Source organism: Paroedura picta, chromosome 5 (genome assembly GCF_049243985.1).
Source record: "Paroedura picta isolate Pp20150507F chromosome 5, Ppicta_v3.0, whole genome shotgun sequence".
NCBI classification, from domain to species: domain Eukaryota; kingdom Metazoa; phylum Chordata; class Lepidosauria; order Squamata; family Gekkonidae; genus Paroedura; species Paroedura picta.
The window spans coordinates 90,740,142-91,028,499 of NC_135373.1; the positions used below are offsets into that span (position 1 = coordinate 90,740,142).

At 41.0% G+C, this 288,358-nt stretch overlaps 5 protein-coding genes across 21 annotated transcripts in view; 2 read left to right on the forward strand and 3 right to left on the reverse strand.

The window, feature by feature from the left end:
- Positions 1 to 18,156: 18,156 nt before the first annotated feature.
- On the reverse strand, positions 18,157 to 46,759 carry C5H12orf50 (chromosome 5 C12orf50 homolog). Of its 7 annotated transcripts, none has more exons than XR_013231237.1 (14): positions 46,676 to 46,759; positions 43,339 to 43,405; positions 37,281 to 37,400; positions 35,795 to 35,918; positions 32,272 to 32,430; positions 31,440 to 31,517; positions 31,230 to 31,343; positions 28,047 to 28,157; positions 26,799 to 26,906; positions 25,043 to 25,150; positions 24,675 to 24,878; positions 21,887 to 21,976; positions 21,618 to 21,714; positions 18,157 to 18,398 (listed from the first exon to the last, which is right to left on the reverse strand). XR_013231237.1 is itself a non-coding variant. In XM_077338989.1 (13 exons), the coding sequence occupies exons 3-13, from the start codon at positions 37,290 to 37,292 to the stop codon at positions 19,274 to 19,276; spliced, it is 1,131 nt and encodes a 376-aa protein (XP_077195104.1). In that variant the 5' UTR covers positions 37,293 to 37,400; positions 43,339 to 43,405; positions 46,676 to 46,759; the 3' UTR covers positions 18,500 to 19,273. The 7 variants fall into 7 exon arrangements, 4 of the variants coding, with proteins under 4 accessions (XP_077195105.1, XP_077195104.1, XP_077195102.1 ...); XR_013231236.1 differs by having other exon boundaries at positions 18,157 to 18,478; XR_013231235.1 differs by lacking the exon at positions 18,157 to 18,398 and adding an exon at positions 18,502 to 19,299.
- Positions 45,652 to 53,160, forward strand: RLIG1 (RNA 5'-phosphate and 3'-OH ligase 1). 2 transcript variants are annotated; one of them, XM_077338991.1, is made up of 7 exons: positions 45,653 to 45,850; positions 47,612 to 47,729; positions 48,901 to 48,996; positions 49,427 to 49,543; positions 50,592 to 50,789; positions 51,200 to 51,369; positions 51,700 to 53,160. In XM_077338991.1, the coding sequence occupies exons 1-7, from the start codon at positions 45,761 to 45,763 to the stop codon at positions 51,886 to 51,888; spliced, it is 978 nt and encodes a 325-aa protein (XP_077195106.1). In that variant the 5' UTR covers positions 45,653 to 45,760; the 3' UTR covers positions 51,889 to 53,160. The 2 variants fall into 2 exon arrangements, with proteins under 2 accessions (XP_077195107.1, XP_077195106.1); XM_077338992.1 differs by lacking the exon at positions 49,427 to 49,543 and having other exon boundaries at positions 45,652 to 45,850.
- CEP290 (centrosomal protein 290) lies at positions 49,411 to 124,732 on the reverse strand. Of its 4 annotated transcripts, none has more exons than XM_077338980.1 (55): positions 124,379 to 124,732; positions 120,906 to 121,020; positions 120,723 to 120,800; positions 119,704 to 119,773; positions 118,054 to 118,100; positions 116,070 to 116,213; positions 114,550 to 114,603; positions 112,306 to 112,458; positions 111,261 to 111,443; positions 110,309 to 110,398; positions 110,102 to 110,224; positions 108,405 to 108,425; positions 108,183 to 108,306; positions 106,956 to 107,128; positions 106,451 to 106,613; positions 104,902 to 105,002; positions 104,738 to 104,825; positions 104,270 to 104,382; positions 103,005 to 103,226; positions 102,292 to 102,376; positions 98,962 to 99,104; positions 96,441 to 96,605; positions 95,803 to 95,952; positions 95,021 to 95,136; positions 93,132 to 93,234; positions 91,011 to 91,241; positions 89,539 to 89,712; positions 87,497 to 87,608; positions 86,052 to 86,257; positions 84,493 to 84,644; positions 83,631 to 83,742; positions 83,063 to 83,518; positions 82,394 to 82,558; positions 81,775 to 81,882; positions 81,543 to 81,677; positions 80,041 to 80,307; positions 79,257 to 79,364; positions 77,816 to 78,015; positions 76,592 to 76,805; positions 75,610 to 75,747; positions 73,897 to 74,118; positions 72,637 to 72,753; positions 71,468 to 71,613; positions 70,319 to 70,474; positions 69,272 to 69,395; positions 65,647 to 65,781; positions 64,532 to 64,618; positions 62,704 to 62,868; positions 61,994 to 62,116; positions 61,635 to 61,807; positions 56,930 to 57,071; positions 55,395 to 55,468; positions 55,211 to 55,311; positions 54,430 to 54,518; positions 49,411 to 53,629 (listed from the first exon to the last, which is right to left on the reverse strand). In XM_077338980.1, exons 2-55 carry the CDS (start codon positions 121,005 to 121,007, stop codon positions 53,441 to 53,443), a joined length of 7,632 nt encoding a protein of 2,543 aa, XP_077195095.1. In that variant the 5' UTR covers positions 121,008 to 121,020; positions 124,379 to 124,732; the 3' UTR covers positions 49,411 to 53,440. The 4 variants fall into 4 exon arrangements, with proteins under 4 accessions (XP_077195095.1, XP_077195094.1, XP_077195096.1 ...); XM_077338979.1 differs by having other exon boundaries at positions 120,906 to 121,096; XM_077338981.1 differs by lacking the exon at positions 108,405 to 108,425 and having other exon boundaries at positions 120,906 to 121,096.
- Positions 124,733 to 124,774: 42 nt separating this feature from the next.
- TMTC3 (transmembrane O-mannosyltransferase targeting cadherins 3) lies at positions 124,775 to 161,416 on the forward strand. 3 transcript variants are annotated; one of them, XM_077338984.1, is made up of 16 exons: positions 124,822 to 124,924; positions 126,311 to 126,477; positions 128,644 to 128,762; positions 130,780 to 130,995; positions 132,816 to 133,034; positions 134,589 to 134,688; positions 136,017 to 136,132; positions 138,563 to 138,735; positions 139,335 to 139,587; positions 144,222 to 144,370; positions 149,827 to 149,947; positions 150,544 to 150,655; positions 152,670 to 152,773; positions 153,471 to 153,640; positions 156,550 to 156,776; positions 158,615 to 161,416. In XM_077338984.1, the coding sequence occupies exons 3-16, from the start codon at positions 128,760 to 128,762 to the stop codon at positions 159,433 to 159,435; spliced, it is 2,784 nt and encodes a 927-aa protein (XP_077195099.1). In that variant the 5' UTR covers positions 124,822 to 124,924; positions 126,311 to 126,477; positions 128,644 to 128,759; the 3' UTR covers positions 159,436 to 161,416. The 3 variants fall into 3 exon arrangements, with proteins under 3 accessions (XP_077195098.1, XP_077195099.1, XP_077195100.1); XM_077338983.1 differs by lacking the exon at positions 126,311 to 126,477 and having other exon boundaries at positions 124,775 to 124,924; XM_077338985.1 differs by lacking the exons at positions 124,822 to 124,924; positions 126,311 to 126,477 and adding an exon at positions 125,070 to 125,093.
- Positions 161,417 to 224,620: 63,204 nt separating this feature from the next.
- The window catches only part of KITLG (KIT ligand), a 76,762-nt gene continuing 13,024 nt past the window's right edge, over positions 224,621 to 288,358 (reverse strand). The window contains exons 1-11 of one of the 5 annotated variants that reach the window (XM_077338994.1): positions 287,748 to 287,780; positions 264,254 to 264,367; positions 254,693 to 254,755; positions 254,256 to 254,306; positions 246,335 to 246,511; positions 245,514 to 245,676; positions 244,911 to 244,994; positions 237,108 to 237,217; positions 233,587 to 233,663; positions 231,436 to 231,515; positions 224,621 to 230,628 (exon numbers count right to left, since the gene is read on the reverse strand). In XM_077338994.1, coding sequence (XP_077195109.1) covers positions 231,476 to 231,515; positions 233,587 to 233,663; positions 237,108 to 237,217; positions 244,911 to 244,994; positions 245,514 to 245,676; positions 246,335 to 246,511; positions 254,256 to 254,306; positions 254,693 to 254,755; positions 264,254 to 264,367; positions 287,748 to 287,765 — 897 coding nt within the window. In that variant the 5' untranslated portion in view covers positions 287,766 to 287,780 and the 3' untranslated portion in view covers positions 224,621 to 230,628; positions 231,436 to 231,475. Of the gene's footprint in view, positions 230,633 to 231,435; positions 231,516 to 233,586; positions 233,664 to 237,107; positions 237,218 to 244,910; positions 244,995 to 245,513; positions 245,677 to 246,334; positions 246,512 to 254,255; positions 254,307 to 254,692; positions 254,756 to 264,253; positions 264,368 to 287,747; positions 287,781 to 288,358 lie in introns of those variants that run through there. The other 4 variants (XM_077338993.1, XM_077338995.1, XM_077338997.1 and 1 more) reach the window with 4 other exon arrangements.

A 288,358-nucleotide genomic window follows, 5' to 3' on the forward strand; every position in this document is an offset into this window, starting at 1 on the left:
GAGGGGAATTTGGGAGAATATTTCTGTCATTCTCCCTCTGGCCAGCAGCCCAAGAGGTGTTCGTGGGAATCAGGAGTAACCTGTTTGGTTTCCTGAAGACTCAGCAATGCTGATTCCTTCCTGCCCCACAGCCCTCTAAAGGCCAGGGCCCAGTGCTACTTCTACAAAATAAGAGGTACAGAAGCTCTGCCAGAATAACCATGCTGGACAGGCCTTTAATGGTTCTTCAGGTAATTGCTGGAGCACAACCGTTGTACCAAACCACAACTGGTCACTTCAGAAGGCAAAACATGACCAAAGCTTTTTTTAAAAAAATTACATTATAAGCTAGAAAGAAAAAAACACATTGATGACAGTAAAATGCCAACTGTACGAGACAGTATGTATTTTTGTTCTAAAGCAAATTCAAAAGTGTATAAATTCTTCACATTGTGTAAATAAGCAGAACCTTTGTCTTCCCCCCCCCTTCCTGGGAGAAAAATGATGTAGAACATGCTAAAAACAATTGCACAATGTCAAGTGTGTTAGTAGGAGGAAATTGCAATGCGAAAAATGTAGGAGTAATGTTTGCAAGAAACCAAACGGTGTAACTGCCAGTTCCTGACATTTCAGGCTCTTAGCATTAATTCTCAAGAGCATCTTCTGAATATGTTATGAGGTAATAATTCACATTTAGCTGAAACTAGAAGTATTACACCAACAAAGTTCTCCGTGAGTTTAATACTGAGACTTGTAACTTTTCTTCTTTTGGCGTTGATATGCGTTAGACATAAAAGCAAAGCTCGTACATAATGAAACTAATGTCATTGCCATACATCTCATATGAATTCTTCTTTATTAATCATCCGAAAAGAAGTAGAACATCAGGTGAGAGTCTCTGAAAGTACTTTTCTTAATCATTTCAAAGTGTCACAACATTTTCTTTTCAGCAAGAGTTGGAAAAGTGTATATACCAAAGAATTAAAGGATTATTCTGAAATCCTGTTTTATTTCTAGTCCAAAGTATGCAGAAAATTATAAGTTTAGTGATATTAAACAAAGAGAAACTAAAGTAGACCTACCAGATATACGGAATCCACAAACTAGAGACTGAAATCAGGAAGCACAAAAGTTCGCCAAAATCTCAACAATACATTTTAAATAATAAGCTGCGTTAATACTGAAGCTACTTTTAAAAAATGCCAGTGGTACTCTCAGAGCTAAACTTTGGATTGGAGATCTGGGACCCTCTACTCATAAGTTCAGTAGGCCCTCCTACTGAAAGCAAGGGATAGCTTCACATTCAGTGCAACTGGAAACAGAGTACAGTTGTTAATAGGCTTAGAAGGGTATAACTCCAGCATCTAATATTATCTAATTATGACACTATTTTATAGCTTGATCCTGTAGGTTGCTGTAATGTTGCAATTGCATTGTGTACAAACAGCTACTGGGCACAGTTCCTGCTCAACAAGTTTTAGTTTATCATTCTTGTACAATACCATTAATGCTATACAGAATACAGTAATTACAGCTTCCTTACATTGGAATTGGACAAAGAAGAAAAGTAACAGGCCAAAATATTTCTGCATCTATGACACAACAACGGTGACATGGTTAGACCCAATTGCTGGGTTATTTCCCTCATAATTATCACACAGTCATTTTCATGGGTTAAAATCAGGATTAGCTTGCTTCATACCGCTTGTGATTTGTTGTCACAGTGTAAAAGGAGTATGTTTTAGCAGTCAGTAAGAACACTTCCTTGTAAGCCATTAGTATCCATTGTGTGATGAGGTAGATAAAATTTTAAAATGCTCAAAATGAGATTTAACAATATATAGACCCTAAAAGGGTAGTATTGTTAACATTAAGACTAAGAAAGGTTTACATAACAAGTCTGAATTGCATCTCTTATTCAATTTTCTCATGCAGATAGTAGGTTCCTGATATACTTAGAAATGCATGGTTTCATAGGTATTGATCTCTGTAGTCTTTACTACCCTGGATAAAAATAATAGAATTCATCCTAGTGCGAGATAGTCATTGTGAATGTTAAGCACATTTTGTGAGACTCACGCCAAGATAAAGATTCCTTCCAGGGTTCCTCCTTGCACCACCCAAGCCAATCCCAAATGTTGTATTAGAACAAACAACATAATGTGACCAATTTGACTGAATGCTGAACAGGGGGTGGGAGTTAGAACTCGGATTACATTGCCATCTTTAATGTTTTAATGTTAGTATTTATATATTAAGGAGTTTTAAGGGTATTATATCTTATTGTTTTATGGTAAACTGCCATGAGACTATGGATAAGCAGTGGTATATAAATTCAAAGATAAACAAACAAACAAATAAATTCTATGGATTGTAGGAGTCTAAGCACAATGAATAGTATCTACCAATGGGTCTGTACAGGGGGCTGAGTTTTAAAATGCAAGGTTAGTGTAGAGCACCTGCTGCTTTAAGGATAAAATAGTCTTGCTTAGACGAGAAACAACTTTTTAAAGAAAGAGGAATGATAGGGAGTCCTAGCTAACTGTTGTTCTGAATTCATTCTGTCTATTCGGAAGGCAAACAGGGAGGAAGTGTGCTCAAGGGAGCAGAAATTCTCCAACTGAACCCATGTCATGGAGGAGATTATTTGAAAAATTTCTTAATCTGTGATAAATACATGTCTCTGATGCCCTCTGTAGGATTTTCTATATGTTCTGCTGAATCATGCACACTACAGATCTTACATATTCCAATATGAGCTACGGAGTTGCTTCCTATAACTCATGCTTTTAAAATTATTCCTAGATTTACCTCAGAAAAATGGTCTTTGGGTTCAAATGAAAATACTGTATATCATGCCATATGGTGATATGGGATCATCATTTAAAAGTCTATCTGAATCCAACATTCTTTTTTTGTATATTGCTTGCTTCCTTCTCGGTCTTTGTTTGGATATAGCTTGCTTCCTTGCAGAAAATGGCACACAGCTTTGAGTGGTATCTATTTAAAACATCTCCCACAGAGCTATCAAGAAACATCTTGAGAAACTACAGCCCTTGGAACTCTCAGTCTGTTAGTAAGGTGTTAGCACTACGTGATAGATCTTGGACTTTCTGAAGAGAAATGTGAAACTCTTAAACAAGCTGTGAAACTCTTAAACCACTTAGAGGAATGCAGTAATTTCTCTAAGATATTTATATTAGCTAGGCTACTGCCTTTTGATTTAAAAAAAATCAAAACTATGTATAATATGTATAACTAGGGACTAAGCCCATTGTAGACTGAATACAATGGGCGCTAGCAGGGTCTCGTGCTTGTCGGGGGGTGCTGGCAGGGGCCCGTGGAAGCGGACGTGTAAGCCAGGATCGCGGCGTGCTGCCCAATTAGGCAGAAAGGGAGAGGCGAGGGAGCTTACCGTCCAGAGGGGCCATTTTTGAGGACGGGGTGCGGCTCCGCGGCGCCATTCTGCTTGCGTTGGCAAGCAGGGTGTGGGCTCCCGTGGTGGCTGGTCGTTGGGCCTCGGTATTTTGGCGACAAAGTTGGGGCGACTGGTCAACGGGGCGAACTGCGATCGGGCGGCAGCTCTTTGGTGCGTTGGTGTTTGGCGCGGCCATGTTGGAGCGTGGGCGGTGGCTCCGCAGCGTCGTCATAATGGAAGTGGCCAGCAACAGGAAGTGGCGTGGGTTCCTGCAGCGGCTGGTCGGCGGGCTCGTCATGTCGTTAGCGAAGTGCGAGGGCGGGCGGCGGGTCATCATCGTGCTGTTTTTAATCGCGCAGTTTGAGGAGGGTGCCCCCCCCCGCACTCAGAGGTGGCCTGGCTGTGTTGCTGGATATCGGAGTGTGACCAGCGGCTCGTTGGCGGGAGCCGCTGGCGGCGGGAGGCGAGTGCAGCCATCGGCTTGGCGGCTCGACGTTGATGTTGGAGGAGGTGAGTGCGGCCAGCAGCTCGGCGGCGGCCTGCAGGGCTCCGCAGTGGTGTTGGAGGAGGCGGTGGGAGGCAAGTGCAGCCATCAGCTCGGCGGCGGTTTGGGGGGCTCGGCGTTGATGTTTGAGGAGGTGGTAGGAGACGAGTGCGGCCAGCGGCTCGGCGGCGGGCGGCGGGGTTCAGCGTTGATGTTGGAGTAGGTAGCGGGAGGCGCTTTGCGCCTCCCGCCACGTCAGGCCGCCGGCAAAGGAGCAACTGTGAGCCACGCTGCGCGCGGCTCGCAGTTGCTCAGGGCTGGGAATTGGAGGGACCAATCAGCAGGCGCTTTGCGCCTGCTGATTAGTTCCTCCGATTGTCTGTCCGGAGGAAGGGTCCAATCCGGACCCTTCCTCATCCCGGACACATCCCGCCCCAGAACCCCTTACCCTTTTATTTAGTCCGTGGCGCCCGTGGCGCCACGGGCGGTGTTAAGATATTGTTGATAAGAACACAGTCCAAGCCAATTAAAAAATTGACCATTTTCAGTAAATATAGTCTTTTTTTTTTTTTTACAATGAGGGTTTGAATATTAAATGGCAAAGTATACAGTTGAAGAATAACATCAAAAAAAAAGAGGATAGATTCAAATGGGTAGCCATGTTGGTCTGAAGTAGCACAATAAAATCAGAGTCCAATAGTATTTGGTTGTGTGACACAGTCTACTGATGTAACAGAATTGATTTTTGCTATATATTCCCTGTCATGTAAGGAGTTCATATTCTGACGAAGAGTGCTTGCACTCGAAAGCTCATGCCCTGAATAGATCTTTGTTGGTCTTAAAGGTGCTACTGGACTCTGATTTTATTGAGCAAAAAAAGGTCCACTCTGATTTTAACAACCACCACCAATTCTTTGAACATTAGTAGAATTGGTATTACTGTTGCTAGGACCAGGTTCAGGGTCTGCTAGGGCAACTGCTGAGGTCTGAGAGCCTTGGAGAAGCCCACCATTATTCCCTGACTGCTGCAGAAGAGGAGTAGGAGTAAGAGCCCGCCCTTTTTTGATCTGGAGCAGAGGCAGGATTGTGTCTCTCTATGGTACCCATTCATCCTGCAAGGCTGTAAGTGAATTAAATAAGTGGCGATGGGAGCCAAAAGAAGAAATAGACATCACTGCCACACGGTTGTCTACCCTCTTTCATTGCCATTACCACTGGTTTTCTAGCAGAGCAAGCTGCAGTGGCACCAAGCAGAAAAAGCTGTCCCCACCTGTTTTCTGTCTGAATGAGGAGAGGAAGACTGGGATGGACAAGGTTGAGGTAATGCTGGTGTACCAAGGCCATTCTGGGAGGGTGACATATAAATTCAATAAATAATAATATCATCTCACAGAGAGTATTTAACACAGTGCACCCCAAAACAAGGAGTGACCCTGCCTGATACATATAAAGAAAAAAGGAAAGCAATAAGGAAAAACAACAGATGTCAGTAATTCTACAGGCATGCTATATATTGATGGCATATATTGATGCTATATATTGATGGCATAAAGCTTGGTGATCATATTGCAATTGATACAAAATGCGGCTGCATGGGATCTCACTAGGTCATCTTGAAGGGCCCATGTCCAACTGTTGCTGAGGCAGCTGCATTGGTTGCCTGTTAGCTTCCAGATCAAATTCAAGGTTTTGTTTTTGACCTTTAAGGCTATAGCCCATTATGCACGGCCGCCAAAACGGCGATTTCGGGTCACATGGAAAACGCGGAGGGGGAAGACGCGAAGCACACCAGTTATGCACGGGATGGGGCGCAATGGCGGCAAAACCCAGAGTAACCGATTATGCAAGCGGCGACCCCGGCGCAGCTTCTGGTTGCGCCCCTGTCACCCGGAAGCTGCGCTTTCTTCCGCGTTTTGCTAACGCGGCTTTTTCGGCGGCATGCACCGAAGCTGCGGCTGGTTGCAGCGGGCACCGTGCGTTATCAGTGATTTTAGTCACCGCCCTTCCACCCTGAATGTGCATTATTCCCCCCATGCATAATGGGTCCGAATGCAGCCTGGGTCCTTCCTATCTGTGGGACCGCTTATCTCCTTATGTTCCCTGCAGAGTTCTTTGATTTATGGGTATTAATTTGCTGTCCTGGGCCCTCAGGAAGTACACCTGGCCTTGACCAGGTCCAGGGCTTTTTCAGTCCTGGCTCCTACCTGGTGGAACAAGCTCCCAGAAAAGCTGAGGGCCCTGAAGGAGCTCTGTAGATTCTGCAGGGCCTGCAAGATGGAGGTCTTCCACCAGGCATTTGGTTGAGTCCAGCTTGGAGACTGGGGTAATAAGATTGGGTCCTCCCCCTTCTAGTTGAAACTGGCTCCTTCCCTTGGGCCAACGTCACCTGGTGACATCTATTGGAATATCAACTGTGAACAGAAGGGCTGAGGTATTGAGGGGTTAGATATTGTTGCCACCATCTGTTATACTGTTATAGTGTTTGTTGTATGGGGATTGTATTTTACAATTTTAGGTTTTTAATGTAAACCGGCTGGTCCAAGAGTAATGGTTTATAAGTCCAATTATAATTTTTAAAAGTATAATTAGGGTATAATGCAGCAAAGAAAAGTTCCCAACTTTTAAAAGAAATCTAGAGACCTTAAAAAATATCCTGGAACAGAAAACAGGACCAAACTGGGGGGGAAATGTTTAACAATGGATTTGCATAATAAATATCCATCTAACATTGGAAATATTTGCTTCAGTTTAGTTTGAGGGATGTTTCTCACATATTATCCAAGGGGACTGCCAGCTAATTGTCATGTACAATCACAGCCTCTACCCCTCCCATATCATTTTAGGTTGAGAAAATGGCCTGGGACAGGAGCTACCACCATCTTTACTGTGGTTCTGGCAATAATCATGGACCTATGGCACTTTTTGAGGGAGTTATCTACAAGAACCAGTAGCTCCTGTACAGTTGCCAGTCCCTGTGGCAAACACATTATAAACGTCATGTCTAGACCATCCAGAAAAGCATTAAGAAGCCAGACATTTCAGAAATCAGTACAAACTCTAATCCTGGCCCTTAAGCATTCAGAATGTATCACTGCTGAATAATGAGGTCACTTTCAAGGATTCAAATAATAATTTCAATAAGCTGTTTGACGAAATACTTCTGCATTGCAGTCAGGCCTAAAAGATGATACAAGTCAATATTTATTGAACATACGGTATCTGTAGTATAGTCAGGAGTTCCCACAGTTATCCAGAAACTAAGTCATTCAGCAGTGGTTTATCACTGTCATGACCCTAGAGAGAGGATGGCATAGTGGCACCTTCTAATCTGGCAAACTGGGTTTGATTCCCCACTCCCCCACATGCAGCCAGCTGGGTGACCTTGGACCCATCTCCACCCTGATAGTGCTCCTCTGACCAAGCAGTCCTATCAGAGATCTCTCAGCCTCACCTACCTCACAGAGTGTCTGTTGTGGGTAGAAGAAGGGAAGGCGATTGCAAGCCACTTTGAGACTTCTTCCGCAGTGAAAAGCAAGATATAAACACCAACTGTTCTTTTTCTTCTTCTCCTTGGAGGTTTCTCATCCAAATACTAATCAAGGCCAACCCTACTTAGCTTCTGAGATCTGATGAGATTGGACATGCCTGGACTATCCAAGTCAGGGTTTGAAGTCAATATAAAAAATTAACATAGAATAATGGATATTGTTTTATCATCTAAATTAATGTCAAAAATATGAATTTGGCCAGATGGGAAGGTATAATTAAAGAAGTGGTAAGTTTGCAGTAGTGAGTTCTACTTTTTTATTTTATCTTAATATGGATTAAATATTTATAGAGAATAACATTGAATTGGTATCTGTGGATGCCCAAAAGACTGTGTTTATCTCCAGTGCAAGGAACCTTCCAAACCAGCAGAAGAGTCACTGACAGCAGGGAAGGTGCCACACTCCAGAAGAAAGTGTCATTGTTGGGGAAATTAGTCCATGGGATCCAGCCCAACAGTTTTTATATGACAGAAACACCCATCCATGAATCATAAACATTTCATTGCATTTGAAAATCATTTATAAATCCAAAATATGTGTGCATACCAGCAGATGTCTACTCATATCTCCTCAAATTCACCCTCTTACCAGTTACTTCTTTTTAAACAAATTCAAGTGGGTAGCCATATTGGTCTGAAGCAACAGAACAAAGTTTGAATCCAGAAGCCCTTTTAAGACCACCAGTTTAATTATGGATATAAGCTTTTGTGTGCATACTTCTGAAATCTTAAAGGTGCTCCTGTACTCAAACTTTGCTTCATTTTAAACATGACGCCTTTCCACAACTTTTTATGAATTACCTTCCTATGTCTCCTCCCAATACCTCTATCAACAGATACATTGAAAATCATCCTCAACTAACCTGTCAGTGAAATGTGCATCTATTATATGAGATTGTCTCAACTGTTATTTGAAACCCCACAACCAGAAGCACTATTTGACCTAATATATTTTTCAGTTATGACACCTTATTTGTGCACAGAACTTGGAACTTTTACTCAAGTAAGGCTTCAGTTTGATACGCATTAAACAGAATGCCAATCCGATTTCAATACTAGTTACATCTGAAATAGATTAATATATTGGTGGTGGTGGTGGTGGTGGTGCAAAGTGCCATCAAGCTGCAGCTGACTTATGGTGACCCTGCAGAGTTTTCAGGGCAAGGGATATTTGGAGGTGGTTTGCGATCCTGGATGTCCTTGGAGGCCTCCCATCTAAGTAACCAGGGCTGATCCTGCTGAGCTTCTGAGATCTGACTAGATCAGGCTAGCCTGGGTTATCCAGATCAGGGCATTAAAACATTACAGTTGATTTTCGATCTTAATGTATATTGGCTGTTGCTTTGTTTACAGCAGTAGAACCATTCAGGATCCTGTCAAAGGAATGAACTGATGAATGACACACACATGACACTGGCAGTGGCAGCTTGTGTGACACTCTAGATCAGAATTCTGACTTTCATAAGGAGTAGAGCACATCCCTCCCCCCCCCTCCAGTGGAAATGCTTTCACGCAGTGTTAATTCTGAGAAAAGACTGCAGTTCACACACACACCATGTGGCTGTTTTAAGCCCCAATATTTCCTTTATTTTGAGCCTCTTGTGGTGCAGAGTGGTAAGAGCAGAAATGCTATCTGAAACTCTGCCCATGAGACTGAGAGTTCAATCCCAGCAGCCAGCTCAAGGTTGACTCAGCCTTCCATCCTTCCAAGGTCGGTGAAATGAGTACCCAGCTTGCTGGGGGGTAAACGGCAATGACTGGGGAAGGCACTGCCAAAGCACCCCATATTGAGTCTGCCATGAAAACGCTGGAGGGCGTCACCCCAAGGGTCAGACATGACTTGGTGCTTGCACAAGGGATACCTTTACCTTTTATTTCCATTATTTAGGTACCGTATTTGCCGGCGTATAAGACGACCCCCCAAAATTTCCACTCAAAATACAGTACTATGGGACACTATGGGCAGCTATGTCTATCCCAACTGAAGTGCACCCGGCATATACGACGACCCCCCCACTTGGAGGCATGTTTTTCAGGGGGGGAAGGTAGTCTTATACGCCAGCAAATACTGTATTTAGATATTTATACTCTGCTTTTCTCACCTCCTCCTTTTTTCACCACAGCAACAACCCTGTGAGTAAGAAGAGAGAGAATGACTGACCAAAGGTAACTCACTGGGCTTTTGTGACAGAATGGGGCTTAGAAACAGAATCTTTGGGTAGCAGAACTGGGAGAGATCTACTTGAATGCTCTAGATACCAGTTCTGGTCCTGGTAGCCCAGGCTAACCCAATCTAATTAGAGTTCAGACGCTAAGCAGGCTCCCTACTTGGATGGGAGACATCCAAGGAATACCAGGATTGGGACATGGAGGCAGGCAGTGGCAAACCACCTCTGAACATCTCTTGCCTTCAAACCCCTACAGGATCACCGTAAGTCAGCCGTGACTTACCAACAAGAAGAACAACAATCAGTTTTGACTAATCTGAGTAAGACTAGTATGATTTAGTGCCTAATTCTGGATCAAATTAAATCAGCTGTTGCGTACTGAAGGTTTTTAATGTTTCAGACCTCTGGATCAAACAGGATGGAAAACTGAATTAATATTCTAGTTCAGGCAAGCATGTGAAGTCAGCTAATGATGATGTTTCAGAGTAAGGCGTTGACAAATTAAATGGTGTTGCCTAGCCTGACAGCACAAAAACAAAATAATAGAATACGCATGGGAGAAACGACTGAGATCCATGGAGAAGCCCCACTTCAAAACAACACAACATAACCAAGGGCAAAGGAGACAAGAGAACAAAGATGTGCTCAGCTTTTGAGGATGTATATTCTGCTGCAGTTTCAGCACAGGTCATGCTGAGAGCTTCTCTAACACGCTAAATCAAAACAGCAGGGTATCTGTGGCCTCAAGGTAAGAAATATTAAACATCTGCTAGCTTTTAGACTTGAAACACTGCCATAGCCTTATCGGAGGGGGATTTCTTGCCATTACTCCTCTGTAAAACTTACTCTTGCTGCTATGTAGAGATAAAGGTGTTGGCATCTTGACACAAACTGCCACTTCCGAGCAGTAAATGATTGCAGGGCTCTGAGATCTATCTCCACTGACATCCTGCACAGGTAGGCTGCTCCAGATTCTGTTAATAGCTATGGCATATCTTTTGGGAAAGAAGCACCTGCATATATCACTGGCCTTCAGCCAAAATGGGAGTAACACTAGATAACCTATGATGTTGTCATATACAAATAGATCATCCTTTGCATGCAAGGAACAGTGATAAAAGCACTAAACTCCTACATAGACAGGTCTTTTCCATTCACATAAGTGAAGGGAACATATTGTGCACACAGAGTTAACCAATCTAACAGGAAAAGGGGGGGATGTGCTCCTGCAAGAACCTCACTGTTCCTTAGAGGTCATCTAGATCTCTGGGTCTGTAAGAGATGTTTCAGTTTTTCATTACATAAAATGTGCTGGGAATTTTGCAGTGAGTTTTTAAATGGGCTGCTGCAGTGTGGGATCATGTTTTGGACTGGGTCACAGAAATGGGTGTGGGGATGGAATGTAATCTTTCTACTTCTGCATGGGATTGTTAACTGAAATCCCTCTAGCCTCTGCATGGGTGGGATATGGGGAAATCTTATTGAGTCTAAAGGAAAGGGAAGAACCAATATCTCAGGAAAAAAACAATCAATAAAATGCCTGCCCATTTTTGTCTTACTAGCTAAGAATGATATGGAGGTGGCAGCTGCTGAGTTTTGATGGGTAAAACCATGCAGGTGGAAAAGTTAAAATCCTTTCTTTGCACAACATCCCTGCAATAGCTAACTTGGAATTCCATTTTAGTATTGCAGGGAAAATTTGATCCTGGATCTTCCAGCATCTTTCCCAACCCCATTATTCGGGGTTCTTCCCCAACACCATTATTAGGGGGTACCAATAACAATTCAAGATTGTTAGAAAGACATGACACCAAACATGCTTGATTTAACTGCGTCTTACTATCATATCTGTGTTGAGAATTTCTTGGTTTAATATAAATAATACAATGGGTTATGTTTAATTTTAAAACGTTCATTTTATCATTATGAAAGTAGTTTGATTCCATGAAATGCTACTGTTTGTCGATTTACAAACTTAATGTACTTAAGGGGGAAATATGCTGAAGTGTATATATTTTTAATTATACATGTAATGTATAGAGCACTTCCAACCTAGCCAAATTACTTTTAAAATCTTCATCAAAATAATTTAATGAGCAAAATGGGAAATTGGTACTGTAGTCTAACGTTTCATTTTCTTCCAAGACTTGGCAAACTTTAAAACAGTCTTTTAAAAAGACACAATGTGCCCCGTATTGCAAAAATGACCAGGTAACAAGCTGTTTTTCTAAATTATAATCAAAGATACTTTATTTGATATGGTTGCATACTGTGTGCATGCACATGTACATATAAAGTCTAAATAATAAATGCCTCCTATTCTTCATTATCAAGATATCGCATGGGGAAGATTTCCTATTCTGTATGTGTTCTAACACTGCCCTCTAGTGATTATTCTCCAGCGAAAGTTTTGCAGTAGCAATTTTTTTTCAATTGCGTTTGTCTGCAATCAAATATTTCTATGTAATGAAAACTTTTTTTCTTCATAATAACTCAATAATTACTTTAAATAGATTGTTTCTTCTAATAGCCAGCTTGATAGTCTTATGCCTAGCAGTAGGTGAGGAAAATGGAGTTGAGCACAGTATAGGTAGGGTTTCTGCATGAGTAAAATAAGTTGAAAAACTGTTTACACACACACACACACACACACACACGAACACCCATAACTGTATGTGCAATTAATGCAATCCCCTCTAGGAGTTATAGACTTTTGTGAGCAAGTGAGCATCAATTAAAGGATAAAGTGAGAAAAAGAGAGTCCGGGGGAAAGAAACAGAATTGGTGTACTCAACCATGTAGCAGCTTAGCATCCTTCCTTGCACATGCTTCCATAGAGCATTTGTATGAATCAACTTCATACAAATATGGCGGCTTCCTAGAGCAGTGATGGATGTTACCACCAACTCTATGAGTGAGTTACTTGCACAGACAGCCGGTCCTGTTTCCTGTACGTCTCTACCCTGGCAGCTCACACGCCACTGGTGACAATATTTTAAAGTGTCCCAAATAGCTATGATATTTTGAACATCTTGGCAATCCTCATTATTCAAGAGCCATATTATTCTAGGGGGGGGGTTTGCTCCTTTGTCCTTTCATCTGCCTTTAGTTTCTATAAACTGGAGTTAGCTATCTCATTATAACTCACCATTTAAACCAATCTCAGGAGTTCGAGGAAAGAATGATAGGAATTTTCTCCCCTATTGCAGTTACCAGTTTTGAGTACTCTTCTGATATTTTATCATTTTTATAATGCTTTGGACATTGCTCAAATCCCTCACCAATGTCTTCTGATTGTCCACCATCACTTTGTAGTATCTCAGATTTGACCACAGAGATCAGACCATGATAAGACAGTCCCTTGGGATCTGAAGGAAGACTAGATGCACTGGGAAGGTTCTTGGTGGACCATAGCCAGGAAGGCAAATGGTTGCTGAAAGACAAGTCAACTGTGTCCCTTGCAGGCAGGTCTAAATCTGTTGCTGCGGTTGCCACCACCTGGTTCCACAGCTCTGCCAACACCGTATGAGCCAATTGGCTCAGCTTAGTCCAGGGTTGTTTTAACATCCCAATATGCTACTGCTTTTGAACCAGCTACTGTAGTGATGCCAATTAACAGCAGCTTGGACTTGCAGATAGTAGCAGGAGGCAATGCGTGGCTCCATACAATACAAAGTTTATCTGCTGGCTACTGCAGATCAAGGTACTACTAAAGGTCTAAGAGCAGGCTAAGCTTTTTCTTTTGGGTAAGTGGCCAACTTGTAGTCACAATTCCCAGCTCATTTATACTTTGCTCATCAAATGCCAAATGATTTCTTCCCTTCCATCATAAAGTCAGCCATTGAGAAAACTGTTTGGGGCTGGGTAATCCTACAGAGCAGCAGCAAAGCTGTAAAGAGGCCTGTATAATGACCTCCTATATCTCTATTCCACAGGCTAAAACTCTTCTGGCAATGTGAAGAGAACTCATTCTTCTGTTAGCCACAATTAACCTTTACAGTGAATAATAGGTCCCAGCTAGTAAGTCAACACTTTTTACATATGGAATCTTAATATTCAAGTTATCACCATGCAATAGTTCTTACACTGAATTTCAATGATGCTGAGCAGTTAGGAATTGTAAGATTCCACACTTTCTGCCTGAAAAACCCCTAGGAATATTTTTTTCCAGTAATAGGAACTATGCATGAGACCTCTTTGAATTAAATTTTAAATTGCTTTGGGCTGTCTAGATGTGAGATATGGCTACAGAGTAATGTGGCCTAGAAATCTGAACCTGCAGCATTCAAATAGAAAGGGAAGAAAACTGTTTCAACATTTGACTTCCATATCTGAATATTAGAAAACGTTCTTTTCTGTTTCCTTGGACTCAGGGCTGTCAGAGTCTGGGTTTGGAGTTCTTTTATGTAGACCAAACTGTTTGTATAACTTTTTATATAAAGTATAAGCAAGTTAGAATACAAAGTTTGTAAAGGTCTCTGTTACCAGAGGTTGTAAGTGCAGTCTAAGAGAATAGGCATTTCCAAGTACAAATGGGACCAGGGCTTATGTTTCCAGAGACTTTTAAAAGCAACAGAGATGGGGAAATTAATGGTAGAATCTTATTCCTGTAGGACTGCTCATAAACTCACTTTTATCAGTAGAGCTTGTTGTTGTTGTTGTTGTGACTCATTCAGTTGTGTCCTACTCTTGGTTATCCCATACAACAGCTGTTGCCATGATCCCTGATCCTGCCCCACCTTCCTCAGCCATGCTATGTTCTGGCTGATGTCCATCTTGATCACGTCTAACCACCATGTTCTTTGTTGGCCTGGTTTCCTTTTTCCACTGACCAATCCTAGCAAAATTGCTTTCTCCATTGAGTTGGATTGCATGATACGGCCAAAGTACATGAGCCAGAGTTTTGTGATTTTGCCTACTAATGATATATCAGATTTTATGCATTGTACTATTTCCTTGTTTGTGACTTTTGCTGTCCATGGAACCCACAGAAGCCTTTTCCAACACCAGAGTTCAAATGAATTGATTCTTCTCTTGTCTGATGTTTTCATTGTCCAACTTTCACAGCCATAAGTGGCTATTGAAAATATGATATATCTAACTAACCTACATTTGGTTATCAGGCTTATGTCCTTGCTTTAACATATTTGGTCCAAGCTCATCATTGCTAAGTGACCCAGAGCAATTTGACATTTCATTTCCATACAGCAATCACCACTCACATCAATTTGTGAGTGATCCACAAAAAATTAATTCCTGAATGCATTTGATCTCTTTACCATCAGTTGTTATTATGATATATCACTAGTCATTATTTTTGTCTTTGTAGTGTTTAAGGACAGATTTCTTAATTACTTCATTGGGCTTTGTAGCCAGCTGTTCTAGACCTTCCTTAGTTTCTGACAGGAGGGTAGAGTCATCAGCATTATCAAAGATTATTTATATTCCTTCCTCCAATCTTAATTCCAGTGTTTGATTGAGTTCAATCTCTCTCATAATTATCTCAACATACAAATTAAACAGGAAGGGGAAAAGAATACAACCTTGGCACACTCCTTTCTCTATTTTGAACCAGCCAATGTTACCAAATGGTATATGGACAATAGCTTCTTGGTCTGCGTAGAGTAACTGCATGAGTTTGATCTAATGCATTGGCACCCCCACATTTTGCAGGGCTTCCCCACAATATCCACACAATCAAAAGCATTGAGTCAATAAAGCAGATGTAGCCTTCCTTCTGATATTCCCAAGACATTTCCAAAATCCAGCACAAGTTTGCTATGTCATCATGAGTGCCACGCCCCCATCTGGTAATTCTTTTTCAATGGTTGTTGCGATGCGTTGTTGTATGATTTTGAGCAGGATCTTACTAGAAATTAGGGTTATTGTATGGTAATTGGAGTCACCCTTTTTGGGTAGTGGAATGAACACAGATTCTTTCCATTCCTCTGGCCAGTTATTAGTTCCCCAGATTTTCTGACACAAAGCTGTAATTGTTTTGATTGGTACACATCTCAGCAGTTCCACCATTACAGTGTTAATGCCTGGGGCCTTGTTGTTTGGCACTCGACTCAAGGCTCATTCAACTTCCTCCTCAAGAATGGCCAGTTCAAACTCTATCTCTATTTTTTTCTTTTTTCTTTTAAAGAGAGCACAGTGCTATTAAAAACCAATTGGTATATAAATGTTTTTGAAATGTTAGGTGGCACTATTGAACGAACCTGTACAATACTGGAACTTTACAAGCAAAAGGGAGAAAACCAAGTGAAGCAAGTGGCATTTTAGATGAGGAGATGAGGAGAGGCTGATTCTGTGAAGGCTTAAGGAGGTGGCAGGTTACAGTGGATTAGCAATAGGGTTGTGAGTGTCCTTCACAGTGCAGGAGGTTGGACTAGATAATCCAGGAGTTCCCTTCCAACTCTATGATTCTATCATTCTATGTGTGGATCCTATGCATATGCAGAGATCGATTTTACCCTTGATTACAGTGTGGTATGCCTATAAAGGTGGACTCATTTAAATCACTTGTTTTGTAAACAATGGGAAGCTCCATGTGACTTTATATACCTTCTAAGCATGAAAAGCCACAGTGGAAGACAGAATTCTACTTGATTTACAGTAAATCATAACAGGGATATAAAAGATCCAACATTGGGAGATCACTACTATCTTACTCTGTCCAGTACCTTTAGAACTACACTCTTAAAAGGGATTGGACAGTTCACCCATACAACAATTATCAAACTGCCCATGTAAACAATGCAAAAAAAAAAGATAAGATAAAGGACATTTTTCATCCCAGAGCTGACTGGTTGCATATCTGGGTCTCAAAAGTTGAGCTGAACAATAAAAATAATGTAAAACTTGTTGGTTGTTTATTATGGTGCACAATTAAAAACAGAGTAAAAACTTCTTAAAAACTATACCGAACTAACAGCACATAGAACCAAGGACCAAACGTGTATCGACCTTTCCGGGTCTTCCTCAGTGGTCAAGATTATGATAATACACTCTATATAGAAATGTACCTATATAGAACTCTCTATAATATATAGCTCAATGGTTGAGTGGGATCTGTAATGTGTAAATTTTATCCTTTTTGGAGACAAATTCCTAAAGTCACCACTCTTCGCTATCATTAAGTTCAGTACTCAGAGTGTAATCTCATGTGCGTCAGAAGAAGCTATAAGATTTTATAAGCATATCTGGGACTTCAGACACAAACATCCACAGAGGCTCAACTCCATTGCTGAACCAAGTTCTATGTGTGGGTAAGCAAGGGAGAGGGCTTCACTAGGTAAGAGAAATCATGCCTTAAAGCAGAAGCTTGAACTTCCTCTACCTCTCTCCCACCCAAGCCACTCTCCAAAAAAGAGATGGGGATGCTGAGTATTTATTTATTTATTGTATGACATGTGGAGTGTAGTCAGGAGATCCAAGGATGTCTGGCAGCTAGGCAAGGGACATTCAGAGGTGGTTTGCTGTTGTTTGCCTCTGCATTATGACCACTAATCCCATCCAAATATTTGCCAGAGTTGACTCTACTTAGCATCCAACATCTGATGGAATCAAGCTTGCCTGCACTGTCCAGGTCAGGAGGTGCTGAGTACTGAAATGCCACCCACTTCCCCTCTCCTTTCTGCAATGAGTGGAAATGCGTACTGATTTAACAACTTCTTCTTACCCAAAAGTAGTACACAGAGAGGACACAGGTGAAAACATATTACTGTATATACTCGCATATAAGCCGAGTTTTCCAGCCCTTTTTTTAAGCTGAAAAGGTCCCCCTTGGCTTATATGAGGTTATAAAAAAACAACGGCTTTCAGACAAGACAGGAGGGTGGGAGACATGTATACTTGCCTGAAGAAGCAGAGGCAGGAACAGCAGAGACGCAGCAAGCCTGGGAGAGAAAGAGCAGTCTCTGCCTCCCCCCCTCACTGGAAGTAATGCTGCTTTGGAGACCTGACACCATGATCCCACCTTTGATAGAGTGGGTTCACCTGACTTTGTTAAGAGACCTAAGAGTTATACTAGACTCAATATTACTGCTAGAAAAGCAAATGTATGCAGCTGCAACAAACACTTTTTTCTGATTTAGTTTATTCTGGAAGATGATCCCCTTCCTTGACTTGGCTGGTTTGGTCACCCATACCCATGCCATAGTAACACTGAGACAAGTCAACAGTATTCTATATAAGTCACCCACTGCAGCTCAGTTTTATTACTGGGAGCTAGAAGAAGCATGCATACTCCACCCATTTTGAAATCACACCACCGGCACCCCATCAGTTACCAAACTCAGTTCAAGGTACTTGCTAAAACATACAAAGCTCTTCATAGCCTCAGACCCTCATAAGTGCAAGAGTGCCTCTCTGCCTTATGTCCAGCCATGAGAAATTCAGTTGTTTTAGCAGGACTTTCTGCAGGGGCCAGCCTACAAATGGGCAAGATCAAAAACTGCTCTGTAGTGGCCCCCAACCTGTGGAATTGCCTGCCTCATGATGTCAGGAATCTCCCATGCTCCTGGGACTTCACAAATGATATAACACAGAATTGCTCAGGAGGGTACTTTAATAAAGGAGATGATAACTGGTTCAGCAAAATACAATGTACTTATGTAATACCGTGTTCTATTCTTCTGCTTGATATTAAACATGTCATATTCAGTACCTATGCTTTGCTCAGACAACAGCTCCATTTCAAATTTCTGTAATACAGATAACATTGTTTGTTGGGTGTATTATTCTGGTGGTTGCATTGATTCACACTGTGTAATCATCCTTGAGTCTCAATGGGAAAGACTATAAATAACAGATAAATAAAGGATTTTACCATCACTAATAACAGAATTCCTAGCAAGACCTCAGTACTCTCAAAACATCTGCAAATGGAAAACAGAAACAGCCTTTTAGAGGATTTCATGGTCATTTTGCTTCAGATACCAAAATGTAAACTATAAACTTAAAGAGAGCAAACGACTGAAGATTTCATTTTACAGTTTGCTAAAAAGAGGCAAAATTGGTAGCACCTCCATACTATTACTCTGTCAGAATGACTGCATGAATCAATCCTAATATTTTACTGGAATCACTGCACTTCCTTCCCCCAATATTACTGCCAGTAATGTCATATTGATCACAAAAACCTTGAATAAGCTTTGTCAGACATGCAGATTCAGACACTGTACTCCCAGAATGAAGAAAAGCACTGGCATGTGCAGACATCAGTGTATGACAACCCTCCAGTTTAATTCATAACTGGAAAATGAATTTCTCTTTCACAATATAGCAGGAGATCAGAATTACCATGTCTGAAATCTTATTAGTACTATGCTCTGAAGTGGCTGGAAGGGGGTTTTCTAAAAATGTTTTATTAAAAAAAGATTATATCCAGTCTTTATAGCACTATTAAGTATTTGAAACAGTCAAACTTTTAAGCAATATTGAACTTCATTAGGAAATGAACTCATTCAGAAACATATGCCTCATTTACATATTTTAATGTATATGTTTTAGCAGCTCTGTGCATTCCACAATTTATTCTTATCAGCTCTGGCTCTCCAGGTTAATATAACCATGGTCTTTGAATTAGCATTTCCCCCTCTTTTGATGGTAAGCTGTAAGAAGACCATCATATCACGTCTTTCCTTATCTTCCCTCTCCTTCAAACCTCCTTTTTATCTGCTTCCATTTCTTCTAGGCTCTGAAATTAACACACATAAGAGTTTGAAAGTTTGATGTAAATGTAATTGGCACACAAAATGTGAGAACTACTATCTGAAGACATTGCACATTATGCTTCCATTGTTAATCAGTGACTTTGATTATGACAACTGAAAGGCATTAACAATGACAGGAAGAGATTTGGGCTGCATCCAACCTCCCAAAATGCTTCCTCCATGCTACAGCTTCTGGCTGTTCTACTCCTGCTTCTTTAGCACTGTCTTTAGCTACAAGAAGACACTGAGTGCTGGGCCTGCCTTAGGCCTCTTGTCAACTGGGGCAGGGTCAGCTGGGACAAAGCAGAGGACATAACTCTTCCCTCTGATCCAGTGTGGTCCTGGCAAACCCACACCTAGCCAGCTCACAAGAAAAGGGTAGGGCTGAAGATGACAGCAGTACTAGACCACCAGGCACAGGCCCACCGTTCCCCTCGGTAGCCTTGACCATCCTCTGACCCTCTTCACCTTTGCTGACTACAACATATGATTCTGATGGTGGCAGAAAAGCAGATAATCAAGGAGTTCCATGCTATGCTTCCTTAGTTAAACCAATTACATTGATGACAATTTAAAGCCAGAAATACCAGTAAGAGTAGTTCTATTAAACTTACTGGAGCAGCACTAGAATAAGCGAATGGGACCTTATGTGATTCAGCAAGATTTGTGCACCCACTTATAAGCCATTAAGCTCTGGCAACAATAATTAGTTTTGAAAGTAGGGTTTAAAGAAGGGCAGGAACAGCAATAGTTACTACTAATTACAGCTAAGGATGGTAACTAATTATGGCTGCCAGAGCTTAATGGTTTACAAGGTAGCACACTAATCTTGCTGAATCCTGTTGGTACCATCTGGAATAATAAGACTACTCGAAAATAAAGAGGTTGTTGCTTCCCAAAGTGAATGGGATTTCACCAAGGCTGGATATATATAGTACCCATTTCTAAGGACATTTACTTTCAACTGAGTCCCATTGTTTTCAGGGAATCTTATTTCCAAATAAGCATCCTTGAATACGTCCTATACCAGTTTTACTATTTGAGTATGTGAATCCAAATCTTATGTATGTTAGGCTCACTGAGAAGTAGCACTTGTTGCTGAACAGACTTCATAAGTTTTCTATTTTCTGCCACTTGTAGACACTGATCAGAAAACTCTTTGAAACACTATTTAGTACAGAAACTACCCAATATCTACTGAAATGTACTATTACAGAAGAGCATGCTGAATAATGCTGTTTGGTTAACTGTAATGAACTTTGAATGAAGCTGAGGAGTGCTTTAATATTGCCAGAGTAGTGTGGAGAGTAACTATGGTTGGCATCAGCACACCTTGACCTGGGGCAGGTGCCACGGCCCAAGGCAGCTGCAATGGCCCACTGCCAGTGACCCATCTGCCCACATGCCTCCCATACTCCCCACCCTTCCTCCATCTGTTTGCTTGCAACCCTAACTCTCATCTATATGATTTTGTAAAGTAGCCCTGGTTCACACAGAGGAAGCATGACAAAGTGCCATTAATCAGAATATGTATTCCATTGTGCATGGCTGTTGAAAACTCTTATTTCAAGAGAGAAACCTGTTGGTTAACCAAAATGTTATTTTATTACATGCTGAGTTAAACAGTTTCCCAAACAGATTATATGCTCATCCTCCAATTAAAAAAGTGAAATCTGGCAATGCTTGTAGCCATAAAAAATTAGGCTCGGAGAATGGGGTCACACGCAGAACTGAAAAAAAAATCAGACGGGACTTCCCTGAGAAATCCGTGAAAAAGGCCAGTGAAGAAAAAAAACCCTGGACTAGTTAGGAAATTATCACATTTCTTTTTTTTGTCAGTCTGGGGTGTTGGCTCAGCTGATCTGACGACTACAAGCCATCAAACAGCCATGTACATTGTGATCATCCTCTGACAGATATAACAGATCTGTGAATTGCAGGGTAAATGTGGCACCAAATTGGGGGAGGTGGGGAAAGTGCTCAAAATGCCAAATACTATACAAAACATATGGAATGGCATTCTAGAAGCCAAAAGTGACGCTTCCCAGGGGCCAAACAGAAAAGAGTGGGAAAGTGCATGGGCCCAGTGGAATGATGATGTATGATGGAGACATCACTTCAAACCATCAGAAGTAGCAGATGGAGAGAATTCTTCCATTGCCTGGTTTTGACTTTCATGCAGCAGAGATGAAAACTGATAACATTCTACGCAGGCAACATTTGAGTGGGCAGAAAAAGAATTTTGGATCTACTTCCATGTTCACATATTACATGTCAGCGAAGACTCAAAAAGAGCCCTTACCTTGATCCAGTCTGTCTAAGTAAGGAAAGATGCTGGAACAAAATCTATTTGCAAGTAGATCTCAGGTCTGAGGGTTTTGCTCCTTATCTAGAGCAGTCTGGGGGACAAAAGCATCAACTCTAGCATTTCCTATGTTCTCCCCTCCAACCCATCAACAATATACAAAACAAAAATGGACACAATAACAAATTACCTCTGTGAGATCTTCATTATATTCAACAATGTTTTGTTGAAAACAATGTAATATAATTAGTAATATAACATTATACCTGAATGCATTTTTTCAGCTTTAGTGTATACTTTAGTGTGCGGGCTCCTTTTTCTCCAAGCTAGTGAATTATATGCCGATGTGCATCTCTCTGTAAAGAAAAATACAGCTTGCTTTACATTTTCATCTGTACTTCTCCTTCTGACACGCTAGTTAAAAAAAGAAAACATACATGCTGTCAGCTATGGTACTACCTGACATTATAGGAACTGCAAATCGCTTTGAAAAATATCTTAACCCCAGAGGAAAATATAATCATTAGATGTAAAAAATGAGCTGCAATGCTCAAACACACTATGCCATCTGGGCAAAATTATGCAAAAAGCAGATGGAGCAACAAGACAAGGGGAAAATAAATCTGTTGGGTTGACGGAAATTATTAGAAAATGGTTATATATCTGCAGGATTAATCCTTTGAAGTGAAAATATGCATTAAAATGGTGGTGGTGAAAAGTGCTTCAAGTCACAGCTAATTTACAGAGAGCCCTCATGGGGTTTTCAGGGCAAGAGACATCCAGAGGTGGATTGCCATTGCCTGCCTCTGCAATGCAACCTCCACTTCTCTGGTGAGCTCCCATCCAAAGACTAAACTGTGCTGATCCTGCTTATCTTCAGAGGTCTGATGAGTTTTGGCAAGCTTGGGGGCATGCAGGTCAGGGTATGTATTAAAATAAACAAATTGTTTTTACAAAATTAGAACTGCACATTTGTTTAATAAAGTATAACCCTGCAAAACACACTTTTAAACAATATTTATGGGTTTTTTTCTTTAAAATCCTGCCAAACATAGCTAACATGATGTACAATGGGGAAAGTACTATTTTTTTCAGAAGATGATGGTTCCTAAAACTTTATTGCTGTTTCAGTGGAAATAAATGATTTGTCTATGTTTTCTTGCTTCAAATGTATACGGTTGGTCCTAGACAACCTTTTTTTGCTATACTTGAGGTATGGATTCTTTTACATTAACAATGTTTCTGAGAGTCCTGAAACACCAGACACGGAGATCAACATGATATCACGACACAGATGTCATATAGGCAAATACAGCTGCTTCTCTTTAAAGCCATCACAGGACACTAAAAGCGTGGAATGGACAGATCTAATCTCCAGTGGCAGCCCACTGGAGAGTGTTGGAACAACAACTGAAAATCCTTTAAAATAGATCACCTTCGATCAAATTTCTCTCATTGAGGGTAAAAAGAGAGGGATCAGAACTCATGATGTGTTTTATGGCCTGATTACAAGGCTCCCACTATCTACCCTGCCTTGGCATCAGACAAACCTCTATGCCATTAAATATTCCATTCTCTCCTATTTTCTACTGGCTCCCTTGATTTGTATCTCTACTTTAATCTTTGGGGTTTGCCCACCTTGTATAATAAATCAGCTCAGGTCTACTGGATCTTACCACTATTGACAATTCCCGAGTCTTGACCCTGAGCTTGGCTTAGCCCTAATGCCTTTCTCTATCCAGGCATTCTTTTGTCTGCCAGTTGGGCCTGACTTTACTCCTGTAAGTACTGACTTGCTTTAGAAAAATGAGGTAAAGTACATGACATTAGCAAACTTAATCATTACCAACAACTCCTGCAAAAGATGACTGAAGCACATTCATGTATCGTCTATAGTGCTTTGTACATGTGGGTAAAAACAGAGCATGACCAGAACAAGATCACATAAACCAGACTGGTACACCAAGACTTTAGATGAGGGTAGAAGAAAATTACAAATACAGTCACAAGGATCATTGCCACAGATAACGCTTGTTCCTAGGTAAGTTCCAATAAGACTGTGCCTAGTACAAACCATAGAGTCTACCTAAAAACATATTGTTGAAGCTTGGTGTAGTGGCTAGAAGTGTGGACTACTAATCTGGCATGCTGGGTTCGATTCTGCGCTCCCCCACATGCAACCAGCTGGGTGACTTTGGGCTCGCCACGGCACTGATAAAGCTGTTCTGACCGAGCAGTGATATCAGGGCTCTCTCAGCCTCACCCACCCCACAGGGTGTCTGTTGTGGGGAGAGGAAAGGGAAGGTGACTGTAAGCTGCTTTGAGCCTCCTTTGGGTAGAGAAAAGCGGCATATTAGAACCAACTCTTCTTCTTCAATAATATCAGGGCTCTCTCAGCCTTACCTCCCTCACAAGGTGTCTGTTGTGGGGAGAGAAAAGGGAAGGCAACTGTAAGCTACTCTGAGACTCCACAGGTAGAGAAAAGTGGCATATAAGAACCAACCTCCTTCCCCTCCTCCTCCTCATATGTAGCAAATGTACTATTGAATTGCTTAAATATTTTAGGGACAGGGTTACCCTGATTAGGCTGTCTGGCAGTAAGTTTCTTTACTTAATCATACAAACTTAACTGCAAACAATAAAGCACGTTAAAACAGAACTTACATTTTTTTTTGTAAAATGCGACGATGGCATGGATCCAACCTTATGCCAATTTTAAGGAGCAATTCTGTTTTAAAAGAGCCACTTTAATAAGACTGCTTCAGAGTTTGTTAAGTGGAGTGGTAGGATGGGGTAGGAGTCACCCCACTGTTCTAGTGCATTCTTCACATTTTAATTTCATGTAATAGTACGTAATGTCATTGGATTAGCTCTACCAACTCCTTTCTATTAAAGTAAATACCCTTGTTCTGAGGCAAGCAGCATGAGTCTGCTGAAGAAAGGCTTCCCCCATTAGAACTGGGCTTTTCACTTATTGGGAGTCATAGGATCAAGCACAGTAATAAGTTTGCACATCCCATATCAGGGTGAAACCAAAATAAACTAGGTGCATACCTGCAGGTAGATTCATCTTGGACTCCTTGGTGACACCAGCTTTATCACAGGCAAGATTTGGTGACCTTCCAGTCACTGCAGAACTCAAGGAAATGCTTCTCCCACTGGTTCTCTGAGAAGGAACATAAGAAGTATTCTCAGCACTCTTGCTTTGATCATTTTGATGGCAATTCCCTTTACCTTTAGGGTTTGAAGTATGTGTTGCTGCAAGAAATAATATAAGAATCAACATTATCCCCAGACTTAGATACTCAGTGCTCAACACATATGGGAATGAACAAGGTACAATTACTATGGCTTTTCTCTTAATAGATTGCCTCTGATGATAAACCACACCCAGAACTCATTAAAAATGTTTCTCAAAATACCTTTTCCAATTAATGGGGCAGACAGACTTTTGGGTTCTTCAGACATCCATTTCTTTTTCCTCACTCCTTTAAAATGATGCTTCTTTATCCCTTCTGCATGACTTGTAGCTAAAGAAAACAAAGCAAGCCATCTATTTAATTCTAAGAGAATAGTTAAGGACTTTTGACCTGTTTTTAATTTTTCTTCCTCATATTGTTTTCCTGATCTACTTCCTCCCTTCCACAAAGCTACTTTTGGTAATTGTGTGAGAAAATAAGGGTTTCCAAGCCATCTACTAGCAATTACAGTAGCTTTAGTAAAATGAATTGGATCCAACCAGGTTTTCTGCTGAAGAATAAGGGAGGGGATATGCAATTGCGTCTGCATTAGGGGAAAGAATTAGGTGAAATGGTGTGACTAAGTTGTCTGGACCTGATTTAAACTGGGAAATATAGAAAGGATCAAAACTTCCTCACTGCTGTAAACGGGGACCACTGCTGTGAAGAAATCCCCCCCCCCAACAGCCTCTAAGTAAAAGGACAAATGTCAGGAGATCTAATGTAGTTCTGCTGAGTAATGATTACTTTGGCCCTAATTTGCAAGGTTTCTCATGTCACTTAATTTGGTCACCTGTTCTACATCTTTCCTCCTAGTATGGGTGAGCACGCAAACCAGCTCAGAGATATCACACAACATAAAGATGCTCCAGCTGCTGAGTCCCAATACTTTGCCAAACCGAAGCCACTGGAAACAGCAACTTATCCAAGCAACAAAGGGACATTTCAATTCCATACATAACATATTAAAGAAAGGTAGAATCTCCTGATCTTTACACAACTGGAACCTAGTGCATAAGACAGGATGTTCCTGTCAATGTCTGATTCCCTTTTGCACCCTTTCCACTTGCAGAGCTGCACAAGGTATTTTTGAATGACTGAACTTGAGGGAATACTATGCTGTCAAACACAGCAACTTAAGTTGATATAAAAGTCCTTTGGGGATTAGTTGTGGTGACCAATGGCACCATGTCAAACATCCAACTGATGACTTCATGCATTTAAATGTGCTATGAAAGGGGCCTGCTATGTAATACAGAATTCAGCTGACAAGTTGCTCAGTGCACCAAGCCTTTACTGGGCTTTTGGGAAACTAAAATGATTCACTATTGTATCACAGGACAGTAAAAATGATCAGTGTAATTAACTGGCTGACCCTGCTGTGTCAAAACAAGCTTATGCGGATAACAAAAAGTGCATAATATGCTGTGGCTCAGTATTAACTTAGAAATTTTTTTTTAAGTGTGTGGGTCACCAGATCCAGGTTGGGAAACTCCTGGAGATTTGGGGATGGAGCCTGGGGAGGACAGGAGACCTCAGTGGGGTACAGTGCCATAGAGTTCACCCTTCAAAGCATCCATTTTCTCCAGGGAAACTGAGCTCTGTAGGCTAGAGAGGACTTGCAATTCCAGGGATCCCCAAGTCCCACTTGGAGGATGGCATCCCTAGTTAGATCCCATCTGAAATTGTCATACATGGAAGGATGCTGGTGCATGGAAACGTAACTTTCCTGCCATAGGGTTCACAGCCACAGCCCAATATGCTGTTCCTGAGGGGTGGAGGATACCTAGGAAGAGCATAAGGGGAAATTTGGAGGACTTCTATGGGACAGAGGGATCAGCAAAAACCCTCTCCCCCTTGCAAGCACAGGTCTTTTTTAATGGAATCCAACACATATTTTCCATTTTTTATTTTTTAAAAGACAAGAAATCAACAGCACCTTTAATGCTTGAACACTTCAGCATAGTGAATCCCTTTTCTCCATTGAATACTTTACTTTGTATCCCTCCTACAAATATACTTCTTTGTGACAGATAGCAATCACCTCCTGCAGAGAGACATAAAACATCACAATGACAATAACAAAGGGAGTGTTCCAAATCTTTATGCCCAGATGCATGCTTTTAGCATATTTGCTCATGATCGCAAAGAGGAATGGACTTTTAAAAATGCAGAAGAACCAAAATTATTTGAACGAGCAAATTCCAATGGTCCCATCCTATGAATCTCTACACATGGTGACATTGCATAATGCTGGAATTCTTGTCTTGTAGTCACAGTGGAACACTGCCCTTTTAAAAGGTACTCATCTAGAACTCTATGGTCATTTTAACCTATATGATTGGATCAAAATCTGCCAAAATGTTACAGCTTAAGAACAAAGGAATAAGCAACATTTCCTCTAGCAAAGAGGAAGTTCCATGTCCATCTGCTTTCTTTTCTACTGCATTCTGTTGTGGACAAATGCCTCACCTCCATACACTGAGCTGTCATGGAGTTGATGTCACCAAGTACACTGTGGGCAATTCCATATCCACAGGGTGGCAAGGAGCCAAAGTGCTTTCAGTGATTTATTAAGGAAGACTTAAGTGCCTATGTATCTTGAATTAGTTTTTGTAGGTAAAGAAATGTTCTCAAACAATAGATATTATTATTATTTCCCAGTAAAAAGTGAGACTACCTGCAGCTTTAAGAGGCTTTCCCCTCTGTGATTTCCACTGTTGTAATAAGGACAGGGATTTTTTTTCCACATTCCATCCCACTTCATCTCAATTACCTGTATCTGCATAGCTACCCTGAAATTCCTTGATGGCCTCCCATCCAAATATTAATCACGGCCAATCCTGCTTAACTTCCAAGATATGACAAGATTGGTTGGGTCATCCATGTCATTTTTGCATTGTTTTATAAGCCATGTTAAAGCTCATGCTTTATTCATCTTTGTACCATATTTTACTATGTTTTAATTTACACAGTCCTAATTATTGGAGGTTCCATTCTTATTGGAGGTTCCATTCTGTTGACTGCAAAGATTTACACTGCATAATCTGCCTTCAGACTCAGTAGCTATAAATAACATAAACAAATTAATTAAAGATGGTTCAGTTTGCATTTTTAACAACATAGTGCATGCTGTATTTACACAGATATTCATTATTAAAAATTTTAATGGTGCAAATATCTTTACCTCCATTTTCAAAGGCACTAATATTGGATCTAGAGTTACTGTCTAGTGATGCCATAATCTCGGTTTGTCTTTCTATAATATTAAACTTTGATGGAACTGCAACACCATCACCTAGGAGGACAAGAGATAAAATTCATTAACTTATTAAACCTTTGGGAGTTTTTCCAACGTCTATTACCATGATACCAGGAAATACATAAAATTATCCTTCAGTCACAGACTCAACACAAGGTATCATGCAAATGATTAGTCTATCACCCTCAACACCCCCACTACCTCTGTAATATGGAAGTGGGCTTTTAATACTTTATAAAGTTATTACAAGCACTGCTGAAATAATTCATGTGAAAATTACTCTATAAATGATAAATATTTAAATTCCTGAGCTTCATTTCAAATTCCCATTAATAAATTTAGTAGGATTATCAGATATTTCCCCCCTTCACAGGTCCTACAAAATTCATGGGGGAAACCCTGGGGCCAAACATGCTGACTGGGTAGATTTAAAAGTAGTTCTGTAAGTCTGTTTTCCATCTTTCCATCTTGTATCCTGTAATATAAACAAAGGAACCAGTGCAGAGGTAGGGAACTTTAATTCCCCACCTCAGGACATTTTCCCAACAAAAATCACAATTTCCCAAGCTGCTTTTATCTATAAAATTGAAATCTTCTGGAAATATATTATCTACCTCCTTGGTCAAAATATTTCATTTTCTCTACAATAATTATTATTACCCACTATTTTTATTCCAAATAAGTCATTTCACTGTAGCAGATTCAACTAATTACCCATCAGATTTGACTATGTTGCTCCAAAGACAATCACAATGACTTACTCATAGGTTGCCTGAATACTAGACATTTGGCATGAAATTGCCATGATTTGTTCAGTCTGTTTCAACAGCAACATACATATAAAGTTATTGGCAACTCATAGGTCTGTCAGCTCCATCACTGGGCAATTCCTGGAAGATTTGGTGCTGGGGAAGGCTGAGTTTAGGGAGGGCGCTCAACAGGGATATGATGCTGTACACACCCTTGAAAGCTATGTTTTTACCCAGTGATTATTCCCTATGATCTAGAGATTCCAAGAAAACTCCAGGATATACCTGGAGATTGGCAATCCTAGCAATTTGTGACATTCTGAAACAAAACGAAACATGTAAAGCAAATGAAAAGATGTAACACAAATGGAGTACCAGAGATTCTAGTGGGGTTTCAAAGGTTATTGCCCTTTTGCATTTTCTTCCTTTCATTTTGCTACCAGCTTCTTTACCATTTTACTGCTTTTTCTTCTATGGCCAGCCATGACATTTATGAATCAACTGTTAATTATCAGTTCTTGTTTGGGGAGGAGAGAAGAATTAAGTACTGCTTTTCACATAGCAGGCAAAGTCATACTCTTGTTTCTTTTTGTGATTGCTTCAGCACTTCTATTAGAAAATTACAAACACAAGAACATTTTAGCTTTATCTGCAAAGTGAAAAACAGTTCTGAATTTCCCCCCTCCCTCATCCAAATATGAAATGCTATTTAACAACGGACTCATTAATGCTGCAGTCAGCTGTAGAGATAAAACACAAAATAATTCATTAGAAATCTCAGTAGCAATCCCTGTACCCTTTACAAGCTAAAGTGAAATCACCAATGAAGTATACAAGTAGTTTTAACAAAATCAGGTTAACAGATCATTACCCTTGCATTTCTCTGCTCAAAACCTTTCAAAGGACTCAAACATGACAAAGATTGTGTATCTCCCTATGACCATTTACGCACTGGAGGTTTCATGCCAGGCTGCAGGCTGGAGTTTTAGTCGTGGCAGGTTGCCCCACCTCTTCCTGCTCCCACATGGAGGAGCATTTGGCCTGGTGCACCTCATCTGCCCCCGATTTGTGCTCCTGCATGGGAGCTGGGGCAGTGAAGTGCATAAACGGTCATTATCTCTAAAATGCAAACTTGGATTCATGTAGTCTCAGATTGTCTCAGCATCATGTGGGCAAGAAAGAATTCTAATTCTTCAACTTCTATTAGCATTATTAGCATTAGCACTATTAGCATTTCAAAAGAGAAAAAAAGTTGGGCCATTCAAAAATACAGTTTGCCCTTGAAAACAGGGAGACTGCTCATGGAAACTCAATGCAGGTCGAAGGCTTATGTCTCCCCCTTCCGTACATGGCCAGGGGCACATTGAGGCTTCAGGGGCCTGCAATTTAGACTTTGTAGACAACAAAGGAAATGAGTGATCTTTGGCTCATTTCTTTTTACTCAAAGTGGCAGATTAGTGATAAGATGCCATGGTTGTGGAAGTCACGAATCCACAAATGATTTACAACACTTGTCTATGCCTGGGAGCCAGTAGAGATCAAAAGGCTCTTAATCATGTCAACAGGAATGGAGACATTAATGAGCCAGAGCCTCCCATCAGATACGCAAACTATATTCATTTGATTTTAGAGTGTGCACACACAAGGGTACAATCAGAAGAAGAGAGTTAGTACTAAGAGGAGACAAAAAGTCCAGCATACCAAAACACAGGTGTGTTACATAAGATTGCAAACTCAAAAAAAAGAAAAGAAAATTACAGTGGGGATGAACTGGCAAAGGGGAATGATATACATGAAGCTTTAAGAAAGGTCATTTCTGCAATAAGCTAACAACTTCCAGTCTTTACTGAGCTCAAGCTTGACAGTATCATTGCCAAGTCAGCAGTTTCACACTGGAGTCTCCCTTTGAAATATTTCTGTTTAAGTAAGGCTCGCTTCAAAGGTAACACTTCATGCACCTCTGGCTCATGAAACTTTATAAAAACCAAAGAGGGGGGGCTAGAACTGAAACCATAAAAACCCAACTGGTAACAGTTAGGACCTACAAAGGTTGACTGCCTGTATTATGATTAAAATTATATTACTTTTATTATGCACAATTTTTAAAAACAACTTTAGGAATTAAAAACATATATCCAGCCCATAGGCTATTGCAAACCAATATGCTATGCACTATGTGAACCAATAGACTGATGCGGGAAAATGCTTAAGAGTTCCATTCATGGAACTTGCAGCATCACTTTAGGTTTGACCCACAAAAAGTTCCACACAGCCATATTTTTGAAACAAATATTAGGTACTTGTTAACAAAAAGAAAAGAAGTTGAAGCTACTAAAATGAAAAGCTTTAAAGTCCTTACCTTCTTGTAAATCTCTTCCGGTTTCCATGGGTTTCAAGAGCTCATTCTCCAGCACTGAAGGTACATTTTTTGACAAACGGTTTTCCTGAGAAGTTTGAATTCTGTAGTATTCTCCTGAGCCATCACCACAAAGAAGAAGAAAAATATATTACCTTAATGATATGAATGTTGTGGGCTATTAAAGGAAAGAATCAATATTGAGATTCATACCAGATTTATAACACATCTCCTTTATTGCCTTTTCTTCCTCTATATCTTCTGGAGTCTTAGATAATAAGTATGACGCATCTGCAGGAAATATTTGTTAATTACAAATTAAATGTTACAATTTATCATTTTACTTATAATTATTTCATTTTAATGGCTTTTAACTAAACTTCATTGTTCTACTATATGTTTTTAAATGATGTGCACCGCCTTGAGTTGGCTCGCTGGAATGGGTGGCATATCAATTAAATTAAGAAAGAAAGCTTTTTCTTAGTAAACATTTCTTTCTACACCCCAAAATTTATGCAAATTATAACAGAATTATCCCTGGCGACAACTGTCTCTGGTGACAGTAATTTATAATTGTTAAGAAACAGACAGACAGTGCAGTCCTATGTGTGCATACTCAAAAGTACATTCCATTCCATACGTTTAGACTTATTCCCTAGAAAGTATGCTTAGAACTGTAGCCCGAGAATCCCAGTGTTCTTACAGACACACTGGCAGGAACTGAATGCAACTTTTCTGTAGTCCCTTTAGAGCCAGTATGTTTAAAACAAATTTAAAAAGAGTCACTGCAATGTCGAAATGCTTCTATAGAGCTTTGGGAGTGAGATTATCTTGCACATTCTGTTTCCTTCACTTCTTCCAGGTGTTTCTCTTCCTGTAAAATGGGAGATTGACTCATTATTTTCCCACTGAAGATAGACCCTCTCAGTCAAGGTTTTGTGCTTTGGAAAGTACCCAACTTTAACTTAACTGATGCCAACCCTGAATTAACTTAACTGCTAGAATTGTTATTTTTGCAAATACTAATATCTGGCAAACTATTTACATTTCTCTTCCTGTTCTTCCTCTTCTTCATCCTCAAGATTGATGATAATAATCAGTGGTGGATGAATAGGTCTTAATATGCTTTCTTGACTTTTTGTAGAATCTTGGTTTGGGGCAGGATGCAAAATTCCTTCCTGAACTTCCCTTTGTAATGTTGGATCTGTAGGAAAGAATTTTAAATTCAGTATAACCTTGTTGCTATATAAGTATACTATCTATACTATCTTAACACCGCCCACAGCGCCGCAGGCGCCATGGACTAAATAATGCCGTAAGGGCTGGGTGGGAGGAGTTAGGGCGGGCTGTGTCCGGGATGAGGAAGAGTGCCGATTGGCCCCTCCTCCGGACTGACAATCGAAGGGCCCAATCAGCAGGCGCAAAGCGCCTGCCGATTGGGCCCTCTGAATGGCCCGCTGCCGCCAAGGTGCGCGGTTCGCAGCTGCTCCCTTGCCGGCGGCCTGACGCATCGGGAGGCGCAAGGGAGCCCCGCACTGGCCCGCTCGAACTCAAAAATGGCCGCCAACAACAAGAACCCGCCGAGGAACCACCGCCGCGCACAGCACCAGGGAGCCGCCGCACAAAGCCATGGCCTCCCTTCTCCTCTCCTTTCCCGGGCCACTGCCGAGACAAGGACGCTACGCCGACGCTGCCCGCCCTCGAAAATGCCTCCTGTTTCAGGTACGCTTCCTTCCCTCACGCTGCCCTCGCCTGTCCCTCCCTCTGCCCCCGCCTGTATTTTTTATACAATGGGCTTTTTTCCTAGTCTATGTATAACCCTGAAGTTCACAACTCACAAAAGGCAAAGGACTAGCTTTAGACACTGTGTTGGTAGAAAGTGTTGTCAAATAACAGCTGGCTTATGACAACCCTGTACAGCAGGGGTAGTCAACCTGCGGTCCTCCAGATGTCCATGGACTACAATTCCCATGAGCAGATGCTGGCAGGGGCTCATAGGAATTGTACTCCATGGACATCTGGAGGACCACAGGTTGACTACCCCTGCTGTAGAGTGTTCAAGGCAAGAGATGTTTAGAGGTAGGTTGTCATTGCCTGCCTCCATGTTACAACTTCATTTAAATACTAAACAGGCTGACCCTGCTTAGCTTTTGAGCTGACAAGCTGTGGCTAGCCCAGGCTATCAGGGTCAGGGCTGTAGACACGACATGCTATAGATTTATTTTCATAGACTCATAGAGTTGGAAGTGGCCCTACAGGCCATCTAGTCGAACCCCCTGCTCAATGCAGGATCAGCCTAAGGCAATCATACTAAGTATCTACCCACTCTCTGCTCAACGGCTGCCACTGAGGAAGAGCTCATCACCTCCTTAGGCAGCCTATTCCACTGTAATTACTATCACTGTTATATTTTTAACATTATTATTTATCATCTGAATAGTTCCTGACTACATTCTGAAAAAAATCAAAAATATAAATAAAGATACATGCATAAATACTACAGTCTTCGATACAGTGTAATATTGATTTCCATACATAAAAGCCATTTGTATTTTCTATTTTTAACAAAAAGTTAACTTGCTCATATTAAATGTTTCAATCCACTCCTTTTGACTTGGTTCAGATATTTTATTCCAATAATGTGCTAAAACTAAGCAGGCCGCTGTGACTGCATTTGAAACAAATCTTTTTAACCTGCTTGGAATCTTCCTGGTATACAGGAAGCTTTAAGCATATACTTACTGAGACAATTTTTTCAACAACCATTTACCAATATTAACAATCACAAATGTATCTCCACCACTTATGGGGAAAAGTAGCATTTTGGGTCTCACAACACAAACATTTTCCATTAGTTGTTCTATAAATTTTGTGCCAAATTTATTAGTAAATGCTATTGATTGGTCATTTTGTAAAGTTTTCACAAATGGTAAGTGTTGTGAAATAGTGGCCTTAAATCCCATTCATGAAACTTTGGTTCAGACTTCGGCCCTGCAAAATCTTTAGAGGGCCGCATGAGAAAGAGTTTGTTTCTCTTAGCATAAGAATGTAGTGCCAAATAGTTGCACCTGTGCCCTTGGAAAGCCTAACACTGTCCACCCATACTGATAAGACAATTGGCTTCAGTTGTTCCCAATTAGCTTGTTATGAGAATGGGCCTTGAGTTAGATGAGTCAGCACTACATCATCTGTTTCAGGATTTGACATTGGTTAATTGATTAATTGTTACTTTGGTTTTGATCAGTTTCTGTGCCCCACATGGGAATAAGCCATAAAGGTTTTCTATTGTAACATCTAATTTTGGGGATTTTTGCTTTGTTCAGGTTTTGGCCTATTCATATTTTAATCTGTTCCAGTTCTGTTCAGATTTGGGAAAAACTTTGTCTATAACTTCGTGAACCTGCAACTTGTCTTATGGACTTTGAAACTCTGTCTTATCATCTTGTCATTCTTGTGAGTATCTTGTCTTAGCTAGAAATATTGTACAACATTTTTATTATCTCACTGCTGTTATACAATTTATATCTATGCACCTTAATAAATATCAATTAATTTTTAAAACCTTTTGTTTTGATTTTGGAACAAGCTAAGTCGAAGCCTAGCCTTCCTGACTCGTACTATACTACCAACTAATTTATTATTATTATTATTATTATTATTATTATTATTATTATTATTATTATTATTATTATTATTATTATTATTATTATTTTGATTTATATCCCGCCACTCCCAAATGGCTCATGGCGGGTTACAGTGTCTTAAAACCCCATTAAAACTCCCATTAAAAGACTTTAAAATGTCACAGCATGGCGGCACAATAATAAGATCCCCTTCCTACCCCCCTTCCTAAAAAAAGGGGGGTGGAGGAGAAGGAGGTCAACGGTGTTCAAGAAGAAGCCCGGGGGCGAGCAGTCGATATACCACAGCAGCCTTTTGTACTAAGCCTTTTGATTTGTACTAAGCCTTTTGATTTGTGGAACTTGTCTCTGGATGGGGTCAGACTCCCTGGTAAACCCCTGACAGGCTTCAAGACTGCTTCTGGGTCTTGGATGTCTAGGGGCCCATTCAGAGGTGGTGACAGTACTACCGAACAAAGAGATTGGACTATCTCCTTGGTTTTGTAACTGTTTTGACTCTTCTCATGGGGCACCTCTTGAAGTCTGTGGACTTGGCCTCGGGGTACTGGGGTGTGACCACAGTAAGACATACAGAAAACGTGGAGGCAATACTAAATATAAATTATATTCCAAAATATTTAACAATTTCCTCCAAATTTTCCACAGGTTTATTCTAATCATAAATGATAAATTCTATATAGTAACTTGTCTCCAGCAAACATCATTTTTTCAGAAGTCATCGTATTTGTTGATATTCTCCTTTCTTAGTTGAGAATTTAAAAAAAAAACTTTCCTTTTCAAATATTGATAAACTGTGATTATACAATTCCCTCTCCCATAGAGTCTCATATAAAATCACTACGTTATTTACCATGAGCTGATCATACCTCACACAACATGGAACATGTTTAGCATTTCTGTTTCAAGGCCCCAAATATTTTTACTCACCACTACTAGGTGGCAAAAAAAGCCCATTGATGTTGCGAGGTTTCCTGTGGTGGAAGACACAACTGATCCTCACACAGCCTAAAGGCTGTGTTTCCCAGAAACACGAGATGCTGTTGTATTTCTGCTGCAAAAAAACAACAACACAAATTATTTCATACTTAAGAACTGAACATTGAAATTCTTATATCCAGAGAAGGAGAAATACAGAAGACTTTGACTTATATTTTGCAACAACATACACCAGACATCTGCACTGTCAGAGATCCACGTAAATTGAGATTTAAATATTTATGATAATCAATTAAATATAATTGTTAAAATAATTCCATAAAACCCTTTTGACTGATTGAAAAGGAGTCTGATTAACCAGGCAGCCAATTTAAATGTCTGTTAGTACAAATACTTATAAAAACTTTATATGGAAAGTGCCATTGTGCCATTGTAGAAGGCGCATTCACCCTTCTTTTTAATGTAAAGCAAATGAATGCTTCTTCCAATAACACTTTCCATTTGTATACATCTATAAACAAAAAGGTGTGCTTTTTACTTCAGAAGTACAGCTTTTATTCCCATCCTAATTTAATTATTACATGGCATTGATACCCACTGTGGGAACCTAGACCAAGATTCCATCTCAGCTCCCTACTTCACATGACTCAAACCAAACCCAACAATGATATATGAGAACAAGTCAAATGACTGGCCTAGTTTTGTCCCCTTAGAACGATCAACCACCCACTCCTGGGATGACAGTTCTATATTCATCTTGGAAAAAGCCCCACTGGACACAACAGGACTTCGCTACAAGCCACAGAATTATGCTACAGAACTCATGCAATTAAATGATTAACATTTCTCTAAACAGCTGACAGCTCTTTAAAAAAGCAAAATTGTTTGGGCTGGTTTTCTCAACCTGGTTAAGCAGCACAGGCTGACCTGGTTGACCACCCAGCTACAAATATGGCACCAAGATCATGCTGTCTTTCTGGGTGATCATTGGAAGGATAGTATTTCTCCCTAGTTCCCTTTAAGTGAATCTTGCTTTTATTGTCTGGATTTCTGAATCCCTTTTAAACCAATAAAACTTTGGCCACAAAACTTAGTAAGTCTCAAGATACTTCTGCTAAGTTTTCTTCTTTGTATTATATGTCTATAAATCATTTCTCATTATCAGTATAAAAATGAGGCATTTCATTATTATGCCATAAAGTTCAGGGTTATAAGAATGAAAGTTGAATTAAAGTACAGACAAAATTTCCCTTAGCATTCATTGCAATCATGCAGTTTTTGATGCCAGCTAGAAGGTATTAACCTGTCTTATCTTCAGCTGATATTGTGTGTGAATATTGCCAAAACTTGTATCTGGGTGTCTTTGCATATGACACTATCAACATTTGAAATTAGGATGTCACAAAACCAGATGTGAAAGACAACAATAGTTATAACAGCTCTACTTCAAGAAAGGACAGTTCAAAGAGTTTTCTACCTGTATTTCCATATGTCTAAATTTGCAAATCTGATGGGAACATCTTCCCTCTCTCCATAATGAGCACACAGCGTCACTGCCAACGGCTTTTTCACAGTGACGAAATCGGCACTTTGATCCCTGAATGGGGGAAAGAAAAAGATCTGGAGATTCAGTCATATACTATTTTGTATATTTAATTTACTGCTCATAGTCTGTTAAAATTAATTTTAGAATAGGGTCCATTTGTCATTGCAATGTTATACTGGTAGCATACATTAAATGATCCATGAATTACTATTATCAGACTACTATTAATGAAACTTTTATGGAAAATCCCCTAAAGAATGGAACCTACAAGGGTGACCTTGCAGACAAACTACTGTAAAGCAACAAACTCATTAATAACAAAAGATTAATTCTATAGTGTTCCAATACAACTTTCATACAACTGAGCAAAACAGAACTTTTGTCTTAGACCTGATGGATATGCCTAGAGAATCACAGAATCATAGAGTTGGAAGGGGCCATACAGGCCATCTAGTTCAACCCTTTTTTTTGCCTTTTTTACCACTGCAGAAGGGGACGAAGAAGAAGGGGATGACAGAGAATGAGGTGGCTGGATGGAGTCACTGAAGCAGTAGGTGCAAACTTAAATGGACTCCGGGGAATGGTAGAGGACAGGAAGGCCTGGAGGATCATTGTCCATGGGGTCGCGATGGGTCGGACACGACTTCGCACATAACAACAACAACAAAATAAAGTCAAAACCACTGCATCACACTGCCTGCTCATAGGGAACCAAAAGTAAAAGGATTCAGATGTCTTTATACTAATGCCCGAAGCATGGGCAATAAAAAGGAAGAGCTGGAACTTCTCATGCTGATGGAAAGGTATTCTTAGAGCCTATTAGAGGAGAGCGACGAAGATGATCTGGGGCCAAGGGACCAAGCCCTATGAAGATAGGTTGAGGGACTTGGGAATGTTCAGCCTGGAGAAAAGGAGGTTGAGAGGGGACATGATAGCCCTCTTTAAGTATTTGAAAGGTTGTCACTTGGAGGAGGGCAGGATGCTGTTTCTGTTGGCTGCAGAGGAGAGGACACGCAGTAATGGGTTTAAACTTCAAGTACAACGATATAGGCTAGATATCAGGAAAAAAATTTTCACAGTCAGAGTAGTTCAGCAGTGGAATAGGCTGCCTAAAGAGGTGGTGAACTCCCCCCTCACTGGCAGTCTTCAAGCAAAGGTTGGATACACTCTTTTCTTGGATGCTTTAGGATGATTAGGGCTAATCCTGCATTGAGCAGGGGGTTGGACTAGATGGCCTGTATGGCCCCTTCCAACTCTATGATTCTATGATTCTAACCCCCTGCTCAATGCAGGATCAGCCCAAAGCATCCTAAAGTATCCAAGAAAAGTGTGTATCCAACCTTTGCTTGAAGACTGCCAGTGAGGGGAAGCTCACCACCTCCTTAGGCAGCCTATTCCACTGCTGAACTACTCTGACTGTAAAATTTTTCTTCCTGATATCTAGCCTATATCGTTGTACTTGTAGTTTAAACCCATTACTGCGTGTTCTTTCCTCTGCAGCCAATGGGAACAACATCCTGCCCTCCTCCAAATGACAACCTTTCAAATACTTAAAGAGGGCTATCATGTCCCCTCTCAACCTCCTTTTCTCCAGGCTGAACATTTCCAAGTCCCTCAACCTATCTTCATAGGGCTTGGTCCCTTGGCCCCAGATCATCCTCGTCGCTCTCCTCTGTACCCTTTCAATTTTATCTACGTCCTTCTTGAAGTGAGGCCTCCAGAACTGCACACAGTACTCCAGGTGTGGTCTGACCAGTGCCGTATACAATGGGACTATGACATCTTGTGATTTTGATGTGATGCCCCTGTTGATACAGCCCAAAATGGCATTCGCCTTTTTTACCGCTGCATCACACTGCCTGCTCATGTTTAGTTTACAATCCACAAGTATTGTAATACAATACAAAGAGGATACAATACAAGAGGATACAAACCACATTCATTAGCATCAACTGGAGACTCCTCCCTCAAAAAATGCCTGCAATGAAATATGGATTTTGTCAACCTATTACCAATCTTCAGTCATTATTGCATAAAAGTAAACTTTTTACAGCCCTGACCTCACTGGTCAAGAAGATAAGCAGGGCTTTGGATAGGAGACCACCAGGAAGCCTTACTTAGGCAAATCACCTGTGTTCATCTTTTGCCCTGAAAACCCCAGTGGGTCTCATAAACCTATAGCAACGTGAAGGGACTTTACACACACAGAGACAAGCATCACATGAAGCAAAAGTATATCTTCTTTTCAAAGAGATGGGAAAGCACAGTGAAAGCTGGAGGCTAACTGCCTAACTCTAGTGAGATACTACAAAAGGCTCCATGATATAAGGATCTTTGTTGTTGTTACCTGTCGCTCCCCTGAGGCTCACGGCGGGTTAGAAATCCAATAATAATAATAATAATAATAATAATAAGAAGAAGAAGAAGAATAAGAAGAATAAGAAGAATAAGAAGAATAAGAAGAATAAGAAGAATAAGAAGAAGAAGAAGAAGAAGAAGAAGAAGAAGAAGAAGAAGAAGAATGTTGGAATGTTCCATAACACCCTTCCTGGAATATGCCCTAATTAAGAGAGGCAGATTATGATATATTTGTTTCCAACTTGGTTTGTGCCATTGCTGGGGGAAGATTACCTTCCAGGGAACTTCATGCTCCTGTAGGGGTGTCGATTTGCTTCCACTATGCTCTCGTTGTACTTTTTTTTATAAAAAAGCAAATATTGAAAATATACCATAATATTCCTGTATCTTATCCAAAGGAAGCAAAATCCTGCAGCTGCTTATTGTCGGGGGTAATGAGAAGTGTGCAACAATATAATATATGCAGTCTATTATAATATGAGCCATTTTTCACTTTATACAGGTGAAATAAGTGGAAATAACACTAATTCCCAGTTTTTGCCATTGCCATTGCCTCTGTTTGTATCCCGCAAACTTTAGAAGGGTTTTAGTGCAACCCTAAGAACTATCAACAAGGTAGAACATTCCCTTTTGTTCTAAGTACAGGTGTTTTCATGTTCTAAATTCTATTTCCTCTCTAAGGGTAGTCTCAGTTATATTCCAAAAGCAATTTATATTGATTGTAAAACAGATAGTACCTTCTCCAGGTTTGTTGAAGTGCTCACAAATCGAAAGTGGTTGCTAGACAGTGTGCAAATCCAAACTTCCAGAATTTCTTTCATTGTTACCTTGGTTCTTATGACATCATCACAAAGGACATCATACAACCCCTCAAACTATGAATGCTCAGTTATTTTCACTGCTACAGCTATCTCCACATAGTCTGCTAATCCCATTGTACAGCTGAATATATATCAATTTAAGTAAATATGTTTTCTTGCAGGACATATCTTTTCCCATAATTATCTTAAGCACAGTGGTGGGACTGAGATCGAGTGAGAACATCAAGATCCACCCATTCCAATTGCTTGATTGCCTGGCACAGGACTCTGAAATACATCCAGTACCTGTGCAGCATTGCTGTTGATTAAAACTGCAGTTTATTGGAGTATTTTTATTATTTATTTATTTGATTTATTATTTTACTGACGCATTTCCTAGGAACCTGTGGCATACACAGAATAAAACATTAAAATACAATAAAACCCCATAAAACCCCAATTTACAATAAAACAAGCAAGTGGACAAATCAATAATCTCTCCCATCCCATCTCGATCAGACGGTTCAGACGGAAGTCGAGTCTTCTTCCACTAGGAGTGAGTGGCTGCAGGTATAGTAGACTCTAGTAGACTTTGATAGATTTTGGGAAAGGGTCCTTGATGGAAATACCGGGGGTCTACCCTGGCCTCAACCAAACATCTGGTAGAAAAGCTCCGTCTTACAGGCCTGCAGAAAGCTGACAATTCCAACAGGGCCCTCAGCTCTTCCGAGAACTCGTTCCACCAGGTTGGGGCCAGGACTGAAAAGGCCCTGGCTGGGATCGAGACCAGGCGAACATCCCAGGGGTCCGGGACAATCAGTAAATTAACAGTTGCAGAGCTGAGGGCCCAGCGGGGGCATAAGCAACCAAGTGGTCCAGCAGGTAAGTAGGACCCAAGCAGCGTATGGCCTTAAAGGTTAATACCAAAACATTGAACTTGTCCCAGAAACAGACTGGTAACCAAATATTTGTAGTGTTCATAATTCAAAATATATTGATTTTATTTCTTAGATTTTTTTATACCGCCTTCCCGTAGGGCTCATGGCAGTTTATATGGAATGTCTGGGGGTATTACAGAGAACATCATAGATATAAGTGACAGTCAGCATAACATCGGCTTCTTTGGAGCCAGGGATCACTAGCTAGTTGACTGTGGCAGAGTGTAGTGCTCTTTTGAGGCTAAAGGCAGAGAGATGGTATCTCAGGTACACTGGGCCCTACCTGTGTATGGCCTTGAAGGTAATTACCAAAACCTTAAGCCTAATCTGAAATTCATAGAATCATAGAATCATAGAGTTGGAAGGGGCCATACAGGCCATCTAGTCCAACCCCCTGCTCAATGCAGGATCAGCCCTAACCATCCTAAAGCATCCAAGAAAAGTGTGTATCCAGTCTTTGCTTGAAGACTGCCAGTGAGGGGGGAGTTCACCACCTTAGGCAGCCTATTCCACTGCTGAACTACTCTGTGAAATTTTTTTTCCTGATATCTAGCCTATATCGTTGTACTTGAAGTTTAAACCCATTACTGCATGTCCTCTCCTCTGCAGCCAACAGAAACAGCATTCTGCCCTCCTCCAAGTGACAACCTTTCAAATACTTAAAGAGGGCTATCGTGTCCCTTTCTCAACCTCCTTTTCTCCAGGCTGAACATTCCCAAGTCCCTCGACCTATCTTCATAAAGCTTGGTCCCTTGGCCCCAGATCATCTCCGTCACTCTCCTCTGTACCCTTTCAATTTTATCAATTGGGAGCCAGCTGAGTTGTTGCCATACTGGCCAGATATGGGATCTCACAGTGTATTATTGAGGATCCTGGCCACAGCATTCTGGATCAATTGCAGTTTCCGGATCAAGGCTAAGGGTAGGTCTGCATAGGGCGTGTTGCAGAAGTCAAGTCTAGAGGTGCTAGTAGTTTGGCTTGGTATAGGTGATAGAAAGCCTGCTGCAGAGGGAGAGGGAAGTGTCGAGGATCACACCGAGGTTTCTGGCAGAGCGGGCTACTGCTAGTTGCACTTCATCCAGTCTTGGCAAACCCGCTTCCTTGCTTGGTCCCTTCCTACCCAGCCACAGGACCTCCATCTTTGAAGGGTTGAGCTTCAGACGGCTCTGCTTGAGCCACCTCATCACTGCTTCCAGGCATCTGGCTACAGATTCTGGGGGAGAGTCAGGGTAGTCATCCAGCAGGAGGAAGAGCTGCATGTCATCTGCATATTGGTGGCAACCCAGCCCAAGCATCTGCATCAGCTGAGCAAGAGGGCGCATGAAGATGTTAAATAAAATAGGAGAGAGTTCTGCTCCCTGTGGAACTACTGTGACATGTTTGCTAAATACTGTGAGGATTAAACCCCTTGCATCTGATTGACCAGAGTATTCTTGTGACTGACAGCATTCATGCTTGAGGTACCACTGCTTTTCCTTGCATGAATTTCAAAAGCTGCCCCATTGGAATATGTTTGTATGCTCATATAAGTTGTGGATGATTGACATCAGAGGTGTACCACTCAGAAACTTCTCCCCAGTCAATGACCAATGTGGCTTTCCAGGGTTTGGAAGATGAGTGCCTCCTATATCACATTTGTACATCAGTGGATTAATACAGCTGCTAAAGAATTTCTGACTGAGCCACTTGCTTTGAACTAATGCTGCAAAAATCTTGCACTTCCTATCTGAAGGGGTTTTTTTGTGCCCATATCATGTCTTCTCTTTACATTTAAAGAAAAAAACTTAGATTATTACAAAGATGCTATGAAAACCTAACTACATTAAAGGCTGCCCTGCACAACATGGTATCAAACTGTGCCTATTCAAATTGCTAATATGACCTCATATTTACCCTAATAGATCTTGTAATTCAGTGGCACCAGATGTTCCTTCCACAAATGAAACCAGGAAGATGTCACCTGAAAGAAGAGATTATTTGAATGTTTTTAATCTTTGGGGGGTATTTTATGGCAATTCTACATGATTTAATAACAAAAAGAAATTCAGGTATATAACAATATAATTCAGTCTAGGACAGATGAAAAAGTGTAATTTTATTTTATATGGATGGATGGATAAGAAGTTCATAGTAAAAGAGCCATGAAATAAATCATAGCTGTTATTAACTTATACATTTCTCTACAATCCTAACATCTAGATTTCATCATTCTTCCAAACAAGGGTGATCACTGAAAAGGTATCCGATGCCTCACAGAAACTTCAGAGGCACTCTGCCACTGCAGTGTATTCATGCTGTATACAATATGACACCAATTCTGATACAACATACCGTATTTGCCGGCATATAAAACGACTGGGCGTATAAGATGACCCCCCCAACATTTCCACTCAAAATATAGAGTTTGTTACATTACATTACAGTACTATGGGCCAATATGAGCAGCTATGTCTATCCCAACTGAAGTGCACCCGGCGTATAGGACGACCCCCCCCCACTTGGAGGCATGTTTTTCAGGGGGGGGGAAGTAATATGCCAGCAAATACTGTAAGTTAGTGGGCACTGCTGTACAGGTGCTTTGTAGGTTAAAAACTCAGGGAAATAAATTATTTGGAAATTATTGTGAACATTTTCTTCATAGGAATATGGAGAAAAGACAATGTATGTTTACAAAACTTTATTGGTGAGAACATGGTCACTTACAGACAGCCTGAGACTTTGAGCTCATTCACATACCTACGCCCATCTTCATTTGATGATCAATCACTCAGCAGTCAAGACTGCCATATTGGAAACAACTGCCTAAAAGCCACAGTGAAATGCTTCCATATGGTAGGATGGCTCCATATAGGGAATATACTGCTATAAGTGGCTCTTAATGCAGGTAGATGGCATTATGGGATTCTTCAGGCATTGGCATCAAGATTTAAGTCTGTATGGCCTACCAAACCTATACAAGCACCTTTCAAATATTACAGTCCCTACAATGAGGCTGTAGGGACAAACAATCTAACTATTGTTCAGCCATTTTCATGCCTAAAAGTCAGCTGTATTTCCAATGTGACTCCATGGCAGGCTTTTAACCATTTTGAATCTAGCACTCCTACATGAAATCCATTTATGAATAAGCATACCCAGAGTTGTCTGCTCTGGACTGACAAATACCTAGAGACTTTGGGATAGAGCCAAGAGTGGGCAGAATTTGGGGTGAGGAGAGTCCTAGTGGAACATACTGCTATGAGTCCACCCTCCAAAGCAGCCATTTTCTCTGAAGGAACATTTTTTTAAAAACAATCTGACTACTGTCATTTTAACAGAAATGATATGAGGCAGAAATGAGCAGCCAAACAGCCAGGAAATGGTTCTGTTAGGGTGGTTGCATATTAAAGGGTGGGGGATGTTTAAAATAATTAAGACATATAACAAATATTGGGAGGATGTTGCCTGGCAACCAGGGTTTTATATAACTGAATAGGTTTAAGAGGCCACTGCAGGCTGTATAGATTGTTAAAGAAATTAACTAAAACATGGCCTGAAATTTCAGTAACAGCTGCTACTTTCTATCTATATTTGTATCCTCTTGCTATGTGGCCACACCTCCTGTAGTACAAGTGTCTGGTCCACAGGAAATATGTTGCTCATACACGTTGAACTTCATATGCTGTTAGGGGCACTAAAAGGCCACTTGGTTTCCTTATGTATTATACATCAGTGCAGCCATTTGTTGCTTGCTCTACCATGTACATAAATACAAGGTAAACATGTCAAATACGATGCAGTTTATGTAAATATATATTATAGTTGAAGAAGCAAAAACAAGTATGCTTCACTTTATAGCGGGAGCTGTGGCACGTTCTCTCGTGCTCACGTTTATTGGGTGTTTTTTTTTTTCTCTTGCAGTTCAGCCTGCGTCTCCTCCTTCTTTCTGCTGAGTTACTAAACCTTACAGCTTGCACTCTGAAGACTATTGTGTTGTACTCGGGGCCTGCAGCGAGTTATTGTCTTTTCGCAAAACCTTCTTGCAGTAAATGTATTGCAAATAAACTCCAAAGCATGGATGGGATTATTTCCTGAATTCTGCCAGTTATTTCTGTGTCCAGAAAGCACAATTTGTGAGCAGCCTTAAACCCCCCAGATCCCACCTCGTCCCAACTACGCCGCGGCAGTCGCGCGCGCGCCTCTCGGCCTGTCGCGAACTACATTTCCCAGCGCTCCTTTCAGCCGGGCCTGCCGCGGCCGCTGCTGCGCTGCGAAGGAGCCGGAGCTGAGAAGTGCCGTTGGCGGCTGGCGGCTGCCTGTTTGCGTGGCCGGGGCCATGAGTCGCTTGGGCTCGGTCCAGCAGAAGGTGCCTTGCCTCTTTGTGACCCAGGTGAAGGAGGAGCCCTCGGCCAAGCGGGAGCGCCAGGTACTGCCTGCAGAGAGGGAGGACTCTCGAGGGGGGGGGGGGCTCCAGGCAAGAGCCGAGGCCGCTTGGGAACTCCTCCGCCTGGCAGCCTGCATGCCGACTGCCGCCTCCCGCTCTTCTGCTCCTGGAGACCCTTCTCCGGCCGCACTTTGGGATGCCTCTGCAGGCAAGACCCTGGGACGTCGGGCGCTTGCGCAGCCGGGGCTAATCGGCATGTGTGCTGCGCACGGTTATCATTCCGCGAGAGTAGCCATGGCTGGTTTGTGCCCCCTTCTCCGCGGGGGGGAAGCGAAGAGGCCGAGGGAGATTAGTTGGCCAGGAGATTCCTCTCCCAGCAAACCTGCCGGACAGAAGCTAGAAGGGATTGCATAATGGGCATTCTAGGACTCCCTTCAAAGTCCCGGCCTTACCTAAAACATCCGAGGGCCGCCTCACACTACAGGGGAGAATTAAAAAAAAAAAAGTTACAGCTGCTGCTTTAGAATGTTAGGATGCAATATTTGGATGTTCTGGACCCCCCCCCCCCCCAATGTGGATACTGTGCCTTTCTCATGCCTATCCAAGAACAGACCAGTGTCCCAAAGTGGAGTAGCTAGAGATTCTTTCCCCCCACAAGAACTATATCTTCAATCTTCAAACACCATACATAATAGCTAATTCAGTTAAACAGTCCTCAGAAGTGACCTTAACTGTAAAATATAATAGCTAACTTTTTAAACATTCCCTTTGTACATTTAGCATGTCATCAACCAAGAGTTTTGAATGAGGACTTGTTTTTCAGTGTGACCATCATTAACATTATCCCTGTGGTACATAAGTTCTTACCATTTTGGTGATGTGGCTTCTAATTTCAAACTGAATCTTGAAAGCAACTGTTGTTTCCTTGATAAATGATGCATGGAATCTTTGTTGCCATGGATGTGTCATCTTTAAAGATTCTAAGCTGGAGTATTTCAAGGAGGAGGAGTATACACTGACTTCTTTCTGAAAGCAACTTAAAAACTACACTAAGTTAATTGGGCAGTTTTATTTTCCTGGCTTGTCAAATAGACGCCCAGAGTTGTATTAGACCCTGAACTACCAGGGTAGGTCAAAAAGTATTGCTACAAAAACCTTTATTAATCAAAACTATCAAAATGTGAAACTATTGTTTCTTGACATATCCTTCATCTAGGTCTTTATACTTCTGAAGATCTTGCTGCTTCCCTAAAGAATGTTATGCTCTTCACTTTACACCATGTCAAACAGCAGTTTTGGCATCTTCGAGGGTCTCAAATCATGTTCATTTTAAATGTTGTTTAGGTTTTGGGAACAAGAAGTCTTAAGGGGCAAGACCAGGGCTATAGGGTGGATGGTGTAAGGATTCCCAATGAACTTCTCGTAGTATAGCCCTTGCTACTTCTGAAGAATGAGCAGATACTTTGTAGTGATGGGTAAAACTTCCTTAATGCAACGTCCCTGGCCTTTATATCACCAATAGTTTTCGGTTTTCTTGAAAGATCTTCAAAATAAGCCCCAGTGATCACTCTTTGTCCTTTGAGAAAAAAGTTTTGTTTAGAATAAACTATTTGAAATGTTTTGTTTGGAGTAAGCCCATGCATGTATGAGCTGAAACCTTAGTAGTAATACTTTCTGACTTATCCTGGGTATTACTTGAAGGCAAAGATTGCTTTGCCTCTCCTTGGTAATTTTACTCTTGAGTATTTCTAATACTTGCCCTGACTATATTGGCAAAATGGTTTATGACTCTCTTCTTCTCAGCCTTTTAAGGTGTTGGCCACTGAAACAATTACTGAGAAGGCATTAGATGCAGGTATATACAATGCAATTCCAACTGAAAAGGTGGATGGAACTTGCTGTTACGTAACTCTGTATAAAGGTAATATCAAAGAGCTTTCTTATTGTATTCATAAGACATACATAATTCAAGATACACCAAATGCTACTTCCTCTGAGGCTTTCAGGATGGGAGTCAGGGCTCTAGCCAGGTCACAAAAGAGGCTACGATAGGAAGAATGTACCGGTAAGGGTTCCAGTTTAACCAGCAAGGAAATATGACATGAGAAGTTTCATTTGTCCTTGGGCTGTACTCATAATTTGAGATAAGGTCCAAATGCTCTTCTGTAGAACCAAGTGGGCAGTGTTATAGTTGAGTTATTGTTGATGTGGAACACACATGCAGATCTTTAGAGGTTTTGGGGACCAACTTTTTCTCAAAGATATGGAAATTTCATTAAGCGGGTAAAAAAATGTGGGCTGATAACAACATACCAACCTGGCATTAGATTAGCATTTAGGAGACTCAGGTTTGAATCACTAAATGGCCTTGAGCCTGTGTGGTATAGTAGTCAGAATATCAGACTAGGACCTGGGAAACCAATGTTTGAATCCTCACTCGTCAATGGAAGCTTGCTGGGGAACCATAGGCAGGTCACACACCACTGGTTTAGCCTACCTCAATTTAACTGCAGTTCATTGTACTTTGTACATCCTACAGTTTCATGATGTTTAAAAGATAACATTACAAAACAAAATCAATAGCAACTATTAACCGAGTCAATTCTTAATGCTGAGATGGAACCAGTCTTGGCATAGGGATTAACCCTTGGGAGTAGGGATTGCTTCCCGGCATCTCACCAGTTTTAAATCAATAAAAGAGCCCATCCTGTTTTCCCATGACTGCTAAATTTTCTCAGGAGTCTTTGAGGAGGTACCTTGTCCCTCTATGTGCCTAACACTTCTGGTCTTTGATTAGTTTCTACAAATTTGCCAGAGATAGATGATAGGCTGACTGGCCTGTAATTTCCTGGTTCCCCTCTGGATCCCACTTTAAAAATTGGTGTCACATTTGCTACTCTCCAGTCTTTTGGTATGGTGGCAGGCTGTTGACTGACACAAAGTCCTTCTTGACTTCAGGGAATACTTGACAAGCAGATCTCAGGTATTCAATTGTCAGTGTTTGACTGCTCAGTCCCAGGCAGGAGATGTTCAAAGGTCCATCAAGTAGGTTTTTCGCACCATAACGTATGTTTCTTGTTTTATTACCTTAGGACAACCATATCTTTGGGCTCGCTTGGATAGAAAACCCAACAAGCCAGCCGAAAAGAGGTTTAAACGGTTCCTGTACTCAGTAGACAACTCAAAAGGTTAGTGGCAATTCTTATGATTATCTTTTGGAAAGCAGAGGTTGGCAATGAAGGGATGGTGAAGGCTGCTGGCCAAAGTAATCATCCCTAATATTTCCCTTGCACTTTTCTTTCCACTCAGTTCTTACATGTATTTTTTCCACAATTTGTCATGGTCAGAAATACCTATTTGAGGGAATTAGAAAAAGAGAGTAGCTGTCTCTTGATTCTGTTTATGTGTGACTGGTGAAGGGGTAGAATTTCTAGATAACTTCAGCTCCTGCCTTGCCGCAACAGCAGCTGGCAGGGGGAAGTGCCTCCTCCCTGCCCCCTTTTAAAGCAGTTTTAGTGTTAATATAACTAAAGAAAACCACATCAATAACTGTTTAGAATTTCATCATAGTAACAAAATTGTTTCAGTTACAAAAAGCACTATTTGACATTCTTTAAGGATTTATTTGGGATACTGAAGAAGACTTCAAGCCAGTCCCTGAATGCTGGATTCCAGCAAAAGCAATAGATCACTACAATGGGAAGCCTTTTCCTGATGAAAATGGACATATTCCAGGTAGACAAAATGCAAATGGATGTCAAGGTTCATTCTGAACATTATTTTTAGTCATTTAGAGCAGTGGTCCCCAACCCCCAGTCCGGGAGCCGGTACCGGTCCGTGGATCAGTCGGTACCAGGCCGCGGCTCCTCCTTGTCCTCCTCCCCAGCTGCTGCCTTGGGGGCTGCCCTGCCACTCTGCTACGGGCTCACCTTTGGTGCTCTCCAGAAGCCACCATGGCTGGAGCTCCCCCTCAGCATGGCACTGTGCAGCTGCTGCTGGTAGCACCCCCCAGCGGGCAGCAGGAAGTCAGGGGTGCTGGTGGGAAAGCAAGTGGAGCAGGGGCTCAGATGGAGGCAGCGACATCCCTCGGCAAAAGACTACCCCCCCCCCGGGGCCTCAGTAAAATTGTCAAGCGTTGACCGGTCCCCGGTGATAAAAAGGTTGGGGACCACTGATTTAGAGTTCTCACATGCATCTTGATTACTAAAATACATCCATTTTGACATTCAGCTGCAATTAATCAAGAAGTAAGTCAGTAATAACAAGTGATGCATGCATATATTTCCTGTCTAAAGAACTTTATTCCATCTGTATTGTCTACTTCCACAATATTAGATAGGCTGAGATGATTTTATCCAAATTTGGTCCCCTTGATCACACCAAACTGGAATAATTTAAGAATACTTTGTCTCCTCCTCTCCTTTTAAATGCAAAAATCTTGGGGTCCTGCACATCTCTATTGCCAATTAGCACGCTGATTCGAATCATAAAGTTGGAAGGGACCTCACAATGCAGGACCTCACAACTATCTGCCCACCCACAGTGACCCCACTTTCCTGTCCAAGTGTTCTGCTCCACCAAAAAATCTCCAGAATCCAGCTTGATCCGGAGGAAACTATTATTTAAAAAAGAAATCAGTACTAATTTGATTTTCCTGATACAATTAGCTGTATATTATTCTTTTTATATAAAGCATTTCTCAGAAACCTGCTAAAAGTAATGACAGGGTGAGAAAATTAGTTATTATAAAAATTTTATTAAAACATTTTTTGTCATCTTACAGGCTGGGTGCCCGTGGAAAAAAACAGCAAACAATATTGCTGGCATACTTCTGTTGTCGACTATGAATTTGACCTAGGTCTTGTGCTGAAACATCACCCTAAGGAATCTGGGCTGCTGGAAATACGTCCTGTACCATTATCTGATCTTTCAGAGCAAACACTGGAACTTATTGGGACAAATGTTAATGCAAACCCATATGGTAAGTATGTTGTGTGTTCAGCACCTCAAATATATTTTAAAATAAGGCTTTGGCAGGCATTAATATGTGCAGCAATGCAGAATTAGTGCTAAGATGGCACATAGTACAATATAAATTAAGATTTTTGTGAAGCTCTGGCAGATATCACATGTACTGATGTCACAGAGATGAGGAGAAATCTTTGGCCATCATTGAATGAGTTACAGGTTCTTGGCAAGGGCAGAACTGATAGAACAGGAAAGGAAAAGAATCACTGGTCTGTGAAAACAGAAGTCAAGGAATTGAGGTGCAGTAATTGAGGCGGGGGACGACGACTACAATAAAGGCAGGGCTTGAAGACAGGTTCAGTGAAATAAAGTTTCTGTCATAGAGTAAAAGCTAGTTATATTTGTTAAACAATATTTTAATAGGTTTAGGAAGCAAGAAACATCCTGTGCACCTCCTTGTACCACATGGAGCATTTCAGATAAAAACACCCCCTGCACTAAATCACAATGACCTGCTCTCTTGGTTCAATGGATGCAATGAAGGGAAAATTGAAGGAATCGTATGGCATTGCAGCAATGGACATTTAATCAAGGTAATTTTGAACCTAGTCACAACTGTTTCAAGTGCAATACCCCCAAAAGGCCAAGATGTTTATTAAGAACAACTGCAACTGAGTTTACTGTTTTTCTTTCCCCAAAAGATTAGACATTTGCTTGATTGTTTAGAAGAAAGAGCTAAAGTGTACAAACTATGCAATCGAGGAATTTTAATTTCTCGCTTTCTACAAATCCTTTTTAGAATCAAAATGTTTAAAATGATGATGCTTAAGTAAGAAATTGATGCTCTTAATGTATATGGGTTCTAGCTATATGATCCAGCACTTAATGCTGATAAGTTAATGATGTTTTTCTTCTCTTTATAGCTCCATCGGCATCATCTAGGCTTGACTTGGCCAATTGTGGACCCTCATTTGACTTCTCAACCAGTTGTTGTTGCTTTTAGTGGGCCCAACCATGACTATAATTTTGAATCCAAGACACTTTTTAATTACTTTTCAAAGCTGGATGGTCAAAGATTCAGTAGTCTCAGAGATATAGCATGGGATTTGTGACAAGTTTTTTTTTTGAAAATATCATTTTTATTACTGTCCATTTAAAGCAACAGGTCAGATTGTGTCCAAATGTAAATAGTATTTAATGTCTTCAAGGCCTTGTGTAAATATAACTAATATCACTGTTCATACAAAAGAAGAGCCATAAAGGAAAATCTGAACTATGTATCTTGGGCATCTGTTATAGTCTCAAACAGTTAAGCATCTGAGACACCTCATTAAAGCAGCAAGGGGCAGGTACTTGGAATATCATGGTTATTAATTGCTGCAGAGTTAGTTTTCAATAATTGCAATAATTGGTGTAGAATATTGATAAATCTGTATAGGAAGATAACATTTGGAATTGATAGAACTAGAATTTCTTCTCATTGTGTAACTTAAAATGATCAAACTACTGTTTACTAGCCTGTTATGATGCCTAAATCTCCCTAGCACTGAACAGGGTTTATACTAGCTGATGCTTTTGATGGCAGGAGTATTTTTTTTTACTTAAGTTAGTGTTACTGTGTACACTTGTGGGCAGCTTCTTGTGCCAAAAGTTGTACTCTGACAAATACTAAAATCTAAAGCACTTGGGTAGTACATCTATTGGGACAGGTACATAATAGATGTAGCAGTTGGTATTCTTGTATATTTTGCATGAGAAGGTATGATTTGGAAAGGACAGGTTCCTTTACTGGGTATCTGCAGTTATACACACGCCTTTAAACTACGAACTTCTACAACTGAAGGTTAGTAGCCATAGATTGGTGATCCTCTGTTAACAGTGCTCCATGAGAGAAAGGTTTTGCCCTTGGAGGAGCACAATCATAAGATCCACTGCCAGAGATTATTAGAATACAACCTGTAATTCAAGAAGCTACCCCTGAGGTGTAACATTTTAAAATATTTACTTAAGAAATTCTGCATTTCTGTAGAAGTATGTTTGTTTTAACACAGGATGCAACTTGCTTATTTGTTTTAATAATTTCTCAGGGGAGGGGGAGTGCTTCACTAATTTTGGGATAATGCAATTAAAATTTGGTCTTAATCACAAATTCCAAAAAAAAAAAGAATGAAGTAAAGTTCTTTGGTAAGTTAAGAGCTTATTAAAACTTTATAATAATGTAGCTAATAGCCTCAATTTAAAATATTTGAGACTAGGCAAATAAGCATTCACCAACTGTTTACATAACACAATAATGATGAACATTAAAAAATCTTAAACTGTATTATGTGCAATACAACAATGGAGTATCTATAAAATGTAATAAAATAATTTAGCAACAATAAGACATGTAACTACATGTTGTCAGATTTACAATAGTACAGACTTTTTATTTCGTTCCCCTCCCACTTTGCCTGAAAACAAGAAATGGCTCACATTCATCGCAGGGATAGTTGAAGGAGGTTACCTAGAGGCTCACAGTGGGAATAAGCGTCACATTTTTGTCACTCTTGAGAAAATATCCAGCTTGACTCCGAGTTTTTGTGCTCTGAGTTCTGGGCCAAGATGCATCTCCAGTCAGACAGCATTCTCTGGCTACCTCAAGTAGATACCTACCTTTCTGATTCAGTCAATAGAAACTCTGGCTGGAATATCTATTTGAACACCAAACTGGTCAGAAAGAGTTTTCAGTTTTTCTTCCAGAATGATATTTTTTTTAACTTCTTCATTGTAGTTATATTTTAAATCCTCAATTTCCTCAAAAAAAGATGGGTCAAAATTATCCAATTCATTTTTTAGCTTCCTGATTTCTTCCTAATGAGGAAAAAGTACCATTTTTACACATTTGTCAACAATTTCATCTCAAAGTATATGGAATGTTCATGTTCTCTTTTAACTTATTTGTTTAAAAGGAAGGTGGTCAATATAATTAATACTTTTAAGTTCCATTGTTTTGAATGGATAATTTATGAATATATTCAGTTCTTCCCACTGAATTATATGGAACCTAAAAGTACTTACATTTGGCTGGAGTGTGGGCAAAGTGCATGGATAAAATTCACCTTTGTGTACGTCTGGCATCTAGCTGAACTACTGGATTTCACTGTTCACAAGTTTCCATCAGTGAGCTCCTTGGTGTCATGACGAAGGGACCACTGACTCTTGAAAGCAATATGGCTACCTTCTGAAACTTATCTTCCTTGGGTTACAACTCTAAGGTTTATGGCTTTAGAACCTGATATTTTTCTAAAATAGTGATTAGTCTCCATGCTTGCCAACTAGCAACATGTGGAACAAGAGCAATAGGGAACTGTGGCAAAGGGGGAAACGACCTTTCCCTCTCTCCCGCAGGCACCTTGCTCTTTTGCCTGCATCTCATCATCTTGCATAGCCTCTTCATGGTTTTGGGTGATTATTGCAAACTGATTTGCTGTCCAGACTCAGTGTGTAATGCATCAATTTTATTTTTAATGATTTTTGTACAAGTCTGGGATTTCCCCTGGGCTTCCAGAACTGTGAAATTGTAGCTGAGACTAGACCTGTTTCCCACATTTTTAAAGATCTGCTTAGGGGTCAGCCTTGATAATCAGATCCAAGGATATTACAATACTAACCTTAAGGCACTGTTGTTCCATATCTGAAGCTTTTAGCTGTATCTTGAGGTCTGCTACTTCAGATTTTAATTTGTAATTTTCATCTTCCTCTGGATATTAAAAGAGAGGGCTTTAGCACAAAGGACTAACATCCATGTAGATTAAGAAATTTCATTGTTTTTAGATAGTAACTGAGTGGTGTGTGTGCCTTTTATTCAAAGTTGTAAGTAAGCCAGGAATAGAATGTGCAGGTTAAACTTAGCTTGGTGAGGAAAATACAGTCAGTTTACACAAATAATGAAGACAGATTCTGAACTGCAGTGCCAGAATGCAATACTGTACAATATTGCACTACTTAAGTGCTCTATGACAACTGCTTGTGTTTCTGTCTCACTATTACGTAGATATTTTTAGCAGAAATCTAAGCTGAAGTTCTTTATCTAGCATAGGAACACAAACTCAGTAGTGAACAATCAAAGTTATCAGTGTCTTTCAGTATTCAACTTAGTTATGTTTCCACTCTCATCGACCCTGAGATATTTCATTGCATTTAGTGATGATAATGAAATTGGCAAAGTTTCCAATACAAATGCAATAAAGGAAACCAATTTCACTGGTCCATCCAGTTGTTTAAAACCTTCTAAGACTCTTTTTCCAAGCATCAACCTTGTCAAGAAAAAGTGAGATTTATCAAAGTTTGGGCAAGGGAGATGCACATCACCCAATGGGCTCAATAATAAAAGTAACGCGGTTCAACAGCAAGTAAGATTTGATCTGTCCCATGAAATACATAAAGTATTACCAGCTGCAGAGCTATCTTTCTTAACTTCAGTTTGATTTTGGTAAAGCTCCAACTGGTGAGCTAGTTCTGCCTTTTCCTTTTCCAAATGATTATTGGTTATCCTGCAACAACATAAAACAGGTCACTAGATATTTTTTAAAATCAGTTATGGGGAAGAAATGAGGTTATATTTTTTGTGCCTTACCTAAGAAGCTGAAGTTCTCTGGCAAGTCCTTGTTCTGTTTTGACACCCTCAGGAAAGTTTTGGAGAAGTTCAATCTTTACATAAAAAGCACAATATACATTGCATCTTGTTAGAAGGGAGATATTTCCCATGACTGGCTTGGTGTAACTTTAATGACAAAAGGATAGATTCAAATGGGTAAACGTGTTGGTCTGAAGTAGCACAATAAAATCAGAGTCCAGTAGCACCTTTAAGACCAACAAAGATTTGTTCAAGGTGTGAGCTTTCGAGTGCAAGCACTCTTCCTCAGACTAAGAACCCCCTACATGACAGTGGGAATATATAGCAAAAATTAATTCTGTTACTAACCTATAACATGTAGGAGGTTCTTACTCTGAGGAAGAGTGCTTGCACTCGAAAGTTCACGCCTTGAAAAAATCTTTGTTGGTCTTTACCGGACTCTGATTTTAATGACAAAAACTAATGATGAATATACATAGTGTTGCTTTATATTGAACCAGACCCCTTGTCTACTCAAACTGGCAGTGGCGCTCCAGGATTTCAGGCAGAGATCTTCCACATCACTGCCATATTCTTTTAGCTGGAGATTCTAGCGACTGAACCAAGGATCTGCATGCCAAGCAACAGCTTTACTATTGTGCCATGGCCTCTCCATTGATGGTTAAGCAAACATTTCTTCCAATGGCAGCCATCAAAGAGATGACATGTGAAGCTGTGAAATATAATTTCCCATTAAGATTGTACTTGAATTTTATATCCTTTATATACCCTTAGTCCCCTTGTTGTCATATACTTAACTTCATTTTATTAACACTGTTAAATAAAGCTTAGTTCCAGAGGGAATTATTTCAAAGCATCTGGGAGAACCTACGTTCAATTATGAATGCAGTAAGAAGTTGACTGGTTCTCCCTCTCTTGGTTGTAGTTTAAGAATCAAAACATCTGAAGTCATATGGTTATAAAGTGAAGAACCTGCAAGAATTTCTAGGGATTACTTTCCCCCATATCCCCTTTCCCAGACTATTTCTTCTTTCTTCTTGATAGCCTCCATATCCTCTTCCATTTCCCTGCTTTCCTTCTTCCCCTCCCATTCTACAGCTTCATTAGTACCCTACCTTCTCAGCAGAGAAAGCAGCTCACATCATTCTTTCCATTTTATCTTCACAACCATCCCATGAAGGAGAATGACTGGCCCAAGATCATACAGCAAATATCTATGGCACAGTGAGGATTTGAACCTGGATCTGGAGTCCTCCCCTTCTTGCATTTCTTCAGAAAGCTAGAATATGAAGTCTTTGATTGAGGAAAAGCTCTGCTGGAAACAGCCTACTGAGCACTGTCCCTAAATGAGGCTCACTGTTGGCTCCCACAAACTCAATGGGACCAGAATTTGCTGCTACCTCAAGTAAAGACCACTCTCTAAGCTGGGGGAAACACCAGTGTTAAGATATTCTAACAAAGGACCATTATACATTAAGAAATCTGTCAATAATATACACTTAATTAAATGGTTAGAAAAGGAAAGTTGCACTCACTTGCGCTTTTAAGTCTTGAATATAGTTTTCTGTTTTTTCTTCACTATCTGTTGCTTTCCGAAGTGCATGTTTAAGTTCACTAATGGTTTGATTTTTTTTAGCAATATCAGCATCCATTTCCTTCATCTTATTTTCATACATTCTGAAAAATTAAGATCCACTCAGCAATAATGATTCCAGACCCAAAATCTTGAACTGAAATGCTAAGCAAGTACTGCAAAAAAATCAACACTATAACAGAATCTTTATAACACTAAAACAAGCAAAAACAAAAATAAGACATAGGCCTACAATTGACACAATGCATAAGTCCTATCACAGAAATCTGTTTGTGATAGAAACTGAATGTACTAGCGGCCATATCTATTTTTTCTGGGGAAACTGACAACAGAAAGGCCTGAAAGTGGGAGTGGACACAAATACATCTGGAAGTAGGGTAGTTGCACAGCCATCTGTTGGTAAATATACTATTTACAAGTGGGAGCCTATCCCCACCCCCTGAGCCTGAAGCAGCCCTAGGGATCTCCAGCAGCTGCCAGCAGGTCTGGCCTAGCTCCTAAGCTGCTTTGTTATTGCTGCAGCCCGAGTTCTCTGGCAGCTTCTGCCTGGGTCAGTGTGGATTCTGGGCCACTTCATCACAACCGCAGCTCCTGGGCTCTCTGGTAGCTGCTGCCTGGCCCAGCTTCCAGGCTGTTTCACTGCTGCTGTGGCCCCTAGGCTCTCTGGCAGCCACCATAGAATGGCGTAGAATGTAGAAATTGGGATAGAATGATACTGTGATCTATGGCTGAAGCCTATTTGCTCTATGTTTATCAGTGATTCAAAGTATAGCCAATAAGTTAACTTCTAATACAAGCAGGAAGCATATAGTTTACTAATTATAGGTAGCAAACTAATAGGCCTATAATTACTTGCATGCATTGAATGACCCTTCTCAAACTAAAGGAACAATGAGAGCACACTTCCTTGTTTCAGGTACTTTAACCACCAGATTAATTCTAGAGAGTGCTGTGACAAACCCAAGGTCACCCAGCTGGCTGCATGTGGGGGAGCAGGGAATCAAATCTGGCTCACCAGATTAGAAGCCGCCGCTCTTAACCAGTACGCCGAGCTGGCTCTAACACCATTGTTTTTAGAGTTTTCAATTTTCCAATCTTTCATTTGATTCATGTTTCTTCTTTTGATCACTGATCTAAAAATCTAGTAGTTTTAGCAACATGCCAGAGTCACTCTCTGAAGGGACACATCTGAGACATTGCTGAAAAGTCCATTTGACATCCTTGTACTCTTTATCAAACCACTGTTGTCTCTTTGTTAAGATGGCATACAACGATATAGGCTAGATTACAACGATATAGGCTAGATATCAGGAAAAAGTTTTTCTCAGTCAGAGTCGTTCAGCAGTGGAATAGGCTGCCTAAGGAGGTGGTGAGTGCCCCCTCACTGGAAGACTTCAAACAAAGGTTGGATACACACTTTTCTTGGATGCTTTAGGATGCTTAGGGCTAATCCTGCGTTGAGCAGGGGGTTGGACTAGATGGCCTGTATGGCCCCTTCCAACTCTATGATTCTATGATTCTATGGCAGAACTGATGGTACACTGCCTTGTACAAGTAAAAACATCTCTAATAATTCTATGAGCCCCTCCAGCTATATAGCATTAATACTATATTATTATTATACTAGATTTAAAGCCCGTTGTGCTCGTAAATACAACGGGCGCTAGAAAGGGTTGATGGGACAGTGTTTTGTGTGTGGGCTTGTGTGAGGTACAGTGTAGGGTTTTTGGCAGAATGGGTGGGAGAGGGTCAGATAAGTATAGAGGAAGTAGAGGGGAATGTGGAGTAGTGGTTTGTGATGGAGGGAGGAAATAGTTTGTTGTGTAGAAAAGGTAGTGAATGGATGTATGGTCCAGAGGAGGGTGGGAGGGGGTAACGTGTACGGAGTTAGGTGGGCTTATTTGAAGGTGGTATGATGATGTGGGGGTTTTTGTATTGTTTTTCTTTGCAGTGGCATTGTCCAGTCATGCTGGAGGGAGTGGTTTGGGTGGGGGTCCTAGAAGAGCAGGGTTGGAGGGTGATACCAGCAAAGTTCTTTGGAGGCATGAGAGTGTAATAAGAAAAAAGAACGAAATAAAGAGAAATGGGTTGAAGTGTGGTTTTTAATCTGGGAGGGGGACATGATGGCAAAGTGGGGATTTTATCCGGAATATATGCAACCCATGCAGGTGTGATAGACCAGGACAAATTTAGAGTCCAGTGGCACCGTTAAGATCCCCGCACAAAGAATAATATTCTGAAAGGATACATAGGGATACTTAGATGGCCAAGTGGGTCTGTAACCCATGTTGGTCTGAAGCAGCACAACAAATCTAGAGTCCAGTGGCACCTTAATGCCACCTTCCCCCCTCCGAACACAGAAGCATCTGTATTGTTGAAGGAAACATAGATATACTCAGAGATCAAAGTGGATTTCATCCTGTTGAGGGTGTCATCGAGCCGGCCAGATGAAAAAGAAAGCAAGCAGATCCAGAAATCAAGCAGTTCCTGCATGTATGTGACTGAAGTTGGTCTGAAGCAGCGGAACAAATTTCAGTGGCACTGGGAAGAACTCTCGACAAAGACAAAGGCAACTGTATAATAAAAGTAAACAGGGATATTTGGACTCCAAAGTGATTGTAATCCTGTGGAGGGTCTGACAGAGCTGGCCAGGTGGAGAAGGCATGAAGTCTCCTGTGAATGATTTGGTGAGAGGTAGAAAGATGGAAATCAGATTTCCTGGGACTGATGAAGGAGGGTGTGTGTGTGAGCACTGAAGGTAGGATCAGGGTGGAGAACTTGATGACAGAGTGGGGAATTTAGCCAGGATGTCTGCGACCCATGTTGGTCTCAAGAAGCAGAAGAGGGTGGGGAGAAGACTGTGAGAGGAAGGAAAACATAGAGATGGGAAGGAAGTAAGAAAGGGAAAGAAAAAGAAAGTGAAAGGTAGAAAAAGAGAGGCAAATACAGAGAGAAATAGAGGGAAAGACAAAGAGAGTATCACAGAGGAAGAGAGAGATTGTAAGAGATAGAAAGGATGTGCCAACCCCCCCCCACCGCGGCTGCAGGGATCGAGAAGGGGCGGGGAGAGTTGGAGAGACGGCAGTTCTCGAGGCAGGCGTAAAGTGTTGGTGTGAGGGCTGGGTGGGGGAGGAGGGGGAGGCCCCGCAGGCAGTTCCCAGTGGCTGGAGAAGGCTAACTCTGTCGCTGTCTGCTGCTTTCTGTGTCTTGGAACCTTTGCCTCTCTGTTCCTCTTGGTGTTATGTCACAGAGTTTGTCACTCACTCAACATCTTTGCCCCTCTTTCCACAGGGGACAATAACAACTAATCTCTAACGCTTTCTGTCTCCAGGTCCTCTGTATGACCTCTTTGTGTGACTGCCTATCTTTGTTTTGAGAAGCAGGTAGGGGTGGGGGTGGGGGTGGGCGGGTCAGGAGGCCCCTCACGCCTCCCAAGTAGTTAAAACTCCAGCCATCTGCAAGCACTCCGGTGAGGGACTTCAAAATGCAGCCTCCCAACTGGCTTCCTCACTGTCAGGCCAGGGAAAGGAGGCTCTTCCCCCGGCCCCCTCACCTAATTCTTGAGGGCGAAGGCTCTTCCCCCGGCCCACTCACCTTCTTCTTGACAGCGAAGGCTCTTCCCCCGGCCCCCTCACCTCTTAGACTGACACTCGGAGGGGGCAATCAGGAGGCCGGGGGCGAGAGAAGGTCGGCTTGACCCCCCACCCTCCGCAAATCGCGGCTCCTGATTGGCCCCGCCGAGTTTTTATCCCGGACAGGGCCTGCCCTAACTCCTCCCCAACAGCCCTTACTCTTTTATTTAGTCTGTGGCACCCGCGGCGCCACGGGCGGTTTACAGATAAGATCCTCTTGTGGCACAGAGTGGTAAGGCAGCAACATGCTGTCTGAAGCTCTGACTATGAGGCTGGGAGTTCGATCCCAGCAGCCGGCTCAAGGTTGACTCAGCCTTCCATCCTTCCAAGGTCAATAAAATGAGTACCCAGCTTGCTGGGGGGTAAATGATAATGACTAGGGAAGGCACTGGCAAAACTACCCCGTATTGAGTCGGCCATGAAAACGCTAGAGGGCATCACCCCAAGGGTCAGACATGACCCGATGCTTGCACAGAGGATACCTTTACATTATTATTATTATTATTATTATTATTATTATTATTATTATTATTATTATTATTATTATTATTATTATTATTATTATTATTATTATTATTATTATTATTAATTTTATTTATTACCCGCCTCCCCCTAAAGGCTCGAGGTGGGTTACAAAATTCGGCTAACCCCCCCCCAATATCCCATTAAAACTGATAAAAACCAACCATATATTAATACAACAATACAATAATACAATATGCTGTCGAATAAGCAATTTAAGAAGGCATATTTAAGAAGGCATATCTATTTCAAAACAAAAATCTTTTTGCATTCGTAAGAACCCAACTGCATTAAAAATAATAAATTATAGATTTCTATATCCGTACCTTTATCAATATCACTGCTTTCCTATCAGCAGAATAGCTATGCCAGTCAAATAACTGTCTGCTGACTTGATCACCTGTGTTTGGAATGTAGGTGAAGTACCTGTCTCCTCCCACTTCCATAGGGCTCATGTGCTGGCATAGGGCATAGCTACTTTTCAGCTCCTACCTTGTGATGACAATGGATTTCCATCCCTTGCTGTCAGCTCCCTCAAGTTGTGGGTTTCTGCTCTCAGCCAAGCTTAACTTTCTTACTGTCTCCTCCAGTTTTACAGTCAATTTCTCATTCATTATCGCAAGACTGTTCTTTGCAATTCGTAGTTTCTCTCCATTCTCCACTTCCTATGGAAAATTTTTATAAAAATGAGTAGTTGCATAGATGAAATTCCTTGCGGAATGGGGGTTAAATAAGCAATTTAAGAGGGCATATTTAAGAAGGCATATCTATTTCAAGACAAAAATATTTTTGCATTCATAAAAACCCAAACTGCATTAAAAATCATAAATTATAGATTTCTATATCCGCACCTTTTTCAGCTCTTTCCTTATTCTCTCATTTTCTGCAATGATTTTTTCTGTGCCTTTAGTCTTCAACTCATAGCGCATACTCAGTTCACCTCCAAAATTAAGTTTCAGTTTTTCCAATTCAGACTTAATTTTTTCACAGGTTAAAAACAAAAAGGAATAGTGGTTATCTTGTTGATAGTGTGAAAATATGCGAATTACAGTGACCATTTAAGTACATTGCAAAGCTCACAGTGATTTTTCTTCAAGTGTTATGCATACATTACTACGTATATAGCAGTACATTGTAATGTCTTTAGAATGAGAAATAAATATTTGCATGGATTGGAAAGGGGATTTCCTTCAGTGCCTTCATCATTCACCACTGTTGCTGGGAAGGATGAGGAACCACAGATTCTCAGACTGCCTGGGTAAAGACCCTTGAGGTCTAAAACATCTGCTGCTACCCAGCATTGCCTGCAGGGTGACACATTTTGCAGATGGTTGTGTTACTAGGAGCACTGCAGAGACCTTAAAACAGAAACAATTGTAGCAAGAGGCTGGAGAGACATTATAGCATAGCTGCCCAATTTACTGAGTAGAGATTTTTAAAAATTATATGCCACCTTGGAGGCCAATTGTCAGAAAGAATTCTACATTTATAGCCTGATATTAAGGCAAATAATATTTATGGCTATGGAAATCTAGTTTTGGGCTTTTATTTTTTCTGTTACCTTTAAACACTCATTTTCTTGTTCAAGGCTGGTGATTTTCTCACTGGAGACCACTCCTGGTGCTTTTTTTAGCTCTTCATTTTCTCTCTGGACCCTCTCAACAACCTTTTTCATCAAACCAATTGTTTTCTCTAACTCTGGAACCGTTTTGCCACTTCTTCCAGACTTTATTTAAAAAAAACCACATTAAAAATTCATTTCACGGAAGCCCCATTTCATTGCACAAACTAAACAAACCTAGTAGGACAACTATTTCTAATAGCCAAGACAGACTTCTGAATTTTCTTTCCTTCAGCTGTTATCATTTCTACTAAATGGGGAGATCATATTGCTTACAAGCTACTGATATGCTACAAACCACCTTCTTATATATGGTCACAAAATGGCACATTATCACCATAAACAAAGAGAGCACAGGACGGAAAATAACAACTAATAGCCTATTTGGATTACATGGCCCACTAGTCTAATTCCAACACAATTTTTTTCAGTGAATTGTCAGACATCCCTGAAAAGCTATCAAGCTTAGCAAGATAGAAACAGCTTCCAACTGCTTATTTTTACAGCATATCTGTAATTAACTGATACACCCAGGGACCAGGTTCTATACTAACAAGACTATACTACTATTTGCTTGGTGGAATACTACAGATGATGGAGTTAAAGATGTTGGTATATTAGTCTATGGTAAACATTTTGTACTAGTTACAAGAACCAAGTCCATCCCCAGAGGCTTCCCCAGCATGAGCCTTAATCCACAAACTTTCTCACTTATGAACCTCTGCCAATTTTATCTAAGCTACTAAAAGACCATTGTGCTTTTCTCTGTATGGAATGAATGCCCAAAGAGTAATAGCCATGAAACTGACCTACAGTAGTCAGGAGAGAGCAGTAAGCAGTATGTAACAGGGAACTTGTCTTGAATCATGGCAAGCTTCTAATATGTAGTGGGTCACCCTCTGCTAATGACAGCTGCAGGAGAACTCTCAAGGAGAACAAGAAAAGCCTTAAGAAGGTTTCCTTCATGAACCCCAGCTATTCATTCCATAAGCCAATGTGAATGACTGAACTGATGAAATCCATCAAAGCTTCTTACTGTCCATACTACAGGAGAATAAAGCTAACTCCAGCCATCGTATACATACTAAGATATTTATTATATTTCTAACCTGCCACTGTCCGTGGATTTGAGGCGGGTTACAAGTAATATAAACCCATAAAACCCTTGCCGCATAATCTTTACCATAGAATAAACATAACCCATATGGCAACATAACCCCATAGCAACTTCCCCACCCAGGAGCCATCCACCTCAGGGGGATTGCTCAAAATCAATGCTTAGCCTCATAGATCTTATTCTTGGCCTCAACCAAAGACCTGGTTGGAGAGTTGTGTTTTACAGGCCCTGTGGAACTGTGATAGCTCCATTAAGGCCCTCAGCTCTCCTGGGAGCTGCTTCCACCAGGTCAGGGTCAGGACTGAAAAGGCCCTGGCCCGGGTCAAGGGTAAACATCATGGCCAGCAGGGGTTTTGATTACATAAATAGCAAAAGTCCTTCCCTACAATGTATAGGAAATTGATTTGAAAAATCATTGGTACTTTGAAAACAGGGGAACTGCTATTCCAAATGTAAATAGCAACTACTGGCTATGCAGAATCTTTTGGGTAAGCCCAAAGATGCTGGCTGCAGACAGGCTTACTATCTAATAGAATTTGTGCATATTCTCTGTCTCTCTCTCTCTCTGTACATATCCAAAAGCTTCAAGGTGAACAGCCACATATTGCCGCAGCCTTGTCCTCAAGACATCTTCCCCACTGTAATACTCACCCCTCTGACACTGCCTAACTTCCGCTCAGCTTCTGCCTTGTCTCTCTTGAGAAGCTCACACATTTCTTTTAAGTCAGCAACTTGATCCTAAATAGTGAAAATAATTGACCTTATTCAGGTGAAAAATGTCTTCTCAGAATGACATTTTTTAACAACAAAATGAAAATCAAGATCAGGTACATATAGAGGAAGAGATAAAATGTAATCACTACTGCCACAGTGACACCAATGCAAAGGTGTTCTCATGCAGCAGAGAGTCATGTGTCTATTGCCAAACCACCCTTAGCAATCCCCAGCTTGCCACTTACAGACATCCCGTACAATTTCACGCTCAGTGAAGCGTCGTATCATCTTTGTCAGCTGCCACAATCTATCACATTCATATCCCTTAATCACTGTTACAAGTCTTTAATTCAATATTATCATATTCTGTATAGAGTGCTCATGTTGTATGTAGTACTATCAAAGAAAGTATCTACTAAATATACGAGGCTACTGTTGTTCAGGGTTCACAGTTTACAAGGAGCACCCTCACACTGACAACTAGTTTTTTGGAAAAGTGGGAGAATGGTTATAGATGCTGTTGCTAATACTTGTCAATAATACATTTTAATATACAGACAAGTGCTTAAGTCCAGTCCATATAACGAACAGACTTGTACATGCAAATGACAGAATGACTCAGGCAGGCACCCAAATACACACTGGAATAGGGAAACTGTCTGATAGCACTGCATTTATTGGCAGTGGGATATACAGAATATCCAAATGTCTTATCAGCATTTAGATAGGGATCCATGTTTGGATGTGCATGAGAATATATCCATTCAATGTTACTCTCTCTCTGAGTCACTTTTACAAGGAAATCTCCCCTCCCCCCCAATCCACTATAAAGAAAGATGACACATAATTTCTAATTCAAAGCAGAAAGATTAATTAATATTTTGGAATATTTGCTACATTCATACTTGGGAGATTTTTTTAAAAAATTGTATTTGCCTTTGAAATGGATCCACTACCTTCTGCTAAAAAAGACAATTCCTACAGCAGAACGTCTCATTCTAGTGGTAGAAAGGCTCCTTACTTGTCACAGCCCATTAACTACCAAAATATACCTTTAATCTTGGCAAGTCTTTATTGGCTTGTTCTAGCTGGAATCGTAGTTCCATGTTTTCAGAAGACAATCTTATATTCTCCTTTTGAAGCTCTTGTTCTTTTTGGCATAGATCATCAGACCCCAATCCTGAAGTCTTAGTAAGGACAGAAGAAATATGGTGAAATTACCATATCAAAACGTAAAATGTTAATATTTTACCAAAGTTAGCATGAAAAAAAAATCAACCTTTAAGCATTGTGAAACCCAACACTTTCTTTTTTACAAATAAGAGTCTACTTTTGCCTGCACAATCTCAAGAAATTCAGTTGGAACCTAACTGAACTGGACAACAGCAAAGGACAACAGGGAATCACCCTGCTTGAGTACATTAAGAAAATGCTTCAAGAACCAAAGACAGAACCATGAATTTACGAGTGTGAGCAAACAGACAACTCAGGGGAGTAAAAATTATACACACTATTATTTGCAAGTAGGCAACTGATATTGTGATAAACTTAAAAAAAACCCAAACAGCAAAATGCTCTTACAATCAACTATAAAAGATAGTGGCTAGCTACCTACACTGATTCAAGTGCCTTTTCGTGGGCAGGGGAGGAGAGATAATTTGTAGTGATTCCCCCCACCCCCAATCCCCCAATGCACTGAAAAACCACTACTTTGTTCCTTATGTTGCTCATGAAGACAATCTGACCCTCAAGAGCAGAATTTTAGGTGGCTACAGGAGGGGACAGATTAGAAGTCCTATTCCATGAGCTTCACATCACTCAAGGTACATTGGATATGAGCCACTAAAATATAAGCTGGAACATTTATCTCTAAGACACAGTCCTACACTTTAATACTTATTGTAATATATCTGGAATAATGTGTTGCACTAATGTACTATATAAGCAAAAAGGATTGGGAAGTTACTAAACAGATCTTGTAGGTTGGTAGGCTGTATTAGGAAATGACAGGGTAACAACAGCACTACGGAATCACCAGGTTACCAGTCAGGATTAGCTACACAAAGGAATACTGAAAAGCAGGGGATGGAGGTGCTGGTGGCAAACCTGTGGAACTTCACAAAGCTCTGTGACAGATCCAGCTCTCTCTTGATCTATCTGAGGGCCCTCATGTGCCTCTTCTACCACCATCTCACTGGCCTTTTTTTCAGTTTCTGTTTCAGATTCAGGGTGCGGAACAGCATCCGCTTCGGAGTCAGACTGAGCACAGCTCTTCCTATCGTGACAAGATTCAGGTCTGCTTCCTCCTTCTGTGTCATCCTGCTTTTCTTCCTTGTCTATTTCACATTCATGGTCAGGATTCTTTTCTTCACGTTCTTGGGCCCTTTCTTTTTCAGCATTCTCTTCAGTCGAGTTCATTTTCAAAGAGCTGCTCTTCTTGCCTTCTGATTCTGCCTCTAAATCATTCGGCTCGCCCCCAGTTTCAAATGGCTCTTTGGGAACTACAGCAACATCTTCAGCAACCTGATGGGATTCCTCAGCAGTGTATTTTCCCTCATCGACTTCATCAACGGTTGTGCTCATCGTACTAACAGAAGCATGACGACGCAATTTGGCCTTACTTAGTGGACTTTTCTCAGGTGGAAAGTTCAAACATTTTTGCTTAGTGAGTCTGTAAGCAGTCAAGGCAGTATTAGCAACTGCAACTGTGTCACCTGGAGAACTCTAGGTACAGGTGGAAGGTAGCATGAAAGAAAAGCAGTCGATTGGAATGGAGAAAAAAAGGGGTAAAACCTTTACACGTTAATAGACAGTTTTAATGGGGATCAAACAGATTTGTGGATCAGTGGCTACTAGCCATGGCACCTAAAGGGAATATCCATATTTGCAGGCTTACTGCCTATGAACATCAGTGCCAGGAAGCAACATCAAGGAAAGGCCTCAGCCTCCATGCCCAGTTGATAAACCTCCAGAGGAAATTGTTGAGACAGGATGCTAGACTAGATGGAAAACTGGGCTGATCCAGCACGGCTCTTATGTTCTTATAATAGGACCTCACTCACAAATTATAAGCTTGAACTAAAAAAAGAAATTCCATAATCAGGATGACATACATTTCTGATCCTTACTGATTAGAAAAAACAAACTCATTCCAGGTTCACAAACTCATTCCTCAAGTTCACCTTCACTTCCCTCACTGGTCTTTAAACGCAGAAAGCTCCTACATTCAAAGCTTAAAAATTAAATTCTGTTTCTAACACCAGTCAATCCAGTTGAACATTTTGTTTCCAATGATATCTGGTCAGTTTCTTCTGCTAAACTGATAAGCAAGGCATCAAGGTAGTAGCTCTCTTTCATAATTTCTCCTTAGCTTCTATTATGTGGAGGTATACTGCTCCAGAGCCAGAACAGTTCACAACGGTTCACAAAGGTGTCCTCCATTAATTTGTCTATTTCTTATATTTTACTATCACATATGTTATGAAGAAGAAGAAAAGTTGGTTCTTATATGCCGCTTTTCTTTACCCAAAGGAGTCTCAAAGTGGCTTACAGTCACCTTTCCTTTCCTCTCCCCACAACGGACACCCTGTGAGGTAGGTGAGGCTGAGAGAGCCCTGATATTACTGCTCGGTCAGAACAGCTTTATCAGTGTCGTGGTGAGCCCAAGGTCACCCAGGTGGCTGCATGTGAGGGAGTGCAGAATCGAATCTGGCATGCCAGATTAGAAGTCCGCACTCCTAACCACTATACCAAACTGGCTTATCAACCATCATTGTGTCCTGCAGCCACAAATTCCACAAATGGCAATATATGTAAAATAATATGGTCTACCCTCAAACTACTAGCGCATAATTTTACTGAGTGAAGTTCTAGAATTTTCAGAATGGAAGAATAATTCATCTCTATTTTCTCCAAACATTATTTTTAAATAACCCATGCTCCTCCTCAGTTATATCTTGAGAAATACATTTAAAAGTCCAAAATTCTTATAGTTCCTTTGGTAGTAATTCACACCACTGAATTTGATTTTTGGGTGATACTAATTTAATGTATCTGGTTTCAGCAATTATTTTATCAAATTCAAATGTTACTTTCACTTTATAATCTGTACCAAAGATAAAACTAAAATACTACTTTGTGTAATCAATCACTTTTCAGACCAAATTTTCCCTTTTCTATCTGAGATAAGATTGGAAATCAGTTTATGGTTTGTATACTTCCTCCCCACTTACTCAAGACACATAGTGTCTGGTGGACAATACCATCAAGTAGGAGCCACCTTGCTTTCAAAGCAAGAGATAAACAGAGGTGGTTTGCTGTTGCTTGTCTCTGATTAGCAACCTGGGAGTTCCTTGGTAGTCTCCTAAACAAGAACTATCCAGGTTCTCCTTAGTTTCTGAGATCTGATGAGATCAGGATAGCCTGGGCCATCCTGAAGAGGGCAGTGGGGTAATACCATGTCTATTTGAACATTAAATCTTTTTATTATAAAACCATAGCTAATGAAATATTGGGGGCCCAAACTAAGAAAATGAAGCATCTACACAGATAGCAGACTTGACAGCCAAATGACAGTAAGAAAAAGAAACAAGAGTGTGTACAACAGATTTCACATTATGCACGTGGATGTAAAATTTGGCTGCACAATTCAGCTGCAATAAAAATAATGTAACTTACTGAAGGCCTTGAAATAGTCTCTCTAGAAAATTGTCTCTCCAAAACATGAAGTTTTTCTTGCAGGTATCGGTTTTTTAAGTGTAAGTCTTCCACAACAGAATCACGAGGTACAGCATATTGTGTCCTACACAGAGGAGTACATAAATGTTATTATTGAAGAAGTGTCAAAGTTGATATTAAAGGAGATTGTGGATTTACTTTAATTAAGTGGAGGGGGAGAGTGACACAGAGAGGGGGAGAAGCAGTTCTACAGTTTCTTTAACCTGCTTAAGAATCAGGAACAGTAAGTGCATACTGACTTTAAGGGTAGCCACATAATTTAATTTAATTTAATATCATGCAATATTGCTCTGTATGTCACCCAGAATAATCAAACAATACAGTACTCAGGCATATTGACACCTTAATCCTTTTACATTAAATATTGTAGTTGATGAAAGATTACTTTTAGGGGCAGTATACATAAAGAAAAGTCTAGAAAATGTTTGACAATTTAGGTACTGTCAGCTGTACATTAGTAAACAGTGTCCCCAACCTGTTAACCAAATATAACGTGGGGCAGAAGACAACCATTCAGTTCACAGTTGTAACTGAACTGACAAACTTAAGCTTCTATTGATACTAAGTATACCTTATCTTAAAACCTAATGTAGGAATGTGACATTGCCCACTTTGTTCAGTAACAAGAGTGTGTCTTAAGAGTCCTTGTATCTTATTATATATATCCACCCAATAAAAAGCATCCCCTTTTTGGAAGACATCCTCATGTCTCAATAAAGCCTCAGCAGCTCTTCAGTCCAATCTAAATCAATTCAAATTAATAAGACGGGGTTAATTCTGCATAGGGTCTAACTGTATCCAAAACGGCCCAATATTGTGATTTTTACACCATGCTACTATTTGTTCCCCAAAACTGTTCAGCATCCAAGGAAAAAATTTTCTCCTTGAAAATAATCTTACATTTTATAACACATTAGAGAATGGCGGAGGGAGGTAAGCAAATAGAAAGCACTTAAGGTTCAGCAGCCTTCTGAAAATAATTCTTACTTCAGGTGACTGATCTCATTCTCCAAAGCTGTATTTCGTTTCTGGAGCTCTTCCAGCTCTCTCTCTGACTCTGAAGCCCGTACTCCCATGACATGATCAACAGTCACACCGCTGCTCTTGAGTTTCTTCTGAAGCGCAATTTTTTCTTTATCAGCCCTGAAAAACATCATTGGTCTTCATCCATTTCAAAATTCATTTGCTTGCTTAGCAGTACTTTCATGAAGACACTGCTAACACTCACTTTGCTGCATAATAATCCTCTATACAGAAAGAAGAAAGCTCTTCCATGAATACCTCACAGTATGGTGCTCAGATCATAATGCCAACAAACATGAAGTTATGGAGATGCCATTTGCAGCCAGAGAGTGCACTTTGCAACGTTCTGGCAACTATGTGTATCTTACTTCACAAAAGGAGAATGTAGCTATTTTGCACAGTATTTCATTCCATCATTATCTCTACTATGGCACTGAAACTGTTGCAATGGCAGGGCAGGACACTACACCGACACCTGAATTCTATCAGCTCCGTAACAGATGTTATATCAAATGCTGTCTAGAGGGTCTTGCCCTCCCCCCCCCCCCCCTAGTTCCAAGAAAGAGGAGTCCAAGCAGTGCTCAAAGTCATTGGTCGGTCAGACAGCCATGAGAGAGGCAGTTCATTGAGGCTCCTCTTCTGCAATGGGAAACCACGGCAGATGAAGAGAAAAATTTTGCAGTGTCAGAGGCAGCCCTAGGACAGTAGGGCTACTTTCAGAGTTTTGGGAAGGCACCTAACATGTGAGGTCACGTGAAGGGATTCTGCTAAGAGAATCTTGGGGAAACTTTGACTACCAATCACACCCTACCTGAAAGAAACCAATGATGATTGATGAGACAAGCCCTCCGAAGATGCCCAATAGGAAGGGACTTCAAAGTGGCAAGGGAGCTCATCCAGTTAAATACTAGGGTTGGATTCTCTGAAGCTCTGTCATAGATATCACACACAATTTCTGGTGTTTCACTGATGAGGAGCTGTGTTTTATAAAAAGTGTATTAACGTATCAAAAACAAACTCTAACTCAGGGTTGCTTTCCACTGCCTAGAACACTTGCAAAAAAACAAATACATACAGAGCTGCAGAACATTATGCTAATTAAAATCAAATTACTTTGAGAAGAGTTCCTTTACTGTGTTTAACTGTTTGGTTATAGATTCTATTTCTTTCTCCTTTTCTTTTAACTTATTCTTCATCCCTTCCATTTTAGTTTGCCATTTTTTACTCTCTTCCCATCGTATGATTTCCTCCTTTGAACTCTGAAAAACACAGAAGAGCAATGTTTTCTCACAGTCTAGAATAAAAGGTAACTAGACAACCATCTTTACTCAAGCCTACTTTGCCATTATTTTCTTTACAATTTATATATTTGGTTGCATTCCCTATTTTGCTCACAGGTATGTGAGCTGCCTGCCTGTAGAAGACAGGGCTACCAAGTACTAGGACAGTATATATAGAGAAGAGAGATGGGTGAACAAATGGTATGAAGAAGGAGAAAGAGGAAAATGGGTAACAAAGATGAGGAACAGACCTATGATGGTACAGAAAAACAAACAAGTGTACTCTGTGGGATAAAGGGACAGAGAAGGGAAAGCTAACTGATAGAGGACAAAACAGTTTAGAGAAAGCTGAGCTGCTACAGTGGGGTAAGATTCAGATGAGTAGCTGTGTTGGTCTGAAGCAACAGAACAAAATTAGAGTCAAGTGGCACCTTTAAGACCAATACAGTTTGACGCAAGGCATAAGATTTTGTGTGCATCTGGTCACAACAGCGTGCCACAAATATGCTACATCTGCATAAGATAGTCACATATAAACCAAGCTTGTTATTCCCATTTGGTCCTTGCCTCCGTTAAGCACCGTTTAGTATGCTTATACTGATTTGCTGCTCATCTCTATATGTATGAACTGGTAAATTCCATTTCAATGTATCTGAAGAAGTGCGCACGCACACAAAAGCTTATACCTTGAACAAAACTTTGTTGCTCTTCAAGGTGCCACTGGACTAAAATTTTTTAAGGTGAGGTAAGATAAACTAGCAGTGCAGTCCTGCTGATTTAAAAATTCAAAAAGTAATACACAGAATTATCTGAGTTATAAACATCTGCCAATCATGGCACTACACCATTGATTTAGCTGTTTCTTTCCCTGCAAACAAAAAGGCTGAAAAACAAAACTGGAAATAAAAAGGCTCAACTGAAATGCTCTGGGAAAAACACGACAGCTAAAGAAACAAAAATAACACTGACTAAACCCATTCTAATTGTGTGCCTCATATATACTTTGTCTTCTTGTGGAGTTTTATTAGCCGAGTTCTCACTCTTCTTTTCTAGCTCATTTTCCAGCTTTTTAATTTTCTTTTGAAGTTCATCTATTAGAGTTTGCTCATCAGCTTTACCCTGGAAAAAAGTATATATGAATGATTAACCCAGAACTTCAATACAGCTAACAGAACACCCAACTGGGTGTGTAATAAAAGCAGCAGCATTTACTAGATTATGCTTCTATTGATGCAGGCATGGATGCTCTAAAGACAATCTAAATGTATGAGTAAAAGTCAACATAATCAAGTTGGAGGTAGTGCTTACCCTAGTGACCTTAAAGAAAGGCTAGGGTTTCCCCGCACATGTCCCATCAAGGGTAAAAAAAGATGTCTTAAATTCAAATGCAAGTTACAATTATGTGCAATAAAATATTTTGTGTATAGCTTTTTTGAGAGGGATACATTAAGGGTCATCTTTGTTTCAGGTTATTCAGTGACAAATGGGTATTGAGATAAAATAAACATGTCGCCATAACAACTGAAAATCTGGTTCTTCAAGGAGATTAACACTTGGTTCCAACAGATATTCCCACCGATACTTGAAAAACTGACATTGTTTCTAAACAAGTCACTGGACCTGAGTATACATGTAGGCACTCCTCTCCCATCATGTGTCAACTCAAAGGACGCCAGACCATTTGGCTCTGTGCAGAGGCCTGGTTTCTGTCCAGGCAACCAAGGTGAGCCCCTAAGGTGCTGAACATGCTGCTGTTGATGATCCCAGGGTTGATCCCAGGGTTTCTTGCCTATGCCCTTCCCTCCTTTGTTTGCCAATATATGAGTAGTTTCACAGGCAGATATTCAAATCTTTTGGTCCTCAAGTCCAAAAAGTTGTTTGTCCCTTATGTAGACAGTACTGTGGATCGACATTAGGATTGCCAGGAAGACCAACCACCAGCAATCCGGATTACATGCCAATGCTCTCTTGGCCAGTGGGAGAAAAACCAACTGCCATCTATACAATGGTGTTCATCACTGCTTGTGAGGGGAATGAGAAGTCCCGTCGCACCATTCGAGAAATTGCTGGGAGTGCTATAGTTCTATCACAGAATGTTCTGTAATTCCTAGAGTGGTGACGTAATGCCCTTGTGCCAATAAATATAACTAATGGTGCACCCATTTCCCTGCCCCCCAGACTGCCCAATCAGCAGTGAATGATTGACTACTGTGCAAATCAATCAACCAACCCAAAGAGTTCCACTGTACATATGCCACTTACCTGAACTGCATTGCTTATCCTTTTAACCCGTTTTCTCAGTTCTTCATTTTCCTTTTCTATTTCCTCTTTCTCCCTTAGAACTTTCGTAAGGGCTTTCACTTTTTTCTGAAGCTCCTGGTTTAAATCATCCATATCATCTAGTAACGAGTTTTCTTTATTTCTACTTATCCTAAGGGAATCTTTCAGTTTTGAAAGCTGATCGTTTAAATCCTCTATTTGACTCTACAGAAAGAAATGAAAGAACCACATGTTGGACTGCTGAGAAAATGAATTACTATGGCAATATAAAATTATTTGTTTCTGTAGAAAGCAATGGCTATTGCATCCCATAGCCACCATCACTGGTACTGACCACTCTACAGAGAAGACCAGAACTGCTTAAGCTTCTGGCAAAAAAGGCCCAGTAGTGGCTATTCCCTTACCACTGCACACATGCAGGCATGCATGCACAACACTCAGTTGTGCCAATGAATCCAAACTTCTGGATTAAGTATATGAAGGCACTTTGTATAAAGGTCAGTCTATGTGCTACAAATGCCATAAAATAAGCTTCACATATTATTAAATTCTTCGTTACAGTGTCTAAAACTTGTTCACATGAAATCTTGTGCCAACAGATATGCAAGTGAGTCATACAGTGACTCTGGCAAAATGGCTACTGAGGTCTTTTTAGAGCTCTAGCACAAGCAACAATGTGGTACTTGGTCCAACCTCATCATCTGCAAGGCTGAGCTTTTCAGCAGACTCTGGCAACTAACAATAAGCAATAATGAACAGGAATAAATATTAATAACTAGTAAAATCTCCTATTTAAAAAAGGCACAGCAGTCGATAGGTTGCTTGAGGAGGGGAAATTGGGGAGACCAGGAGGCCAACAATGGAAGGCACTCGCCATCAACCGTAAGCCCAGCAAAACAACTCAGTTTTACAGGCCCTGCAGAACTGTAATAAGTCCCGTATAGCCCAAATCTCACTGGCAGTGTTCCACCAGGTTGGTAAAAGGCATATTTGTTCAGGAACAGCAACGACCAGGTTTGCTGTTTGAGAGCATAAAGCTCTAACAGGGGTATATTAGGAGAGATGTTCTTGCAGATACATTCATCCCAGACTGTTAAGGGCGTTAAGAGGTCAAGACTCAGACCTTGAACGTGATCCAGTCCTCCATTGGAAGCCAGTGCAGCTGGCACTGCACTAGTCATATGTGTGCTCAATAAGAAGGTCTTGGACAAGGGTTTTATTTGCAAACATTTGTACCCAACTTTCGTTGATTTAACTTCCTTCTATACAACTCCACTGATAGACCATTTATGCACTGGGAACTTCACTGCCCCAGCTTCCATGCAGAACACAAATCAGGGGTGGATGAAATGCACCGGGCCAAATGCTCCTCCCATGTGAGTGCAGGAAGAGGTGGGGCAACCTGCCAAGACTAAAACTCCAGCCTGCAGCCCAGCATAAAACCTCCAGTGCATAAACGGTCAGAGTGGACTTTGTACGGAGTTCTACATGCATCCAAAGGAAGGGCACAGAGACCTATAAGCAGTAGTGCCTGGACTGTTGCACCTGAAGCTTTAACACGCAAGCAATTGTTTTAAGAGTGGCATTGGGCAGGGAAGGGGAAGGAATTCATTAAATAATTTCTGTAACTTTCACAGTGACATATAATCCCTATTATCTTTAATTTTTACAGGCAACATGATGCTTCCTCCTCACCCTCAGTTCCTTCGTTTGCTTATCCACAATCTGCTGAACATTCATGTGTGCTTCTTTTTGCGATGCTACGGAAATAATCTGCTGCTCTGCAGCTGCCGTCATTTCTGCTCGGAGCTCCAGGAGTGCTTTACTTAAAGCCTGCAAAGGTTTACAAATATCAAAAAAATATATAAACTTTATTTAGAATCATTAAAAAAGATATGTCTACAACAGCCCATTGAAAGTCACCACAAATCTATGGTTTGATCCCACAGCCTCAGTAGTCCACTAATGATGGCGCTTTCCTCCAGTACAAATGGCCTTCAGTAGATCAAAGAGGTTCTTTGCTAGTGGAGGCCTCCTTGCCTCAGAGGGATGCGTTGTGAGCAGAATTGCTCCATGGGATCTGTGATATGAATTGCATGATAATGTAAAAAGCCACACTCTGAAGGGATTCAACTAACTGATTGTAGTCAAAGGCCAAACCATGCCTTAAAAAGAGTAACCATAATGTAACCATGTAGTCTTTCCATTTAAAAGAGTACCCATATATATTCTCCCCCTCTCCAGGTAACATCTAAAAGGTAAAGTAAAGGTAAAGGTATCCCCAGTGCAAGCACGGGGTCATGTCTGACCCTTGGGGTGACGCCCTCTAGCGTTTTCATGGCAGACTCAATACGGGATGGTTTGCCAGTGCCTTCCCCAGTCATTACCCTAGTTTTTTTTTTTTTTTTAATGTCACAACATACTATGGCCAGCTGTGGAAACACAGGATGTTACAACTTGAGTTAGATTATTAAAGACAGGAATGATCTGGATATGCAGCAGCTGTACAGACAGGGTAAACATTCTACTCTAAACATTCTACTCAGATAGACTATGCAATGTTTATAAATAAAAAGCACAGGTCCCATTTTGCAGGCTCACAAAATCAGAAAGCACTAATGATTTGGACAGTTAGCCAATTTATGCCTAAATTAATTTTTCTGCATTGAGGACTCACTTTCTGCTGTTTCTCTTTTAAGGCTAGCTGATTCTTCAACCGTTCCACTAGATTTTTCATCGTAGTTGTGGGGGCTCTGTTATTTGCCTCTTGCTGGACCTCCAGCTCAGCTTTTACATTCATTAATTCTTTCTCCATCTGGGACAATGCAGTCCTTAGTTCGGCCACCTCATCTTTCAATTGTTTCACTTCAGCGGCATGCCTCTCCTCGAGCCTAGCATGGAAAAATAATAATGACGCCCACTGGTTAACTGAGCCAACTCAAAAGGAACCTAACAAGACTGAAAATACTGCATCTTTTTTTGTAACAATTATAAACTTTGCCAAGGGCAGCCTCAATCAGCAACGTGCTTCCTCAAGATGGCTTCCTTGACAACAGTACTGAGACTTGAATTGGGTAATTTACAAGCACCTCTGCCCTGCCCGGGGCCTTGGAGCACAGAAGTGATGCTGGACTTTTGCAGGACACTTTTGCAGAATGCAGTTTCCACAAAGCAGGCCTCAGATGCCCTGGTCAAGAGTGAAATCCAATGCTTACAAAGGCGAGGCCACAGCACTTGCAGGTGAAGCTGGGATGATAGGGTGAGGCAGCTGGCAATAGTCTGATACCTCACTGAGCACACAAGCTGAAACAGTGTGGAAGCATGAGAAAGCATGCAGACGGGGCAGGCAGGATAATTTTCTTCTTTTTAAAATTCAAAGTGAATTAAAACTTCTACCGGCCCAGTTGTCTGAACATAATTTTGATCAAGGATATGCAGAGCCAAATTGACAAAAGCCAATATACACAAACTATAACAAAAACCCTGTTATAAGCAAAGGATGCAATCCCCATTATACTTATTCTGGAGCAGCCCAGGTGACGTCAGCATGACTACTCTGGAGTAAATAGACTGAATTGCAACTAGAGCATTTAATTCCAAAAATAATAATACATTCTATAAAAACACAGTCCCCTTTTCCAAAGTGTCTGTAAAAAATAATATTCTTGAAAACAAAACCTAAGTTTTGGATGGAATGGTAATAAGTATACAGGATATTTAAACTGAATTTTTTTCAGTTAAAATTTAAACATTTATTAGCCAACTCTGACAAATATATTTTGTGCTTTTTCCTTCAAATCTCTGAATACTAAATTTGGACTATAATGTATTAAAGATTTAAGACCATAAGCATGACTACCATTTACTTCTAACCTGAACTGTAACCTTTGTCTACACTTACTGGGCTCTGACATTTTCAAACTCCTTGATTTTTGCTATGGTAATTTGTTTTTGCTTCTGTAAATCAGAGGATGTTTTCTTTAATCTGCTGAGCAGAGAAGTGAGAGAGCTGTCTTGTTCTGCTACAGTTTGTTCCATCTCTGCCAGACGAATTAAATGCTTATTTGTTGGCACAACTAAAGAAGGCTTCTTTACCAGCTCCTGTGGAACAAAATACAGCATGAAGAAAATAAATCTTTCATGATTTCTTTATCGGATAACACATTCTACCTATATCTTAGATCAAGTTCCTACCTAGCATACATTTTAGAAAGGGTTCCTACATTATTTAGAGCACAATTCAGCCAAAGCTGGGCATCTTTTATGTACCTTCGATTTCAGGAAGGGGTGTATAATGTTCTCCAACAAAACTACCAAGAAGTACAGCTGCCCAGTTAGCTAAAAAAGTACTTCAAATGGTGGCCAATTTTACTTTACTATGCTAAAAGAAATAAAATAAATAAGAAGCAGATCTGGTATTCTATAGGATTTTTTCTCATTGTCTAAAGGCATAATATGTGCACACATGGATCCTATGCTTCTGACCTCCCTATCCTGCTATAGCCTTCCATTGTGCTGCCTTGGGGGTGTCAGTGATCCCCAAAGCAGTACAAGGAGACAATAGGGAATCAATAGAATCTTGCTCTCACACACATACTTCTATAAGGGCTTACATCAAGGAATTAGAGAAGTAGGCTCCTAGCCATGGTGTATCCACTCTGATTTTCTCACTTAGCTTCTTATATACTTCTCAGTTAATAAAACTAACACACACGCTCAGAACTGCTATCATGGACTAGACGAGTGGTTCTATCTCAATCAACCCCGCAAGGCTGTTGTGTAGATGGCGCCCCCCCCCCAGCCAAGCTGCTTGTCCTGCTGAGACCCCTGCAAAAGAGTTGTTCGACCCCCAAAGGTGTCCCGACCCCCAGGTTGAGAACCACTGGACTAGACGAAGAAAAGGGTTTTATAAGAACACTTGCTAAAGATGATCTCTCTCCATAAATGATAAATAAAAAATAAATCTTTATTTTTCTATCCCATCATTCCCATAAGGCTAGCCTATGTCCTTCTCATTATAGTAGCTCACCTAGAATATTACACTTGTTTATCATCCATCCCACTTACTATTTGTGTAAGCATTATTTTCATAACCCTATTGCATTCTGAGTTAATAAAACATTACCCAGTGCAACCTCTGCTCATATGGAAATTAAGTTATGTGAGGGCAGAACCTTGAGACCTAAACAGACAGAACCTTGAGACCTAAACAGACCTTTGAGTCACATACAAAGGGCTACATAAAAATCTGTGAAAGCTACAGTGAAACAATTAAATCATCATGGATCATCTCCCTGTTCTCACTTTTTTCTTGCCTTCGCTTCCTGTTTAAATATACTTACCAGAGCAGTTTTCTTGAATTTATTAAAGGCATTTTCACTATGGAAATCTAACTTTTGGTGCAGCACTCTGAGGTCTTCTTCACGTTTCTTTGCAATTTCTTCTTGTTCCTAAATAGTAGAAAATGCACATCCAATGTTATTACCACATACAGTGTTCAAGTTATTGGGCATTGTGCTCCTGTACAGAGGCCCCTGTTTCCTACCTCTTCCCGTGTGAATGCACAAACTCTTGTGCAGGATGAGCAAGGAAGCAAGTGGAAAATGAGCATCCAATGCTCATGCTATGTCCTGGTGTGGCTTTACGCACTGGGGACAACATCTGATTGGAAGCAAATACCGTGAGTGGGTAAGGTGGGGGGGGGGGGAGACCATGCATAAGTGGAAGTGCTATTCACTTAACCTCATTTGCTTGGACTCTTTGACTCCAAAAGCCTTTGTGTATATAGTCTATCATTTCTGCTCCCAAATGTAAGTCTATTTCAGTAATTACAAAAAGCTAAAAACTAAGCTCAAGAATAATAGTCTACTTTTTCACCTGGGACCCACTATTCACACGTAACTTCAACATGGGATCTACTGTTTCTTTTTAAACCCTCTATTTCTCTCCTTAGGAAATGAAACAAGGGTTATTTGCTTCCAGGCCAGAAACACAAATGCTGCCCTCCTTTGGAAGTGGCAGTTTATACACAGAGCAGCTCCACATGAATACTGTCTAGCTGTACATTCCAGGTTTTCAAAGCCTGTGAATGGAGGTCCACCACAGGAGAATATAAAAGAAAAATACCTCTCTTGCTTTGGCCAAAAGGTGCTGGTACTTTTTCAAGACTTCCTCTTTTTGATTTAATCTCGCTTGCATATTCACAATTGTTTGATGTGCAATTTTCAAGGCACGGGGATAAGCGGGGTCATCTTCGTTTCTATCCAGCTCAGCTATTATCTTCTCTCTCTCAGAAGTTGCTGGCAATCGAAGTCTTAGTTCGTTTATGACCTTGTCTCTAGACAAGATATTTTGCTCTGCTTTCCACAAAGCAGTTTCCTTTTCTTTCAGTTTCTGCAGCAAAGAAAATATATCTAACAGAATACCTCTTAGCAAAATATTGTACAATGCTATTTCAAAACACTGTATCAATTATTTCTTAGATGCATTATTAAATAGAACAAAACAAGATACCAGGCTTGGTAATGCATGCATGGGGGGGGGGGGGGGATTTAGCTAATTTGCATGAACAGCTTCTATTATTTAAAAGGTTTGAACAGAATACTTAAAATGCTTTGGTTTATATTTATAAATTTAATTTATACCCTGAACCTTCTCTCCACAGGGGACTCAGGCCTGCTTTACACTTAATGGAATCCCTGATCAGAAATCGTGGGGGGGGGGGGGGGGGGCGACAATATTTTAAAAACTTTGTGATCCTCATTTCATACTATAGTAGAATTTGGGCATGTGGAGAAGCTGCATTGAATTTTTCTGACCCAGTGAGAAAGGCATCTAACTGAATCATTACTATAGGAAAGTGCAACTAACCATGGCAGCAAACTATCAAAAATGAGGTCCCTGATTAATATTCTTTGCCTTTGGTCACAATCATCATTAAAAATTTTCATTTATTGTTGCATTGTAACATCAGGAGCCATTCTGTAATATCATCTGTTTGACTACTGAGGAAAGCCAATGGGCCAAAACGCATATGGTCAGGGGTTATATAATGGTCATTTTTGGTTGTCTTAACTGAGGCTATCACCAGGGCCAATAACTGTTTTTAAAATCTACTTTGTACTAAAAGCATGCATTTTTTTATACATGTTTATAATTTGACTAGTAGAATTATTGGGACAATACATTCAGATTTTCTTAACTTTTTGATTCTTAATTAAGTTTGGAATAATTTCTACACCCCCCTTCCCCCCCCCCCCCCCCCAGTTCTTGGTATTCCAGTTTTATTGGACTGACTATTCTACTACTTTAAATTTAATATGTTTGTAATAACTAGTTCCATTATTTGTTATGGGCATTAAAAACAAATTCTGTATTTTACCACCTATGTTTAATGAGCAAGATTCTCATTTTTCCTGTTTACACTCTTTCATTTAAAAAGAAAGGACCTTAGTAATGAAACACAGTAGTGATTCTAAAGTTCTTTCTTGTCCTCATGAAGAAAATGCTTTAAAGAACAGCAATACTGGGGAGGTATTTCCATTGGTACGGAAGGAGGCTGGTCTAAAGAGTGATAACCTTTTAATTTAACTAGTCCATAAATCACTGAAAGAATATGATCCAATTACCTCTTCTAAGGATTTGTAGGTTGCTTGCATTTCCAGGATTGTTCTAACATGTTCTCTACTTTTTCTTAGAGCTTGGTCAAGTTGATGTGAAAGTGGCAAGTCAGGATCTGGAACTGATCCCATAGCTTCTTCGAACTGCAGAATAAACAGAATGCAGGAAATCTAGCTGACTCTGTAATGACTGTGATCAGTCTAAATCTAAATCCAATTCAAATAAAGTCAGCATAGATACCTTCTGAGCAGTACTTAAGATATCATTTTGCTGTCGTTCATATCTGTCTAGCTGCCGTTCTAATTCTACTTCTCTTTGATCCCAGGCCATCTGGCGCTCTTCATGGAACTGTAAGATTTTTGGACATATTAAATATTTATTATTTATTATTATTATTTATTTGTATTTATTACCTGCCTCCCCCTAGAGGCTCGAGGCAGGTTACAATCAAGTAAAATCCAAAAACCTACTAAAAACCAATAAAACTAATACAGGAATATAAAAACCTATAAAGCCAAGAAGTTGCGGCGAAAAACTCTTCCTGAGCTTAAAACCCAACTCATCTAAAAAGGGAGGTGGAGGGGTGCTGGTGGGACTCGCTAACAGCATTCTGTGAGGGGGAGAGCCCAGATCTTCCTTGCTGCCTGACCTCAGCCATAAACCTGGCGGAAGAGCTCTGTTTTGCAGGCCCTGCAGAAGTTCTCGCAGGGCCCGCAACTCTTCCAGGAGCTCATTCCATCAGGTTGGGGCCAGGACCAAAATAAAATTTCTGATAGTTATACCTGAAGTTACCTTATTTAAAAATCAATCCATTTAGATAATTAAATGCAAAAAGAGAGCACCATATGCTTTTCAGTACCTTGTTTTGCTGTACTATTTCTTCTTCCAGGTTGCTGATTGTGCGTTCATATTCAGAAATGACATTGCTCAAATATTTCTTCTCCTCCTTTTGCTTGGCTAATTCACGGTTCAATTTGAGCTCCTGAAGACGAAGCTCTTCAATTCTCATATGCCACTCAACTACCTGATAACACAGGACAACAGATAAAATCATGACAATGATTCTTTAAAAAACAAGCAGAACTGATTCCAGCTGACTATATGAATGAGTGCCAACTGTCGCAGCAAAAAATGCTAATGCAATTTTAGAGATTTACTGGCTCACTGTTTAATCCGAGCTTTGGTTGGCCACAGCCTATTGATCTGATACAGTGAAATCACAACAGGCAAACATTCATGGGAGATTAAGTTAGTCTGAGATGCAACAAAGCAAAATGGAAGTACTAGGATTTAGGGATGCAAAACTTGTTTTGCAAACCCTGAAAATAACGGTATTACGGAAGCCAAAGTTCAGTGCTTTATGCATCATCAGCCAACATGCAAAATGACTAGAGAGGCCCTAGAGCTTCTCAGGCCTCTGCCACCTGGATGAGTCATGGCATTAAAAAAAGCTCACCCACTGAGAGATGGATCGTGGAAAACTGCATATAAAACAATGCCGAAAATTGTATTTTAAGTTCTCCCAAACCTTTTGTGCTCCTCTGGTGTCTTTTAACGTAGCTATGAGTTCTTCTAAGCCTTTTAATTTCATCTCCAACTCCAGGGTTTTGTTCTCTGAATTTCGGCACTCTTGGTCAGCATGCTGAATGTCATCCATCATTTTAAGTTTGTCATTCTGAAGCTGGATCATAGTTTTGGAGAATTTCTCTTGTTGAGCTAAAGGCAAAGCACCACTAAACTGCCTCCGCAGAGACTGAATAGTCTGCCGTAAGTGTTTGGCTCTGTTTCTCCCTTCTAGCCGTGCATAATATAATGCTTGTTCTTTGTCATCCAATTTCTGCTCTAGGCGTAGATTAGCAATCTCCATCTTCTGAAGTTTTGATGTATTGGCTTCTAACTTGGCCATGGCTGTGGCCTCACTAATCTGAAGGGCTACAATATGCTGATGCAGTTTTGCAATGAGTGCTTTTTCATCTGATTGTGCCTGTATGCCAAATAAAGAATACAAGAAATTTTTATTCATAGCACATGTACACTTGGGGGCATTATTTTTGGTTACTATCCCTTATGCCCATGGTTAACAGAAATATCCAGACCTGGAAGTCCAAAATTTGCATTCTAAGGGATTGCACTTCTTTCTCTCTGGATTGCTGGCGATTCTCCAAAGAATCAACTTGCATCTTGGCAATGTCAGAAAGTTCTCTTAGCCTAAGAAAACATAACAGATTTTCAAGTTACAAAATAAAAATAGCTCTGAACTCATTGTCAGGTTGGCACAATGCCGTATTCTTCAGGGCACAGGGTTAGGTCCTTTACAAATAACCTCCGAATACGTCATTGCACAAATACTATAATCACTTTCTCTAAAGCATGAAAGAAGCCAAGGGGGGAAAAAGGAGCTATATGTCAAAAGTAATCTGCTGCACTTCATTAACTATGGTACATGAAGAAGAATATACTGCCAAGTCACAACCAAATCATGGTAACGCCTTCCAGAAGGAACGTCAGGCAAGAGATCAGCAGATGTTGTTTATTACTGACTTCTGCCATGTAGCAACCCCAGGCTCCCTCAACAGTCTTCCATCTAAGTACTAAGGCTGACCCTGCTTAGCTTCCAAGCTCTGACAAGGTCAGACAAAGCTGCTAAATCTGGATATTAACTATGTTTTTGGATGCTGGGGAGTTTCCCTCCCTCCAGGCAGTACAGAAGTATCTGCCCAGCACTGCACCATTGGTTCTCCAGTCTGCAAGTTTTCTACTGCACACACACACACAGAACCCATGGAGTCTTGCAGTGAAGACACACCAATCCTGAGCTTTCTAGCTGATGTCCTTTATAAAGTCTATATCTCTGGCATTACATTTTATGGCACACATGGCCCAGCCCAACCAAGTCACAATTATGGCAGATCCAGCCCTTCTAACAAATGAAGTTGAAAACTCTGCTCTAGAACTTACTTTGATACTTCGATCTTGAGCTCTGTTTCATTCTTCTCAAGCTCCATAATTCGACGTCTGTCTGCCTCACTCACTGCTTTACTCACACTGGTTGACAGTTCATCTCGCAAGGACTGTTCCACCTTCTGGGCTTCAAGGTTGATCTTTGTAAGCTGAGAGATAAGACAAATTCACTTGGAAATGACAGCTAATATTCAGCTAACATATATCTTGTTAATCAGGTAACTTTGCAGTATCAAGTGTTTGCAAACAGGAGTAGGAGGGCACTTGGGGCTACGACACCAGCTTTTGGTTTATCCCTTAAATGCTACCCAGCTTATTAGAGGAAAAACCATTCCAGGTGTACTAGCATAGTACAGGGCAATCTCTATAAACTGGTCAATAAAACCTTCTGAAATCAGAAAGAGGTAGAGTATAAACACAGAGAGTGCATCAGATTCAAAGGGCACATGCATGTAAGAAATCAATGTATTTCCATTTAAAATGCATGCAAGTGGGTGCTTGTTCTGGTATTCTAAAAACATGTAATTTCAACTCATATGCACTCATCATATCTAACATACTGTGCACATAAGCCTGAAGACAAAAGTTTCATTAAAAGCCCCCAATTCTATATTTTTTTTAGAAAGGGGTCACAAATAGTTGCACTTAGAGATCAATCAAAGCCCAATTTTAATTTCAAAGGACACTGCCAATGGGGATGCAGTTTCAACTGAAAGTGCAGGTAGCAGAAGTTACAATGTTTCCCCAAGGCCATAGGAAAGTCCATTCCAATCTCTACCAGGATAGCGTCAGCAAGGCCCATGTTGGCAAGCAGCAGAGGGCTGTCCAATTAATAAGAACAGATATTTCAAACAGCAACAAGTGCAAAATATTATGGAACTGGCAGATGGTCATTCAAAGTCCCTAATTGTACCTTCTTCCTCCATGACATCTCACAAGCACTGTGATCTCTCTAAAAGCATATTCCACGACAGTTACACTGCATTGCAATAATAAAATAAACTTATATCCCAACAGATGTGGAACAATTTAAACAAAGTTTGTAGATAGTCCTTATTACAATGAAGACATTTTCACAAATGAGTGAACAATCTTCTGAGTTCTCCAGAATGCTTCATCAGGCTAGACATTTGGTACAAAAATAAAATGCAAACTAATTAAGGGAAACCAACATCCAAAGTCAGCTTTTCTCAGCCTTGTTACTGTTGAGAAGCCCCTGAAACACTCTTCAGACTACGAAAAACCCCAGAAGTAGTGTGATCATGCAGAATATGGTTGGGATGCCAAGCTGTGTACACACCCACCCAGGGCCCCTCCCCATTCCACCCCCTCCAGTCCCATCACTGGCCATTTTGGGTGGGGAAAACCTGGTTGACATAACCATAAATGGTCATTATCCAATAAATGTTTAACAAATTTTTAAAAATACATTTAAAATTAATTAACTCCTGCCCTTTTAGGAAACCCTTCAACGGCCATCAAGAAACCCCAGGTTTCATGAAATCCTGGTTGAGAAAGCCTGACTAAAGGTGTATTTTCATCTGGCAGCAACCAACCTCAGCAAACTTTGTCTCAAGTTCGAAGTTGCGTTCTTCTACTTGCTTTAACGTGCTCCGTAACTGTTCATACATGCGCTGAGAATGTGCAGCCCTCTGCCTCTCATTCAGTTCTTTCATTTCCAGCATAGTGATTTTCTTAGAAATAGAAATGATCTCACTGTTGGTTATAGCTTTGGTAGCCTTGTCTGCAGGACCATCGCCTCCTGAAGTTAACAATTACATGAGGCACTATTTAATCTCTTTGCATTCTCTTTGAATTCAAGCAAACTCTTTGAATTCAAGCAAACATTACAGAATAAAGGCCAAACTTGTATACATTGGTATGTCTTGTCTTCTGGCAGGAACTTAATTTTAAACTAACCTTACTCCCACCAAATACCATCAAAAATTAAGTGCAGACTAATCATTGCTCCTAGTTCTGGTAGAACCATGGCAAGTTCAGCTGTTATCACCAAAGAAGTTCCCAGTTTCACTACAGTTCTTGTCCAACTCTTGCAGAAAGAAGACAGGATATTGCATTTATGCAGTAAAACCTAATCCACTCCAGTGATTCTTCTTGCAGGGATGAGGCGTTAATTAAAACAATAGATGCCTTATAAGTACAGATGTCTTTAGAGATGAACTCTTTTAATTTTATCAGTGCCTTTTAAACAATTTAGCCAAGTGCATCGATGCTCTTATCAATTTCCTGATCACTATAAGGCTCTTATCAATTTCCTGATCACTTAGTTCCTTTACTGTTAGATTGTTAGCACATTTTAAAGGAAACACCACAAGAAGCAACACTAGCATGCAGTCGCTATGACAGACACTTTTTGTGGAAAATCAAGCCACTTTGCTTGCTTCTTTTCTTTTAGAGTGTCAGGAGTAGCTTAGAAGACCCCTGGCCAATTACCTTCTTCCCCAAAGAACTTTCAGTGTGGCGAAAGGAAGAAAGTACCTTTGAGACACAGAGGTGAAATTCAGAATGATGTCAGTGCACAATAAAACTGTTTGGCTGGCACTATACTGATGATTCACAGAAACAGTCTCCTGTAGCATCCCCATATCCAAGCCAGGACCAACTGCTGGACTAGGAAAGTGAGACCGAGACTGTACAGAAACCCTGACTGCCAGGACCGCCAACGAAAACAAGCAGCAAGTGTACAGTCAAGGATGATCAGCTCCTAAAAATACTTTAGTATGAAACAATCGTGTGGCTCTTCAGTTACAGGAAGTCTTATTTAAAACAAACAGTAAAATTAGTCTCATCTCTCCCTGTAACAATCCATCTCATTTACTTTTAACTTCACAAAAAGAAAAAAAAGAGGTTGCAACTTTCTTCATGTTTAAAAAGACATTCCAGTTACTAAAACAGTTAGCTGAACAGACTAAAATTGCAGTTCTTATTATCATAATAGTAATCTGCCTGCCCATAATGTACATAATCATAATATACTTGCCCAGTTTCATTGCTTGTTCCCAAGCCTGTTCAACTGTGTGCAGTTTCTCTTTTGTAATTTCCAGTTCTTTATTTAAAGAGTCTATCTGTTCTTTTAACGATGCATTTTCATGCTACATGATAAAATGTGCAAACAGGTTATAGGACTTATTTCAACATACTGAATTAAAATACAGCTTAACATGAACAGGGAGAAACCATCTTCTGGTATCCAGTGTGACGTTGCAGTTAGGCTAGGACTGACTTGGCACACTCAGGTTCCAATTCCTAGTCTGTCATAAAGCCCATGAGTTGCTCTTGGGTTTAAATCATAGGACAGGTGTGGGGTACAATGTGTTGAAGGAAAAGAAACAAGTGTGCCACCCTCAGCTCCTTGGAGAACAGACAAGATTCCAATGTATAGACAGACAGATATCCCACTGTATTTATAGAAAACCAATAAGTGTAGTATAGCAGCTAAGATCAGGACACATCTGGTTCAAATCTCATCCATGGCATTCACTAGATGGTGCCAAGCTGTTCTTCGTCTCAGCCCCTTTCCCCCTTGCAATACATACATTATAGTAACCTTACAGGGGTGTTGTAAATTAAGGAAGAACATCAGAAATCTTTGCATCACCCAGCTACCCCACAATATCCCTCTCACCAAGAGAAACACAACTACAAAAATCATACCAGTATATTTTGCCTATTGACTACTTGAAGAAGTTTATTATTCACTGCCCTCACTTCTGAACTTTCAGATTCATAAGTAAAAGACAGGATAGAAACTTTCTCTAGGTCAAAACAATGAAAATATCTGATGCATCCAGAGTTTATGGGCTGGGTCCAACAGAAGGGTTTACGATAGGAGTCGAAGGATGGTTCAGTGGTAGAGTATCTGCTCAGAACCCATAAGGTATTATGCATACAACGGGCTTACCAGCTTCTGCTAGTATATAAATAAATCTTCATTAATGTCAAATCTGTGACAGCTATTCTCAAAACAATGGAAACAACAACCTGGAGAGGACTTTTCTGTATATCCAATACCTACATATGGCTATCTTTATTGGTCATAATTTTGAAGGGGGGGGGTTGATTTTAAAATGAGATTTTAGCACATGTTTTAAATTGCTAGCTTCCTTGGTGGCCCTTGAAAGGCAAGGCATAAATAAATTTTAAAAATAGATCTTTTGTTTCTTGTCAATAACTAGATACAAACATTAATCCACACAGAGCTACTACGCCTGCTTGATGTAATGGTCAAGAGCAGTAGTCTTTAATCTGGAGAGCTAGGTTTAATTCCCCCTCTCCTCCTCCACCTGCAGCCAGCTGGTTGACCTTGAGCCACTCACAGGGCACTCAGGGCTCTCTCAGTCTCACTTACCCTCACAAGGTATCTGTGCAAGGTGAGGAAAGGTAAATGATTAGAAGCTGGTTTCATACTTCCTTGGGCAGTAAAAAAACAGGGTACAAAAAAAAAACAGCTCTTCTTCAAAGTAGAACAGCACCTACTGCCCCAAGATTCCACTCAAAGGATCACCCACATGTCTCTTTCTTCTAGCATTAAAGAACCAGTAATGCATATAGGACAGTACTATGAAGCCGGTACATATGTCACTCTCTGTTTCTACTATACAAGAACTAGTTTCTATAACACTAATCAGTGGGAAACAGAAAGGTTAAAAAAAAAAAGAGAGTCTTCTTTCAAGCCTGACATTGCCAAGGAGCAGAGTGTGCTGCTAGAGCAGAAAAGTGAAGCTACGGGTAGGGTTGTGCGATTCGGCCGCCGAAGCGGCCGTTCCGTCCGGGCGCAGCCAGCGCCGCGCCGCAGGGGGGGAGGGCGGTGCCGGCAGCGGCGTGACAGCGGGCGCAACCACGCAGGCGCGGAACTCCGCGCCTGCGTGGTTGCGCCCGCTGTCACGCCGCTGCCGGCACCGCCCTCCCCCCCCCCCGCGGCGCGGCGCTGGCTGCGTCCGGACGGAACGGCCGCTTTGGCGGCCAAATCGCACAACCCTAGTTATCACCCCAGAGTCACACTAAGACTACAAGTAAAATTACCTCCAAGTGATCCATATTACTTGTTCTTTGAACAAGCAAGTTGTCTTTCTGCAGCATATCCCTGTATTTAGAAGTTAATTCATTATATTGCTTATTAGCCATTTCTAGATCATCCAATGGCACACTATTATCCAGAGCTTTCTGCAAGGCTGCTATTTTGAAGGTTGCCATTTCCTAGAATGAAGAATGATTATTACTTATGTATTCAATACCAATATGTTCAAACTGTGTGAACATTAAAAGGAAACATTTACTTTGAAAACTGAATTTAAGCGATGCTCTGCAGATAAAATACGGTATCTTGTAAATCACATTTTTCTCCTGGTTTTCCCAAAAACAACATGCAAGAGCTGCACGCTACCAGTGCCTGGCTCTGAAGTAGGAACACCAGTTCATATATCTCCTTTTTAATGGTCTTCAAAAGCTCAATCAACAAGAGAACAAAGAGTCTTGATAGGCCAGTCTAATTCAACCACCTGCCCAAGAAAGGCACTTAATATCTATTCCACAGCATCCATAGCACATCTACGTTCAGTATTTAGTTGACTCCATCAATAGTAAAGTAACAACATCTGGCCTGAACCATACTCTACAAATCATATATACATATCATATATCTAATAGTCAAGTACTGCACCTGTGCAATTCAAAAAATCTGTAAGGGATGCCACACAAGATCCCGGGTGATCTGTGGGCCCTGCGGGATTTGTCAGCTTTCCACAGGGCCTGTAAAACGGAGCTCTTCCACCAGGTCTATGGTTGAGGCTGGGGTCAGCGAATCAGGGACATCGCTCCCCCCCTAGGAGTTGGAGTGTACGCTACTCCCCTATCCTTTCCTCTTCACCTCTTTAATAATTGGGGGAGGGATGGGATTTTTAGCCGTCATGTTAATAGATTGATGTTTTAATGGGAATTTTAATGGGGTTAGTGTTAGTGACCCGCCTCGAGCCTGTAATAATATTATAATAATAATAATAATAATAATAATAATAATAATAATAATAATAATAATAATAATAATAATAATAATAATAATAATAATAATAATAATAATAATAAAGTCACATTCTTTTACAAAGCTGGAGGAAACTCCAGGCTTCCAGAATTGCTTACCAAACTAGGCTTACCTAGAAAAGTACCAAACTAGTAACAGTGTTGTCTGCACATTCTGTAGCAGCCCAAAATGTTGCTAACAATGAAAGGAGCTGGGTAGGGGACAGAAGCAGGAATAGAGGAAGGCAGTAAAGATAAACTGGGTGCTGCAAGGGCAGGCAAGGGTAAAGGCAAAATGCAAATTTTTAAAAAGTCCTCCAAGCAATCTGACACATTAGGATAAATCTGGTATCTTCATAGTTCCAAACAATATATTTTAACATTTTAAACAGGAAATTGACAAGTTCACAGCATTATGAACCGTTAGAGAAGGCAAGCTTGATAGAATTTTCAGATGAAAAAAGTTACATTAAAAATACCTTGAACCTTTGCAAGTGTCCAAACTTTTCTCCAACTGTAGTCTCCATTGACGTCAACTCAGTCTTCATTTTTTCATTCTGTTTTCGAAGATGCTTCTCCATTTCTAGTAAGGTTGTGTACTGCCTTGTCATTGATCTTTCATTTACTCGAAGAACAGTTATTTTTCTACAGTATTCTGCAAGTAGCTGTTTAGAGTCATCACCATCTTTTTGGAGAGCATCCAGTAAGTTCTGTGGGAAGTTCGCAAGGGTTACTGGCATTGCAGTATCAATATTATATATTTCATTCCAATTTGAGAGCTGTGAATGGAATTCTGTTTGACAAACGGTTTCTCTTACCTTCTGCTTCTCATTACAACCCTTTTGGCCCCCACCCCAAAAAATCCAGAGGAATAAGAAACCTTCTAGAGTAGCATAGAATGATGACAGTGGCATGCAGCTGGAAGGGATAGGAAAAATCAACAAAATAAGGTGAAATCCATGAGCAAAATTTCCTCTTCTACAAGGGGTGACTCTCCCAATTTCCATAATTCCCTTTCCCCAGCTGCAGCCCCAGTATTCATCTAATTCCATTCTGCATGTCTCCCAGATTCTGGAGGGATGGGGGAGGGGGGCACAAAGGATTGCAAATGGGAACAAGGCAAGAAAGCTCCACTGAACAGGCAAAAGTGTGCTCAAGTTTTCTGTATCCAAGTTTTGCTATTTTTACAGTTTTACTCTGAAAATGAGACACAGGAAAAATATGACACTTTTCAAAGCTAAAAGCTTCAAAAAAATGCTGCAAAGGTTAGCACACAAAAGATCTTTCGATGCATGGCTCATCTTTCTTTTCTTTCAGTGAATACTTCCTTCTTCATTGTGCATTGGTCTTCTAGCTGGAAAGGCCAAAATGGTATTCATCTTTAGCAAACCAGCATTTCAGACAAAACACAGAGAATAATTCAAGGATGGCAACAAGTCCCAATACTATTATCAGCTTCAAAGGAGCATTTAAAAGGGTCAGACAATATAAGGCTAACTTTTTAAAACCACCACACTATTATTCAAGTATGTCAATTATAGGTTTTTGGTTTTTTTCAATAGTTCTCTGAAGCTGTAGATTCATTTTTCTTTAAAATACAATCAATTCTTTCAAGATGGATACAGGGTCTCCCTTCTAGTAACTGAGCCATCATGCTCTGTGGGAAGTGAGCTATCAGATCTATGTTCAAAAAAAGTTTCAGAACACAGCAGAGCCTGTGCTCAAATTTCACAGTAGCTCCACAGTCTTTCTGAATTCTGAATTATCTTTATTTTCAGAAATATGCAAGTATTACATAACTTGATGTTTTTAATTAGAAAGAAGAAGTAGTGAGTTAAAGCACAAAATTCTGAGAGTACCATAAAGTACCACATCTATGATCATTGTTCTCCCCTGCCTTATCAAGGAAGCTATTACAGGCTTGCAGGATTAAACAGCGATGAACATCCAGCCATTCTGAGCTGGACTCTCTCTCTCTCTCTCTCTCTCTCTCTCTCTCTCTCTCTGCCTCTACTAGACAGGAGAATTTGTCAATGGAATTGTCCTCCAAGAACTGCATCTTTTGTGTTGTCCAGTGATTGGACCTGCCCCAGACTTTCATGAACGATTCAAAGCTGAGTCAAGCCACATGTGGATGATAGCCACCTTCAGCCTGCCCAGAATATGCCCAAAACAGGCAAGGTGGGATACAGTCTATGGGATAAGCAACTGAATTGGGCAGCCAGGTGGAGCCCATCACATCAACTAGCCTACCAGGGGAGGGAGCAAACCAGGAGGTCACTGCAACTGAGACAGGAATCCAGGACACTTGCTGTTTAGGTGAAGGAGGGAGAGGAAATAATCATACAAGTAGAATGGAAGGATGCCCTATTTCAGGAAGATCTGCATCCTGACAACAAAAATGAAGTACACCACTCAAGCAGCAGGAGAAAGAAGATGAAACCCCTTGCCCTCATCTTCAATTAGCTTGACCTGCTAATTCTCTGCTGTGGAGAAGGTCACAACAGACAAGGGCAGCAATGATCTTGAAGACAGGGGTGTCACATGTGACAAGTGTGAAAGATACCATAACTTTGGATGAAAATGGGGGGGGCACTTACAAAATATTCCTTTAGTTTTACATCATCTTGTTCTTTTTGATATTCCAGCTTCTTCTTTTCTTCTTCTAATTTTTCACCAGTTTCTTGCCAATGTTCTCTTTCACTAAGCAAGACAAAGCACTTTCATTAAAAACATATTTGGGGAATACTCTTTTGAACTCTTTGGGGTGAAAACAATGACAGCATCAAATCAGGCCTCTGAACTTTAAGTAAGCAAGTACTGTTTAAGTAAACAAAGAAGAATAACAAGTAGAAATGGATTTTACAGTGAGGAACCTGCATTTTCTCTAAGACAATGGTTGAGTGTGGGCATTATACTAGAGGTTTAAGGACTACTAGTGTCTAACTGAATTATCTTTGGCTCCATATACTCTAAAGCAGCAGTCCCCAACCTTTTCCTCATTGAGGACCACTTCCGGGGGTGGGGGAGAGCCGGCGGCCCAGTCACCACACATGTGCAGAGCGTCCGCCGCTCTAAAGGGTAAATCTGGCTCCATGCTACACTGCCTCTTAAATGCTTAGATTAAAAAATGCCACAGCTTGAAAGCAGTCTCTACAATGATGTGCTGTCAAGTTGCAACCAGCTCATGGTGACCTTTAATAAGGTTTCCAAAGCAAGAGAAGAGCAGAGAGTGTTTGCCATTGTCTTCTTCTGCATAGCGACTCCTTTGTGGCCTCTCATTCAAGTACTAACTGTGATCAGCTCTGCTTAGCTTCCTGTCACGCCTCCGCTGCCGCCTCCTGTCTCCCAGGGGTTGCCAGAGCAACTGGAGGCAGCTCTGGTTGAAGAGGCTGAAGAAACAGGGGATTCTGACAGGGATGCTGGGGAGGGCTGCTCAAGTCAGCCGGGCCCGGCATATGAGAGATCGTGGACACTGGCACAGCAGGAGTCTGAATCAGATTCAGATGGATCGCCCGAGCAACTCAGACGAAGCCGTAGGGTGGGGTTGGCAGAACGCCAAAGAAGCCAGAGGCTGCAGGCTGCCAGAATAGATGGGGGCCAGCTGGGTTAGCTCCAGGGGAGGATGGGTGAGTCATCCCCCAGGTGCAGCTAATTAGCTGGGCTGCATTTAGGAAGACAGAAACGACTCTTTGGTATGGATGCAATCTATGCAACTACCCCTCCAGACCAGCTCTGCTCCTGTGAACGTCTGATTGATCTCTAGCTCAACTGACCCCTGGCTTTGCTCTTGACTACAGCACTGACTATGGCATCGGATTCTCTGGACTTTGACCTTGGGACTGCTCGACTATTCTTTGCCTTGCTCTGCACTGTACTTGTTTAACTCCCGGTGACTCGGACTGAACTCTGACTCTGTTCTGGCTGAGCTTGCTGCCCAGGTTACTCCGAGACACCTGCTACTGGGTGTGGCCAGCTAGAGCAGCATACTTCCCCTCTCTGAGAAGCCTGGGCCAAGCTGAGCCATTCAGTCTGGTCTTAGCAGACACCAGTAAACAGATCATCCTTTTCTCCAGCTGCTTATGAACTGTACAAAGGTCTAATAAAGGAAAAAATATTTAACACATTTTATAACTCTACAGAGGACTGCATGACTACACAACAATTATTGAATATCTTCAAATAATTTCATAGTATTTAAGCTTAAGGCTAGGATTTGGAAAAAAGGACATGCACATGGAGAACAGAAACCACAAAGGAGTTGGAAACTAGCTTCTCTGGATTACCAGAAGAGCCAAGCTGCAATTCAGGATACAAGGCAGTGTTATCCCTTCTATAGTCCAAATGACTGCAGTGCAGGTGGGGCAAACCCCAAGGGCAGCTTCAGCTTTCTATGGTTCTGCCCTGCATGTGCATGTCCTTTCTTTAGATACTCAACCTTAGTTATTATTTCAAAAAAGCAAAAGATCTTCAAGAGCAATAATTATACCTTTGATATTCTTTATACAGTAAACCTTGCTGGTGGCGCATAACTGCAAATTTTCGTTTATATTCTTCGACTGCTTCTTCTAATTTCTTGAGTAACTGTTCTTTATTTTCTAGCTCCTAATGACAAACTTCAGATTATGAAACGGCTACATCTTATGTCCAGTTTTAATATCAAAAAGCCTTGTGAATCTTTAACATTCCGGTCTTTCTCAAATATAAAGGACAAAAGCAGATTTCATTGTACAGACATGTCTAAGGAAAAGCCTTCTTCCCATATACCCAGGGGATATAACTAAAATGGAAAGACTGATGAACAATTGCCTTCCTTCTTTTTCCCTTCTGAGTGCACTGAAATCCTCAGGGTATACTGTGAGGAAGGCACAAAATGGGAAGGGGGAAACTGGAAGAAATCACTGCTTCCTGCTCCAACAGTTCAAATGCCTTCATGTCTTCAGAACAGTGTGGTAGGATACATGGCAATATGTTTCTACAAACTTCTAAATTATACATAACAGTCATCAGATTTTAACTTTTAACTGTCTATTGTTTCTATACATTTCACTCCTACTTAAATTCCTTGCATGATTAAATACCATTTAAAAATTAATTACTGACATGTTCAAGATCAAATGCCATTAACTGAGTACTGAACCGTCAAGGGTAACAAACGGTGCATACAGAATTTTCTGTTTCTCATTAAAGCATCCTGCTGCTCTCCTTAACCAATATTGTTCACAGAGCTGCATGCATGCCCCTGTGCGTCTACAGTTTAAAGCAATTTACCTGCAACAGGTGGATTAAATACTCATTCTGTGAATTAATAATGTTTGCACTAGAAGGGATAATCCCTTCTGGAAGATCTACTGCCTTGAATACTATACTGGCTCCTTCTGTCTGTCGTAGCAATTGAATCTCATTTTCTAGACTGGCAATCTGAAAAATAAAGAGAAAAAGGGAGAAAAGAGGGGAAAGTTTCATATGGCTGAAAATGATACTGATGGCAAGTCATCAGAGCCGTATTTCAGCAAGTCACCCCGGTCTATTCACCACACCAAATCACGAGCTCCTTTAGAATCATCTGAAAGCAGTTAATGGAAGGAACTTTAGAGGCAGAAGGAAAATAGCTTCTGAATGCACAGATCTTGCCTCGTCATTATCTACATCACAGCATGCAGCCATAATCCTTTTACATAATTGTTATGCATCAGCAGGAGTCAACCAACTAAAGAGAAAGGCAGAGATGGAGCTTCATCAATTATAGTTTGAATACAAATTGCCATGTGCGTACTTAAGCTTTGTTGTCATTTCATTATGATTAATAATTTAATTCATACACCACCCTCCCAGCCCGTCCTTATATTCTTGGTTTCACATTATTACCAGGGTTACTTCTGAGGCTTAGATCAAGTTGGCACACTTACCTTTGCATTTGCTTTGGCTAGCTGGTTTGAAAAGTCTACTGCCTCTTTTCGAGATTCTCTCAGCTCCTTCCGTAGTTCTTCATTGCGCCCAGTAAGTTGGTCAACCTGAGCCTTCAAATGCAAGCTGGCATCAAAGACGCCTTCGGTATTCTTTAATTCAATTGCCTGTTATGCACAAGAAAATAAATGCTTCCCATAAATCTATATTTACACAGGCTGAAAACATGGTTGCTTATAATTTGGCAAGGCTGTTTCATTAGTAGAATCACAGAATCATAGAGTTGGAAGGGGCCATACAGGCCATCTAGTCCAACCCCCTTCTCAATGCAGGATCAGCCCAAAGCATCCTAAAGTAGTATTAACCAGATTAACAATGGATACCAACTGATTTGGCATCCTGGGTAGAAGATGCCAGACAGAAGTACACAAGAGAAAAAGAAGAAGAGTTGGTTCTTATATGCCACTTTTCTCTCCCCAAGGGAGAGAAAGCAACTTATAGTCGCCGTCCCATTCCTCTCCTCACCCTGTGAGGTGGGTGAGGCTGAGACACCACTGATATTACTGAAGAAGAAGAGTTGGTTCTCATATGCCGCTTTTCTCTACCCGAAGGAGTCCCAAAGCAGCTTATATTCGCCTTGCCTTTCCTCTCCCCACAACCGACCCTCTGTGAGGTGGGTGAGACTGAGAGAGCCCTGATATCACTGCTCTGTCAGAACAGCTTTATCAGCACTGTGGTGAGCCCAAGGTCACATAGCTGGCAGCATGTGGGGGAGCGGGGAATCAAAACTGGCTTGTCAGATTAGAAGTCCACACTCCTAACCACTACACCAAACTGGCTCACTCTCTTGTCCAAAGTCCACTTCACAGCTGAAAGCAAGCAGTGAGGTTCTCTGAAAGATGTTGGACTGACAGGCAGGTTCACATATCCACAAACAATATTTCAGATACACAATCCATGGGTTATTTAAAGTTTTAAAGGAAAGATTTAGTCCTTTGCTTGGAATGAAACAGGCAGCTAATGTAATTTTGAGTGTTCATATTCCTTTACATTTGGATCTAAGAGCAACCATAAGTTGTGACTCTGTTTCTTTAGGAGAAATGCAACTTTATTCAGAGCCAGTGTAGTGAACATGCTCTTGGACTAATATTTGGACTCAAATCCCCCTTCTAACATTTATGTATTTATTTATAATTGTATTTGTATACCGCCACTCCCAGAAATACTGGCTCGTGGTGGTTTACATACAAGATAAAATCTTGTATGTACATATAAAATCAAATAAACTATTCTAATAAATATATATATACATATATTTACATATAATATAAAATCATATAAACCATACATATAAAATCAAATAAACCATTCTAATAAAAAATTATAAACCAATTTATCAGGAAATAATAATTCCTGTTTCAAAGATGGCGGTGCACTAAGCCTAGATCTTATAAGAGCGCTGCATAACAGTGGAAGAGCTCCGTTTTGCAGGCCCTGCAGAACCCAGAGAGTTCTGACAGGGCCCGCAGCTCTTCCAGGAACTCGTTCCACCAGGTAGGGGCCAGGACTGAAAAGGCCCCGGTCAGGGCCAGGAGCGCTCCCTGGGGGCCCAGGACCATCAGCAAATTCATACCCACTGAGTGTAGTCACATGCAGCGTGCTTGGATCAGTTAACTCTCTCGAGCTAACCATGGACTGTAGTGAAGATTAAACAGAGGGAGAATAACATATGCTGCACATAGCTCCTTAAAGAAAAGGCAGGATAAAAACATTTCAGACAAATAGATTCAGAGCAACAATTTAGCAGTTTTATTCCCCTTTGTGCCACTGAATGCTGCATCATTGTTAGAATGCAAAGGGAGACAGTGATGGGTCTGGTGGGAGAATAGCCGCTGTGCCACATAGGCACACAGCTTCTCAGTGTTAGTGGAAACTTGAGAGAGAGCACAGGGTGATGATGTAACTTGCCATCACAAAAATTCCATTAGCTACTAAGAAACTGCCTTCCTGCAGGGTGGCACAGCCATAGCCAGTTAGCATTTCCCATAGGACGTCTTAAGGAATAAGCTGAGAGCAGGTTGTCTAAAGCCTCCCCATGAAGCAAGATGAAAAACAAGAACTGCCTGATTTATAGCCCAGTCTCCTAGTCAATGCACTGTTTATAGTTTTCTGTTGTTAACTACAAATGATTCTGTTAAAGTAACCACATGGGTTCTAGAAATAAAGTTTACAAATTGTCTTGCAGGTGCCAAGTCTGTTTAGGACATTATCTAACAACAAAGGTAAAAGTGAAAATATAACTCCTAGGATCCTGAAAGCTGCCTACAGAAACCCCTGAACTCTATTGATGTCTTTCTCAGCATTGTATGGTGCTCCCTTCAATTTAAATTGTTATTCGAGACATTTAAAATATTTAACAAAGACAGGTACAAGTCCCCCAACCAGCACATCTTCATGTATCATATTTTGTACAGAAAAGAGAAGAAATGAAACTCCTTTAATAATAAGTGAAATAAAGCTTACATTTACTAATCTCTCCAGACTTGGGATCATAAGAGCAGTTTCTCCATCTTTCACGCTTGCATCTTTCTGCATATCTTTTATAGCTTGCAGAATTTCTTTCATGCCTTGCTCAAGCTGCTTGTTTTCATCTACTAATTCTTTTACTGTAATTCAATGGTTTATATTTAAAGATTTCAAACACATTTGTAGTGGACAGACACTAAGTCACATAAGGTTATACTTCACTCAAACATCTATGTTCATTCTGTCACAAGTACAGCCAGACCTACAAGGGAATAGTTGCTGGCAAAAGAATAATAGTAGAAATGGGCACAAACTGTAGAAATCTGGTTCCCTTCACAGTTCATGATTTGGGATCTTCCCGAACCAATCCCCTGAATCCAAATGACCCAGAAACTCTGAAATGAACTGGCCAAATTCAGTCCAGTTTGTTTGCTTTCCCCTTCTTAGAAGTGGGGGAGAAACAAATGGACCACCAAAAATGGCTGCCAGCCATTTAAAACCTCCATTTCACTTCCCTCTCTTTGGAAGGGGAGAAGTGCAATGGAGGTTTTAAAAGATTATGAGCCAAGCAGAGGGAAGTAAAGTAGAAGTTTAAAATAGCCCTAACCCCATACCCAACCAGACAAAAAATCCAGGAAATATTAGGGAGAGGCATTTTCTCTGAACTAAAGTTCGGGCGCACAAACCAGTCAAATTCGTAAAGGATGGTCATGAGCTGGTTCATGCCCATCCCTATATAGGAGCCATTTCTGTGCATAAGGACAGGCAAAAGAGACTTTAGAGACAAAAGAGAGCTTAGAGACCCAGAACAGCCTTGGAGTAAGAACATAATTATGTGGTCTTGTATAGATTAGAACTTATCAAAAGACTCAAAGATTCAGAAATATAAATAAATAACTAAATATGCCTGAGAAATCACTGTTTTTATAGAGATTTTAAGTTAAAAGTTAGCAAGCAAGAAAAAAACAGTTGTTATATAATATTTTGAGAAGACATTTCAAATATAGATAACCTTATATGTTGTTTGTAGTTATAATGTAATGCCCTTAACTGTATATGCATATAATATTATATACTTATAATGTAATGACTTTTAGCTACTGTTAGGAGGTCATGTTAAAACCCTGTAAATAGGCAAAGCTGAATTGACTGAGAACATTATTGGGGGGGGGGGTAAGAAAACTTTATGGACTCATGAAATTGCTCCCCCTTATCTGTATAACAATGACGGATACTATAACGTTTTGTGGATTTAGTCAATGTTCAGATTGCTTTTATTTCTATTAAAGCAAAACAACAGCAGAGATTCTCTATTAGTATTTACTGGTGCACTGTGCCCTGTAATGAACTTGCAATATTACTGGGGCATACCTCCGGCTAGAAATTAAGTGTCCTGATACTTAGGAAAGTGCAGACGTTTAAATCCTGAGTCATCCAAAACAATTCTTGCAAAAGGAACTTTAAAAGTTTAAGTAGTTTAACTAAAAAGTAAGCAAAAGCAGAACTGGAACTCTGTATTTGTTTCTATTTTTGCCAATTAAAATAAAATATTGACAATTAAAATGCACTTTAGGGTTGCCAGCCTCTATGTAGTTGGCTAGAGATCTCCTGCTATTATGATTGATCTCCAAGCAACAGAGATCAGTTTACCTGGATAAAATGGTAGCTTTGGAAGGTGGACTCTATAGCATTATATCTTCCTGTCCCCAGACCCCATCCTCCTCAGGCTCCACCCCTAAAATCTCCAGATATTTATTTATTTATATTTACATTTAGATGGGGAAGAAATGGAGATAGTGACAGATTTTATTTTCCTGGGCTCCAAGATCACTGCAGATGGGGACTGCAGCAAAGAACTTAAAAGACACTTGCTCTTGGGGAGGAAAGCTATGGCAAATCTAGATGGCATCCTAAAAAGCAGAGACATCACCCTGCCAACAAAAGTGCGTTTAGTCAAGGCTATGGTCTTCCCAGTTGCAATGTATGGCTGCGAAAGTTGGACCATAAGGAAGGCCGAGCGTCAAAGAATTGAGGCTTTTGAACTCTGGTGTTGGAGAAGACTCTTGCGAGTCCCTTGGACTGCAAGGCGAACAAACCGGTCAGTCCTAGAGGAAATCAGCCCTGACTGCACCTTAGAAGGCCAGATCCTGAAGATGAAACTCAAATACTTTGGCCACCTCATGAGAAGGAAGGACTCCCTGGAAAAGAGCCTAATGCTGGCAGCGATCGAGGGCAGAAGAAGAAGGGGACGACAGAGAATGAGGTGGCTGGATGGAGTCACTGAAGCAGTAGGTGCAAACTTAAATGGACTCTGGGGAATGGTAGAGGACAGGAAGGCCTGGAGGATCATTGTCCATGGGGTCGCGATGGGTCGGACACGACTTCGCACCTAACAACAACAACACATTTATATACCATTGCTCTCAAATGTCTCATGGCGGTTCACAAAAAAAATCATAAAAACAATACAATCCCATACTCCCCATTAAAGCATAATCAAAACACAGTATCACAATTAGGGTTGTGCGCGGCGGCAGCCAAATCAGCCGTTCCAGGCCAACACAGCCAGCACTGCGCCACAGGGGGAGGAAGGAGAGGTATGGGTACCAGTGTACAACTCAGTGCACACACATCAGCCTGGAACGGCCAATTCGGACACCGTCGCACACAACCCTAATCACAATGTCAAGATGGCGGGTAATAATATATATCCCTACCACCGACCCCCTGTTCATCAAGGGTCCATCATTCTCTACCTGGGAGCAAAGAACTCAGTTGGTTTCAGTTCAAGATCCTCAGTTGATAAACACCGGGAACCACTTTGGCCTCAACCATATAGCTGGCGGAAGAGCTCCATCTTGTAGGCCCTGCGGAAAGCCGACAAATCCTACAGGGCCTGTAGCTCTTCTGGGAGCTCATTCCACCAGTTTGGGGCCAGGGCTGAAAAAGCCCTGGCCTGGTCGAGGCCAGGTGTATGACCCAGGGGCCCAGGAGCTGGAGCTGGCAACCCTAATTCACTTCCTATTTTTTGCCCATGGACAATTACTGTTATTTTGCTTTGGGTTTTGTTTTTTCAACCAAAGCCATACGCTGGCTCTTGTGTTCCAAGTTAAAAGTCAAAGGAAAAACCAGTCATAATGATAGAAGTCTTAACAATCATTGTTAGTATTGACTGCAATAACTACAATTTTAAAGTTTAATTGTTTCACAAGAACAAGCTACACATAATTGATGTTGATGATTAAAATATATTTTGTTCTAATATTTCATTATTTTGATCTATAAGTAACTGCATCAGCTCATATAATGCCATTAATTTCTGCTTACATTTGGACTGAAACTTGGCTATTACTGTCCTGTTTTGTTCCAAGTCTTTCTCTCGTTCATTTAATTCTTTGGCAAGGTAGCTGTTCTGTCAACAAAAATAAAAAGTCCATTAAAAAGTATTCTCAAAAATGTCTAGCCCATTTCAGTAAAATATAAACAAAGGAGAAACAAAAGAAATGTTAACCACAGTTTCCAGTGGCTTAGGACAGAACATTTTCTAAATGAAGCATATAAATCAGCTTTGCAATAAAGGTGAAATACCGCCAGCTCCATAGTATTAGATCCAATGACGTTAACACAGACTTTTATTTCAAATACAGAAGAACAGGCAGTAATTAGTGTGCTCATTCACTTATTGAAGCATTTCAACATGTAAACCTTGGTGTTATATATATATTCCTTACCACACAACCAGAAACATGTATTTTATAATGCTGCAGAGAGATTATCTCCCTGTGACAAAGTCAGCACCATATGTGTTCTACTAAGCAACCATTTTAAGATGCACCAAGATTGGTGTCAGCATGCCGATTCCTGAACATTTATAGGCCCACCCAGCTAATCTCAGTACCAAAGTAATTGATAACTTGTGAAATGTGGACAAATGTTCTCACATCTTTAACTCAGTATTTAGTGCGTGTATAATCAATTACTCATTCTAAAATATGCCACATATTATAATTCTAACCATACATTCAACAAAAACTCCTCACCTCTGACCTAAGCAAAATTAATTCATTCCTCAGCTTCCTTACGAAACTTTCAACTGGATCTATCTGAAATGCATTCACTGGCTGGTCAAGTTCTTTTTCCAGGTGTTCTACAAGCCATGATTCTGGAAAATATATCTGGTCTTTACCAAGGACTGGCAAATCAGTTCTCAAGTCCACTAACTTCATTTCAGAGTTGTCCTCCTCAACGCTCACCAGGACCTTCTGCAATATATAGGATAACACTGGCTTTTCTATAGAAAGAGGAAGACTACCTTATCATCTAGAGACAATTTTGGAAGGGGATGTTCTGGCATTTGGGCAGGAGAAATGTTTTCATTTCCTTTCAGTGTGCTTTACTAGGTCTTTGGCTGGTCTGAACAGAAAATGTTAACACTGGACATCTACTAATATTTCTGACTCATCATTACTGATTTATGCAAAGTTGTACCTAACCCCTTAGTGACCTGTAGCCCTGGAGATAGGTACAATGATTGGCTGTAAAAGCCTTGGAGCTTTGGAGCTACCATAATTATCCTTTTCTTAGACCTCTGCACTGAATCATACTGGAATAAGTTTTAAAAAGAGTAATTACTCTTCCAGGACATATAAACTTTGAAATCTTCCTGTTATTTTCAGCATCTTAATTCTGACAGCACAAAATAGGTACTTTAACAGTCCGTGGTCCTATAATGAGTAGCCTGGTTTCTTTAACAGTGCATGTTTACTCAGAAGTAAGTCCCAGTATCTTCTATGAGGTTAGTCCCAGATAAGTGCACGTGGAACTGCAACCTAAGTAGACTTCTAAGCACTGTTGAACTGCAGGAAAAAATAGTGGTTTGTTTAACCCAGAAAGAAAAGTATACTTCATCCTGTGTTTGTATGTTGCATCAGAAGATGCTTGCCTCACTTCTCACTTCTGCCTGGCACACAGAACACAATTAAGATGTTATGTTTGGGACATCCTGAATTACTTTCCAGTCTCTGATGTGTAAAATGCAACCACCTGGGCAAATCAGATGTTTTTTTCCCCTTCCTACACAAACAAGGATTCTGGGCCTCAGTTTAAATAGTTTAGAAGCCTCGCTCGTGAGGGAGAAAAGCAAACTCCAGTTTGCATGTTTGAGGCAGTCTGATTGTGCCCATTCATGTCTGAACACAGCCATTATTCTGTTTTATAACAAAACCATGTTTTCTTCAATGGTATTCCCACTTTTTAAAAAAATCAAAAAGAAATCTATAAGGAATTGAAGAAAATGGGACTTTACCTTTGCTTTCATCTCCTCAATTTCAACAGTACTCATAAAGTCAGATTTCCCCTTTTTCATCTTCAGCTCATCAGTGAAGCTATCAATAAGTTGTAGCTCACCAGAATCCAATCCTAGTTTAAAATCACAGGAGAGCAGATATCAGGTGTGTGTGGGGGGGGGGGCGTCCTCAAATAAAGGAACAATTCAGCAGCAGAAACAGCCCACAGAGATCTATTACTGGATCAACCGTTTTGTATATCTTCCAGGAAAATTTGGATTTGTTATAGAAGAAAACAGTGGATTCATGAGAACATCAGAGAGCTTTGTGAGAGACTGTTTAGAATGTTTAATCTTCAATTTCACCAAAAGAGTTTTCTCAGAGAGATCTGAGGATGAAATAAATTAATAAGACTACAATTCTAGAATGTTCAACTGTTTGCTGCTAAGCACTAAATAGCTATTTCAAAAGCTGTAAAGCCAACCTACCTAAAGTTGCAGCTCTTCTCCCTTTCTCCTGAGCCAGTTTACGAATCTGTTGTTTCAAGGAAACCCTTTCTTCTTCTAGTCTTTCAATCTGCAAGGTATTTCAGTGTTGGTTGCTTCTCTGAAGAACTTCATTTCACAGAAAACGGTATGAATCTATCACTTACCTCTTTCAGTAGGACTTGGTTCTCAGCCTTATATTGCTGCTGTTTTAGTACTTTGCTGCTTTTAAATTCATTTAAATCAATCATAGTCTTTGGATCAAGACCTAAAATACAATATACAGAATAAAAGTGCTCAGTATTTATATAACTAGGAATATTCCCTTTTGCATGGGAGACCAAGGAATGTAGAGGACAGGAAGGAGAACTCCCACCTCTTCCATTTTGATAGACCCTTTTGCTGGCATCCAAGAAATCCATAAACACCTGCAGGATATGACATCATAAAAGTGCCTTACATTATTTATGGGCTATTTAATGCTGAGGATTGAGCATGGGACTTTCTACACTGTCCTATAATCCCTTTTCTTCAGACATAGAAGTAAAATTTCTTGCTATTTTCTGTACCCTCCAGAATACCCTTTTGAACTTGCACCAATAACACCTCAAACAGTAGAAATGCAATTCAGATATTAAGAAGAATAAGGTTTGAGTCTGGTGGCAACTTTAATACCATCAAAGTCTCACTCAAGTGCATGAACACTTCTACAGATACAACGGAATTTATCAGTAGAGGTAGACAAGGTGAGCAGGAAATTGGCAACCAACATAATAGAGATGTTTAGCAGATCCAAGAACCAAACAGGAATAACAAGCTTAGCTTATAGTAACAATTTGCTTAGGTTTAATTCTGGGGTCAAACATAATGAAGGAAATAAGTGTCAAAATGGAGATTGATGGGCAGATGCATCTTTATTTATGGAATGCTGAGAGTAATTAACTGAGACCCTGCCATTATGCTCCATCCATCTTCTCTAAAGCATGGAGACAACCTTACAGCATTTTCTTTTTTGAAGCAGGGCAATTAGCTGTGTAGAGTATTTCCGCTGTCTCCAGACGTGAGAAATACATTCCAGATTATCTTTCCAAATTATATTATACTCTACTACTCATTATATTACAATATACTATTCCAAATACGAAATAAAATAAGGAGGATGTATTACTCTTCTGGTTGATTGGTGAAAATATAGAAGAATTGAATGAGGTTAGCATATGTAGTGAGATAAGACACCAATATCCCTGTTAAGTCCTGGTGATGTCATAGTTCTGAGTGCTGTAATAACTTGCAAGTCAGCAATTTCCATTTCCATTTTCAGTTTATATAGGGCAAACTGGTCAAGCCCTATGCCAAAAGATAAACTTACTATATTGGGGGCCATTTCAGTTTTCACTGACGTGCAATAGTGTAGGAAAAGGTTTCAGAAATTATCTGTAAACTTTAGCACTTCTGTTAAACTAGTTGTCTTTATAGTGTGTGAACAGCATGTTGACTTGAAAAGACCTGATCAACCCTACATTTCCACAAAAGAAACTGAATGGCCTTTTGAAAGTGATAAGCTAAGAACAGCTAGTTTAGTCTGGTTAAGAGCGCTACTTCAGTGCCATAGATCAATTAATATAGAAAATAAATAAAATAAAATATAAAGAAAAATATAAATAAATAAAAATAAATAAATAAATAATTAGCTACAAGATTTAACAGGAGACTTACCTAGTCGTTCCCTAAGGTCTTCATTTTCATCAAGTAAATCATTGATTTTGAGTTCAAGTTTGTTAACTTCTTTAATTAATGTCTGAATCTCATGATCTCTTACTCTAATTTGCTTTTTAAAATCTTTTATTTCAGAAATCGCATCTTCCAAACCATATATACCCTTAAAGAAAGAAAGGAAAGCATTATAAAGAAATAATTATTAAAACAAATTACCCTCAGTGCTTGAGCATCTATAGTCCTGAATGCTTATCCTAGGGTAACAACTTTAGTTTAAATAGTTTCTAGCTATCAATATATTAATTTGTTTCCATAATCATCAACAAATCCAGCATTAAAGGGAGTTATGGGGGAAAAGCCCCGATAGACAGTTCTTTATAGCACTGCACCCTAAAATGTTAGGACATATTATCTAAATACACATGCCCAGTTTAAGCACAGTCTAAGAAAAGGAAGTTTGCCTACAGCTACAGATGGTTTTATTATGCAAAATTAAATTACATACCGTTTCATAATCCCTCATTCTCTTCAGAGTGTCAATAAGTTCTTTATCCTTCTCCCTTGCATCTATTTCTGCAAGCTCGGCTACTCTCTCTGCTTCTTTAGTTTTTTGTTCCAGCATATATAGTTTTTCTTGCATTTCCCCAACAGAATCCTTTGGAGTGAATGACAGCAGACCTAAAAATACAATCAAAATATTTTAAAAATTCACCCTTATTACTTTTGAAAGAAATTGTACATGCCTTCTGTGAGGAAAGCTTCACTATGAAACATGCTCAAAAATACTCCATAAACTTACAATAGGAAAGTAAAATAATTATATATTTAAAAGAGCTACATGATGTCTCTCTCTGGATAGTACAGTGTGAGATGCATTCCAGTCGGACTTCCAGCCTGGCCATGGGGTTGAAGTGGCCCTGGCTGCCCTAATGGATGCCCTATGGCACCAGCTGGATCAGGGCACGTCAGTTCTGCTCTTATTACCTGACCTTATGGCAGCGTTCGACATAGGTGATCATGAGCTTTAGTTTGCTGCCTCGTCAGCACCATAATATAGGAGATGGCCCTCCATTAGGGCCCCTCCTTTGTGGTCGTATACAGAGGGTAGCTATTGGGGAGAGACAACTGCACCACTGCCAACCCCCACTCCCACCTAGTGGAACACGCTCCCAGAGGAATTCTAGGCCCTGCCAGAGCTGGCACAGGTCTGCAGGGGGCCTGTAAAATAGAGCTCTTCGTCCAAGCTTTTGGTTGGGGCCAGTGAACTCATAATATCTTTAGAACCCCCTGAGAACTGCTCGATGAGAATATCTGAGGAATTGCGGTCAATCATGAGCGGACAACCGTTTAATGTTGATGATTTTAAATGCTTTTAATTTTATTTTAAAGTTAGAATGTTGATTTTATATGAATAATTTTTATTTACTGTACTGTATGTAATGTTACATGTTGTTCACCACCCTGAGCTGGCAATGGAAGGGCGGTAAACAAATTTACTAAGTAATAATTATAAATATGCATTCAACTGAGAGGGGATTGCAGGAGACAAGTTTCCACTTTATCATAACTTTGTTATGTTACTCATGGCTAAAGGTTCCATGGGTACAAATGTTAGCCAAAGTTTATATCAAGCAAACTTGTGTCTTTACCAACTTACAACTGATTTACAATCTAATATTATATTTCACTTTCATATGGTTGTTATTGTATAAAATATTAAAAGCCCAAGTGCCTTTATCTTTTTGGAGTTCCCTCTTCAGGTCTTCAATAATCAAAGTATTCTTTTCCATCTCTTTTGTATACTCTTCCACTTGTTCGCTGAGCAATTTAATGTGACTGTCTCGCTCTTGCACACCCTGCAGCATAGAAAAGGAAGTATAATTCTGTACTTCATTAACACCACACATGGCTTACTATAAATATAGAAAGCACAAGAAAAAATAGAAGTACTTACAATATAGAGTTCAGATATTATCTAGAAGGATAAGGCAAAGCAGCAAAAAAAATAAAACAGAAAAGTAAAAAATGTTCATTTTGTAGCATTGCACAATAAAACAACCTCCTTTAAAGTCACATCATATGTACAACAACATTTTGTAGTATCAGTTTTATTCTAAACAAACCACCTAATTCCTTTTTTAAGCAGAAAAACTGCATGTGTAACAGCTAGGGTTGCCACCAGTGGGGGATGAAAGCCTTGGGTTGTTGGATACTGTTTGAGAGACTTCTGGAGGTTTGTTGGTACAATGGGGACATCAGTGGTCCACCCTCCAAAACATCCATTTTCACCAGGGAAACTGATTTCTGTAGCCTGAAGATGAGCTTTAATTCTAGGGGGATCCCCATGTCCCACCTGAAGGCTGTCGTCCCTAAAAACAACTCATTATAAAATAACAAGAACATCAAGTTACTCACACCACACAATAACACTCACATGCCTCCAAAAACTTTGTTTTACAGAGCCTCTTGAAAACAAGTGAAGAGGCCAAACAAACTTCAGTGTGGACGGTAACAGCAGATTAAAAGCTCTTGTTCTTGCTACTGGGCACATAGTACAATAAGAGAAAAAGAGAAAAGTACCTAAGCCAGCTAGGGTTGGCACTAAACTGGGGGATATCCCCTTTCAGCTGTAGCTCAACATTACTTGAAACACTGTTTCTAGAGGAGAGGGAACCCAACGCAACAAGAATGAACATTACTGTATGCAGTGGGTCTGTATGGGGACTGGTAGACCCCATGAAATGTGCTTGGATCACTGTGATGGAAAACTGCTTGGATGACTACAAAAATTGAATCCAATAGCACCTTTAAGACCAACAAAGATTTATTCATGCCATGAGCTTCTGAGTATATGCACTCTTCCTCAGACAAAATGAACAACCATCATAAGTGTAGAGATAGAAGGCAAAAGTAAATTGTGACAAATTAGTAAATTGTGTCATAATATCCAAATTAAGCCATAGGATGCCATATGATAATCACTGTGATGCTGAAAAGTATTGCTGTAATATCTAATCCAGTGTATACCTTTTCAACTGTTATCTCTGTTCTACATAATATATTTCTGGTAAAGCGTTGGAGGAGCGTGTCTCATGACTTAAGTGCCACTCTGTGCTTAACACCACTCAGGGTGGATATCTCGCCCCTCCTCCTCCAACTGGCTTGCCTGTCTGTCCAACAGCCAGCCGATCACCTTCCATCCCCCCACCCCTGACCACCTCCTCCTCCTCCCACTTCCCTCTAGAGGCTCAGAGGCTGCAGATTCATGTTGCGTGAGAGCTGCCCCTGCCGGTGAGAGCTGCCTCTGCTGGAGAGCATCCCCCACCCCTGCCCCTTCCTGGGGGCCTCCAGCCTGCAGCCTTTCCAGGTCCTGGGGGGATGGAGAGGCCATCCACAGAGTTCTTGCACCCTACCCACCCCCCTATATAGCACCTGTTGTATTCCTGAATGCAACAGGCTTGGCCCCTAGTTCAAAATATTATGAATAATAATAGTGAAGTGAAATTATCTGAATATATAATCTCTATAACTAGCTTTTGTGATACAGGCTGAGAGTTCCTTTTCTTCACTGCACTGGACCTTGAGGCCACATAAAACAAATATTGTATGTGTTTGGGTTTACTTACGTGCTTACTGGCTATAAAACCATACCTGTTGTAGTGCCATAACACTGCTCTTGTCAGCATCAAGCTGTGCCATTTTCAACTTTTCTTTCATAGTCAATAACATTTGCTGATATTCAGCAATTTCATCGTCTTTGGAAGCTAACATTCCCTGGGAAACAGGAATAAGTGATCAACAGTCTACACAATGTGCAATTTGTAACAGTCAGCCAAAGTAAATCAAGCCATGAAGTACCTTCCATTCTTCCACCTTTTCATTTACAGCTGCCATAAGAGGATCATCCTCTTCATTCTTTGCTTTGAGCTGCTCTGCCAGTTCATGCACCTACAAAGGAGGCATTTAAATATGATTCTTAGAAATAATAACTGTGCAGACGTCATAAAGGTTGTACTCCAGATTCATTAGTAAGGAAGATTTTGCTAGCAGTGGCCTATGTCGTCTAGATAACCATGAACAGTTTATTTTTAAAGAATACTAAACAAAATTTTCATCTCACCAGATGACCCATTGACATCTAGGATACATACGCGGTCAGGGCCCAGTGTACCTGAGGGACCGCCTCCCCGCCTATGCCCCCAAAAGAGCTCTGCGCTCTACTGCCTCCAATCAGCTAAGGATCCCTGGCCCTAAAGAAGTCCGCCTGGTCTCGACCAGGGCCAGAGCATTCTCTGTTCTGGCCCCCACCTGGTGGAATGAGCTCCCAGAGGAGATCAGGGCCCTGATGGAGCTTAAACAGTTCCGCAGGGCCTGCAAAAAGGAGCTCCTCCACCAGGCATTTGGCCGAGACCAGACGTAATCAATCAGCGACCAAGGGCCCCTGCTCCCCCCCCCTCAGAATCCCATCAATAAGCCCTGGACCTGTTTGTATTACCATATTGTTTACTGTTATACTGTGTTGTTATTTGGTTACAATTATTAGTTATCAGTTATACATGTTCTACAGACTGTTTTATGTATTGTTTTCTGTTATAATGTAAACCGCCCTGAGCCTCCGGGGAGGGCGGTATAGAAGTATGATAAATAAATAAATAAATAAAATCTAGCAATCAAGCTCTCTCTCTCTCTCAGAAAATTTCATCTCTCTAATCCAGTTCACAGCAGTATTACATTTTTAAAATAATTTTTGTATTGTGAAATACTGTTTCATATCCTGATGGTAAACCTAGAGTAGACTATATAAATTTACCTGCAGCTTATATTGTTCCTTTTCTTTCCTTAGTTGATCCATAACAATGTCAGATTGCTGCACAATGAGTTTCATTTTAGTATACTCATCGGTCATCTTTTCCATTTCCTGCACAGATTCTTCTAAATTCTTTCTCATTTCTTGACTTTGAATTTCTAATTTCTCATTAGCTTCAGTCAAACTCTGCATATTTAAAAATATATTTTAATAAATTAAAAATTATTTTGCTAAAATATTAAATTGCTCAAATGCCATAGCATAGCAGCAGCCACTAAAATTACAGTGTGCCTCAGTTTTCAATGGCACCACTGGAATTAGAACCCTCCCTCCTCCCACATAAACGTACAAAAGCAAAATGGGTTGGTATCATAGTCTTAATAACAAGATACGTCAATTTTGCCCATATAAGATACAATTTTATCTCAAACAAGTATATCCAGCAACTGTTGTTCCCTGTATTTTACCTCCAAACTGTTCCATCACAATAACGCCTGGAAAAGGCTATTTCCAGCTTTCCACTGCCTTTGCATGGGAGGCATAACAAGATCAGGAAATTCTCTTATGTGGACAAAACACAGATACATATCTACATTATCTATACCAAATCTCCTCACTAAATCCATTATTCTTCTAGCCAAAGAATATTCCTAATGGAGCCCAAACCAGGAAAAAGAGAAGGAGGAGGGCTTGCACTGTGGCCTCAACTGATAAGGCCTGCAGATTTACAGACCACATGTACTTGCGATGAGGGGGACACGGCCCATCTCTTGCCCAGACCCTTAAAATCAACAGTCTAATGCTGTGCACACATGCTGCCCTCAAAGTGCAATAGAGCACTAGCAGTGCACACAGACATAATCACATGCAAGCATGTGCCCTTGATCAGATGGAGCTAGGAATCCAGGCTTTCAGTTGTGGTTTTTTAAAGGGGAGGAGAGCTGCTAACACTTGCCACTTGCACCCATTCAACTTGGCCAATAAAGGAGGTTGCATTGGTTTGGAGCTATTTTCCATGTGTGATAAGATACTTTAACACAATGTTTACCTGTATTTCATCCAGATATTGTACAAGCTCTAAGTTTTTTTTAGATAACTGTGACCTGTAATCAGAATCATCTCCCCTTCGTGAAATAAGCGTTTCTTTTTGAGAATCTATTTGTCTCTGATAATCAATTACATCTTGACGAAGTTGTTCATTCTGAACACACACAAAAAGAGAGAGAGGAGAAATCAGAGTGTAAAAACTCTACATGCAAGAAGTCCGGAAGAACTGTAACAAAGAATTTAATGGTGTCACTATTTCATCTACTTTCTCAGGACAAGCTAACAGCATACAAATATTATCAGTACTCCTACCATCTGTTAACTAGGTTGAAATCTCACCTTTTTCTTCATTCGTTTTTTCTTCAAAGGAAATAGAGCAGAATAAGAAAGAAAATCAGAAAATATAGAGAAGTTTAAACGCAGTAGGCAAATTTTAAAGGATTTTTTCCCTTTTAATAGAAAGAAGCAGTAACACTGTGCAAGAAACAGCAAGCAAATTAACATTCTGAGTGGGGACGGGCATGAACCAGAAGCTGGTTTGGGAAAAACCTGAACCAATCACAAACAAAAATCCCCAAACCAAACTGACAAGTTAGGAATATTTTCTCCAGACCACAGGTGGGAGAAAAGGGGGGGGGGGGAGTCACCTGGGAAGGGTTAAATTACTGCCAGCCATTTAAACCTAATAGCTTGGTAGGTCCACCCTTTCCCTCCCCAGCAAAGCCATTTTCAGGCTATATGGCTGCTCTCCCTCTCCCAGATGAAGGGAAAGGGACGGGAAGATTGAAATGGCAGGCTACTATTACAGTCAGTCAGTGCTTGCAATCCATGCCTGCAATCCACTTAAGCCTTCCCTTTCCTTCCCCAAAGAGGTAGAAGGAAATGGTTGGCTGCTATTGCAGGCTCAGCGAGGGAGGGAAATCACTGGCAGCTATTAACTACCTGAGAGCAAGGCAGGCATACTTGTGATCCATTTAAGTCCTACCTTTCCCTTCCCAGTTGGGAGGAAAGGGAAGGCTTACATGGTTGGCTTCTATTACAGTCTGACTGTATACAGCTACAACTTTTAAGCCCTGCCTTTCCCTCCCCAGCAAGGAGTAGGAAAAATTTAGGGTTCAATGGCTTGCAGTTTTGACAGAATAACATCAAGGCAAGGACACTTCAAATTGGTAGGGAGGATAGATAGTTTAAACAGGTGCCAATTATATCACTTCCCCCCACTTGGACTGCCCTGCCCAGCTGTTAGGCTTAAATTCCCTAAACCCTGAAACTGGGCAAAAGTCTGGGAAATGTTTGGGAAAGTGCCTTCCCCAAAATTCAGTTCAGGGGCCACAAACTTGGCCAGATCTGTGACAACTTTTGGCTCCTGAACTGATTTGTGCCAATTCCTAATTATGAGTTCTCATGCTGCTATAGAAGAGTTGGTTCTTATATGCCGCTTTTCTTTACCTGAAGTCTTCTCAAAGTGGCTTACAATCACCTTCCCTTTCCTCTCCCCACAACAGACACCCTGTGAGGTGGGTGAGGCTGAGAGAGCCCTGATATTACTGCTTGGTCAGAACAGATTTATCAGTGCTGTGCTGTGATAAGACCAAGGCCACCCCTGGCTGCATGTGGGGGAGCAAAGAATCAAACCCAGCTTGCCGGATTAGAAGCTGTTGCTCTTAACCACTACCTCAAGCTGGCTCTCTAGGGCAAAAGATCCCCTGTGCTACAAGGACAATGTTTGCACTAGAACTCAGCACAAGCACTGGAAAAATTTGGGGGAAATTAAGCCCTCACAGAAAAACAAGACTGGGTGCAAGGCACAGAAAGTACTAAAGAAAAAGTAGAAGCAAAAAGGTAACCATAAACAACAAGAAAGCTTGATAGCATACACCTGGAAAAATATAGAATAATGAAAATGAAGTAATTTTCACAGAAACGTGCATGCAAAAAAAGTAGCTTGTAAAAAACATTTAAATATTCAAAATTCTTGAGACCCTTCTCACATACAAATGGCTAGAATCAAACCTCATGAATTCCTTTCACCCATCTCGCACTGCAATTTCATTACTCTGCTTTAGTTTAACAATGTTGAGCAAACTATGGCTTAAAATTGCCCTGCAAACCAAGTTTTAATGGAAGTCAGTAATTAAACTGCAGGATTCAAGGGAAAAAGTGAACATATCATCTCAAGGACCAATCCTTTGCGAAGCAAGCATAAGCTATCCAAGTAGCCCCGATTCTCCTACTCTTTACAAACCTCTCTTCTCAACTTGCTGTTTTCATCTGCTGCATCTTCACATCGAAGAGCAAGCTGGAATGACAGAAATATGTTCTATTATATTCCATTTTGTCATCAATTGGAAAAAATGTAGCAAGTTCATCCTGAAGAAAGCACCCATGTTTTCTTGGTTCCCATGAATACATAAAATAAATAGGATATTGAAAGCAATCATCATTATATTATAACTAAAAAATGCAACAACACCGAGGTTTTATTATGTCTGGTGTTATTTGGACACTCTGCTTGCTTAAAGTGGAAGGAAGATTCAACGAAACCTGCAAAGTAACTGAGGAGCAATAATGAGCAGTACTAAATTACATCACGAGTTTGGCCCAACTCCGGTCCTCTGTGGCCCCATGGCAAGGGAATGTGTATATATCCGTGTTCACTTTTTTGCCCTGGGGAGCAACAGGGCCCACATTCCCCCATGCAGCAGGGGAAAATTTGGGCCGTCCTGGCCCTGCTTATCAACTACAGTGTCCTGGAAATGACAATGCTGCACAGTAGCCCAGAGCCACCTGAGGCATGTTTTTTTTTTAATTTGTTTTTAAGAACTTGGTATTATGGTGGACCACAATACCACGTTCTTAAAATAATTTTTAAAAAAAGATCCACACTGCACCACAGCATGACGGAACCTCACTGCCCCAGCTCCCTTCCAGGAGCACAAATCTGGGGTGGACAAGGTGCACTGGTCCAAATATTCCCCCATCCAGGAGCAGGGAGAGGCGAGGCAACCTGCCTCAGCTCAACCAGCAGGCTGCAGCCCGGAGCAACTGAGTCCATATGGTAAATGTTCATGTAACCTTTGATAAGAGTTATGATAATTTCCCTGAGACTGACAATAGGTTGACTGACCTTTAATTTCCTGATTCCCTTCTGGGTCCCTTTTTAAAAATTGGTGTCAGGTTTCTTACCCTCCAGTCTTCTTGCACAGTGGCTGAATTTAGTGATAAGTGTTACATATGAGTTAGTAGATTAACAATCTCACATCAGAGTTCCTTAAGAACTCTTGGACACATGCCATCAGGACCTGGAGATTTATTGGTTTTTCATTTTCCCAGGTCTAGAACTTCATCTCTGGTCACCTCATTTTGACTCAGTTCTTCAGACTCCATTTCTGAAAATAGAGCTGTGGTAGGTGTCCCACATTTTCCACAGTGAACACATAAGCAAAAAAGGTCATTGAGCTTCTCTGCTATTTCCCTTTAGCAAACTTTTCATTCTTTTGTCATCCGATCGCCTCGCTGCTTCTCCGGCAATTACAGTTCTGCAATTGTTTTATTTTCAGTTCACGTCAGTTAAAACATTAACGTACAACACAAATTGAATTGCACAATACACTGTAGCTATAGTATTCTACTTCAATAACACTCCCAGTCTACAGTGTGTCAACACTTGAAAGCTGGTGAAGATCCCTACTATTATTTTAAATGTTAAACTATATTTCTCCTTTTTAAATTATTTTACCGCTGCCATGTTAAAATGCCACATACCTGTTCATTGTTTTTCTTCTCTTTTTCTAGCTCCTTTTCCATTTCTACCAATTCTCTGTCCTTTTGCTCAATCTGTTTTTCCAGCTGACGGATCTCATCACGCAAAAAACGAGTATCGCGGCCACCAGCAGATCGCTGAGCTACCTTAAAAGATATGAAAATAAAATTTCACTAATTGGCCTCCAAGATAAGTATGCAAGATGTGCACTGAATTGTTTTACTCAGGATCTATCTATCTATCTATCTATCTATCTATCTATCTATCTATCTATCTATCTATCTATCTATCTATCTATCTATCTATCTATCTATCTATCTATCTATCTATCTATCTATCTATCTATCAATCAATCAATCATACTTATATACCGCCCTCCCCGGAGGCCCAGGTTCAGAATGGCAAGGCAAACCATTCATGGAGACTAAAAAATGCTTTCCAGTGTTTTAAGCACAAAATTTGGCGACAAGACGAAAAAATCCAGAAGTTCACTTGAATCGCTCCATGTCAACTACTGAATTAGAACCAAAATGTATGTAACCTACATATCTAGATGCATAACTTTTTTTAAAAATCCACTAATAATTCAATCCAGAGTTCCTACAGTAAATATACAATTTTCAAAATACAATGCAATAATATATACTTTCTTATTCACAATACTATCTTCATCATTTAAATCTGCAGGAAAACCTATGAGAACTTTTCTATCAATTAACTAATTTAAGTGAATTTTATCGTGTTTGCAATAGGAAAGAGTTTCTATAATTCTATAGATGACACATTCTATAGATCAGCCGTCTCCAACTCCCGGTCCACAGACCGGTCCCGGTACGTAGATCATTTGGTACCGGGCTGCGGCTCCTCCTCGGCCTCTTCCCCTGCCTCTCTACCACCGGCTCACCTTTGGTGTTCTCCAGCGGCCGCCATAATTGGGGCTCCCCCTCGGCATGGCACTGCGCAGCTGCTGCTGGCAGCGCCCCTCGGTGGGCAGCGGGAAGTCAGAAGCACCAGCGGGAAAGCAAGTAAACCAGGGACTCAGGTGGTGATGGCGTCCCTCGGCAAAAGACTACCCCCCCCCCGGGCCTCAGTAAAATTGTCAAGCGTTGACTGGTCCCCGGTGATAAAAAGGTTGGGGACAGATTTGATCCATTTGAGAATGTGATAAAACTCTTACTAGACATCACATTTAATTGTAGCTTCAAATACAGCAAAAATGTAAAGTACCATGGACACAAGGCAAATTAGGCACCAATTATTTCAATGGGCAATTTTTCACTAGGATTTAAACGTGATGAAAAACAGTTGGATGATACTTTTAATTTGTACAGATTTCAGCTTGAATTTGAATAGTTTATCTAAATCCAGAAAATATGGTCCACCATTTTATTTGGATAGAAAGGTTGCCTATAAATGTTTTAAATAAATAAACAACTCCAAAAACCAGAACAAATAATTATTTCTTGTTGTAGCTATACATCTTAACACCGCCCGCAGTGCCGCGGGCGCCGCGGACTACATAATGCAGTAAGGGGTTCTGGGGCGGGATGTGTCTGGGATGAGGAAGGGTCCGGATTGGACCCTTCCTCCGGACAGACAATCGGAGGGATGCAAAGCACCTGCCGATTGGTCCCTCTGATTCCCAGCCCCAGCAACTGTGAGCCTCGCAGTTGCTCCTTTGCTGGTGGCCTGACGCCCGAGGGACCCCCGGCAGTCGCGCGGAGCGCGGCTGTCGGGGCTCCCTGCCTGGCGGCCTGACGCAGCGAGAGGCGCGAAGTACCTCTCGCCGCATCAGGCCGCGCCCCGAGGGAGCCGCCGCCCAGGGAAGGCCCCGAAGAAAAACCGCCGCCCAGGGGAGCACACGCCAAACCGTAAGTTCCTAGAGCCCGCTGTATTAGTCATACAGTGGGCTTGATTACTAGTCTTTATCAATAATGCTGTAAGATACACAACAACAACAAAACCCGAGTTAGCATTTTAACATACCTCTAATTCCTTTTCCAGTTTCATCATCTTTGTTTTTAACTGATTTTCTGATGGAATAAAATAGGACATAAAATTAACCAACTACATGCTTCAATGTTTGCAGAATAAACTTGGCGCAACCTCTAATTATGTGTGTGCACATGCTAAGTGCCATAAAGTTACTCGTGACTTATGGTGACGCTATGAATTAATGACCTCCAAAATGTCCTAGTGTTAAAGATCTTGTTGAGGTCTTCCAAACTAAGGGTCACAATTTCCTTTGAGTCGATCCAACTCACAGTGGGTCTTCTCTTTTCCTGCTGCCTTCAACTTCCCTAGCATTATTGCCTTTTCTAGTGATTCTCACTCATATCTGAAGGACCACCTGTTGCCCTACACCCCCCAAAGGAATGACTTCTTGGTCATTCCTGGCTCCAGGGAAGCTTGCACGGACCTGAGCCAGGGCCTGAGCCATTATTTTGTCTTCTTTTCAATTGTAATTCTGCTCTGGCATGCTCTGTTTTAAGCTTCATCAGTAGTCTTTTCAAGACTCTTTTTTTTGCCAGTAATGGGGTATCATCTAGGTATCTCAAAAAGTTCAACTTCCTTGAACAATTTTCACTCCACCGTAATCTGATAAAGTATGCATGCTAATTGAAAAGATAGGAAGATAAAAGACATCCCTGTCTGACACTTTTGTTAACTGGAAACCATTCTGTTTTCCTAAGAAGTTGCGCTTCGGAATATTCAGATGTTGTAGCATACCCATTAAGCCAACCACAGTTTTTCATGATCCACACAGTCAAAAGCTTTGCTGTAATATCCAAAATACAAGTTTCTGAAATTATCTTGTATGTTCCAGTAACCAATGTAAATCTGCATTATGATCTCTAGTGCCTCTTTCTTTTCTTGTTCTATATCTGGTAATAGTCTTTGTTCTCAGGTTTTCTGCAACACTTTACTTGCATGAGAAAGTAATACAGTTACATTAAAATTTGATTAAGTAATGATCACAACATAAATTCAGCTTTAAACAAACAATTCTAGAACCATCTTAAACTTATGTACTGATTTTATGTAATGATTTTAATAAGAGAAATAAGCTTTTGTTTATTTGCCTCTTATTGACATAGGCGTATACTAATATTTTGCAAGGGAGATATTTTAATACACCATACTCTGATACAGCATGCAACTGTGGTGCAAGTAGTATAGACACTGTATCATATGACCTTTGAATGCAATTAGTTCTCTAAGCCTAGAAAGCTTTTAATTCTTCCTTTACTTCAACATATAGATCACACGGAGACATCTTTTATTAGAAGATAATAGCAGAATTATCATTCTTTTAGCTGGAAAATTATATGTGCTTGTGAAAGATTTCAAATGTGGTCTAGCTTTTTATATTTTAGTAATAATAATCTGTTTAGAACTAATAAATTAAGAAGCAGTACAAGGCAGAAAGAGAAAAAAAAACGCTTAATTTTTGGCTCAGTCTTACTCATTTGCTATCTTTTAATGGACCTCCCCGTGCTTGTTGGAAGATTAGGCTGTAAATATTTTAAACAAATAAACCTACTATCCAAACATGTAATCTTATTTTCCTGTTCAAGACTGGAAATATACAGTTAGATGTATATTTGTGGTACTTATATATGGAAGTATTTATACCAGATTTGGCTTGCTCTTCCCCAGCTTTTTCAACTTCTTCCAAAGCCAGTGCTATTTCTTGAGTCTTCATCTATAACCAATATTTAAAAAAATGTAAGAAAAATGTTGAAGGTGATTTCATAAGGATGTGTTGCCCAAAATAAAAAGTATGGTATACATAAAGCTTAGACTCCTAACATTATCACATAATTGACAAAATCAGTCAGAAATCAGTCCGCTAACAATAGTAATAAAATCGAAGACATAAAAAGCAAATTAAAGAGCAGCCACATGCAATTCATTTTTGCCTTACACATCCTGAATCTTGGAATACGTTATAAAATAAAGCCAAGGAACTATCTCTTTTTTACAGTATGTAAGCTAATTCTTTTATGAGATTTGAGAGCATGAGAAAACAACTCCAAGTTTCCTACCAAACCATTTGCAGGAGTACATGGAACTACTATGGACACACCTGCTGTTTTACTATCACATTAGCCACTTGCCACTGCTTGGTGCGAGTCACTAATGAGATAAATAAGCAGTGCTAACTCTTGCAGTCCTGGCTGGTTCTCACCACAGATACAAGGCTGTACTGGTTTAGGAAGAGGGGACCACTACAGCACTGCCTACTGAAGGCATGGAAAAGACCACTGTCAGTGCAGCCTTGCCAAATCCGCTATTATCTTCCATTCATTTGTTAAGACTTTTGTCATGACCCTGCCCTTCTCCTGGGAATGCCGTCTTTTTCTGTGGTGCGCTAAAGAACAAGCAAGAATGCCGAGCAATGAAAGTTGCCTATGCTATCCCTTGCCATAGTAAAGCAGTTATTCTATAATGTGCAATAGTTCCTACTTGTATACTGAAACGTGTCGCTTCTATGACTACTGACCAATACATGTACCATCAACATCAATCTTCTGGTGGCCATGCATGAAATTACAAAACAGGCATTAATACCAGAGTTTACATATTTAAATGCTAAACTCCCCTTAAAAGGCATACTGCTGTTGTAAAACATATCAATATCAAATACATACCTTCATTAATGACTGAGATATTTTAAAAAGTTGAATTAAACGTTCAGGGTTCTCATCCTTCAGATCATTCCCATCAACCTAAACATAAAATAAATATTATTATATTACTATTAAGAATAGGAAACATTTTAATATTGCTTTAAGTTCTTTTCAGAACATTGTTATTAATATCAGGCAATGTACCTTGGCTACTGTCTCCAGCAAATTATCGGCTAACTCCTCTTGACGAGGCAAAGCATCAGGATCAATTCTCATAAGCTTCTTCCATTCTAAAAATGGTGCCATCTTCAGTTTTGGTCTGTTTCCACCACAAGAAACAAGCAGTTGGTGTTATAAGAAACTTGTACACACACTTGAAAATTGTCTTGAGCAATCTACAGAGGAAATGACAGCATCCAAGATATTATATTTCAAACACAAACAAATCATTAAGACCACAGGTCAAATAATATGCTATGTTAAACTGCTCTAGGCTAGGCACCACAGACTAGCAGAGCTATAAGCTAAATTTAAACGAAGCCCTTTACCCACTGAAAGATTTCAAAATACAAAGGAGCAAACAGTGTTCATAGAAAAATGAAGTTAATGGATTCATTAAATTTTTGTCAGACTTATCCTGTCTCTTGATCACTATTACTCTGGTGGGTAGAGCAATGCATTTTGTCTATACACTACATACTCGCTTGGTAAACCTAAGAAAGTGCTAAGAGCGCCCCAACCAGAACAGGATCTTTTATCTTGCTCAAATATTTATTTTTGTCTCCTTCTCTCCTTTCAAGGTGATTTTAAAGTTTGGAATAATGCTTGCATCCATAGCTACAAGGACAATACTAAAAGAGATAGCCAGTATTGGAGCACTTTCTATTGTGGCAGATCTTGATATAGATCTTGATATAGTTAACGAGTGCTTTTGGGATAGCTGCAACCTTTTCAGCATTCTATTATCTCCTCATATTAACTCTTTTTCTTTCTATTATCTGAGACTACAGAAAACAGAATGAATTTACTAAACCAGATGTACACCCTACACACTGAATGGACACAATCACTGGGTGTATTAATACAAATTCATGTCCCGTGGCACCCCAGAGACCAAGAACCTTTTCCAGAGTGAAAGCATACTTTGTCAAGTTCAAGTAAGAATGAAGGTACATCAGTCCTTATAATCACATCAAAAGAAAGGAGGGATATTACCAGGAAGGGCCAGTATTATTATTTATTGCTAGAAACTAAGCCCACTGTACTTTAAATACAGTGGGCGCTAGCGGGCCTCTTGAGTTGGGCGGGGAGGCTCTCCGGCTCCCGCCCGCGCACCCAAGGCCGTCCGTGGGCCGGCATGTGAGCCTTCCCCGTCAGCGGCTCTGGCGTTGCCACTGCTGCCTCCTTCTCCTCTTTCCCCCCCCCCGGTGCGCCGCCTACCTTTGTTAGTGAAGGGTAGGCAGCAAATGGCAGCGGGTGGGCTTGGGGCTGAGACACAGTCGAGGGCATCGATTTCCTGGCCCCACTGCCACCGTTCCCACGGCTTCCGCCACTAGCTGCTCCAGGCAGCACCGGCACCGCCGTTACTGCAGGCACTGCCACCGCGGCCACTCCCGCGGCTTCCACCGCCAGCTGCTCCTTTACACCTCCCGATTAGTCAGTCCGGCGGCTCGCAATTGGTCCCTTGCCGGCAGACTGACAATCGGAGGGTTCAATCGGCAGGTGCTTCGAGGGCCCAATCAGCAGGTGCTTCCAATTGTCAGTCCAGGGGAAAGGGCCAATCCCAGACAGGGCACACCCTCGGGGCCCTTAATGTTTTATTTTATCCGCTCCGCAGGAGCGGTTAAAGATAGTTACACACAGGAAACATGTAATAATAATCCTTATCCATGGTTCCTCTATATATTCGGGAAACAGCCTGGGGAAACAGCCTGGGGGTGGAATGTGTCCGGCTGTCCAAGTTGGAATAGGACGAATCGGGGCGAAGCAAGCAAAGTTGGCTGCACCCTGATTACCCCTGACCCTGCAGCTCCCGCCCTCCGTCCCTGGACTCTAGCCTCTTTGCTCAAAGACGCACCTCAGTGCCTGGAGCCAGCAGCAGGTATGGGGAGAGTGCCCTGAGCAAAGGGTCATGGTGAAGGGCCTGTTAATAAGGGCCTATTGACCTGCTGGCTGCCTGCTAAGGAGCTCTGTCCTAGGCCTGCTAATGAGCTGCCCAGCCCCCACCTGCCCCACTTGATCCATCTGCAAGCTGCGGGCCAAAGCCACCTTAAGCTGCCTGGCCAGGAGCCAGGGGAGGGGACCCTTTCAAGGCCTGTTCTTAGGAACAGGCTTTGAAGCTAGCATATTATAAAATATGTAGCCAAATAGGTACAACAGTTATGCAGACAGATTGAGCAATCCCACTAAATACTAATATCTAATATTTAAGTTATCAATCCATTAAATTACATTAAAGTACTGGGGAAAGTACAAGGAGCCAGTTGGGAGACAGGATGCAGAGTTACAATACAAAAAGTAAACAGTTTGATTAGAGCAAGAGAATACATGTAAAGGTATGAAATGTAGAAAATTAGCATCTGCAATAAGACCCTATATCCATATTTAGTGTGGGTGTGAATGACTTGAACTTGCCAGTTTGGTGTAGTGGTTAGGAGTGCGGATTTCTAATCTGGCATGCCAGGTTCGATTCTGCGCTCCTCCACATGCAACCAGCTGGGTGACCTTGGGCTCGCCACGGCACTGATAAAACTGTTCTGACCGGTCAGTGATATCAACGCTCTCTCAGCTTCACCCACCCCACAGGGTGTCTGTTGTGGGGAGAGGAATGGGAAGGCAAGTGTAAGCCGCTTTCAGACTCCTTCGGGTAGGGAAAAGCGGCATATAAGAACCAACTCTTCTTCTAATGAAGTCGACTTCCAGAATCTCACATTTTGTGTATTTTGCCAACGGGCATCATTTCTACCACAAGCTTGTGCAAGGACATTTTATAAAAAACATTTAAAAACTTGTTTTTATTTCTTCTTAATGGTTTGCATTAATTCACAGAATTATTCTTTAGTCTTAGAAATCATCTTGTTTCCTTCTACAGCTTTCATTTGCCCAATACATGGGGTCTCATGGGGAGAGGTTTCACCATGTTTTTGGAACCATCACCACGCAATGAGGCAGAGATTTGCACCTCACATGACCGTATATTATGGGGGCGTTACCTTGTAGCCTTCATTCACCTCCTGGATAACCCTGTCTGTAATTATTGGCAAATTATTGCCACAGTACAACACCCAACAATCCGTGGACTGTGTACATGGACCTCCCACGTGTGCTCTCTTTTTCCTCGGCTGTCTGACTTGGGCCAGTCGCTCTGCCAACATCATTTACAGCAGAGGGTTGTGGTCTGGAGGACCACAGGTTGACTACCCCTGGGAAAACCAAATACACGCCAATTCTTTGAAAAAGAGCAATTTTAAAATGGATATCTACAGCAATTTATAGCAACAAAATGGGCATCCACTAAAAAACAAACGCACAATAGATGGGTCACCCTTGAAACGCCCCCCGCCTCTCCGAGAGCCACAACCCCGCGCCGTCCCCCCTGCTTCCCCCTTCTCCAGCATCAGCGTGGCGCCCAGCGGCTCCCCGCAGCCAGTTCGCCATCCCTCCTGAGCCCTACTCACCGCTTTCCGTAGCTGTTTACAAAACAGGGAGGAAGAGGAGGAAGCCGCCACCGCTGCTAGGCGACAGCGTCCAACAATCCCCGCCAGCATCGGACGAAGAACCCGGATACGCTTAAGGACGACTCAAATCTCCCGCGGGACTACCCAGCCGGCAAGTCCTTGCGAACTTTGCGAAGAAGCCGAGAAAATCGAGAGCCAACTCGCATTCCAACAAGAGCATCGAAAATTACATCCTCTGAGGCGAAATGTAGGATGTCATTAATGATGGTGATCGTCTGTCTAGCTGCAGAAATGAAAGACTACATTTCCCAAGATGCTCCACCCCGGTCAAAGAAAGCCAGTCTGGTAGCCTCTGCTTGAGAAGCTGGGGCTCGGGGGCGGGGCAGGAGCTTTATCCCAGCATTCTTAGCGCCCTCGGCATTTGCGCTTGCGCAGTGTGGGAGGGCGTGTCCGGTTGCTTTAGGAATAGATTTGAGCGATTGAGGCAAGGCTGAAGGCGGCGGGATGAAACATGGCGGAGAGTGGGCTAGTCTCTGGCATGTCTGGGTAAGCATGCGCGCGCAGTGGGGCTCAGGTGAGGGTCCCACAAGAAGCTGTGGGACGTCGTGACTGTGGCTTCCCCACGAAAATACTGTGGAAGGTGGGAATGGGCTCCTGGTGCTCCTCGGCTTGGTGCCTTTTCTAGAGGCTTAATCTTAAGCGAACCAGCGGCGAGGTAAACCTCCTGCCTTGGCAATTGAAGCATGGGAGCAGTTCTTTCTGCCGTCCCCGCACACGCCTTTGTGGCTTATCAAAAGTGTGCCTGGTTGTGGTCTCCATGTGCGCGTATCGCGCTTCGATAGTTCTCCCATTTCGTCTTCGCAACAATCGTATAAGGTAACATCCTTGTAGTTGTAGGGAAGAAGCTGACAAACGGAAGATGAGAGGTACCGGTTGGGGGCCTGTTTCCTCTTGGTACTCTGCACTTTGGCTCCTGTGAATAGGTAGCCTAGACTAGTCTGATCTCTTCCAATCTCAGACTTGGCTAGTGTTTGGATGGGAGACCTCAAAGAGTACTAGGACCCTGATGCTGGGGCAGGCAATGAAGTCTCTTGCGTTGAAAACTCTGTGGAGTCACTATAAGGCAGGTGTGAGTTGATGGCACTTTCTGCTACCAATGCTTTTTGTTAAGACCCAAAAAGTTTTTTTTAGAATATTTATTTATTATTCATTACATATGTATATCTCCCTCTCCTGAGGCTCAGGACAGTTCACATGAATTGGACTCAGTTTTTTATATCAAATAAAAGAAATAATGGCAATGGGGATGTTAATAACAATAACGAGAATAACAGTTTAACAAATTAACAAGCAAATAGCTCCATGGCTGTACAAATCAGGTGCAGGGGTCCTTGGGTTGGTTCTGGTCAACCTCACCAAAATGCCTGGCAGAGGAGCTTTCTGTTGCAGGCCCTGCAGAACTCAGCATTTTATATAGACCAGTAAAATAGTTAATATAAGTTTAGCCATAGCATCTCTTCTCCAGTGGTTGCTTTTGAACATGGCATAATGACTAGAATTTACTTTGCATGTACAAGCTGAAAAAGCACGCACAGTAGTCTGATATGTTTGTGCAAAAATAGCTCAGTGTTATTGTGCCTTTTATTGTGAGCTGCATTTAGCAGTTGGCTGTTAGGCAGTCTAGCAATTTGGTTGGAGCCAAGGGAGAGTGTCAAATGGTCTCTTTTATTTGTATCGTGGGAGGGTGTGTGACAGATAGGAAAATAATATTTTCAGCAACTTACAATCCTGGGCAATGAAGAATGTTGATTAATTTGAAATGTTGTATGGTATGAATACAGTGGACTGACTGCCAAAAAGACAAATACCTACATTCTTGAGATCATATCTCCCCTTAAAGCTAAATGACAAAACTAAAGCTACCGTACTTAGGTCACATTACGAGAAGACAAGAGCCACTGGAGAATACAGTAATGCTAGGAAAAGAGGAAGACCCAACATGAGATGTCTTGACTTGATATATAGTCCTCGATTTGCAAGACCAGAGCAAGGCTTTTAATGCTAGGATGTTGTGGAGGCCATTAGTTCACCAGTTCACCGTAAGTCAGAAACAACTTGATAGTATTTACACATACTCAATCTCAAACTTTGATTTCTTAAGGAATTCATCCTTTTTTCTATTTGAACAGTAATCTGGCGCTTGGAAAATATGAATGGTCATTCAAGTGAATCTCATGGGTTGGTTAGGTCAGAAAGGCAATGCCTGTGTTCATTTCAGATGCATGGGACCTCCCCATTCATACACTGCCATTCACATATTAACAAGAAAAAGAGGTGTGTAATATGATTCTTCAGAAATTGCTTATGTTCAGTAAACTGATATGTATGCTTACAACATGAGCAAGTTTTTCATCACTGAGTTTTCAGTTGATTTAGTACTTTGCAGAGCTGGAAACTAAAATTCATATTTAGGTACTGCTGTTCTCACATAGCACATTGGTTGATTTAATTGTCCAAGGAAAACTGCATAGAAATCAGTCCACAGTTCACTTTTCAGTGTGTTGCAGTCTTTAAATTCTTTCAGATTTTTCACCTGAATTGACAAGAATAAGAGCACATTCAGTTGTTTAAACAGTGGTTTTCATCCAGTGGTATGTGTTCTACTGCTGGTATGCTGGTATGCAGAAGCAGTCTATGCAGGACACATATGTTTTCATAATAATTACTAGTAATTTGCTCTACGTTGGTCCCCATTTTCATCTGTAACTGTGATGTGCAATCTCCTGCTGAGCCCTACCAACTGTGAATCATCTATTCAGTATGCCAGTTGTAACCTCAGACAACTTAGTATTTCCCCTGCCTTCCAATAAGTGTCTATAGTGTGCTGCGTCCTGACAAATCTACCTGCCCCTGGTTAATACATTGAGCTTCTGCAATGTTTTTAGTGTTCTTAAAGCTTACTGTAAAGGATTGTAAATATAAAACAGAATGCCTGTAGATGGTTAAATGTCCTTTTGGGGAGGGAGGGGGATGTTTCTATCATGGATTTCTTTGGTAAGGCTAATTCGTTGGACATCGGGAGTCTATCTTTCACAGTGTATGTTACTTCTCTCTTTGAAGAAAAAAAGATTAGTCCCTTGACTGAGGTATGCCAGGAAAGATGGGAAAGGTTGATAAGATTGGAAAATATAAGCAAAGCAAACCAGGATGAGCTCATTCCGTAGCCATAGATCAGCCTTTCTCAACCATTTTATTGTTGAGAAACCCCTGAAATATTCAGAATTGGCACAGTCATGCAGAATATGGTGGGAAGCATAGCTGTGTACACACCCATCCAGGGCCCCTCCCCTTCTACCCCCTCCAGGACTATCACTGGCCATTTTGGGAGGGGGCCCATATGGTCATATCACCCAATAAACACTTAAGTTTAACTTCCACCCATTCAGGAAACCCTTCCAGGCCCGCCAAGAAACCTCAAGGTTTCACAAAACCCTTGTTGAGAAAGCCTGCCATAGATTATTATTACTTTTTGTTTTCAAAACAATAAGGTACGTAATTTGTGCATAGAGATGTTTTGACCCTACCCAATGGACTCCCTTAGTACTAGCTTTTGAAATGTGAACTTCTCTGCAGATTTGGTAGCCTCTCTTCACTATAATAAAACAGATAATCCCAGAGGTTGTAGTTGTGTTAAATGGACACAAATCTGACATGAAAATTCAAAGCATTTAAAAACAAGAGTGAACATCTTATTCTTCTAGAACCTTGTCCTACAAGAGGATTTCAAAAAGAGAACCAAATATGAATGTGCTGAATTATGATACATCAAGAAGTTCAGTACTGTCACCACCACCCCAGCCAGGCTTTTCACAAGTATCTTAACATCACTCACCTTTTACAGAAGTATAGCTGTTCTGTGGTCTCCCTACTTAAAAATTGTATCTTTTTCTTCCTATACTTCCTTGAATTAAATCTGACATCTATTCTACGGTTACTGTTTGTCAGCTCCTAGGACACTCCACCCTGAATGGTTGGTTGTCTTTTTTGATTGGATTTTGTTTTTAAATTGGGCTGTCTTTATAACATCTGTCTCTACCTTAAAGATGTATATCTTTAAGTCTTAATGTACTTTCATGCATCTCATGAAAGCTGTTGAAATAAATTGTTACTTTAAATTGTTTAAAGTACAGCTCATCTCCTATTTAACATAAGATGTAGTATGCTTTCTAAAGGTGACTTTTCTGTCTCTCCCTTTGTAATTCTAGTAAAGATCCACAGGCATTCAGAGTTGATCAGTTACTGACATTGGTATCGACTGAGGCTTCATTTTAAAATGACTATTCCTGAAGTGTATGTGTAAAAGAACAAATCCTGCACTTGAATGGTAAGTCAGAATGTTGTTGTTGATGCTTACAACATGTTGATGTGACCATGAAGACAGAGATTAAACTCCTATATCAGGAAGCTGAAAAAATTATATTTACTGCTACTGCTTTTTTTTTAAAATGGGGCATGTCAGGGGTATTAACATACTTCTGTATACTATGGATAACATTCAGGCCACGTATAAGAAACAATCCCAGCTATGTACCATTACCTTTCTGCAGTGGTTGGTGGATGATAGAAATCAGAGTACATTTTGTTGCATGATACACATGTGCATTAAATGCTTATTTATATTAAATTTATGTAGTTCAGTAATAGTAGATGATCTTTTATTTTAACCAGTTGCTTTTTAACCTGACTCTATTCTTTAATTAAGGACAGCTTTTAAAATGATTAATAAAATTATGAGAAATTGAGAAGGTTGGAGAGGTTAGATAGAGGCTTACTTTTTGGTGTGGCTGAAAACTCAAAATTAGAATCATAGAATCATAGAGTTGGAAGGGGCCATACAGGCCATCTAGTCCAACTCCCTGCTCAACGCAGGATCAGCCCTTAGCATACTAAAACATCAAAGAAAAGTGTGTATCCAACCCTTGCTTGAAGACTGCCAGTGAGGGGGAGTTCACCACCTCCTTAGGCAGCCTATTCCACTGCTGAACTACTCTGACTGTGAAAATTTTTTTCCTGATATCTATCCTATATCGTTGTGCTTGAAGTTTAAACCCATTACTGCGTGTCCTCTCCTCTGCAGCCAACAGAAACTGCCCTCCTCCAAATGACAACCTTTCAAATACTTAGAGGGCTATAATGTCCCCTCTCAACCTCCTTTTCTCCAGGCTGAACATTCCCAAGCCCCTCAACCTATCTTCATAGGGCTTGGTCCCTTGGCCCCAGATCATCTTCGTCACTCTCCTCAGTTCCCTTTCAATTTTATCTACGCCCTTCTTGAAGTGAGGCCTCCAGAACTGCACACAGTACTCCAGGTGTGGTCTGACCAGTGCCATATACAATGGAACTATGACATCTTGTGATTTTGATGTGATGCCCCTGTTGATACAGGCCAAAATTACCCCATATTTACTACAAAACCTGTCCTAATTTAAGTACAATTAAGAGAAACTGAAGAATTTATGATTAGGTTTTGTGAGTAATAATGAGATATATGCTTGTTAAAATACAAAATTCTGAAGATTGAAAAATTGATCTAACTAAGTTTTGAACTAGTTCCCAGTGACATACAAAATTTGTCAAGACATGAATTAAATTATTGTTAAGAAGTCCAGTTACTGAGGAAGATAGTTGCTGTCTATTAAATCACTTACTCTTAGAATTAATGACTATTTGAAATTAGTTGATGACTTCCATCTTCAATATTGTCATTGTGATGTTCAAGGGTGGGTTGAGAGGTTATGTGCAGGCCTGGCAGTAAACTAGGTTCATGTCCATCCCAAACTCCTAATTTCTGTAACATCTGAATTGTACCTAAGCAGTTGTGAAGACAAAGCTTTTGTCAATTCTCACTTAAACGTCATGAAGCAGAGCACTGTATTTCTTGTACCATGTGTGGGAATACACAGTGTAGAAATACTCTTCCAGATTCATTATACAGGTCCACAGCTCCCTACCCAATGTCCTTTGTTTCTCGGGATATGTTTTTGTAGCATCTGTACCACGCTCATAAGACAACTCTGATAAAAGATCAGGAGAGAGAAGATTACCTTTGAATTGTTGAAGACTTAACTATGTGAGAAAATAAAGCAGAGTTTGTATTGAAACACCCTTCCAATTTTTTAACCTGGTCATTGAAGAGCACTAAATCAATTCATAGAGGATAGTCTCTCTGTTAGCTTTGTGGGGTAGCTTAGGCTGAGTTTGTGTAATTGGTGCAAGGCCACCCAGAAAACTTTGTTGCCAATGGCAGTAGCAAGTAAATTATCACTTTAAGTTAATGTTGACTGCAAATGTGAATTCTGCTGATGCAAGATTTTAAAATCATGTTGGATTTTATTTTTCAGTTGCAACGTGTGAACACTGTGGAGAAGATGGCTTATGTTAACTCAAAAGAAGTAGCACTTATAATTGGAGTGGTGGCAGCTTGCTATTGGAACAGCCTCTTTTGTGGCTTTGTTTTTGATGATGTTTCAGCCATTTTGGATAACAAAGACTTGCATCCTTCAACTCCTTTAAAAAACCTCTTTTTGAATGACTTCTGGGGAACTCCTATGTCTGAGGTAATATCCCTTTTGTGAAAACACTAACTGCTTTTTTACAACAAAAACAAAACCAAATAGTTCATACATAGTCTCAACATACAAATGTAAAATTCCCATAGTAGCAGTTTATGCTTGTTCAGAATATGGAATGCACATTAAGATGATAGACCAAACAGTACACCAGCACCAGCTTTCCAGGTTCTCAGGTGGAAGTCTTTCACTTTATCTATTACCTAGCCCTTTTAAATGGAGATGCTGGAGATTGAATTTAAGATTTTTTAAAATACAAAGCAGATGCTCTACAACTGAGCCAAATCTCCTCTAATCATTGAAATTTCTAAGTGTCCAGGAAAACATAATGTTGTGCAACTGGGGAGCATGTGTAGGGAAGACATAACTGATGCTGACAATATACTCCAGTAGTTGTTCATATGCACTAAGATCCATCTATAGATCATCAAGGCTTAGTGTGATCATCCCTTGTGCCCTGTTTCTTCCCCCCCCTTCCTTGGCAAGGGTATAATGCTATTCTAGTAGGGATCTGTCAGACCATAGGCTTTCTTTTGCGTGGAAAGAGATTTGAACAAGGTTTCAAAAATGTTTATCTGATATTGTTATTATTATTTATTGGATTTATATCCTGCTACTTTCTGAAGACTCACTGCAGCTTGCACTGCAACTTGCACATAAAAAGCCTCATAAAATCCCTACATAAAACCTCATTGTATCCAGGGCTCTTGGCCCTCTACAATAAAAAAAGTTTTGTGGCCTAGAAATCCCTCCCTTGAGCAGACCTTCCTAGAGGTGTGGGGTGGGGGTATAGATGTAATACAACTAAGCTGTAAGCCATTTCAGTCTCACAGCTGATGGGCAGACCTACATCACTGTTTTGTTGAAAAGGCTGCGAGCCATTTCACATCAGTTTTGCTTGCCCACGATTTGAAGCAGGAGAAAGTGAAATGGATGAGGTAATTGGCTGCCAGCCATTTGACTCTTCCCAGGTGATTTCCCATCCCTTTCTCCCAGCCATAGGGTGAACCAAACTCCCTGGACCAGCTTGGTTCTGGTTGGGGGCCTTTTGCCTCAGTTTGGGGTTCAGTTCAGGGGCTGCTCTGAACCAGGATTTTAAAGTTTGTAGGTATTCTGACCTGGACAAAGTTCACTAGAGTCATACTTGCCCTTTGTGATTTTTTTTGTTTAGACTAGTGATGGATGCAAACCTAAAAACCCAGTTTGGTTTGGGGCAATCTAAAGGCCACGTTGGAACTGAACCTGCCCAGCACATTCAGTTCCCCATTTCTCCTGGCCGCTAGCAACAATTTAACCTGTTTGTTTCACTTCCTCCTGACCCACTGTTAGATTTAAATGTCATTTAAATCTAACAGCAGAGTGGGGAAAGTGAAATGGACAAGGAAAATGGTTGCTGGCAGTCAGGTTGGCAGCCATTTAAGCCTAACAACACGGTGGGTCTGGCTATCAGCTGTGAAACCAAAATGGCTGGCAGCCACTTAAACCTAACAGTTTAGCTGCAAACCACATGCTACTCACCTGTTAAAATAGCCCTGAACAGCCAATCTGAACATGGGCACTTTCCCCAAACATTGATACAGGAGCTCCAAATCAGCCCAAATTTGTGCTGAATCTTGCCTTGTGCAGACTTGTGAATTCTGCAACTCAGAAAACCTGAGCGCCAGGCAGGATCATGGAATTTTCTTCAAGAAAATCGTTGTTTGTACCCTGATTGCTTTTGGTACTATGTTTGTAAATTGCTAATGATTGATTTATGGAAGCCACTTATAACTTTGTTTCTTATGGGTTTGTGTGTGTTTGCGTTTTAGGAGAGGAGTCATAAATCATATCGGCCACTCACTGTTCTCACCTTCCGTTTGAATTACTTATTCAGTGAATTAAATGCTGTCTCTTACCACCTCCTGAATGTCATCTTCCACACAGTTGTTTGTATAGTCTTCCTTAAGGTCTGCAAGCTTTTCTTGGACGGCAGAAGCAGTGTTGTTGCATCCCTGCTGTTTGCAGTACAACCAATACATACTGAAGCTGTAAGTAACCTGAAAAGGCTGTCTTAATTTATGCTAAAATTGTTAACACATAGCAATGGGGGGGAAAGGACTTAAACATCCTATGGTTTAGGATTGGGGTGAAATTCAACCATGTCTTCCTTTAATTAGCCTTGAAAGGGACTGGGGATCTTAAGGTAAAAATGCATTTTTATCTGATTTAATTGCAGCTGTGCTTTAAATCCTCCCTTTCCTAGAAATACTGTCATATTATGGACTACTAGCTTCAAAGCCCATTCCTAAGAACGGGCCTTGAAAGGGTTCCCTCCCCTGGCCCCCGGCCAAGCAGTTTATGGTGGCTTTGGGCTGAAGCTCGCAGCAGGATTGGGAGGGCGAGGACTGGCCTGCTCATTAGCAGGGCTGGGACAGAGCTCCTTAGCAGGCAGTCAGCAAGCTGGGAGGCCCTCGTTAGCAGGTCCTCCACCATGAACCTTTGCCCAGGGCCCTCTCCCCTTACCTGCTACAGGCTCCAGGCACTGAGGTTCGTGTGAGAGCAAAGAAGCTAGAGTCTGAGGATGGAGGGTGGGAGCTGCAGGGGGAGAGCCAATCAGGAGTGCAACCAGCATTGATGGCTACACCCCTGATTGGCCGTATTCCGACTTGGACAGCAGGACACATTCCACCCACCAGGCTGTTTCACAAATATATAGAGGAACCATGGATAAGGATGTGCCTGCTTTTATTTCTTGTCAGGCTTGTCAAAGCATTACTCTTTAATAAATCATAAATGCATCTGTAACTATTGTAGCAGTTTCATGATCTATTATGCATAGATGGCCAGAGGTGGAAATAAAATATTTTGAAGAATCAGCCATATTGAAGTCTGCAAGATAAGTAAATTAGCAAAAAGTTTTAATGGTGAAATTAAAATAAGAGTCAAAGCTTGGCTGATCAGTGTTAAGCACGAAGGTTTGCCACAGTCCAGCTCTGAATCGTGTATTTGTTCTCTTGTTACAATTCTGGTATCTGGGGCACCTGTACCTATGAAGCATGTAATGTAACCCCTACTGGTCTGATAGCTTTTATTCTTGCCCATTTATGTAGACAGATATTGAAGTGTTCCTGTCCCTGATCTGGGTGTGCCAGGCTAGCCAGAGCTTGTCAGATCTTGGAAGCTAAGCAGAGTCATCCCTTGTTAGTATTTGGATGAAAGACTATCAAGGAATTCTGGGTCACTATGCAGAGGAAGACAGTGGCAAACCACTGCTGTTGGTCCCTTGCCAGGAAATCCATTTGGGGTTGTCATAAATCTGCTGTGACTTGATGTCACTTTACACAAGATGCACCTAATTCATTCCAATAAATCTAAATAATAATAATAATTAGAAAAGGTGTACTTCCTTATGTCAACCACAAGGGGGCATCCCAATTCTTTTCTTCTGTCATTAACTGCTTTTTAAAGCAGTGAAACTTGTACATGGGTACAGTAATATATTTACCCTGTACTGTTTGTTCCTTACTTGCATAACTGGCTGTTCAACTGGCTTGAAACCCTAATCTGAGTAATTAAATATCATGGTCTTGTCTCCTGTTTAGGTGACTGGGGTGGTGGGCAGAGCAGAGCTTCTTTCGTCTATCTTTTTCCTAGCTGCATTTCTGTCATATACCAGATCAAAAGGAGCAGAAAACACTATCGGTAAATACTTTTTGTCTGTTGTATGTCTGTATATTTTTCATTATGAATACTTATAGCTTGTAAGAGCTTTAAGCATGCACACGAAAGCTCACACCGTGAATAAGTCTTTGTTGGCCTTAAAGGCCAACTGGACTCAAATTTTGTCGTACTACTTCAAACCAACCTGGCTAACCACTTGAATCTATCTTGTAAGAGCGAGTAACTCCCAAAATATCTAAATGTATCTTTTGCTTGTTTGTCCATAATGTAGTTTTCTTCAACTGCTGTGGCGTCTTAACACTGAAATCCTGCAGTTGCCTAAAAACAGGAGTATTGCTCTTGCAGCACACCAGACTAACAAATGTATCTGTTTATTAGAAGTTTTATGCCACAGGAAATAGACTACTTTTAAATGTGTTGCAAGTGTCATCTTGAATCTGTGTCTCCTGTGCATGGGTTGTCACCAGCAGGGATTCTTAATTCAGTTCCACAGTGTTTTTCCCATTCAAAGAAAGGCCCATCTCTAGTGCTTACCTGGTTTGCTTTCACAAGCTGCCAGATTCAAATGGGAAAAGTTGCCTTTCAGATACTCTGGACTTGAGACAATATATATAAAACTTTATAAGGACAGGAGTGCTCTGGAAGCCAGTGCACTTTTAAAAAAACTGCTATAATATGATCTCTCTAAATTGGCCATCTAATAACCTACGCTTCCCATTTAGTACTGGTTGGATTTGAGGAAACCTTACAAAGAGTTTTGCCATACTTTAAGCTCACCTTTAGAAGAAGAAGAATTGGTTCTTGTATGCTGCTTTTCTCTACCCGAAGGAGTCCCAAAGTGGCTTACAATCGTCTTTCCTTTCCCCTCCCCACAACAAGACACCCTGTGAGGCAGGTGAGGCTGAGAGAGCCCTGATATCGTTGCTCGGTCAGAACACCTTCATCAGTGTTGTGGTGAGCCCAAGGTCACCCAGCTTTTCTGCATGTGGGGGAGAGCAGAATCGAACCCGGCTCGCCAAATAAGAAGTCAGCTAACCACTACACTAAGCTGGCCCCTTTATGGCTGCTTTTATGAACTTCATAGCCTTCATAACATAAGAGGGCTATATATTGTGCATTAGGCAATCACATTTAAAAAAATCTGAAGCATAATTTGTGAATACATAGAATGTTGCATGATCAATGCAGCTGGCAAAATGGGTTTGTTCACGATGTTCAGTGTGCAAAAGATTATGAAAATTGACAGTAGCTCTCAGTTCCTCTGTTTCTAGTCAGCCCATCTGTACTTCTGTAAATCTACTGTGCTTAATTTTAGGAAGACTAACAGTTTCTGTGTCATCTTATTGCAGTGTGGACTCCCATTGCGCTGACTGTGTTTTTGGTGGCTGTGGCTACCTTATGTAAGGAACAAGGAATCACAGTAGTGGGAATATGCTGTGTCTATGAAGTATTTATGGCTCAAGGGGTAAGGAATTTATGAAATCCATCTCTAAGCCCATGTTTATATCCTGAATTCACAAGGCAGCATTAGATTAAATTTGTCTTGGCCATGTTGTCTTGTCATTTGATTGTAGGCTGTGTTCAGATGATCACTTGTAGTATTTCATCTGTGTATCTGGATGAGTGGTTTTATCATCAAAATATTTAATGGCCCTCTAGAACTGAGAGAAGTCTCATCCATCTCTCTATGCCAGTGTAGATCTGTTTTTAAAAAAAACTTGTCTGGCTTATATTGTTCAGTGTACCACACTCATTCGCCAGTGATTGCCATTGTGCACTAGTTCTTAAGCTGTTGTCCAATGACCAGTCATGGTCTGTGAGGCCTTTGAGGGGATCCATCAAAACACAATGGTGAAATCTTTTCCAGAACAAAAAGCAATGAAGACAATAAAAATAATTCAGTTCCTGCTAGGTCCTTCACTTAAAGACAACCTGGCGGCACAGAATATTCCCAATTCTTATCCACTTTGCCTTTCTTACACACAACTATTCTTGTGTGTAGAAGCAATTCAGTTTTTGTTGGATATCCTTCAAATTGCATTCCACATGTATGTCAAAATGTGTTGGTCCACAAATAGCCAAACATGAATTTTGGCCAGTAACTCCCATTCCGATAATTCACTTTATTCTTGTTAGCATAATTCCACCCAAATTCTAATTCTGCCTTCACTTTTGGGTATTTAAGAAAGGACTGGGTAGGGGAAACAGTACAGGCTCTTGAGTACTATTAGAGATTTATCAGTGAGTGCCCTGTGAAAAGCAAACAAGGAAGCCAAATTCATACAGACATTCAAGCAAGCCGGCAATATAAATGTTTTCAATTAAAACTGTGCGTGCACTTTTTGAGGCTTGGTTTTAATCAAAAGATCAGAAGCCGTAATAGTGGCAAGGAGACACACAAAAACAATTTTCCTTTAACATTCTTAAAGTTAAATTGGAAAATATGTTCTTCCTAAAATAAATTCTTGTAGTCAGTGATGCATTGCTTCTCTGAAGAAGTGTCATTTAAACAGTTAATGTATTCTAAAATATTTTAAAGCTGTTTCATTTATCACTTTCAGCATCAAACTAATGGATACCATGTATGAGCTTATGTATTGCATCCTACCGTTCCCATGATCAGACAACTGCCTGATCCCAAGAATGTCCCTGTACAGGTGGCAGTTTCCCTTTTTAATTTCAAGATCGTATGAATTGCTACCAAGGGCAGGCATGAGCATGACAGCAAGCATTTTTCATACTGTCCATCTCTTGTATAACTTCAGGCATCTCCAAATATGAACAGAATGGTCTTCAGTGCTGTCTCGGGTTGACCTGGGTCCCCATCTTGGAGAACTGTGAAATTTGTTGTAGCCACTTTTAAAAATCTGCTTACATAGTAAATTTTAATTCTATTTTATTGGAAATTGTAGGATGGCTTCTGACATTCCACAGTAAAAACCAGGTAGAACAATCAGTGAATTGTTCACATCTATGATGATGATGATGATGATAATAACAGGTATTTTATTTTTAAAGCTCACTCTCCCCTGCTGGCTCAGGGTGGGTAAGAACATGAAGCCCAACCTAATGTAGTTAAAATTGACAGTAGGCCATTAACTTTTTAAAATAGTTATTATGAAACAATTAAATGAACTGATTTTTATGATAAGAATAAACTTTGTTGCAATAAAGATAATGATTTAAAAATATTTGACTGGTCCATTCACCAAATCTTTTATGATTAGTCATAGGGTTAGCCTTTGGTTACAAGCCAGCAACCTACTGAAAAAGAAAAAGGTTCTTTGTGCTGTTCAAAATGTATGTCAGTTAGCTGGTGTGATCCCCAGAAAATCACTTTTGTCCACTGGGCCATGAAAACACACTCCATCTTTTCTTTTTTTAAAATTTCATACTCTATTTATAAAATATAAATTTGTGGGATAATATGAAACTGCCAAAAATATCCTTAAATTTGACTGGCTGAAGTTGCTGTTTGTATTTGCTGCTGTACTGCCCTGACATGCCCTATGAGCTGCATTCTTGCAAACTAGAGATCCATGCAGGGTTAAGAATATCACATGGCTCTGCAGTCACATAATTGCTATCAAAACTGTTCGAAATGGCTGGAACAGCTATACATTTCTGTGAAACAGCCAGGCTAGATATTAAAAATGCAGATGCTGTTCGTTGACTATACTTACTTTACGCTGTCTCACATTGGTTTCATCTGAGTTGTATTGATTTTAAATGTTGTATCTTATTGTGTGATCCTTGGGGAACACAGGAGTGAAAAGTGGCCTGTGAACCAAAGAAGCAATAAATCGGTATTGGATGTTAGCTGTTGGGACATTGTATTGAGTGGTGGCTAAAGATGTGCTTTCTTCAATAACTAAACATTCTTTTCTCTCTTTAGTACACCTTGCCTATTCTGTGGGATACAGTATTACAGATTCTCCGAGGCAAAGGCAGCATTCCTTATTGTATGCTTCAGATGCTGCTGAAACTAATTGTTCTGATGTTTAGTACACTACTGCTTGTTGTGATCAGAGTCCAGGTCATACAGTCACAACTACCAGTGTTTACAAGGTAAAATTCAGTACTGAATTGCACTACATTTTTTTAAAAATGTTACAATAGTTGGTAGACAATAGAATTGTTTGAGATTTATTGCAACGTTCTTCTGTATTAGTGTGGAAAATGTCTCTGAAAATCAGTATTTTACTGCAATAAATAAAATGAATTTCAGTGCCATACCATGCTGGCAAATAACTAGCTATAAGAAGAGCCAGATATGCAAAAAAAGTCATAATTTTTTAAAAGTCTGCATTTGAGACTTTATGGTATACTAACAAATGTCTTATTCAATTTTAAAATATGATTTTTGTCTTTGTTCTTAGTGGTAGGCATATACACATAAATATCAAACAGGACAGTAGGAAGGGAGTATGCCCTTCACTTAACTTTTGAAGTCTTCTGAAGTCCTTGATGCTCTGTATTTAGTATGCCAAGGATTCCCCTGGTGTTCAGCAACTCACGAGGAACAGTTTTCAAGCTGTTCAAAGATTTCCCCCCCACTTTCTTTCTCATCTTAAATTCCTGTGGCTCTAAATCAAAATCTGCCATTGCGGTATGGAACTACCTTTTAGACGGTTTGGAGTGATTGTGTGTGTTTTTGTTTTAATTAGGTTTGATAACCCAGCTGCTGTAAGTCCCTTTCCTGCAAGACAGCTCACTTTCAACTACCTCCTTCCTGTTAATGCTTGGTTGCTTCTAAATCCTTCAGAATTGTGTTGCGATTGGACAATGGGCACCATACCGCTGATAGAGACTCTTCTAGATGTAAGGAATGTTGCTACAGTCACCTTCTTCTGTTTTTTGGGATCTCTGCTCATTTTCAGCCTCCGGTATCCTGGGGATTCCTCTAAGACTGTACTAATGGTAAGTAAGAAAGATGTTCCATGTACTAAATCTAAAGCATTGAATAAAAGCAATGTTTTACTGTGCACTAGAATTGTGCTGAAAGAATAGATTGTGGCCAACAGTGACACAAGAAATCTATCTTGACCATTTTTGCTAATGTATTTTGAGTGTAGTCACTCTGCCTCCATTGCTCATCCTGTCTCAAAATTGCTGCTACTATATATAAACAAAACTGTAGAATACATTCTTTACACCTAAGTAAGAGACCACCCCTTCTGCACACAAATAACATAGCTCTTTATAAAAAAGAACAGTGCTATGAAGGCTGTGCATAAGTTTGCTTCCCCTCTAACCGTTGAGGAACCAATTGCATATCAAGGCTAGAATGAGATGTATGGTTGTAGTTATAATAGTGCTGCCCTGTGTGAACACAAGCAGGTAAATGGTAGTTGTGCATATGATTCTGCCATTCAAGGGATGTGCACACCAAGAAATAGTTTTTTTTTTAATTTAGATTCATTTGGCCCAAATAATTTCAGCATACAGAATCATCTGAATCCCGTTTTTGATACAATTGATTCCACTTCATTATAATCAATGAAGTCAACATCAATCTAGCCTGTCACTATATTCAATGGTCTGGAGGCTGTGGTGTTTGAGGTAGAGCCAGATTTGCAGTCTAGTTCAAAAAAGATGGTACTAGGGGGTTCAAAGAAGGTGCCCTCATCTGTTGTTTCCAAAGAGGGAACAATACATTATTATTACATTTATAGACCGCTGCTCTGTGAACAGGCTCAGGGCGATTTACAGCATTTTAAAATTCAGTTTAAAATATAATAAACAATAAATGCATCATAATGCTCCGCTTTTCTGCTACTTCTCTATGTCCAGTGGTGGGATTTTGTTCTGGCCTCCGCCATAAGCCTGGTGGAAAGTGTTGTTTGCAGGCCAACAGCACAAGGCAGTCCAGGCTCAGCAGAATGTCTCAGAAAATATCTGCAATGAAGGGGGGGGGGATTTTTGCAAGGTCAACCCCAGCAGCAGGACCGGTGCAGTACTGCCCTGAAGAACCAGTGCCACTGTGATAGTGCCCTCCCAACAGGCCTGAGTTAACATCAGAGAATCTCTGGAATAGAAACTGAGAAGGAGGGGGCATTTCTGTAGAGACAGCAGAACCCAATGCCAAACCGAATCACAATATTAAGTGGCATTGCAGTGGTCCTGCTGCCCTGGATTGTGGTTACATGCTGAAACTCTGCCAAGCTAACATTTGCCACAATGGGGCACTTGGTTCTGCTGAGGGCACTAGTACATTAATTGCAGTGGTTGCTGCAAATTTGATGCTTCTGCCTCAAACTCACACCCCCAACAGACCACTGAATACATTTATGCTAGATTTCCCATTTACCTTAATGGCTCCACAGGTTGTAATGGAGCCAAATTGAATTGGGAAACCAAACCAGCATTGATTCTACTTTATTTTTGGTTTGGCTGAAACTTATCACACACCTGCATCAAAGACCTGTCTATTTGGAGGTAGTTTCCCCACCAGAAATCATAAGATGTATGTTCAAATGCCTTGAAGCTGATGGCCAGTCTCATAAGGTTGTCATACAGGAAAGATGGCTGTGTTATAATTCATTTCTTTAAAAATAGGTAACATTATTCAGATTAAATTAGCAGGTTTAGAACCACTATTTAGAAATCCTGAGTTTTGTTCAATATCTTGATTTAGAGGTGAAGAAGATCAGAGAAAAATAAGTGCCACATTCATAATCTGATGTTGTCAGTTTATAGTTTTCCTACTAAGAAGTCCGGTGTTTTCATTCATATCCCATTATATAAAGGATCCATTTTTATAATGGAACCTTTCTGCAGACTTCTTTATTAAGAATCTCCATCTGAAAAGCTGTTCAAGTGGACTGCTAGACAAATCAAATTGCCTCAAGGGCCGTTTACCAGAAAATAGAAATGCATTAGTCTATATTAGCATTCTTCCTTAAAGTGCTGCTTAAACTAGTTAAAACAAGGTAATGCAATTCTCCCCTTTAATAGCTGTTGCGAATGGACTGAGTATATTTACCTTGGGGGCAAATCCACCAGGGGGTCTTGTGTTGTCTGGTCTCGCTATTATAGTGATCAGTTCCTATTGCATCTGTACTGTTTTATGCTCCCCAACTCAGCATCTTTGTTTCCTTGGTTCCAACTGCTGAATGTCTCCAAGTTCAGTGTACATGGAAGTTAGATTGGAATCTGATGAGAATGAAATTAAACCCCTTTCATTGTCAAGTTTGGCTGCATCATACAAATTCTTGATGTCTATGCTCTTACGTAGTTTGCGGCAGTGGTCCCCAACCTTTATTAGGCTGGGGACCGGCAGGGCATCGGGCCGCGCCCGCGGGGACCGCGCCCGCGCAGGCCACGCCCACGCTTCGGGCTGCGCCCGCGCATCGAGCCGCACCCGCCGATCGGGCCGCACCCGGAAGCCACGCCCGCGGATCGGGCCGCGCGGGCGCAGCCCGGCCCCGATTCCTTCTCCCCGCCCTCCCGCAGTAAGTAGCTTCCCGGGCCGCAAGCTTGCGGCCTGGGAAGTTTTTTACTGCGGGGGGGGGGCGGGGAGAGGGAGCTGCGGCCCGGCGCCATGGCCTTCGCGGCCCGGCGCCGGGCCGCGGCCCGCAGGTTGGGGACCACTGGTTTGCGGTACTCGTGCATATAGATTGCAATACCTGTTGCTCTGTTCCTTATCAAGTTTCCCAGAATGTTGTGTTTTGTTCTTGAACATTGCAACAAGTAGAACTGCCTTAGTTCAGCACTCAAGAAAAATGCCGCTGTAGCTATCAGGTTGATACATAGTTGATTTGTAGTCAAGATTATTAGCGGCATATGTTACATTATGCCTACAAAAAATGAATCATGTTCTGCCATTTCTTGGCATATATATGTACAGTCTGCTTTGCCGTATCACTTAGTGTTTCTGGATACTGCCTGTAGACTTATCATCCCTTTGTAACACAAAAAAAATGGCTTTATCAGGCCAGTGATGTCATGCCTGTAGCACTGGAAACAGAGTGAACATTAGGAGTGAGTGAGTGCATGTGTGTGTGTTCATACACTTGTCCTAGAAATTGAACCAAAATCGGCAAGTGGTAAGAATGCTGAAAGCTACTGTTACCTGAGGATTTTAACTAATTTTAATACAGGAGCAGTCCCTGAGGTGATCCAAGTAATCTGGATAATCTTGAAGGATTATGAAGCTTTTCTTGCTCATTTTACAGCTCACTTGTTTTGCAGCTTTGACATACTGCAGGAGTGGTATTCTAGGAATGTAACTTGCACTTCAGATGGATTTAATGCATTCATGTTACCTGAAGTGATTATATGGGACACTTCAACAAGCGTGACAAGGAGTGCCGTTTAAAGATCTTTAAATTAAACGTGAATACCTTGTCAAGGGATTTAGAGGCCTTGTAGGGTTAGGAGAAGGCTGAAGAAAATGATAAATCTTTATTTAGCACCAAGGAAACAAGCATGCTGGGTTTGGAGTAATTTAACACAATTGCAAGTCTTGGGGATTCAATACAGCTTGGCCTGAGGATGGGGACAGATCATAGAACACCCTCTTTCCTTGCCAAGCATTCCCCTTGGTTTTTCCTTTAGCAAACACTATTGGTGTGTTTTTACATTTCTTCAAGTTAGAGATCTGTGTGGCTTTTGTTCTTTTCAAAAGCTTTTTAGTTCAAAATTTGACAGGGATTTGGATCACCAAAACAAGACCATGCTTGACTCTTCCCTGCCACTGCCTGGATGCTAGAGTACCTAAAAACACACACACACACAGGAGAGAACATAGACACTACATCATAGCAAAAAGCCAGAGTGTGATTGAGGATGCTGTGTATTTCAGGAGTTGTCTTTCCCATTGTGGCCAATTCCATATAGTACTCCAAGCAGAGAAGGCAGTTCCAAGCTATTGTTAATATAAAGCCAATGAACACACAGTAACTGGTCCTTCCTACTATCATGTGAAGCCTGAGGTGGGGACATATGTGGCCCTGGACACATCTTCTAAAGGAAAATGCAGCTCCATCCTACATGAGAAGTGTATGTCCTTAAATCAGTGCAAGTCTCAGTGAAGCCTGCAAGCCTTGGGCATGAGGAGGTGTATAGCACAGATTTGCTGAAGCTAAGCAGGTCTGGCCATGCAAGTGACCTGAACAGGAGACAGTTGAGTACCTTTATGTAAGCTACTGTAAGCTTTGTGGGGGCAAAGGAGGTTATAAAACTGATGGCATATTCTATCAGGAAGCCAGTTGCATGATGTAAATCATAAGAAATCCCTATATTTTTGAAAGGTTCTCTGTAAGGAATGTCTGATGTATTTCACTTATTCCTTGTATTGTTTCTAAATGTAATATACAATGTTTTGCTTTACTGCAGTTGATATATAGAGCAATGTGGTTGATAGCTAGTGAATTATGTACTCAGTACATACATTCCACATTCGATCCTCTTACTTGTAGAACTGAAATTTCTCCTTGAGCTGCACTAAATATAATTTGGATTTCTTAAATAACTGTGTAAGCACTCTTAGCTCTGAGTTACTAGTTAGTGTCTGTATGTCTTTTTGTTTTGTTTTGTTTTTGCTTTTTTAGGCACTTTGTTTAATAGTGTTGCCATTCATCCCAGCATCAAATCTTTTTTTTCCTGTTGGCTTCGTAGTAGCAGAGCGAGTGTTATATGTTCCCAGCATGGGATTCTGCATGCTTGTAGCACATGGGTGGAGAAAGCTGTCAAGCAACAGGTAGGTTAAAAGTCACAGGGGGTGGGGTGCGGGGCAACGTGGGTTTGGATGGCAATTAATGTTGCAAAGTTTCATGCATGGCAAGCTGTCTCAATGGCTTACTCTTCACTGGCTTTACCATCTTATTCCATTATTAATATGCAGTAAGCATGTGAAGAAAACGTGCATACTACACACTGCCTTGCTCTATACAACTTCATTTGCAGTAAGACAAGGAAGCTACTCTTAACAGATGTCCTCTCTGTGAAATATTAGTTTCTCCCATGAAAAAAAATTGCTTTTAGCTGACCTTGTAGTCACATGTGGCTGTAGTGCTTTTTTAAAAAATGAATGTTGTCTTTTTAAAAGGACACTCTCTGATTAGGCAAGGGGAGCTTTGACCCTTGAAGGTGTATTCTCTGAAAATCTTAATTCGTCTTTAAGGTGCCAGTGGACTTGAATCTGACCACTTTTGTTAAACAGTCTTTCAAAATGTTTATGTAGCTTTTGTCCCACATATCAGCTGTTCCTGAGCAACCAAAGAAATACCAACATTAACCCCACTGTTTCAAGTAATGTGTCAGTTGAAAGAATTTGAAATAAGTAGGTTGAGTTTTTATTTTCATATATAATGCTCTGCTTTTCTGAATACCAATTATGCAGTACCAGTATGGTATGGACAAGAATCAGCAGGTGAAAAGATGTCTCAGTTGACCGATATGTAAATTTAATTTTACAAAAAGAAATTACATGGTTCAAATCTATGCTTGTCCGAAGGGATAATTCTGTTTTAAATGACCACTTTTAAATTTCTCAGTTTACACTGCAATAAAATGTTGGTCTGAAGTAGCCAAAGTTTGAGCCCAGTAGCACCTTTAAGAGCAACAAAGTTCTATTCTGGGTGTTGGCCTTAAACGTGCCACTGGACTCAAACTTAATTCAGTTTACATTGGTTCTCCATTAAGCACTATTGTCTTTATATCTTTGTCACTAATTCATGGGATTCTTAAAGGCATAGTAACCCAAATAGACCAGATTGCCAAATTATGGTTTTGTGTGATTTCTAAAACATCAGGCTCATATGCTTTCTTTGTCCTCTACATGGGCCTTTCCAATTTCCTGTTGGTTGCAAAGCATGATTAGATATTTGTTCATATTGGTCAGAATTGTAAACAGTAGTGTGATCATTTTTGAAGTTATAATTTTGAGAGTAACTGCAAAATTAAATTTGCCGGCTTGATGACTGCCAGGTGGCATGAGACAGCATTAGTAGAGTTAGGGAGAAAATAGTAGTGAGCCTCAGAATTGCTTCATGGTGCTCAGAACAAATACTATAAGCCAGGGATGGCCAAACTGTGGCTCTCCAGAGGTCCATGGACTACGATTCTCATGGGCCCCTGCTAGCCGTGGTTTGTTAATTCATATGTATGGTTAATGCTAAAGAGGGTACAAAAGGAAACTGCAAGGGAAAGGCACATGACTTACTCCAAATAATTATTTGAAAGTTTATTTGAACTGGGCTGCGTTCACTCTTCACCACATAATGGTTTTCTCCATTCATTGCAGTAAAGAGACCTTGTCTCCATCTGCAGCATGAGGCGTGCAAATTGAAATGCAAACAAATGTTGGGTGTGTGCTAAAACACAAACCGTAGATCAAAGTGCACAGTTCAAGTTTCTGAAAACCAGATTTATCAGTGACTTCCTTTTAAAGCCACTCCAATTGCTTTCCAAAGATGTATGTGGGGCAAAGTTATTTATTACAGCTTACTAATTACACTTTTTAGCCTCCCTAATCCATGTAATTATTCTTATCTCCCTATATCAAAGAAACAAATGATTAATGTGAAGGGGGGGGTGTTTTCTATTTAAATGAATAAGAACAAAAGTAAATGTTAATTGGCAGAATTTATTCCAACAATGCCAATGCTTTTCTCCAAAGGGTGATGCTATTAATTGCTGATTCTATTCAAGGAAAATATTTAAAAAAATAAATTGCCATGCATGTGATAATTAAATGTGACACTCTCATTGTTTCTTTCATGATCTCGATGACTGAAGTACGCGTTAATATCCATGAAAGCCACAAATAGCTTCTTCGATATTTCAGTAATCCTTAACCAATAGGGTATTTTTTTGCCTGGGTACTCTAAACTCCATCATTTTAGCAGTGACCTTGACATATGCATGAACGCAGATGTGTGTACAATACAGGAACACTTCCCAGAACAAGTTAATCCTCTTGGAATCCACTCTCAGAAACTAGGGAATCCTGTGCATCTTGCAGCAGACTCCCTTCTCTCACTCTTCTCTGCAGACTTTCCCTAGGGTATGTAATAGGACCTGATTCTGCACAGTTGAGCTGATTCAAGGCAGAACCAGCAGGCATATCTTCCTTCCAAAGCACTTTGTCCTGGACTAAGTTCTTCAGGTGCAGCCATGGATGGTTTTCATGTCTGCAAAACTCACTGAGATTGCCACTTAGTGCTAGTGAATGCGTTTGGGCAGATTTGTGTCATTCATTAGAAGACGGTGCTGCTGTGCAACTGTGAGCACTACTTTTTTCTCCAGTAGGCATCAAGAAAACACTTCCATAATGGTTGGGTTATGAAGTTCTGGCATTGGTGAATCATGCATTTTGTCTGTACAGGATTATCCTCTACTCTGTGGTTGAACTGTTCTGTGGTCAAGTTTGATTTACTGCAGATGTTAAGTTCATTAGGAATCTAATCACTGAAGCCACTAATTTTGTTACAGGCCCCAAATTGTAAATTAGTAGACAAGTGATTGAAAATATAATAAAACTAGTTATAAATATGGATAGTTGTAATTTGTCACATATTTAATGAAAAGATTCAAAGTTTAAATTGGCCATATGTAAGTAAAAGACACATAATAATATCACCACCTTTAATTTATAGCCCGCCCTTCCTGGTGTATCAGGACAGGTAGCAGCAGGTTTTATACAGTTAACTGAACATTCAGTTAGTTAAGTTAAATTAAGAAATTATATTCTTAAACCACCTTACTAACCTTATGAATGGAGCCCAATATTTTATTTATTTTTAATTTATTACTTAAAATTCTTAGCTGCCGTTCCCGGTCCTGCTGCCTCACAGCAGCTTACAACAATGGCTAAAACGATAAAAGATAAAACACAATAAAATTTCACCCCCCCATGCCAACCCTCACCAATCTGAACCATTCCTTCCACCCCTTGGTTGCCATCTCCAGATTGTTGTTCCAGTCAGACACTCAGACATTTTGTTGAATTGGTTGCTGTTTTGAATGGCCTGTACAAAATTTTATCTGTTTAAATATTATCATCTTTGACATACAACTATCACCTCATGGCCATGTTAGAAATTGGTCGTCACTGTCAGATGAGGCCATGTCCAAAGACATTTTCTTTGACCCAAGTGATAATTCAGAGTGAGCTCTAAGAATAATGTCTCTCTTAAGATGCTACTAGGAAAGTTTAAAAAGTAAAGGTAAAGGTATCCCCTGTGCCAGCACCGAGTCATGTCTGACCCTTGAGGTGACACCCTCTAGCGTTTTCATGGCAGACTCAATACGGGGTGGTTTGCCAGTGCCTTCCCCAGTCATTACCATTTACCCCCCAGCAAGCTGGGTACTCATTTTACCGACCTCGGAAGGATGGAAGGCTGAGTCAACCTTGAGCCGGCTGCTGGGATTGAACTCCCAGCCTCATGGGCAGAGCTTTCAGACTGCATGTCTGCTGCCTTACCACTCTGCGCCACAAGAGGCTCTTTACTAGGAAAGTTAAAAAGTGTTAAATAGCAGGGTGCTATTCCTTATTTTCAGATGAGAGGTGCTGCTCATCTTTTAAGTTGCTTTCCCCACTATGTGTTTGGTCTGGCTTTGGAAGATGTCCTTTCCCCCCTGCTTCTACATAGCACCATTATACTCTCATGCACCTTGACTTTCCTGGCTTTCATGCTGTGTTTTTTGAAAGGTCACAGCAGAATCTGCTCAGTGGGTGGGATAGTCTGGCTCTTTCATGATCCTGCCGTGATGCGATTTCTCTCGCCTACCATAGTAGCAACTTACTTTCCAGCACCAAATAGCTATATGTTAAAAAAAACAAAACAGTAGACCCATTTCTTTAGTGTTGTAATGCTATAGAAATAAAATTGTCAATTACCACTTTTTAAAGGAAGATCCTGTGTTTGATGCATGGGGGAGGACTGAGGCAGTGGAAATCTGGGGAAACCTTTTTTAGCATTGTGTTTAATTGGCGGCCCCCATGCTAATAAGAAAGCCCTAGTGAACCATCTCCATATGAAAATCCCCTTGGGATGCCAGTGAAAACTACATCATGATGGAAAGCACTCAACTTCTCAATCTACAACATTTTATTGCTACATATAAACTGTGTGCTTTGGCTACTAGGGACATTGATGTGGGGTAGGGTAGGGGAGCAGGGATAATTTACTCAGTGAAGGACTGCATTATTTGGCAAGCATTCTTAAACAATATGGCTAAATTGAGGACTTGCTGTGGGGAAGCTGTTTTGGGTGGCATCCCTATGGCAGGAGTAATGCATGCTCTTTCTGAGAGGAGTCTAGTTGGTAGTTTCATGTATTAGGAAAGTATACAAAGGGGACTTTTTTGGTGATCAACATTTTGATGTGATCATGTCTCATGATCACTGTCTATTTAGGAAAGACTGCTGGGCAGTTTCTTTTAAATGGCTAGATCTGCTTTAACTTACCCTCCTTCTGATTCCTTCTTTAAGCTGGATTCCTTCTATTAAGTTGGTCCTTGTACTTCAAGCACCCTCTTCTCTTGGAGATAGGGCTGAAGAGTAATAATGTAACAATCCTTCCTGGCCTTCTGAGTTCTTCAACAGATGCCTGTCTTCTCCCACTACTCAATGTCATTTCTACTCTTTAACCTTTTCTTGTGTTGTCCGTGCATAAAGCAGATTATAAAGCATCTGGGTGATGACTGGTAAAATGATGAAATAGCAGTACACATAAAGTACCTTTGGGTGATCTTGAGCCGCATTTTTCATTCTAACCTAACTCACAGGGTTGTTGAGAGGGTAAGATAGAAGGCAATTATGCACCATCCCTCATTTAATTCCTTGGAGAAAAGGTGAAATAAAAATATAGATGTGGTACTTGTTTTAACAGTATTAGAGCTAGTCAGTTGTACGTCATAAATAAGGAACAACAATAAGGAACATTTGCACTTCTTTCTCCAAAGGCAGCTGCTACTATTGTAATGTCTAAAGTTGTGCTAGCATTTTCCAGGTGCTTGTTTTCTCTTCCAGTGAGGTGCTTAAACATGAGCAATAGATAAATCAAGTTGGAGATGACCAGCAAAAATAAGCAGTGTTGTTTAAGTTAAGACTGAGATATATTTGGAGATGTTTTCAGCCAGTAGTTCACTGGGAATGTTAAAATAGCATAAAGTATATTTTTCACCTCTTTCTGTCTTATTTTGCCCTAGTGTGCTAAGAAAGCTATCCTGGATTGTTCTGTCTCTGGTGTTGTTCATTCATGCTTTAAAAACACTGCAGAGGAACTGGGATTGGGAATCTGAGTATACGCTATTCATGTCGGCTTTAAAGGTACACCTTTATTTCATTCATCCTTCTCACTGATATAAGAGATGAATGACAGCATTATACAGCCAATGCAATAAAGATGGTATATGATACATGTATTAGTGCTGTAAAACTAGATTTCAGAATGAAGCCATAAATAGGACCAGGCCACTTCTGTTTTGCACAGAATTGTGAGCTCCTTTCTGACTATCCACAAGATAGGAGCCAAAATAGAGGGTGCAACTCTTGAATTAGACAAAGCTAGTTTCAGTTTAAAATTGGAGAGAAAATAAATGAAAAGTCAGAATTTATACTTCATAAATATCTCTTGATTTTAACAGATTGGTTTATGGTCTGCCTTAAGATCACTTTCTGCAACTGCGAAGTGGTGTGTGAATATGTTGGCTTAGTCTGGCTTAATGTATGCATGTTAGATTTTGCAGAGTACTTTCTAAATTGATTAGCTTGGCTTGAAAGACTGGCAGGAATTTTAGAGGATATGTGGAATTGTTGTTGACATGGGGGCTGTGTGGGGTTTTTTGTTTGTTGTTTTTATGTATCACGTGGATTTAAAAGTTGTGGTATGTTTGATAAACACTATGTTTGTTTTCTGAGATCAGGTGAATAAGAACAATGCCAAGCTCTGGAACAACGTAGGTCATGCTTTAGAAAATGAGAAGAACTTTGAGCAAGCATTGAGATTCTTCATACAAGCCACCCAAGTTCAGCCAGGTGAGTTGGAAGCAGTTGTTTGGAGTGCCTAGCCCAGGACATAGAGCTTGTACTAGAGCAAGATACTGTTCTTGCATGGTGAATCAGCAGGTATACACCCTTGCATAATGCAGGTGCAGCTTGCTAATTCTACATCCTCAAATAACTCCAAATCAACAATAGGGATGTAATTTCAAAAACCCAGAGAAATGGGTTTTCTCTATTAAGCCACTGTAAAGTTTGTCTTTCAATGCTATTTCTCTGAACTAAACCATGGGGCAAACAAATTACATTTGCAGCTGGCATAATGCATTCTTCTGGCATAATACATTTTTCAATCAGTTAGGAAATCTGAGATCCTAATGCATGTATTCTAGGAACCGTTTATAGTTACGCTTAATGCTCATCACCTGCAAAGTGTATTAGGTTACACTCAATAGCATATCAGTTACCTTGGATTAGTTTCAAAACAAATCTGTGTGATATATTCTGTTAGCATTCACCCATAATTTGAATCTGAATAGTAAAACTGATAGAATTTAGGTTGTGGCACTAAAATTTGTCTCTTATCCAATTTCCTGCGATGTTTAATCTTGCCCTCCAGTTTGTTCTTTAAGGTTGACTTTGGTTTCTACTCAAAAGCTTTAGAACAGGCAAAGGGAAGAATATAAAAGCAAAGCCTGTTATAATTACATAACAGCTGTGTACCTCCGTATGACAGACTCTTGGTATCCTTTTTAGGCTTTAGCATAGCAACACTAAGCTGCTGTGTCCCAGGTCAATTTTGAAGAAGCCACCTCATGCTATCAGTGCTTATTTACTACTTGCAGATTGCATATGCCCTGTTAATTCCATTTGTAGTAACTCAAGTTTCTTCCTTGGTTTTCACGGAAACAAGGCATCTTGGTCCAAAGAAACAGTAGAATCCAAACATCCTATTCCCCATGCAGTGCTGTAGGCCAGCTCTCTAGAATTCTTCCACTGTCACATCCTGAAGATCATCTTTGAATTCAGCTTCTCACTCAACACTCCAGCATGAGATGTAAAGCAGCCATTCTGTGAGAATATGCCATCCTTGGCACCAGTCTGAGGGTCTGAACAATAACAAGGCACGCAATATCAGTTCAGTGATTGAAAGGAAATGGAGTAGTTGGAATCTACTTTAGCTTTATTTTTAGGTCATTCACACAAAGCATGTGTCTGAGCAATGGCCCCTCCCCAATTTTATGGGTAGAATCATGGTTCTGAAACTTGCCTGATTCTCTGTTCCAAATATAGCTCATTCTCAATCCAGAGTATTCCTGATTTGAGGGAAGGACTTCTCAGAGTATTTGGGTACTCTTTATATTTAGATGCACATTAAGAATGGTTTGGTGACCCTCGTAAATGATCCACACTGGAACTGACAGGTGAGGATTGGGAAAGGGCCAGGATGGTCATGTGATATTGGCCAAGATTGTGTTTGCGTAGTATCTCAGTTATTATTTTGCTGTTTAGTTGTGTGTCATAGATGAAGAGTTGGTAATGGAACAAAACAGTTATGATGATCCTGGCAGAGTTCTTCCAAAGTAAAACTGGTTAGAAAGTACTTGATGGTAAAAAATGCTGTCAAGTCACAGCTGACTTGCAGTGACCCTGCACAGTATTCAGGGCAAGATATGGTTTACCATTGCCTGCTCCTCACTAAACACATCATAGCAATTCTAGTTGTGGACTCTTGCTGCATGTGAAGTTATTGCATTGGCAAAGTAGCCATATCTATCAAAGAACGAACCTCACAGAGTGATAAGTTTAAAATGGACCATATTTTAAAAGTTCTTTTTGTAGTGACTTAGCTTCTGCTTACCTTTACAACTGAAAGCAATAAATGGGAGAGTCTGTGGTGCCGTTTTTTACCTTTTTGTCAGTGAATGAACTTGCCCTTTAATATTTCTTGGTATGGTACTTAAGATAACTGTTCACTGTTATTTCTCAGGGAAAGGTTTTTAGAACAAAAATGAAATACATGTCTTTTTTCCTTTCCTGTAATTCGCAGATGATATAGGTGCCCATATGAACGTAGGAAGAACTTACAAAAATTTAAACAGAACCAAAGAAGCTGAAGAATCCTATTTGGTTGCAAAATCGCTGATGCCACAGGTAAGAAGCAAAATCATTTCTAAACAGCAGTTTGCATGAGAACGTTCAGTAGAATTACAGAATTACATTTAAAAAGTTGTGGTATTACAAAAGCAGCATATAACATTTTCCCTGCCATATCGGTTGTTTGGGACAACTACAATATCCTGACTTAAAGATATCAGATGGACTTTTCTGAAATTTTAGGCAACATCTTAAATTATAGTTGGTGCTCAGAGTATTTGTGTCAAAATTTATCAAATTGAAATGAAAAGTGGTAGCTTTAAGCATGAAAATTTAGCTCTCATCAGCTTTGTTTTTCAGGTTTGAATTAATGCATTAAAATAGGCAATATGACAAATTGTAACAAATGGGGTTCTCAACAGAAAAAAAATTAGATACCACTGTTTTCCTTTTTGTTTCCCTCAACAATTTCATGGCCCAGAAATGTGCTCATATATGGTCTGCAGGTCTTACATTGCTTGCCTCTTTGGTAGAATATTTGCTTTCTATGCTAACAAAAGTTTGTCTGCAATTCAAAATAGCTTTGTTTTGTAGACTTTCCAGTTTCAAAACTGGCGGGGGGGGGGTGAGGGTAGGAAGCCCTGTTCACAAAAACCTGTTCAGTACAAGTTTTTGTAGCTGCACTTCAATATGTTTCTGATTTAATAAGCTCTAGTTGATACCTGTTGACCTGATATAGTTTTTCTCCTGTCAGATTATTCCAGGTAAAAAATATGCTGCACGAGTTGCTCCTAATCATCTGAATGTTTACATAAATCTTGCAAACTTGATTCGAGCAAACGAGTCTCGCCTGGAAGAAGCAGATCAGTTGTATCGCCAAGCAATTAGCATGAGGCCAGATTTCAAACAAGCATACATTAGCAGGTATTTCTATATTCTGTAAAAACACTCTTAAATGGAACTCTGAGCACCCACATCTTACTTCCCCAATGGTTCTTATTCCTATAACATCAAGGAGATGCTCAATCTGGTGTATAAACCTCCTCTCTTCTTCCTTGACTATTCTTACCCTATGAGGTGAGTTATGTAGAGATGGTGACTCGCCCAGTGAGATTCTTGACAAAATCATTCCTTGAACCTGTTTTAGTGCAACTAGACCTGAATCATTCCTCACACCATGCCAGGAAGCCTTGACTGATGCCCTCTGGGTGCTTAAAGATTATCTTTACTTACAGTATTTGCTGGCGTATAAGACTCCTTTTCCCCCCTGAAAAACATGCCTCCAAGTGGGGGGGTCGTCCTATAAGCCGGGTGCACTTCAGTTGGGATAGACATAGCTGCCCATAGTGGCCCATAGTACTGTAATGTAATGTAACAAACGCTATATTTTGAGTGGAAATGTTGGGGGGTCGTCTTATACGCCCAGTCGTCTTATACGCTGGCAAATATGGTATATCAAAGATGCTTTCAGGTTTTGACAAGATACATTGAGCCCTGTTTACCCCTGCTCCTATGGCAGGCCGCTTGTGCTTGAGCAAAATGCAAGCTCAAAGAAACCAGGATTACAACTTTATCCCCATCTTTCCTAAGTCTACAGGAAAAGGAATTGAATTAGTCATCTACATAGGCATTTAGGTTAAACCTAAACCAAAGTTTCATATAGATTTTTCTATACAGCTATACATTTGCCCTATTAGAGTCCATGTTGAAAGCAATAGGTAGTATAACAGCTTAAATGTGTATCTGGCTTTAAAAAATACTCGAAAAACATTAGTAAGATATTTTTCGGCTCAGATAAGCTGAATACACAAACCCAGTTAGGAATGGACTATTAAAGGGGCCAGCTGAGTGTTACTTCTTCCAGCCAACCATAAGAAAAGAGGTTCCCCAGAGAGACCCCGTGTAAGATTTACAGCAGAGCTTGATAGACCTGCCGATCTTCAAGGAGCTGAGCAAGCTTCAACCCTGGAAAGCCAGTGTGTGCTTTGCATGACACTACAGTATTGTTTGCATTGATTTAATGTATCTCTATAGGAAATGAAATGTCCTGGCAGATGATTTCATTCTCTTTGCACCATTTATTTCTTAACTAAGCAGTGAACAACATTTAGAAGACTCTGACAGATATTTTATATAGCCCAGTTGGACATAAAGAGACATTTTAAGAGTTCAGATCTTTTTTTATACCGAGTTTGTGTTTTCCTTCCAAGATACGAAAATGTACATCTTAGTTTTAGCTGAACACACTGAACTCGTTTTCCCCCAGGCATTGTTAAATGAGCACATTTCACCTGCATGCTAGTAAGAATTTTCTTCGAAAAACATGTTGTTTAAACTCTTCAATGATTGCTTCTGCCATATAGTCAACTGAAATGAAAGAAAATTTCAGAAAAAGAGAAGCAAATCAATTTTGGATTAACAATTCTGGCATGGATCTTGCAATCACACACAGCCTAACTTGTTTAATCTGTAGGCTCTGGTAGAAAGCAAAGTTAGAAAGACCTCAAGGGAGGAAACTCTCTGTAATGTTACCTGAAATAGTAAATATCACCAGGAAAATTCATTATGAGAAAAACATATAGAAAATCTATAATTGGAAAACCAATATGTAGGCTGCATTTGGTATGTGAAGAATTGGCAAAAGAATTAAGAATTGTAAGAACTGCAGGAGACTTCGTAGCACAGGGAAACAGAAAAGCTGTTCTTTAGCCAGTGGGACATGTAATGGCAAGAGTTAGAATACTGGACTAGACCAGGTTTGAATCATTACTTTTCTTGCTGCTTGACCTTAGGCTAGTCACATACACTCAAGCTCATCTATCTCATATGGTGATTGGGGGAGTAAAGTGTAGGAGAGAAGAATTATGTAAACTGCTTTGGGTCTCTATTGAGAAAGGCAAAGTACAGATACATTTATTTTTTTTAATATTCAAACTGGGAGATCAACTGTTGATAAAATCAAGTCCTGTAAAGAAAACTCTTGATTTGGATGCGTAATGTGATCTGAAATGGAAATCCCCAGCAAATGTCTGATGAGAGTGATTAAAATGTGGAATTTTCTGCCAGAGAATGTAGTGATGACCATGGGAACACCCAGCTTCAAAAGAGGATTAGATACATTAATGGAGGATAGGTCTATCAGTGATTACTAGCCACTGTGACAGAAGGGAACTTCCACATTCACAGACAGGTAGCCTCTGAATCCCAGTGCCAGAAGATAACGTTAGGGGGGAAGGTATTGGCCACTGTGTCCTGTGGTTGGCCCTCCAGAGGACTTGGTTGGCCACTGTATTTAACAGGAAGCTGGACTAAATGTAACCCTGGTCTGATTCATCAGGGCTCTTACATTCTTAAGAAACACAACAAAACGAAATCAGAGTCCAGTGGCACCTTTAAGACCAGCAAAGATTTATTCAAGGCGTGAGCTTTCGAGTGCAAGATTCTTAAGAAAATTATAGTTGTGAATTGCTGGTGTTGCCATCTGTGCCTTCAATGTTGTGTGCTGCTGTTCCTTCTTGGGACTTTCACTGATTATTCTGACAGCTTTGCTAAAAGTCCAATTTGCAACACTGTGCCCTTTTCTTTATCCTAGGAAGGCAGTCTAGCAAAAAGAGCTTTTACTGCCTGCCCAGCACCATCTGAATTGACATTGCTGTGGAGCCAGCTAAAGAGGCATGTCCTGCAGAGTTATTCCCACAACTCCGTTCTCTGGTTCCTTGTTCTCCCCACAGCATAACTGGCACAGCACTTACCATTCTGTATGCTATTTGCACAAAATAAATATCAAACAGTAGGTAGATGAATGAGAAAAAATAACTTTGATTTTTCAACAGGGGTGAATTGCTTCTAAAAATGAACAAACCGATGCAAGCTAAGGAAGCTTACCTTAGAGCCCTTGAGCTGGATAGGGCCAATGCAGATCTGTGGTATAACTTGGCAATTGTTTACATTGAACTGAAAGATCCAGCAGAAGCTCTGAACAACTTCAACAGGGCATTAGAACTGAATCCGAGTCATAAATTGGCACTGTTTAATTCTGCACTGCTGATGCAAGAATCTGGTATGTTGGTTCAATTACTGCTCATGTATAAGAGTTCAACTTCTTGCATTTTGTATTTACCAAAAGAGTACATGAATATAAGATGAGCTTGTCTTTGAAGGGCCATATTGTAGAAACCTATGTACATAATAGCAAAATCTGCCCTCCATCTGTGGATATCTAACTCTATGGTTGGGGTCACTGACACTAAACAGATTTTTCTGCAAATGAAGGGGGACCAACCCCGTGTTTTAAGAAAAATCTGAAATTGTAAATAAACCAAAAATACATGGGAAAGTTAAATTCCCTCCCCCCAAAAACAGCATTGGCTGTCCATGCGCAGCCAGTTCCCCACAGTAGGGAAGTTCTCTGGCTGCCATAGTGTCAGAACACAGGGAGGCTCTCCAGCCCTGGCCATTGTGGTGCTGGAGGATGATGAGGAACCTGGTGCTGTGCCTCGCCCATCAATAGGGAAGCTGCTGTAGGCCCAGAGCAGCTTCCTGATACCACAACTGCTGCACCTGGTAAGGAGGGGGGGAGGACTAGTGAAAGGGGTTAACAGACAAGGGGTGGGGGAGATTGACAGAGGCAGTGGAAGGCAAAAAAGAGGATAGGTTGATGGGGAAGGAGAGAAAGAGAGGGGGTAGAATGAGAGGGAAGGGCTAGTTTGATTAGAAGGACTGGAGGGCAGATAAGGGGGGTAGATTGACATGAAAGGTGGGGGGGCAAGAAAGGGAGTGAGGTTGTTGGGGAAAAGGAAAAGAGGGATGATAGTCTGAGAAGGGAGGGAGAAATAGAGAAGGGTATAGGTTGACTAAGAGTGGAAGAAAGAGGGGAGGTTTGTTAGACAAGAAAGGAGAAGGAGGGATGCACCCTCCCTGCACGTTTCGTGCAGGTCTCTATATCTACTAAACTACTGTATATACTTGCATATAAACCGAGTTTTTCAGCACAGCTATTAGCACTAAAAATCCTCCTCTGCTTATACGCGGGTAATTGAAATAACAGCCTGCTCCCAGCCAGCCAATCGTAGCATTGCCTTTGCAAGCTGAACTTTTTGCAAGTGAGATAGTTGCTCCCAGCCAACCATTGCCTTCTGCAAGGATCTTGAAAGCTGAAATTCCTCTGGCAGCTTGTAGGACATCAATGGTTTGACTGAGGGATTTTTATATTTTCTCCCCTTTTCCTATTATTTTTGTTTCTGTGGGTGGGGTGGGTTTTGGGATGCTTTGATATTTACTGTTTCTTTCTCCTAGTGTTTTTTTTTTCCCTTTTATCTGAGGAGCAGCATTGTTTGCCTTTTCTTCTTGGGGTTGTGGTTCTTTTAAAAGTTGATTTTTTACAGTTCTTTCTTTCAGTTTTCAATGTCACATTTCTTTATTTCAGTGTTTGGCACAAATTATTCAATTTTCCTTTGAATCATTAGGCTTTAGACTCCCATTTACATGATGAGTTTCCATATTAATATAATCTGTTTCCTGCTGAATTTTTGTGAGACATAGGCAGCTGATAAACCTAGGTTTTATTTTTAGAAGTATATGGTGAAGTTGAATTAATATCATAATTGCAGTAGTGATACTATATGCTGGATTAATGTTGGCCATTATATTGTTGGAAGGTCCAACACAGATAGCGTAAGGTAGGCTTTATGCTGTATCTAAAACAGACTATTGGTATAAATGTAGTCTTCTGTCACATATGCGTGCATATAATACCTTTGAAGTCCTTATTCTAAAAATAAAATTCCCTTAGGAATTTTGCCAAATGTAAATAGTGATCAGTTTAGAAAATATACTAATATACATGCTTGTATCTATGCAACTGAAGGAAAATCTCTCATATATCTTCCTTTACTGTAGGTGATGCTAGACTAAGGCCCGAAGCCAAGAAGCGGCTTTTAAATTATGTAAAAGAAGAACCTCAGGACGCAAATGGCTATTTTAATTTGGGTATGTTGGCGATGGATGACAAAAAAGATGCTGAAGCAGAGACTTGGATGAAAAAAGCCATAAAGCTACAAGCTGGCTTCCGCAGTGCTTTATTCAATTTGGCACTGCTTTATTCTCAGACTGCAAAGGAGTTGAAGGCTCTGCCAGTCCTGGAAGAGCTGCTGAGATACTACCCTGAGCATACCAAAGGTCTGATTTTGAAGGGAGATATTTTGATGAACCAAAAGAAAGATATCAGAGGAGCTAAGGAGTGCTTTGAGAAAATTCTGAAAATGGATCCTAACAATGTACAAGGGAAACACAATCTCTGTGTAGTTTATTTTGAGGAGCGAGACTTATTAAAAGCTGAGAAATGTTTGGTAGAGACCCTGGCCTTAGCCCCACACGAGGAATACATCCAGCGTCATTTAAGCATTGTCCGGAGCAAAATTGCATCGTTTGGTACAGGGGAAGCCTCTGTGCTTCCCACAGAGAAAACTAACGCTGCACAAGGGGGAAAGGCCACAATTGCAAACTTGAAAGAGGTAAAAAATGAACAGAGAACCACTCGGACCCCAGACAGTAATAATAAAAGTAAAGGACAAGGAAAAGCCAAAAAGCATGATGAGAAAAACAACACAGACAAAGAGACAAAAAAGAAATCCACGAAAGAAATAAAAGACATAGAGAAAAAAAGGGTTGCTGCTTTGAAAAGACTCGAAGAGATTGAACGTATACTAAATGGGGAATAAGTTCTTGGGGATTGTCACCTTAATGCTGGAAGCTGATGCTACTTCAATATTGCGTGTATTGAGTAAAAATGACCAGTAGGTCCTTAAGAATTTGGAAGGAGCAGTGAAAACATATCATTACTTTAAAAACTGAGGGAGAAAAGGCTATTTCTGCTATGCAAGGAAAATAACCTGTTGTGGAAATCATGGATTTTAATAAAGTGTTTCTGGGTAAGGAAGTGAGCATACCTGGCAAAGGAGTTTTCCAGTGATAGAAATGGTAACTTCCATACTAAAGGCTGCTGTATTGAACTTATGAACCTAGAAGCAAGACCCATTGAACTCAGCAATGCTGGCTTCAGACTAAGAAGTATTTCAGGTGGACCGTGCCTTGCAGTGTTTGGTTGCACTGTCAGAGAGAGGTAAAATGCTAGGCGGCACATTTAAAGGGTATCTCACATGGTGGTTTCTAGGCTGACTTCAGGGGGCATTTTTCTGGCAGAAGTGCTTTTGGGAGTGCAACTTTAGTTTGAATTATTCTCTTTATTTCGGTTTACATATAAAATCATTGGTGCTTTTTTAGCTATATATTATGCATCACACTCACCTCTTTTTAGCATTATTCATGTTTCAGAACATGTCAATTGTTTAGTAGTGGAAGATACCATTCATGCTAGTCATGCATGCACCAATTTTATAATTTTTCAGCCTATATAGATCACACTAATGGTTAGGTGGGTCCCTAAATTGGGGAGGAGGAGAGATATCTAGAAAACACTCCCATGCTTTTGGAAGTTCCTTGGTGATTGATTAGGCTCCAGTGGTGTTATGTTTTATATAACAACTGTGGGTGCTTGTAGATGAACTGCCAGTCAGCCTGCTATCCTCACTGGATATGAAACCTCCAGATTTCTTTCTTTCTCAATTTTTGTGGGAATTTTTGGCTTTTTTAAATTTCGCTTTTTATTTAAATTCTTTTTAGGGGAGTAACATGACACACTCCATATTGTGTTCCTTTCTCACAAATGGACTCTGATATCGTACATTAAATGAAAGGAAAACTGACACTCTTATGATCAATGTAATAATGCTTTGAATTTTGGAATCTTCCATATAAACGTGACACAGCTGATTGTCTGCAGTTAATCACATTTCTGTTATAGGTACTTTTTCAGGGGGGGAACTGATGGCCACTTCACATGAATTCCTAAAATGTTGGCGTTTTTAATTTAAAATATTTATTCTGACTACTGCATTTCCAGCTCATTTACACTAACATTTTTTCAGAATGAGGATTCATGTCTTATGTGAAATATGGGTTGATAACTTCTTCAGTTTTACATCTGTGATTATGCATATATATCTTTTCTCTTTAAATATATTGCTGGATTGCCTAAAACGTTTTTGTGTTCCTTTTACTGTTGGCTTCAAGTGACTTAAATCCTGGGAACTGAAGAAAAGTTTACACTTTTCAAGATTTTTAGCTTAAATAAACTGGGCTACAGTCTGGCAAGTCTAGATAAGCAGGAGAGTTTGTGTATGCAAAGCAAGACTTATAGCTTGGTTTATTTGGCCAGGTTTGATATGGAGTTAGCGATACCCTTCCAGTGTTTTGCTGTGGGTGGAAAACAAATGTGAAAGTCTCACCACACCCACAGAGCTAGTATTGTGCTTCCCTGTATTTACATGTAACGCACATGTATTTCAACATCCAGTTAATAATACTAAGATTCCACAGCAAGTATACTAACTTCTAATTCACTCTACTAAACAGGCCATAGCTGGGACATCTCCTGTCATTCAAAGAATGGCTCAAGCTATATTATCAGGGAATTGGTACTCTTGGAGTTCAATTCAGTGGATGAGGCCTCAATGAACTTCCATGATCAGAAGCATTATGTTGATCTGATCCCACTCTTATATTCTTCAGGCATTGACAGAACTTTGTTTACTTCCTACCACTTGTGAATGACACTGAATAAAAACTTTACCATCCTGAGAAGCTCAGCTATTATTTTCTATCCCTTGCAGTTCTGAAGATAAGCTTGAAACAGTCCCTGTGATACCAAAAAAACAATGAGATCACAGCATTGGTTTTGGTAACTCCTGAGTTCTTTGTGTTTATTCATACATAATCTTTTTGTGGATATAACATAAACCAAAAGAACATGGTTCAATCTGGTGCCTGACAAAAATCTAGGGGCTTTTCGCACGCCTTCAAAATCGCGGTTTCTACAAAGTCCCTCCCCCTGGTTCTCTCCTCTGATCTTCCAGCAAAGCGATCGCCATTTTTTTTTCTCCGAGCGAGCGGGGATAAACGCACCAGCGAGCCTCTTTCTGTTCAGAGGCTTCCCTGGCTTCAGTCCCTCCTCTTCAGTCACTAAGCACAAACAAGAGAAGCCCGTTTGCTGATGTATTTTCCCTTTATTTTTTACACATTCAGCCGAAAATCGGGCCCGTGAGAGGGGGGGGGGATTTTTTTTTCACTCGGAGGGAGCGTGGCAACGAATAAATGACAGCTCAAACACACCAGGCAGCTGGATGGGTCTCTCCGTTGCAACGGGTCTGGGTTTTTTTTTTTTTAACTTTCTTAAAGGGAAAGGGGCTGTTTGGGAGCATGCTAACGGCTGCCCATTGGCTGCTTGACGGCCAGGGGCGAGACGAGCTTGGCAATAGCGCTTCCTTTCTAGCGATTTTTGCCGAGACCGGAAGCCTGTGGGAAACGCTACAAAACGCAACTGGATTCCACTACAAAGGCAGGTATGCATAACGACGAATTCCACTATTTTAAATGGCGATTTTTCATTCAGCAACCAATTTGCTACAAAGATCCCGGTGCGGAAAGCCCCCTAGTTCTGAAAAGATTAGTTATTTGGATTGATTATAGGAACCTGTATTCTAGGCTGGCTGCCAGTTTGTTCTTTTTCACCAGTGGGAGCTTGCAGGGACAGGCCTTTGCTATTCTATTGCCTCCACACACCCCATAACTAGAAACTGGGCTGCGGCTCCATCACCCCCACCCCAGTGCCAGAAATAGGGCCAGGGCAGGCCTATACCATTCCATCGCACCTCTCTTCTCTCCCCCCCTCCCTGCCCCATTGTTAAAATGAGAGTACTCACCCCTCTGGACTCCAGTTGCTCCTACAGATGATGACCTTCCCATCCCCTCCATGCCCATTTTTGGCCAGTGGGGGAGGGGTTGGCATGCCCATATAGTCATATCACCTGATATATATTTAAAAATATACTTTTAAATTAACTCCCATTCAGTAATCAAAACTCTTCTGGGGTAGAGCATCCAAAAGGAGGAAAATAACCCCTCCAGTGCTGTTTCCATGTTCAAAAAATGGTTTGGGGAAGGAAGGCAGGAATCCTTCCTTTCTTGTGGTAGTGTTGTGAGCCCATTTGTACTCCCTTAAATTCCTCAGCACTTTGAGAAAGCAATGCAAGAGATGTTTCAGAGGTAGTTTGTTATTGCCTTCTTCTGTGTAATGGCCCTTGATATTCTTTGGCAGTCTCCTGTTCAAATACTAACCAGAACAATCCTGCTTACCTTTCAAGATCTGAAGAGATCAAGCTAGCTTGGGCCGTATAGTAGGAAATATTACGAATCCTCTGTTGTACAGAAAGTCACCTAAATTCTGTTGACGTCAATAGAGTGCGAGAGGTTTCATGTATACTTCATGGAGCTAAACACAATTAGTCTTGTGTGTCCTGAGATTGAGCTGCAGGGGATCATAGGAGACACTCAGATCCAGCTTCTGTTCTTTGGGCTAATTCTGAAGCCTGTCTCAAGGCCAAACTACAAGTTTAGGATTGTGAAGAGTTGGGTCTGAGTTTTCTGAAAGTACTGCACAGCTACAGGGAATAGTTGTTTTCTTATTTTAATGTAGGAGAGCCCAAATGGGCTCCAAACACTATCAGATGGGGGAAAGGGCTTCTGTCTTCCTCTCCCAAACCATTTTCTCAACATAAAGGCCATGCTCCAGCGATTAAAAACTGAGCATGTAGTTTGTCCTAGATTCCTCCAACTATAAAGTAGGAGTACAAGTACACTTCCATTTCTTTATGGGATCTGAGAAAGGACACTTAAAACACTCCCAAGAACTGTATCAATAACATTGATCTCATAAAACTGACCTGGGGCATGTAGAAAAACAGTTTTTAAATGGAAACCTTTCCATTTAAGTATGTGATGTGGAAAGGAAAAAGTGGGACCCCAACCGGATGTATGCCAGACCCTCAGTTGTAAACCCTGGCAAAGCAATGTGCTTGATTAAGCAAGACTTCCACCTTGGGAATTGTTTTGTATGTTTTCTACGAAGCACTCAGCACATGGACTGGTGTGAAATTATGGGCACAACCTGTGCTGCGTTCCTAGAATTGAATGGGAGCTAACAGGGTACCCAACTCAGTCCTCAACAATAAGGAGTTCTAGTAAGGAGCATATTTTCCAGCAACCTAGGCGCTTTCCAAATGAGACCGTTGTTGCATAAAGAGTTCTGTGAAAATGGGTCAATAATAATAAGAGGCATTGTAACTTGCATCAACTCAGCATGATGTTTTTGTGCCCATCATCCTCTGGAGAGCTGTGATATTTTAAGCTGTGACAGCCACAGTACCATTTTATGCTTATTCTTGTGCATAACAGGGGAGAGACTGGAGGAAAGAATCACAATTCTAGGAAGCAGTACTATTGTACATGTCATTTTGAGTTTCCAAATATTCTCACCTTTGTTTGATTTGAGTTATTGATAGCTATATTGTAAATGTGGTACTATAGCTCTTACAAACATATTTTGCCAAGCAGGAAAGGCTAGATGCAAACACCTCTAGCTCTATGGGGAGTGGTGACTAATCTGGTGCAATTAGAAATGCACGTAGCCTTTAAAAAAGAGAGAGAGAACGAGGCCCAGGAGTTGGATGAAAGTGGAGATCTGTATCTGTCATGATTTGAAGTGACTTTCTCCATATCAGCTTGCAGCATTAGCAGCTTTTGGTATGTGGGTGTATCGCTGTAAAGAAATACTGAAAGCACGGTGCCAATTCCAGAAGCATTAAATGACTTCTGCACAATGGTTAAAAGTATGCACCCTCTCATTAACAGTCAGCGGAGACTTGAATATAGCATGTGCAGAACTGCAGGGGTGTGAGCGGTTGGAGGAACTAAGAACATGAGGCAAATTGCCAAGCTATAGCCTCTCGTCTTAAGGAGAAGAGAGACACAAAGGAGAAAGAGCAATGCAATGCAGGTTGCCATACCGCTTAGTAGCTAGAATTTGAGTCTGTGCTGATGTAATATGCTGTGAAAAAGTAAAGGTGAAACAAGGCATTCAATATGGGAACCTTGTTGCATGTTGGAATTGAAAAGATGGCAACTTGTATATGTAGCCTTAACAAAAAATGGGGGGTTGGTTTTTGCCAGTCCTGCCACAGTATCTTTTGTTTCACTGATGTTACTGTAACCACTTCCTGTGGCTGCTTATAACTACTTGCTTTGTTTCCCTACATCACTATTGTAGAGCCAGTTTGGTGTAGTGGTTAGGAGTGCGGATTTCTAATCTGGCATGCCAGGTTCGATTCTGTGCTCCCCCACCTGCAACCAGCTGGGTGGCCTTGGGCTCGCCACAGCACTGATAAAACTGTTCTGACGGGGCAGTGATATCAGCACTCTCTCAGCCTCACCCACCCCACAGGGTGTCTGTTGTGGGGAGAGGAATGGGAAGGCGACTGTAAGCCGCTTTGAGCCTCCTTTGGATAGGGAAAAGCGGCATATAAGAACCAACTCTTCTTCTTCTTCTTCTACATCACCAAACTCTGCCCCTTGCCCCAGGCACCAAAATAGCCAGGTACACGCCTGAAATAATCATTTAATTAAAAGGTGGTTCTGATGCTGACCTCAACCATATGCCAGGTTTCAATATTAGTGCAATCATCTCTCTTTGTGAAAGTATGGAGGTGAAATCTGAGTTGCTATTATGGAATAGGGATTTCTTGAGCAGTTCTTCTAGAAAGATTGAAGCCCAGGAAGAGGAGATTTGATTGGAATATTTTGCCTTAAAACTCCTAGGCATTAGCACACAACCAAGGTTTGGAAACATTCAATATTCCCAGTGTTACTTCTCTAAAAGGACCATTATAATTCTAATGTCAAGCCAGGGTTCTTGAACCCACTGGCCTCATCATTTGACTAAACTAGTAAATTTGCATTCTTTGGCCATCATTTTTGACTAGTCAGCAATGCTGGACAATTATTTTGAATCTTCTGCCCACTGCATCCTGCTACTTTTTCTTTTTCACATTCTCTTTCATCAGTTACTGCAATGTACATTATTTTCTTTCCCTTTCTTTTTCTTCCCTTCCCATATGCACACATGACAATATAATGTTGCATCATGGATTACAGAGGGTTAAATTCCAAGACATCATTCTACTTCAAAATATCTGGCAATTTATCATGAAGTCCTACCTATATGGAAGCATGTATTACCTACTAGTAGTCTCAAGGCAGCCCTCCTATGCATGCATAAGGGACTGCCTATATTAATAAACCCCTTTGCACTCAGTGAGATTTATCTCTGCATAGACATGCCCTGACCTGGATGGCCCAGGCTAGCCTGACCTTATTAGATCTCAGCATCTAAGCAGGGTTTGTCCTGGTTAATATTTGGGTGAGAAGCCACCAAGGAAGTCCAGGATCACCACGCAGAGACAAGCAATGGCAAACTGAAGCTAATTTAATTAAAATCTTATGGTATGTTGAACATTGTTTTGTAATAGAATTGTAAGTTACATAATCGTATCAGCCATGAAATAGTCTGTGGCTGTTGTTGAATTGGAAGTGTTATGTGGACTGAGTTCCACTATCTCTTTGTGGACCTGAGCATTTTCCTGAAGCAAATAGCCCCCCTCTCCCCGCCCGCCCCCCAAATCTTGATCTTCAGTGCAGGGGACAACTGGGAGCACTGACAACATTCTCTTTGGGGTCAAAATGACCAAAGTTGACTTATATAGCTACAGACTTTCCATATGGAAACTAGGCAAATAGTGATGATGTCCCCTTTGTTCCCTCATAGTACCTGCCAGTATGAATTCTTAGGTGTTTCTTTAGTGGGTTATTGTTTCAGCACAGTAAATTACAAATGTGTTAGTGCAATAACTATAAAGAATCATACTGTGTGTTTGTGGATGTGGCAGAATGGGCCTGCTCTGGACTGCAAGCGCTCTGGACTGCAAGCGAGCCGGTTTCCGAGAGCGGCGGTCATACAAATCAAATCAAATAAATAATATTCCATCCTGCCCAATCCAAGGTTTTTCATAACACCTGGAGTCTTTTCTCTGTCTCTCAACGTGCTGCTACCACCTGACCTATGTACAGAATGTCACATTCTAATTGCTTGCCTCTGTGTCTCCTGCTGCCCAGCACCTGGTCGCCTGCTTTGTACACCCCTGGAAGAGTAGCTGTTTGCCTACTGCCAGCCTTTCTCCTGCTTCCTCCTTTTTCAAATGTGTGTCTGAGATGGCGGAAATCAATGTGGCATAGAGAACCACTACCAGCATCCAAAGTTAAAACATTTTATGAAGAAAATGTTCATAAGCATGCTTTTAGGGCAGCACCAGATTGAGCAAGGGAGCCAAAATAATTCAGTAAAATGAAATTTCTCTGTTCCTCTCTATATACATGCCCTATTAGATGTTCTGGGGAAGGCACTGGCAAACCACCCCGTATTGAGTCTGCCATGAAAACGCTAGAGGGCGTCACCCCAAGAGTCAGACATGACTCGGTGCTTGCACAGGGGATACCTTTACCTTTACCTTTATTAGATGTTACAATACAGTACAAGTTCTGGAGTTTAAGAAGTTACACATTTCTAGTGAGGTTCAATTATCCTGAAATTTCCTTTTATTCTCCAGGTAAACACATGGCCAATGGCTGACTGCTCTAAACTTCAGTTAAGAGATCTCTCTGCTCTGATGGCTTCCACACCAAAGAGAAGACTTCACACCAAAATTCTTTTCTCTCCGTTTTATCACCTCTTTTCCCTTTTCCCTAGTCAGTTTACTGACTAGACCTGGCATTTCTTGGAGATCTCAGGGAATCTTCCTCCTGAGGACTCTCTAGTATTTCATTCCTCCACATCTCTGTTCCCTGCTTGGAGAAGGGGGGGGGAGGTTGACCATTCCATTGTCTTTAGCTGGACCTATTGGCATTTCTTAAGAGGTAGCTGAGGTAAGTTGGAAAGCCATTGACTTATCTTCCTCCTCCCCATCCATTCTCTGGCCAGAGGACAAAGAACCTCCCCAGAAAAAAAACTGCATTTCTTCACAGCTGCAACAGCCTGGCCAAGTGCTAATATCAGGTTGCAGCAACCTCCTCAGTTCTTCCAAACAAAGCTGAGATGACAAGATGCAAAATCATATCCAGTCCAAGATTTAGGATTTACAGATGTCAGGCAAGTGTGGTCCGACAAATCAAGGTTTTCAAGCAGGGCAGTATCAACGTTTCAACATATAGCTTAGATTGCATCCACATCCCTTCAAGAGTTTTTATAGTTAAATACCAACCGTTCAGACTCAATCCTGCAACGACTAATCATGATTTCCAACAGATAGCTGATGTTTAGCCATGAGAAGACCACTTCTTTTAGCCTGCATCTATTTTCTAAGCTTGTGTCTTTGTCACTCTAATGGTGCCGGTGATCCAAGACTAGAAATGGGCAGCTGGCTTTCACTTGCTGGATCAGAAAGGATGTGTGGAGGTGACTTTGTACAAGCTCTTGCACCTGCTCCTCTTATTTGTTGACTTCTGCTGCCTCTGATTTGGCTATGCTGGCTCCTCTTCTTCCTTTGAGGAGTCCTCAAGGTCACTGAGTCCTGGCTGGCCAACAAGAATGATCATTCATAATGAAATTGTATGTTGAGTGAGTCTTCTGTCTCCCAGGTAGATGTGTGTGTGTAGGGGGTGGGTTGTATGGGACTTGTGCTGGCCTTTAGCAAACTTGCATAACAGTATCCTTATGAGACACTTCACATTAGGTGAGTCTTAGGGTTGCCAGGTCCTCCCTATCCACCAGTGGGGGAAAGAGGGATAGAATTGCCAGATCCAAGATGGGAAATTCCTGTACATTTGGGGATGGAGCCTGAAGGAGACAGAGACCTCTGTGGGGTACAATGTCATGGAGTCCACCCTCCAAACCATCTATTTTCTCCAGAGGAACTGGTTTCTGTATCTGAAAGTGAGCTATAATTCCAAGGAGTCCCAAGGGCCCACCTGGAGGCTGGCATCCCTAGCACACTTGCTCTTTTCCCATGCTTGGTACCATCATCAGGGTTGCCAGCCTCCAAGTTATACTTGATCTCCAGGCAACAGAGATCAATTCACCTGGAGAAAACTGCCACTTCGGAATCAGGACTCTGACATTTAAGTCCCTGCACTCCCTCCAACCTCACCCTCTTTAGGCTCCACCCACAAAATGGTATTTCTCACCCCGGTGCTGGCAACCATAGCTTCCAAGTCTCTGGTGCTGATCTGTGCCTTCTTCCCTCATCTTCTCTTTCCTAAGTGACATAAAACGAAGCACTGCACTTACCCAGGTATTTTTCATAAGTTGGATAGGGGCTTGGCTGATCCCGCCCCCCTACATGCACACAAACACACACATAGAGAAAGAGAGAGAGATCACCCACTTACCCATGTTAGTTTACACTAGAATTGGTTGTTCTGCATAAAAATTCAACTTATTTTCCACTCTCTGCTTCTTCCTCCCTCCCTAATAAGAAATATTTGTATGCCTTCCTGCTAAACTTAAAAGAAAAGGGAGTGGAGAAGAAAAGGTGCCACTTTTGTTAGTAGAATGAAGAAAGAGACATAGGAGGACAGTGCAAAGCAGAAGATAAATCTTGCTTAATATAATATTCCAGATATCAATGTGTACTTTTATATAATACTAAAATAGACTGGAAGCTTAAGTCATGAGTTTTAGACTATTTCCATTAAGAAAAGCTGTTTATATTGTGCTCTGCTGGCTAAATTTGCTCCCTTCCAAGTCCTTTTCCCCCTTAACCTCACCTTATAATTGTGACATATAATGTGAAAGAATCCAGATGTCATGTCTCTAGCCAATAAATCTAAGCATAACTGAAAAGTAGCCATGTTGGATCAGATTAGTGATCCAGCATCCTGTTTCACATAGTGACCAACCAGATGTCCCTGGAATGTTGACAATGAGGGCTTAAAGCCCAAAGTCATGGAATAATCCTGATTAAATATTATCTTTTGGGGGGAAATGTAGTATCCCTACAAGGCTATTCCAGCCCTTTCCCAGCAAACACAAGGCAAGAAATTGGGGTTTGCTGGCAGAACATGAATGGGAACTGTGAGATATCAGTACATATATGTGGGCTGGGGAGAAACCCAAGGAAAGATTTAAGGAACTGCTGTACCATTCCCCCTTTCTTTTACCTCCCTCCAGCCATTGTAGTATGCCTACAATGTTTGCTTAAATAGTGAACCCAGTCTCCCACTAACATTTTAGTACCATTTAGTATAAGTACATTCATAGTTTCCTAAGAGCCGTTAGCTATAACCTGGAAGATATCCCCTCTGCTAATGGTGTTTAACAATCTTTAAAGGTAGTATTAAATAATAATGGATGCACCACCAAGTAGATCTGTAACTGTTAAATGGCTATAAACTTTTGTAAAGGCCAGATAAAAAATGATTTAAAATAAACAGAACATTCTTCCTATTTTGTTTGTTTGTTGAGTCTATTGACAGATGTCTACTGTGGAAAAAACAGGTTCCAGCATTTGTTAGGAAGATCTGCCCGATTGTATAAAAGTGGACCTGAACAATATTGATAAAAGAGGCAGTGATAGCCCAATTTCTTCCTTAGCTAAGATCCTTTTCCATGTTGGTAGTAATGAATCCAAAGATGTTGATATAGTTTGTACAATGCAGAGTCCTATTACATGGCAATGTTTAAAAAGCTAAAACTGCGAGAGAAAATGATTCTGAATCCATCCAAAAGTTTGGTGAACACAGTCACTTATCAGCCTTACATTCAACACAAATTAAAAGTATTTTGTCAGTCCGGATTGAATAGAGAGGAGATAAAAAGAGCAGGTCACTGCCTCATGATAGATGCAGAGCTGGATTCTGTGGATCACTAAATATGCTCCAGACTGAAAGGATGCATTAGTACAGGAGGCAATGCAGTGTGTTCATTATTAAATCCTAGATGACAAAAGAATATATTCGAACTGGTTGGAAACCAGAAGCAATCCAATCCTAGCACAGGTATCTAAATATCTGAGAATATGAACTACAAATACTTGAAAGCAACAAGTGGTAGTTGTACAAATGTGTGGCATGATATAGGGCATGCTAATGTATTCATTTGATTTGCTATTTATGTATTCTGTTTTTAAGCTGCCTTTACACCCAATTTAGGGATCCCAAAGCAGTGAACAATATTTTGTAGAGTTTCAAATACATACATGAAGAAATGTTTTAAAAATGAAAACGGAGGTAGAAACATGAACAGGGAGAACGATCAGTGAGAATCAGTGTGAGAACATCAGACAAAACAGAAAAGTCCTCATCCACTGGTGAAAATGATGGTAGAAGGAGACAAATGAATTTCTCGGGTATTCTACAATTCTGGTGTAATGATCAAGAAAGCCTTTTACCGGGTTGCCACCCATTTAGCCTCAGATGGTGGGGACACCCAGCACAGGGTGTAGGACAGGCAGTCCTTCATACTCACCCCATGTTTTAAGGGGCTTTAAAGGTCAGTTCCTAGACTTGGGCCTGGAAGGAGAGTAAAAGTCAGTGTAGGTAGAACAAGAGCAGAGTTATATGGCTCCTACAATTCACTCCATCAAGAATTAGGGGCACAGAATTGGGCATCAGTTTTAGCATCTGTACTGGTTGTAGCTTCAAGATCAGCTCCACATGTAAAGCACTGCAGCATTCTTAGATAGATGTTACTAGAGTATGCACCACTTTCTTGCCCAAGAAAGGCCACAGCTGGCTAACCAAGTGATCCTGGTGAATGCTACTTCTGGCCATCCCTGCTACCTACTTTTCCACTGCTTATAGTTGTACCAACATATGCCATACCAGGAAAACTTGAGAGCCAGTACAGTATAGTGGTTGGATTAAGATCCAACAGATCAAGGTACAAGTCACTACTCGGTCATAGAAGCTTGCTGGTTGTCCTTGGGCAATAACTCTTTGCATTTACCTACCTCACAGGTTTGTAGTGAAAATAACATAAAGGAGGGGGAGAATGTTATTGTAAGCTACTTTGGGTTTCCATGAAGGACAAAGCAGGATATAAATTAATAGAATGGAAAGATCACAGAGTTTTACACACTGTTCTTATACACAATATCATCTTTTTTTTTGTATCACTGTTAGTTGTTGTTAAATGTTTCTCATGTTTTTAAACTGTTTTTTTATATTTTAACATAAAAGTGGTATAATAATTTAGGGAGGGAACCATCTATTAGCCCATGGTACCTACGGTATTGCTAAAATACATGAACTAGCTCTGTCTAACAGTTACAACATGAGTGACTTATTATTATTGGCGAGTCTCAAGTGACTAGTGCATTTAAAATGTAGGTCAAGATGGGATTAGCACATTTATCTCTCTCTTTCTGCCCCTTATTTCAGTTCGCGGAGTGAGAGATCTCCAGGGATCTAAGTCACTGACTAAAGCAGTGGCAATGTGAGTAGTGCCAGAAATGTGATTTAGTAGGCTGAAAGTCATGTTTTGTTTGAAGTGTAAAACTGGCATTTCTACAAGAAGAAATTTATGCCTGCATAGAAATAAGCATTCTATCATCCTACTTCTTTGGCTTTGACATATTATCACCCTTCTTATTAGAGCTATTCTGAACAGTAATGACATGTACAAGGTTACTATGTTCTGGGATTGTGAACTTTTCCAAATCACAAGTTTCTTTTTGAAAAGAATGGCAATGAAGGACTCATGATGGACGGGATTGACAAGGATTGATTCAAGGAAAGTTCAGCTGCAATAAGAATTTTTAACATTTAGAAGACTTTATTATCTTCCTTTTATTTAGAGAGCAATAGCTTGTTTTGCAAGCACTTCACATGTACTGAATCAAGTTTGCAGATGACACCAATTTGGGAGGACTGGCAAATACTCCGGAAGATAGAGACAGAGTTCAACGAGATCTGAACACAATGGGAAAATGGGCAAATGAGAACAAGATGCAATTCAATAAAGATAAGTGTAAAGTTCTGCATCTGGGTCAGAAAAATGAAAAGCATGCCTACTGGATGGGGAATACACTTCTAGGTAGCACTGTGTGTGAACGAGACCTTGGGGTACTTGTGGATTGTAAACTAAACATGAGCAGGCAGTGTGATGCAGCGGTAAAAAAGGCAAATGCCATTTTGGGCTGTATCAACAGAGGCATCACATCAAAATCACAAGATGTCATAGTCCCATTGTATACGGCACTGGTCAGACCACACCTGGAGTACTGTGTGCAGTTCTGGAGGCCTCACTTCAAGAAGGACATCGATAAAATTGAAAGGGTACAGAGGAGAGCGACAAGGATGATCTGGGGCCAAGGGACCAAGCCCTATGAAGATAGGTTGAGGGACTTGGGAATGTTCAGCCTGGAGAAAAGGAGGTTGAGAGGGGACATGATAGCCCTCTTTAAGTATTTGAAAGGTTGTCACTTGGAGGAGGGCAGGATGCTGTTTCTGCTGGCTGCAGAGGAGAGGACACGCAGTAATGGGTTTAAACTTCAAGTACAATGATATAGGCTAGATATCAGGAAAAAGTTTTTCACAGTCAGAGTAGTTCAGCAGTGGAATAGGCTGCCTGAGGAGGTGGTGAGCTCCCCCTCACTGGAAGTCTTCAAGCAAAGGTTGGATACACACTTTTCTTGGATGCTTTAGGATGCTTAGGGCTAATCCTGCATTGAGCAGGGGGTTGGACTAGATGGCCTGTATGGCCCCTTCCAACTCTATGATTCTATGATTCTATGAATAAGATTGTTTGGTTAAATCGCGGAAGAAACAGATCACATACGGTGTGTGATTGAATCACCTGTTCTTCAGCACTCCTTCTGATCCTACCGGTTCCCATTTCCTTGAAGCTCAATCGCTCCCATGGCTCCATTCCTTGGACAACCCCATTTTCAAATATTTTATACCTCCCCCTGTTCAAAATATTGACTTTAAATTCGGTTTTCATAAAGAATAACGATTTGAAAGTAAGAAACCAGAGAATTAAGAATAAGAACTTCTGCTTGCAACATTTCCTGATATGGGGGAGGGCAGTGCCTAGAGAGGAGAGAGCTAGGGCAGAAGAGGGAGATCTGTGGGGATTAGGGTTGCCAGCTCTGAGTTGCGAACTACTTGGAGACTTTGGAGGTGAAGCTGGGAGTGGGAAGCATTTGGAGTGGGGAATGGGCCTTAGTGGAGTATATCATGGAGCCACCCTCCAAAGCAGCCATTTTCTCCAGGAGACCTGATCTCTTTCACCTGCAGATTAGCTATAATTCCAGCGGATTGGCATCTCTAGTGGGGATGTAATTGTTGGCAGAGTTTAAATATGTAAAGGAGCAAAACCCCAGCTGCTTCAAAGAAAAAAAGAGTTCATTTAAGAAGAGTTACAACAATGTAAAGAAGAGAGGAAAGAGATAGTCCTAACTAACTCACTGTTGTTCTCCTGGAGGCAATCAAGGAGTGTGCTCAAAGGAACAGGAAGCTTCTCACTGAGCCAATCAGGAGGAGATTGTTTGAAAACAGCAGGAAGTTCCTAATCTAAATATGCTCTTGCATATTCCAACAGTAATGTCATACAGTCCATCTTCTGAAGCTCCTTTCCTTCAGGGGACCTGATCTCAATAGTCTGGAGATCAGTTGTAGCTTCAGGAGAACTCCCAGTGGAATTGCTAACTATGGCTTTGGAAATTTCTGGAGATTTGGAGGCAGTGCTGGAAAAGGTAGAAGACAGGAAGGAGAATGAGCTAGGGTTGTCAGGCTCCAAGTGGGGCCTGGAGCCCCACCATAATTACAATTGATCTTCAGACTGCAGAGCTCAGTTCCTGGGAGAAAATCACAACTTTGAAAGGTTTGGGTCTACGGCATTATATCCTATTTATATAATTCAGTTATCCTTTACAACAGATGAAAAAATTAATGTGAAAACAAGAAAACTACTGACTTGACTTCTTCAAATCTCATATTTAAAAAGTATAAAGCTGGGCTTAGAAATTATAAGAAAAAAGTCAGCTAGCTAAACTCCAAGATTCTATTAACAGAAAATTACTCATGCATATATATATTTGCTCTGTTTGGCCCTGCACTGCTAATTATAGCCAAGTAGCACTTTGCCTATCAACACAAATGAGTACTTAAACCTCTTTCTCAAAATGTGTCATGACATTTTGAATATATCCGCTTATTTGGAATGTTGTATTGTACAGCATTTTCATGTCTCAGAAACTCTCTTTGTAACACTAATGAATTAATTACCCGGAATCCTGTGCGTAGTTCTGGAAGCCTCACTTCAAAAAGGATGTCAACAAAATTGAGATGGTGCAGAGAAGAGAGACAAGGATGACCAAGCCCTGTGAGGAAAGGCCAAGGGATTTGGGAATGTTCAGCCTGGAGATGAGGAGCTTAAGAGGGGACATGATGATTGTTCTCTCTCAGTATTTGAAAGGCTGGCACTTGGAGGAGGGCAGGGAGCAGTTCCTGTTGGCAGAAGAGGAGAGGATCCACAGTAATGGCTTTAAATTACATGTAGAACAATACCAACTAAATATCAGGGAAAATTTTCATTCAGAGTAGTTCAGTAGTAATATTGGCTGCCTAGGAAGGTAGTGAGCTCCCACTCACAGGGGGTCTTCAAGCAGCAGCTGGACAGTTACTTTTCATGGATACTTTAGACTGATCCTGCATTAGCAGGAGGTTGGACTAGATGGCCTGTATGCCAATAAAGTTTTTACAATATGACAGCCTGGATGGCTCCTTCCAACTCTATGATTCTATGAATAATAAATTGCTAACATTGGCCATCTAGCTCTACATGCTAGTTTAGAACATTAAACTGATCCAAGTAAGGAGGGCTAGCAGTAGCATCTTAAAATACTGATCTATTAGGAAGCTTCTAATTTGTTCCATCTTGCAGTCATCCACACATTAAAATTTCCCTGGGTATTCAAGGCCTGCATGGCAGGAAGAAAGGATCCTCAGGCTCAGGCTCTTCCACCCCTTCCAGCTTTTCATTTTGTGTGACTCAGCAATACATTATTTCATGGTAAGGTTGCTAGCTCCAGGTTGGGAAATAACTGAATAGAGATATGCAATGCAGGTGTTATGCACCCTGTGGGAGACCAACGAGAATGCTCTCCATAGCTTTTCTACCAGGCTGTTCCAAAAACCAGGAGCCCCAATGAATAAATAAGACTTTACCAATGAGATCTGTACTTGAACACCTAATCTCAAAACTGGGTTCATATAACGAGATGTGATCCATCAAGTATATGAATCCCAACAAATCAAGAACATGGCCATGAGTCATGATTCACGTCACAAACTTTGAAGACAAACCAACACACATCCCCCCCACACATACAATAAGTTTTGTTGAGCAGAAATCTTGCGGCATGTCACCTTCTGTGGCTTTGTTCCCTTTGTGCACAACAATAGCCTTTCCCACTCTTTAGTCTTTCCCTGATGACATGTGTATGGAATTTCACTTACAAATGAATATGCTATTTCCACTTGCTACTTAATAAGAAACTTCCTTCATTATTAATATGTTCTTTTTGTAAATGCATTATTAACCATGTTTACTTATTATAAAATAGCATAAAACCCCAAAGCCTGGGAAAATATTTGACCTTTAGCAATATTTAATGGGCTGTTAAACAGACATAGAACTGCCTCTATATTTTCACCTTGTAGCAGTGGGAGGTGCGGGTAGGGAAGTCTGAGGGTCATATTTTTCACTCTAATAAATCTTCTATACCCCTTGATAGTACAAGGGGCAAACATGTCCATATTTATTTATTTATTTATTTTATTTATTTTATTTATATACCGCCCTCACCGGAGGCTCAGGGCAGTTTACATGGAACATATAAACAATACATGAAACTATAACATATGAATAACCATACATTAATATTAATAACTGATATTTGTAACAATATAAACAGTGTAAACAATGCAACAGTGCAAACAGGTCCAGAGCACTCTGGTGGAGTTAGAATCATAGAATCATAGAGTTGGAAGGGATCTCCTGGGTCATCTAGTCTAACCCCTGCACTATGCAGGACACTCACATCCCAATCGCTCATCTACTGTAACCTGCCACCCCTTTGCCTTCACAGAATCAGCCTCTCAGTCAGATAGCTATCTAGCCTCTGTTTCAAAATTTCCAAAGATGGAGAACCCACCACCTCCCGAGGAAGCCTATTCTACTAAGCAACCACTCTAACTGTCAGGAACTTCCTCCGGATGTTTAGATGGAATTTCTTTTGAATTAATTTCATCCCATTCATTCTGGTCTGTCCCTCCGGGGCAAGAGAGAAAAATTCTGCTCCATCCTCTATATGACACACTTTTAAATACTTGAAGATGGGAGGGCAAGGGCCCTCCAACAGTCGCTGTTGGTTGTGCCTGGTCTCAATCAAATGCCTGGCGAAAGAGTTCCTTTTTGCAGGCCCTGCGGAACTTTTTATACTCCGTCAGGGCCCTGATCTCCTCCAGGAGCTCATTCCACCAGGTGAGGGCCAGAACAGAGAATGCTCTGGCCCTGGTCGGGGCCAGGCAGACTTCTTTAGGGCCAGGGACCATTAGCCGGTTGGTGGTGGCAGAGTGTAGAGCTCTTTTGGGGGCATAGGCAGGGAGGCGGTCTCTCAGGTACACTGGGCCCTGACTGCATATGGCCTTGAAGGTAATTACCTAAGGTGACCAGATCACTGGTCCTGCATGGCGGGACGCACCGCCATGGCAGTGGCAATGGCGGCAAACAGGCCCCCTCCCCCCTTAAAAATGGTGGCGGTGGCAGGCAGGCTCTCCTCCTCCCTCCCTCCTCCTCCCCATGACTGTTAGAAGGGCAGCGGTGGTGGCAGGCAGGCTTTCCTCCTCCCTCCCCCTCCCTCCCCTCTGACTGGCCTCAGAAGGGCAGCGGCGGGGTGGCAGCGGCAGCAGTAGCAGTGGTGGCAGTGGCGGTGACAGCAAGCGGGCTCTCCAAACAAGGTCCAGGAAGGCAGTAAAAGCGGCGGCAGCACAAGAGCAGGGCTTGCACTGTACTAGGTGTTGCTGCTGCCCTCCAGGGCCCCGCAGCCACCATCAGCCGGCGGGAATGGCGGTGCCACACAAGCCCCGTCCTGGAGCCCGGGCTGTCTGCTAAAAAAATAAATAAATAAAATTAATGGAGAATGCTGCAGGACATCTTAAAAATGTTGGTGGACATGGGGAAAATGCCCCCAAAGGTAGCATGGTTGAGCTTCACTCTAAGCCCAAACTTTAAAAACAGTTCTAAAATATTACGGAAACAATACTAAAAAACAGAGACTAATGATCCCCCATAAGAAATAGCTTAAAGCCCTAGAACATCTTAAGAAATCAAAGAGGCTTGTCTGGAGAGTCCCTGCCAGAAAAACACAGAGGGCAATGGAATCAGACTGAAAGAACTGCTGCAGCAGCACCAATAAAGAAACCAACAGCCATGGCAAGGGAATGAAAAAAAGAGGTGAATAAAAGCTCCCACCCACCCAAAAATTCAGTAGGTAGAGAAGTGGGCCATGAACAGATTTGCCTTTCCCTATACAGCCTAGCAGCCATGCAGGCAGACCTCACGTGATACCGACCATGAGCACAGAATCCAATATGGTGTTGGGCCCATTTTACCCAAAGGGTTCCAAATGGATATGGCAGTCCTTTAGGACAGGGGTAGTCAACCTGGCAGGGGCCCATGGGATTGTAGTCCATGAACATCTGGAGGACCACAAGTTGACTACCCCTGCTTTAGGGAACTCTGGCATTTCCCAGCAGCATGGCGAGCCTTTTTCAGCAGCCAAGGAACCAACACAGTCCACCTTGGCATGCCTATTTTTGGCCCCGAGAAGAATCGGAATGATAGACTGAAGTGAGCAAAGGGAGGCTAGCTGGCAAGACCCACTGGTGGAGGACTTCTCCTTCCCTCCACAATTCCCCATTGTCCTCAGGGTCAGATGCCTCACCCCTCTAATGGGGAAACCCCTCTATGGCCCATAGGTAGGCAGAATCTCATTCTTTTGGAAGAGAAGAACCTTATTTCCATGTTCCCTTATATCGTGATTCGAGACAGTTGTGTAGTTTGACAAAAGGGAATGGTCTGTGACTTATTGTAAAGCTTTAAAAGTGTTATCAGGATTATGGCGTAGTCTGAGAGGATCTTCTGCTCTACTTTGCTTAGGAAAACATAACAAAATGTTTTGTTATGTAGAGGTTTTGTTAGGTAGAGATAACATGGCTCAGCATAAAAACACACAACATATATATTTACATGACTGCTTCTCTCATTATACCCCCAGGAGGAAGTTGTGTTCCCCAAATGGAAAACTGCTAATTGTCCCTGGGCCAAGACAGGTGACTTAATGTCAACCAGGACCAGGACGTTTTCTGCCTTGGCTCCAACCTGGTTGAGATCCAGGCCCTGTGGGATTTGCTCCAGTTCTGCAGTCTCTGTAAACCAAGCCTTTGGTTGACGATGGGCGCCAGAACTCTGTTACCCCCCCCCCCCCCACACACACACACACATACCGGCTGACCCTACTCCTTTCCAACTCTGCTGCTATCCCTATGGACTTGGAGCCATCTGTAAAAATAGAATGTTGGAATAAAATTTTAAATGTTTTATTATTTTAACTATTGATGGACCATAGGCGTCTTTTCTGTAAATTGTACCATGAATGTTTTAATTTGATGATTTCTGTGAACTGCCCAAAGCCCGTTTGTCAAGAAGGGCAGTGCATAAGCCTAATAAATAAAATAAAATAAATATGCCTGAGCTAACTGCACAGAGAATAGCTGGACTAATTTCCTCTTCTCTCCCCAGAAAGCTCATTAGTGAGGCAGGGAGGAAGGAGAGTGTAAGTGAAGAAGATCGAATGATGTTAACCATAGAACTGCCGCTCAATAAAATCAGCTCCAACATAGAACAACAAGAACAAGACAAACCAAAGAGAGCCAAAATGGTTCACAAAAATTAAGAACAAAACTCAAGCACAGAGTGCACAGAGCACAACCCTCAAATAACTCCCATCAGAGGGCAATAAAAAAATCCTCAAAAATCTCTCAGGTTGAGCAGACAAAGTAAATTAAAGCAGGAATTGAAACAAGTCAAAACAAAACAACATCTTATCTATTTCTAATCAAAAACAAAAACAAAATGAAAGCCTTCGTTTACAAGCCAGACAACAGTAGGCTAATAATCAAAACTCCCTCCAAGCCTTTTTATCTTACCCAACTTCCATGCCTCTCTAACCCCACCCAAACATGGGAGGGATAGGAGATTTTGGCATCCAGTCAAGCAAACAAAAGAGAAAGGAGAGAGGCAAAGACCCAAAACCAAAGCAAGTCAAGGCTGAATTAAACAGAGAGCAACAGAAGATGAAAAGCTAAGATAGAGTAAAATGGGAAAAAAGTGCCCCAAGGACAGAGCATAGCCTCACAGCCTATCGCATCAGAACTGGGCAGAAGAAGAAACTGTGTTTGGAAGAAACTCACTATAGTCCCCTTTCTGAAAGCATGAGATTGGTCAGGAGTATTAGAGACCTTCCAGATCCCTATGTGCTGCCTTGAATTTCAAGAGAGAAGGAAGACAGGATTTATATGCCATTGCTCAATGATCATAAGGGCATAGGGTTGCCAGATCCTGGTTGGAAAATGCCTAGAAATTTGGGGTGGAGCCTGGGGAGGGCAGGGATTTCAGTACCATGCAATGTCATAGAATTAACCCTCCAAATCTTCCATTTTCTCCAAGGGAACTGATTTCTGTAATTTGAAGATCAACTGTAATTTCATAGGATCCCTAGGTCCCAGCTGGAGGCTGGCATCTCTTTAAGGGCAGACCAAATTTTTTGAGACTTGCTTTATATGACAATTGAAGCTATGCATACTGGGAAGCATATCTTTAAACAGCCCCGTGGCGCGGAGCGCCACGGACTGAATAAAGGAGTAAGGGCACTGTGGGAGGAGTTAGGGCGGGCCCTGTCCGGGATAAAAACTCGGAGGGGCAATCAGGAGCCGCGAAGCGGCTCCTGATTGGCCCCTCCAAGTGTCCATCCCGCCCCAAGCAGGCAATGGGGAGTCACTCAAAGCGCGGCTCCCCATTGCCTGCTTCACCCGCACAGACAGCCACGGGTGAGTGGTTGGCCGCGCCACCTTCTCCCGGCCGGCGGAGCGGCTCCGCTGGCCGGAAGAAGGCTCGAGAGAGCCTCGGGAGCGGGTGGGCCTGGCCGCCTTCTCCTGGCCGCTCTGCCGGCCGGGAGAAGGCTTGAGGGAGCCTTGGGTGGGGGGTGGCCCCGCTCCCATGCAATCTAGCACCCATTTCATTCCTGAGTGAAATGGGCTTTAGATCTAGTCAAATATAATTCATATAATACAGCCACACTTCCCGCTCTTCACCTTGACTCCGGATGGCACCAATAGAGGCCCAGCCTCATGCCCTCACTCTCCATGGAGGCTGCCCGCTGTCCCCCTCTGCCTAGCCCTCACCCTGCCGCTTTCAGCCCACGCCCCAGCAGAGTCATCCACGTGAGCCCTGGCTGGCCACAGCCAACATGCGGCCAGCTATCCACCTGCCTCGCCCTTGACCCTCGAGTCCTTTCCCTCCATGCTACATGCTGACATCGCTTGCTACGCCCAGATGCTATGCAGGGCCCTGCACTTTTACCCCAGACCTTCCAAGTTACAGTCTCCTGGAGGGTGAGCCCGGCCAGGAACGGCCAGGCCTGGGCGGGGGGAGGCAAGAAGAAGGACAGAGGAGACCTCAGGCCACTGTGGTAGAGAGTGGTCAGGAGGCCTCTCCAAGTCCGGTGGCCCCTGAGGCACTTCCCCCCTCCTGCCCATTCCTTTTTGTCAACCTGCCCTCTGCACGAACCCTCTGACCTCCCAACCCCTTTCAAAGCCCATTTTAAAATGGGCTTTGAAGCTAGTAAAGTAAGTAGGATAGCAAGAGTGTATCCTCAGAAGACTGGTTCATAGAATACCCTTCCCAATGTGATTCCTGTAGACACAGATGGTTGGGACACCTCTGTAAATTGGTCATACTTTGGCAGGTGTGGGGAAAAACCTATAACTGTCAAAATATTATTTTCTGTAGATCTAAATGCTCTGCTTTCTATTTTAGAAGAAGAGTTTACTTTTATACCTTGCTTTCCCTACAAAGGGAATCTCAAAGCTTATAATTGCTTTCCCTTCCTCTCTCCACAACAGACACCCTGGGAGCTAGGTAAGGCTGAAAGAACCCTGACAGAACTGCTCTGTGAGAACAACTTTCACAGAACTGTGACTGGCAAAAGGTCATCCAGCTGGCTGCCTGTGGAGGATCAGGGAATCAAACCTGGCAATGCAGTTTAGAAGCCGCTGCTCTGAACCACCACACTACGCTAGCTCTCCCTCTGCTTAAATTCGAGTATTTGGGTTTAGTTCACCATGGCCAACATATACATTTAATCAATAACAAGTTTTTCGTAATTAACTGTGGTCAGAGTGGAGCTGATAAATGTTTCTGAGGCATTTGCCATAAAACGTTCAGAAAGAATAATCCTCTTGAGTGTGGAAGAAGCCCACTTCTAAGCCCACGAACATTAATGGGTGGAGATGGACTCTGCTTAGGATGGCACTCTCCAGTAGAGATTTGTACTCATGCTGCATTCATTTACAAAAAGGCATTTATTTTCCACACCCATATCAATTTTCTAAAATAGACCTCTCTTTTTGCTGTAGCACTGTGCCAAGTTTGTTAAAAGAAAGCTTTTATTAATATTAACATACTGCTATGCATCATCTCCTGACTGTTTTTCAGCTATCAGTTAGCTAATGTTGGATGGGGGTGGGTATAGAACAATTTATTGACATCGCCTTTATTTTTCATATGAATACTTGAGCATCCTAAACAAATGAGGTCAAAGGGGAAAGACCAAAAGATCTACAACCCTGTATTTATATAGACTGCAGCTCAAATTAATCACAATAACAAAAAAGAGCCATAAAAACTTACTCTTGAGTTCCAGAAACTCTTAAATTACAATTCCCATGTGGTCTGGAAATAGTCAGGCACTTGCCTACACATCTGGATCCTTATAAAATGACAGCTTAACCATTTTGGTACTGTCCAAATGCTCATAAAACCATTAATCTTGTGTCATTCCCTACTGAATGTACACCTTATTTTATGACTCCACTTGATGCTCTTTGGTACCTTAACAAATAATTCCACAGGAGGGAGAAAAAAACACCAATCTACTTCATATAGTACAATTAATATTCCTTTACATTTTCAGTGTTTCTTTATAGTTGTAAACATCTTCCATATGCTATAAAAATGCTAGCGAAATACATAAGAATGAAGTGAGAAGACTTCTTCCTTTGTAGTCCCCAAACAAATTTCTTTTCGCCATTTTTCTATAGCACTAGTATTTTTGTCAGCATTATTATTATATTTTCCAAACACTATCAAGGTTTCTGGCTGGCGATCTGGAAGGAAAGATTTTTCTATCAGTAACAGATATTCCTGAGTTCCGATATTTTCCTGTATCAAGAAATTACCCCCCCCCCAATATATAATGGTTTAGGAAATTCTGGTTCACTGTATTTGAAGACACGTGTTTGCATATGAAAGCTCATGCCTTGAATAAAACTTTATTGGTCTTAAAAGTATCACCGGACTCAAAGTTTGTTCTCAAACTTCATCACTGAATTCCACATAGCTTCACAGATGCAGAAAATCATGAATATATTAACTATAAACAAAATTGAAATCGTTGGTTTGAAACCTGGAGAATGTGGTGTCAATAAACCATCCTCTTTAAAATTCAGGACCTGAAACATGCAATTAACTTTGTTTAGTGACTACCAGAGACATATTTTCAGTACCACAGTAAAATTGCAAATTCCAGATGACATATTTGCTTTAAAATATTTGGTTATAAATCGTGATGAAGAAGTTAGCCGTTCAGTCGTGTCCATCTCTTGACGATCCTATAGGTCAACTGTTGCCACATTTTTTGATTTTGCATTGCTTCTTTTAGTTGCATAATACTCTGGCCAGTGTCCATTTTGATTGTATTTAACCACCATGTTCTTTGTTGGCCTGGTTTCCTTTTACCACTGACCATTCCTAGCATAATTGCTCTCTCCACTGAGCTAGATCACATGATATGGCCAAAGTAAGTGAACCAGAATTTCATGATTCTGCCTTCCAGCTATTGTTCATAAATAATATGAACCAGCTTGGTGTAGTGGTTAGGAGTGCAGACTTCTAATCTGGCAAACTGGGCTTGATTTGTGTTCCCCCACATGCAACCAGCTGGGTGACCTTGCCATAGCACTGATAAACGTGTTCTGACTGAGCAGTAATATCAGGGCTCTCTCAGCCTCACCTACCTCACAAGGTGTCTGTTGTGGGGAGAGGAAAGGGAAGGTGAATGTAAGCCGCTTCGAGACTTCTTTGGGTAGAGAAAAGCGGCATATAAGAACCAACTCTTCTTCTTTTAATAAAAAAGAAATATCACAAAAACACTTCCAGGAAAACTATTTCTAAACTATCAACATCATATTGACTTGCAGGCTGGGCATCGTGGGCTCCAGAAGGACGCATATACTTGCTTTGGCTTTAATAAACAGGCCACAGCTTTATTAACATTATAACACAACCAGTGTAGGCCAGGCATGAGTGGGGGAAGCCTGCATGTCATGGTCAGCCAACCACTCAAAAACCCCAACCATAGCCATGCCCTGGAGAGCCCGTACCAGTCTCCTGGGGAGCACACAGGTCCCCTTGCCATTAGGTTCTTCATCCAGGGAGATGTTCCACCTGGGGTGCTGCAAGAGGTATATACTTCCCTAGGCCCACCCCAGGCCACCTGGCCCTGCAAACTTTGTTGCCTTCCCCAGTTGGGGTTGGCCCTGTTCGCAGCCAGCCACCTCATAAAGAGGCCCCTCCAAGTTTGAGTCAGGTACCCCTGTCCTGACTTTCTCTTCTGAAGCAGGCTGCTCCCCATGTCCAATTCCACCAGTTAATACATTAAAAAATCAGTGAATACAATAACCACAACCCTTAATGTTGAAACATAGCCTAGCCATATAACAGGGTGGGGAGCTTGTTGCTTTGCCTCCAGGAGAAGAGTGGGCTCTGAACACGTGGCCATTTATATAGCCAATTGCCTGCTCCCCTCCCTAAAGCCAATACAGCACATGCTCTGAGCTTGCCTACGCTCTTCCCTCCCATGACTTCCCTCACCCACCTCGCCACCACATCAATAGTGGCCTGGGTAGGTCCTGGCTGCCTTTAATGGGCACTCCTTGTGTTTAGTTCACCCTAGCCTTCATCTGCTAGGACTACCAACTTTGTGGAGGTGGAAAAAAATTCAGACCTTTTACTAGAGGCTTAACGGGATGTTCTTTACAAGAGATGTTATTATCCTCCATGCCATGAAAAGCTTCAGCTGTCCATTTCTACAATTTAGGTCTCAAATAAAGGGATAGGACATTTTTCTCAGATCTTTTGATAATCCTAGCATCCACTCCTCAACTACTTTCAGCTCATATTTTGGCAGTGTGTTACTGTATCCTTTCAGTAGTCTCCATTAAACCTAAGACTACATTTCTTAACAATTGCTCTTTCAAACTGTGATTCTAATTCCTCAAACAGTCCTGTCTTTTAATCGTAGGATCTGTAAGTTCTCCAAACTCACAGGTTTTACATTGACATTTGAACTTAATTACACAATGATCTATTGTTCCTCCTGGTTTTTGCACACAGGTGAAGAACTGTCGACTTTCATAAATCACTGCATTTCTTGGAATTTAGTAGTATTCTGTCTCACTTGGAAGGTAAATCTGCCTTAACCTTCCTGTTCAACTCCTATCCTCTCACAGTGAAGAACAAAGAAGTCTTGAATATCTGTGGCTTTTCTTTGTGGGTTCAATTCATTAAATAAATAGTATTTTATTAAACTTTGCCAACCTTGCCCCTGACCTTTTCAATGACTTTATTTCTATTTTATTTAAGGCTTTAATCCTGAATTCTGATGCCGTCTTGATTTCCTGGTTGATTTAACAACAGATTACCAAAATAATACACGGTAATTGTGCTACCCTTTACATGTGGCAGCCTCAGCATTAATTGGCTATCAATATTATTGCTTGTAATTGGTTTAGTAACTTGTGCTGGAGTGTCAGGAGAATTACCTCCACATTCTTTACTTTAAGGAGTCTCAAAGTGGCTTACAATCAGCTTCCCTTCCTCTCCCTTCAACAGGCACCTTGTGAGGTTTATGGAACTGAGAGTTCTGAGAGAACTGTGTTTGGCTCAAGGTCACTCAGCAGGCTTCAGATGAGGGACTGAGGCATCAATCTTGGCTGTCCAGATTAGATTCTGCTGCTCTTAACCACTACCTGATGCTGCCTACTCAGTGTAAATGCAATAGCCCAGTACAGTACAGTTAATGTGATAAGCATATTTGTAGAGTACAGGGACTTTTTCTGGGTAGCAGCTGTCCTTATCTGCTTCATGACTTGCACATAAGGACATAAGAAGAATCATAGAATCCTATAATTGTTATCTGTGTAGGCCTTCTCTTAGACTTGGTAGTGCTTTCCTCACCTGGACCGTTTATGCACTGGGAAATTCACTGTCCCATCTTCCGTGCAGGAGCACAATTCCGGGGCGGATGAGGTGCACCAAGCCAAATGCTCCCCCGTGGGGGTGCAGGAAGAGGTGGGGCAACCAGCCATGACTAAAACTCCAGCCTGCAGCCTGCCATGAAACCTCCAGTGCATAAATGGTCCTGTGGAACATATTCAATTTGGGCTCCAATCAGTGTGATCTTAAGGAGCTTCCAAACATCCTCTAGACTCAGATTTGACTCCCTTTCCCATTCAGATTAACAGTTTTTTTTCTATTTGACTTTATTTCCCTCATTTTTATACTCTTTCTTTTTAAATAAAATTCTCCCATGTGTTTCCCCTTTCCCCCAAATTGGGATTCTAATTTTTTCATGACTGTACTGCTTTAAAAAAAAAATGCCTTTCATGTATTTAAATAGAAGCTTAATTTATTGTTTGTGTTTGCGTTTCACTTCTGAAACATCTGGCTGGTTGGAGCTTTCTGCATCACGATGCTGGACAAACATTAATTGGTCACAGTTCTTGGCACAAAATCCATCACAATTCATATCCTTGATGTCAGATCCATATTCAAAATGTTTTAGGTCTATTTTCATATGAAACAGACTAGGCATCTCATAAATAATAAACAGTAGGACAGTAAAGTCAAACTGGGTGTTTTTAAAAGGCGTAATGGTGTTGGGGGTAAAGCTATTTTTTATTTTTGTTTTGCATGCTGGCTTTCTGCTTGCAATAATTTTTAAATCTAATTTCTTCCATAGAGCATTGTGCACCTCCACAGTAAAAAGCCACTGCTTTTTAATTTTTATATCATTATTGTATATGATGTTTGCAAGGTATTTATCTCAGCCAGCAATTTGATTCTGCTCATTCATTTGACTAATGCCAGAAAGAACTGCTTGGTTCATTGTCTACAGGTAAAGCCTTTACAGTCCACATAAAATATAAGTTCTTGTGTACAGACCTGCCTCCATTATATTTTCTCCAGAGGAGCTTTCGTGAAGCTAGGCTGAATTGAAAACGCAAAGAGATCTTGAGCCAGAACCCCTGCACCCTATTGACAGAGACTCAGAAAACTTTCCTATGGACTTTTACTTGAAAGTAAATATGTACATAGGACTTTACTTGAAAGTAAATATGTACATAGGATTCTACCTCATGTGAGGGTGTGCATAAGATTGTACTTGACAGTTACTGACAAAGAAAATTAAGCTTCTGTGCCGTGCTATTCTGAACATCCCTCTAGTAAAATTTACCAGCAGCCACTCAGTTTTGGGAGGCCCAACGTAAAGAGAAACAAAAGAAAGCAAATCTTCCCACTAAACTCATGGCTTTGCAAATTCAGGAATACAAAACAAAGCAAGGTGCACAGTGAAATAATGAGCCCCAACAAAGTCCACTCTTCAATTATTGTTCCACAATTCACAGTTGCAGGCTTGCCATTATTGTGGGATTTTTGGCCATTTTGTCCAAGATTATAGGAAGAGACGAGGAGACCAGAACCAGTGTCAGCCCAACCAGCAGGTATGCAGACCCTAGCACCTACTTTCCCAGAGCCTGTTTACAACATGTGACTGACCTATTGTGACTTTGACTGTTAATTCTTATTTTTTCTTTGCGCCCTGTATTACGATTTGACGGCAGACAGCACCACTTCTTATATCACCTGATGTTAGGGATGCCAATCCCAAAGTGGGACCAGAAGATCCCTGGAATAATAGCTCATCTGCAGGCAACTAAGATCAGTTCCCCTGGAGAAAAAGCTTTGGAGTGTGAACTCCATAGCATTATACTCCACTGAGGTCTCCCCCACCCCAAATCCCCCCCACTCCCAGCTCCATCCCCAAAGTCTCCAAGTATTTCCCATCCCACACAAGGAAACAAGCTTTGTCTTGATTTTTTCACTGCCCCTGTTAATTGGTTAGGCTGGTATTTGTTGTGTAAATTTGGTGCTATTGATTGCAAGTCAGATCGTTCCCTCAGTGTGACACTATCTGATTTTGCTGATTTTTGTATACTGACTGCAAGGGAAGCAGCGGTGTTAGAGGAACCTGCAAAGGATTGTTACGCCAAATGCATGTCTGTAAGGACACGTGTCTAAATCAGCTAGTAGAGCCAGCAAGAGGCAGCGTGGCATTCATCTGTCACACTATCTTCACTTGATCCGGGACTGATAACCACACAGCTGAGAATTCTGCCAGCTCCAAGGTTGCCATGACCCAAGTCCTGCCAGCATCTCACGGTCAGCCTGGGAGATAGACTGCATTTCCAGCTCAGCTGGGAACAGGCCATGACAGGCTTCTAAATTGCGAGTCAATGTTGGTTGCTCCTCCCTACCCCCGCACTGTAAAGCTATTCTTTGACTTGCTGATTCCTGAGCAGTCTTTTCTCAGTCAAGGGTTGATTCCATTGTACCTCCTATAAAAATGTATACAGGCCTTATCCGCCCCCCCCCCCCCGGAAAATAACTTGTCATGAAATTCCCTGTTAACAATCTTGCAGCCCTGTTATGAAGCAGTTACAATTCATGATGATTTTTCAGGGAGCAGCCCTATGTACTTTTGAATCAACCATTACTATATTTGTTAGAAATGGTCTCGTAGATGGAATTTTGGCTTTGGCTCCAAGTTAAAACTCCTGCGTAACTAGATTAGCAGTAATTTATCATTCATATTGTTGGACCACAGTAAATAGAATTCAACTGCAGATTGCACATTAAAGTTGCTACATAAACAGTAAATGTTTTTCAACTGATTGAGTTGATAAATCTTCCTTCTCAATAAGCCATTTCATGAATATAATCAAGTGGACAATCTTGGATCAGGAAAAATAACAAAATGGTACAGTGAAAACAAAGCTTCCAGTGCTCTTTGACTAGAATTGTAACACTTAAGCAGAAGTTTCAGAAGGAAAGCACAAGCATGCAGAGAAGGAACGATAAAGTCTGTATCACAAATCACATCCTGGTCCTTATGGTTTCCCAGGTTTTAATTAAGGCTGTCACTTCAAGCAATGTCTCTGGTCAGCATGGGAACAGGGCACTGAACCATACAGCTCCAGAGAGAAGGCTAGGGGTTCTCCTCCAGAAGGCATCTACTTTAGCATCAGTCAGTGAGAATTGAGGCCCATTCCGCACAAGGACCAATGTTGCCAATTGGTTCCTGAAAGCGGAAACGCTATTTTTAAAAGTGCAATCTCGGCGTTACGCATACCTGCCTTTGTAGTGGAATCGTTTCCCAGAGGTTTCCAGTCTCGCAAAAATCGCTAGAAAGGAAGCAATTTTTTCTGTGCTTTGTCCCGCCCCTGGCCGTCAATCAAATGAACAGCCAATGGGCGGTTGTTATAATGCTCCCGAAAAGCCCCTTTCCCTGAGAGCCAGTTTGGTGTAGTGGTTAGGAGTGCGGACTTCTAATCTGGCATGCCGGGTTTGATTCTGCACTCCCCCACATGCAACCAGCTGGGTGACCTTGGGCTCACCACGGCACTGATAAAACTGTTCTGACTGAGCAGTGATATCAGGGCTCTCTCAGCCTCACCCACCCCACAGGGTTTCTGTTGTGGGGAGAGGAATGGGAAGGCGACTGTAAGCCGCTTTGAGCCTCCTTCGGGTAGGGAAAAGCAGCATATAAGAACCAACTCTTCTTCTTCTTCTTTAAGAACAGGGTTAAAAAAAAAAAAGAAAAACACACGTTGCAATGAATATGCCATGATTTCTCCTAACGTTGAGACCCATCTAGCTGGCATGTGAGCTGGCGATTCATCATTGTCATGCTCCCCTGAGTGAAAAGAAAAATACCCCCCGCATGGGCGCGATTTTTGGTCGAAAATAAAGTGAACTTGCAAACGGGGCTGTGTTGTGCTTGGTGATTTAGGGGAGCTTTAAAGCAGTTCTGTGGAGGGACTGTAGCCAGAGAAACCTCGCTGAATGAATGAAGGCTCACCGGTTGTTGTTTTCTGCTCGCTCCGAGAAAAAAAAATGGCAATCGTTTCACCGGAAGTTCGGAGGAGAGAGCCAGGGGGAGGGACTTTGCTGGAACTGCAACAATGGGAATGCACAGGTCTTTTTCGCTAGTGTTGCAGATTGTTTGCAAGAGTGTAGCGCTTTTCGGAGGGTAAATCCACTTTTCTGGATTTCCCTTTAAGCGCTACAACAAATCGCTTTTAGCGGGATTGTTTCAGGAGTGTGGAAGATTATGTGCGAAGTCATGCGGAACTGCAAATTAGTAGCGTTTACAATTTGCAAGCCTTTTGCAAGATTGAAGTCGTGCGGAATGGACCTGAGCATCTATCCATGCAAAGGGGTGTGCTTTTCACAAAAATGATGAAATTCTGAGAGTTAATATTTCCTTTTCTTGGAAGGAGGAGTCCCTTGTGGGATATGCCAATGTAGCTCAGGATCTCTGAAGCATTGTGAGGCATAGAGCTAGAGAACCAGTTTAGTCAGGTTGTGTTCACTTACTGTGTTTTCACTGTGTGTTTGAAATCCTTTCCTGGAAGAAATTATTAGCAATTCCTTCTGTTTTCCAAATAAAGTTAATTTTTAAATAAATTAAGAGAGCACCATGTCATCAGAAGACTGCTGTAGTGAGCAGACATATCTTAGCTGGATGAAGGATATGTGTATATGAGTGTGAAGGAGAAGAGTTGGTTTTTATACCCTGCTTTTCTCTAACCAATGGAGTCTCAATGTGGCCTACAATCGCCTGCCCTTCCTCTTCCCACAACAGACACCTTGTGAGGTAGTTGGGGCTGAAAGAACCCTGACAGAACTGGTCTGTGAGAACACCTCTCACAGGACTGTAACTGGCACAAGGTCATCCAGTTGGCTGTATGTGGAGACACAGGGAATCAAACCTGGCTATCCAGATTAGAAGCCGCTGCTCTTAACCACTGCACCATGCTGGCTCTTCCTCAGCTTAGATTCAAGTATTTAAATCTTTCTTAGCTAATAATTCTTAATTATTACACCAAGCTGATATGAGAGGGGGGGAGGTTATCAGCTCCAGGTGGCTCCTGGAGTTCTTTCAGAATTTAAAGTTATCTCCACACCATAGAAATCAGTTTCCATGTAGGAAATAACAGCTTCAGAGGCTGAACAATAGAATTCCATCCCTGGTGAGCTCCTTCGCCTCCCCAAACTCTACCCTCCCTAACAACTGCCCCCAAATTTTTAGGAATTTTCCAAGATGGAGTTGTCAACTCTGTCAAATTCTGCCTAAGATCTTAAAGTGACAGATGTCCTTTGAGACTTTGGTGGGGCTATGGTGTCAGGGCATGCAATAACCAAATCACTTCATGGAAACTGGGAGGCAGGTCTCTCTGTCTCTAGCTGTCCTCTGCATTGTTCTGAGCCACCATGACAGTCCACCATCATGCTCCTCAAGCCCAGCTATTGCAACATGGGTAGGTAGGCAACCATAATGGAATAAAGCCCAGTGCTGGGCTTTATTTTACTAGGTTTTTGTTGCCCCCAACTGACTACTTTGTATTAGCCCATTATGGGACCAAACGTTCTCCTAATATATGCAGAGAAAAAATGTCCCTGAGAAGTACTGTTAAAGTGCTGAAAGAGAACATAGACAAGTTTGATGCTGACTAGGTGAGATTGCTAATGAATGATTCAGTCCATTAAACATTCTCCCATTTTGGATTGTTTTCTGATGCTGAGTCAGTCTAATAAACCCATTAACATTTTAAAAGAACCAACAGCTCTAGCATATACCTACAGAATTTATTGTTGCATATTATACTTTCTGTTAATGTAGTCCTGTTACAGGTCATCTAGTATCTGCTCATGAAAAGTCATCCTACAACAAGGACTTCTGGTAAGTGTTATTTGACTGTAACCACATATTACAAGCATGTCTTTGACCAGGGGACTACTGCCCATTCCCACCCCCTCTGTGTGCAGATACAGAGAAACCAACATGTTTGGTAGCTTCAGTAATGTAGGTGCAAAGGTGAGAAACCAACATGTTTGGTAGCTTCAGTAATGTAGGTGCAAAGGTGAGATTATAGATGTAGAATGATTTAGCATTTGATATTAACATATTCTGTTTTGAAATAAATGAGTCACCCGTGAGTGTTATTAAAGTAGGATAAACTGGAGAGGAAAGCCATCTGAAAGCTCCTTATATATTTTAGGTAGAATAAATGTTATATTTGAATTATGAATGTGATGGGTGCAAAACTGAATTGGATTGTCACCTGTGCCATATACCTGAGCCAGACTCTGGGCAGCAATGACACATTAAGCACATACCATAAAGCCTTTAGTAACACAAATAGTGATATCTATTACCCTGAGATTGAGGTGAACATTGAATACGGCTGTAGAAGCAGAGCACCTGATCCCATAGCATAATTGTTCTGGTACTGAACTTGACATGTTTTACCCAGGGGCTCTGGGTAAAACTGGGTGGAATGAGCTCACGGAACACATCTGTGCCCTGTTGGAACGAGCACAGTTCCGCAGGACTTGTAAAACAGAGTTCTTCTGCCAGGCCTCTGGTTGAGGCCAAAGCGAAATAACACCTATTTCATGGCCCCACCCATCCACCTACTAGATACCATTACTGAGTGGAAGAAGCCCCAAATTATTGCCAGACTACTGCCTGCTCTGAAAAATGAAATACCACTGCTGATTTTAACTTGTTTGTAAACAATTTTTAATTAAGTTTAAGATTAAATTTTACTTTGTTTTAACTTATTGTACTAAACCACGACACAACCTTGAGCCAGCTGGCTGGGTAGGGTGGTATAGAAGTAAAATAAATAAATTAAATAAATAAAAGTGGTGCATTACAGAGACAAATGACAAGCCAACTCACAGGCAGAGCTCTAACATATTTTGGGTTTCTATACTTACTATACTTTATGATTACAAGATTATTTACAGGATGTGTGTTTATTTGTTTGCAGGTGTTCATGAACATCATCACTAAACATTATACAGTTGAAGTTGTCTCCCTACTTGATTGGCACTCCCTGGGAGTGTGCCACCAATACGGAGAGATCACTATCCCAATGAGGGCAATCAAATTGCATGCAGACAGCTCACTCCCTACCTGATTGGCCTTCCCTGGGGATGTGATGATGCCAATAGGGAGAGAGCACTCTGCCAATGAGGGCCAATCAGTTCAAATTGTGTGCAGCCAACAAAGTCCCTAACTGATTGGCCTTCACTGGTGTTGTACTGCCAAAAGGGAAAGAGCAAAAGGGAAGTTGCCCCATCCTCAGCCTCTTCCCACCCTCCATTTCCCCCAGGCAAGGGATAGCAGCCAGCTGCTTCCTTTGCCTTCTGTGTTGCTCTCATGTTTCAGCTCTCTGCTGGAAGGAAACACAGATGAGCTGCCAGGATGTATATGGAAGAAGAGTCAGGAATCAAACCCAGCTCTTGAAAGCAGAGTCTGCTACTCTTTAATCATTTCACCACACTAGATCTCAAAACTGAGTGGGGAGTGGAGGGCCAGAACCCAGGAAGGTCACTGTGCAGGTGTATGTGCTAGTGCCCATTGTATTCCTGGTACAACAGGCTTTGTCTCTAGTCATCATACCACTTAAAAGGGAAGTTGTCATCAACTATGGCTCACCACTTTACCAGCAAGCCCTATAGTCCTAGTGATCTGCCCAGAGACCACTGACTTTTTCTTGTGGGTGAAATATCCCCCACTCAGGGGTAGTCATTGTTGCCACTCTTCTGAGAGTGATGCAGGGGGGGTCTGTGGGCATGCACATTTCTTTTGAAGGGGCATGCATGAGGAGGAAGAGCTTTCCCCTTCAACCTAATGGTCAACTGACAGGGATGCCACAGAAAAGCCCCTTCTCACTTACAATATTGCTGTGGCTGACCTCCCTGTTGGAGGGAAGATGCAGCCAAGCCATGCATTTCTCTTCTCCCTACCCCCTCCACACACATTTGAGGCCTACCACACAGGGTTTTGTGCAGATGAAATGGGATGGTGTTGCAGGGATTCTTTTGCCTCCTGTTTCATCTGTACAACAACCTTGTGTGCTAGGCCTCAGATGTTTCTTCTGCCCAACAACTCAGTGAAAACAAGTGTTTCGTCTCCATAACAACTCTGTGTAGGAGGTCTCAAATGTTTCCTCTGCACAACAACCCTGTCTACCCTCCAAAGCAGCCATTTTCACCTGGGGAGCTGATCTCTATTGCCTGGAGATCAGCAGAGATGCTGGAGACAAAGGGTGGCTTGCAGGCTGAGGTAGGGGCAGAGTGGCATGGCTGTGCCCTATCAGGCCAAAGGGCTCTGGGCAGCCCTTACCAGCAACAGTTTTCTAGAGCCCATTGTATTTTCTTGTGCAACTGGCATTATTGCTACTTGTTATGTATTAGCTATGGCTTATTTCCATCTGAACAACTAAAAGCCTTCACCTTACAGATGTCGGCTGGCCAAATCAGTTTCTACCAGCAAATGAATAACTTAAGCTAATAGCTAAGCTATAGCTAAGAACCTTGGGCTGCTTCCACACTAGCTGTTTCCTCTGGGATTTACTTTATTTATTCCCTCTTTTCTTATGGAGAATGCAGATGACATCACTGCCAACCAGATGCATTCCAGGGTTTTCTTTGCTGTTTTCTTGTCATTTTTAATATCTGGTTTGTGTATAAGTAACAAAGCTGAGACAGGTCTGGCTTTATTACAACTAACTCTCCAACAAAGCTGTTTCTTACTGTTCATATCATCCAGCTCTAGGGCTGGACAGGATGTTAACTGTTTGCATTTCTGTAGTATTTATTGACTTCTCTGACTTTAAGTGAAATCGGAATACCTGTATGTCTGGGGCAGACTCGTGAAGTCTGATGCTACCGGCAAGAGGTATATGTAGCAAGCCTAAGCAGGATTGTTGTTGTTAGGTGCAAAGTCGTGTCCGACCCATCGCGACCCCGTGGACAATGATCCTCCAGGCCTTCCTGTCCTCTAGAGTAACGATCCCCAACCTGTGGGCGGCGGACCACATGTGGTCCGACTAATTGGAGGTGGGCCCCGAAGGACACCTTCTCCCCCCCCCCCGGCCCTTTACTTCATCCCCCCCAGCCCTTTACAACACACTTCATTGTTGTGGCGTATCTGTATCTTATTTTGAAGGGATGTTTAAACATTACCATAGCAATCAGAGAGTGTTAGGGCAGTGGTTGATAGTAGAGGAGTAAACTACCCCCCCCCCACCAGGCCTCAGTAAAAGGCATTGAGTGGTCCCCGGTGAGTGGTCCCCGGCATTGAGTGGTCCCCAGTGAGTGGTCCCCGGCATTGAGTGGTCCCCGGTGGGGGCCACTGCTAGAGGACAGGAAGGCTTGGAAGCAGGACTACTTAGAAGTAAATCCCATAATGATTTGTGGGATTTACTCCAAGGAAAGTGGTTTTTTAAAACACTGCAGCAATAGTCTATGAGGTAGGTGTTGACCAGTTTTCTGTATACCTTGCCTTCCATTTTCTTTTTTGCAACTGCCATTACCATGTCCTACTATGGATTCCCATGCTCCTTAGCCAGAGTTTTGACTTTTTCTTTTTAAATATATAATATTTGTGTGGAAAATTTTAATCTAATCAGTCTAGTTCTTTGTGGTAGCTTACAAATAAATAAATCAAACTTCGCACTGAGCAAAAAGTTGAGTGAAGAAGCACTCTACATGAAGGCTTCCACAACTGAGAAGGCCCTGCTTCTAGGGCCAACTCAAGGGCTGCCAGTTTTCCCCCTACAGCAGGAAACTTCTGGCAGAATTCCCCAAACCCTGCTGCAACTCAATATGGAAGAAATGATCCTAAAATCTTCCTCATGTCATCAGCATAGTATCACTTTTGGGCTTACCTGTTACCTAAAATGCTCTAAATGTGGGGGAATTAGCAGAGGAGGGGGGGAATAACTGAAGTTCAGAAAAGTGGATAAGAGGGAAGGTGCCATAGCTCAAACTGTTCACATCTTGGAAGCTAAACAGGGTTGGTACATGGATGGGAGATCAGCAAGGAAGATTCTGCAGAAGGTACTGCTTGAAAGCATCTTTCTGTAGGATTTTTCTGTAGGAAACATGTTTTAAAAATGGTAACATCCTTAACACAAATTAGGGTGCCAATTAATTATCTGAGGTTGTTCAGTTTGGTTCATTGTGAAGTTCACTCTGAATCTCTGCATTCAAACCCTTTTCTCTGCATCACCATTTATAAAAATATTTATTTATTTAATTATATTTATATACTGCCCTCCCTTGTGGCTATGAGTGGTTTACATTGTAACTTTCATAATACAGTACAATATAACATCTTGATTTGAATGTATAACATTTTAACAGTAAGTACTTATATCAATTTTCATAATGCAACTTTCATAGGGCCCTAGTGCTATCATTTTTCCATCCAAAGCAAAGATGCACAAGGAAGAGGAAACAGGATTTGTGTTGTGTTCCTTAAAGCAATCAAATTTCAGCATTTTCCTACCTCATGTAAGGTTTTTTCCCTCCTATATGTGTGTGCAAGAGTTATGAATAATAGAAAATAAAATGATTTATTGCTTTTTTGAGTTTTGCACTCATGAGGCTAATAGTCTATCAAGTATACACTTTCCACCATGGTGCAGCTTTAAAGTTAGCTCTTTTCTCAGACTATTTATCTCATCTCAGACTATATAAACATAGAACATACCTTACAGACAGAGGTTTGAGACCCTCCACCTGTTAGCACTAGCAAACTTTTGTAGCATGAATGTGTATGTAAAAGCAAGACCCCTGAGTTCAAGGAAGTAGTGTACAGTATAGCTGCACCCTTAGAAGGAAAATTCCAGAGAAAGACTCAGGAAACTCATGGTAAATCAACAATGAATCCTCGGAGAAATCCATTCCCTTAGAATGGAGCAATGATTCTAGTACTATTTTATGTCTTTTTAATTGTGTTTCATCAGACTGGGGGGAGGTGAGTAGCAGGGTACCTCAGGGCTTGGTGCTCGGTCCGGTACTTTTTAACATATTTATTAATGATCTAGATGAAGGGGTAGAGGGACTACTCATCAAGTTTGCAGATGACACCAAATTGGGAGGACTGGCAAATACTCCAGAAGATAGAGAAAGAGTTCAACGAGATCTGAACACAATGGAAAAATGGGCAAATGAGAACAAGATGCAATTTAATAAAGATAAGTGTAAAGTTCTGCATCTGGGTCAGAAAAATGAAAAGCATGCCTACTGGATGGGGGATATGGTTCTAGGTAACACTGTGTGTGAACGAGACCTTGGGGTACTTGTGGATTGTAAACTAAACATGAGCAGGCAGTGTGATGCAGCGGTAAAAAAGGTGAATGCCATTTTGGGCTGTATCAACAGGGGTATCATATCAAATCACAAGATGTCATAGTCCCATTGTATACGGCACTGGTCAGACCACACCTGAAGTACTGTGTGCAGTTCTGGAGGCCTCACTTCAAGAAGGACATGGATAAAATTGAAAGGGTACAGAGGAGAGCGATGAAGATGATCTGGGGCCAAGGGACCAAGCCCTATGAAGATAGGTTGAGGGACTTGGTTAATGTTCAGCCTGGAGAAAAGGAGGTTGAGAGGGGACATGATAGCCCTCTTTAAGTATTTGAAAGGTTGTCACTTGGAGGAGGGCAGGATGCAGTTTTTGTTGGCTGCAGAGGAAAGGATGCACAGTAATGGGTTTAAACTACAAGTACAACAATATAGGCTAGATATCAGGAAAAAAAATTTCACAGTCAGAGTAGTTCAGCAGTGGAATAGGCTGCCTAAGGAAGTGGTGAGCTCCCCCTCACTGGCACTCTTCAAGCAAAGGTTGGATACACACTTTTCTTGGATGCTTTAGGATACTTTGGGCTGATTCTGCGTTGAGCAGGGGGTTGGACTAGATGGCCTGTATGGCCCCTTCCAACTCTATGATTCTGTAATATACCTTTATAAATGTATTTTTCCCTTGCTTTATGGCCTTTATCATTTACTTTTAAATTACTCTGAACTATTTATTTCACAAAGTCTTTCTGAGAATATGAGTAAAGATCCCTTAAATCTGTGGGCCTAGTTATTTTGTCTGACTATATCTCCCTTGTGATGTTTTATATATCTTCAAGTCATCATTGACATTTTCCTTTCCCCAACTCAATTCACTTTTGATCTCTCCCTCCTGATGTTAATTATTAAATCACATAATTCCCAGACCATTATTGTAAGAAAATACATAAATCAGATCCTTTTTTACAGTTTTGCTGGTTGCAAGGTCTAAGGAGACAGTATATTGCTTATGAAGCAAGTATGATGCTATATATCTATGTAGTAAGAGTCCAGGGAGTTGTTAAATCTGTTACAGATTATTAGATTCACTACCCTGCAGCCCCAGTGGAAGCAATTACCCTCATGTTTTCATAAGTATTTATTCTCTTTCTTTATTTTAATCTTCCTATCCTTTCATAATCTTCCCATAATTCTTCAGTATTATTATTTAGAGTAAAGAGTGGACACAATCTGCCACATCTTCTTGCTTGTTCTTATTTTTGGTTCTAATTCACTTTATTGTAAAGGTTAGTCCCAGCCCAAGGCATCAGGCTCCTTCCTCAGATTAGAAGCTTCCAGGCTTTCCCATGTCATTGTTTCGTGGGTCACCTATTTCTTTCTTCTCCCAGATTAACCCTTGCCTTGGTTACCACACATTTAACCTGCTGTAGTAGTGGGACCCCAGCTTTCTATGACTCTGGAGCCTCGCCAGGGCTGGATTTACATGAAAAGAGGCCCTAGGCTATTCCACTTATGTGGCCCTTTCACCTCCCATTTTTAAGTTTGTAAATTACATGAGAGATAATAAAATACATCATTACTGTGATATATAAAGGTAAACGTATTCCCTGTGCAAGCACCAGGTCATGTCTGACCCTTGGGTTGATGCCCTCTAGCGTTTTCATGGCAGACTCAATACGGGGTGGTTTGCCAGTGCCTTCCCCAGTCATTACCGCTTACCCCCCAGCAAGCTGGGTACTCATTTTACCGACCTCGGAAGGATGGAAGGCTGAGTCAACCTTGAGCCGGCTGCTGGGATTGAACTCCCAGCCTCATGGGCAGACAGCTTCAGACAGCACTGCTGCCTTACCACCCTGTGCCACAAGAGGCTCACTGTGATATATATCAATATGTTAAATGAAACATGTTGTGATTGGTACTAACCTTTATAAAAATGTGGAATATAGGCACGTCTTGATCTTGAAGCCCTAGGCTGAAGCCTAGTTAGCCTATAGGAAAATCCGGCCCTGAGGCTCGCGCTTGCTCAGTCTCCTTATTTCACCACCTCACTTGGCCAAATTCTAGCAAGAAAGAGCAGACACACTTTCACATCCTCAGGAATGAAGGGTTCATCTTGTGACTTCCCCCGGCTTCAAATTTGGCACATGGTTGAGAATAGGACATCGTATTGGTGGGATACAGAAATGCGCGTACGCAGCCCTGCTTCCCTCTCCCCCCCCCCCCCGCAGTAAGAAGCATCCCGGGCCACAAGCTTGCAGCCTGGGAAGTTTTTTACTGCGGGGGGGGGGCAGGGAGAGGGAGCCGCGGCCCGGTGCCAGGGGCTTCGTGGCCTGGTGCCAGGTCGCGGCTCGGTGGTTGGGACCACTAGTCTACATCATTACTCTCCTAAACAAATCCTGTCCTCCTCACTCCCAGATCACCAGGAATATCCCAGTCTGGAGCTGACAACTCTCTTAGAAATCTGCTTAGGTTTAGTAACATTAGAAGAGCTCTAGTGGATTGAGCCAATGATCTATCTAGGCCAGCGGTTTTCAACCTGGGGGTCATGCAGGCAGGAAGAGGAAAAGACAGGCCTTACCCACACCACCTTTAAGCCTCCCACTTGGGAGGCTGCAGGCGGGCGGGGGAATGCCCTGGCCTCATCTGTGCTGCCTTCAGGACCCCCATTCAGGTGGCTGCGCCAGCAGGTAAGAGGGGCACCCCACTGGGCTTCCTTCGTTCCTTCCTTCCTTCCTTCCTTCCTTCCTTCCTTCCTTCCTTCCTTCCTTCCTTCCTTCCTTCCTTCCTTCCTTCCTTCCTTCCTTCCTTCCTTCCTTCCTTCCTTCCACTTTGATCCCCTTTGGGTCGCTGAGGCTACCACTGCTGGCGGTGGCAGCACAGCAGCAGCAGCCTCAGCAATCCAAAGGTGGTCACGGCATTAGGAAGGCTGAGCACCACTGATCTAGACTAACAATCCGCTTCACACAGTAGCCAGCCGGTTATACTGGATAGCCAACCTATAGGGCATATAGGCCTCCCCCTGATGTTGCCCTAGCATTCAGTGGTTTGCTGCCTCTATTGGTTCTCAGATTGTTTTCTTCCCAGGAACTTTCTACAACTACTTATCTCAGCCAACTATGAAACTTAGAAATTAATACTCTCTATATTGAAACTCAAACTGCACAGTCTTTTCCTCCCTGCTTCCACTTTACATATAGGTGTGGTTTATCCAGTCCATTTCAAACTATCTTATTAGGCTGAGTCATCTTTAAGATCCCTGGAAATTAGAAAGAGACAGTGTCATACAGAAGGAAGATGTCCTCAAGAAACATCTGATAGCCACCATCATAAACTTGGCTGTACAAGAAAGAGAATCACAAGAAGTTTTTTTTTAATGATTCAATAGAGTAAAACTGACCATAAGAGGGTTTTGTTGTTGGTGTTCTGTGTGCTTGGATAAGAGCTCCTACCCTAAGAAGAACAGAGAATGTTGCTGTTTTGTCATGAGGGTAGATATTTAGGAATATATTAGTACACAAATACATCCAAAAAGGGGTTTGAAAAGAATGCAAAGTAAGAAGCAGCAATCCAGGGACCAAAACAAGATATGCTTACATAAATAATATTTCAACAATAATATTTCAGATACTCATATCCCATGTCTCAAAACAGAATTTTAAATCAATAGCATTTTTGATCAAATGTGCCAAAATAGTAACATTTAGTTCGTATTATTATTATTATTATTATTATTATTATTATTATTATTATTTAGATTTATTTCCCACCACTCCCTGTAGGCTCGTGGTGGGTCACAATAGTCTTATCCCCATTAAAATACCCATCAAAAGACTTTAAAAACAATCCCAACATGGCGGAAGCTCTCATTATTCCTACACCCTACTATCAGAGCAGCAGGGAGGGTGGGGAGGAGATCTAACTTACTAGGTCTGGGGGGGGGAATGTTGGCACTCATTGGCTGACCCCGGCCTCAACAAAAAACCTGGCGGAAGAGCTCCGTCTTGCAGGCCCTGCGGAAAGCTGGTAAATCTACAGGGCCCGCAGCTCACCCGGGAGCTCGTTCCACCATGTAGGGGCTAGGACCGAAAAGGCCCTGGCCCTGGTCGAGGCCGGGTGTGCTTCTCTAGGGCCAGGAACGATCAGGAGATTCTCCCCCACCGAGCGTAGTGCCCTGCGGGGGACATAGGGCTGTAGGCGGTCCCTCAGGTATGTGGGTCCCAACCCGCTTATAGCCTTAAATGTCAAAACCAGAACCTTAAACCTGATCCAGGCAGCAATTGGCAACCAATGCAGCTGCCTCAGCACAGGCTGGATATGGGCCCTCCAGGGTGTACCAGTGAGGACCCGAGCAGCTGTGTTTTGCACTAGCTGGAGTTTCCAGATCAGAGACAAGGGTAGGCCAGCGTAGAGCGAGTTACAGAAATCTGTTCTGGAGGTGACTGTCACATGGATCACTGTAGCCAAGTGGTCAGGGGACAGGTAGGGTGCTAGTAGTCGGGCCTGGTGAAGATAGAAAAACGCCTGCCCCACTACTCTCTTGACCTGAGCATCCGTAGTCAGGGAGGCATCGATGGTCACCCCCAGATTCCTGGCCTGGGGCGCGATGGTAAGTTGCGCTCCTGCCAGGGTGGGTAGGCGCGCTGCCTGGTCCTGCCCTCTGCCTGCCAGCCACAGGACCTCCGTCTTGGAGGGGTTGAATTTCAGGCGACTCTGCTCAAACCATTCAGTCACTGCTTCCAAACATCTGGTGAATGGTTCGGGGGGGGAGTCCGGGCGGCCGTCCATGAGGAGATAGAGCTGGGCGTCATCAGCGTACTGGTGGCAGCCCAGCCCAAAACTCCGTACCAGCTGGGCCAGAGGGCGCATAAAGATGTTAAATAACGTGGGGGAGAGGACTGAACCCTGCGGTACCCCACAAGGGAGTCCGTAGGGATGCAAGAACTCTTCCCCCACCGCAACCCTCTGGGTCTGGTTCTTGAGAAAGGAGCGTATCCAGCACAAGGCTGTGGTCTATATCACCGTGCCGGTGAGGCGGTGGATCAGAAGGTTGTGATCCACAATGTCAAAGGCTGTTGATAGGTCCAAAAGGACCAACATGGCCAACCCACCTCTGTCCAGCTTGGCCTCCTTTCCCCCCTAAGTAGAAAGGCAAATGCCATACAGAGACGTATATGTGTTCTACCACAAATGACCAGAGTCAAAATCACCATAAAAAAAAAATGTTGGCCACATCAATTTTGAAAACAGGTAGCACTGAAATCGAAAGACTTCCCTCTCAGTATTTCCAGAATATAAGGGTACATCAATATCAGTTCTAGGGGTCCTATCCATACTGGCCATAGCAGTGTGGTTCTTACCTTCACACTTGTAGCAACTTGTGCAAATTCATTGGTTTTGCCCTAGTAATTCCATATACCATTTCAGCAATTTTAACCTTGTTCCTGCAACTATTTTTATCAGTACTTTCAGTGCAGCTCAAAGCATAATTACATCTGTCTAAGTCCATTAAAGTCAAAGCAGGCTGTGTCTTTAAGGTGCCTAAAAGTTAAAGGGGGGGATGGTGCTACATGAACTGGTTTCCCCCACTTACAGCTGATTCAGAATAGTCCTAAAACTTTCTCCAATGTCTGAAGTAATTTAAATGAAGTCTTACGGAAATCAGTAAGTACTTAAGCATGAGCAATATGTCCTGTTTCTAAAAGCCGGAAGCATAGCATCTATTGATTGCCTAATTTATGTGTAGATGCTTTCATTACATATCCATTCAGTGCATTAGGATACAGACTCACTTCCTGGATTGTTCATAAATTATTTCACCCTCTGGGACCAAAATGTGACTGCTTAAATATCTCTGAGTTTGGGATTTAAATGTTGCTTTCATTTGTCTTAGAAGATGACAGCTAATAAACACCATTTGTTAGGGATGTTTTTCATAACATGCTGCTGGGGTGGGTGCCAAAACAGAGGACCCATTTAAGGCAGCACTGCAAGCAGGCAGGACTGTAAACACTAGGCATATGTTTTAATTGTTTGCAAGCCTGAAAAATAATGAAACAGGAATTAATGTATAAGTAGGGTTTTTAAAAAATGCTATAGAATACATGAAGATGTTAGATCCTCAAAAAATCCATCCTGACACATTAATAACAACATAAAGTATTAGTTTTCTCCGATGAACTGTAGCAATGACCTTTTTGAGCATTCAGTTGCAGACTGAGATTCGTAAGGAGCTATGTAATGCTATTAGCAACGGCATATTGGAATTCATATACAGCTTTGTCACATAACATGTTGTTGCTTGTTTCACTACTCTGCCAAGTCCTTCTGAATTGGTGGTAGAAAGTGCCACTGAGTTACAGAGAACTTATGGTGTCCCTGTAAGGTTTTTAAGACCAGAGGCTTCATAGGTGGTTTGCTACTTGCTTGCCTTTTGGTCACAGTCTTGGACTTCCTTGTTGGTCTCTCATCCAAATACTAACCAGGACTAGCTTCTGGTCACTGACATGATCAGACTAGCCAGGGTTATTCATGTCAGGGCTCTGAATTAGGAAAAGGCAAACCATATGGATGATATAATAAGGATAAAGAGGCAATATTTTCTTCAGGTAACCAATTTTCACTAATAGCAACATGTCGCATGCATGTAATACTTTTTGTAGCGAGATACATGTTTTCTCACTTGATTTCATATTCAAATGCATTGGTTTTTATCAGAAATATTCTAAACTATACACACAAATCAAGGCAGGAATAATTTCTGAACATGGAATGGAATACTGATCCTGAACATATTCCATTCCATTTATTAAGACTCATCGATCAATTTGTCATAAGCAAGATCCTATACATATATTAAAATAAGTCTTGGGGTGAGGTAGAATTATTATGTAAAGCAACAGGCACATTATCTATTTCTTTGTGCTTACATGTTTCTGAATTAGAACCCAAGCATTTAGAAGTATTGGAGTAGATCTGGGAAATCCAGTTTTTGATCCTCACTTGTGCCATGAGAGCTTGCTGAGTGACTTATGTATATGTATATGTATATGTATATGTATATGTATGTGTATATGTATGTGTATATTTGTTTGTTTACCTCTGAATGTCTCTTACCTTGAAAACATTACAAAGTCATCCATCATTCTACTTGTGTTCTGAACAGGCACTTGAGAAGGCTTCTGTTCTCCATTTTGAAGGATACAGACTCACTTCCTGGATTATTCATAAGGCATTTTTGAGAGCTAAGAGCCTTGCTAACGTTTACTAAGTAACACTAGCCAAAGCATCACAAAATAGTGATCACAAACATCACTAGAGTGAATGTTAAGAAACACACGACCCCTCAAAGAACGTACTGTTACTCAAATTAGATACGAATTTAGCATACTGAGAGGAATAACAACAGGATCCCCACCAATGTATGCCAATGTTAATCCCTTAGAATTTAATAGCATTTTGGTCACGGTTCCACATTGGTGTAACAACCTTTACATCTCTCAACAAATCTTGAGGCCTGCCCAGAACCAAGTCCAAAATCACTTCCCGTCTGATTGGTTCTGTGACCAAGTATTCCACCATCATTTATGCTGTGTAGCATGACTCAAGCATATGTTTACACAGCGTGAGGGCAGTTGAAGTCTCCCAGTATAATAACATTATCTTATTTAGTCATCTAATTTCTCCATCTTAAAATCAGGCCCAAGTGTTTGATGAGAGTACATCATTCCCCTTTTAAAAAACCCTTAGGGCTCAGTATTTCAGCCCATATCACTTTTATTTGGGCATTAATTCCTCTGATGTTTAGAACTTATTTAAAGAAGAAGAGTTGGTTAGTACCCTGCTTTTCCCTACCCAAAGGAGTCTCAAAGCAGCTTACAATCGCTTTCCTTTCCTCCCCTCATAACAAACACTTTGTGAGATAGGTGAGGCTGAGAGATCTCTAATTTGAACCGCTCTGCAAAAAACAGCTCTAACAGTACTGGGATTAACCTAAAGTAATCCAGCCGACTGCATGTGGAGGAGTGGGAAATCAAGCCCTGCTCTCCAGATTATAGGCTTCTCTTAACCACTCTTAACCACTACACCAAGCTGGCTTTCTATTTGATTCTATGCCTTCTTTGATGTAGAACACAACACCTCCATCATTCCATCCCTCTATGTCCCAGATATAGAATTTATACTCAAGAAAAACTGTGCCCCGTAGATTTTCCCAATTCCACCATGTTTCTCAGGTACCTACTATGTCTGTCATTGAACATCATGCACTCTAGCTACTTTATCCTGGCTCAGAGACTCCAAGCACTAGCATACAGACACCTATAATGTGTTTCCCTCTTCAGTAACTCTTGCCTCCCTCATCTACTTAGTTGCCACACATGACCCTCAGTCACAATCATGCGCTCACTTCCAAGTTCCATTATGCTCCCATGAATTTTACCCTGACCGATTCCACACAAGGAATTTTCCCCCAGCATAGGCTCTCATTGTGCTGCTTCCACATAACATTGGCAGCAACCTGGAGCTCTCAAGTGGCTGGTGTGAGTTTTACCAACCAGTGATATCAGGGCTCTCTCAGCCTCACCTACCTCACAGGGTGTCTGTTGTGGGGAGAAGAAAGGGAAGGCAACTGTAAGCCGCTTTGAGCCTCCTTCAGGTAGGGAAAAGCACCATATAAGAACCAACTCTTCTTCTTCTTACCCAGATTTGGTTTGTGATGAGGGAAATCACTAAATACTGATTTGCCACTTCTTGCCACACAGCAATTTGAGGAGCATACAGAGGAAAGCCTGTGTGGAGGGAGAAATGTGTGACAGTCTCGACAGCACTTTGCCCACCCTTCACTTACCCTCCCCTCTCCAGTTCCTGATCATGGCGTAATCCATATTGCTGCAGAACCACAAAGCTACATGCCCTATGTTGCAATAAAATGTTGTTCTCGCTGTACACTGTAATTTTGGGATTGAGTAGCCAAAACACATTCCAATTTGTCTTTTCTAGTTATGGGGTATGAACAGGGAAGGGGGAGAGCGTATGATGATGCAGCCCTCTCCCAATCAGCTAGGCATCCATGCTCTTTGTTTTAAAACCTTACTGAGAAAAAACAATCACTTCTCAGGATCCAATTATCATAGCAAGCCTATCACAAACCTACCTGAATGTAGAGACCATTACACCAAGAATCCCAAAAAGAGGAAGGAATGTTTTATTGTTGTGATGTGATCCCACAGCAACTTGGAAGTGTTAGTTTTTTTTTTTTTTTAATGTCCGGGTGTTATGGTGTTTCTCCATAGCAATGTGGAAGTGTATTTTTAAAAAATTAATTTCAGGGCTCAGGGGAAAGGAACTTTGAGTCCCAGGAACAACTGCTGAGATGAGATTGGTGGCTTGCAGTGATTGACAAGCCAAGGTGTGGGGAGAGAAGTTCAGATTGTTTTCCCTTGTCGCCTCGTCAGGAGGTAAAAAGCCCCAATGAGGGGGCAAGAAAATGCGGGAGGGGTCTCCCATCAAGAACCTTGAAGACATGCGGCCTACAACCATTCGTTTGCAAGCAGGAGGTGGTGTGAGTTTTATTCCTTCATGCAGAATCGATCCTTAGTGGTTATGCAATAAGTCATTTGTACTAACTTCTCCCAAATTGGAGCTTCCTCAGCTGCTGTTGTCTTTCCCCTGGATTAGTTTAAAAGCTGCTCTGCCAATTTTCTAATACTAATCACCAGCGGCCTAGTTCCTTTTGGTTCCTCAGTGCCTAACAAATTCTAAACCCTTCCTCCCAGCACCACTTTCTCATCCATGCATTGAAATCCCTGATCTGTGCCTGTCTTGCTGACTGAGCATATTGAACAAGCAGCATTTCTGAGCATGCTGCCTTTGAGGTCTTGATCTTTCACTTTCTGTATGGTAACATCAATTTTTCTGCCAGCATCACATGACTACATTTCTGAATATCATTGGTGCTAAAGTGCACCATGACTGCTGACCTCTATCTATCACCTCTATCTATCAATCTATTTAGTCAGTGCATGATGTCTACCAGGCAGGCAAGTCATCATGCTATTAAAGCACTGTGACAGATCCCCTTGCTGTACCCTTAATGATCAAACCTACTGCCAGAAACCCACCTCCTTCCAGCCTCTCAGGAGTATCCTTGTTATGAGAGGATACTGGTCTGTCACCCAAAAATCCTTCTAAGGGATCATATCCCTCCTCCTCAGACTGACACTCTTTCAGACTGTCATTCTCCGCAACAGCAAAAGAACAGTCAGCACAGGAGGGGGAGTGTTCTAGTATTGGTTATGTTTCTGGAGAATTTACTAGCTTGAATTACTTCTCAAGAATCATTTCCCCTGTGGCTGGCAGATCACTCTGAGCTAAGACATTACTCAGGCAGTGACCCAGTTCTCTGTTGGCTTTAAGTATTCAGGTATATGCCTTTCCTCCCTCCCACATACACCAATCTTGGCACTGTCCTGACTGCCCTTCCATTCTGAACTGAAGACTTTTATTCAGGTTGGATTAAATATTGGGGCATTGTTGAGGTATCCCCAGCATTGTTGAGGTATCCAAGGGTTATGATTTTATTGTGGTTCTTTCAGTACTTTGTGTTTTGTCTGTCTTTGCTTTTAAACTTGTTACCTGCCTTGAAGACCCTCTAAAGTGAAAAGGAGACTAAGAAATACCTTCAACACAATTTCAAAAGGTAAATAATTAGAGTTAGCACATTAGTGGCATACGTTCAGTTCCTTTGCTCTGAAAGTGCCGAGACTAATGCGGGAAGTGAGATACCATGCCTCTTGTAGCAGTTGTCTCTTAAGGCAGAAAAGGTTATTCTCCTTGACCAGAAACAGTCTATCAGAAGTCCTTCTAGTTCACATTGAACATCTAGCAAGTAGCAAGTGGCTCACTTCCCACCTGCTGCCAGTCAGGACTGGGCCTGACTAGTAACCTAAGCCAAAGTGAACTACCATTGGCTTTTGGGTGTGCATGGCACTTCTAGCGAGAGTATAGCGAGGGTGTGCATGGCACTTCTAGCGAGAGTATAAAGAATGATTCACAGTGTTAAGTGTTGTAATTTTCTTAGGCTTTGACAGAATTTAAAACGAAGATAATCTAGCTAAAATATCCTAAAGCTCCCTTGTAAAACGGCTTTGTTTCTGCATGCTGGAATTCAGTTAGTGAGGATAATGGATTTGCTTTGGGTGGCCTCTGTCCTGTGTTTCTTCAAAATATGTCTAGTGCTTGCCCAATTAGTGCAAAGTGGCAAATATTTTCAACTAGTGTGAAGTGGTCATACTAATTTGATTACCATGGTAGTCTGCATGACACTTGCTAGTTTCTAGCCCCTCCCTTCCCAAATATGCTTTCAGAAGCGATTTATTTATATAGTAAGGTGCCCTTGGTTCTGAGAATTTACCATGTTGGCTTGGCAGAAGCACAACAGCTTCTCATGTCTACATTATTAATCTGATTCAGAGCTTAGTCAGGGAAAAAAGCCAAAGGAATCCCCAAATCTACTGGTACTGTTTGGGTTTTTCTTCCCTAGCAGTTGATGCTTTCCCACCTTCTGTTTCTTCTCAACTAGAAAAAAAGTTTTATCCTTGTCTCACTAGTTTATTTTGGACACTGTAAAATCTGTGCTTCTAAAGTGGGATTTGAAAACAACCTGGCGTGCCACTCCATTTTCTTAGGAGCACGCACAGTATTGTAAACCATGTGGCTGTCTAAACAACTGAGGAGGGACTCCATGATTTCAGAAACAGTTTCCCCTACTCCAGTAACTCATACACAGTACCACAAGCTATCTCATTAATTCTTCCATGCGTAATTTTTACCTATCCAGCTAAAGTGACTACACAGTGCAAACTCCTTTTTCTAATCAGATTGTAGAATCCACATCTTTTCTGGAAGAAGCTAATTAAACAAAAACTGTAATAAATATCATCCTCTCCAATTTCTGTAACCATCTGCAATTGTTTAAGGCACTGTTAACCTAAGTTATTCCTCACTCTTCCCCTGTAATCCTGTTGCATTCACTGCAGCATTTCCTTTATAAAGGACATAGGAGACTGCACCATTCCTGGATTGAAATGGAAACTGTCATTTTGAATTTGATAAAACAGATTTGGCAAGCTTACAGGGTGCTGTTATTCATCTGAAACTCATCACTTTCTAGGGTGGAGGAGGAGAAGCATGTGATTTTTCCAGACAATTTCAACAGAAATCTTGGTTCTTTGTCAATTAAACATGTGTACAGAAGTCTGAAGAAATTAAATAATCTTAGTGGTTATAAATGAGTTGGAAGTGTTGTATATTAATGTAACTCTAGAAATTTTGATTTTATCAGTGCAGACCTGTGGATCATAGCATGAAAACTATACACTTAATTGGAATATTCATATACTTGACTTAAATAATAGTGTTACTATTACATATAAAGGAATATTTTCTCCACATCTAACTTCTCTGCTGAGATTATTTTACAGTGATGATTAGATGGGGAAGTTCTGCTTACATGTTGGAAAGCAAATGTCTGTAAGGATGTCATCTTAGCATATTTTCAGCATTGTCATGTAAGTGGGTAAGGAAAAAGATCTACAGGGAATAATTTGGAATTTAATGCAACAGATGAAAAACTTCACCCTGAGAAAAGAGAAGCTCCGAATAAAATGATCTGACCTTCCTGTGTAGAGTTTTTTATTATTAAAATCTGGCAAAGCTGTATATATCCCACAAGAGCAGCAGAAGGGATAAGCATTGCCTTGGCTTTAGGGAGACAGTTTGCAGAATCTGGAGGACTCCACATTAATGCCTCTGGGATTTAGCAAGGCTTCATACTCTTTGCCACTTGCTTTGCAGATTGTATATACTCAGTGCCAATGGGCTGATGAATGTTCTGTGAAGCTGTATAAATATTTCGCAACTTTTTTGGGTATGAGATTAAACTTGACAGGTGGAGAGGGGCTTTTTGTACCGGGCTGTCATGTTTCATAAGGGGGGGAAAAAGTCTCATCCCTAAACTCAAACCCTGTAATCACTGAATGCACCACTTTAAGTCTTGATCCCAAAGTTTTTCATCCTAAATTAATAAATAGTTACTTAGATTATTTGTTTTTTTTTTGTAATTAGTAGAATGAAGTCATATTGTATAGCAGGATGTAACAAAGTGAGAATACATTAAATGAAGAAAAAAAAACATTGGAAGGACTCCAGCCTAATTATTTTAAGAGGAAAAGAATGTTCATGATACTATTTCTGTAGAACCACAAGAACAGATTTTTAATAGTAGTATACTCCCAGGGACTGGCCTGTGGGAACAGTTGTAACAAATCATCTCCCACCATTGTACTGCCAGGGAGAATAAAAAAAACAAATAAACAAAACCCTTCCTTTCCTTTTATAGAACATTTCAGCTCTTCAGAATCAAACTTCACAAGGTCTGTCTCAGCATGCAAGGACCTTGTAGAAATAAAAGATTCTATATGTATCCAGACATAACAGATTCCTTTTTTCACTCTCTTACGTATAAAACAGATAGGGGCTAGTGGTGGAGCATACCAGTGTGGCCCAGGGGTATCTCCATGATAATTTTCTTCTATACCTTCTGTGCACTGGGCCATGTTGTATGAATTGAGCTGACTGACCTGAAGTGGTAGAATAATATCTTTGGGCCATTGTAGAGCTGCATGCATGTCTTCATGGCTCAGAGCATTCCCTCTGAGTAGACAGTGATGGAAGTAAAGTTATTCTAACCATTGTGGTTGATGGCCATAGCACTGAGGTCCTATCCAGTGTATATCTGGCCATGCAGCTACAGTGGACTCCTGGAGGTCTCCCAGTGCCAATTGCTCACTTCCGCTTTTCCCTCTACAGGCCACTTGGTTAGTGAGACAGGCCAATATAGGGTGGAAGTGGGGGTCCCCCACTGCCAGGCCTTGCTTCTCAGTCACTATCAGCTGGCAAGTAGGGGGAACTTACTGGTAGAAAGAAGACTTAGGCTATAGTCCTAGTGTCACACAGGAAATGATGACATCAAGCCAGTGTCTTCCAGGTGATGCTCTGATATTTGGGCAAAAACTCTATGATAAAATCTGAGTTTTGCCCTAATATCAGAGTGTTACCCAGAAGTCACTGACATGATGATGTCACCTTCTTTGCAATGCTAACAATGTGACCTGGACCTTTCTTTTTAAACCCCCCATCTCCTGCCAGTTGCCAGGAAGGACCTGGTAACCCTAGGCCAGTACCAGGACATTGGATAACAGCATTAGCAAAGAGGCTGGTCCACATTGTGGTTCAGTGACTGCAAGCCCAATCATGGATCTGAGGGAAGACATTGTTGGTGCTCTTGCAGGTGCATTCACATCAATGGATGACCACTACTGTGGTGCCTCCATCTGGATAAGCCCCCACCACCCATTCCTTGGTAGCAATGGAGGTCAGTTATGGGCCAGCCACAGTGGTTACAGGAGTGGACAGGGATGGAAGTGAAGTGGCCATGGGCCATGAAGTGTCACATGACATAGACATTGGCATGGAATGGGCAGACAAGCTTTGGTATCCATTGCCCCTTCTATGTTCTGTCTTGTCGAACATCTTCTGTGTCCTCAACTGTTCAAGATGGACCATTGAGTCTGGATCAGTCATCTTCTGGTCCTTGGACATGGGGAACTCTCTAGAGCAACAAAGTAAAGTCAAGGAATCAAAGCAGGCAGACTTCACTTCCTGAGATGGGGTGCCATGGGGAGCACAATGTGTAGTCCTTGCTTGCTGCAGTCAGTGCAGTCCCATGGAACTGGTCATAGGTGCAAGGCCCATTACCTACAAAGTGCATCCCCCTATTTTTCATCCATGTGAGCAGCCATTGAAAGGGGGCAGTTGCAGACAAGGAACAGGTGAGGGGTTAGCAGTGCTCAGATGCCTTGAGGTGATTCAGGGACACTATTAGCCATGTTGGGTGGCTGATGGCTGTCATTGAGGATGTAGATAGGTGACAGATGTGGTTTGAGGGGCTGTTCACAGGTGGTTTGTGACCTCATATTTGCCTCTGCTTCTGCTGTCTTTTTTCTGCTCCACCAGCAGTGGCAGTTGGGGCTCCAGGATGGCCCCCAGAACTGGACTTGCCAACATGTCCATGGTCCAGGGGAGATGGCCTTACTAATGTGCCCCTGCCACTGATTACTTAATTCCCATGCCCATCCTGGGATGGCACAGATGGATGCTGGGATCAGAAGGGTACATTAGGTGATGATATGCGGAGTGGTGGGGCTCCATTCGCTCCTCTGTTCTGTTTCGTGGAGGACTGTGCATTTAAGGCATAATAAGATTAACTCTAAGGACACTTTGATAAGAAAATATTTTCTTTTAACAATTAATCTATAATGTTTAATCAGTACTGGTAAGAAGCTGAAACCTCTTCTTAGGTAATTTTAGCCTTCCTTTGATGGGTATTTGTTTCCCTTGGCCCCCTTTCTACTTTCCAGAAAACATAATCTCTATTATTTTCAAGCAGAATAGGATGCAAAATGATTTTCCAGTGTTTGAATTACAAACATGGGATCTGATTGTAAATTATAGAATAAGGTTTGTGTATTTTTATGTGTTGGTTTTATCCACCACTGGAAAGTGAATTTGATGTTAGAGAGACTTATAGAAGTGCCATTAAAAGTAAAATATCTTATTCTGTAGCCATGTTAATTACCCTTTTAGTTACTTTAACACATTTAAGATAGCCAATCTATCCCACAACAGGATTATGACAAGTATCTTTAGCTTTAGTCACTCAATTAGCTAAGATGAGAAATTTAATTACCTAAAAATGTACTCCAGGAAACAGCAGGTACTCCAAAAGGGGGCCAGATGGTGGCCATTTAAGTGAAGGACAATATTAGTAAGAAAGCTGATTCACTTGAAATGTGGTGTTGGAGAAGAATATTATGGATACCATGGACAGCCAAAAAGACAAATAAGGGTGTTCTAGATCAAATCAATACTAAACTCTCTCTAGAAGCAAAAATGACTAAACTGAGGCTATCATACTTTGGTCACATTATCAGAAGACAGGAGTCACTGGAAAAAACAATAATGCTAGGAAAAGTTGAAAGCAGGAAGAGTGGGAGAGCCAACATTACATGGATTGACTCAATCAAGGAAGTCAGTTTACAAGACCTGAGCAAGGATGTTTTGGTGGTCATTACTCTTAGAAGAATTCAGATATGCAAAGAGGATCACAGCACTGGGATATTTAAAAGAACAAAATAGTTTTATTATGAAGAGAAACAACTTTGTATCGAAAGAGAATGGGGAGAGTGTCCTACAGTCTAACTGCCTCTGACTAATTCTGTCTTCAGGAAGTCTCCAAAGAGCCATTCAAGACACTAGAGGGGACTTTTTTTTAAATATCGTAATCTAATTATGCTAAATACACATCTCCCAAAGCCCCCAGTTGGACATTCTTTATTGAATTATACACACCACAGATCTTCCATATTCCAGCAATCAACTCATAGGCTCACCATAAATTAAAAGTGACTTGATGGCCCTCAACACACATTGATAATATAGGGTATTGTTTAAACAGACATTACCACTGAATTTTGTTGCAGGGGACATCTTAAAATCACATTAGAGCAATCAGGAGAACAGGTACATAACCAATACAGATACATTAATATTTAACTTAAAGTAGTCATTCATCAAAAGAAGTACTGGAAAATTTGCAAATACATTGGCAAATAAATTGTTCAGCTGGATATTGTCTAAAAAATTCTTTTTCAGTTTGTCAGTATTGATTATTGTTTGGCATTTGCTTTTGTTATTATATTAGGCAGCACAATCCTAACCTTTCTCAACCTGTTGGTTATGGGGGGGGTATATATCTCTGTTTAGGCTTGCACAGTCAATCACTGATTGTGAAAGCAACACTGACATAGATGCACATAGCTTGCGTATTCCTTTGTCAGCTGAAGAGCTGAATCTTACAGTTCTGTAGTGGCTAGAACTGGAGAACACTGGATCCACTTAATGGAAAGTGAATAATGTAAGGTTTTGCGTAATTTGTTCAGCAGAGGTTGTCTAGCTGTCATCCCTGACGATACCATTGTTTCCTTTCAGATTTATAATGCTGTCACTCTTTGAGATTATGGTGTGAGAAAATGATATGCTTGTTTAAATAAGAAACATGTTCAGACTTTTCGCTTTACCTCACTCTAAGCTTGCCCATCAGTTTGAGAGCTGGTGTCGAGGGCTAGGTAAGAATGGGAACTGAGAAGGCATTTTGTTCCATTCTCACTTCTGGCATGAGTTCCCTGGATAGTATTTGTACCACTATTTTCTCACTGGGAGGAAATAAAATATACAACAACAACAATGGCCTCCCTTACAATTTTGAAAGATTGCCTGAGGTAATGCATGTGGAGCTTTGAACATCTGAAATATGGCTGCATGTGGAGGAGCACGGAATCAAACTCGACTCGTCAGATTAGAAGTCCGCAATCTTAACCACTACACCAAGCTGTCTTTCAGATATTTAGATAATTGTATTCTTCTTTTCCCCTCTCTTCCATTTTGTTCTCACAACAACCCTGGCAGAGAGTGACTGGCCCAAGGGCACCAAGTGAGTTTCTATGACAGGATGGGGATTCAAACCAGTCTCCCAAATCCTGGCCCGACACTCTGCCCATTACTCCCACTCACACAGGTTGTATAACTCCCTGACATATCAATCTCTCTTGGATCAAAATGATCCTTGTATCTGCATAGAGAATGGCATCACAACATGATTATTCCTTGATTGCACACATATAATCCTGTATTTGTTACATGTCTGACTACCACGCATTTTTTGAGGGAACAAGTTCTGAGAGGGGAAAAAAGATAGCAATAAGAATAGCTTCCACTGTTTCAACTGTGCACTTAACTACTGGGGAACACAATTTTCTCTGGGTTGGATGGGCTGCATGGTTTCCTGTGAAGAGATTAGAGAAATGTGAAAATAGCTATTCACAGTAGGTAACAACTGCAACACACAGTACCTGTACTGGAGACTTGTTGAGTGACTAATAAGATTTCATCACTCTGGTCTTTCCATTTCTCCCGAACCTCTCTGGCTTCCCACTGTCCTGCTGAATATCTACATTTTGGGAGTCAATATAACAAACTCCATTTGAACACTCCAGTTAATGTTTGTTTGGCTGTCATGCTGTGATTCTACAAGGAAGATGAAACAAGTCCAGAGGCATGTTAAGGACTCTCCCAGGGTAAGCTTTCATCCAAGAGTCTGAAATAACAGTCTGAAAACATACACATCATCTGTGAGACCTTCCTTCTCAGTCACTGATCTTGGGTTGATTTGGGGTATTTTTGTTTATACAAAGTCAACCAATTTCCCACTTGTATGTTCTTGATTGTATCTTAGATTGTATCATGTTTGTCTAGATGCGAGGATAGTACAGATTGGTCTTGCTCCAGGCTGCATATCTTGATATGTAAATTATTTCTGTTCACTGCAGCTTATGTACTCCTCATGCTGATCCTTGACTGGTGACTGAGCTGCATACCATGCCACATCATATGGCTAAGCCGAGGCTAAATCAGAGCACTTACAAATGGGCTGCTGTCTTGGGGTCCCTGTTAATTCAATTGTGCAGGTTTTTACTTCTACCACTTATTTGACAGATATCATGTGAGATTCACATGGGGTAGGGAATGATCAAACAGGCCCCGTCTTGGCACTTACCCACATCACCCATGCTCAAGGAAGCAGAGATTAGACCTGCATTATTTGGGGAGAAGGAAGTCCCTTTCAGGATATAAAATTAATAGGAAGAAGACAAAAATGATAATGAAATTCTTTATGCAACAGCAAGAAGAAGATAGTATAAAGAGGATAAAATGCACAGTATTCACTGAACTTATTAAATGTCTAGGGATAAATGTGACTGGACGAAATTGTACTCTTCAAAAACAACTTATGAGACTTTGAAAATGATACAAGCAGAGTTATCTCGGTGGAAACAATTAAAAATCTCATCACTGGTTAGAATTTCACCAATCAAAATGAATGTATTGCCAAAATTAAATTTCTTATTTCAAATGCTATCTATATAAATAGAAGAAAGAATACTGGTAATTCACAGCCTCGGGGAGGGCCAATCAGGTAGGGAGTGAGTTGGCTGTATGCAATTTGAAATGATTGGCTCATTAGCAGAGTGCAATTTGAACTTATTGGCCCTCATTGGATGAGTGCTCTCTCCCTATTGCCAGCACAGACCCAAGGATGGCCAATCAGGAGTTAGTTGACTGCAGACAGTTTGAATGGATTGGTGAAGTGTTCTCTCCCTATTGGCAATATAGCCCAGGAGGGCCAATCAGATAGGGAGTGAGTTGGCTGCACGCAACTTCAATTTTATGTTTAGTAGTGATGATGATGATTTTAATTATGTTGATAGTTGCATTTGTGTTTTAAAATTGTAACTTTCATGGGTTTATTAATAGTGTTTTTATAATGTTTTATTTATACTGAGTTCCACAAGGGGAAAAGTTAGCTATAACTGTTTTAAAATAAATGCAATCATGCCAGCACTATGCCCACCCCCCCACTTGTATTCTTATGCTGGTTTAAGGTTATTGATGACCCACCTAGTTTCACAGCAACAGTATTGGAACAGTAGCATAAACTTTGTGTCTTATTCTGGGACAAGATCACTTGGATTGCAGTCCTAACCCCACATTGAGATGGGTTTGATTCCATGGGTCTGATTAGATTATATGGTATACATAAGTTTATGAACTCACATTTAATATATCTAGGGCAGGATTTGGCTTTCTAAACTTTAGTATGGTGGACAAAGCTTTGTGCTTTTATGAGTACTAAATTTCTGCAGTAAATACAACATAAATAATTGTCACTCAGAGGTGAACATTAAGTGTGATATTTAAATTTGCTTAAGTTTCCAGTGGATGTTTGTAATAATGTTTGCTGTTTTAGTTGTTTATTTGATGATATAACAGGCAATCACCACTTCATTAATGATTTGAATGCTGGTATCCAACAATAGTAGATCAAGTTTTTACAATTAAATTTTTACAATTAAAGATAAATATTTATTTATTTGTATCCTCATATTGTATCTGAGGAAGTGTGCGTGCACACAAAAGCTCATACCTTGAATAAATATGAGCTTTAATCATATTTATTCATTCAATAAATATTAAATAAATATTTGTTGGTTTTAAAGGTGCCATTGGTCACTAAATTTGTGTTGTATCCACATCTTTCCACTAAATTTCTCAAGATAGCTAACATTCCACTTTTGTAGGATTTGATGCTATATAAATTAAATTATAATTTAAAAATTTAAATTAAAAACCTTCAAAAGCAGTCATTTAAATTTATATCTCTTATGTAGCCATGTGTCTGATGAAGGTTACACCTGTGGAGAGAGCTCATCATCTGATCTCAAACTGGGAAGTAGGGTACATAATGAATAGTGCAAACTGTGAATTATGTAATAAGCATGAATATAATATTATGTTTACTTACGCCTGACCTATTATTAGGAAGGATAAGGCAAAGTGAGGAGAGCATCATTCATTTCAGCTGTTCAGCAGTGCTATCAGCTGCTTGAGGAGGTGGTAATCTCCCCCTCCCTGATGGTTTTTAAGCAGCGACTGAACAGATACTTATCATGGATGCTTTAGGTTGATCCTGCATTGAGCCAGGGGGTTGCACTAGATGCCTGGATGGTCTTTTCCAATGCGATTCTATGATTTATTCTGTGAATATCTCTTGAGCTGACTGAATATCTACATTCAGTTTAATATGGAGATAATTTGTTCTTTCTTTTCAACATTATGCAGCACAAAGTCAGTTTCAAATGTGACGCCATTTCTGCTTTTAAACACGTGATCTGGAATATAAATGAGTGGACTGAACTTAGCAAACACCAGTCAGGAGGTTTCTCTTAATTACAGGACAGCTACTTGCTGTTCAGCTAAATAGTTCTGTCAGGCTCCTTTTTCAAAGTTAATAGTCTTTGGAGGGAGAACACACCATTATAATTTTACTGGCTTATTTCTCTATTGTAAATTGTGGTTGGTGCAGCATGTATTGTACATTTTCTTAGCTCATAAATTTCATTCTTTGTGGGCATTTGGAAGCAATAAATGAAGCTATGTTTTGTTTTTCTTTGTAATGGCATTGAAATAAAAATCTCTTGTGGGATCTGGTTGATTTTTCTCACAGGGCTTTATAAAAGATATCCCACACTGATTCTGCAGACTTTTCCCCAGTCCACCCCTGCATTAAGTTTATTAGAAAGCAATTAGGTAATTAGAAATGAGGCAAGCTATAATCTGTTCCACTTAATATTTCTGGTAAGGGCTTGGCGAAGGAGCGTGGTCTCATGGCTTAAGTGCCACTCAGCACTTAACACCCACTCAAGGCAGCTGTCCCACCCCCGAGTGCCTCCTCCTCCTTTTCCAACCGGCTTGCCTGTCTGTCCAGCGGTTAGCCAATCTCTTTCCTTCCCCCATTCCTGACCACCCCTCCTCTTTCTACTTCCCTCTGAGGCTCAGAGGCTGCAGATCCCTGCCGCATTAGAATTGCCACTGCCAGCTGGAAGCCTCCAACCCTTGGGCCTTGGGGCTCCCTGGGAGGGTGCCTCACCCCTAGATGACCGAGCCACCCAATTGCAGCCTCAGCCAGGGACACACGGCCCTAACAGCTGCCTGTAGCCTTTCCAGATTCTGGGGGGGGCGGGGGGAGGCCGCAGTAGAGTTCTCCCCCCCCCCCACTCTAGTGCCCATTGTATTCCTGAATACAATAGAGGGGAATCATTTGAATCTCAACTGGCCTACATGATTTTCATTTAGATACCAGGCCAAAATATTTCTATTCACCCAAGCTTTCAGTGATGTGTGTGTGTGTGTGTGTTTACAACACTATTTCAGCCTGAAAACTGTTTCTTTCAGCTATCTGTGGTCTTTCATTGATCTCTGTTTTTATGCTGAGCTAGGGCTTTAATGTCTTTTAATGTATTGCTTTACTTTTATTTTGTAAACTGCCTTGCAGAGGTGGTATGAAAGTGTTCTAAATAAACATTTTAAATGGCAATTGGGACTTAATCATAAATCACTTTATGAAATTCCCAGATGATTATGAGCATTTTGCCAATGTGATACTACAACTATTACTATGACAGTATATTGGAAGAGCAACCACTGATGAAGATAAAACAGAAAGCGGGTCACTTAACCTAGGATCCCGTTTTGGTTGACTCTTTATGTTTGACCATTTAGACTTTATCTTATAACCTTTTCACTTATAAACATAGAGAAGACTACTGTATCATTGTGCCTCATTATTTCCTTTTTTCTTCTGAGTCCATATTTAACTGGCTGCCTTGTGGCTGGCGGGCCATGAGAGGGCTGGTTCCTTTCCCCATGCTTTCCAACGCTTAACAATTATCATTAAAAAGTTGTGGCCTATTTATGCCAAAAAGAAGAAGTTGTCTCGTGTATTTTATGGCAAAAGGTCTTCCCCTGCAAGGCAATGGAGATCAGCAGTGATGGGGAGTGAGAAGGAAAGGCCTCTGCAGATGTATGAGGGCAAGAATGTTTTACAATCCACAGATCTTGCCGCAGAAGAGGAATGCACTGTTAAATTTTTCTTTTCTAAGTGTTGTTCTGCTGGCTCATTGGCTTAGAGGGAGTTTTGATATGATGCTGTGTAAACCCTGATGGTTGTTTGTTTGCTCTTGTGAGCTGTATGGCACTGAATCTGCTATCCACAGGGACCAATATTTTGCTTTTCCAGCAGATGTCGGAATATGGTGAATGTTTTACCATTGCCACTGCCAATGACAGTCAGCATGCCGTTATGCTTTTCTCTCAATAAAGTGTGTGAGTTACAGTACAACAGTTCCCAGAAACACAGTGCAAACCAGATAAGACATGAGAGATCAATAATGAGGATCTGTGAGGCTACTGGGAAGATGTGAACTCTTTCCTCCATCGACTTTCCCTTACTATTAACCATGATAAGGGGAAAGGGTCATATAAAAATGTCTTAAATTAATAGAGATAACAGTTTTACCAATCAAGTCAAATGACAGTCTGAAATACCCGTGAGTGGATTTTCAGCATCTTTTTCTTCCAAAGTTGCTCTAATTCCAAACAAATACTGTCCTACCACAAAATCAGGAAAAAATGGCAAAGGTGTCTTCTATGAATCCTGAATGCAAATTCTTTTTCCCCCAGAGCCCATTTCCCCAGGCTCTCCTCACGTTCCTTGCCTAGGACAAACATACAGGTATTCGACAAGCAATCTGTATATTTTCTCCAACATGGCCAACAGATGGGAGAGTAAAGCCTGGGAAAGTGATCACTTGAGAATGATACAAATCAGGATCCTTCATGGATTTCCCTTTATGCTATTCTTCACTGAACAGCCCCTTTCTTTGGTTTTCTCTGGCTGTCTCACCCAGTTGTTTGAAAGTATATTAACAAATGCTGGCCCAGGCTGAGGAACTGAAGGGAGAAATTCAAATCCTTTTTTTTGTCCTTGTTTTATAGTGGCATAGAAGAAGCTAATGGTAAAATCAAAACTTATTTTATTTTGAGGGCAAATGGTCATGTAAGAATCAGATATAAGACTTATGAGGTGAGCATGTAACAGGACTGCAGTAATTGTATAAAAATAAATACCAGGTAATTTGTCACAAACAAGTAACTGTTTCTGTTATTCATGCATGTTGTTAAAACTTGAGACTTCTTGGCATTTTTTTCTTACATAAATAAACAAGGATGTCCCCAGACAGTGTTTTTGTGACTGCTCTTTACTAGCAGTTGACTCAATAATGCTTGCTTTTCTCAATTGCCCAAAACATGCTGAGGCCAGAGAAAAAAAATTCTTGAAATGGTTGTTAAAGTATTCAGCTACTGAGGACAGCTAAGCTAAGATTACTCCCTAGTGGCCACTGATGTGGCTAATTTTTGCTTTGTTATTCTAAATTCTTAAATTATGGTATATGGCCTACAGGTATATGGCCTGAATAAAATGAAATTAAATAGCTCCTTGGTCCTATAGACATTAATATTGGTGAAGGCAGGAACATTTACACAAGATCCAGGTTCCTTCCTTAACTTCTGGCTAGGGATCACCCCCATCTTCTAGGAGCTATTTCCCTCAGTCTTGATAGGGATTTAGGGATGCCAGCCTTTGGTTATTTCCTGGAATTACAAAACCACTCCAGATTAGAGACATCAATTCCCCTGGAGAAAATTGATGCTTTGAAAGGTGGACTGTATGGCATTGTACCCACTGAAGTCCCTGTCCTCCACAGACTCCATCCCTCAGAGTTCCCCAGCCTGGAACTGGCAATCCTGCTGGTGGCCAAAGGGGACCTTTCCCACTTCCCTAACTCAGGATTATTTTTGATCCTCTCACAGACTGCTTTGCTCTCCCACTGTCAACTTCCAACTGAATGCTCAGCTGAAGAGGGATTTTAATGCCCTGTTGTTTAGGGATCTCAGACTATCATTAACCATTTACTGTCCATCACAGATATTTACCATGAAAAACACATTGAAGATCTGCTGGCAAATCTTCTAGTTCCTTGTTAGGTTTCATCCTTAGTTAATTAGCTCAGAGGTCAAATAAGACATATATTTACTCATGCATAAAGAAAGTGGTACACTTCTGTATGCCTGTAGGACCCTTTTATACAACCGTGAACCCTGCTTTCTCAGAACTTCCCAACATTTGACATTCATTTTTATGGACAAGGCAGATTACTATGCTGGACAACATAATAGTCAACAAGTAGAATGTAAGGCATGACAAGGAGGAATGTCTAATATGTGGACAGTCTGGCATTTCAACTGCAGTCGCTTAAACTGACACAAACCACACACACTTCCTTTCAGCTTCTTTCATTGGGACTATTTTACTATGAAGCTTTATTCATCACGACACAATAGGCTACAAACAAAGAGACATTTCTTCAAATAATTTTTTTCCATGAGCTCAAGAAAATGCAGTACTTTGCCAATAAAATACAGAAAATTGTCCTTGTGTTTGAAACTGGCCAGAAGCCCAAAATCTCACACGTATCTGGAAGGAAAAATGCAATCCCTGCTTTGAGTTTCTAGTCTCTTTCCATAGGCTATGGCGAAGGCACAAGTCAAGAGTTCAGCCTTTGTTTATAGAGTCAGCTCTATATTGCTTCCAAATTGTTAAAGACAAGCTAAAATCACTTCTAAAGAAGACAAAAGATGCACAACGGGAATCGAAGGCTTTTTATCAACATTCCTGCCAACATTCCCGTTGTACTGGATTGGCAATAGAGTTGTCAACTGAGCATAAGGAAACCTTGTACTGGTTGTTGGGCCGGTTGCAAGAAAAGCAAGAGAACAAACTCTATTTTTTTCCTTTTCAGATTCATTTTAGCTGAACAGAAAGCTTTTTTTCAGAACATGACCCATGTGGCTGAGGCCTTCTTGACTCTATCTTTGGCCTTCATTTCCAGTTGTGCCCTACATTCTACCTGGAGATCCTGCCCAGGTTCATTAAGTTTTTATCGCACATGTTCCCAACTGAATACGTATGAGGTGAACTGGTTTCTAACATCCAAGGCTGCATGTAAGTCTGAAATATCATATTAAATATCATGGGCTTATCAGTGATTAAGACTATGCTTGAACAACTTAGATATATATGCAGTCTACCGGAAACAGCATCTCAGGATGATGCAGGCTTCAGTTTGGTCATATGCAGTGGCCATAACTGGTAACGTATGAGATGAATGTTCGTAAGCAATGGTCTATGTCTATATTCCTCCCAGCATTCTATGTGATTTTTTAAAAATATAGTTATTTTGCTTGAGTTCCATTTTCTGCCAAGCAGAAGGTGGAATTCAAATAAATGGATGGTGGGTTTTTTACATGTGCATCAGGAATTTTCTATCTGTGCTTTTGCTCCAGTGATCTCCTGCAAAATCATTCACAGGTTGGGGAACTGTTTTGTGCAGGGTGACAAGACTCAGCTGTAAGCAAAAATTAGACAAGTTCTAGGCATATCCAAAAGTGATATAAACTCATACACTGAATTTTAAAACTAGGCCAGAGAAACCCTCTAGACACATGTAAGAGCCTGCACTTTTAAAAATGAGAGGCATGTATCTGTGTAAATATTATCAGGATGTTTCAACTTCTTTATAATTATTGCTGTTTAGATGTGTAAAAATTGATAGTGAGTCAGCCAGAGATTTTGAACTTTTAAAGTTACCATGCAGCTTGAACTGCTGAACCAGCCTGCCTCTTTGTAGTAAGTTAAAACCCTGAAGTCTTCTGTTTCAGAAATGTCCCGCAGAAATGGTTTTTGATAACTCATATGGAAAATACTCCATGTTAGTGTGTCTGCTAGAATTATGTTTGAGTCATTGGACTGGATTTTCTCCTAATGTAAACTGATGTAGCCATGCTAAAAGGCATAGAGCAGTGATGTTTTACATCATCTGAGAATCTGGCTTATAGGTGCAAGCAGGAGTTCTACCTTTCATTCTACAATGATGTTATTGTTTTTTTTTTAAAGAAATTATATGTGGGTGGTCTACAAATCTATCTCTACTGCCTTCTTTCCAACATACAGAAGTTGATTCAATTACTGGAGCAATGGTCTTTGAATCATACCCCAATATGTTATGTTGGTGGTTTTGCATTTACTTTTTGCCCAGAGATCTGCACAACCTTCCATTTGGAGACTTATTGTGGCTGCAAGAATGAGATTCTTTCCTTAACGTCAGAAGTTGATTAGGTTGCCTGTGGAATATCTCCAGTAAACAGATATTACTCAGAACACTGTTCAGTTCCTTGGGAATCCACCTATTGGCCAGAAGAAGTTTGGGGCTGGGAAATTACTGTAAAACTTGCTATGAATCTCATATTTGTACACTTGGGAGAGCATATAACTGAAGCACATGCAGGAATGTGCACTGGACAGCACACACAAATACGTGCTCTGCAGCATCACTACATAACAAACTGAACAGTCCAGGTTAGTGTTGTGCAGAACATTTTTATTTCAATATTTTAAAATAAAGCAGAATGCAAAGAACTTTACAAAGTTAAAAAAACTCAGTTAAAATAACAATACCGATAAAAGAAGATAAGCAGCCAAGGCTGAGCAGATGGAGGAAATTATCCCTTGCAAGTGAGTTCTCCTGACAAGCAGCAGCATCAGTAAAGAGAAAGATATAGCACAGATTCATTTGCATTTAATTTTCTTGGTTCTCTTTGTTTGTTGCTGAGCAATTAATGAGTCTTCCTGCCCCACATACTTTTGCTCCTGCTAGGTGGTAGCATCCTGGTATCTCAGTGTATATTTGTATACCCCTAGATGGCTTGCAACTGAGTGCATGATTGTCCACCCCATGGCTGCCAGCCTTCGAAGGAGACTAGCACATTTTTCCAGACATTCCCCTTCTGAAAGCTCAATACAATAAGAAATTGGAGTCAATCGATACAACAAATATTAGGACTCTATTGTGCTTCTGAATTTCAAATCACTGAAAAGCAGCCAAACATTTTAAGACAGGGAGCTGTTTTAAAAGGTGTTCAAGCCAAGTGTCCAGGAGCAGTGGATTCTGCATTTGTGGGATCACCAAAATGACTTCTTATATGAATAAAATTATATGCTCATTTTATATCTGAAGATATCAATAGCCCTCAGAGTGCCCTTGTAGAGTGCACTGTGATATGAATATTGGCTGTCAGGCAAAAACCTTTTCACCAGATAGAAGGTATGGATCATATCAAATAACATTTCACAGTTTCACGGATCCCTTAATTTCTTCATTCTTGTCTGGATTTAATATAACTGGTTATCCATATTCTGTACCTAAAAATGTTTTCAAAAATTTCAAATATATATACATCAGACATTTTTGAGATTAGGGGGAAAAAAACAAATGCTAATGAAAACTCAATTCCCTTGCACAATATGCACAGGTAATATAATATGAGAATATGATTGAAAATGAAAGCCTAAGCAAAGTCACACTCTTCTAATTCCATTACAGTCTTAGATGATATAACTCTGTTTAGGATTGAACAATGAATCTTCTAACAGTTCTTGTTGGAATCATCTGCCTAGTTAGATATACCACTGCATATGATAAGACATGAAGTATGCACACACACATGTATATAAACGTATACAAACGTATACACATCAGAATATATACGAGTACGCGCACACACATGTATACACGTACGCAAGAGCAAAAGTACAGACACACACACATGCATGTGAATGTGCTTACTGCAAAGACATTTTTTGCGGCAAACCTCCCTTTCTCCCCACTGGCCTTATTTTAGGAGTAATTAATTTTTTTCCTCACCAAACCCCCAAAATGAGATTTAATTACACTGTCATCAAAATAGCATGAGCTATAAAATTGTGTTAGTGTTACCTAGGTATTTCCATTGAGGGCCGCTGCAGAAGGACTCCACTAAAGAACAAGGTAGTCCTGGGCTGATTCTGCACTTACTTTGTTTATTCTGTTGTGGATCTTGCTGAATGCAGATCAATTTGAACTCGGGTTTTCCTCTATTCTCCCCCCCAATTGAATGGAGGTAGGGGGGAGAGGATTGGAGACAGCAGAGGAGGGGGAATAAATCCAATAGGCAAATCTCTGCTGAGAGAAGTTAGGGCTTCTGGAGCTTCTGCTGAGAGAAGTTAGGGCTTCCCCTTTAAGGGAAGCCTTGCAACCTGGGAACCAGGAACTGATGCCTTGGCCAATCAGGGCTTTTCTACAGCATTGGAGGCTCAGCAGCAAGTTATTTTGGGGAAAGCAGACAGCTGCATGCTTATTCGTGCCAGTTTTTCAAATATCGAGGGTTATATCCACTCCAGGATATTGCGGGGGAAAGGTAGGGTCACTCCAGATCAATCATGCTTGGTGCAGATGAAAAATTTAAATTGCTCAAAATCAAAATGGAAATCGCATTCAGTGTAGACAGCAGGGATTGAATTGACCTGGGATTGGAATTGGACGTTCCATGCAGATTCAGCCTTGGATTTGATATTTTTATGAATGAATGAAAATAATGTATTCAGTTCATTAAACAGCAGTGCATAAAATTCTTTATTTAGAACAATAAAGTATATGTATATAATGTACTTCCAGATTCAACCAATATAAAAAAGGACAAGAGTATACATCTATTTTTAAGAGGACACATATATACATACACATTACATGTTTATGAACTTGGTTGATCAATCTTCAATCAGGATACAAATACACAAGTTTGTATTGATGTTTACATCAATATATACACACTCTTCTTGATCATGATACAATCAGCAAACTGTGCTCTTTCCAAGGAGGAGCCTGAAATCTCTGAGCGCCAAGAACCTAAATATTTTAACATGGTTTCTTTTGAAATATAGGTGAATGTAATTACTATTTATACAGCAGAACTATCACATAATTCTTATTCCAAGTGACTGAAACAATGAAGAAGTGGGGTGTTTTTTAAAATTAAACATTTGGCTGATACATAGTCTGGAGACTATCAATGTATGTAGGAGAAAAAGGAGTATGCACATAATTCATTAGATGGGACATTGATTTTAAACATATGTCTAAAACAGAATTTCACCGAAGCAAGTACTAAAGACAGTACAATTCTATGCAGAGTTATACCAGTCTAAAACGACGACTTTCAATGGGATTAGACTAGATTACCTGCATAAAACTGCACTGCAAGGTATTCAAGTAAACACCATTGTAAAAAGGCATATTAATATCTGTCCACCAGTAGTTGCTGTCAATTCTCACAAAGAAATCATTAAAAATTCTAGTGAATTCACCTGATACATGTTTCACAAACTCTGTAAGGAACTGGAATATAAATTAAAAGAAATCCCATTTTATGTCACCTCATTCCACAAAGTGCTGTGTACCTTACCCAAGACATTTTTACACATTTTTTTCTGAAGAAATGCCATTGCTTTGAAAGGACAGAAAGTCCACCCTGTCACAGTCCTTATTTTGAATTATCACAATGGTGTAAAAGGAATTAATTAATTTGTATAATGAGATCTTCAGTGTGTGTTGTTGTCAACATACTTAGTCCTTTTTTAAAACTGTCCTTTCTCTATCCAGTGTATTTCCTTAAAGAATTATTCAAGAACTGTTGAAAGCAAAGTGGAAACTGAATCTTGCAAAGTTCTGCCAAGCTTGCCATGAAAAACAACGAATTTGATAACAGAATTGATCTCTTTGCCTTTTTGGTTCTCTACAGATTGCTGCTGTGATAGGACTAGTACAAGGACACCAATTATACCTTTGTGGTGGAGTTGAGACTCTTCAGCCTAATAAATTATATTCTGGCAACTCTAGAATTCACATTCTTGCCCTATCCCACTAAACTGCAAAAGCAAAAGCAAAAAAAAAAAGTGAGGGAGGCATGTGTGGGTGAACACAACCAAAACAAATTGCCACGTAAATACATTAAAACTTTCAAAATTGGGTTACCAAATGTTAATCCTATGCAGTGAAATACTCTCCAGATATTTAATCTTCATGACATTTAGCTAAGACGGCCCAAACCACTCAGCCAAACCTTTCAAGCAAAAAACGCCAAGAAAACATACAAACTGTCAAAATAATTATTCAGCTTCAATTTTGATGGAATGCTATTCAACTTCTGCTAATGGGGGTTATTTAAATTCAAAACAAGAACAATGATAGTTATGCAAGCATGGCAATGCCACTAGGATTATACTTGGAATTTTTAGTTGGCTCTGTGAATGCCTCTTGACCTTAAATTTGTCTTGTTCCATTGCAAGGGTAAAGAGAATGTGGCAACCCTAACTAAGCTTTGCACAATATGTACTATGATTTCCAACAAGTTTGCAATATTACCTTCAAAATCATATTGATGGAATACAAACAGGTTCTTTGTTCACTATGAAAGTGAGAAAAAGCAGGTTTCTGGTATTGCAGACATAATCTTCTTTTAGAACATTTGCTGGAATGTGAAATGTAATGGATGTTTATAAAGTGTGTGATGAATTATTGGGGCATGTTACTGTTGACCAAGGGTCTGGTTTCCTCCTTGTCAGGACCTGTACTAGAACACAATCCAAGCAAATCTTTCTGTATACTTTAGATTTGCAGATTTCAAGATAGTGACTTGAAAAGGTTGATTGGAATTCGCAGCTGCATGTTTTGATTGAGATGCAGCTGTGAGCAACTATGTATGCAACAACCAGTGGTCCCAGATGTGGGAGTGCCTCCCCATTTGTATTGAAAGACTCTATCTAGCAAATCCAGAAAACAACATCATAATATGGATTTGAGAATGCATCTAAAGTGCATGTCATGCAACTATATAAACTGGCCATATCAAGCTAGACTGCTGGTACTTGTAGCTCAGCATCACCTACTATGCCTCACAGTGGCTTCCCAGACTCTCAAATCAAGCTCCTTCCCAACACCTACAACTTGAGACCTTTTAGCGGGAGATAATGGGGACTGAACCTGGGACCCAGTAGATGCAAAAGATGTGATCTACTACTAAGAACTTCTCCATGCATCTCCATTGGATGTACACACAGATAGTGCTTTTGAGTATTGGAGCAATATTCTTTATGCCTTAATATGTTTCAAAACTAGGCCAAAATAATTTATAGACAGTGTTTTAGGAATTATGTATATGTGTTATTTGATCAGTCCTAAACATTTTCTATAGGTTCCCATATATTATTTCTAATAGCTTGTGACAGATATGAAAAATAAATAAATCTGTGAAAATATTTAAGTTTAAATAAAGCATTTCTTAAGTATATATTTGTGAATACACTACAAATGAACATTTTATCAATAGTTTAAATTTAGAACAGCTTCACCTTATTGTATTAGTAATTTGGAATATGGGGTGATACAACTATTTCACAGGACACAGTCTTGTGTATAGGGGGAAAATAACTTAAGTACTCTACATAATTGAAAGATAACATCTAATGTCCCCTTTATATTTGTATATAACAGTTTACCATGTTTTCAGCCTTCGTTCTGCTTTCCATGCCTTTTATTACAAATAATATCAAGACACTGACAACTATTTAGAAGAAAACTTTTCATTTTTATTTGAGCTGAACTAATCATAAATAATGGAGAATGCTAAGTGATGAAATGTGTATTACTCTTAAATTTTCTTGCACATATAATGTGACATACAGGAAAAGCTAAACTAAACCTTGGTATCTTCAAGATGACCTGATTTTTGTAAATGCCAAGGATTGTAGGGCATGTCCATAAGCATTCTGAATAGGCATGATGGTAGTTTTCTATCCTAGATGCTGACTGTTATTCTTTTTCTCTTCTCTCACTGAAACTTTAAAGGGAGTTTCCCTATATCCCAGCAATCAATATTCCATATTATTGCAGTAGCCCTGTGTTAGTTCCACTGATCCAAAGTTTATTATGTCTCTTGAATGGCCACTAATAGCTTTGCCCAAGCGTTTGATCACTTTGTATGAAATTGAATGCAACCTCACTCACTCTACAAGAGATAAAGCATTTTATGTGGCCTTCCCTCAACGTGACCCAGTTTTCCAGATATACATCTAGCATGTTAGTCCATTGCATAACATTATTTGCGAGTCTTATCTACAGAAGTGAAGATTATATTATTCTCATTCATTTCAGTATTTTCCTCCTACTCAGAATTTCCATAAAATGAAACTTCCTTTGGACTTTTGGTGTTGGTTCATTATTCACTGCATTGTTAAAATCCACTACGAATTCCAAGATGCAAAGTGACCATCCTTATCTTCATTTAAAATACAGTCCATCTCGATGCATTCTCATTTGTTGATGTTTAACTCAATATTGGTTTCACAGCAGCACACTCTTTGTCCACAGCTCTATATTCTCAATATGGAGTCACGTCAACAACAACAACAGGTGCAGACTCAGTCTGTCACTCCAGAAGGAATACAAATATGCTTAAAGCTGCTTCATTTATGAAGCAAACATGGAACTGTTAGCTGCCTGGTGATGGGGAGAAAAAGAGAGAGAGAGAGAGAGAGAGAGAGAAGGAAATTTCAGTAGCATATGGATGTATTTTCCTCAAGTTTCAATTTCACAAATTCATAAAACGTCCCCACAATAAAATTTTAAAAAATCCTTAATGAAAAAAGTTTTTAACTCTACTTCTACTATTTACATTTCCAGTAGTGTGGCCAAGGCCCACATCCAGAGAGTGGTAAAGCCATGCAATGGGAAAATTGATGGATGAAAGATGGAGAGAAGTGAAATGTGGAGGCTAGGAAATGGTAAATTTATAAATGATTGAGGGAATGGTATTTATGAAGTGGGAGAAAGAATGGAGATAGGACTGTGTGAAGTGTGTGTGCGAGAGCGTATGAGAGAATAATTGATTTCCATGATCTGTTGATTGATCTGTGTTTACGTGCATATTATGTGTACAGGCATTTATAACCAAACTTTGATACCAGTTATTTAGTTTTATATAAAAACACTAGTAAATAAGCCCGCTGCAGGCAAAATGCAGCGGGCACTAGCAGGGCGCGCGAAGAGGGTGGCGGGGCTGTGCAGGAGAACGGCGGCAATGGGAGAACGGGAGAAAGGGAGAACGGCGGCGGTGGGCAGGCAAGGCTTCTGCCGGCCGCGGGCGCTCCTTCGCTGGCTGCACCCTGAGGGAGCCGGACACGTTCCACCCCCCCAAGGCTGTTTCACAAATATATAGAGGAATCATGAATAAGGATAGTAACTCTACATTTCAAAATACCCAGCATTCAAAAAAACTTAAGGGACATTTTTGCAGAACTTACCCAGACATGAAACAGTAACAGTGTATAATAAAAACAACAGCTACACTTGTAGAAGCGACTTTTCTTTCTGCTGCAGCATACTGAAAGACAAGCAACCATACATTTTAGCCACCATATTAGGAGGGGAAAGGCTCAGTCCTAATTCTCTGTAGCAGCAGAATGTAGTGGCAGAATACAGGTGAAACTATGCACTAGATGATCAATAAACTTTAGAGCTGCTAGACCGGCAAGCAGAGGGAGACTGGGTGGGCTGAGAACAAGGAGGAGATGACTATCAGTAGGAAAAGAAACACAGGTTACTTCACTACTCTCTTGGAATCCTCAGAATATCTTATGGTAGAGTTTGCAATGATTTCTAGAGAGGAATGAAGTCATGTCCAGATTTTCTTTAAAATGCTGTCAGAAACTAAAGTGTGTTGAAGAATCCATAAGAAAAGGAGGAATCTTAGATTACATTCAAAAGTTACTTAGATTGCATTCCAAGGTCATACTTTCTTTTCTCCCCCACCCCATCTTTTAGCCCACCCTTCCCTGGGGGCTCAGGGTAGGCCACAACAATACAGTTCTGTAAAATTTAGAACTCACAGTTTATCTGTTGCACGGAGAGGAAGAGAAGGCGATTGTAAGCTGCTCTGAGACTCCATTGGGCAGTAAAAAGCGGGGTATAAAAAACAACTACGTATAAAATTTACAACTATTCTAAAAATATAAAATGAAACTGTAATACAAAAAGATTATCTTGACAATAGTATAAAATATAGCAGTGCTTGCCCAATTCTGCAATTTGCCCAGCTCTGCATTATGTCTGCAGAGGAGTGTGTATTCTCACACAAAGACTCCTGCTTACAAACTATCCCTCAAAGTTCTCTATAAGATACTTTTCATAACAAGAACTTGAAGTAAGCAAATGATTTTAATCTTAAGAACAAGCAGGTAAAACGATAAAAAAATTTCCCTGGTAAACTATAAGTCTGTTTCCGGATCAAGTTCAAGGTACTGGTTCTGACCTTTAAGGCTATATGCAGCTTGGGCCATATTTATCTGTGGGACCACTTATCTGCTTATGCCCCCCCGCAGGGCACTTCGCTCTGTGGGTATGAATCTGCTGGTTGTCCCGGGCCCCCAGGACATTCACCTGGCCTTGACCAGGGCCAGGGCTTTTTCAGCTCTGGCCCCAACCCAATGGAATGAGCTCCCAGAAGAGCTAAGGGCCTTGCCAGAGTTGCCAGCTTTCCACAGGGCCTGCAAGATGGAGTTCTTCCACCATGCGTATGGCTGAGGCCAGGGTGGGGTCTCGGTGTTACCAATGGGGGATCCCCTGGTGTTTGTTAGATCATTGTCCTCGTTCCCAATGAGAAAGCTCATTTGACTGCAAACTGAACAGGGGATGGGAGTTTAGAACACTGATATAGTGCCATCTATTAATGTTTAATTAGTTTTTAGGGGTTGTACTGCATTTTATTGTTTTACATGCTAGGAATGCAACGGGCTCTAGCGGAGGGCCCTTACAGAGGGAGCCACTGCCGGCCTACCTGGAGTCCCATTGCACAGCTGGAGCGAGGTGTCAGGAGGCAGGCTGGCAGGGCTGCAGCACTACAGCCACGTGTCATGCTGGCAGCTGGGGTGAGGGCAAGGCTGCCGAGTGTTGTGGCATGTGGTGGCTGAGTCTGTCACCCTGATGGAGGCTGGGGCAATGTCTACGGAGGCGGCTGGGCCATTGTGGCTGCTGGCAGGCATGGTGGGCTGGTGGGTAAGGTAGGGCAGCAGAGGAGCGGTGCCCTTGCTGGCCAGGCAGCGTCTGACTGCAAGGCTTGGCACGCAACTTGTGGCCAGCTCCAGGAGGAAGGCGCTCCAGGGGCCGCACCAATCCAGTCACGACCAGCAATTGGACTATGCGGACAGAAGTGAAGTCTGGACACTGGATGTGCCCCGGACAGTGCTCTGCCCACAGGGGCTTTTCATAAATGTTAATCTGAATAAATACTAAGGATTGTAAATCACCATGAGATTAATTGAGAGCCACGGTATTTATTTATTTTATTTTATTTATATTTATATATCGCCCTCCCCCAATGGCTCAGGGCAGTTTACAGGGAACAGGTATATAAAGCTAAAAACAAACAAACAAACAAATAAATAAAGTCAAAATACCTTATCTCATTATCCTCTTGGCAGACATCAGATTGTGCAGTCCGGTTACTCTCTAGTATGTGTCTGCGGGTTGTTCTCTATGGAAAAATTGCATTAGACACTTTACAACATGAAAATAAATTAAACTACAATATAAATAAACAAAATATTATTTTAATTTTCTTTTGAATTATATGGATTCTAACATTTACATTGTAAGTAAAGTATGTTATTTAGAATTTGACAATTGGACAGGAAAAAATATTATAAAATAAAGCAAATAAAATTATGCCATACAGGTCAGTAAAATTAAGTGTGTCATATGTACATGTGTATTCTTTAATTCAGGGGTGCCAATAAGGATGTCTGTGGGTACCATAACACTGCAAACATTACTTTAGCAAACTGCAAACCAGCCAAAATTTCTGGCAAACTTTAGTTTGTCAACTGGTTTGTGTCCATCCCTATTAGTTCCTTCTCTCCTAGATGGATATTACATTTCCCTTGATTTTCATAAAGGAACATAGAAGTGTGATGCTATAGTTCAGGAAGAAATTGAAATTCAAGGTTTCATTTGTAACTGTTGTTCATCGAAAGGCCTTCTGTGCAGACACACATGGGACTGCACTTGTGCAGGCCTGTCACAGAGATCTCTTTTCTAAATCTCTCTAGAACATTTGAAGTGTTCATACCCCTAAAGTTCTGCATCTGGGTCGGAAAAATGAAAAGCATGCCTACTGGATGGGGGATACGCTTCTAGGTAACACTGTGTGTGAACGAGACCTTGGGGGTACTTGTGGATTGTAAACTAAACATGAGCAGGCAGTGTGATGCAGCGGTAAAAAAGGCGAATGCCATTTTGGGCTGTATCAACAGGGGCATCACATCAAAATCACAAGATGCCATAGTCCCATTGTATACGGCACTGGTCAGACCACACCTGGAGTACTGTGTGCAGTTCTGGAGGCCTCACTTCAAAAAGGATGTAGATAAAATTGAAAGGCTACAGAGGAGAGCGACGAAGATGATCTGGGGCCAAGGGACCAAGCCCTATGAAGATAGGTTGAGGGACTTGGGAATGTTCAGCCTGGAGAAAAGGAGGTTGAGAGGGGACATGATAGCCCTCTAAGTATTTGAAAGGTTGTCACTTGGAGGAGGGCAGGATGCTGTTTCCGTTGGCTGCAGAGGAGAGAACACGCAGTAATGGGTTTAAACTACAAGTACAACGATATAGGCTACATATCAGGAAAAAAATTTTCACAGTCAGAGTAGTTCAGCAGTGGAATAGGCTGCCTAAGGAGGTGGTGAGCTCCCCCTCACAGGCAGGCTTCAACCAAAGGTTGGATACACACTTTTCTTGGATGCTTTAGGATGCTTAGGGCTGATCCTGCGTAGAGTAGGGGGTTGGATTAAATGGCCTGTATGGGCCCTTCCAACTCTATGGTTCTATGTTTCCCTCCCCTCAAAAGCCAACTCTTTCCCACTCAGCTGACACATGTCAGGGTAAGCGCTCCTTCCCTCAGTACCTTCTTGCCACCATGGAAGGACCTCAAATGTCTAAGGATCCCACAGTGGGGCAATGAGAAGTAGATGTGTGCCTGCACAGAGGACCACTCAATGCCCAACAGTTACAGGTAAGTTGAAACTTGTTTTCATCTTTATGGCTTCTGTGTTGTTCATTCATGTGTAGATGAACTGCCTCTACTAAGAGTGTCCACTGTCACATTTGTCACCCTAGCAATATAACTAGCCTCCAAGGAGATGATGTGCTTGGTTCCTAATGTCAATGGAGAAAAGCTTCTGAAGCTCTCAAAAGGCAGCTTTCAGGCTGGGAGATCAGTCCCAAAAAACCTCTGGAGTGAATTGCTTGCAAATAGAGCAGGCAGAGATTATCTGAGCCTCACCTAGGTGTAGGAAACAATGGTCATGGTCAACTAACTGAGCCGTTGATAGGCTGCATGAGACCTTTTCCGCACCAGGAACTTGCCTTGCCTCACCGCTCATCCAGCGGATAAGTTCCTGATTCCAGATAACATTGTTGCTGGGGCAATCGCAGGCCTGGCCCAACTCAGGCTCTTGTTAGTCCTGGGGTAAGTGAACATGGATTCCATGTTCCCTTTTGGCACCAGGTGCCTATATTGGGCCTGGGGCACAGGGAAGGGAAGAGTCCGGCCATCTTGGCCTGGCTCCTCCTCATCCACGGCTGTGACTATGGCATCCCAGAAGGGACAAAAAATGCCCCAAGTGGTTTTGCTGTAGTAAAGCCACCTGGGGCATTTAAAAAAAAAACCCAACAGGGTATTGCATTGTAATGCAATATCCCATTCTTAAAACCCAAAAATGGCCCCTGCCACTTGGCCGTGTGGCTGAACCTCATCATCATTTGGAGTGAAAAAGATACACGTCACTAGTAAAGAAAATGATTAGCATGTGCATGGTCTCAAATGCATCTGCAGGGAGGAACTGCTGAGAGGAACCTGTCTTTTTCTGAGTCTCTGGAGAACTTCTTCAAGGCAGAGTGAACAATTGTGGGCTAGACTGATCAATACTCTGATTCAGTCAAAGGCAGCCTCTTTATATATAACCACTTTTCTTTACAGGGAGATAAAATACCGTGTTACTAGAACTGGATCTAGTGGTTTTACTAACATTAAATGATTCCTGATGAACTCTGATGCTATATATTTGTATGAACCAACAATGCTACTACAAAATCACTGGAATGCCAGCATATAAAGTTCATAACAATGCTTGTGTTAAACATGATTGAGCTTAGTGAATTTTCTTGCCTTATACCAAGTACTTCATTAGTTCATCAAGGTCAATACTGCCTAGTCAGACTGGTAGTGGCTCTTCAGAGTCTCAAGAAGAGTCTTTCTTGTCACTGATTCCTCGAATATTCTAACTGGAGATGCTGGGGATTGAACCTGCTTGGCAACAAGATGCTCTGCCACTGGGCTACAACCCCTCAGTGAATATATTTTAGAATCTCTCCACCAGGCTGAACTAAGATCAGAATTGTGACCACCACCGCTATATGTTATATGTAACTTTTAATTGGGGTTTTTATGGGGATTTTATTGTGTTTTAACTATTTATGTTGTAAACCGCCCTGAGACCTATTGGGAGAAGGGCGGTCTAAAAATTAAATAATAATAATAATAATAATAATAATAATAATAATAATAATAATAATAATAATAATAATAATAATAATAATAGAATCATAGAGTTGGAAGGAGCCATACAGGCCATCTAGTCCAACCCCCTGCTCAACGCAGGATCAGCCCTAAGCATTCTAAAGCATCCAAGAAAAGTGTGTATCCAACCTTTGCTTGAAGAGTGCCAGTGAGGGGGAGCTCACCACCTCCTTAGGCAGCCTATTCCACTGCTGAACTACTCTGACTGTGAAAAATTTTTTCCTGCTATCTAGCCTATATTGTTGCACTTGTAGTTTAAACCCATTACTGCGTGTCCTTTTACTGACAAGGAGCTTAAATTTAGTTCTATTTTTACCTATGGTTAAATTTGATAGTTCTTACCTTCCAGCATAGAGCTCCCAAAATCAAGCCGACAAAAAAAGTCACCAGTGAAGTCAGTGCTATACTAATTCCTTGTAAACTGGAGCTGCTGAACAAGCCCAATGCCTCCTCTGTAATTAAGAACATTTTAATGAGTGAAGACAGTTTATTTTAAAAATAAAAGTTTTAAGATAGCATTGTCATAAAGTCTTCTTTCTTAAGGGATCATTTTGGCAAATGATCCAATGTGTTTAAAAGGTGACTGGTTTGGAAATGAGAAGTGCTTCTTTTGCAGAAAATCCTTGTTTGGCTGCTGAATACTCACAGCTTTATTTGCACTCAGTCAGGAAAGGCAAACATTCTGGCAATCACATAATCATACTTTTACCATCTGCAAAGCAATGTTTAGCAATATTCTTCCTTTTATTCCCCTACTGTGGATATGGATTTTCTGCTAAAGTATCTCTCTCCCCATTAAACTCCCAGGGCAATTTAGTCAACCAGACCAAATTACACCACAGTAATTCCCCCCCCCCCCGGACTGCGCAGTATAAACCCAGAGCTCTGTAAGTAGCATATTTGCTATCCCATCAGTCTTTAAATCTGAATGCTCACATTTCCCGATGTGGAGGTGACATTTACAATCAGGATTCTGGGAGTGTCATACAGAATAGTTTTGCTGAACAGAAAACAAATCAAGAAATCATAATCACTGTCATGTAGTCCTATAATAATTACACAGGTGTTTATCCTATGACTATTTGGTGATGTGTTGCCCATAAAGAAAGTGAAGGAAATAGGAGAGTGTGATGTGGCAAGGGTCTCTGTGATGCTGCCTCCCACAGACATGGCTCCTACTGGGAAACATAAATTTGTACCAGAGGTCCCTGAAACATAACTGAAGCATCTCCAACAATCTCCATTTCTGGGCCCATTCTGCACATGTAAGATAAAACACTTTCAATGAACTTCAGAAGAAGTTTGTCCTGTTCCACACTGGAAAATCCAGCTGCAAAAGTACCTTGCAAGTGCATTATCCAATGTGCGCAGGATGGGTCCTGGTCAGATTGCTGCTAGATGGTGAGAAGTTACTTTTTGTTTTCCTTTCTGGTTACTTTACATATTAATAGAGTGTTATATGGAAGGCTGAGCTGCATGACTGCAACAGCTTCCATGCGGAGAAACCAGCGGATACCAGTGGGGCCTCCTCAGTTCTTACAGATCTGCAAAAATACTGGTAGGCCTACACCTTCTTGCTGGACATTTCAGAAAGTCTTCTGATCATTTGAATTTGTTGCTGCAGAGGGTTTAGCCAAACATGTATGATATTATATTTTAGGGCTGCCATTTCCTGGATCAGAAATATCTGGAGATTTTGGGAGCCTGAGGAGGGTGGAGTTTGGTGATGGGAGGTACTTCATTGGGATATAATGCCACAGAGTCCATCTCCCAAAGTGGCCATTTTCTTCAGGTGAACTGATCTCTGTTGTCTGAGAGCAGTTCTAATTCAAGGAGATCTCCAACAACTAGCTATTATATTTTTGACTCCTGATTATATTTTGTAGACAAACAAATGAGAGTTCCTAACCAACTTCAAACCGGGAAACAAGATAATAAGTATCCAAAAGTTCCAGTACAATAAGCTACAAGTTATTCACCATTTCAGTTCTTGTTGAAAGACCGTCAGCTGCATTTTATAGATTTTATTTCCCACTTGTCTTCTGACTCCAACATCTTGTCCAGTCTAGTTCAAACCACATTTTGAGCTTCACTGCAAACAGTGCCTTACAATGCTAGGGCACCGTTTTTCAAGCTGTCTTATTTAAATCTTGTTTTTTAGTCAGATTTATAGCCAACATTGTTTGAACTTTGTTAGGCCCTGCAGGTGTGCCAACTCTAAAGAGAAATTTTAGTCAAGCAGAAAAGATACTTCATGCTTACATAATTGGCAAGTGATTTTTTTTAAACCCTGTTCTTGCAAATAGAGTGCATAAAAGAAACACTCTGGGAAAGTAGCATCTTATTGGCTAATATGTCTTCTGTTCTTATTTATTTTGCTTATTTATTTTGCTTCATAATAATATTATTGTTTCTGTTTTCATGCAATTCAGATTAAAGACCTAGTACACTGGAACATTTAAAAGAGTCCAGCATTGCATTTCCAGAACTTGGCCAGTTATGTGCTTCCAAAAAGCCCAGCAGCAGATATGAACTGACTTCACCTGCAGTTTGTCCATAAGCAATCGCTTGTCATGGTTAATAGCTACTGATCATGACTTTCTCTAACCCCTCTTAATAGCAGAGGGATTTAGTGAAGTTAGTATGTTAGTGAAATGTGAAAGTCTATTACATAAAAGTTCTTTTCTCTGTCATGAATCTACCATATATATTATATATTGTTAAACATTTATTGGTTGATATGACCATATATAGTTATGTTTATTGGCCTCCCAAAATGGCCAATGATGGGCCTGCAGGGTGTGGGAAGGGGAAGGCCCTTGGGTGCGCATATACACTGCTATGCTTTCCAGCCATATTCTGCATGAACTTGTCACTTCTGGGGTTTCTCAAAGCCTGTAGAATGTTTAAGGGCTTTCACAATGGTAAAAGAGTTGAGAAAGGCTTTTTCCCATACCAGTTTTTAATTGCCTGTCTCTGTTTTATCAATAGTTTTTATGCCATCCAGGGGCCTTTTAATGGTAATTTTTTAATACTGTGACATTGTTTTAATTGTAAGATGCCTCTGAAGACTTGATATAGAAGTATCCTAAATAAATAAATCATAACCATATCAAACATCTCCAAACCAGCTTGGTGTAGTAGTGTAGAGCCAGCATGATGTAGTGGTTAGGAGTGCAGACTTCTAATCTGCTGAGCTGGGTTTGATTTCCCGGTCCCCCACATGCAACCAGCTGGGTGACCGTGGGATCGCCACAGCACTGATAAAGCTGTTCTGATCCAGCAGCAATATCAGGGCTCTCTCAGCCTCACCTACCTCATAGGGTGTCTATTGTGGGGAGAGGAAAGAGAAGGCAAATGTAAGCCACTTTGAGACTCCTTCAGGTAGAGAAAAGCAGCATATAAGAACCAACTCTTCTTCTTCTTCAGACAAACATGCATTTCAAATCTAAAGCTTTAAAATTTAGCTGTAATCTGCTAAAATTAAAACATTTTTGTAGGGGCAGAAGATGGAAAACAATAGTAGTTATAAGTAATACATATCATGTCAGAAGTTCAAGACAATGCAAAATCTACATAGCCATATGAAGAAAAAGAAGATGAGCTGGTCCTTATATAGCAGTTTTCTCTACCCAAAGGAGTATCAAAACAGCTTACAGTTGCCTTCCCTTTCCCCTCTCCACAACAGACACCCTGTGAGGTGGGTGAGGCTGAGAGAGCCCTGATATCACTGCTCGGTCAGGACAGCTTTATCTGTGCTGTGGTGAGCCCAAGGTCACCCAACTAGCTGCATGTGTGGGACTGCAGAATCAAACCTGGCTCACCAGATTAGAAATCCGCACTCCTAACCACAACAACTAACTACACTGGAAAATGATGGTCATATAACTAAGTCACTTTCATATAACTAAGTCCACTTCCTCTCTCTTTCTTAGTGAAAGAGGGTCTAAAATAAGTATGCATGATGCCCACATATGATTTTATGTTCTACATTGCTCACAGTGAACATGCTTGTGCATTTATTTATCAAGATTTTCCATATATTTATCAGGACAGATATCAAATGTGAATATTATGCATCTTTCAAAATAGACATCTACAGCGATAGTCTGCTTTTGATGATAAAATATAGAATATCAATCTTGTTAACTATGCTGATGAAACAAAACTAAAAGGTCAACAGTGACCTTTCTAATAACATGTTTATATACCTCCATGTCCTTAAAGAAAATCATAACATCAGTGTACAGACTGGAGCAAGATCTTTTGGAATTACCTCTTTAGACAACTCTCATAGAATAGATTTGAGTGGGTAGGTGTGTTGGTCTGAAGCAGCACAACAAAACAAAATCAGAGTTCAGTGGCACTTTTAAGACCATCAAAGGTTTATTCAAGGCGTGAACTTTTGAGTGCAAGTCTGAGGAAGTGTGCTTGCACTCGAAAGCTCACATCTTTAATAAATTTTTGTTGATCTTAAAGGTGCCACTGGATTTTCATAGAATAGTCTTCAAGAGAAGTTATGACATCTAAAAAAATAGGCCGAATTATATTTCCAAATTAAGTTGCATTTAATCATAGAAGGGGCAATTAATAAGGTGTGTTGCTGAAAAAAGCACACATTAATTATCATGCTTTGCATGTGTTACTGAGGGATTTGCTCCAAATTAATTGAAATAAGATCGTTATCTATACAACTTCAATTAATTTCTCACCTTCCCAGTAATTTTCAGTGCAATCTTAATCAGAAATACACCTTCTAAATCTTTTGAAGTCAATAGACTTGCCAGGGTGTAACTCTGTTCAGGATAGCATTGTTGATCCTATAGTTTTAAAAACTGGGCAAACGAACAAAGGAGCAATACAAATTCAATTTGCTGGCAACTGTAAATGCACAAATGTGAGGAATCTTAATGGCTGTGATAACAAAGATCTTTTTTCCAACCATCAGACACATCAAAGCCCTCTCTGAAAGCACATAATCATGTTGGTGTTCTCTGAAAGGAAGTGTGTCAAATTAGAGAACTGTCACTAAATGATAGCCCAACCAAACCTTTGAATTATCTACTAAACAAAGCCTGTAATTCAGAGGTTAATGGGAAAGAAATATAAACAAGTGGGGAAGGACTTGTGGGGGGGGATCTCTTTTCCCCTCCCCTCTCCTTCCCTCTATCTGTTCCCTAGCAACCACCATAGCCTCTCTGGATCGAGTATGGGCTGGATTGAGTTACCCAGTGAGGAACCCACAAAGACTTGTGGGGGTACCTAATTTTATACTATATCCACTTTTCCACATTATTTCTTCTTTCCCTCCTCCTAGCAATCTCCACACCCTTACCTTTCCCTACTTTTCCTTGCTTTTCTCCCTCCATCTACTCACCCACCAATCTGCTGTCCAATTCATCAATATTTATTATTTATCACTTTTTCCAAAATGGGAACCCAAAGCACCTTACAGTCTCTTCTCACATCTTACAGGTTAGGCTCAGAATACGTAACTGGCCTAAGGTTACCTACTCTGAATCTGCATGGAGCTTTTATTCCAATCCCAAATTGATTCAATCCTTGCCATCTACACTGAATGTGATTTCCATTTTGATTTGGGGCAATTTAAATTTTCCCTCTGCAACAAGCATGATTGATCCGGAGTGACCCTACCTTCCCCCCTGATATCCTGGAGTGGATATAACCCTAGACATTTGAATAATCGGCATGAGTAAACATGAAGCTGTCTGCTTTCCCCAAAATAGCTTGCTGCCAAGCCTCCAACGCTGTAAAAAAGCCTTGATTGGCCAGCACATCAGTTCAATGGCTTCCTCATTCCCAGGTTGCACGGCTTCCCTTAAAGGATAAATCATGCAAGTTGTGTGGCAGCAAATTGACAAAGTTGATCCTCCCACAAAGGCCAAAATAAACCTGGAAAGTGTCCTGTCTCCTCCCCCTGCCTTTTATTGACAAAAAACGAGGCTTCAGTTGGCAGTTCTGTATTTGTTGCCTAGCAACAGCCACATATTCCTCCCTTAAAGTTACAAGTCCTATTTCTATTATTTTATTGGATTTTATCCCACCCCCATGTATTCCTTTCATTTTTATGCAAACCTGGGGAGAGAGGTCCAAAATTTTGGCTATACAGAATAGCTGCATATCTTTAACTGCTCCTGCGGAGCGGAATAAATAAAAGAGTAAGCCCTAAGGGGGAGGAGAAAGGGCTAACACTGTCCAGGATAAAAACTCGGAGGGCCCAATCAGGAGCCGCAAAGTGGCTCCTGATTGGGCTCTCCGAGTGTCACTCCAGGGCCAAATGGCCAATGGGGAGCCACGCAAAGCCCGACTCCCCATTGGCCGCTTGGCCCAGCCTCGTCTTGCCTGCCCGGGGACTCACCGCACACAAGGAGAAGCAGCCTTCCCTGACAGTGAGTACTCCCACTGGCTTCCCCTTGCCCAGACACACACACACACACACACACACACACACACAACCCCCCTGGCTGCCCCCCCCATCATGCCGCTGCTGCTTCCCCGTGCCCAGATGCACACACACACACACATGTACAGACACACCAGCGATCACCCCGCCGCGCTCTCCCACCCCCCTCCACCCCACACATCCATGCACACACTCCTCTCTATCCCCCCTCTTTCCTCGCCACCTCACCCTCCCGATTCACCCCCCTGCGATTCCCCCCACCCTTCATGCACACTCTGTCCCCTCCCCTTTCACCTACCTCTCTGCCTGCCTTTCTTTCTTCCTTCTTACTTCCTGACTTCTTCTATTTCTCCATCTCCTTCCTGTCTCTCTGTCTTTCCCTCTCACTTGCTTCCTGCCTCCTTTAATTCCTTTCTTTCTCCCTTCTACACATCCCTTCAACAACCCCTTGCCTTTTTTTCTCCCTTCCATACCTCCTTTCCTCTTCTTCCTTCTTTCCCTACAGTCTGCCTCCCCATTCTCTAGTGCCCGCTGTCTTTCTTCTACAGTGGGCTTAATTTCTAGTATTACATATTGTAAATAGCAGATTCTAAAGTAGCTGTACTTGTCCTGTTCATTGATTATTGTCAAATTAATAAGATAAATTATATATGTCTCAAAATTAGATCCATGAATCACCAACAACCCTCCATATATACTTTTAAATATACATTTATTTTCAAAAATGCCAACCAGCTTTTCCATCACACTGAACCTTCAAGATTGTGGACAAATTCTCTTTAAAACAATATACAATGCCAGTACACATGTAGCTAAGAGTAGGGGATGGCAAAAAAAATTGTTGTTGTTTGATTCAGATCTATTGGATCTGGGAAATTTATATTCCAAAAATCCTGGATCCCAATACTAGTTTGGTATTGGGATCCAAGATTTTTCAAAAATCCCAATTTTTTTAGGATCCAATAGATCCGAGAAGGAAAAAAAGCCATCTGGATAGGCTTCTCCTGCAACCCAGTTTAAACCACGCTGCAGGAGAAACTGTCCTCCAGATTAGACCTGGCTGGGAGGACTTCTGCTGTATAGTTTAAACCCCAGGTTCTGTGTGCCACATGGATGTCTTCACAAATGGTGAGTTCAACCTCCCAAAGAAGATTCTCCCAACCTCCATTGTTTCCAATGGAGGAGTAAAGGCATTTAAAGGGAGCTGATCCTGCTTGGAGAGTTTTTACCACAGACTCTGCTGTGGTTCTGTTGGGCAGCCCAGTTTAAACCAGACTACCCAATAGAGCCTGCCAAGTGAACACTGAATGCATTTAAAGGGCTCGCTGTCCCCTTAAACATTCTATCTCACAAAGTGGCCAATCAGTTACTCTGGACGGTTGACAACAGGACATGGAGTGTGTGGCCTTTTCATGACATTGCTTTCTAGACTGAGTTTCAGAGGTTTACTGCCTCTGAATACAGAAATTCCCTTTAGTTATCATGGAGCCTTTGAAGGTCCTTTCCCCCATGAATCTATCTTACCCCCTTTTAAAGCCATCTATGCTACAGACATCAATTTACTGCTAATTATATTTCTGCCCTATTACTAATACCAATTATGAATGATCATCTTGAACAATTATTGATGTTTATTCTTTCCATTTTGTTCCTAAATAAAGAAATCCTTCACACTTGATCAGCCAACGGGCCACGATGGTAAGACAAGCTTTTGCACTTACTGTTGCTGTTATCACCACTGCTCTCATTCCGAAGGGAGCTAGCGGCAACGGGAGGTAACAAAAATGGCTTGGTGACTCTTGACTCTATGACAAAAAGAGAATGCATTGGCCATCTTTACTTTGGTAAATGGAGATAATTACTAAATACTGCAACAAGGTACAAAATATGTGTAAGACTGATCCATAGTTAGAAATAACAACAGGTTTTAGCTTTCTTGTTCAACCTGATCATGATTATTCATTCAATTTCATGAACAAAACATGACTACCCCCCAGATGTGTTCAAGTTCATCTCCTGCCTTCCAGGCCTGCTTAATCTCTTTATAATATGCCAGAGTGACTATCAATTTATTAGAACTGGTTGTCAAAGTTCAGCAGCTAGCTATAACAGTGAGAGAGATCTGTGACTATATTTAATGTATTGTTACTATATATGACAGATTATAAAGAACTGACATGACATGTTAAATTATGAGAATTTCTGCCAGCTAAGGATGTTTGCTTTTTGTATTACTTTAAATGTTTTATTGAGCATTTTTAATTCACGTCCTTTGCATATATGACTCCAGTTGAGGAGATTTTCATATGGAAAAGAACTCTTACCATTTTGGGGTATTTGTGTAGTTGAAAGAAGAACACACTCATTCTGTTGTGGTTTATTTGCAATGGCTTTATAGACTTCAATGGTTTTATAAAAATGCCTGAAGAAGTCTTCTGGGAAGAGTCGCTCTTCTTTATAAAGATAATCACTTTGTTTTCTAAAATTCTATAAAAATTCAAAAAAATTTTTTTTAAAGAAAGTACACTCTATATGGCTAACAAAACCCATTTCTTAAATACTATTCATTTTTCAGATAAGTCAAATATGGTCTATGACAGTCTTCACGCACTTACAAAAATTTTAGTTGGTGGTGTCCATCCCTTCCCCAAATCAGGCATATTAGCTTTACCCCATAGGCACAGAATTTACACACATGCAAAACTTCCCCTACCAACATGTTCTGCCTATGTATATTCAATGTAATGAGGGCATAAATGCTACAATCATGAAAATGAATGGGTTGAGACTGTTTCCTAATGCTCATGTTCAGTGTCTAAACCCATACATTTCCATGACTGTACTTTTTATGCTCTCATTACACTGAATATACATAGGCAGAGTATAAAGTCAATAAAGTCAATATATGGGACTGGTGAACTCAGTCTTTCTTCTCATCTTAGGACATTTCCATATACACACAAGGCAGTGGGAAGACGCACAAGAGTGTTTTTACCATAAGGATAAGAAGCTATACAAAGGGCTTGAGGGGAAAAACCCTGGTATAATCTTGGAGTCAAGACATAATAATAGTTGTGGAGGAGACATAATAATCCACACATCCAATATTATAAACAAAAGGGAAAATCAGTGTTAATATCATTACCTTATTTTTAGGAGACAGACATGCCATTATATCATTGATGATCCTTGTGAGATTATTGATGATTGAATAATTACTTAAGACATCTGACATATCTGAAATTTTTTTAAATTTCTGGAGGAGATTATTCAGACTCTTTGTCAATTCAGGGACCATCAAATGCAACCAACAATGATTAGGCTGTCAAGGATGATAAAAACGTGTAAAATTACATTCCAAACAAAACAACTGTTTAAGTAATTTAAGTATGTAAAAGTAGATTAACACGTTGTTTCCAATCAGTATTAGCTTGCACTTTGTTGAATTGAAATTCAGCTTTCATTAGGTAACCTGCTGTTTTCTTGTGTCCTTTTGCAATTCCTGACAACTCTTCTTAACATAACTAGGTCAGCCATGACTGTCAACAGATGCTACCATTTCTGCTTTTCCTTGTATGCCAATATGAGGACTGGCAAAAATCACAGCTAGTTTTATGTTTTATAGTTTATATTTACTATGCTAGAATCTATTCCATAGTCTTGCTATTATTTTTTTTAAAAACAACCAGATTAATTATTATATATTATATTCTTAACTTATTCTTCCAATGAAGGAAAACTCATTCACCATTTAGTTGTAAGTAAGTAAGATTAATGTTGTAAAGCTCCTAGCTGATCAAAACTTTCCATGACTTGAGGTGAGGGTTGCCAGCTGCTTCCATGATGCCAACAAAGGAGGGGGTGTTCTCCAGGAGCTCTCTGTGACACTGACTGCATGGGGGCATTATGGCGCACTGCCCCCTGGTTTTTTGGCTTGGGGATAGTTGCCCTGATTTTTTCCACAACTGCATGGGGAGCCTTTGGTCTGCTTTGCCTCCAGGAATTTATGTGTACAGGATAGCCAAGGAATAGGAAGTCAAAACTTCCCACTGTTTGTTTTACTTGTCACTGATTGTCATGTGGTGAAAACTCCCAAATTACCTTCCAGTGTAATTTGAGTGCCCCCCTTTCAAGTCTGAAATATTTTTAAAAAAAACTGCCATGATTTCAATGTAATGAAAAATCATTACAAAACAAACAAGGGAATAAAAAAGTGAGCTGTCTTATCATGCTATTCAAACACACACACATGCAGACTGTCCCCAATCATTACAGAATCATGACAAAAAAAAAAAAAAAGGAGGAAAGGTACTGACCAAAACTGGTGGTGGGTGGGGGTTGTTATTTTGTTACTTTGGAATCATGATGTAATGTGATGGTTAAAAAAAATTGCAAGGGTAGATGACAGAAGTGACACTTGGGTAGAGGGAGGAACAATGCCCGACTGGAGATGGCCCAAGTTTTCCCCCTTACACACTGCCCAGTACTGACATACACACCGATGGATCCCAGGGCATTCCCTTGCTTTGGGGCAATTTAGGGCCCAAAGTTGGTCCAGGCCTGGCCTGGGCCCGATACTATGCAAAAGCAGGAATGAGTCTTTATCGCAAACAGTGATCGCAGCCTAATCCCTCATGTGGAAGGTGTCTGGGAGCTCCTGGAGCGATGATATCACACAGACACACTGTGGGAGCCTCACACTTACCCGAACCCTGGAAGAGCATCTGGCATGCTGATATTATGTGGAAGTAACGTTGGTACATCAGAGATGTCAGAGGGCAATGCTGTAGCTTTTGGGAAAACATTGTGGTAATGAACCTAATTTACCATAGTGTTTTGTCCCCCCAAAAAATCATTCCCCCTTGATGGACCCAGCATGCTGACATGATTTCTGGGTGATGTCAGTATGCCAGACGCTCTTCCTGGTCCCAGTGAGTGCACAGGAGAGTGTGGGCAGCAGGCAAGGACAGCTATGAAAGCAGTTGATTTGGGAGGGATTTCCCCATAGTTTCTGAAAATCTACAGCAGGGGGAACCACACCAAAATTTGGGTTCTCGTGGCTTCAGCTGGGACTGGCAATCCTACTTACACCTCTTATGCACATTCCCCCCAAAATCCAGTGAAGGAAGTTAATCTGAGAAGGAATACCAGGCTCAAGGTCATTCAATGAGCTTCATGATTCAACCTAGTCATCTTCAATCAAATTACAAGACTAACAATGCTATCTCAATCAGAGTCACACCCTTCCACATCTACCATATACTATAGGCCGGTGGTCCCCAATCCCCGGGCCAGGGACCGGTACTGGTCCATGGATCAGTCAGTACCGGGCCGCAGCTCCTCCTCGTCCTCCTCCCTGGCTGCTGCCTTGGGGGCTGCCCTGCCACTCTGCCGCCGGCTCACCTTTAGTGCTCTCCAGTGACTGCCATGGCTGGGGCTCCCCCCTCAGCATGGCACTGCACAGCTGCTGCTAGCAGCGCCCCCCAGCAGGCGGTGGGAAGTCAGGGTCACTGGTGGGAAAGCAAGTGGAGCAGGGGCTCATGCGGTGGTGATGTCCCTCGGCAAAAGACTACCCTCTCCCCGGGCCTCAGTAAAATTGTCAAGCGTTGACCGGTCCCCAGTGATAAAAAGGTTGGGGGTCACTGCTATAGGCAATACATTCAGATGGGTATAAGTCTATTTAGGATTGCTTCCAAAGTCCACTATCCTTTACAGCCAAAAGGATATCTCTCCCCAGGGATATGCATCTTTCACTTTCCTTTGTTGTCTTCTGCCTGTGAAGGAAAACTTTTACAATTTTGTTTGGCATACCCCCAATAACTGTAACTAGCCTTCCTCCCTGGCTCTGGTGTTATGTGTATTGATATATTTTTCATTGAATTACATTATTTTAAATAACTTTTGTTTAAATGCTGATATGTCTTTAAAAGTGTATGTACCCTATTTGGGTGGAAAGGTGGCACATAAATATTTTGAAAAATAAGAGTGGGGGAATAAGCTCCCAGAAGAGCTGAGGGCCCTGACAGAGCTATCTAGGTTCCGCAGGGCCAGCAAGACAGAGCTCTTCCACTAGGCATTTGGTTGAGGCCGGGGGGGGAGGGGTGACCAGAGTTCTGTGGGTCCCGCCCTATTATAGCTTTATGATCAGATCTCCCAGATTTATATCATCTAGGACCACCTGCATAAGTCTTAAGGCTGGAACAGCAGAGCTGGAATTGGGAGAATTAGAGAAGTTATTCCACCATCTTATTGTAATTGTTTCTTATGGGGTTTTAGAGGTTGTATTGTGATTTTATTGATTTTATATTTTGTAAACTGCCACGAGATGGCTGTTGTCAAAAGTGGCAGTATATAAATTGAAATAAATAAATAAACAAAGAATTACTTGTCAGTGAGCATACTTCATTAGGCTTTTTGTCACAGTGACCCTCGCCCTCCCCCCCCCCCAAAATTGGCAGTTTCTTATTTTCTTTTAACAACCCTAAATACTCTACCAAAAGTAATTTTGAATATATTACAACCATACTGTATACCTTTTATATATCTATGAAAAAGTTCCAACCCCAGTGTAATTCTAGGACTGAATGAATGCTACAATCCTGTTCTTTATCCACTTCCCTCACATCAATATTGATCTTCATTCAGTGCAGAATGGATCGAGGCAAATCACTGTGTATTTTGATGGACACTGTTGTCAGATTACTGATAATATGCAGTATCAGATGAAAAAGTGCAGTATTTAAAAGAGGGCTCCTCAGAAACTAGCAAAAATTATTCCAGCAGAAGCGTCATGAGTCATAGCTAACATACAAGGCAGTATGAAATAAATTAGCACTGCAAAGGGGCTTTATGAATGACTATTTCTAGTATTAGATGAATTCCAGCTCTTGTCAGAGTAATTCAGATGTCCCAACATCCATGTGTTCTTCATTAAAACACAGAATATCAGCGTGAGAAGATTTCACCACAAGTAGGAAAACAACAAGTTGTTCCATGAGAACAGATGGGAAATTTTAGGAAGCCTGTTGTGTCTGGAGGGTCACCTAGCTGTCCAGACATGGAGAGAATGGATTAATCTGGATGGGCTGCCACAAATTAGCACAAGACAAGCAGTACTTCCTGTCTGCAGAATGCAGCCTCTATTGGTAGCAGGCGGCCTGGAGACTCCCCCAGTACCCGTGAATATATATTCAGTTCTATCCGAAGCAGACTTACACCCTTCTGAGATCACTGACTAATAGACTTTAGAAGGGTGCATTTTGTTTATGACTAGACTGATAGTTTAGCAATAGGCTGCCCAAAGTAATATCATTGTCTGTTAATGCAAAGAATTCCATTTTATTTGAATGAATGTTGGAAAAGACATCTTTCCCAGAAATCCGAAGATCAAATTGAAAAATTTTTTTTGGGGGGGGGGGGGCGGGCAGGAGGTAGGATGGGATTCAACACATAAGAACCATTTGACAGAGGAGTTGATATGTAGAAATGCTGTTATCTGGGATCATTCCAGCAAAGTAACTATATAACTTTCTTTTTGTGCTTTAAAGCCAGGATTTTTTGTTTCCCCTATTCTTCTGCTGTATAAAAAGAGGGAACCAAATTATGCAACTTGTGCTGGATGATAAACAGGAAAATATTCATTTGAAGTAGCTCCAGGGATGGAGTTCTTTATATTCCTTGTCTAGTCTTTGCACAGATAGGACTGGTAATTGATTTTTCTTGATACTGACTTCTCACAAGTGAGCTGGCCAGTTCAGGCTTTCTACAGGGTATTACATGGGTGGTTTCCTATGTTGTTGTTAGGTGTGAAGTCGTGTCCGACCTATCGCGACCCCATGGACAATGATCCTCCAGGCCTTCCTGTCCTCTACTATTCCCCGGAGTCCATTTAAGTTTGCACCGACTGCTTCAGTGACTCCATCCAGCCACCTCATTCTCTGTCGTCCCCTTCTTCTTTTGCCCTCCCAGGGAGTCCTTCCTTCTCATGAGGTGGCCAAAGTATTTTGAGTTTCATCTTCAGGATTTGGCCTTCTATGAAGCAGTCAGGGCTGATCTCCTCTAGGACTGACCGGTTTGTTCACCTTGCAGTACAAGGGACTTGCAAGAGTCTTCTCCAGCACCAGAGTTCAAAAGCCTCAGTTCTTTGATGCTCAGCCTTCCTTATGGTCAAACTTTCACAGCCATACATTGCAACTGGGAAGACCATAGCCTTGACTAGACGCACTTTTGTTGGCAGGGTGATGTCTCTGCTTTTTAGGATGCTGTCTAGATTTGCCATAGCTTTCCTCCCCAGGAGCAAGCGTCTTTTAATTTCTTTGCTGCAGTCCCCATCTGCAGTGATCTTGGAGCCCAGGAAAATGGAGCCCATACAAAGGTTGGATAAACATTTTTCTGCTTTAGGATGCTCTGGGCTGATCCTGCATTGAGCAAGGGGTTGGACTAGATGGCCTGTGTGGCCCCTTCCAACTCTATGATTCTATGATTCCATGAAAATAAAATCTGTCACTACCTCCATTTCTTCCCCATCTATTTGCCAGGAATTGAGAGGGCCGGATGCCATGATCTTCATTTTCTTGATGTTGAGTTTCAAGCCAACTTTTGCACTCTCCTCCTTCACCCGCATCCAGAGGCTCCGCATACAAGTTAAATAGGCAAGGCAACAGTATACAGCCTTGCCGAACTCCTTTTTCAATTTTGAACCAATCAATGATTCCATGCCCGGTTCTCACTGTTGCTTCTTGACCTGCATATAGGTTTCTCAAGAGGCAGATAAGATGCTCTGGTATTCCCATCTCTTTAACAACTTACCACAATGATAAATAATAAATAGGAAACAAGTTCTTATCCAGGTGTTCTGTGTAACAATGAGTAATAATTATCCCACTGTTTCCAATTATAATGTGTTTTCCTATAATGATCAACACTGTTGAACACAGGATAAATTATTTGCTTGCATTCAGCCATGAAAAAAGGCGACTGAGAAGAATATTACTTTTCCACAGCTTCCCACCCCATCTACAATCATCCTTATGTCATCATCTGCTGTTTGCTGTATTGTTTAAGTGCACCTAACATTAACATTTCACAACAGGTAACATTGTTGACAAAGGCATCTACTTGTGTGTTCCTTATTAGTGTCCGATTCAGTGATCATTAAAGGCTGAGGCAAGCAAGCTATTGAGATCCAGATCAATTTGCTCATGTGGACTATCTCATGCGAATTGTAGCTCAGTTCCCCCCCCCCCCCCGGTTGCTGCCACTCAACTCTGGTTTTTTAAACTTGTTCCACTAACAAAAGAAAGACATAATTTGTTGTTTCTTCCTCACTGTATTCTTGGCCTATCACTTATGAAGCAGCAAAATGGAAGCTCTCGTCCAATTGTTTAGGATAGTTCAATCCCTTACTGCCCTCAAGGAGGGGTGCCAAAATGTTAACCAATTGGATCTCAGTTGTGAGGCATTAGCAAGCTACTTCGTGGATAAAGTCTTGTCACTCTGCTGTGATCTTCCTGCCATGTTTGATACAGAAAAGAAACTGGAGACCTGTTGGACACCTTTGGAGGTGACATTTGATAGCTTCAGATGGCTCTCATTACCCAAAGTGGACTATCATAGAGAAATTTTAACAACACACTTTTGTAACCTATAGTGCCTACACCGATAGCAACACACCCACACTGACATCATTAGTGGGGCACCACTAGAAGGAGGAAGTCCAAAAGTGTCTGCATTAATGTCACACCTTATGCTTGCTTTCCTAGGATATTACTTTAGTGCTTTGGCCAATTGTGCACTCACAAACATTTTGGACTGATAAAACAAGAGTGGTCCTGTTTCCTACTAGAAGCTCTAGACAACCATATGGTAGTCTGTCATTATGCACAAAATATGGTATGACATAAGAAATCAATGTGTACACCACATGGCAATACCATATTGAATGGTCTGAGTGTACATCCGGATGTACAACGCTTGACAGTTCAGGCTACTGTAGAAGCACACACCCACACCCTCTTTTGTTTAATTGTACCCTATTAATGGACTCCCATCCAATGCCATTATGAGGTGTATTCTCTAGTTTTACAAATTTCAAAATACCGATCAAGAAAAATAAATAAAGATAACAAGGCAAATAATTCTAATAAACAAAAAGATCTGCTTCATTTCAGAACACTAAAGCAGATACTTCACCTGAAATTTGAGAGAAAGAACAAGGCAACCGACTGCATCAGTGTTTGATTTCCTTGTTAGTATGTCTATTATTTGAATTCAACTGTGGGTGGAAACCAAGTGTATCGTGCAAGGATCTTTACGCACCTGAAGAAACTAGTCTATCCTAAGGCAAAACAAGATAAGATGCCTGAGTTTTTTGGGTGGGGAGGATAGTGCTGAGCCTTTCCTCCCACACTATTTTCCTGATCTGAAACAGTCAAATGGAGGTGCTGTTAGCCCTAATGGAACAATCTGAAAGCCCTATTACAATTCCTGGTTCAGGTCCTGTCTGAGTCAAACATGCACTCTCTATTGTAGAGAGAAAAAATGGCAGGACGCCTGGAATCTGAACCCCTCCTTCCCAGGATCCTGACCCTGCAGTTTAGAAGTCCCAGAGAATCTTGTATCCTAAGTTTCAGTTTTTAGTAATTGTATATATTATAAGCAAAGAAACAAAGAAAGTGAACCATAGCAGTAAAACTGTCTACATGCAAAAAATGAAGGATTCCTTGAATAATAAGTACCATACAATATCATGCTTGCATTCGTGCTACTTCAAGCGATTTCAAACAATCAAACAGCAAAGAATATGTGTCTTCCTTATCATCTCCCAATAATAAAGCTTATTAGGAATGTTTACAAAGGACTCACCTAATCACCCTTGAATAATATTTGCAATGTATATTATTTCAAATGCATTACAATATCTGTACAGTAACACTGGATACCTGAATGCTTAGAATGGGAACTAAAGAACTAGGTGGGGGGAGGGGAATCAAGGCAATACGTAGATGTCAGGAAATGAAAATGTTCATTTGATTAAATTCATTAAAAGAGATAATAATAGTAATTACTTCAGCTAGCAGTTGTTCACTTCTCTTCATTTCTGGCAATATCTCATGTATCTGTCCTTAGAGGAAATGATAATTATACATATGCTGCTTTTTACTCCTGCCAGAATCATTGTATAATATGATCTAAAATACAAATCATTGATACAGCCAAACATCTATATTATTCTTTGTTCTTGATGACTGATGAAAATATATTGCATTTTATAACTGTTTAAAGAAAGGATCTAAGACACAACTTTAATTTTCTAATTCTCACACAGAAATCATGAAACTCAACCTGGACTGAGTTATGTCTTCTGAGATAAGAGTTCTTGAATGGCCTCTGATTAGCATTAGCTTAAAACTATGAAATTCACATGACATAAGATTAGAAAATAGGAGCCTATTTATATTTCCATCAGTTATGTTACAGAAAATAATCAAGTGATGATACATACCAGACTATCCATCTTCTCAACATATTTAAGGGTTATCCTATAATCATTTGGAAGATTTCCAACCTACAAAGAGACAATAAAAGACTGAAATTTTATTTAGTGATTTTGATACAAAACTTTAATTTATTTACATGCGTAATTCAGTTTACAGAAGAATGTGAGACAGAACTTAATGTGTTAACCAGACTATCAAATTTTACCATAGAAAAACTCCTGAAACATTCACCAAACTTCAACAAACCCCATAAATGGCTCAATCGTACAGAAAATGGTTGGGAAGCATAGCTGTGAACAATCCCACCTAAGGCCCCTCCCATTCACATCCCCTCCAATTCCATCATTGGCCATTTTGGGAGGGGGGAGGGGCCAACATAACCATATATGGTCACTCCCACCCATTAAGGAGCCCTTTCCAGGATCATTAAGAAATGCAAGGGTTTCCTGAAACCCTGGCTGAGAAAGCCTGTGCTAAACTATTAGCACCTTATGTTGTATTGTGTATGAAAACATAACATTTGTTTCTATATGTTGATTTTTGTTTATTTAATAATTAATTTTTAAAGTATTTTATTGGGGGCACCTGCTGAAATTAATTCTTCTAAGGTACAGGATGTAAATGAGAGCATGAGGCCCAGCTCAAGTTAGAAAATTGGGACCTCCAGCCATAAAAGCAGCCTGGATGGTCACTCAGGATAGGAGGGGCTATTATGCAGAGGAATCACTACTGATGTGCAGCTTTCAGAAACAACCAGTATGACCGAAAAGCCAAGTCCAGGGAGCAGATTGGCTTGCTATCTCTGGCACAACTAGAAAGGAGAGGCTTAACAGCAGCCTGCTGCTGTGAGCTAGAAGCCTTCATCAATATACACCTATTTGCTCTGTCCAGGGAAGGAGGGAGACACCAAATGTCCAGTAATACTGTTCTAATCTTGTATTAGGAAGCTACCTCTACTGCTGACTACAATTGCCAGTGCTGGGTTAGGAGATACCTGGGGATTTGAGGGGGGAAGACAGGGCTTGGGGAGGGCATAACTTCAATGGGATATCCATTTTCCAAAGTGGCCATTTTCTCTAGGAGAACTGATCTCTGTAACCTGGAGATCAGCTGTAATCCCAAGAGAACTCCAGCTACCACCTGAGGGTTGGCAGCTATAACTTTCACTTTTATTTTCTTAGTGACTATAGCATAACTTTGTAGCCTGCATGACTATAATCACGGTTTGTTGATATTTTTGTAGAGGTTAAAGCTTTTAAGAAATTAACACTACACTGAATTAACACTGCAGGGACACACTGTGTTTCGGAGCTAGAGCATCTGCTCGACATGCTGAAGGTCAATCCCCAGCATCTCCAGTTAAAAGGACCAGGCAGTAGGTGCTGTGAAAGTCACCAGTCTGAACCTTTGGATAGCTGCTGCCAGTCTGATTAGACAATATTGATTTTGATAGACCAATGGTCTGATTCAGTATAAGGCAGTTTCATGTGTGTTCATTAGTTTTCATATCCATAGTCAGACTGCTTTTCTACACTACCAATTTCTCCTGGTTTGGAATTCCCCCAGTGTCAAACTGGCATTTGGGGAGCGTAAATAAGAAGGGTGGAGGCAGTGATAACCAAGGGGTGCTAAATGCTCTTAGAAGAGTTTTGGATGCATCAAAGGAATCACACAAGGAAGGTGGGTATCCTTTGCAAATACCACCCAACTTCTGGACAAACGTGGCCCTCTTGCCTCCTTGCTGCCTGTTGCAGCAGCAGGGGAGATGTGGTGAACTCTGAGGCACTGGAAGGTATTATTACACAGGAAACCAATATTAAGTGTTAGCTATCAAGGATATTTGCAACAAAATTATTAGGAAGAGAGATGAACTAATTTAAGATGCTGACGTAGGAGCAAGCGACACTAACAAGACTAACAGTACTTCCAGGAGTCAGAATTCAGCTTAGAATAACGAATGGTCTACCTTAGGGTCCGTAAAAGACTGAAAAGCCTAGTAGAGGTGTAGGTATTAAGGGGTAGATTAAAGTTTTGTAAGGTGAGTCCATTTGTGTTTGTCCTATAATGACCCAAAAAGTAATATTCAATAAAAAAAGTAAATTACTTGCAATTCCATTAGGGTCATGGGGCAGGGAACATTTAGATTACCCTTATAGCAACCTTGTAGTCAGGGTTGAATACTGATGGCCCGGGATCAAAATGCTATTTAAAAAGAACAATTATGTCACAAGATGTAATGCTAACCAGGGCCAAGAGAAGGCAGAGGGGAAGAACTGCCGAGAGAGTGTATTCCCAAGGCTGGAGTCAGATTTGAAACCTAGCTGAAAGTAGCATAGAAGGGAAAGCATTCTCCAAAGTGTGAATGGTCATTTCACGTTCTCTCGAGTTTTGACTTAATTTTAATGCTGAGACACATTCATCATGGATGTATCCATGGACTGATTTTGGGTTTAACTGAAAATGAAAAATTCTTCTACAATTTTTACCTTGTAAACTGTGCATATATGGAAAAAAGGAACAAGGAGTTAATATCTTTGAAATAACTGCAAAATAATTAAAAAGAAAATCAAAGACAGAAGGATAGAAATATGCAATTCACAGTGTTGGTTTCCTACTTGAAAACTATTTTTTTCAAGGCTTTTTTACTCAATTTTACAAGTTTTTCCACTGCTTTCTTTCTGCACATCTCATCATCCCATACCAGTAGCTAGTTTCCTTTCGCTGTGCTTAGAGATTAGACACACACCAAGCGAAAAGTGAGGACTGCCGCTTAATGTGCAGTTTTCCAGACTCAGTATGCTAGGATGATCCTTAGCTGTGTCAGCAAGTGTATATTCCTTTAAGAAAGGTCACCACAAGATGAAATTTGTTCCAGATCAGCAAGCACTACAAGAATTGACATGCATTATGTATACGATCTACTTTACTGACATCAAAGCCTGTCAGGCACTTCTCACCCACAGTTATAAAACATAAGCATCCAAGGCTACAAATTCAAGGCCTGAAAGCATTTCTAACAACTTGGAAACAAGAAGCTGGGGATAACAGCTCAGCATTAGACAGCTTCTGCCTGACAATGAGTTTGGGAAAAAATTAAGCATGCTCTTATACAAGAAAGCTTCCTTAGTTTATAGGGCAGCCCAAGAGCAGGTCAAAGAAGTACTCATTATCTAAATGGCAAATTTAGAAAGTATAGAAGTGGGGACCCACAATGATTAGTGGGGGCATCTGATTTTCTTTCCCCCCCCCCCCCAATGACGCCTTCTTTCTTTACCCTGGCAGGTCCCATAATCTGTCCCCTTTTCCTGCTTCCTGTCATTCCAACCCACCAGCCAACCAACCTTTATCAGCTCCCCCTATCTTCAGTTATCTCTCCTTCCCTCACCTTGGGAGCCTCTCCCTGGTTACATTCTGTATGGGTCCAGATGCTAGGTTGGACCCAGTTATACAGTGCACACAAAGAGCTGTCTATTCATGGCCTTAGTCTCCAGATTTAACTATTCCCACATGGAGTTACACTGAGATTTATACTGATGTGTATGAAACTTCCGTAATTCCCTCTAATAGGTTTGCACTCCTGCTTTATCCTAACAATACGGTCCATAACCTCTGAAATTCTGGCTTGTGCTGTCTTTCTTGTTGCCATTGGCTGATTTACTTTGATGTCAAAGTATAGCTTTAAAGGCAAAAAGTGTCATTCCTCCTCAGTCTCTTCAGAAAGCACCTGGATAGCCTTGGGCCAAGCAGCTGAGTACTAAACATTTGGTAGATTTTAAAACTAAAAAGCCAAGGTCAACAACATTTTAATAATTAATCATAATAAATTTTATTCACGCATCAGGGAATTAAGTACTACTTTGTTCAGATCACTGTCAGACATTTTGGTAAAAGCATTTTAGGCAGACAACTGAGTCTCTGAATTAATGGAAAGTTCAGCAGATCTCTGTATACAACTTCCTAATTGCATTTGGTGATGCACTGTTCCTGCTGTAGTAGTAATATAATTTATACTACTACAACTTTTGTCACCCTTCCAGTACTCCAACAGCTGTACTGGCTCCCAGTTGAATTTTGGATCAAATTTAAGGTATTAGTTCATACCTAGAAGACCATTTGCAGTCTGGGTCCTATATATCTGAAAGACTGTCTTTCTATCTATACTCCGCCAAAGAGCATTGTGCTCTGCTAATACCAACCAACTGAAGGTCCCTGGCCCCAAGGAGGTACATTTGGCCTCAACCATGGCCAAGGCATTTTCTGTCCTGGACCCTATCTGCTGGAATGAGCTCTCAGAATACATCTGGGCACTGTCAGAGCTGGTACAGTTCCACATGGCCTAAAAGATGGAGCTCTTCCACCAGGTTTTTGGTTAGGCTGATGAGGTATAAAGCATCTAACTCTAATTGGCTCCTCCTTTTCCACATACTATTGTTCACCATTTGATCATAGGGGATCCAGACCACTGCCTTGCTTGAACTAGACGGTGAAAGCTAGGAACATTAGTCTGCTGATGCCGGATGCTCTTACAATTAACAGGTTATCTAAAGTTGTTTTACTGTTATTTTAAATCATTTAAATTCTATTTTAATTTATTATTAGAAGAAGAGTTGGTTCTTATTTGCTGCTTTTCTCTACCTGAAGGAGGCTCAAAGTGGCTTACAGTCACCTTCCCATTCCTCTCTCCATAACAGACACCCTGTGAGGTGAGTGAGGCTGAGAGAGCCCTGATATTACTGTTTGGTCAGAACAGCTTCATCAGTGCTGTGGCGAGCCCATGGTCACCCAACTGGCTGCATGTGGGGGAGCGCAGAATTGAACCCGGCTCACCAGATTAGAAGTCCACACGCCTAACCACTACACCAAACTGTATACATACTGTATATATACGATATGTTGTACACCGCCTGGTCTCTGGGCTAGGCAGTATAGAAATTCAATAAACTTAACTAAGCAATGTATATAATTCACAGGGTCATATTTGTTGTGGAAAGCACCTTTAAGTTACAGCCAATTTATGATAATTCCATAGGATTTTCAAGATAAGAGATGTTCAGAGGTGGTTTGTCACTGCCTTTCTCTGCTTAGTGACCCTGAACTTCCTTGGTGATCTCCTGTCTAGATACTAATTAGGGCTAATCTTGCTTCTGAGATCTGGCCTTTAAATATTTTAATTAAAGATAGATATTGCTCCATGATACACAGAATTGTACTTCTGTTAGCATGTTTTGCTTGATATTACTCTTCAATCCATTGTCTGATGACTTCCTACTTTTATGTATTGCAAACAGGACCTATCCCTTATGTTCCTCAAAGGGGTGAGCCCCAACAACACATACGTTTTCTAAACATTACATTCATATTCTGAGGAAGTCCCACATAGACAGACATGTAGGATGGCTAAGACTGGAAAAGGATGGAAAAACTAGAAGTAAAACGACATTCCCACCATTGCATCTGTCAAGATAAAAAGTGACACAGATATAGGGATGCAGGAATTCTTATATCCACCCCCTTTTATGGTAGAGTTGTGCAAGCTGACAATGTTCACATGAACACACAAACACAGGAAAATGTGTGTTTGTAAATAATGTATTTTTCAAATAATCAATAAGAATTCTTGCAGACATGGGAAAACTAAAACAAATTATGGGATACAAATAATCAGGGAGAGAGGATGCAAAACTCATCCCAAGGGGTTTATGCTATACCGGCCTGAACATTTTGATGTGTCACTGTAATCTCAATCTCGATTTTGCAGTTGTTTTGAGGGATGCCTTTTTGTGATCATGTCCATGCCAACTGGTTTCAGCTAGCAGAATTTGTAAAAAACTGCAAAGTTAACATGGATTACTATTACTGTGCTATCAAACAAATATTCATATGCTGGTAGTCCAATTGCTGTAGGAAAGGCTCAAGGTTTAGTATCCCATCTCCTGAGTTTATTTGGGAAAATAACATTGGAAGTGTTGCTCTTGGAACGCATCTTAGAAGACTCCAGTTATTCTTATAAGTAATTATATATACTAAATTACAAACAAATATATTATTATGTATTTACCTAAAACTTTTTGATTTGCCTAGATTTCACAGGAATGGATTGAACAAGATTTCCAACAGGAAATCAAACATACAATATTTCTTAATTTACATGAAACATCCTAATTTTCACAAATATTAGGAATTTTCACAGATATTGCTTTTCAGAAGTACAGATGTGTAGCTTGCATAAAAAGACACCACCCAAGATATTTTGGAATAATAAGAAGCACTAAATAGCATGTTCAAATGCAAGCTCCAGTTTGCACCCATTAACTCCTGAAGTATTTTACTGGAGAGATTCAGGTGGGCAAACTGTCTGAAGAAGTGTGCTTGCACACCTTGAGTGAATCTTTCTTGGTCTTGAAGGTGCCCCTGGGCTCAAACTTTTATTTTACCGGCTCTTCTGCTCAGACTTGGAACAGGCACCTGGTCAAACATTTTGTTTCATCAGCATCATTTCAATCATTTTCTATGCCAATTATGAGACATCTGTATCAGTGCTTTGGGATGTGGAATGGTACAGTGTAGCCTGATCGCATCAGATCTCAGCAGCTAAGCAGTACATGGATGGGGAGAACATTGTAGAGGGAGGCAATGGCAAACCACAAGGAAGACATTGCAGAGGGAGGCAATGGCAAACCACCGTTGCTTCTCACTTGGCTTGAAAACCCTGTGACTTGATGGCACTTCACACACACGCTATGCAATAACCTGTGATATCAGGGGGTAATTTCAAGTGGAGAAAAATGATAGATTTTTGTCTCTATCTGCTCTTTTAGCTTACCATCCCCAGTTCCCATTCTTCTCCCACTTTAGTCTATTGAGATAACTGAAGGGAAGGGGTCGTAAGGAAAAAGCAGTAGGAAAAGAAGAGCTCATTACCCCCTTTCCACCATGGTTTTTTCCCACCCTTCATTTTATACAAATTCAGAAGTGACCCATGTTCTAACATTCACCAGAGACACACAGTTAATCCTTTAAACAGAAAAGGGACTGTTATTTTGCTTTTGTAATATAATTTTACTTACATGGAATGCAAATCTATATTCTCATTCATTACCCCAGTGATAAAATGCTGTGATACTCATCCATGGCCATAGGATAATTAAGATGAACCTGGGCATCTGTTTAGACAAATGCCTCTGTTTTTTTCTGTAGCTGTTCATTGTGAAATAAAGCACCTGCACAGCTCAAGTTTTCCAGGTGTTTCTTTGTTCCACCGGGAATTTTAATGATTATTTTGCATTTTTTACATCTTACATCCCTCTTGTATTTTATGCCTTCATAGTCTTTTGAATATTCTGAACGTGATATCTATTATAGAATATCAGAGAAAGTATGCCTAGGTGTTGTAGTTGGAAGTGCTGAAGTATTTGAATCCTGTGCCCTTGGGCAAATAAATCACCTTGAGTCCAGTCACATGGCTCTTAAACATGACCTTGGGATGAGCAGCTATATAGTGGATACTAATAAAAACCAATCATGTCTTTGAAAAGAATGCAGTGGGCCTTCCTGTGAATGGTTTATCCCCCAACACATGTGCCAGTCCTCATGCCAAAAAAGCCTGGACTCCAAATGTACCAAAGATAGAGCACGTGTCTTCTTTTAACCTGGGGACAGGCATCCAGCAGCCAACGCATGTGGTTATTTCTGTTCTATGTGTCAAAGGCACTTAAGCCATACTTTTTTTCAAAGGAAAGGTGAAGCTTATTGATTGCATTGATCCAGGAAAATAAAATAAAATAAAATAAAATAAAATAAAATAAAATAAAATAAAATAAAATAAAATAAAATAAAATAAAATAAAATAAAATAAAATAAAATAAAATAAAATAAAATAAAATAAAATAAAATAAAATAAAATAAAATAATAATTTAACCCCCCCCCCTCCAAAATGTTTGGTTTACTTAGTAAAATCCACCTACAATTTTTTTTAAAAAAATTAAACAATGATAATATACAAATGACCCCTTCTAAAATTTCTAGAGAGGGGAGTCCTCTAGCAGGGAGCTGATCTTTTGACTTCTCCTCCTCTTCCTAGCAGTGAGGCCAGGTGTTTAAATGGATGTTACTGGAAGCCTCATTCATAATCTGGGTGGAACAGCTCCATTTTACAGGCCCTGTGGAACTGATTAAGATCCTGCAGGGCCCCGCTCTCTCCCGAGAGCTTGTTCCACCAGGCCAATTTCTTCTTCAGGCCAAGGACCCCAAGCAGATGTTGATCTGTAGATCATAAACTCTCAGTGAGTTTTATGTACTTCAACGTACTTCATCTATACTTCACTTCTTTTGCAAAAGAAACTGGGCTCCACATGACCCTGGAGCCCATGAATGTATGCAATCAGAGACTACTGCCAGAAAGGCAGAACTTTCACCGCCTACTTTGCACTTCCCCATCAGCCCCTTGAAGTTTCAAGGGAAGTTGCCTCTTGGCAGGAAGGACAGACCTGGGGAGGGACTACTGCCATGAGGGGAGAGTTGTTGCCATTTGCTCTGCTCCATTTCTTTCTGGATTACTTTGTTGCTGATTGGGAGCTCTGTTGTATTCAATAAATTGTGGTTGTTTTCCCTTATTGGGAATCCACATTCAGGAGGAAAGGGAGACTTTGAAATAAATAATGAAAAAGCCTCCATGCTACACTGGAGTTGGCTGCCTGCAAAAATGTGTTTCTCAGGGTGCTTGCAACCTACCCATCTACCCAAATCTTACCACAACATGGAGCAACAGATTCTGACACTCCCTTTGTCCTGATGAAACATCTTGTTTGCTCCATAAAGTAAAAAATCAATTCCTTATGAATTTATTAGATGAAGAAAATGTCACTGAGGAAGCTACTAGTATCTAAAGTGATCTTCTGAAAAAGCAATGTCCCTTGTTCATGATGACCTGCATTCAGTGGTCATGAATATCTACCTGAAGTGTTACATGAAAACTTGCTGTGTAAAATAGCCTTCCAGTGAATTGTTTATTTGCAGCAAACTAAATATTTATTTGGTTAAATATTATGGTGCTACAAAATTCATACAAGATTACTGTCCAGTAGTGTTTTTTTTAACAAACCAAGAAAAACATACTTTCCATTTCCCTTGTGTAACATTCATGAGACCAAATACACCTAAAATACCATTCCAATAAACAAGCCCAAATACAAAGGGCTTTTTGTTTTGCCTTGTTTTGTTGTGTTATTAGAGACTATGCTAAGGTCTCTACCAAGCATTTGAAAGAAAGCTAAGAGCAACACTTAGGGGAATTCACTTGGAGGCATAAAAACTTCCCCAAGAATACATAATAAAGAAATCTGAGATATTTCTAGTGTTAAAAGATACTGCTCAGATCAAAAAGGAAGCGCTGAGGGGAGGAGGCTTTATTTGGTGGCATTTGCGTGCTGCAAACGATGTATTCCTTTTTGCTAATCTCGCACCATTGTCAATTAAGCAGAGCTTCTTCAGTGACCGCATCTCCCCAGAGTGTCTAGTCCATTTCCATCTAGTATTTAGAGAGGGGTTTGAAGGAAAAGCCACTTGCCAGTTTTTCAATGTCATTCACATCATCTGTCACGGGATTCCCGCAGGGATTCTGAGCTTTGACAAGAGGACTGAGGAGGAGCAGTTGAAGATAAAAGCAAGTGATAATCCAAGTCTGTAAAAGAGAGAGAATATTTGTGTGTTAATCTTTACAAACACTCATTACAAAGTATACCATATAAACCTTTAACACATAGAAGTGAAAGAATGAATACTGTAGAATGCTTTCTAGGCTATTAAATTATAAGTGTGCCGACAGGGATCATCATTACAAATCCATTTGGAAAGAAAGGCATGCTTTTGAGGAATAGTTCACTTCTCTGATTCAATATTTTCATCACTAAGCAAGTTTACCTGTTCAAATATTGCCACCTTAATGGGAAGCCATGACATTCTTCCCCATGGAAAAGTCCGCCAAGAAGTGGTGGCCATATAAATGGTTCTATAGGCACCCTGTCTAACTTAAACCAGGAAAGCACTTCCCTAACAACTACTGTTGACAACATATACACTCTAGACACACCTGGGTGGCCATGCAAAATAATTTTTGATGCAATTGTGTTGCATATGGAATATTTCCACAGAGAAGAGCTTTCTTGGAAGTCCACAGGTAAGTGCTGCAGTGTTATTATAAAAATATATTTCATTGTAAAGAAATGGTATCAGACTATTTTCTAGATATTATCTGAAGTCCATTTTATGTGGTTAGCACGTCATTGATCTGGATAAGAACATCCATGGTAGATCAGATCTATCTAATTCTGCGTCCAGTCTTCAGTAATGACTACACTGGGGTACTGTAGCAGTTCACAGACAATGCAAGATGGTGCTATTCATTCGTCCCAAACTTTGGCAAACAAACAGCATTCTCCCATCTCATAAATGACTTTTTTTCATTTAATACATATCTATGATACCTTTGCACCCAATTCTTGGTCCCCAAGGTGCTGAACATAAAAACACTAAAGCATTTCAAACATTAAAATATATACAAAGATTTTAAATAATTAAATAAAATATATTAATACATGAATGGATACAAACACACAAGCAGGAAGCGTAGCTAGTAAGAGTTAGCAAGGGAACACCAAACAAAACAAAATAATTTTGCTGGCTGGAGGAAGACAACAATACAGGAAACCAACACATTTCCTTGGGGGAGAGAGTTCCAAAGTTGCAGCATCATGACTGAGAAAGTCCTTCTTTAGGTTGTCTCCAACTACTTTCAAATGGCAGGGATACCTGAAGATAATCCAAGCAGTTGAACAGATTTCTATTGGAGTATGTAGTTTCTCAGGTTGCCTGAAGGAAAAAAGGTTACTTGAAACTTTTTACTACATGATACTATTTACTTTCATGCCGTAAAAAGCTTCTGTTGCCTTTTCCCACACATTAAACTTTTATTAAAGGGACAGGACATTTTTCTCCAGGCATGTCTATACCTGATTTGTACTACTGTTCTCTTTAACACTTAGCAAAATTAACAGAAAAGAGCAAGAGTCCTGTAGTACCTTAAAGACTAATAACATTTGTGGGTATGAACATTTGAGAGCCACTGCTCACTTCTTCAGATATCTGAAGTGACTCATAAAGTGAGCAGTGACTCATGAAAGCTCATACCTTGTCACAAACTGTGCTTGCTTTTCCCTACTGCTACAGGCAGACTAACATGGCTACTCATCTTGAAGTAGTACTACTGAAGAGTAAAAGAACTGACCCTGGGGAAGTGCAGTTGTCTGTGACAGATTCCACATGGGCAGAAAAGGCTGGGCCGGCACCCAGATGGCAGTGGGGCTAATTCCCGCAGCCATACGACATCAGTGCCAGCCTGGCCCCATCCTGGGCCTCTCATGCTTTAGGCCCATGGCAAGGGAACATGGCTCGCAATTGGTCCCTTGCCGCCGGACTGACAACCAGAGGGCCCAGAAGGGGCCAATAGGCACCCTTCCTCATCCCGGACAGGGCCCGCCCTCGGGGCCCTTACTCTTTTATTCTTTTGGCTCTGCAGGAGTGGTTAAAGATAAAGATAGTCTTTACATATTCACAGAGAAAGAGACTGTCAAACTGGTGCACCTGCTGCAACTCCAGACTGCAAAACTGTACTGAATGAAATGCATTTCCCCCTGGATTTAATCACAAGGTTGGATCCAAAGCATCAAATTTCCCTCAACCTGAAACAAATTTACACTTGAAAAAACCATAACCCTACCCAACAAATAAAATATGTAAGTACTCCTAGCCACCAATACCGAAGAAGAAAGCTAAAGGAAAAATGAGAAAGGATAGAGTGAAGGAAGCCGTACTACTGATTCAATGAAGAAGTAATAGTGCTTAGGACTCTAAGACTTAAACTTCAATGTATTCCATTTGGATGTAAATATATATCCTTCCACTTCCCCCATTACATTTGACTTGAACCACCAAACCCAACACCTTCTCCATACATTTGTAACCTTCCAAATCACTCATTTGATGTGATCAGAGCTATACCTGCCTTTAACATTCAGTTTCTATCCTTTAAGATTCAGTTTATATCCAGAGAACTAGAAACTCCATCTAATATTAAAGGTAGAAAGTTTCAAAACTGACTCTACAACAGAATCTACCAGCTTGTCTATCACTACAGAAACTGGACATTGCAGTTCAACTTTGCATCCATATACCATGATGCTTAAGTAGTTTTGAAACTAGTGGGTTTTCTCTGCAGTGTGACTCAAGAATTATAGCTGCTATAAAAGACATCCCTTGACATATATATTTCCAACATGAAAACCAGGCAGGGAAGTGAGTAGTACATGTAGCTAGCTCAACTTCCATTCTGATCCATGACTGGTCTCAGTTTATGGTTTCATGCTTTTTATGTAAAGAAAATAGTTACTATTGCAATACATAATCTTGGAAGATATCCATCTATTTATTTATTTAGATTTCTATACCGCCCATTTCTTTGCAGCTCTGGGCAGTAGTCAACATTCTCTCACAGGTTCTCAAAAATTCTTCCCTGTGTTAAGAGCCTTTTCCATGTTACAAAATAATGTGTGTTTCAAATATTGTGAAACAATATTTACATTATATTTGTGGTTAACAACTATACCGCTTCTTTAAGACAACAAGTTAGCAGCAGGAAAAGACTTGTTTATATAGGATGGACCAGCTCTTTACTCAAGAGCTGGTCCAAAACTGGGAGATATGCTGTACGATAACCAAGAATGCTGTATGCTGTACGATAACCAAGAACAATTGTTCCCCTTGTTTCAAATATAAATTAATTTATTCCACTTCATATTTGGTTGTTTAGACCAGTGGTTCCCAACCTTTTTTATCACCAGGGACAGTCTTTTGCCGAGGAACATCGCCACTGCCGCCTGAGCCCCTGGCTCCACTTGCTTTCCCGCCGCAGCCACTGACTTCCCACTGCCCGCTGCCCACTGGGGGGCGCTGCCAGCAGCAGCTGCACAGTGCCATGCTGAGGGGGAGCCCCAGTCATGGCGGCTGCTGGAGAGCACCAAAGGTGAGCCCGTGGCAGAGTGACAGGGCAGCCCCCGAGGCAGCAGCTCGGGAGGAGGATGAGGAGGAGCTGTGGCCCGGTACCGACTGATCCACGGACCAGTACCGGTCCCTGGACCGGGGGTTGGGGACCACTGGTTTAGACATTTATTTTTCTTACGAATTCAGAGTTCAACTAGAAAACCAAACAAGGGTTGACATATTTATTTGCTTTATATGTACCTTGTCTTTCTCCCAAAGATGCTTATAGTGATATCCTCTCCTTCATCTTGTCCCTGTGAAATAGGTTAGGCTATAAGTCTGTTACCGGCCCAAGGTAACACTGCAACTCCTATAGCAGAGCTGGGATTCAAATCTGCCAGATCTTAGTCTGATACCATAATACCACACTGCTTCCCAATGAAACTTGATTTCACAATTGGATTGCAATGATGTTATAAGACACTGACAAGACAGCAGGAGATGGCATGTCCTAAAATTACAGGGGAAATTTGTGTTATTGTCTTGTCTAAACTATGGTTCTAAAGCAAACTGTGCATAAAATATAGCCAGGATAATGTCATAGTTAGGAAAGTGAGAACTGTGAGCCTTATCAAATCTAGTTTCAGCAATAAATTCAAGAGGTGGCTTAGGCAGCCAGTGATCGCTGATTAAGCCACTCACTAGAGCCATAAAAGTTCCAGAAAATACAGAAATGTTTGGGGGAAATTGAAATATATGCAATGTGTACTTTCTTGTCAAGCCCCCGTACTTGTTTTACTGCTTTAACAATGTAGAATTAATTATTTATAACTTAGTTAAAATGCAATATTGTACTAATTGGCATACTTACGGAATCTGAAAGTACAAATGCCATAGTTTTTTATGAGTTAAACTACAAATAGAGCCAATCCTTGTGACACAGCAGCAAGTTGCTCTGCCCTATGCCACCTTAGCAAACGTATGCTGATTTTTGCTATTTTTTAAGTTGAAATTTTGTTGTAAAAAAAGATATTTGACTGACAGAAACAATATCATAAAGCAAAAATAGGTAGGACTACCAGTGTATTTGTATATCAATGACAATTTTGTAACACTCAAAACACGGAAGTCTTTAATATTTCAAACACATTCTGGAATATTTCACACCCCCACCCCAAGTCATCACATGATGATCTGAAATACTGAGCCAATATAACTGGCCTACTCTACACAATGTTACAGGGATTACTGAAATAAATGAAACTATTTAAATGATTTAGCAATAGGTATTACTGTACTAGAGCCTCTTGCGGCGCAGAGTGGTAAGGCAGCAGAAATGCTGTCTAAAGCTGTCTGTCCATGAGGTTGGGAGTTCAATACCAGCAGCCGGCTCAAGGTTGACTCAGCCTTCCATCCTTCCGAGGTCAGTAAAATGAGTACCCAGCTTGCTGAGGGGGAAACGGTAATGACTGGGGAAGGCACTGGCAAACCACCCCGTATTGAGTCTGCCATGAAAACGCTGGAAGGCGTCACCCCAAGGGTCAGACATGACCCGGTGCTTGCACAGGGGATACTTTTACCTTTACCTTTATTACTGTACTACAAGCTGTGAGAATTGCTAAGGAATCCATATACTGTAGTGAAAGCCAGGTTGCCAGCTCCAGGTTAGGAATCTACAGATATTTGGGAGGGTCAAGTCTGGTGAGGGACCTCTGCAGAGTATAATGCCATATCCTATGCTTCTATTTATGCTTTTTTGCCATTCTGAAAGCAGGTCCCCTTGGGTGCAGAATTATGTAAAAGTGCAACTCATGGTTTGTAGGTATTTTCTATGATATCACTTTTGAGAAATGTGTGTTTACTGCTTAAAATTTACTCCAGGGTCTATTAGACCTCCTGTGATGTCTTTGTCACCGAGGAAAATATTTTGAAAGACTACAAATCAAAAAAATAGACAATAACCTTTTGTTATTGGCTTACCATTTATATTTATTGTACTTTATTCAGTCCCTTTTCAGGATTCTTTGTGATTTCTGTACTTATACTGAAGACTGAAGAAACTGCTTGATTGTTTTTTGTAACCCTAAGTGCCTGCCAGCCAATCAATGACAATAGTCCCTGGTCCCTCTGGGCACCCCGAAGGGACTTCAAGAAGCAAATGTTGGGAAACAGCTGTCTTTGCCCAGACTCTCAACAACAGTGACAAGTAGAGAAGACCATACTGTGCTAGATGGCCAAACAGTCTTACTTTAATAAAGCAACTTTATATGTTCAGCAGCACAGCTACAAATATAAATCTAGAGGGGGGTTGTGTTGTTTGTTCTCACATACAATTTCCAAATTACTGAAAAAACAGTTTAGCTACTACGTTCCTGTCAGAATATACCCAACCCAGAGATTCAGTCGTAATTCTTGCACAAACATGCAAGCGTATATACCACGTAGAACAAGAATGTTTTATAATGTACATAAGTAATATACCATGCTATGAAACAGCAGACAAAGAATAATCACGGCAGTCTTTCATAAACCTAAGTTTTCTGCCTCCTGTATTTATAGAATTTATAAGGAGTATTAGATAGCAAGATCACATAAAATTCTGTAACATGAAAGGGGTTAAAAGACAACTTATTTTTGTGTCTCTCAAGGGCCCTTTTCTTATGATATCAGTGCCACATGGATGCCATTTAAAACTGTGTGGAAGCTACTGCCCAAGATGCGGTGCTTCACATAAACACAGCACATACAGATTCTCCAGTGAAGACTGTTTCCTGTGGTCAGTTAGAGACTCAAGTGCCGATTCCGAACAGGCAAAAAAGGGTGAAAGGGCAGCCATGTGGAGGCGGGACAAATCCCTGTCTCCATATGACATTGCCACCAGGCCACCGTTCTCCTGGGTCTTGCACAGGAGCCCCGTGCTAAGGGAACACAGATTCTTCCATGTTCTCTTATGGTGCTGCATGGGCCAACTGGGCCTGTCCTGTGGCAGGCCCTACGGAGGCCTGCGGGGGACAAACAATGCCATGGATGGCTTTGTGCTGGTGCTGCAGGCTGAACCAGGGCATTGTTTGTTTTGTTTGCAGGAAGTTAGAATGCAATCCTACCATACATCTAACTACAACACACACACACCACCCACTGTGCAGCAGAACATACCAGCCACTACCATGTTTCCTGAGGGGACTCCTCTCAGTGGAACACCGGGTGCCCTGCTGAAATTTGTCCCCCATGGGACACATTTTTGTGCTGGAGATGATCCGGCACTGAAATGTATCCTCCGTGGGGACTCTGTATGCTATGGACATGCATCTCCGCAGCACTGTACTGGCAGCAGCTCAGAATGGCACTGCTGGTATGGAAACACCCAAGGGTAGAACTGTAGCCTCTGATGTCTGGTGTGAAAACCAAGTGTAGCCTATTGAACATCCATGACTAAAAGAGATTACAATTCCGCAGGGCCTGTAAATATGAGCTCTTATGCCAGGCATTTGGTTGAGGCTGACCAAACCAAAAACATCTGCTGCACCCTCAAAATCCCTCTTCATAAATGGAACCCTGAATAGACCAACCTATCAGACCGTAGTTAACAGGTTGATGTTGTTATATTTAGTATTGGAATTGTTTATGAAAAAGTTATGGAACTGGTATTGAAACTATTGGATGTATTTGAGTAATTGAATTATACTGTATTTATCTCTATGTTCTATGTAAACCACCCTGAGCCACAAGGGAAGGCAGTTTATAAATATAATAAAATACATACATACATACATACATACATACATACATACATACATACATACATACGTGTGCCATGTCCTCAGAGCCTTCTTCAGGAATGGAAAGAACAGGACCATGTTGGAACTTGGTTAGCTAGGACTTGAATAATAAAAAGGAGTAGAGAGAAAATGTACAATTGGAGCTTCAGCAGAATTCAAGGTGAAAGCCCTCACTCTCCTGGAAATGCATCTGCCTGGTGGAGGAAAAAAACTTGCTCTGTTCCTGTACTTCACCATTTTGGTGTTTCCTCAGATAAAAACAGAAATTGGCATAGAAAAAAGTTGGCTTAGTTTACTCAATCAAGTTTTCTGAGTATGATTGGATTTGACTTGGAGGTGTATATGCATGCAAACTGCAAAGTGAACACATGCTGCATTCACCTCAATTTACCCTTGACTCTTAAGCATTCACAGCCAACTCTTTCAAGGAAAAAGGTAGAACAGGAGGAAAGTGCACAGAAGTGTTTAAGCGTATAAGCAAGATTTTAGGAAGGAATTTCACACCTTCCTTCAAAATTGCAATTCCCTATATTAATAGCAAATTTCTCTAATATATCGCAGATGTCTTGCTTAGTACACTAAAGTGAATAAAAATGACTGACTGTCATACACATCTGGCTTTTGTTTCTATATGTGAAGATTCCATAGCTATTTGCTTTGCATTCTCATTGTGCTTACACCTGAACTCATACTGAGGATAATAGGTGATATGTATGCTGCACACATTCAGTACTAGACCTTCAATTTCATTTATAAGAAGAGGAAGGAGGAGGAGGAGCAGGTGATCTGCAAGACTTGAAGAGGTGGGGATCGGTGGGCTGCCCACTCGCCAACTAATCTGCATCACTGCTACCTCAGATGGGAGAGGAAGGGGAAGTACCGTCTCTTTCTTCCTCTGCATGACTGCAGTGCTGTCCCTCTACAGCTCTCTGGTCCACATTTCTACCACCTCCACAGAAAGCATGGTGCTTTTCTGGCTGTTAGCCAGGCATGCACTGAACTGGGATGGAGGGTAAATTTTTCTGTTTTTTCTTCAAACCTGGAGGACAAAAGGAGAAAACGGGGGGGGGGGGTGATACTACAGGAAGACTGGTGGTGAGAGTGAATAAAACAGGAAAGGTGAGAGTTGGCTGGGGCTGCCAGGAGAGACAAACAGAGAAAGTGTTGTTGTTGTTAGGGAAACAGAGGAGAAAATAAGGTGGAGGAAAGAAAGTGGAAAAAGAACTGGGACAGAGTGGAAGATAGGGGAGAGAAGAAAAAGAGGGGGTTTTTGTACTCCACTTTTTACTACCTGAAGGAGTCTCAAAGCGACTTACAATTGCCTACCCTTACTCTCCCCACCATAGACACCCCGTGAGGCAGATGAGACTGAGAGAGCTCTGAGACAACTGTGACTAGCCCAAAAGGGAGTTGAGCAAAGGATGGGAAGAGAGGGGACAGTGTGTGAGGGAAGGGGCTTTCTTCCCCTCAAAGTTTTATGGTTTTCCAACTTATAAAGCCACAACATGCATACATATGAGCACTCATTCCTAGAAACACAAATGTGGTGGAAATCAAAAAGCTATTTTGCCCAGCTTTTCTTCAGATTGCCCTAATAAAGCTATTCAATCCAGCAACATGGGCTGCCTCACATAACGGAGCTAGGAAAAATGCTGCAGGAAAAGGCAAAAACACATTGAGCCAATGTGCTGATTGGCCAGAGCCCACAGGGCTGGTACACATGGTTAAAATCTCCTGCAAGGCACTGTACATCACGCCATCTGCACGCGCACATGGGCTTGTGACTACACTGAAGACGACTCAGCTGCCCATCAGAAAAAGCTGCAAAGCCCTGGCGGCAATCCTGATTGCTATGGGCATTGGTGAAGCTGCTGGCTTTGCAGGAATCACTGCCAGGCTGCTGAAACTATATTTGGGGTTAGGCTGGGCAACAAGTTATATCCTCCTTGTGAAGACATTCACAGAAATGTTCAAGATGCATCCACACATTGAAGGATGCAAACATTTACCATTCCAAAAGAATGTTCCTGGAACTTGAAAACGAAAGCCACACACAGACGTTATAAGTGACCCATAACACTGAAAAGTGAGTGGTTCCAAAGATTTAGCGTCCCAGATGCTGACCCATTTGGTGTAGTGGTTAGGAGTGCAGACTTCTAATTTGGTATGCCAGGTTCGATTCTGCGTTCCCCACATGCAGCCAGCTGGGTGACCTTGGGCTCGCCACGGCACTGATAAAACTCTTCTGACCGAGCAGTGATATCACCACTCTCTCAGCCTCACCTACCCCACAGGGTGTCTGTTGTGGGGAGAGGAATGGGAAGGCGACTGTAAGCTGCTTTGAGCCTCCTTCAGGTAGGGAAAAGCAGCATATAAGAACCTACTCTTCTTCTTCTTCTTCTTCCCCTACCAAAGGCACTCCCTGCATACTCGACAAGCACATTAGAGTAAGCACATACTGGGTGCACAAATCACAATCATATATACTACTGTATAATTCTTTATTTTCCTTAATAATAGTATTCAGAAGAGCCTTCCTAACATCCATGGCCACGGGAGAGAAAGCGCAAAGTGTCTGCTGTCAATTAACTGTTTGCAACTCCATGGGGCACTTTCTCAAAACTGCTCCAAAAAAAAGATTTTTGGACTGCTAGGAATTAAACACATGGTTTCAACATGTGTATTTGAAACTGAAATGCTGGTAGCTGCTGCAAGCAGCTATTCAGTACAATTCAGTACAATTTGTAACCACTGCATTTCTGGTTGCACATACTGGTTTTGTTGATACAAGACAGTTACCGTCAATATTATTTCATCAGAGGTGCATAAAAAACATCCACACACAATAATTGCTAAGAAGTTTAATGAACTAAGGGCCTGATAGTTTCCCACAACAGAATGAACATCCATATTCATGGTAGATATAACAATGTCACTTTTTTCCAGCTGTGCATGCAAAAGGTCAAGGGAATGGGTTTTATGATGAAAACAGATGCGAGTATCCCAGAACTAGTCTGAGAGATTTCCAGAGGATTTTTTTTTCTTTTAATGTCAGGAAAGAATGCACAGTGGCTACTTATCCCACAAATGCATCCTCTCTGGGGAAGTCACATTTCCCAAGCATTTTAAACCACATTAATTGATTGAACTGCTAGGGTGGGAGGGAAAGTGTTTCCCTTCTCTTAAATGTCATATGAAACCAGTGGATGGTGCATGCTATATTTCTATGCTCAGCAACTCAGTTTGCCCCAATGCAGCCAGTATCTCATCATCATCATCATCATCATTTAAATTTCTTAGCCGCCACTCCTGGACTTGCCAGCTCACGGCAGTTTACAACAATGGTTAAAACAGTAAAAATACTGTTTTACAATACATGCATACCCTACATGTATACCCTACAATAAATGTATACCCTAACTCCACTTACCCATGCCACCCTTCACCAGTTCAATCCTATCCCTCCACCCCTTGGCTGCCATCTCTAGGTTGTTGTTCCAGTCAGGCATTCAAAGGAGAGGCAAGATATTCTGGTCCACTCGGCCTCAATCAAATGCCTAGCAGAAGAGCTCCATTTTGTAGGCTCTGCGGAACTTCGACAGCACCATCAGGCCCCTCATCTCTCTTGAGAGCTCATTCCACCAGGTGGGGGCCAAGGCAGAAAAGGCCCCAGACCCTGGTCGAGGCCAAGTAACATCACTTGGGCCAGTGACCTCCAGCTTATTAGCATTTGCTGAGTGCACAGCACTGCATGGGGCATAGGCAGTCCCTTAAATACTCTGGGCCCAGATGGCCTTAAAGGTTAAAACTGAAACCTTGAATTTGATCTAGTATCAAAATGGTAACCCATGCAGTTGCCTCAACACATGCTAGATATGGGTCTTCCAAAGTGTCCTAGTGAAGACCTAGCAGCCACATTTTGCACCTGCTGTAATTTCCTAGTCAAAGGCAAGGGCAGGTCCATCTAGAGTTAGTTACAGAAAACCAGCCTAGAGGTGACATAGATCAGTGTGGCTAGGTTCTCCTGGGACAGATGCAAGAACCCAGGAGAGGAAAAGAGCAAGCTGACAAAAGCAAACCCTTCAATAATATTTAATGACGAAATGCTCAGACTAATGAGCTGTCGCCCTTGCTCATTTATATTTGGGAGGGGAGAAGAAGACCATAGTTGGAGGAGGAGACCACAGCAGGTGGCTGTGGCAGTCATCATCATGTCTAGATCCCATGACTGGGCTTGAGAGAAGGGCAGCACAGGCAGGAGGACTGTCACCTTGGCCAGGGGGACCACAAGACAATATGAGGAGAAGAAACACCTGCAAACACATACACCCTGTTTAAAGCTTTCCTTGACTTTCCTTTCAACCATTTAAGTCTAGTGAAAAAGTCCTTACATTAGACCCAATCAGATTCCAAAAGCTCACTAGCTTCAGATTTTGAACTTCTGTTTTTATCTCCATAGACATTATTTTGTACAGGCTGAAACAAGCTTTTATACTTTCTTGATTTGGCATGTATATTTCAAAACATAGAGCTGGTTCTTTTAATATGCCGCAGAAGATAAGGGTTCTGCAGGTGGCGACAAAAGCTCTAAATGGCATGTGTCGACAGTACACAGGAGTAATCATTTCCTAATACTGTAGACTGAAGAAGCCTGGGAAGCTTAAGTGTCCCATGAAGCCCAGCTAAGAGCCACTGCAGGAGCTGCTCCAGTCTGAAAGCAGGGGTGGTGATGTCTTATATACAGTATTTGCTGGCGTATAAGACTACTTTTTCCCCCTGAAAAACATGCCTCCAAGTGGAGGGGTCGTCCTATACGCCGGGTGCACTTCAGTTGGGATAGACATAGCTGCCCATAGTGGCCCATAGTACTGTAATGTAATGTAACAAACTCTATATTTTGAGTGGAAATGTTGGGGGGTCGTCTTATACACCCAGTCGTCTTATATGCCGGCAAATACGGTAATTATTTTAAAGCATTTTAAAGGAGGAAAGAGTGAAAATACATTTCACTCATAAGTTCAAAAATAAAATATCTGCAAGCAATTTCAGTTATTATGATTTTTATTGGGAATAATCTTTTAACTTTTTGACCATTATTTTTAGAATTCCTTCTCCCTTTCAGTTCTTCATATTCCCACCCCCTCAAAAATCTTTCTAGTGACTGTGTAACTATGTCATACTTTGTAAGAGAATATGTAATACTTTCCATACTTCAAGTAGTAATATTTCCTGTACTTCAAGTAGTAAAATTTATATCAAGAACAAAGGAAAATAATTTTCCCCTTCAAGACAGAGGTTCTCTAACTGCACAGTTATATGAAGTCACATTTTAGAGAACTGCAAATATGAATACATATTGGAGATCAGGAAATACAGCAAGAAACATCTACAGTTATTTAATTTAATACATCAAGATCTCCACTACTGCTACATTTTTTTACACACTGGAATTATATCCAGGTATTTTTGTTTAACTGGAGTGCAGCCAACATTTACAATTAATGTGTTAACTCTGTTCACTGCCATACAACATAAAGGGAATTTCCTTTTATTGTAAGGGAATGTTTATCTTTGGTGACAAACGGATATAAGCCATATAATCTTTCAAGTCCAAAAGCTAATTTGCCTAGAAGTGGATAAATTAGTAACTGAGACTAATCTCCAAATCTTACTAACAGGTCTTATCTTAAATACATGTGTGGAACCTGTGATAAGCCCTTTATCTGAGATCTGTAGACCTGGTAATGAATTACTCCAAATACTTACAGCAATTAAAAACTGTGTATCAGGTATTACAAAACTCCGTGTTTCCCCCCATTTTTTAAAAACCAAACCAAATTAATTATCGCAAATATAATGCTCACAGAGCAAGATGTCATTTATTCTGTGCAAACAACCTCTGCTCATTTTCAGTAATAGATGTTTCCTAGCCTATTTTGATAAAAAGTGATTTTACATGAGGGCGTTTCTGTGCATATGTATGTAAATCTAGCATAGACTCAAACCTATCATAAAAGGTCACATTTGACATGTATGTTGTATATATTATTTACTTTAGAAAAAAATGCAATAATATTAAAATTTGGTGGAACCTTTCCAAAATAAAAGAAAAAGAAATGGTTTGGGCTTTGCTTTAAGAAGGAAGAACAATAGTAGAAACTGTGCACATTACAATAAAACTGTAAGTTTAAAACAGCATGAGGAAATGGACTGAAAGACAATAAATCCTTTAACATGAAAAGCCACTTACAATGTGATTTCATTACAGACACATTATCCCTATCTTGTATAATACCCTCTAAAGAGTTTGAGGAAGAGCCATCTATTTTCATTTGGACAATTATTATTTAATGTACAGCATTGTGATATGTATTTTAAATGTTCTTTTCTGATAATTGTCAGAACACAGTTTGAGTCCAGCGGCACCTTTAAGACTAACAACATTTCATTCAAGTTATAAGCTTTCATGTGCAGAAGGCACACTTCCCCAGATAGAGCAAAACAGGATTTCCTCAACCTGGAAGGTCATAAAGATGCCACTGGACCCAAACTTTGCTCTGCCGCTTCAGACGAACACAGCTACCCACCTGACATAGATAACTTTTGGTGTCTCTTCTGAAATAGCAAAGATTGGTCCTCCCACCATCTACTACTTCTTCAAGCTGATAACTTCAAAATAAAAGAAACAGACTGAATGGATTTACATGTTGCATGTTTGTTCCTGTGCTCATTGTGAACATAGTCTGTGAACGTGTCATAGACACGTTCATAGTTGTGAACGTGTCATAGTCTGTGGTATCTTCTGCAGCCCCCAGACCAAACAAGCACCATATAAAACCCCTACCTGCAAGTAACAAGTAACAGGTAAACAGTCTGTAAAGCATTCCAAGTTAAAGACTAGCGTTATCAAAAGAAGATGGTCTAAAGAAAAATATTTTGATGAAAGACACATAGAAGATTCCTAAGCTTATTGATTTACAAGAAGTTCATGTTATGGCATGTTTAAATATGGAATTCATGACAGTAGGCATGTCACTGTTTGCTTTCACTCTGTACTTGCAAACATTTTATAATGTACATTGTAGAGACATTTCCCCATGTTAGCTTATATTACCATTAACAGAGAAACAGTAACACAGCAAAATGGGAAAAAGTTGGCATACACTTCAAGACCGTTTCTGCACTGGAGGTTTCATGCCAGGCTGCAGGCTGGAGTTTTAGTCGTGGCAGGTTGCCCCACCTCTTCCTGTGCCCACATGGGGGAGCATTTGGCCTGGTGCAGCTCATCCGCCCCCTATTTTTGCTCCTGCACGGGAGCTGGGGCAGTGAAGTTCCGAGTGCATAAACGGTCCAACAGAGTAAATTCAGAGAATCGTCATCTTTCAGGAGCAGATAATTCATCAAATATTCAAGAAACCTTAAATCAGAAATGCTTTCATCATAACTCCTAAAAACTAAGGGGGGGATTCATATTTTAAAGAAAAGCGTTTCTGGGAAAATGAGAATTTCAATAGAAAGAACTGCAACCTGAATATTTCAGGAAGTGACATTCTGTAGCTAGTGCCACTCAGGTACAAAGTTAAACTATGTCTTGGGAGTGGGAATGGAAATTGGAATGCCTAAATCTCTGCAGGGACTGGCAGCAGCTCTATTAACTGCCATTCGAAATGGAACAAACTTATGCTCCATCACACATCAGTTTACCATAGAGAATAAGAGACAATGGTGGTGGTGGGGGGATGACAAAAGTTTCTAAAATTAGGCATGGAATAGAGTGAACAGAAATAGAACTTTATCTTCCACTCTCAAAATCCTAGAAATAGACATCTATTGAAGTTGATGGGCAATTGATTCAGGACTTGCTGCCAGAGAATATAATGATAGTCACAAACATAGACATTGCATGAAGTGGATTAGATGGATTCACAGAGTACAGGTTTATCAGTAGCAACGAACCATAGTGACTAAGGATAACCTCTACATTCAGAGGCAGTAAATCTCTGAGTATCAGTGTCAGGAGGCATTATCAGGGAAAAGCCTCAGCCTCTATGCCCTGTTTTGGGGCCTCCAGAAGAACTGGAACTGGAAGAAGAGCTGGTTCTTATATGCTGCTTTTCTCTACCCAAAGGAGTCTCAAAGAGTCTCAAAGCCTTACATTTGCCTTCCCTTTCTTCTCCCCACAACAGACACCCTGTGAGGTAGGTGTGGCTGAGAGATCCCTGATATTACTGCTGGGTCAGAACAGCTTTATCAGTGCCACGGTGAGCCCATGATCACCTAGCTGGCTGCATGTGGGGGAGTGCAGAATCAAACATAGACTGCCGGATTAGAAATCTGCACTCCTAACCAGTACACCAAGCTGACTGTTATGTTAGACAGATTATTGAACTAGATGAAGCATTGGCCTGACCCCGCAGTGCTCTTCTTATGTTCTTAAGGTATAGAGTCACATAATGGCCCACTGTGAAATCATTACAGTTGCGATTTGCTTGTAAAATGAAATGCTAAGTATCGTTGGACATTTTTGTTTGAAATCTTGTACCATGTCTTCATGCTTTTATTCTATTGATAAATTATGCTACTGATTTGAAAAATTCATCTGTGACAGATATTTTACTTTTATAAAAGTTTGAGAAACTTTTAAGATACCTTCACAAGGCCTTTCAAATTTTCTAGAATAGGCTTTCTCAACCAGGCTTTCATGAAACCCTGGGGTTTCTTGAATGGGTGGAATTGTTTATTTTTTAAATATATTTATTGGGTAATATGGCCTATACAGTCATATCTACCTGTCCCCTCCCAAATGGCCAATGATGGGCCTAGAAAGGTTGAGACTCCAGGTGGTCATGTACACAGCTCTGCTTCTGCATAGATTCTGGGGTTTCCTGAAGCCTGAAGAATGCTTCAGGATTTTGTCAATGGTACAAAAGTTGAGAAAGGCTGTTCTAGAATCACTAAACATAATAAAGCTCAAATTGACAACTCACTCCCTACCTGATTGGCCCTTCCTGGGGGTGTGCACCTAATGGAGAGAGTACACTCTGCCAATGAAGGCCAATAAGTCCACATTGCACTCTGCCAATGAGGGCCAATAAGCCCAAATTGCATGCAGCTTACTCACTCCCTACCTGATAGCCCCCCTTCAGAAATATTCCCCCAGTAGGAGATGGCCCTCAGCCAGGAATGGCTTGCCCTGGTAGTTTAGCCCCAATCAGCAGGGAGCCCTAGGCCAAGAAGGGTTAAAAAGTGGTCAGCTCTCCTTCTCCATATTCCTGCCATTTTCAGAAGTTTGCTGGGTGGAAAAGAAGGCAGCAACAGAGCATGTCCCTCTGCCAGTTGGTTGCCCTGGCTTCTTTCAACTCAGAGGACATGGGGGGGAGCACGCTGTCTCTTGGGGCCATCTCTGCATGCATCCTGGAGGAGGAGGAGGAGGAGAGTTTGTTCTTATATGCCGCTTTTCCTTACCCGAAGGAGGCTCAAAGCGGCTTACAGTCGCCTTCCCATTCCTCTCCCCACAACAGACACCCTGTGGGGTGGGTGAGGCTGAGAGAGCCCTGATATTACTGCTTGGTCAGAACAGTTTTATCAGTGCTGTGGCGAGCCCAAGCTCACCCAGCTGGTTGCATGTGGGGGAGCACAGATTTGAACCTGGCATGCCAGATTAGAATTCTGCACTCCTAACCACTACACCAAACTGGCTCTCCACTTCCAACTTCCTGTTGGTTTCAGAAGTTTGCTGAGTGGAAGCCTCAGAGTACGCCCTGCTGTCAGTAAGTTGCCCTGGCCTCCTGGCCTCTTTCAACTTGGAGCACATGTGGGGGAGTAAGCAGCCTCTTGGTACAGCCTCTGCATGCCTTCTGAAGGGGGGGCTGTGGGAAGACCAGAAATGGTCCCCTGCTGGCCTCTGCCCTGAGGATGTTTACTCATGAGTAAGTCACATGGGATTTGCAATCTGAGAAGGGAGGAATGTTTTGGGGATAAGCTGGCATAGATGCAGTAATCGAGAAACCCTCTTCAAGTTCTTTGCCAACAAATGTTTTCATGTTTTATTGTAACATCTAATTGTTTTTATTTCCTTTGATATTGAACTGAACTGAAGAACGTATAAACTGAGTTTCAGTTCTTAAAGCAAATATTGCTAACAATTAAATATTTTCATTGAGGGGAAAAGAATGTGACAAGTTTATGAATTATTTGATTGATGTTTATTGTTATTAGCAATTATGGTCACATGGCATTTCTCTTAGTTTCATACCTGGAGTCTGGCATCCCTGCACCTCCCTCGGATCCAAAGCCAGAGAGTCTTACCCAAGTAGTCCTTTTCTCCAGGGGGACTGATCTCTGTTGCCTGGAAATGACCTGCAATCCCAGAAAAGCCCCAGGTCCCAACTGGAGACTGGCATCCTGCAACCTCTCAGGGCCACAGTGCCACAGAGCTCCCCCCCTTCCATGTAAGCCCTTTAATCTCCAGGAGCCTGGAGATGAGTTTTCATTGCAGAGTCCCCCCTCCAAAACAGCCATTTTTCCCTGGGGAGTCTGCAGATGACCTCCAATTCCAGATTTCCAGACCATACCTGAAAGTTCTTTACCCCTTGAGGTTTGGATCTGGGGCCTCAACAGTTCGTGGGTGGGTAAGAGCTTTTGTCATATAGCCAGTCCTAGCACCTGAATGCAACGGGCTTTGCCTCTAGTTAGGATAATCTTTGTAATCTAATGTCCAAGACCCCATTCAAATATAGACCAGATTTTATTATATAAATTGACAGCTTTATATGGTTTTTAGAATGTGTATAGACAATGGAGATATTCACAAAAACTTTGGCCTACCACATAATAAACTCTACAGACACCCTATGGCGATGTAATGTTGTATTCGGTTTCCATATCATTATCCTGGCTCTACCAAGACACCTCTAGAAATGGGTTCTAAGGTCAGGAACACACAGTTTGACATGAGTAAAACAATACAATTTATGATAATACCACAGAATAACCATGGGCAATATGATAGAAGAATGCATTGGGAAAACAAAGTCTGTATGATTGGAAATACCTGTCACACTGTGCTGTAGCATTATTTCCTTGTGTTTTAGCATTACTCACAAAACAGCACAAAAAGATTAACAAAATCTGTTAAACTAACAATGCAACCTGGAAAGAGCACACTTTTTTTACCCATAACTGGTAAGAGACAAGTAGGCATATGTGATTAGGTTCAGTACCCAAATTAAGTACCCAAATCAATGATGATGTGGATAATTCTTGGACTAACTCAGTCTGAATGGACCTTACCATTAAGTTAAACTACTCAAATCAGCCACGGAGCTTTTATTCCAACCCCAGATCGATTCAGTCCCTGCCCTCTACACAGAATGTGATTTCCGTTTGGATTTTGGGCGATTTAAATTTTCCTTTGCAGCAAGAAGGATTGGTCCGGAGTGACCCTACCTTTATTGTGCGAAATCTCTGAGTGCTGTTAATCTTCAATATCCAGACTGGGAAAGAAAGCTCCGTGTTAGAGAACCTCTGATAGGCTACACCTGGTCATGTGACACGCTTGCCTTAATGGAGAAGCCCCTAATTTCTCTCAACTTCTGACGGTCCTGGATTTTTCCTCCCTTCTCTGCCTTTTTCAATCCTCTCTCCCTCCCCTCCAAGAAAAGAAAGAGGCTCCCTGCCTGGCTCCTCTCCCTCCCCCCCCTTCAAGAAAAGAAAGAAAGAGGCTTGGCTCCCCCCCACCTTCTGAGCCTCCCTAGCCACGTGCAGAAGACTTTCCTGTTTCAATGGGGAGGAGGGGGGAGAGGAAGACCCGAGTTCAAAGCGATCTGAATTCAACAGGATTGACAATGGAATAAACAAAGTAAGTGCAGACTCTGCCCTTGGCTAAACTGCTGAACTATGATTTGGGCACAATTCAACCATGCAGAGATCAAGGAGTTTAAAGGAACCAAAATTTTCCTTTTCCATCTATTTCATGGTCTGAGGAATGGGGGGGGGGTTCAGGTAGAAGCACTAAATTTGCAACTTAGCTGTACGAGCCTGTTTTCAAAAGTTTTGAAAAGATTGTATCATGGTTTCAATTTTACAGGCACCCAAAGAGGGTGCCCCAGTTGACCTCCATTGATTCCAATAATGAGGCAAGAACAGAGAATCTTTTCCTCCTCACCACTGGAAACAATGGAGGTCAGATGGGGGCACACTCTTTGGGTACCCACAGAATCGGACCCCATGGTCTAATCTTTTTAAACTTGGGGGTTCTTTAAGGAAAGACTCCCACAACTATGCTGCAAATTTGGTGCCTCTACCTCACCATTCCCCCCTTCCCCCAGACCATGGAATAGACAGAAGAGAAAATTTCCCATTGACTTTAATGGCACCATTGACTTTAATAGCACTGAATCATTTTGGATTGAGCTGAATCAACTTGGCCAAATCTGAGTCAGGGAAGGGTGTTTTGTGTGCTTCAGAATCGACCTGATCCAAAACTGTCCTTTTTTTTTTTTTTTGCATATACCTAAAGACATGCTGTCATCTGTAAAACATGGCAACTGCTTGTTGAACTCAAGGTCAACTATATCTGAACGAATACTGTAAAAACAAACTGAATTTTACATTATTCAGAACTCTCCCAGTGAGGCAGATGACTCTTCTTAGGAAGAGGCAGCCAGCAGACCTCACCCAAACCCACAGCCAAGAACAGAGACACTGCAGGAGGAGGCAGTCTCTAAGGAGCCAGACATAGATCCACACCAGGTACCACTACAATGGCCCCCCAGCCCCTGCTGGCCCTGAGTTGGCCAATGTCATGCAGAACCAGGAATCTTCCCTGCCACCAGGTGAGCAGTGAATCAGGGCAAATTCCTGGTGTGGAAAAGGTCTTTAGGATTCTCTCCAAGTTTGTTACTCCAACAGTCAAATAGTTTCAACACCAATCATAACTTACATTGATTTATTTTACACATTTGAGTTGTAAACCAACCTAGCTGAAAAGCATATAATATATAATATAAATAAATATATAAAATGTACAATGATAACCATGGGCCTTCCACTGGACCATCTGTTGTTGGCTTTTGTTTGTTCTATCTATTCGGGGAATCACCCTGTCCTATTGACCTGTCAGCAGATAGGTAGATATATTCCATGGTGCATGCCTAAGCAGAGTTACGTCATTCTAAATCCACTGAATTAATTGACTTAGAAATATAACTTTGTTTAGCATCACACTGTTATTCACCTATCTCATGTATTTTGTGTAGAAAAGGTTCCATTCTACCGTCACAGTACCTTTTGTCTGTTCATACTGTTCTTTTTAAAATACACAATTATGTTGCATTTTTACTCCTGCAGTGTCTAATCTACAGGTCCTCACTGTTTTTAGTTGTGCCTACATCAGTCAAAACAATCAAGGTATTGTCTTTAACTAATGTTAAACCAATATGTGCATCAAGCAGCTTGGAGCCATGCCCCCTGAAAGACACTACAACTGATCCAAGATGTGGTAGTTAGAATGATTCCTTTGTAAGATACTATGTACATACGTACATCCTGTCAAGTTGCAACCGACTTATGGCTGCCCAAGCAAGGGGCTTTCAAGACAAGTAAAAAAGAGCACGTGATTTGCTATTGCCTTCTGGCAGAGTCTCCCCAGGAGGTCTCCCAACCAATTACTGAACCTTCTTTGTTGTTGTTATTAGGTGCGAAGTCGTGTCCGACCCATCGCGACCCCATGGACAATGGTCCTCCAGGCCTCTATCCTCTACCATTCCCCGAGTCCATTTAAGTTTGCGCTGACTGCTTCAATGACTCCATCCAGCCACCTCACTCTCTGTCATACCCGTCTTCTTTTGCCCTCAATTGCTCCCAGCATTAGGCTCTTCTCCAGGGAGTCCTTCCTTTTCATGAGGTGGCCAAAGTATTTGAGCTTCATCTTCAGGATCTGGAAAAACTAAGATAAGGTGACTAGATTGTCCCACTTTTGGAGGGACATCTGGGGGTACCTGGAAAATTGTACTTGTGTTGAAAGTAAAAAGAATATATTACAATATATGTTTGCGTTCCATGCATTCTATGAACTCTTTTTTGCTCCATATAGACCAAATTTTTAATCAAGACCCCCCCCCCCCCGGTCAATAGTGTCTCGCTTTACCAATGTTAAAATCTGGTCACCTTAAGCTAAGACCTGCTTAGCTTCTGAAATGTCACTAAAATGGGTTATACCATGCTGTCTTCCAATGCATTTGAGAACATAGAGCCCCAGACCTGTGGGTTGCATCATGTTTCTCTTCATGGCACCACCCAAGTTTTAAAAACTCAGCCTACCATGTAACCAGTGCCTTGGGGTGCCCTGGTAAAGCTGCCTCTGAGCAAGTACAATCCCTCCCTCCCCTGGAGGGATTCTTAGCATGTATAACTAGTCTAAGGGTGTGAGAGAGATATGAATCACAGTCTGCTTTCTTAGTGCTTTAGCAGCATTAAACCTTCCATGTTACAAGATGATCTGTTACTTAGCTAGGGTACCATGGTTCCCTCAATTCATCTCTAAACGTTTCTTTTTAACAAGAGCCTTGTGAAAGCAAGCAGTTTCCTTGGCTCCCATGAATAGCAGTACAGAGAAAGTGTGTTACTGTATAAAAGGCAAGTGCAACCCTACTGACATGTGTTGAATACATGAATATAACTTTTTTACTATATATATATATATATATATATATATATCAAAATGCAAAGCTCTTTGGTGTAGAAAAGAGTTGCATTGTTTTTAGTGATTAATTTTTCTATTACAAGAATATTTTCATTTTACTTGTGTTCTGCATCTTTTACAAAATATCCCTAAAAAAAAAAGTGTAAGTGAGAGAAATCTCCTATGCACCAAGCCTGTTGACCACAAAGCAGTTAAACTGTGAAACTTCACAGTCTGACAGTCACATTTAGTGCCATGATTTAAGGAAATGCACTGAAGCGTAAATTGCTTACAGTTGCTGGATGGTGCCACAGGGGGCAAGGCCAGTTTCACTCCCTGTGATAGTTAAAAGAAAGTAGGAAGCTAAAAATTGGATTAGCTTGACTCATGGCTTGAAACCTTTTATTAATATTGGAAAAGATGCTGGGAAGCATCCAAGACAGGATAGCAGTTACTGCTTTCAGATTTTGTACTAAAAGAAAAGAAGAAGAAAAATGTCAAGAGAGCAAAACAACATACTTTTCTTGTCTTGGTTATTAAATATGAAGCAGTGTGAATCAATGAGATAAAAGACACAGTAAAAAAAGCAAGTGATTGCAATCCACTGAATAGCTGAGACCAATTATGCACAGTGGGAAAAGGCTGGGCCAGAACATGTCAGCAGGGCTAATCCTCGCTTACACAAGGCGTCACCACTGGCCTGGGCCCTTCCTGGCCCTGGCAATCTTTAGGACCTCCAATGCCCCATGGCAAGGGAATGCTGATTTTTTTTCAGCATCCCTTTCCACTGGCGCCAATGCTGGGCTAGGCCCATGCACACAGGGCCATGTTTTCCACTGACAGTGTCCCGGCAGAAATGAAAAAATTTGCACACAATCCCGCCTTTGTGCAAAGAAGAAACACCCCCCCCCCCCAAGCAGTAGCACCTTTCTGCCCCGGGGGTGCAGTAATCTGGGGTGGACAGGGTCCACTGTTGCAAAAGGTCCCCTCATAGCAACAATGGAAGTGGCACAGCATGCTGCTCCACTGCAAGAAACCAGCGGCAGCACGGTGTGGCCACTGCAGTGCATAATCGGCCTGACTGTTATCACCCTAAGCAGGTCTACTCAGAATCCTTCCCAAATCTATTCAAATGAGAATTTCTTCCTGAAAGTTGTTGTTAGGACTTGCAGTATCAGTACACAGAAGTATTGGAAGGCTTTGAAAAAGTGTCCAGGATACCACTTTATCAATTAAAAAAAAATCATTGGAGAGCCAGTGTGATGCAGTGGCTAAGTGTCAGATTAGTATCTGGGAGACCAGAGTTCAAATCCCCACTTGTGCCACAGAAGCTTGCTGAGTGACCTTGGGACAGTCACTCTCTCAGACTAACCCTCCTTACAAGGTTATTGTGAGAATAAAATGGGGAAGAGGAGAATGACGTAAGCCACTTTGGGTCCCCATTGAGGAGAAAGTTGAGGTACAAATTAATTAAATAAACAGTTCAAATTGAATCTCAAAGTGAGTACGAACAATCTAGGTCAAACATCTAGAAGAAATTACATTCTTAAAACAGAGCATCATACCTGGCCATTGTCAAACATCAGCTGTAAAAGACACTGAAAAGAATCCAAAAGAGGAAGATGCTCATCAGAGGTTCATAAATCTGGCAGACTGAAAAGGATGACATCAAAGTCCTGCATGAGATCAGTGTAGATCCCCTCCAACCTCCTTAGGTTAATTCCCAGGAATAGTACAGCTCATCCGCATCTCACTGCCCTTTCCAAGATGCTCCTGCAACCATGGGAGTACAATGTAACACTGATGAACTCCAACCCCTCTCTCTATTTTAGAACTGGCCGTCTGCATAGCTGTGCTGTGCTTCAGAGCTGTTTGCCAGAGAGGAAGGGATGCTAAACCCAGCAAGCATATCTGTAAACCTGTGATGCTCCAGCTTTGATTATCCTTTGGGGAACTATATAGCCATGGAACAGCCCTCAGAAACAAAGCTGCCAGTGCCTTGCGACATTGGCTTTGTGATGCAGCCAAATAAAATGCCCTCCAGCTGAACTTGTGTGATAAAACATAAGGTATGTGGCAGTGTCATAAATAGAAGAGATATTTAAAAATAAGTATTTCCTCTGCAGTGTTACGTTACGTTTTAATACAGTAGCAAAAATCAACAGAACAATTATTG

Excerpts from the sequence above, each read along its gene's own strand:
- C5H12orf50 (XM_077338987.1), bottom strand. Across the intron at positions 32,431-35,794 it reads TTTTTTGCCACCTAGTAGTG|ATCCAACATTACAAAGGGAA; the intron begins GTGAGTAAAAAT and ends TCTTTCCTACAG. Across the intron at positions 31,518-32,271 it reads GGAAGAACAGGAAGAGAAAT|ATGCGTCATACTTATTATCT; the intron begins GTAAATAGTTTG and ends TATTTCCTGCAG.
- RLIG1 (XM_077338991.1), top strand. The coding sequence starts at position 45,761 with ATGAGTCGCTTGGGCTCGGTCCAGCAGAAGGTGCCTTGCCTCTTTGTG. Across the intron at positions 45,851-47,611 it reads CGGCCAAGCGGGAGCGCCAG|CCTTTTAAGGTGTTGGCCAC; the intron begins GTACTGCCTGCA and ends TCTTCTTCTCAG. Across the intron at positions 50,790-51,199 it reads TGTTAATGCAAACCCATATG|GTTTAGGAAGCAAGAAACAT; the intron begins GTAAGTATGTTG and ends ATATTTTAATAG.
- CEP290 (XM_077338980.1), bottom strand. The coding sequence starts at position 121,007 with ATGGCACCATTTTTAGAATGGAAGAAGCTTATGAGAATTGATCCTGAT. Across the intron at positions 96,606-98,961 it reads GTCTGGAGAGATTAGTAAAT|GCAATTGAATTAAAGAATAC; the intron begins GTAAGCTTTATT and ends TGTGCATAACAG. Across the intron at positions 71,614-72,636 it reads AAACTCCACAAGAAGACAAA|AGTTCAAAGGAGGAAATCAT; the intron begins GTATATATGAGG and ends TGTGTTTTTCAG.
- TMTC3 (XM_077338983.1), top strand. Across the intron at positions 139,588-144,221 it reads CCTCTAAGACTGTACTAATG|GCACTTTGTTTAATAGTGTT; the intron begins GTAAGTAAGAAA and ends TTGCTTTTTTAG. Across the intron at positions 156,777-158,614 it reads ACTGCTGATGCAAGAATCTG|GTGATGCTAGACTAAGGCCC; the intron begins GTATGTTGGTTC and ends CCTTTACTGTAG.